A 288,358-nucleotide genomic window follows, 5' to 3' on the forward strand; every position below is an offset into this window, starting at 1 on the left:
ATTGACAGCTATTCACGGAAAGGTCGCGCATACTCACGACGCTTGAGCGGCCGATAAGGCTACGGACGCTGCCCCGCTACATAGGCAGGCGCGGACGCGCCGGCGCGGTGCCGGTATCAAGCAGCTCGTTCGTACTCGCAACGGCGGCAGCAACTCCTCCGTCAAAAAGCTAGCGTGATTCGTACTGCATACTACGGGCGTTGTAGACATCGTTATTAGGATATTTGCCACTCTGTGCGAAAGGCAGAACTTACAAAAACTTCACAGCGAGCGAGAAAGCAGACGACGCCGCCGCGCGCGCAACACCATCTAGCGGCGAAGAAAGGTACTCATGAGCCAAGATAATTGCTTGGCAGTTGTTAACAGGATGCTTCTAAGAATATTTCAGTCTATTATTCACTAGTTTGCATTACTATGTAATTATTAGATTTATTTCGTGCTTAACACCACTTTGGTACAAGTATTTGGTACCAGAAAAAGCCACATGCTCGTGATGGACACGCCTACGATCTGGGGCCATCGCTGATTGGCCGCTGTCTTTCCAGTCTTCGCCGTGAGGTGGCACCCACTGCCTTGCTGACGTCAAATTGACGTCATCTTGAAAGAGAGCGGTTCCCGAAAGGAACCTCCGCTGGATACGGCCCCTGGATTCCAAGGGAAGGAAAGCATAGCAGGGGGCGGCAGAAAGTTAGGTGGGCGGATGAGATTAAGAAGTTCGCAGGGGTCAAGTGGATGCAGCTAGCACAGAACTGGGTTAAGGAGAAATATGGGAGGCTTTCGCCCTGCAGTGGGTATAATCAGGCTGATGATGATGATGATATGAGGCCCAGGTCTAACTCGTTTACCTGCCGGCCCCCCTCTTCCCTAAGAAGTTCAGCCACTTGGTAAGGGAAAGCGCATTTTGGCTGATACCCGTCATGAAGCTCGATTTTGTGCAGTCCTACTGCCGCGGCCCCAGGGGTCTCGGTGAATAGATCAGAATAACCACCGAATAGTCTCGCGATTTCAGCGCGCTGCTGGGAGCCCAAATGTGCATTTCTCGCGTCCGACCGAAACGAAGTCTCGGTGCGCGGACGAGGGGCGAGGCGTGCACTCGATCTCTGCGAAATCTGTGTCTTCGTCAAAGACTACCCAGACGTGACTAACCTGAGCGTAATAAGGCCAAAGCCTGTTGGCATGCACGAGCGGCGCCGCTCGCGCACCGGTATCGCCTTGGTAAGAATTCTGCCTTTCGTGCGCTGTTATCACACAGGGGACGAGCCATTTCGGGACCAGTTTGCTGCCACGGTCGGTGTCAAAAACGAGAACCTTGTCCCCAACATTAAAAACTTTGTTGCGGGCCTGTCTATTGTATGCTTGAACATAGCTCCCCTAGCGCGCTCGCCGTCAGTCCCGCCATGGCTATCTCTAGCTGCTCACGTAGCTGCCTAAGATATTTTGCAGGCTCTTCTCTTAGTGGCTGGGAGCGGCTGCTCACCTGTCCAGGCACGCTGCAATATGGCCAGTGGCCCCATGGGGTTCCTGCCATAAAGAAGTCGGAAAGGAACCACCCCCATCGTGTCATGGGGAGCTTCCCTATACAGTCGTCAACTGATTTTTCGGACTCCAAAAATTCAGACATACTCGATTATTCGGACTGCTTCGCGGCACCGTCACCCTTCCCATAGGCCGTAATGCATAACAAATACCGAAATTTCAGACACTTCGCAACCTCTCATTTGATTTTTCGAACCCTACTCGAGCCAACTCAATCGACAGCAGCTACCCACACCGATGCTGACTGAAGCATGAAGCGCCATTTCTGTTTCGGAATGAGCCTACTTACCGCTCCAAGAGGTGGCGGTAGGAGCGGAGTCTGCTTAGGGTGCCTTGATGCACGCCCGCTCTCCGCTGAGGGTGGCGCCACTCTTAGAAGGGGTCGTCGCCGCCAAAACCGGTTATCGGGAGGCGCCACCGCCATTTTCTTGCATTCCGCTCCCGCCGTCCCGCGGACGCCCACGCTAGACACCGAAAGCGGCGTCCTTCACACAGTCTCTGCAGAATTGCTGGGTGCTGCGTTCCCCAGTGCACTAACACTGCTAAAAATGACCTGAAAATGTTTTCTTTTCCGAGTCCAAAAACGACCTCTTCTATGGACTGTGAAAGTGAAGCGGGACAACTGGCAGCCGACAAACTACTCTTGCATATGCAGCGTAAGTACCCGACTTCTCTGCAGTGCTAAGTTCATTTTCGGGCTTATGTTAACTTGTCTATGCGACTGTTTCTGATTACCAGACATACCATTTTGTGTGCCTGTCGGAGGCGCCATGTCATGCTTTTGCAGCCTTCTGATATTTGATAGCTGTAAACGGACGTAATCTCTTACAGCCCGAGAGCGATATGGATCCTCCAACGCATTTGCACCTTCATTAATACACTTAGCATTACAAATTAAGGCCCAGGTTGGTAAAACTATTACGATCTTTCTCAGCCACAAAGCTTGAAGAGGAGCTCATCGCGCCTACTTCACAAAAAACCTCACAGCCCGCTTAATTTTGAAAGGCGCATCTGGCAACGTGAAAATTATGTGATCCTCGGAGCGCAGAATAGCATGCGATGCACTAGGCTTTGTTTCTCTGCGTTGCGTCGCATTGAGATATTTTATACTTCTGTTCTTCGCGAAAACTATGCTATTCAAGACATTTATTATCGCCTATCCTATGTCACGGAAGTAGCGCATTGAAATGAAAAAATAAATTAATATGAAGTACACCTTTATTTTGTGCTTGTTTGCGGAGGTCAACCCATATGCATGCCAGTGTGCGTTTGTGTGATTTTCTTGATTTATCGTAATTAATTCTTATTTTTCAGGGAATAATGCATTTATAATACAAAACAAATTTTTTAGTACAGGCTCACTTTGATGAATCCTGTTTTGAACAAAATAAGGCAGACTGATGAAAGAAACTGAAGCAAAATGCTGTACCAATGAATTTCCCATTCAGGGGAAGGTATTTCCCATTTGATTCACTGCCTAATTGCCTACATTAGTTACCAAAAATGCGGGGGTCGCACGGAAACATTTCAGTGGCATATGAGCCACAGGCCCGGCATGGGTCACTTATTTCGCCTTTAAAAGGTTATGTGTACGTGTGCATGTATCAATTCTGCTTCTCACGCTCTTATCAGAAGCATTCCCCTTATTCAATTCTACTGTAGATCGGCTAACACAACAACCTTCATCTCAAACACCCACTTAACCCATTACCAATTGAAAGGCAGAATCGGTCGCCTTCTTTAATTAATAAAAATGAAATTAACCAAGGTGACATTGTAGTTAATAAAGAGAGCGGGGAACAAATCAAGTATGTGCACCTTTTGGCCTCTACGCTTAGATTATTTTGCGGGAAAAAAAATATTGCCAAGACACTGGTGATGCCTTCTTTTCGCTCTGTTCTTTGCCTTGATTTTCCATACTACATGATTCTTGTTTTTCCCTTTGCTTAGTGCTCAATTTGATCATTGGTTTGTACATCTTTCTGCTTCCAGTTGCTCCAAAGAAGCGAAAGCCACCTAGAGACAGAACGCAGCCTATTTGTGCATCAAGATAATTAATAATTGTTCTTACGTGCGCTTGAGTCTTTATTTTCCCTTCATAGTGTATGCATGACACAGTTTGCTACCATTGCAAAATAGTGTAAGTGAACGTAAGCATGCCATGCGTTCACGCTTGAATATGCAGTTGTTCATTTCGCGTACTTCATTTTCCGCTATATCCACACATAAGCGCTATGATAGAAAGCTGACGGCGCTGGTATGACGACGGCGAACAGTTGGCCGCCGTGATCACATATCGCAAAACAAAGATAACCACTATACTTTTGCTAATCGTCTCGAAATAGCGAATACATTACCGAATTTTTACTATTTTCATTTAGACTATAAAAGGAGCGATCATCAAAGGCAAAGTTCAAATCAAGCCACCACTGGTAGAGAGGCCTCCTCTATCTAGGAGCGTCATGCAGCAAACGCGCGCCTCGCGACCAGCGGATGCAAGAAAATGGTGGTCGCGCTAGCAGACGACGCAGTTGTCCTCACCCTAAGCGTAGAGCGGGCGCGCATCAAGGCACCCTAAGTCTGCTCATCATCATCGCTTTTGTGTGTTCCGGCACAATGGCTAGTTTCGGTCTCGCCCATCCAAATCCAGGTCAAATCCAGTAGCCACTGGCCTGGTCGTCTTCTTTCTTCTTTGTGACGGCATGCAGTGTAGTTATAGTGTGCAGTGTTCATTCTACTTGTGTTCCTTGTGTGTTGTGTACGCCTAGCAGTGAGACCAACGAAGCGCAACATCGGGGCAGTCAGCGCCAGAGAATTCAGCTAAGAAGCGCGGCAAATATGCAACGCAATATGGATCACGGCGATCTAGTGCAGAATGGCCGCCTGCAGAGCAAAGTTGCCTGGGAGTTCGGCATCTCGAAGCAGACTGTGTCGGACTATATGAAAAACAAAATGAAGATTTTGAACGAATCATTGAAGTCTTCAGTGCTGGAAAGAAAAAATTTCAGAGGGCAGCCACCCGAAGCTCGAAGCGCTCCACATGTGGCTGTGTGCGACAGTTGCAGAGGATCCCAGTGTCGGGCGATCTTCTGAAATAAAAGGCGGAGGCCCTTGCACTGCGAATGAACATCGAAGGCTTCAAGTTTAGCGATGGCTGGCTTCGCAATTTTAAGAAGAGGTACGACCTCACTTTCAAGATGTGCGGCAAGAATGGTGCCATGGACCAGACTCTTGTAACAAATTACCGCTCCGACAGACTGGAGTCGCTGCTGGATGGATTTTCGCCTGATGATTTATTTTATTTTATTTATCGCATACTGGCGGACCAAACATGGTCCAAGCAGGAGCTTGGATTGTGATGAAACATGCCTTTTTTATAAGATGTTACCTGAGAAGACACTGTCCGTGTCTGGCGATCCCTGCCACGGTGGACGGCATACCAAAGACCCGGTCACAGTGATGGTTGGCAGCAACATGTCGGCAAACGAAAAGCTCCTGATTCTTGTGATTGGAAAATCAAAGAGTGCGAGATGCTTCAAGGGGGGTAAAAACGTTGCCCGTGTGGTATGAAGCCAACTCGAAAGCTTGGATTACGCAGCCTCTTTTCGCTGCCTATGTACGCAAGCTGGACCGAAAATTCAACGCCCAAAATCACAAGGTGTTACTCTTTGTGGACAATTGCGGTGCACATGACCACATTGATGACCTAGAATCCATTCAGTTGGAATTCCTGCCACCAAACACAACGAGCGTCCTTCAACCCATGGACCAGGGTGTGATTAAAAATTTAAAGGTGCTATAGACCTTTTCAACAAGCCTCCAGGGACGTTGGCATTTTTAAATCCCCGGTAGGAAAAGCAAGGACGAGGGCGACGCCCAATATTGGACTGCAAGAAGTTCGTCGCGTTGCTGTTCTCTGCGCTTGCTTACGTGTGGTTTGCCGCTTTTCGCCGTGTTTTGGGAGAAACAATCTCCGCATCAATGCTTATACGAGCATTTTTTGCTCCGCAAGACTTTGAAGGAGAATGGCTTGTGTAAATATATGAAAAAGGGGCTGTTTTGTTTCATGGCATCTGTGCATTCAGGTGACACTCATCCGTCGTGCTCAACGGGGACCCAGCCAACCCGGCTTATTAATATCGGAGGCAAGATTACTGCTTATACTATTTCGTTTCAATAGCTATTCACTCTATACCATTTTCTGCATCTCGTTTGACCGATACAGATTTCGCGGATACTCAGCTGCTCACCCTAAAGATGCGGGTTTGATCCCGGCTTCGGCGGTCACATTTCGGTGGCGTTTCCAATATGGCGTGTTTAACCCCTACTTTTACGGAAGCCGAGCAAGAGAATTTGTGATCTTAAGCCCGTGACACTGAGTACTTCAGATGATTATTGCCTACGCGTTATCGTTTAGAAAAATGTAAGCGAGTGCACCTGAGTGGATGAGCTCCCTGCAGCGTATAATATTCGACATGTATGTCGCTGCCAATAAGCAAATAACGCTCTTGCCATTCTGAAGCCTAGCAGAGAGCATCAGCTAGCGGTAATTAATTTGTCTTCACTTCCAGCTGTAATTAGTAGGAGCCCGTTGTGTCTCAGATGGTGCGGGCAGGGCAATTTATTTTACACAGCCCAAACTAACAAATATAATTAGAAGGGTGTACCGAATCACTACGTTGGAAGTTAATAAAGCTATGACATGCATAACGTGGGCTGTATCGCAATTTGTCTAGCGAGGAAAGCCTCACTTTTGAGCAATTTTTCTTGCTGCCGTCAAGCCGTGGGAAGGTTAATGGTGCGGTGGGATACAAATGTTTGGTTAGGTTCAGTGGCGTCGCTATGGTCACCCGCGGCACGCATTGAAAATGTGAGGTGGATGTGTGATTGGGTCGATGAGCGAGAAAGACTGGAGATAAATGAAGAAGACAACAGATTGCCGGAGAGAGATGCTGCTAGCAGTCTTCGCATTGGAAAGTGAACTACACACAAACAAAAAGAGGCAATGCGGCGGCGCGGCGGGTTAATGCAGGTGCTTCCAGAGTACACGCACATACTATCATGGGCAATATGAGCAGGAACACACGAACGCATGGCCCTCGAAACCCACTTGGGGAAATTACGCTGTTGCCGCTGTCGGAAACAAAGTAGAAAGAGAGCCGCGGTTCCGCTACCACAATATGTTTCCAATCACAATAGACCCATGTGACGTTGAAGCTGTGATTAATTCATTGCGTCTTTCCTCTGCTCCTGGTTGTGACCTGATTACTGTGAAATTTTTGCGCAGCACTGTTGTTTATTCATCCATTGTACTAGCAAAAATTTTTCAACAATCACTTGATACAGGACGCCTGCCCCTTGACTGGAAAGTCGGTAAGGTGATTCCACTCTACAAATCGGGAAACAAGCAGTCTCCTCTCAATTACCGACTTATCTCACTCACCAGTATCCCGTGCAAAATATTAGAACACATTCTACATTCATGTCTTGCAAATTTTCTCAAATCTAACTCATTCTTATCCAGCTCGCAGCATAGCTTTCGAAAATCTTACTCCTGCGAAACTCAGCTCGCTTCCTTCACACATAAACTAAATTTTATTCTTGATAATCGTTTAATGGCAGACTGTATTTTTCTTGACTTTTCCAAGGCTTTCGACAAAGTGTGTATTAAACTGTTATTTTACAAACTACAACTAATGAACATGGATCGCAAGCTTCTTACTTGGATTGAATATTTTCTTACTAACCGTTCACAGTATGTGACAGCCAATAATCATAACTCTCACTTCAACCCTGTTAATTCCGGCGTTCCACAAGGCTCCGTACTTGGCCCTCTTCTTTTTCTCATTTACAATAATGACTTGCCTTCTTCCGTTTCCTCAATATTCACTTATTTGCTGACGACTGTGTCATTTTTCGAGAAATAACATGCAGTGACGATGTAAACACCCTTCAATCAGACCTGAATGCTATAACTTCTTGGTGCAAAACATGGCTAATGGAACTCAACATCAATAAATGTAAATCCCTTTGCGTATCCAGAACTTGCGACAGTACTCCCACTTATTTTCTAAACCATCTTCCGTTAGAATTGGTACACTCACATAAGTACCTTGGTGTACACATCACTTCCACTCTTACTTGTTCTTTACATATCACACACATAATTAACAACGCTAATCGTATGCTGGGTTACATCCGCCGCAATTTCGCTAGAGCGCCTTCCTCGCTCAAACTTTTGCTGTACAAAATGTTAGTATGTCCAAAGATAGAATACGCCGCACCTATCTGGGACTCTCATTACAAAAATCTAATTCATTCGCTAGAAATGGTCCAACATAACGCTGCCCGTTTCATTTTTTCAAACTATAACAGGAGCGCCAGCATATCTTCAATGAAATCAAGCCTTAATCTGCCACCCTTAGCTACACGTCGTAAAATGTTTCGTATCTGTCTGTTCCATAAAATGTTTCATCATCCGCACTTACGTACTGAACTTATCCCTCCCTCGCATCACGTATCATCAAGACTAGATCACGCCTACAAAGTCGGTGTACCATTTTGCACAACTAACGCATTCTTTCAGTCCTTTTTACCTCGCACTGCAGCAGAGTGGAATCACCTTCCGGCACCAACAGCAACCATCAAAGATCATCAGCTTTTCAAGGACGCCTTAGCTAACATTGTATGATTAACCACATCTGTAACTTTTCGACAAATGGTCCATTTTGTTCATTTAATTTCTATTTATGCCTGTAACCACTCCCCTCTCTAATGCCAACGGCCCTGAGGGTACTTGAAATAAATAAAAAATAAATAAACTGTTAGAACTCTCGCCTTGCTAGCGTTGCCGCAAAGCGGTAGCTCATTGCAAGGTGCCGGCCGCTAGCCGTGATAAGGCGATTATGGAGCGCAGATCGCAGACCACGCTGTCACTAGTTCTGCGACAAATACCACTGTTAACCCTTTATTTTCTATGTGGGCAAATTTAAAAAGTTGACCAGAAAGTATTCGTTCACAGCATGCTTGACACACGTACACCCACAAAGAAAAAAAAGATAGCTAACAGCGGTATTAATTGCACAGAGCTAGAGACCACTGTCCGCAATCTGCACTCCATAAGCGTCTTATCATCGCTAGCGCCTTGCAATCAGCTGCCGTTTCGCAGCAAAGTGCCTGGGTTTCAATCAATTCTTCAGAGTACTCATTTCCCCTTTCTCAACTTTTTTTTGTTTTTTGCAGCCACTGCATACAAAAAGTGTACTTTGTAATTATAAATCCCCCAAAGTAACCTTCTACTTTTATTTTACAGATCAGGAGTACGAGGATCCTGATGGGATTACAAACTGTGTAGCTGAAACATGTTGCACCAACAGTCTTCTTGCACAACGCAATGAGCTGGGCAAAGCGCTTTCCTCGCCACATTTCTTTTTTTCTGGCTGTTTGTGCAGCCGTAAAGAGCGCAGTGTTGCTCAGAGGAAGCTTGGTAGCTGTCCGACATCGGAACTAGAAGCAATCACAGCGGAAAACAATCACACGCACATGCCGATGAATGCAACCGTAGCCGTGATAAGTAGCGACATGTGCTCCGCATGCAGTCCAGACGGAATGGGCGACATTGAGCGGCGCGTTACTCTCGCCGCCAGCAAGTTACTCTTGGCCTCTTGCCGCCTGGTTTGAGGCTTTTGACTGGAAGATGGCGCTCCCAGTGTTGAAAGGGTCTATGGGCCTAGTGCGCTGGTATGGAGGCGCCACTGCTCCGGAACAAGTAGCGCCACCTCCCGCCGGCACACGCGTATGTGGTACGTCTGCTCGTCGGAGAGAGGCGGCGGGATGAACGTGAAGTCTACGCTTCTCGGCAAAAACCTTGTTAGAAGAAAACTTTCGTCGGTCATTTCCTGCCTCGTGCCACATGCGTACGTAACAGACACATGTACCATGTGTGTGTGTTGAAGAATAAACCAAAAGCAAAGCGAAGAAAGCCGCTACTCATTCATGCCGTCTGGTAGAAGGCTGCCGGCGCTTTGGGCGCAGCGCATCGTCGGCGCGCAAGCGCTTCTGCTGGCAGCTCTTCGGGTTTTTTTCTTTAAAGTAGGAATTCGGACCCCGAACAATATGGCACTTTGAAAGTAAAGACATAAATAAAATAAAAACTAAGCCAATGTGCAATGTGCAGCACTGGCTTTTCCCCTCGGTGGCAGTGTGTAGACGGCATCCTAGACTCCCCAGAAGCGAGAGCCGAGAGCTGGGCTTCGTTGGTCAATAGAAAGGCTCTTGAAAAAAAAAAATCCCGTCTTCCCCAGGACAGGACGAGCAAGCTGTATCTAGAGATGTACCCTAAGGCGTCAGGCCTTGCGTGTACGTGCCTTTTCGGCGCTCAGCAGTTCTACCGTAGTTTTTATTTTCTACTCGATGCGTCGAAATGAGTGGTGACTTGTGACGGTGCAGTGCGCCGAAAAACAGCCATAGCTGAGCAAGCTCCGCAGCTCGTGCTGTTCGGGGGATTTCGGGCGATCAAGAATGTTGAGGCTTAATTTAAGAATAACTGCTTGGTGCGCGGTCAGAAACTGTACGAAGCCAGCACGTGTATGGAGTGCGCGGGGAACTTCACGGTACAGAAGGGCCCTCGGATATCTTCAGAAAATGCGCTCCCGAAATGAAAACCGCCTTCTACGACGTCAGCTTGGAGGTAAGTTTTATTCGGCCCTTTCGGCGTTTCCTCACCACATATGTAATTCATTTTTTTTTGTATGTAGTTGTTGGCAAACGCACGCAATATCCCGGATGCCAGTTGCATCTGCAAGGCCGGGCGCCACTGTTAACGATGCGACACATCGCTCTCGTATGATTTCCAATAAGTAAACCGCACAAAAAACTTGATTTTCGATTGCTGCCCGACGGTTTCTTTTATCAGTATATTACGACACTCATAAACACAAAAGCAGATCGAGCTGTTAGTTAAAAAGGACGTTTTCTCTTTGCGGGGAGCCATGAACGTGTGGCAAGTCAGAAAGCGCGCACTCCTGCATTGTGCTTCGCTCTTCATGACGTGCTTCTACGTCAGGCTAGGCATCCCAAAAGCGAGCGCCGAGAACAGCTGGAAACTATCATTAGGAAGTCGTTAAAAAAAAAAAAAATCTCCCGCTGGGGAGGAAGGCTCCTCGCTCTCTACAACACAGGCAGTGTCTGAATACCTGCAGAGTGCTGCTTACAACTTTTAAAGCTCGAGTTGGATTCAGAAGTAAAAAAAACAAAAAGACCCGTTTTTCTGTGTTTTTCGCGTGCTGCGCGCTCGATGCAAACAAGCGATCGCTCGTGCATGCTTGAAAGAAACCTAGCGTGAAGTATGGTACAAAAAAAAAAAAAAAAGAACAAGTGGGAAATGCGCAGCCGAAACGAAAAGCAATGGGTGCGATATGAGATTCGAAATGACTAAGTAAGTACAGGCCCTTGTTTCAGTCGGCGTTTATTTTTTTATTCTTACGGGGAACCAAAAAGAAATCGGAACACAGCGTCGGCGCTACCCACGGTTGCGGATCCAGACAGCCGCCTTTTACAGCGGCGCATCCCAGACGGCGCCACATGTTCGGCCAAAGCTGCAGCGCACCAGGCCCATACAGAGCACGCTTGCTGAGCCGCATGGTTCTGTGCATTGACAATCCATCACTGCCACCCGACTGCCCTAGCAGCTCCCAATCCTCACGTGAAAGCAGAGTCTACTCCCTCGCGAGCTTGCTAGTAAGTGCGCATACGAGGTTTATAGCCTCCGGCTGTGCTATAACTGACGGTCGCCTCCTCACACCGACCACCAGGGTTACTAGTTTAGCCTCTAGTTTCTCCAAATGCTGACACAAGATTTATCTTGCCGCAAGGCTGCTGAAACTCTCCAGGAACGAGAAGTTCTCTGACTACCGTAATTTTGCTACCGGTGTCTATGATCGCCGTTGTCGGCACTCCAGCGCATTCTTTATCTACTTGCTGTAGTTTCAAAGTATGCACTTCTTCGGACGGTCGGAGCGCTCTCATTTCTGCAATCAACGTCCAGTCTAGGTGAGCTGGCGCTAAGGTCTCGGCCGTTCCCGTGTTGGCGACTATCACTTTTTGTGCTCGAATGCGCCTGTCTGGTTTCTGCGCATTCTGAACAGCTCGGGGGCAGTCCTTGGCTCGATGGCCCACTGCGCGGCACACGCAACACTGAGCGTTTTGCTTGTCGCTACCTTTCGGGAGGGGTTCGGTTTTTCCTTTCTCGCCGTGAGCAGCCGCCTGTCGCACCGCGCGTCCCTTTCCCTTTGCCTGCTCGAATGTCTGCAGTATCTGTGACATCTCATCCGGTTTCACCCGATTTTCTCCCTCGCACTTATTCCAAGCCCTCTGCACTTAGGTTAGCTTTCATCCTATCAGCAACGATAAGGGCTATCACATCATCCTTAGTGTCTACTTCCTTCGAACGAAGATAGTAGTAAAAGTAGGTCTTTACGCGGGAGGCGAACTGTGCCCATGTTTCCTCATTCGTTTAATGGCGCGTTCGAACCGGTCTAAGTACTGAGCGGGGGTGAGCTTTAGTTCGCCTAACACAGCAGTTTTCAGACTCGTAGTCGCTGCACTCATCATCACCAAGACCACAAAGCAGGTACTGAACACGCTCGGTAAGCGCTGGCATGATCAAGCGTACGCGGCTGTATTCAGGTACATTGTATGTTGTGAATAGCCTCTCTACTTTATCGAACCACAAGGATACGTCCGCGTCACACGGTAGCTTGAGACCCTTTAGGATCTTGGCACACTGAGAGACCGGGTCAAAGCCTGATCGCCGTTGCTCGTCGGATTCCGACATCACGGGGGTCTGCCTGCCCGTCGCACCCAATCAGAGCTTTTTCAACTCGAGGCGTTCTCGCGACTAAATTTTGAGCTTTTCCAATTGAAAATCGAGTTCCATGTGGCAAATTCCCATAAACTCGGTCTCGGTCAGTGCCGTTACTTTTCGTAGCGCGCCTGCCACAGGCTCGGTAATCGCCGCTTCGTCCGCTGGTCCAACCGTCGCATCCTGTTGTGATGCCCCAGCCTGCTGACCATTGCCCTCTAAATCATTCTCCTGTGACATATTCTCCTCTGCCTGTCTGCCAGCTGAGCTCGCCATCATGCTTCTTGTCAACACCATACACCCGTTCTACGCTTGAGCCATAACCACCTCAATGATACATAAGGAGTCCCGCTCACCCGTGCTGGTGTCGGTAGTGGCTGACGTTGCTTCTCCGTTGTCACCTTGACCGGGGCTGCGGGATGGACGACGCCTTAGGGTCAGGGCGCCAGGGTTCGTTGTTCCCTTGCTGGTACTCTGAGGTCGGCTCCCTCCAGGCCTGCCGAAACTGCTACCAGCTGGACGTCTCGTGATGTCTGAAAACTGGTGGATGAGGGCGATGTCCGCTTGGTGTCGTAGGTTGCCGAATCCCGTTGTGCTGCGCCAGTAATTTTATGATCGTTCGTTGCCAATCTTCGAAGGGGCTGAAGCCTCTCCAAACGTGGTCATTCGGCAGTAAAGAAGCAGTAAACGATCAGATGATGGTCAAGAGGAGAATTATATTTACAGAAGGAAAATAATATACATTGGCAAACTGTAAATTACAGTAACAAGAGTCACACAAACAACTGTAACTTAAAGGAGAATAGACTCTCACATAGAGAAGTCGCTCTACAAGCCCTTACTTTACTACCGAGCATTTCAGTTAAAGGCCTAGGGCCTGTAGATACGTGCTAAGCACGGAGCCTAAATCTTGACTGCCGAAGATGGTCCGAGGACATCAACAAAGACCGGAGGGCGGTCACCTTAAGTGATCCGCCCCGAAAATGAAACAGCCAATCAAATTATTGAAAAACATGCCACAACCCCAGTGGGTTGGGAGTAATCTTGGACCCAGGTCCTTAATTACGCCAAATCAAAATACATCATTCAAAACACACACTCTCTTCACTCGCCGGTCCTCACACCCTCTCACACAGCGCCCGTCTTTCCCTCCCCTCCCCAGCGTGTTTGCGACGCGACCTTGCAGCTAACGCCTTTGTGAAAGGAACGCCGCAGGGCATCTGGAGACTAGGCCACCCAGCCGTCCCGTTCGAGAAAAGGGGGGGGGGGGGGGGCAGCACTGTCCCAGAGCAGTGTACAGTCGCCGTTGCTCGCACCCGATGTCTGGCGACACAGCGGGAGGCCGCTGGGCTGATTCGCTACTTGGGAGGGCCAAGGGCCGCGCCTATTTTCGCCTTCTGCAGGACATTTAGTGAGCGCTTGTGGCAATGCAAAAGGCTTCATTAACGGCGTCTCCCTGCGCCCATGCTTGGTGCCACGGCAGGAGATCGCTGGGTGAGCCTGCCGTAATGTGGTTCGCACAAGTGTGCCGCTATTGTTCCTGGCTGATAAGGGTGCATCTGCCGTTCACTTCCTGGCGACGCCTCTGTGCGAAGGGCCTCGGGAACGAACAGCAGTTTAAATTGGGTAGCGAAGCACTGGAAGTAGTAGGCGAATATGTCTACTTAGGACAAGTAGTAACGGCTGATCAGGACCACGAAAAGGAAATAACAAGAATAAGATCGGGATAGAGCGCATTTGTCAAGCACTCGGAGATTATGACTAGCACCTTACCGGTATCGCTCAAGAGTAAAGTATACAACAGTTGCATCTTACCTGTACTCACCTATGAGGCTAAAACGTGGAGGCTAACCAAGAGAGTTCTACTTAAGTTGAGGACAACCCAGAGGGCTATGGAACGAAAAATGGTAGGGGTAACATTAAGAGATAGAAAGCGTGCAGAGTGGGTCAGAGAAATAACTCAAGTTACCGACATTCTAGTGGAAATTAAGAAGAAATAGGCATGGGTAGGACATGCAGTGCAGAGAGGATAACCGATGGTCGCTTAGGGTAACAAACTGGATTCCAAGGGAAGGAAAGCGTAGCAGGGGGCGGCAGAAAGTTAGGTGGGCGGATGAGGTTAAGAAGTTCGCAGGGGTCAAGTGGATGCAGCTTAAGTGGAGAAATATGGGATACGCCTTTGCCCTGCAGTGGGTATAGTCAGGCTGATGATGATGATGATGGTAATTCAACTGCCACTGTGTGCTCTTTAAACACAATTTCAACCCATTTCCGGGTTAAATTCATATTTGATTTTTATTTTCATGAAAGTAGAGACACTAACCTTGACAAAACAAGTAAAAACAAAAAAGCAGTCATTTTAAAAAAAAAATGCATTTTTCGACCCGCATATCCCCTTAACAGGAGTGTAAGTCCGACTATAACAGATGCATGGGCGAGTTAATAATACATGAGTACAGACAGTGCAAAAAAAAAAAAAAGACTCGTACATAAGTCATCTTTTCTTTTTGGTGCTGTCTGCAATCAAAGTATAAGCAAAACAAGTTTTATATTTCCTAATTACAGAGAGAAGGCTGCATGCAAAAAGGTTGAGCGTAATAGCTTTTTGCTGTTAGCATCTGCCCGAGACACAACACAATTTCATTACCATATATTGCCGCATATAAGTCGACCTTTTTTTTTTTAAATGTCCTTCCAAAAGTTGGGGGGTCGACGTATATGCGGAATCTTAGTCTGCTTATACGCAGGGTTAAAAGTAATTTTGACTGAGACGCGGATAATATCACGCCCCGTGCACTCGTAATTCCATAAAAGTTGTCAGACACAATGCGAAAGTGGATCTGCTTTAAAAAAAAAAACTAATTTTAATCGAGATTTGCACCAAACCGTGGGCATTCCACAGAAAAACGGCCAAAGCCGGGCGGGCTGGCAATGTTTGATACAAATGGGACAGCTACAAATCCAATCCAATCGAAAACAACCGCACGAGACCAGTCACATGAGCCGAGAAGCATTCTCGGGTGTTGTGCAACGTTGTGTGCATTTCACCATTTCTTCTCGTCGCACTGCCTGGACACTAGCCGACGTGACAGCTAACAGCGGTGTATGTGGTTTGTGTCACTCGACGGACGCCTTGCAAGATGCCGCCACAACCTCGGCAACAGTACAGCGCTGCTTTCAAGCGGCAAGTCATCCTCTACGCCGAGTCGGAAAACAACGTCGAAGCAGAGCGGAAGTTCGACGTCTCAGAAAAGTGCGTGAGAGGCTGGAGAAAACAAAGAAGTAAGCTTTTAGCGTGTGCTGCTACACGCCGTTCCTTTCAAGGGCCGAAGTCCGGATAATACCCTGCTGTTGAGGAGGCGGTTCAAGATTGGGTTCACAACCAGAGAAGCAAGAGCCTGAGTGTTTGCTACAATGACATTGAAACAAAGGCAGGCGCTGTCGCGGAGGAGATGTGCATCCTGCGTACAGAGTTTAAAGTGTGTAAAAAATGGGTGAAGAATTTCATGAAGAGGAACGGCCTAAGCCTAAGGCGACGAACGACCGTATGCCAACGGTTGCCCGAAGCCTACGAAGAAAAACGGAGCGCCTTTCTGCGCTACGCGAGTGACCTGCGGGCAACATTCATTCCTGCTTGGTCAATTGGCAACGGTGACCAGACTCCTGTCTGGTTTGTATGCCTAGCAATAGGACAGTGTCCGCAAAAGGGGAGCGCCAGGTCCGCCTGCTGACAACGAGCAACACGCACGAACGCTTCATGGTCATGTTATGCTGTACAGCAGATGGGCACAAGTTATCGCCATTTTACTTAATGACTCTTCTTAATTTCTTATTATTTGTCTTAATTTTCGACCAAACTTGATAAAACTAGGTAGTCTAATTCAGTTTCTTACGCTGATTTCAAATATGTAACTATTTTTCCAATTGGACAATTAGTTCAAAAGATACATGAAATTAATTGTTCACAATTTGCAGAAACAAAGAAAAAGTAACCACACTAAAAATTTTCATATTGACACTTTGCTAGGTACTATACAATGTTAGGAGCACTTTTTTGATAAAACAAATATTAGCTATGTTATAGCATTTCTAAGTCCACCATTCAAATGTGGGTGCCCTACTGTCTGACCTAGAGCAAAATTTAAAATTTTTAAGATACATGCCACAACAAAAATTATGGTTCTGCCTGCATTGAAGGCAGAGATATCGCTTCTGCAAATAGACAAGTCAAGAATCAGTGTTTTGAGAAAACGAGAAAAAAGAGATTGGCTCTCTTTTAATCAAAAATGTAGAAAAAATATTGCAATATTTTGCAATGTAAGTGACTAGAAGGCACCAGGGATGTAGTCAGACTGGCTATGGCCACCCAAATGGCGTTTTTTGAAAGCGTGCTGCATGTCCGCAGTGATCTTGCACTTGTTTGCAGATGCCACTGCTCGGCGGTGGTCTGTCACCATCTGAGAGTAGGGTGGTGTATCTCAGGTTGTGCCGTTGCAGTGATCTCTGGAAGAGGGTGAGAGCAGCCTCAACTTCCATTTCACCAGCCTTCTTGGTGGTGTTTTTCTGGCATGCATGGGTCTCCTTCCAAGCCTTGTATGCCTGGTCATCTTCACTTGGAGCACGCTCGCAACCAACGCAAAAATTACTCAGAACCACGTAACCGAGAACTAGTCCTGTAAACAGCTCGATGACCGTGCCGACGCCGATATGGGAAGAGTGGCCGTGCGTCATCCAGGAACCGTCGTATGACACAGCAATGTTTCCGGGATTTGCAACCTGCAATTTATCATATAGATCCCAGACCGATTGCGCGCACAGAGACGTTTGCTTCTCGTCAGCAAGAGCTGCCGCGGGCGCCAGCTTCTTCTTCACATACCTTTGCCAAGTTTTGTTGTGGAGGCCACGGTGCGAAATGTTCATGGTCGCAAAAACGTCATTGAGTGCCGTTTGTAGATTCCCGGTGGCTTGCATCGCACGTGCAGCAAGGACATTCACAACGAACGGGCTGCACTTCTCTTTTCCGTTCACATGGGGCGAGCTCCACGACGCAACATCACCGCAGCACGCATACTCGATAATAATCTTTATGGCGAGGCCATATTCACGTTCACCTTTTCCTACCGTGACGCTACCGCCACACACCTTGCATTTCAAAAACGACATCAAAGCGTTCATTGAGTCCAAACTGACGCCAACGAAGCCCGTCTCGATGTCCGATGGCGTGGCCACAACATCGTCAGCGCTAGTGAAAATCCATCTTTCGCTTGGTGGCCGGTGTTGAAGAAAGAACTTGTAGCTTTTCTTGGGCTTCCATTTCTCTCTGCAACCAACTCCGTACGCTGCAATATTTCGGTGTCGCGCCGAATGCGGCTGCTGTCCAGAATGCATTCACTCGTCGGCGATCCGGTTAGGCTCCGGTCCACTTAGGTACTGTCCGCGGCTTCGGCATCACTTGCTGTTGGCAGCGGACTATTCTCGACGCCGGCCGAAGGAACTGAGCGCTTCAAGTTGTAGGCCGATCGTTTCTTCTTTTTGCCAAACTTGTGACTCGTGGCAAACTTCGGCGTTGCTTCCGACATCGTGCCGCACTTATTACAACCCTACGACTGAACAAGGAGAGACGTGTCGCCTGCGGAGGAGCAGACAATGGGAACTTTGCACGGCCAGTCACAGCGCGCTTTTCAATCATGTGTGCTAGCTCGACGAATAGAACCGCGCGTTTGGACTTTTTTTATGCTCGGATTTCAACGTCACCAGTAAGCCGGCGGAAGCACTTGTGACGGGAAACTGGAAAAGAAAAGCCGCTCTTCCCAACGAGACCAAGATGGCAGCGATCGCACGTGTAGAAAAAGACCTACGCGCCTCGGAAAAAAACGTTTTTTTGCAGATTTTAGCTGACAGTGATGCTATAAATTGATTCTGTGGCCCCAAATACTGCACCGCGAGATATAAAACCTGCGAATTAAAGAAATAATAGCTACAGATTCTGAAAATGTCAGTTTCAAAAAATCGATTTTTTTCCTCGGCGGGTGCGTTTCGATGGAGGCATCCGTGTGCTGTGCGATGTCAGCACACGTTAAAGATCCCTAGGCGGTAGTCCTCCACTACGGCCCCCCCTTCTCTCTATCCACTTTCACTCCCACCTTCATCCCTTCCCTTACGGCGCGGTTCAGGTGTCCACAGAGCAAGTGTGACAGATACTGCGCCTTTCCCTTCCTATGAACCAACCAACCATAGTCTCAAAGAGCAGTGTCCCCCCTTAAAGCGGTAGCGGAAGCGGGATGCGACCTGGTATCATTCCGAGCGGATTAACACCTATTCTTCAGCCACTGGATTGGTGCTGAACAAGCCATTCAAAGACCGCATCGGTACATTCTAAGACGAGTGGCTCCAGCAAGAAAACCCAGACACCAACAGGGCGGCTGAAACAAGCTTCTTTGGCCGAAGTGGCTCAATGGGTCAACAATGCCTGGTATGGCTACCAACAGACATGGTCTCCGCGGCGTTGTGCGGCATCTCGGCAACACTTCCGACGACCAGCGGCAGCAGTGGCTGATAAGATTATGATCGCGACTGTGTCCTCACAAGAGACGACAGATGTCTCGTGAATGAGTAAACGTTTCTTTATGACTCAGCCTTCTGAAATACTTTTTGGGCGAGCTAGGACCGTAGGGTGCAGCAGCGTCAACCTAAATTCGGAGTAGAACTTTTTTTTGCCCAAAGGGGGTCGAGAGTTGGGGGGTCAACTTATAATCGGAGTCGACTTATAATCGGCAATATACGGTACATTACTGTGACCTGGCCCAAATGGCTAAACAGCTCTTTCACACACTGAAAGCATTGAAATAGAATATACTTGTATTCAGCTGCTACTGTGTTAATATCTGTTCAAAACGTAAAAGAAATGGAGAAACTGTGTTGTGTCCCCCTGCGGTGGTTCTGTGGATAGGGCTCTTCACTGCTGAGCCAGAAGGCATGGGTTTGGTCACGGAACCTATGGCCACTCTTCGATGAAGATGAAGGCGCATGTGTATTGTGCGATGTCAGCATGCGTTAAAATCCCCAGGTATTTATTAAATTTCCAGAGCACTTCACTACGACGTACCATACAGCCGATGCCACTTTTGGACTGATAACTGAGTTGTCATGCTCCAAGCTAGCATTTCTTTGCTGCTGTTTCTTCCTTTGGCATGTACGACAATGTACGTGAAAGTAAAAAGAATGTATCATGCTTGAAATGCAGGCGTTACGGTTATATAGGCACTAGATTTTCCAGGGATAAAATGAAACGATCCTAATGTGGCGGTATTTATAAAGCGCAACAAAACTTGCCTGCTGTTAGCTGGTCGACTCAGATGCGCACACCGCGATAATTTGTGTTAATGGCACACACCACGCAAACGACCGCACAGCCTAATTGGTGAGGTTCGAAATGGCTGGCACGAAGGAATGAGCTCACTGGAAGTGGAATTATATGCGAGTTGTACGCAAGAGTAATGCTTGCAATTGTTCAGACATTTTGTCATCAGTAAGGCACCAAAATGGCAGCATTATAGCGCAGTTGCATGCTGAGCTCCAAACACAGTTAATGTGAATGAACTAAATCCCTCTAATAACTAATCGATTTTAACTCTACGAAAATGCAAATAAACTTGCTCCAACACAATCGTGCCATGAAAATATTTTTGGCAATATTGTCTAGCTCCCGAATGCTTGGTGAACATGGCTACCGGGGAGGCGCGGTCCCGCAGTCCCCAAGGGAGTGCCCGCATGGCGGCGCGCCCATCGGCAAAGAATAGCCACGCCCGGGAGTAGCTATAAAACTGGTCTATAGTCACTGCCAAAGAAATCTGCAACCAAGCTGAAGCAAAACAAAATGGCATCGAAGAGCTGTGTATTCAGGAGTGGAGGAAGAAAAAATCTTGAAACAATTACCCGGGACAGACAAGCGTTTCGTGGCCTGAAGACTGGATTCCACTCCCCCCCCTTTTCAAATTTTGTAGCAGGAAAAATGGCATTTTGTAAAATATGTGAGCTTTTGTAGTAAAAAAAAAACATTTTGTAGCATAATTTCAAACCTCAAGATGCTTAAATAAAGAAGGCTTGTTTTATTTCTGGAACCCAATTGCTCAAATGGCTATAATGACCTCAGCCATGCAAAAACAAACTTCAAGCTCAAATGCAGTTTAAAGTGTTGTTCTTTCCTCAAAAAGCCCCAAATTAGGCAAACAGGTTTTGCTAAAAACAAAGCCATTTTTATTCACAGGGAAGGCATAATGAGATATGCAACAACCCTATAAACACTGTAGCCTTGGAAAGAAGGCAGTTAGCTGTCATAATATTGTCACGACTGAAGTCAGAGGGAGCCGTGAAAGTACACGTAGTCAAGGACCCGAGAATAAGGTCGGCTTCTCGTTTCGAACACAGAGTCACAGCGTCCAGCACCAGCGCGCCGCTCGTGCCAACCACCGCTTCGTTGTCGTCGGCACCAAACACGGCTGTCGCGCGGCGCTAGGCACGTGGCATTATTCCCCCCCGTGAAAGAAAACATCGTCCCGATGACAAGGTGAGAGGAGGAAAGAAAAAAAATTAGGCGTGAGGTGAGCTGTACAATGACGCAAGGTTTCACTTGCAGGGAACGCTCAGTCACGCGAAAAGTACGGCTTTAAGCGCACCACATGCACAATTTCAGGCCGCTGGCGTCGAACACTGACGGTCACAGTTCCATCTGGAATGACTTCGTAATTAACGTTGTTTAAGCGGCGCAGGACTTTATAGGGTCCGAAATAGCGGTGGAGTAGTTTCTCGCTCAAGCCTTTGTGACGCACGGGGGTCCACACCCACACTTGGTCCCCTGGTTCGTAGTGGGCCTCCCTGTGCCGAAGGTTATAGTATCGAGCGTCGGTGGCATGCTGCTCCTTGATGTGCAAGCGGGCCAGCTGACGGGCTTGCTCGGCCTGTTCTGCGAAATGCGCGGCGTCGGGTTCGACCGCTTCTTCCCCGCACGGGAGCATCGCATCCAACATCGTGCGGGCCTCTCTGCCATATACGAGACGGAACGGCGTAAACTTCGTGGTTTCCTGCGGCGCCGTATTGTAGGCGAAGGTGACATACGGCAGGATCTCGTCCCACATTTTATGCTCAACGTCGATGTACATTGAGATCATGTCGGCCAAAGTTTTCTTTAGTCGTTCCGTTAATCCATTTGTCTGAGGGTGATACGCTGTTGTTGTGCGATGCTCGGTATGGCTGAGAGTTAAGGTGTCCCGCAGTAGCCGAGCTGTAAACGCCTTTCCTCGGTCAGTAATGATGGTAGACGGTGCACCGTGTCTGAGCACAATGTCGTTCATAAAGAATCGAGCAACTTCGCCGGCAGTACCTCGGGCAAGGGCCTTCGTTTCAGCGTAGCGTGTTAAGTAGTCTGTGGCGACTACGATCCACTTGTGTCCGTTCGAGGATAAAGGAAATGGGCCTAAAAGGTCCATGCCCACTTGCTCGAAGGGTGTGAGGGGTGGTTCAATAGATTGTAACATACCGGATGGCTTGAGCGTGGGTTTTTTTCGCCGCTGGCATTGTCGACAAGTCTGTACGTAACGTCTAACGCTCGGAGAAAGATGTGGCCAGTAGTAGTTCTGCCGGACTCGGTTTAGGGTGCGTGTAAAGCCAAGATGCCCTGAAGTTGGTTCGTCGTGGCAGGCCAGGAGGATTTCGTGCCTTAGATCAGCCGGTATAACTAGCAGGTATGTTTTCGCACTCGACGTAGAATTCTTCTTATAAAGCACCCCATTGCGGAGGCAATACGACGACAACCCCCGAGCAAGGTACCGGAGTATTGTAGGATGCCCACCTTCAAGATGGTCAATAATCAGTCGCAGCTCGTCGTCGGCACGCTGTTTGGAGGCGAGATCGGACGTAGTGACTGCTCCGAGGAAGCTATCGTCGTCGGTGGCATCTGACGAAGGAGGGCCGACGGGCGCGCGAGACAGGCTATCGGCATCGGTGTGCTTCCGGCCAGACTTATAAATAACATCGAAATCGAACTCCTGCAGGCGCAATGCCCAACGTGCTAAGCGGCCACAAGGATCCTTTAAGTTTTTCAGCCAACACAACGAGTGATGGTCAGTGATGACGCGAAACGGTCGGCCATAAAGGTACGGGCGGAACTTGGCAGCGGCCCATACTACCGCCAAACATTCTTTTTCAGTGGTGGAATAGTTACACTCAGCACGGGAAAGTGCACGGCTGGCGTAGGCAATTACTTTCTCGACCCCGTCTTGGTGCTGAACTAGAACGGCACCAAGGCCGACGTTGCTCGCATCCGTGTGTAATTCTGTGTCGGCATCATCGTCGAAATGTGCCAGGATCGGGGGTGACTGGAGCCGGCGTCGTAACTCGTCGAAAGCCATCTGCTGCTCGGCGCCCCAGGAAAATGATGCGTCATCTCGAGTCAGGAGAGTCAGAGGGCTGGCCATCTGTGCAGTTTTTGATAAAGCGACGATAATAGGAGCACAGCCCCAAAAACCGTCGGACTGCTTTTTTGTGGGCGGGGACGGGAAAGGCAGCAACGGCAGCAAGTTTCTCAGGGTCAGCTCGGATGCCATCAGCACTCACGATGTGCCCAAGAAACTTCAACTCTGGCTGTGGCAACGACACCGCCCGCCCGTACCATGACTGTCCCTTCCACCCCTTCGTCCTGTCTCATCCTTCAGACCCCACGTACCCCTAAACCATTTCACGGTGAGCAGTTTGAAGACGCCGAGGACTGGCTAGCTCACTATGAAAGGGTCGCGACGTTTAACGGCTGGGACGACGCTGCGAAAATGCGGAACGTCTACTTCAGCCTTGAAGACGCTGCTCGGACATGGTTCGAGAACCGCGAGGCCACATTCTCTACGTGGCCGGCCTTCCGAAGTCAGCTCCTCGGTACGTACGCCAACAGTGACCGCCGAGAGAATGCCGAGCGTGCCCTGACCTCTCGCGTTCAGCGTCAGAACGAGGGGGTCGCAATGTACGTTGAAGACGTCATGCGCCTTTGCCATCGCGCCGACCCGTCCATGAGTGAGGAGAAGAAGGTTCGGCACCTGATGCACGGCGTCAAAGAACAGCTTTTTTCCGGCCTCGTGCGGAACCCGCCCACCACCGTCGCGGCGTTTCTGGCTGAAGCTGTGACCATGGAGAAACTGTTACAGCAGCGATGCAGCCAGTACGGTCGGCCGCTGAATTCCATATCCACACTACCGCCGTCTGACCGAACCGACTACAATCCCGGGGCAGATATGAGCTCCCTTCGCGACCTCATTCGCACCGTGGTTCGCGAGGAGCTCCAGAAAGTTCATGGAGCTCCTGGCGCAGCTTCCCTGGCCAGCATCATCCGTGAAGAGGTCCAGAATGCACTCACGCCACCAACAAGTACAGTCGTTCCACCACCACCCCCGGGCCCCACCGAGCGGATGACTTATGCTGATGTCACACGCCGCCCAGCCCTGCTACCTATCCCGCACCTCCACCAGTGTCACGACTGAAGTCAGAGGGAGCCGTGAAAGTACACGTAGTCAAGGACCCGAGAATAAGGTCGGCTTCTCGTTTCGAACACAGAGTCACAGCGTCCAGCACCAGCGCGCCGCTCGTGCCAACCACCGCTTCGTTGTCGTCGGCACCAAACACGGCTGTCGCGCGGCGCTAGGCACGTGGCAATATAAAAACTCCCTGCAAAAATTAAGAACTACCACTCCTTAAAACTGCAACTTTAAGGGGGGACGCGGGCTTCGAAAGTCGGAAAATCGCGATTTCGATTTTTCAAAAAGTACATATCTCAGCTATATGTGTTATAAACTACCTTTTCTGTAATTATGAACGCCTAATTCATTCTGGAAGTACTTCAAATTAAATATACAACTGGGCACGGCAGCCCGTGAGCCGCGAGCGAGCGAACGGCAAAAGTACCCGAACTTCGTGTGCACGCCATTTCTATGCCGCTGAACCAAGCGCCGCCATCTTGGTCTTGCAAGGGTGGAAGAACGGGCTAGTTGGTAATTCATCTTGGAAATCAAACTAGCGCACTTCAAAACAAAGACACAGGAAGAGAACGACAACCCAGCGCTGTGTTGTCGTTCTCTTCCTGTGTCTTTGTTTTGAAGTGCGCTAGTTTGATTTCCAACATCTTGGTCTTGTTTTGCTTGTGAATGCTTTCCCTTTGCCATGCTGCCTTCGCCTCCGGCGTCCGCGGCGTGGTAGAGGCGTGGCTCGCTTGTGACTGGGGGTCTCGCAGGGGCTATTGAGTTTCCCGAGTCTCCGATCTGGGCCGTGATTGGACAAAGCGCGCGCTCCTTGAGAACGCGGGGGATCGTTCGCCTGCTATTGGCTGCTGCGCGCGCCGACGCGTTGGTCCCTCTCTGCCGCGTCGTCTGCTCCGATTGCCTGCTGTGCTGGCTTTCTTTGTGCGTTCGCTTGAATCGCTTCACGTTTCGCCATTTTTGAGATCGCTATCATCCCTTGTTACGGATTCTCGTGGCGTGTTTTGAACTGTTTTGTTCACCTCGTGGATCGCCGCACCGTCAGTTACGATGCACCCTACGAAGTTCAAGATGCTGCATGCGTTCGGTACACGGCGTCGTGCTATGAATGCCGTCCGCATGGCGAAGTTGGCGAAGGGTGTTGTCAACGGCCACGGAGACGCTTCTAGCAGTGCTGCCTCTGGTACACCACTACAAGACGACTGCGTTGCCACTTCCAGCGGCGTATCTTCCGCATCAACGCAAGGAGACGGCGTTTCAAGTGTGGCTGCTGTCCCGACCGCATCAACCTCGGCGATCCCAGCGTCCCGCATCGAGTCTGTTGCTGTGAGTGATAGCACATCGTCCACCGTACACGTGAAAACGCACTTTTTGACTCCCGAAAAGGTTGAGGCAGCGGAGGCACAACATGCTGCTGTGAAAGACAGACTCGGCGCCACGGCCGCAACATTAAGAAAATTTCAAGCGATGTCGCCCTATCCCGCACCTGCCACTGCTACTGCAAAATATGAGGTATTTTGCCTTGTGCAAATGTGTGTGCTTGGCTATTTACTTGCCAGCACTTTGTGCCAGCGTTGCCTTGCAACTGGACTGTCTGTTCGAATAGGCACCCAGCTTGGGCTAGCTACAAAGCTTGAACTGATATGCCCACATTGTGGGATTGTTGCAAGTTCGTGGAGTTCGCCGCGCCAGAATGAAGGAAAGGCTTTCGACGTCAACACCCGGGCCATTATGGCTATGAAGCAAATTGGAAAAGGGCAGACAGCTGTCAACGACTTTTGGGCTGCAATGAATGTGTCCCACAGAGGACTTCATCACAAAACCTATCAGGGGCATCTGAAGAAAACATTCAGGGACCCCGAGACTCAGTGCATAGAGGACTTCTGAATCGGCAGCTGCTGTGAAGAAGACCTACAAGGAAATGAACCCAGGATTTAGTAGAGACGTTACTGTAGTCTACGATGGCACCTGGCATAAGCGTGGACACATATCCCACATTTGAGTTGGGGCAGTGATCGAGTACCACATAGGCCTGATCTTGGATGCCATTGTCCTGTCGAACCAATGCCTTGGGTGTCAGACAGGACCCAAACCTGAAGACGCCGAGTACTCAAACTGGCGTAAGCAGCACATCTGCCAAAAAACACGGATGCCAAGTCTGGGAGGATGGAGGTCGAGGCAGCCTTGATCCTTTTCACGCGTTCACTTGCGAAGCACAACTTTCGGTACACTACACTGGTGTCCGATGGAGACAGTGCCACCTCTGCCCTTGTAAAAGAGAACATTTATGGCCTAGTCCCTGTTGTGAAGGAGGAATGCCTCAATCATGTGCAAAAAAGGATGGGAACTGCACTGCGCAACCTAGTGCAAAGGAGTGAAATGTCGTTGGGAGGGAAAGGCAGGCTGACAAAAGCTCTCATTGACAAGCTGACTGACTATTATGGCTGGGCTTTGAGAAATAACTCCAATGATGTGGCTGCAATGCAGCGTGCAGTGATGGCTTCCTACCACCACACCACATCGACCGATGCGGAGCCTCGCCATGACCTCTGCCCAGAGGGTGCCGACTCGTGGTGCCGTCACAACGCTGCTAAGGCAAGTGGCTTGCCACAACCAAAACACAGGCACAACCTGCCAGGCTATGTCGCCGAGGCTCTGCTTCCTGTTTATCAGCGCCTCTCGGAGCCTTCTCTTCTTCAGCGGTGCCAGGGGGCGAAGACCCAAAATGCTGCAGAATCTTTTCATTCTGTTCTGTGGTCACTGATGCCTAAGGAACAACATGTCTCACTGATTGCAGTGGAGACAGCACTGCATGATGCAGTGATAAGGTTTAATGCTGGCAACCAAAGAAATTTCTCTGTCGGTGGGGCTCACACCTGGCCACCTAGCCATACAGCGAGCTGCTGAAAAAGATGCCCTGTGCATGGGAAAGGCTGAGAAGAGAGATAAAACGAAGACTGAGAGGCGGCAAAAGAAGAAAGTCCCCAAAGACACTGCCAACTACTCTGCGGGAGCATTTTAAAACCGAAAATGGTGTTTTAAACTTCAAAGGCCATTTTCTCAGAACGAATTTTTTTCCTGGTGTGGCTGCTTATTCCAGCAGTATCTCTGGAACCGCTAATCGGATTCCCTCCAGGCTTTTTTTATTCTGTGCCTGAATAAATTTCTGAGGGCAAGACAGGCTCGTTTTTTCAAAATATTGAGTCTGGAATTTATTATGAACAATCAAAATTAGGCTAATGCAAGTCTAATCAGTGGCACAAAACTCAATGCTCTGCTAAAGTTTTTCAGCAAGGAAATTAAAAAAAAGGGCTGTCTTGCCCTGGGGTACCTATTCAGGAACCTTCATAATAAATTTCATAGTGCCAACCCATTTTGCAAGTTCTCCAGGCACGGTACAAAGAACCCATGTGAACCATTCTGATATACTTCAGTAAATTGAGTACCAATGTGCGCAGCTCCATGAAACTACAATTATTTAAATAGCTGTGCCATAAGTCTACCCTGATAATTTCGTCAATTATCTCAAGAAACAAAAAAGTCGGTATTCAAAGGTAGCCTCCCCCCTTAAGGCACTATTTCTTTTCTAGCCTTGGTGACTCCAGCTTGGACAATGCAGGTACGAGCCTTTCCTGTCCATTATTCAGAAAGGCTTGTCCACTCATAAAGTCTCCAAAATTTTTAGACTTAACGCCTTTTGTGAAAAGCAGCTCAGCATTGGTGCTCATATTCCTGGCTAGCCTGAACACTTCACTTCCTGTACCTTTTCCTGATTCTGGCCTCTTTTCTGGGTGTCATTGTCCTGTACATCAGGGTAACGTCGATGCGCCTTTTTCCTTCAAGAGCCGTGCAGACAGGAGGGCAAGGGAGAAGAATATTTTTGCAGATCCCGAGAGGAGATTTTCTTTTTTTCCCCTCGAAGGAGGCGCGCTGCTGGCACTGCTCAGTCAAAAAGCGTGTTGCACAGGGATGTAGAGTGAGTGCCAATTCCATGCGTTCGCAATCTTTGCTTTCGTTTTTTTTTCTTCCGGTGGTTTGGCGGGCTGGCTGGTCATCTTCATGTCAAGCATGATACTTCTTTTTAATCCTGCACATACATTGTCGTGCATGCCAAAGGAAGAAACTGCAGCAAAGAAATGCTAGCTGGAGCATGATAACTGTTTTCATATGGTATATGGAGTTTAGCGTCCAAAAGTGGCATCAGCTATGAGGTACGCCGTAGTGAAGTGCTCCGGAAAGTTAACGAATGCCTGGGGTTCTTTAACGTGCACTAGCATCGCACACTACACAAGCGCCTTCATCTTCATCGAAGAGCGGCCATAGCTTCCATGATCGAACCCATGTCTTCCGGCTCAGCAGTCAAAAGCCCTATCCACAAAGCCACTACTGGAGGGCACAACACCGTTTCTCCATTTCTTTTAGGTTTTGAACAAATAGTACCACAGCAGCGGCTGAATACGAATATTCTCTATTTAGATGCTTTCAGTGTATGTGAAGGATCCGTTTAGCCGTTTGGGCCAGCTCATAGCATGTAATGAAATTATCTTTGTTGAGTCTAAGGCAGAAACCACAAAGAGCTACTATGATCAACCATTTTGCACGCAGAGGAAATGAAACTTTGGATCGCTGTTAGTGTGAGTGCAGACAGCGCAAGCAAAAACGAAAAAAAAGAAAAAATGGAACGTAGGTCCCAGTTTCTTTGGTTTTTTTTTTAGCTGTCTGGACTCATGGATTACCCAACTCCCCAAGCGTCTGTTATAATCGGGCTTACACTCGCGTTAAGGAATGGCAAACGAAAGGCAAAGAGGAACCACTGGTGGCCGAAAACACTCTTTGCCTAAGCAACCTTAGAGCTAAGCTAGCCAATCCGGTTACATCTCTCACTATAGAGTCTGTCCAAAATTCTACATTCTCCTTCCCAGAATCAAAAAAGTAAAAAAGCAAAACATGCATTCAATACTTGTGAAGGACAGTCCCAGAAAAAAAAAATATGCCACCGCTGCACAACAACGGCGATTTACAGTTCGCAACCTGCATGGCACCTTCGTATGCCTTCGTATATTGCATCGAGAGGACTGTGTGATTCAAAATGCTGCAGTATTATGTGAAACAAGGACAAATGTGAGTAGCGAGATACAGCACACACATACATGCATAAGTGGCAGAGCACGTTAACAGATGAACTGAAGAACGACTGCTCACGCCTGTTGTTTGTCAGTTTCAAGAAGACAAAGGTTATTCCTCTAAAAACATCAGGACTTGTAAATATCTTCTATCTGTAACAGGCCCATCTTCCGAGAAGTCCTCAGTAAGCCTTAAAGCCCATCCAAAAAACACTTCTCATGCACCACACATCCTTCGCAACAACCCATAAACAGCCTTCAAGAACTGAAATTTCATTTCTGCACAGGGACAAAGAGGCATCAATGACACATGTGCTGTCTTTTGTATCTAAACGCCTCAAACATTTCTCGGGCAATCCTATCCCGACTCTTCCCTAAGAAGCCGACCTTAGGCAATTAAAAAGAATTTTATGCTTGTGAAGAAGAAAGCTAGTGGAGCAAAAAGCCATTAGTGTTATGTAATGACCTGCAGCTAACCAAATTGGCCAAGGCGATCAGCGATTTAAATAAGGGTTCCCTTGATATGTTTTTTGTGTTGAAACTTGCAAACCGGAATCGTTTAGATGTATTGTGAGTGAATGTGAACCTGATTCTTGGCAGCTGCAGATGTGTTTTTTTTTTTAGTTTGTGCCTATGTGGCGGGAGTTTTAACTCTTGTTAGAAGATTTCAGTGACGGTGTTGGTCTCGTATTTGTTGCTTGGATGCTGCCTTGCTGACAGTTATTGTTGGCAAGACATATCTGCTTGGGATAGAAGATGTGTGCGAGTGTGCTGTACTTGAGAGTAGAGAAGGAAGTTGTAGCCTAGTGTGGAAGAGGAAGTTCGGGTTCAGTTTTGTATTACAGTTTGTAGTGTGTGCCTGTTTCGTGCTTCTATGCGTTTGTCTATGCTGCGCCGCAGTTCTGAGCATTATGCACCAACTCATCCCACAAGCTGCTATACCACCCTTTACTGACTATCAAGGAGGTGACAAATTATGAGCATAACATACTTCATCGGCAGTTTTGAAAGATTTGAATGCCTTGAAGATGTTCTCCATCTCAAAGCGATTCGCCTGGCACTTCCATTTCTTTTTCCCTTTTTTGGTTGGACATTATGGGGCCTTGGAAGAAGACAAATCACTCGCAGATTAGCGTGCAGTTGAATAGATGATCCCTCATTTGATCAGCTCCAGCATTCTGCTGCCACCATTATTGTAGTCAGCCGACCTATCATTCTTCCTTTCAATAAATCTTGCTCTGTACACATACCGGTTATGTCTAAAATAGCCAGGTTGCAATGACCCTACAGTGCAAAACCGTTAATCAGCAAGAACCTTTATTATTCTCAAGGAGGTGGCAGCTAATCACACTATCATAATAAAATAAGCCCAAGTGATATTGCTCATGCACTTACATTAACTCTTTAGAGGGTCACAATGTACCTAATACTGCACACATGATGGCCCCATCTAGCAGAACACTTTAAACTGGTCCCTCGTCCTGACAGTAAGTGTTGCATGCACAGGCTACTGCTTTCAGAAATGGACTTTCCAATTGGCCCACATCGCAAATAAAACTGCAATTAATAAATACCCAAACTGTTATGTAACCTCTTTAGAGCGCAGCTGGTCATGGCGTCGTGATGAAAAATCCTTACCTTAGCAGACTTGGTGACCTTGCGAAGAATCAGCCTTGGAAGTGAGGTCCACGATATCTTAAAAGAAGCCACCAGCTCCCCAAGACCTTCTGCATGACAACACACAAAAGAGGCATGAGAAGCTTTTGTTAAATGCCTAGCAAACAAGAAAATCTCATTTAACCATATAAGTGGATGGAAACTGATATGGTATGATATCCAAAACGAACACAAGTGCATGATGTAAAGAGTTCGTGAAACTGATCCAACACCTTGCTCAAGTTTGTTGAGCTGTTCATAATGGCAAAGTTATGAATTCAGACTCTGTCATATTAGGTCCAATGTGCAATCACGAAAACTATAAGCGGTAAAGGATAAATATGTGCAACTACATGGCATTAGCTCGTGTCTTGTCTTAGAACTATTTCCCTTCCACATATGATTGCCAATAAGCATACAGGCAAATATGAGTCCTTCTTAAAAGGTCCTCTTGTTTGAGTACAGGCAGGCTGACTGAGCTCTTCCGATATATAAAGCTAACAAGGGTCGTTCTGCACCAAACGTCCCGGAGGTTGCACTCAACCACCTGATTTGTCCAAAAGAATTCCCGATGACTCATCCCAAGGCGTTTGAAAGACTAAAATGGCTCCAAAACGTTTTTGTGAGTTGAGCAAAATTCAAACGTTTCAAAAAAGCGAGAAACATGCTATAAACAATAAAGTATTCAAATTTTTCGAAATCTCTCCTCAAACATCTTAATGCCATTTCCAAATTCTTGCTTTCAGTCTAATAGCAGCATGACGTTGTGAACAAAACTATTTAAGAAGTGGAAGAAATCCTAAAAGTGCATAAATTGTAAATTCTTTACAACTGTCAACTGGCCTTTGGGAATTGGGAAATAGCCATATTGCTTCCCTAGATGTCATTTATAACCAATACAGCTTGTAAATCAGTGTATATCGAAATAAAAAAACAGTTTGCAGAAAAAAGTGCATGTTGAACCATGAACACATGTTAGTGTCAGCCTGGAATGGTTACAGTAAAAAGAAGAAACGCTAAGGCGCTAGGTAGAGCAGCTTATTGTCTTTCGTTTCTGAATTTTTCATAGAGTAACTGTTGGTTTCGCTACTCCAGACGACATGTATCCCCTCTATAGACCAACACCGTGTTTACAAACAATGGGGACGCTCGCAGCGTCGCAGCCTACTGGGGGTGAAAATAGGGTTAGCGCCCATAGGAATACATGGAACCGAAATATTTCTAAGCAGTTTTTTAATTTCCAGAGACACCTCTGATGACCTTCGGTGCAGAGTAACCGTGAACATCCTAGAACAGATTGTGAAAGTATGAAATCTCATGACCGAGGCGAAGTATTTTTAACACACCGCGAAACGGATAGGGGTGCGAGTTGGGAGGGCGACCCATAAAAACACAAGTAAACGCAACTTACCGCAACATTTTTCTCGTTTTGCAGAGCACCAGAAGTGGTGGCCGGCCATTAAACATTGGCCAGCGCTTTGAAGAAGTATGCTGCGTCATTGCGGAGGCGGTCTACTTTTAAAACTCCCCGAATAATCTATGTTGTGAATCCAGACACCCCCAAAATGCTTATGTAGCGAATCACATAGTTTTGTTTAGTCTGATGCGGCAGCATGGTGTAGATTAGCTTGATAATACTGTCCCTCAAGTGATACATCCTAGACAGAATCCCATTCAAATGGCAGTTGTCAAACACCGTACGACAATACGGACCGAACAAGTCGCGCATTGCAGCAGACGACAGCGCACCTGGTGATACCCACCGCGGCCGCCTCCAGCTCCGGAGCGTCTGCTAGCGACAGCACCGGTGGTGCATTGCCATCTGCAACTGTGCGCGGTCAGTTTATCGTGCTGTAAACGGTCCCGCAAGTCGTCAGGCTTGCAGTATGTGCAAGGAAATGTATTTTGGAATAACAGCGCAAAGGACGAGGACGAAGGTCAGAAGGACACAAACATCTTCGTTCTCGTCCTTCGCGCTGTTATTCGAAAATGTATTACCAACTAGCCGGCACCTCAACGCTTGTTAAGGAAATGTAGTGTGCCATGCAAAATGATGCCGGGGCATGGTACAAGACGTTCACCAAAAAATGAGAAGGGCTCAACGCTGCTGAACCAAGTAAAATGTTGCGGTAAGTTGTGTCATAGCCTCCTTTATACACTGTGCCTGTCAACGCGCCGCGCAAACAATAGAGCGGCGCCGTCGGTTAAAGTTGCGCGGCGCTGCCGCTCCCCTCGCTGAGGGCGCCACTGACGTAGGGGTCGAGGGGCACGGGTACGAATGTCGGTGCGGGGCGGGAGTGCTGTTATTCGCTAGCGGGATAACTGACATCCACTAAGCATAACAAGTGATCATGATACTTGTTAGGCAATAACACGAATGCTATATGGCATATTATGTCAGGCAGTTTCAAGAAATTGCGTATGGCTCGAAAAACTGCATGACTGCTCTGCTAGCGCCCATGGTAGAGAGATTACAATGCTAGTCTACGCTGCAAACAAAGGCATCGGCATTTATTTACATATTTCACAACAGCAATTGTGCTACAAGAGTACCATGTAGAAGTGGTGTGATGAATAGTTGCCGCAAGTAGGAAAAAATGTTCACGGTGACTGCTGTTACTGATAGCACTTCAGAAGCCAGCTTGATTTACAGATCATTGGAATAACTGCATCGCAGTATGCCATTGAGATCTGCATGGAGAACAATTTTGGTATCAGCTGTTACTTTCAATGATTCAGCGCGTCGCACAATTTTTTTTTTTTAACTTGAAAAACAAGGAAAGACAAATATACGCGTTGCATCTTTCTGTTTCGATCACTCCAGAATAATCGTCACATAAGGCAAAGTTTGTGTTTTTATTTTTTCACAGAATTGCCCAGTTAGCGAAACAAAAAATACTGGGCTGGAGCACATGTAACATACCACACAGACGAGCTAACCAGGGCGGAAGTTAATTAGCATCGCAGTCCAGAAAATACACGTGCACATTCATTATTATTATTACCTTACTGACGCGTAATAAACACACTTCTGGTGCTGTCATTATTTTTCACGGGCCTTAATGCGTTTGAGTACGAGTTTTGCGGTTTCCGATGCTAGAGAGGGACAGCGATTAGTTTTTAGATAGGCTTTGCACGATTCGGTTTAGCTCACTTTAAAGAAGTCATCTTCACAATAGGTAAATATTGTGTTTCTATTTAATCAAAAAATTTCGTAATTAGCGTATACTGCAAAAAAAAAAAAAAAAAAAAGCTTCGCAGGAGCACATCTAACAAACTACGCAGACGAGCTAGGCAGAGAAGCAATTAGCATTGCAGTCCAGAAAGCACAGGTGCACATCTAACATTACTATTGCAGTATTTGGTGCTGTCACTATTTTTTACAAGCCTCAAAGCAGCTGAACACTACGCAGCAATCACCGGAAGGACAAAACAAAGCTGGCACTTACAAGTTGGTGCAATGCTGTATTTCTGCAGCACCCGAAGGCAGAGAAAAGTAGAAGCATGACCTTGCACACTGCAAAACCGTCCACTAAACAGCGAGAAAGTGGCAGCGCGTGGCTATCTGCACCGCTTTGCAACACGGCGCACCCCCACTCTCCTAACGAGGGTGACCCTACGTTGCTGTCGCCATCTCTCGGCAGCCAGCGGCGTAACGTGTCAACGAAGGAGGAGCGGCGGCGACGGCCGCGGAGTTGCCAGGCACAGAGTGTATAAAGGAGGCTATGGTTGTGTTTACGTGCGTTTCTATGGGTTGCCCTCCCAACTCGCACCCGCATACGTTTTGCGGTATTTTAAAAATACTTCGCCTCGTTAATGAGATTTCATACATTCGTGATCTGTTCTGGATGTTCATGGTTCCTCTGCACCAAATAACGAGATCATAGGTGCGCCTTGAAATTAGAAAATAGCTTTGAAATTTTTCGGGTCCATGTATTCCTATGGGCGCTAAGCCTAGTTCACCCCCAACCGGCCCAACCTGGCTACAGAAGCGCCACCGCATCGTGCTTACGTCACAGATCGGTGTTGGTCTATACTTTGGCGCTAAGCGCCGTCAGTGGCTCTCTTCGGAGCATGCGCAGAATGATCATCAACTCGCAGGCCGTCTGTGTCCCGTTCGCAGCCTCAACCGCTCGCGGGTAAAATATCTCGAAGCTTCTTCCACAGCTTATAGCATTCTTCAACTACAGAGAGGAACGAGAGAAAAAAAATATGGCTGATTTGAATAGTTAATCAAATATGAAGTAGGTGCGTAGCACCGCTTATCTCCGCTATACCTTTCATGCATACACTTCAGCGATTTACTCTCTCTCCACAATCTTCCCTCAGCTAACGCAAGAGGTGGCCAGCAGTCACAGACAAACAGCGCCGGCGGTTGCGCTTCCAAAACACACAACACACAAACCTAAGTCCCAAACATTCCGATCGCTGCCCTTGGTCGGTTGCACCGGGGCGGCGGTTTTAAAGGGACGTATGTCTAGGCATCTTCCCGAGAAGGCACCGAAAGCAGCTCCCTCTGCCGCGCATTGTCCACAGACCGTGTTTCGCCGCGTTTCGGAGATTTATGGCCTCCGCGCCCTTTCCCCACAAACCGAGAGACCAGAGCAGTCAGCGCTGAACCGGAACACGTGCGCGACCGAGACACTTATACGAAAGGGAGGCCGGCTTGTAAACACGCGCACACACTCTGTCCTGCAGCAACCGTGCGCTCTTACCATAATTCAGTCGGTTTGGCGCCAACTGTCCAAACTCCAGGCAAGTCGAGCCCAACACCTCCCCATCAAACTGTGCTGCACAGTCTTCAAGCTTGCCGCACACAACAAGATACAAGAACTCGACGCTTTTCCACCACTTCACTTGTGGACAAGTGCCCCTCGGCCCCTCCCCGCCGGCACAGCGACACACAGCCCCATACCTCCCGCAAACCGAGGTTGCGAAAACGAATGACGGATCCTACCCGGTTCCGGCGTTGGTGACCAGACGTGACATAGCTTTGGCATTTGCATTTAGAAACCCCTTTTGTGCTTCACTGCCATAGTGGGTGGAACAGTGCAAAAAGATTTTGTTTCGCCATAGGGACAAAATGACGAGAGAAATTACTGAGGCATATTACATCAGCAAGAAGCAGTCGCAGTGTGTCAGCCAGCCTTCATTGGTGCTTATCGAAAAGAGGTTTCTTTTCTGGATAATGTTTGGCGATAATTTATAATTTGTAAAACTGGCCGTTGGGGAAAAGGGGAGGGGGGGGGGGGGCTTGTATGTTTGGTCTTGCTTGATAGGGTTTTCCACGTGGCTGTTCAAGGAAGAAGATATCTCTTGAATTTTGCCTGGTCAAGGGTTTTGTACTTTGTAACATCATGTGACATATTTTTTGTATAAGAATCCACTTTCTTCCTAATAAAAAATTAGTTGCAAGTCAGCGCTCGTCTGTTGTGCGTTTCATCTTTTCGCGCTGTTCCACCCACTATGCAATTGTACCAACTCGCCCAACTGTCTATCCTACTTCACTGCCATGTTACGTTTCTGGAGAGCCAGGGCCGACCTGGACAGCACATTTCCACCGGTTTCTTTCTCTACCTCGGAAACAAGCCCGCTTACAGCTACACTTCCTTTGAGAAGTTGTTTTTATTCTGCAGGAGTTATAAGCACATCTATTGCAGCCGACAGCTTGCCAATCAATGCACATAGCAAGGCTGGTTGTGCACCGTCGAACGAGACGAACGTCGCACCTTCTGTTGCTGTAAGAGGCACATATGCTAGCTCAGCACTTATTTCCTCACCTAAAGCTACCCTCAGCTTGATTTGGGAACCAGCTGCCTCATATCTCGGCACTAGTGCCTGCCGGTTAACAGTCACCTCCATACCGGAATCAATAACAGCATTAAGTCTTTGTTCCCTTCGCTTGCAGTCGAGCATCCCGTTGCCCTGGAGTTTCTACCGCACGTTTCTTCCTCTTCGCTTCGGCATCCATTTCACACCAATGCTCAGTGTCTTGAGCCGTTTTGTGAGCACGCTCGGCACGTTTCCTCGTTCTTTGTGCTTCTAAATTCTTGCACCATTTAGCTGCAACACCAGATTCAGTAGACTCACGTTCCCGCTGCCTTCATAATCGTGCTTCAGGAAGTCAAGCCCGGCGAACCTGCGCCGCAATGCCAGATGGACCGGCTTCGTCCATTGGAACGCAAAGCAAACGCACACACGCTTGTGCAATGCTGCCCTGAGACGGCCGCCACGTCCGCAACTGACACGCCCCTCTCTCACAGTCTTACTCTCTAACTGGGTGCATCATGCTGTCGCTCCGCCCCCTCAGTGTTAGATCGCGGGATGTAGGCGTCGCCACTTTCCCTTCCTCCTCTCCAGTTCACGGAGAGATGGATGGACAGAGAAAGAGAGAAGCTTCTACTACAGCTCCGCGGCTGCTCCACCTCCTCAATGCTGAGACGCGCGCGCAGCCACCTTCTCTTTCTCCGCTTCAAGTTCACGAAGAGAGAGAGAGTGAGCGGCTTCGGATAGACCCCGGCGAAATCCGTGATTGCGGCTAGTAGTGCTACGCACCAAAAAAGTAAGAATGCCATCGGGTACCTCATTCCTTTCCAAAGAAAATGGTACCAATGTTACTTTTGTGAACAAAAAAAAGTTATCAAAACCCTGCGTAAGGCTGAGGAGACTGACCAAAAATATGAAACCGAGAAAACTGCATTTGAAGTTTGACCATATGTTATAAGATGAACCGCTGATAGCTGAAATGTGATATTTCCCACCGAAAATCACATATTCTTCCCATTTCTGAAACTGTCTTTGGATTCTGAATATGTCAACTAAAAGTGAAGATATCGCGGACAATCCAAGGCCAAGATACATAGGCCATTGGGAATCCAGCAAAATTTGCGGACCTCATGTGTAGACAAGACAATAGCAATATTTTAATAGCATATTGCTAATTATTGCACACGAGGGCTGCAAAAGCTCTATTACTAAACAGTTCTAGTAAATGCTGATGGTGATTTGCACCTCTCCAGGGCTGTCTGGAGTGGTTCGTGCTGACGGCAATTTACAATTGTCCAGGGCCGTAATCAGGGCACCTGTCTCCCTTGTGCCTCCTAGAAACTTTCTTTTTTCAGCGTTGTTGCTCAAGAAGGCTGCTGTAATTTCTGCCACCTCATCCTGTCCTTTTCGAGACTCCGACGAAGGAGGTTGCCGCCGAGAGTGTAGCCAAGGCCCAAAGCTACACTCTAATTAGTTTCTTTTCTGCCTTGGTTGAATACTGCAACCACTTCAGCAACTGCTCTTGTTGCACTGAGCAGTGATGCATGGCTGTTCTTGGACACTTGTGTCCAAATCAGAGTGCAGGCACTCACTGGAATTTTGTGTCTTGCCATCGGCACACCTCTCCAGCAAGGCATCACCAAGTCGAGCAAACACTGGCTGTAATGCTGCGCAAACAGAAGCTGGTAAACTGTCTTTGTGAGCAGGAGGCTCCTCGGCATTCACGATAGCGCAATTGTATTTAAACCATGAGTTCACGTCATCGGTGCACAAGCTGTGGTCGGGGGCACTGTCTGTCGAAGACGTGTCGAAGCGTGGCTTTTACTGCCTTCTTCATTTCTGGCACGTCGTGTGTGGCTACGGAGGGCGTACCCGTAGTAGTTGGTGATCTTTTTAATTTTTTTCTTGAGTCAATTTTACTTTGCCTCCGAGTATTTCGCCCTGGGCCTTTTTTTTTTTCCACTAAGCTTTGTAGTGCAGTGCCCATACGCTTGTGCACATGATTGAGGCAGTCCTTTTTTTCTATGGGGTCAAACCCATAAACGTTTTCTGCCTGCAAAGCGTGAAATGTGCGACTGTCTCCATCACAAAGTATTGTAGTGTAGCGGAGCCCATTTTTGGAGAGAGAACGCTTGAACATCAGCAGGGCTGCCTCAACTTCCATTCACCCTTAACTGCAGTCTATAATCTTCCGGCATTCATGCTCTGCCTGCCAGTCTTCGTAACCTTCGTTTGAAGGTTTAGGACCGATGGTACATCCAAGGCAAAAGTTGGAAAGGACAACATGATCAATCACTAGACCAGTATACATTTCAATGATGCAGCCCACTCCAATATGTGATGACTGCCCTCTGGTCATCCAGGTGCCGTCAAAGATAACATCAATGTTATTTGGAGGCTGATAAAGGTCTCTATCACTCCTTTGACAACACTAACACTAGCAGCTTCAGAGGCTGCTGCAGTGCCCTCACAAACCTCGACCACTTTCCTTAGGTGGGCTTGAAACGTTTCGTGGTGGAGACCTCTGTGCGACAGGTTCATTCCGGCGCAGAAATCAGAGAGGGCCGTAGCACCTTTTCCGATGCTCTGTATACTTTTCATGGCCCTTATGTTCACCTCAATGGGTGTGATTTTGGCAGGTCCTTTAGCCCTCGGCGACGAAAAACGCGCTGTACAATAGTCGCACGCCGAACACGTCACCTCCATTTTACTGCTAGGCCGTACTGCTTGTCGGACTTGTTGAGATCGAGTGCAGACAGCCCGCACTTGCCACACTTCACTTGCACAAAAAGCTCCTTCAGCACTGCCATGTACACTACGACAAAGTTCGTGCCCGATTCTTCCTCCTCCGTGTGCGCCAGATCCACTTCAAGGAGATCGAATTTCCGCTGCGTTGCCGGCTTAGCATCCATGCCACGCTTGACCATGTCTGCATGTTCCGTACGAGTGGCGATCTCCTCTGCCGTGTAAAACCCCGTATCGAGTCGACGAGACGTGCTGGGACCGGGCCTCGATTCCGGAGCAAGTTCATCAGGCGATGCGGCAGGCGGTGCAGCAGGCGACGCTAGCTGCGGCTTCGAAATTTCTTCCTCCGGCATGGTCGAACGTTGGGTAGGCGATGGAACAGGCGACTATCGCTGTAATTGGGAACACTCATCATCCGGCATGGTCGAACAGCAGGCAGGCAATGCTTGTTGTAGCAGCGACCCGTTTTCATTCGGTACGGTTGAACATACCGACGTCAAACCTCGCTTCGCGTTGGGTGGCCGACGCTTCCTCCTCCCGAACGCATGTCGCGTCGTCGTCTTCAAACGCGCGTCTCCCGGCATCGCTACTTTGTGCCCAGAAAGTATGAGACGAAGGAAAGATTAAACTAAAATGCTTTCGTGAAACCTCGCTAAGCGAGCGCTGCGCAAAAAGAGACGCGGTCAGGCATGCGATGCGTGTATCACGACGGCAAGCGCATAAAGAAAAAGAAAAAAAAATGGCACGCCGGATCGGGTCGGCCAATGGGAGGCCTGGAACGGGAGGCTCGCCTCGCGCGCGGGAGCTCCGGCCAATCAGCGGTGCAGAAAAGGCGTTCGGAAAACTGGCGAAGGTGGTCGCTCTCCTATACTAACGCCATTTCGAAACGGCGCAAAATACGCACAAAGAAACAAGCTTCAAAACGAGCCCAAGATGGCGGCGATCGGCCGGGTGCTTCGCCCGCGGCAAACGCGGGAAGTTCGAACAAATTTCGCATGTTTCGGGGCATTTCGGGGCTCCCGTGCTGTTTAGGAAGTCAATTTTACCGTATTTCTCGATTGAATTCAGCGTTATTTCTAGGCAGGTGGCCAATAGTACAAACATTTTGAAAATGAGTTTTCCCCAAAACCGATTTTATTGGCCATTTTTGGCAGTTCTAAGACCCGCGTCCCCCCTTAACGTGAATGAACTAAATCCCACTAATAACTAATCGATTTTAACTCTAAGACAATGCAAATAAACTTGCATGAAAGTATTTTTGGCAATATTGTCTAACTCCCGAATGCTAGCTGAACATGGCTACCGGGCAGGCGCGGTTCCGCAGTCCCCAAGGAAGTGCCCGCGTGGCGGCGCGTCCATCGGCAAAACATGCCTGTGCCCGGAAGCAGCTATAAATCTGGTCTACAGTCACTGCCAAAGAAATCTGCAACAAAGCTGAAGCAAAACAAAATGACATCGAAGAGTTGTGTATTCGCGAGTGGAGGAATAAAAAAAAATCTTGAAACAATTACCCGGGACAGACAAGCGTTTCGTGGCCTGAAGACTGGATTCCACTCCCCCCTTTTAAAATTTTGTAGTAGGAAAAATGGCATTTTGTAGCAAATATGTGAGCTTTTGTAGTAAAAAATAGTAATTTTTTGAAGCATAATTTCAAATCTCAAGAAACTTAAAGGGACAGAACACTGAAATTTAGGTCTCGATTTTTTTTCGCCGCAGTGGAAAGATTGATGTTAAAATGTTCGATTCCATAACGGTTTTGTTAGCAACGCTGTAGAAAATTTTTAACAGGAATTTTTCTATCAATGCATGCGCCCGTTTTTGTGTAGTCCGATGCTGGAAACCATAAGCAGCGACCGCGATGACAACTGGTGGTCAACAAAAAAAACGTACCGAAAACAATTATAACTTTCACTCGCCAGAAGCAATCAGACATTTTTTGCTTAGGGTAACGTCCTTTTCAGTTTCACTCTCAATGCCGTTACGGCACAATAACGCACGCCCTCGTCGACGAAAGTTTTAGTGGGCACTGTCATCGCTTCATTCACGAAATTGCAAACAACGTGGCGCCACCTAGTGGCGAAACCTGAAAGCATACCTCTCGCGGCGCAAAAGCAGAGGTGGTTTTTATTTAAGGGCGCACTGGAGAGAGCGCAAAATATAAATTATGGCCAGCACTCCTCAAAGAAAAAAGAGCAATGTGCGGTTACGAAAATCAGCGACATTTTGCTGACATGTAGTCACGTGGGGGGCTAGACTGAAGGTACTAGGGTTTCTCCGCTAGATAGCGCCTCTGCTGTTTTTATGAGATTTTCAATGGCAAATTAAAATTGTGAAGCCTCTTTGATATTGTAGTGCTCGATCAGTGCTATATGAGGTAAGATTTTTTCATCTCCACCATAATCTCATGACATATTTTGGCCAGTGTTCTGTCCCTTTAAATAAAGAATGCTTGTTTTATTTCTGGAACCCAATAGCTCAGATGGCTGTAACGACCACAGCCATGCAAAAACAAGCATCAAGTTCAAATGCAGTTTAAAGCGTTCTTTCCTTAAAAAGCCCCAAATTAAGCAAACAGGAAGTTTTGCTAAAAACAAAGCCGTTTTTATTCAGAGGGAAGGCATAATGAGATATGCAACAACCCTATAAACACTGTAGCCTTGGAAATAAGGTAGTTAGCTGTCATAATATAAAAACTCCATGCAAAAATTCAGAACTGCCGCTCCTTAAAACTGCAACTTTAGGTCCGTTCGATTCGCCTGCACTACCTGAACTGGTTCTCGCGGTGCTGCACTTTGCCATTCGTTTCGGCAATGCAACATGGCGCCCTCTGCACGACGCCATTCGTTTCAAAAAAGTGCCGACGTCATGCAGGTCTAGTTCAGAAAAAGTTCACGAAAACTGTGCACTTCCTCAGAGCTCAGTGCCGAAGTAGTGCAGGCCGTGCCATAGCCGTGCGAGCAACCGCAATGGACGCAGACGACGGCTTACTGGTTCTGATTGACGGCGAGGAGACTCGCATTACTCCAATCATCGACGAGAATGGTACTCGAGTTCGCCAAGGGGACGGCTACGCGTACTCGACACCAGGTATGTTGACTAAAAAGCAAACACGTGCATGCAACATGATGCACGTTGTTGTAAAAACCGCGTAACTTGTGTAGCTTGGTATGTGAACTTTTCACGCGTGTTCAGCACAAGAACACGTACGTTTCGCGCTAGCTGCCGCGAAATGCACATGCACTGAAGCTGGGATGAATTCTTTTTTTTCTGATTTCACTAGGCATGGAGTTCCTGTCATACCTTCTCTGCCTATGTGCGAGTCTGCTCGCTGTTTTTGCCGGCTCGAGAGACTAAAAAATTAGTATGTAGGAAACAGAATATTGGCTGCCGTCCGATTTCGTGCTATCCTTGTGCTGTCTCGAGCAAGCATACTCGAACCAAACAAAGAAAACGCAATGCGAACTGCTCGACTTGTACTTTTGCAGTGACTGCAAGCACAACACGATGTTTACAGGTTCGCCATTTTCACCATTTTACAGATGGAAGTGCTGTAAGCATAGTCTTCAGGGACGATGCCAGCGAAGACCGAACTGCGCAGCGTCAAGATCAAGACTCCGAACCAGAGCACCAGGGAAACATCCTTGGACCGGAACTATGGCCGCCACGAAAGACTCGTTTTTTAATTTCAAAATATAAGGAGTTAAAGGACCTTCTTGGGAAGAAGGGTGGATTTCGGTAAGGTCTATTTTATTGTATTGTCAGCAAACAGGGAACAAAGCCAAAAAGGTTGATATAAGCATGGTGTCAGATGCGCTAGAATTAAACTGTAGTCTAGTTTGACGAAACATCATCTGGTCAGGTGGTGACATAATGAAGAAGTAGGGTCACTGACCAAGTCCAAATCTAATAATTTAATAAAACATGACGTTTCGGAAACCCTACGGCTTCCTTGTTCACAAGGACTTGGTCAGTAACCCTACTTCTTCATAATAGAATTAGACTGCGTGCTTGTACAAAACTTACAAATGGCAGGAATTATTTGGCACCAAAGCAGAAATTTTCATGCATCATTTATTTTCCTGTAAGGATGTATTTCCATGCGACTAGGTATAGTAGAGTATCATTACTTGCAAATGAAATGAAACATAAGGAAAAGTTTACAGAGTGCAAAGTTCAGATAAAGTCCTTGCAAGACCTCAGCTCATCCCGTAGACTTTCTTTTCCCCTTGGTTTTTCACGTTTCCTTTAGCACAAAAAAATCTCTCTGGCAGGCAATAGCGGATGCCATTATTGCAGAATTCGGAGAAGCAATGACGGCGCTTCAGATTGAAAATAAATGGAAGAGTCTGAAGCGGTCATACAAAAGGGCCAAGAACAAAAACTCCGCATCTGGCCACTCTCGTGTGTCATGCGAGCATGAAGAGTAAGTGCACCAAACCTATTTGTGCAGCATTTCTTTACAAGTTGCTTTTCCTTTTCTAGGGAGCTCAGTGCTGTGCTTGAGAAGGAGCACCACATAAGCCCGACGTATCTTTTGGCACCTGGCAGAGTCGTTGAACAGGGAAATTCAGGGTCTGTATTTTAATTCTGCGCTTCAGTAATTCATGTAATTTAACCTTTCATTCCTTACAGTACGTCTACTGACACACAAAACAGCAGTGGGCAGCAGTAAGATGCCGAATTGCAATCCGAGCCCAGCCCAGCAGCTGAAGCAGCACCCGACCACGAAGAGCCAGGGCCGTCGAGGACACCCAAGCTTCAGCGTACAAAAAAGAAACGCAAGGATGGAACTTCATTGGAAGAACTGCTCAACACGTTCCAGGAATGTAAACGAGAGCGGGCGGAGCGCTTCGAGAGAAAAATGACTCTACTTGAGCGACTTGTGATGGCTGTAGAGGCGCAGGGTGCAAATAAACCTCCAAGTTGAGCCCTGAAAATGCCTTTCTACGACTTTCCATCAGTATTACAGCACAATCACATCATGCACTATTTATTAAACCTTGAATCCATGTATATCAAACAAACAGTCGCAAACTGTGTCACGACACTGAAACAGCACACATAAAAGATCAAACTAGCACACATTCAGCACTGATTTTGGGCGATGGCCTTGCGCACCCTTTCGCACTGTTTGGCAGTGCTGCAGTCAAAATCTAGATCACTGTCCTCATCGTTCTGCACTTCTTCCAGCTCAGGCAGCTGGCCCAATTCATCGAAAAAATCTCGCTCGTCGTTGCACATGTTGTGAAGTACGCATGCGGCCATTATAATTAGGCAGCATTGCTTAATGCTTCCCGCGTCGACTAGATACAACCTTCTGAAACGTTGCTTTAGCAAGCCAAACGTGTTCTCGATGGCAACACGCTGTTGCGAGTGGAACCTATTGAACCTTTTTTCCCATGCTGGAAAGCTGCTCCCGTTGTCGCGATATGGGGTCATCAGGCATGGCAACAGCAGATACGCAGAGTCCCCAAGAAGGTATCCATCGGAGCATTTGTCGGCAGCCTCTTCGAAAAATGGGCTCTCCCGAAATACCCTGGCATCGTGTGCAGAGCCCAGGAAACCGATGAAGACATCAATCAACTTGTTTCGGTCATCACATATGCCTTGAAGAATCACTGACGGGTACTTTTCCCTATTGTAATACGACTTCGGTGACTCCTCAGGTTTGTTGATTTCTATGAGGCAGCCGTCCACGCAGCCGATCGTGTTACGTGGTCCCTTGCCGCCAGCTTTCGCCAAGAAGCCAGTCTTGCTGCGCTCTTGCTGTTGCCGGTTCGGCCAAACGATCACCGATGAGCTGATGCTGTTCAAAAATTCCAGCACTTTCGATGCAAGCATGTACGGAGGACACTGAAATATCAAACCGGTCGGCTAATGAATACATACTGCATTGTGTGCCGAGGTAACTGAGAACAGCGAGACACGTTTTTTCTGGACTAATTTGTGGACAGCCTCCAATGGGATGCGGGAAAAACGACGACTGTCTAAAAGAACCCACAAGAGCGTCAAACGTGCTCCGTGAGAGGCGGAAAAGACACTTGAACTCGAAGTCAAATTATCGGCTCACGACGTCCTCACAGTAACGCGGCACACGGTTCCTGTCCAGCCTCACTAGCTTCATTGCAATCATCGCAACTAAGTCGTCGAACTCCTCTTCTTCGCTATCGGAGTCCACCAGTTCCATAGCTGCTTGCATGACAGTAGGCAATAAACCGCAGTTAATTTTTTTTTTTTCATAGCAAACGGGAATATACACACACAACGAACTACTGCACCGCGCAACGACCCGAGTGTCCCGACACCCAAGCGCGCCAAGGGCAGCAAAGCAGAAGGCTTGCACGCCTTCTGCACTTCGACGTTCGTTTCCGATCGTCGCTATTGTCGCGCTACGTCTGCTGCTGAACTGGCGCTGCATGAACGCAGAAATTTTTCTGAACTGACGTGAACTGGTGCACGTCGTGCAAGGCGAATCGAACGGACCTTTTAAGGAACTACTCCTTTTCTTGCCTTGGTGACTCCAGCTTGGACAGTGCCGGTGCGAACCTTTCCTGTCCATTCTACAGAAGGGCTTGTCCACTCTCAACGTCTCCAAAATTTTTAAACTTGATGCCTTTTGTGAAAAGCAGCTCAGCATTGGTGCTCATATTCCTGGCCAGCCTGATCACTTCCTGTACCTTTTCCTGATTCTGACCTCTTTTCTGGGTGTCCTTGTCCTGTACATCAGTGTAACGTCGATGCACCATTTTCCTTCAAGACCCGTGCTGATAGGAGGGAAAGGGGGAAGAATATTTTTGCAGATCCTGAGAGGAGATTTTCATTTTTTTCCCCTCGAGAGAGGCGCGCTGCTGGCACTGCTCAGTCAAAGAGCACGTTGCGCGGGGATGTAGAGAGTGCCGATTCCGTACGTTCGCAATCTTTGCATTCTTTTTTTTTTTTTTTCTTCCGGTGGTTTGGCGGGATGGCTGGTCATCTTCATGTCAAGCATGATACTTTTTTGTAATCCTGCACGTACATTGTCGTACATGCCAAAGGAAGAAACTGCAGCAAAGAAATGCTAGCTGGAGCATGACAACTGTTTTCATGTGGTATATGAAGTTTAGCGTCCAAAAGTGGCATGGGCTATGAGGTACGCCGTAGTGAAGAGCTCCAGAAAGTTAACGAATGCCTGGGGTTCTTTAATGTGCGCTGGCATAGCACACAACACAAGCGCCTTCATCTTCATCGAAGAACAGCCATAGCTTCCGTGATCGAACCCATGTCTTCCGGCTCAGCAGTCAAGAGCTCTATCCACAGAGCAACCACTGGAGGGCACAGCACAGTTTCTCCATTTCTTCTAGGTTTTCAACAAATATTAACACAGTAGCGGCTGAATACGAATATTCTCTATTTACATGCTTTCGACGTATGTGAAAGATCTGTTGAGCCGTTTGGACCAGCTCATAGCATGTAATGAAATTATGTTTGTTGAGCCTCAGTCAGAAACCCCAAAAAGCTACTACGCTAATCCGTTTTGCACGGAGACATAAAAATTTGGATCGCTGTTAGTGGGAGTGCAGACCAGCGGAAGCAAAAAAAAAAAAAAAAACGAGAACGTAGGTCCCAGTTTTTCTTTTTTTTTTTTTTTGCGCTGTCTGGACTCGTGGATTACCCAACTCGCCCAAGCGTCTGTTATAGTCGGACTAACACTCGCGTTAAGGAACGGCGAACAAAAGGCAAAGACGCAACATTGGTGGCCGAAAACACTTCCTAAGCAACCTTCAGAGCGAAGCTAGCCAATCCAGTTACATCTCGCACCATGGAGTCCGGTCAAAAATTCTACATTCTCATTCGCAGAATCAAAAAAGTAAAAACGCAAAACATGCATTCAATACTTGTGAAGGGAAGTCCCAGAAAAAAATACGCCACCGCTGCACAACTATGGCGATTTAAGGTTCGCAACCTGCATGGAAGTCTACCTTCGTATATTGCGTCAACGAGAGGAGAGTGCGCTTCAAAATGCTGTAGTATTATGTGGAACAAGGACAAATGTGAGTAGCAAGGTACAGCACACACTACATGCATAAGTGGTAGAGCGCGTTAACAGCAGAACTGAAGAACGATTGCTCACGAACACACGTATTCAACGCGAGGCGCCTGAATGACCCGCAGTCCCCTGGCCGCGTCCACCCGACATATGTCGCCAGGTGTCGAGAGCAGGAGCACGCTAGACCCCTGCGTGCGAGGGTAAAAAAATCTGGTCTATACCAAGCAGATATGTCTGGCAACAATAACTGTTAGCAAGGTAGCGTCCAAGCAACAAATACAAGACCAAGATCATCACTCACGTCGTCCAAACAAGAGAGTCACTACTCGCGCCACAGACACAAACTTAAAAAAAAAACCACATCTACAGCGGCCAAGAATTAGGTTCACATTCCCTCCCAATACATCTAAATGAGTCTGCTTTCTGAGTTTCAACGGCAAAAAAACACATCAAGGCAACCCTTCTTTCAATCGCTGATCACTCTGGCCAATCTGGTCAGCTGCAGTTCATTACAAAACACGATGGCTTTTGCACTAGCTTTCTTCCTCAAAAGCATAAAATTCTTAATTGCCTGGGTCGCCTTCTCTTCGTATAGGCCAGCCGGAGCTGCAAAGCTGTTGTTTGTCAGTCTAAGAAGACAAAGGTTATTCCTCTAAAAAAACCAGGACTTGTAAATACCTTCTACCTGTAACAGGCCCATCTTCCGAGAAGTCCTCAGTAAGCCTTAAAGCCCATCCAAAAAACACTTCTCATGCACCACACATCCTTCGCAACAACTCATAAACAGCCTTCAAGAACTGAAATTTCATTTCTGCACAAGGACAAAGAGGCATCAATGACACATGTGCTGTCTTTTGTATCTAAACGCCTCAAACATTTCTCGGGCAATCCTATCCCGACTCTTCCCTAAGAAGCCGACCTTAGGCAATTAAAAAGAATTTTATGCTTGTGAAGAAGAAAGCTAGTGGAGCAAAAAGCCATTAGTGTTATGTAATGACCTGCAGCTAACCAAATTGGCCAAGGCGATCAGCGATTTAAATAAGGGTTCCCTTGATATGTTTTTTGTGTTGAAACTTGCAAACCGGAATCGTTTAGATGTATTGTGAGTGAATGTGAACCTGATTCTTGGCAGCTGCAGATGTGTTTTTTTTTTTAGTTTGTGCCTATGTGGCGGGAGTTTTAACTCTTGTTAGAAGATTTCAGTGACGGTGTTGGTCTCGTATTTGTTGCTTGGATGCTGCCTTGCTGACATTTATTGTTGGCAAGACATATCTGCTTGGGATAGAAGATGTGTGCGAGTGTGCTGTACTTGAGAGTAGAGAAGGAAGTTGTAGCCTAGTGTGGAAGAGGAAGTTCGGGTTCAGTTTTGTATTACAGTTTGTAGTGTGTGCCTGTTTCGTGCTTCTATGCGTTTGTCTATGCTGCGCCGCAGTTCTGAGCATTATGCACCAACTCACCCCACAAGCTGCTATACCACCCTTTACTGACTATCAAGGAGGTGACAAATTATGAGCATAACATACTTCATCGGCAGTTTTGAAAGATTTGAATGCCTTGAAGATGTTCTCCATCTCAATGCGATTCGCCTGGCACTTCCATTTCTTTTTCCCTTTTTTGGTTGGACATTATGGGGCCTTGGAAGAAGACAAATCACTCGCAGATTAGCGTGCAGTTGAATACATGATCCCTCATTTGATCAGCTCCAGCATTCTGCTGCCACCATTATTGTAGTCAGCCGACCTATCATTCTTCCTTTCAATAAATCTTGCTCTGTACACATACCGGTTATGTCTAAAATAGCCAGGTTGCAATGACCCTACAGTGCAAAACCGTTAATCAGCAAGAACCTTTATAATTCTCAAGGAGGTGGCAGCTAATCACACTATCATAATAAAATAAGCCCAAGTGATATTGCTCATGCACTTACATTAACTCTTTAGAGGGTCACAATGTACCTAATACTGCACACATGATGGCCCCATCTAGCAGAACACTTTAAACTGGTCCCTCGTCCTGACAGTAAGTGTTGCATGCACAGGCTACTGCTTTCAGAAATGGACTTTCCAATTGGCCCACATCGCAAATAAAACTGCAATTAATAAATACCCAAACTGTTATGTAACCTCTTTAGAGCGCAGCTGGTCATGGCGTCGTGATGAAAAATCCTTACCTTAGCAGACTTGGTGACCTTGCGAAGAATCAGCCTTGGAACTGAGGTCCACGATATCTTAAAAGAAGCCACCAGCTCCCCAAGACCTTCTGCATGACAACACACAAAAGAGGCATGAGAAGCTTTTGTTAAATGCCTAGCAAACAAGAAAATCTCATTTAACCATATAAGTGGATGGAAACTGATATGGTATGATATCCAAAACGAACACAAGTGCATGATGTAAAGAGTTCGTGAAACTGATCCAACACATTGCTCAAGTTTGTTGAGCTGTTCATAATGGCAAAGTTATGATTTCAGACTCTGTCATATTAGGTCCAATGTGCAATCACGAAAACTATAAGCGGTAAAGGATAAATATGTGCAACTACATGGCATTAGCTCGTGTCTTGTCTTAAAACTGTTTCCCTTCCACATATGATTGCCAATAAGCATACAGGCAAAAATGAGTCCTTCTTAAAAGGTCCTGTTGTTTGAGTACAGGCAGGCTGACTGAGCTCTTCCGATATATAAAACTAACAAGGGTCGTTCTGCACCAAACGTCCCGGAGGTTGCACTCAACCACCTGATTTGTCCAAAAAATTCCCGATGACTCATCCCAAGGCGTTTGAAAGACTAAAATGGCTCCAAAACGTTCTTGTGAGTTGAGCAAAATTCAAACGTTTCAAAAAAAGCGAGAAACATGCTATAAACAATAAAAGTATTCAAATTTTTCGAAATCTCTCCTCAAACATCTTAATGCCATTTCCAAATTCTTGCTCTCAGTCTAATAGCAGTATGACGTTGTGAACAAAAGTATTTAAGAAGTGGAAGAAATCCTAAAAGTGCATAAATTGTAAATTCTTTACAAGTGTCAACTGGCTTTTGGGAATTGGGAAACAGCCATATTGCTTCCCTAGATGTCATTTATACCGATACAGCTAGTAAATCAGTGTATATCGAAATAAGAAAAAACAGTTTGCAGAAAAAAGTACATGTTGAACCATGAACACATGTTAGTGTCAGCCTGGAATGGTTACAGTAAAAAAAAGAAACGCTAAGGCGCTAGGTAGAGCAGCTTATTGTCTTTCATTTCTGAATTTTTCATAGAGTAACTGTTGGTTTCGCTACTCCAGACGACATGTATCCCCTCTATAGACCAACACCGTGTTTACAAACAATGGGGGCGCTCGCAGCGTGGCAGCCGACTGGGGGTGAAAAAAAGGGTTAGCGCCCATAGGGATACATGGAACCGAAATATTTCTAAGCAGTTTTTTAATTTCACGAGACACCTCTGATGACCTTATTCAGTGCAGAGTAACTCCGAACAAACATGTGTTTACATGCGTTTCTATGGGTTGCCCTCCCAACTCGCACCCGCATACGTTTCACAGTATTTTAAAAATACTTCACCTCGTTAATGAGATTTCATACTTTCGTGATCTGTTCTGGATGTTCTTTGTTCCTCTGCACCAAATAACGAGATCATAGGTGCAAAAGAAATTAGAAAATTGCTTTGAAATTTTTCGGGTCCATGTATTCCTATGGGCGCTAAGCGTAGTTTTCATCCCCAACCGGACCAGCCTGGCGACAGAAGCACCACCGCATCGCACTTACGTCACAGATCGGTGTTGGTCTATACTTTGGCGCTGAGCGCCGTCAGCGGCTCTCTTTGGAGCATGCGCAGAATGATCACCGACCCGCGGGCCGTCTGCATCCCATTCGCAGCCTCAACCGTTCCCAGGTAAATTATCTCGAAGCTTCTTCCACAACTTACAGCATTCTTCAACTACAGATAGAAACGAGAGAAAAAGAAATTGTCCATGATTACGTTACTTCCTAATGCGAAATTTGAGCGCAGCTCATAAGCTGTTTCACCTTTTCGATAGATTGAGGCAAATATTTCGAGCAAGACACGTATGTACAATTACGGACTTTTTTTTAATTTTCCACACGTATTCTATCAAGAAACACTCCACTAACAGTTCTTGGCTGTCATGAAAGAAGCTTTGTGGTCGGAGAAATGAAGGTCAATTGAGTTATCGGACGGTTGCGGGAAGCAACGCGCGGGCCCATAGGAACGTTGCGCGACACGCGACAAACAGATAGCAGCAACTGACTGATGCCGCTGACGCCACTAGCGAGTAAAGCGAGTGAGAACAGGATGCACCGGGATCGCCGCCGAGTGCACCCCCCCCCCCCCCTTCCTGCGAGGCTCCGGCTGCCATAGCAAACTGGGGGGATGAAAGGGGGGCGGAGCAAGTTACGAGGCCGACGACGCCGACGCGAAACCCAGGAACGGGTGCCAAAGAGCTGCGCTCTAAAAAAAATCAAAAGTTACAGTGCGGTGCGTGCAGCAAATGGGAAACTCGCTTCGGACGGCAAGCATACAAATGAAACCGAACACAGCAGCAGTGAACAGCTCACCTGTCAAGAGACCGCAGCTCCGCCTTATCTGTTCACACGCGTTGCGCGGCTGCTCTCTGATTTCAAGTCGCTTTTTGTCGTACACACTAAGGTTAGCAATAGAATGAAAAAAAAAAGATTTGAAAGAAAAGACTGGACACACAAGCAAAATATGAAAAAGAACAATGGCTATATTAACAATTAGGGAGTGGATATATAGGGAGCCCAAGCTCAAGTTTCGCCGCTCGACGGCAGCGCCGCATTCCTGGCGTGGTGGCGAAATGTGAAACGATGGGGCTTCACCGGAGCAGACGCTCCGCTAGCTTCCTGTGCACGCGCGGCGATCGCGTTGCGCCTGGCGGTTATTTGGCGATACAAAAACGCTTCCGCTTATGCGAAACGGATGTACTAAGTAGCATTGTGTCAAGGGAAACCAAAATAGTAGGCGAAGCACCAAAAAACGAGGCTCACGTGTGAAACTTTGCAGATTCCTTTGGAAGCGTGTCCGCAAGACCTGTTTTCCAACCGCATGACAGCGTTCTGAGAAGTCTCGCGTTCTTTGTGGAAATGAAAAGAGCCAATGTCCCCTTTCTTCGTAAACTGAGAAATGTTGACAGTTGACAAAGATGGCTTGGAGAGGCATCAAAAATGTACAGTGGTTTAACACCATGCATAAAAAGTGAAGAGGATGGAAGATTATCTTGCTCTTCGCTCCATCGCGTGTCTAGTTTTGCCGATTTTCTGTGCTCTCTCTCTACTTTGTGAGTGATCTGAAAGCAACCTAATCAACAGATGCGACGTCCGCGATCGAGACTGATGTGTGAATGTGCCCTAAGTGTCCACAGCTGCCTTTTCATTTTTAGATTGACCAAGAAAATATCTAGGAACGAGACCTTTTTCTTTTTTTTTTTTTCAGGAGTGAGGGCGGCGTTGGAAAACATGCCTTGCTGAAACGCTTTCACAAATTTTCGCAAATTGGCCAATAAGTGAACCAATTACTATTATTATTATTTATTAACGAAAATATGTCGGAAGTGCAGTACAAAAGTGATCCTAGCGATGGCTCGACTGACACTACTCGCACGAAGCACCCCATTCGCGTCACAGGGTTCGTGAGTGCAAACCAAATATCATAAATGAAGCACAACCATTTAATAAGAATCGAAATAAAACACTATGTAGTACAAGCTTGGATTTCACCTGCCTTCCGAACCAGCGAGCCGGTTATGTAGCGTGCAGCGCACGGAGCACGCTTGTGCTTATGAGATTGCTAGCGTTCTTGTCTTTGAAGAAACACCTCCTTCGGCCGGACTATATACTTATTCTTCTACTGCAAGATTTCCTTTGGTAACATCGTAATAATAAAAAACAAGTCCGTATATAGATCGCATGCTACAGGCCAAAACGATGGTCAATGAGCGGGTTATTTTATTTCACAGTACTGATTATACTTTAGCAGTTTTTAAACATATATACGACAATATATTTACATAGCGGACTTACCTCGAGATGCACTTCCTATGTTTTTGCTAACGTGGGAAGCATTCACAATCAATATTTATTCAACCCCGTCTGCTCTGCAATGCAGACGTGAATAAAAAGTTTCCCGCCTATAATTAAGTATCCTTCATGAAAATATGTTTCAGGTTGCCCAATCAAAATGGAATGCAGGTGGCATGTCGCAGTGCTCCTGCAGGGGCGCGTCAAGGCGCATGCTCCTGCGAGAGAAAGCGCACGCCGTGAAGGCAGCGAGATGAGCCGGCGGCGTCCAGTGTGTGCTTCTCTGTCCGCGCGACAAAGAAGCGCAAGACGTCTGCACGTGCGCGGGAGCGAGCGAGCGAAAGGAGAAAACTTGCACGGGATGCCTATGTGGTGCTGCCGCTTGTATCCCCAGTTTCGATTTTTCTGTCAAAGATGGCGCTCCCTGTTAGGAGCAGCAGCGCCGCTCGACGGTGCTTCGGAAGCCTATTGCTGGCAGCCGGCAAAACAGCCGGCAGTGTAGTCTCATTGGCAGGCTACAGTCACGTGATGCCAACCAATCCGTGGTCCTCGCGGGTGGCAGTATTCATCCGTGCGTGCGCTTATTTTGGACATTACTAGAGCTGTGCCGCGTTGAACATTCTTTCCAATGGCCAGCTGACCATCCAACTATGGCGGCTGATAATGTTAATGAGTCTCTGTCAATGGCTGCGCTGGACAGCATCGCCGATGCGAGAGACAACCACATCAGTTTCAACATTGGCGACACGTTTGCAAGCTTTTCGGAGCTTGAGGAGAAGATTTCACGGTACAGCAATCAGAATTACATCCAGCTGTGGAAAAGGGATGCACGCACCATCGAGGCGGCCAAAAAGCGAGTCGGCAAGATTGCGGGAAGCATGCCTGACGCGCTCAAATACTAGTCAGTGAAGTTTTGTTGCATCCACGGTGGAAAGATGTTTGCAACCAAGGCATCAGAACGAAGCTCCTCGTAAGTGAATGATTATGCTGTGCAGATCTATTACATTGTTGAAATAAGATTTGTGCGCTTCCTTCAATTCTTCCTTAGGCACGTATTTCATAGCAGTGTGCTCCTTAGAATGGTTCAGGTTCGCTGTGTTTAATTGACGCAGATCGACGGCTTTAATACATGTGCTTTTATGTATTATATCTCGACCCTGTAACATCTAGTACAAGAATTGAACCAAATCCGTTTTCTGTCGCATAATCAGTAACCGGTAATATTGCCAGAGCTTTCTAGTTGAAATGGCAGTGGCACGTACCCACGTTAATATGGGTCCACGTGGTCTCTTGATATGGCTTCTTAGGCTTGGAACACACCCCTTGTAGGAGGTAACACTGACTGCCAAGCTCTGGGGGTGGTGTGGTTGGTGCTTTCGACTCGAATATGACTATCCACCCACCGTGGATGTCGGCAGCGCATGGCGCTCAGTCTGCTTGGTGTTGCATAATAGGTTTCATGAATACGCTTGAAATACAACTTTTCTAGCCTATAACGCTTGCTATCAAGTCATGGCGCGTATTCGTGTAGCTTTTATGCAACTTCCATCACACAGAGATGCGCACTAACAGAATCCGCGATGGACGTCAGTCGCGTTGCAATCTAAAGCTTGCCTGCTATAACATGACTAATTACAGAATTGCGACACTTGTCCAGCTTTCTACTGATAGTATTTTAACAGAGTCAACCTCTTGCATGTTATTTTGCAGCGTTTTGGTGGAAAAAAAATTGTTTCATGCAGGACCTTCAAGAAAGACTGCCCATTCCACATCTACTTGGTTGCGAGCAAGGATGGTGCAGACTTAAGATCAGGAGCCTCGTCCTGGCGCACAACCATGCCTTGTCAGAGGCACTATTTAGACATTTGCCCCAACAGCAAAAGCTAGCACCTGAGCTTGAAGAAAAGGCAAAGGAAATGCTCCAACTCAAAGCGAACAAGAAGCTTGTGAGAGAAGGTCTTGAAGAAGAGAGCAACAAGGTGGTGACATTAAAGGACCTTTCAAACCTAGCTGCAAAATGTAACAACCAAGCTCCCTGAAACAACCTCCAAGCCAGTCACAATGTTGCAAAATGAGAACCATGCCTCTGTCCGTCTCCTGACTGATGAGAGAGATGAACTGAGGGCAATTTATTTTCAGGATGAAGAAGTCTTTTGAAACCTACCCCGAGATCATATTCATTGATGCCACATACAAATTACTGGAGACCAGGATGGCCTGCTTTCTAGTGATTATTGAAGATGGAAATGGTCAAAGTGAGGTTGTGGCCGTTGGCCTTTTTGCCACAGAAGATGGTGACACACTTGAATGGTTTTTCAAGGCATTTAAAGAGCTTAACAAGAACTGGGAATCTATCAGTAACTATGTCAGATAAGGACCTTAAAGAGCGGCAGGTTGTTATGAAAGTATTTCCCCAATCTTCACTCCACATATGTGCCTTACATACTCTTCAGACCTTTAGAAGGAAGGTAAGCACACAAAAACTTAAAATTTCAAGGCCGGTTCAGGAGACAGCCCTCGATCTACTTCAGCACATGGTCTACGCTGAGAGTGAAGAGGAATATGCCCGCTTGTATCAGACGCTTATATTGTCTTCGCCCTCACCTGTAACTGACTACTTCAACTCAAATTGACATCCCATTCACGAGGAACGAATCATGGGCATCAAGTGGTCATGCGGAAATTTTATGAATGCAACAAATAATCTTGCAGAGACGATTAATGCAAAGATTAAGAGCACTGTTGACCGGTAAAGCTTGCTCGAAAATTTTGAGTGCAGATTTTTCACATTTGTGCACACAAGACGAAAAGAGGTGATGCACAAAGCAGCCACGATGCTCCAAAAAAGGCATGTGACTTCAAGCACTGATGAAGCTCACATGCTTTACTGTGAGCTTCTGACCCCATATGCATTCAGGCATGTGGAGCGGCAACTGCACCTCTCATCTAGAGTGTGCGTGAATTCATATGATGGAGAAATGGCACAGGTGGTTATCAATGGTGTGGTAAACTCTGCTTCTGCAAATGACTGCTCCTGTGCATTCATAAATGCAATGTTGCTTCCATGTTGCCACATTCTTGCAGTAAGGCATCCCTTTGGACTGAATAAGTTTGGTGGAAGCCTTTGCAGTGATAGGTGGTCGGCAAAACTGTATGCGCAAACCGTAACAGTGCTCCTGGACTGTGAGCAGAATGAAACAGCCCCATTGCGTGTTGAAAAACAGAAAGATGCAGGAGTTCTTTCAAGTCACCAAAAATTTATAAAAGCAGCTGTGATAACAGGAAAGCTTGCTAGCATTGTAGCTGAAGGTTCGATGCCAAAATTTGCAGAGCGAATGGAACTGCTGCAAGATCTGCTTTGCCATTAGATGTATGACCATGAGGTGCACTTGCAAAGAAAAGACAAGTGTTCAGAAGCAGCAGGAACAAAGGAAGTGCCTTTAAAGACATCTGTGCAGATAATGATAGTTCTGCAGAGAATGTTCAATCTACCGTAAAAGGGACAACTGATCAAAAAATGCCCTCTGATGACCTGCTAACCTCTGATGCGAGCACCTCTGACACTGTACCAGTGGGAAATCAGGTGATTTCCACAACTGCCGAAGATTCTACTGCACATGACCTTAATCACAATGACAATCTGGAACACGAAGCTGCTTTCAACATGGAACACGAAGCTGCTTTCAACATGAGAAATGAAAGCCTTCCAACAGCAAATGAGGCTATCGATGTACCAAGTGATGTGCTAAGTCAAATCAAAGTTGCGCCAGCAATGCGGAAGTGTGGACGGCCAAAGGGACACACATTGACCGTAGTTGGGCTTATTAAGAAACGGAAACATGTTGCTGGTGAACGCATGCCCTTTAAGCTCTAAGAGAAAAAAGAAAAATAATTCTGACATGGTTAGTTGGCGAATGTGCTGCAAAAGCTGCAATGCAAGGCAAAGAACTGGGAGAAGCCGACATTGAGCACCGGCCAGAGTTAGTGCACTGTGGTGTTTTAGATGAAATTGTCGACATAAATGCTGTTAGAGCTCATTTTTCAGATGATACCTGGCTAGCCGTGACTGATACGGTACAATGTAAACAAAGGCTGACGCAATAGGAATGTGAAGCATGTAAGACCAATCTTGATAGACTCCATCGTGTGACTGGTGCTTATGGTACCATTTGCCTTGCGTGCGCCTTAAGAGGCAGCCAAAAGCAAAGGTCTGGCAATGCTCCAGTTGTGAATAGCGGTATTTTGTATTTTTCGCGTGCTAAATAAAGAGTAAAAAAATGTATTTGTGCCTTGTCTCTACGGCAAGAATGAAGGATGTCGCACTTCCTTAGACTAGAAAGTTCTTTTTTTTTTTTCCCCTTCACCACAGCCTTCTGGACACATTTAAAGCTATTTCATTTCTGCAAACATATGCAGCCACAACAAAGCTACAAGATTGTGGTTATAGGGTTTAACCTCACTGTTTTTAAGAGCTCTTTTATAGGGCATCAGCTGAACCTCTGCAGCAGAGAAAACCAACAATTGTACAGGATGGCTTCAAAACACTGTCCGCTTCCAAAATGCGAGGAATTTTATTTGGCAACCAATGGGGGCTAACTGTCGTAAGAAGCTTTCCTTCCTCCATGGCTTGTCCCGACTGGTAAGCCTAGCAGTGAATGCCCAGCGAAGCTGCCGGCGTACTTTCCCGATGGCAATTCTGCTGGCATTTTCGAGGCGTTCAGGGCGATTCCGGTTGCCGGCATCTTTACCCCACTATAGTGCCCAAAATATGCTTGCTAGTGTGCTGTGCGGAGGGGTCTTTCAATGGGAGGAGGTGGCCGCGCCGGCGATGCCTTCCAACCTTGGCTGCCAGGGGCGCTGCTCATCGTAAAGGTGCCGTCGACGCCGTCGGCCGCTGGCACGCCCTTGATTTGTCGCAGTCGCGCTGGCCGAGCCATCAGTGGTTCGAGCGCTTTGGACACGTCTACACTGTTCTTTTGTTTTAGTCGTTCTGTTCCTTGCATTCATGTGAGAGAATTAAATTTTCAACGACTAATGATGTTTAAAATAAAGCATAAGAGCAGGGAAAAGACATATGCTTCGTGTCGCTCTGTCGGAGCGGCTACCGTTCGAATCAGAACTAGGTTTCTATGTTCGGTGTGTCATCAGTCCCTGCGCAGCTTGCGTAGTAGAAGCGGCTGAATAAAAGACAGGACCACAAGTTGACTTCAACATGTGTTGTCTGCAAAAAATATTTTGAGAGCTACATCGAGAGAACGTTCAAAGTGACGGTGAACGGCATCGTCAACGAGCTCGCTAGAGATAGACCCCGCTTTAAGCCCGAAACCGTGCCAACGCTATTCGACCATCCGAAGCATCATCTGCCTAAGAAGACATCGAAAAGGAAGTTGAGGAACCTCTGTGACCAACCGGCCGCTAAACGACAAAAGCGCAGTGCCAGTAATGCCAGTGGTGCAGACGACAGCCACGGGCCGTCAAGGATGTTTGACAATGGTTCCAAGGAGCCGGCAGCAGAAGAGCCGAGCAAGAACTCATGCCCGCAGCAGCATATGTGCAGCTTTGAACCTCAGGATCCGTTTGACTCAATTTACATCCCTGCAACTTGGACCAAATTAACGAAGCATCTGCTGGCTCTGTAGCCTACGCGCGTTATCGAGCAGAAAAAAAAAAAAAAAAACTTTGTCACTTTGTACATAGAAAAAGTGACAACTTTTGGAAGCCTGACCGCAGTTCTGTGGACGCTGCCCCCCCCCCCCCCCCCAAGTGTATATTCTCGGAAAAGAAAAAAAAACAAGCACGTACAATACAACAATATCTAAAGCTGAAGAGCTATATAGGCAGAGTGCACTGGAGAGTACGTCTTTGTTCCGGATGTGGCCTGCAACCAGCTGATTCAGGAAGCACATATCATTCATGGGAATGTATTTTGCAGAAAAAGTGTCACTTGACCGTCAACTCTGAAGTGGTTAGCTGCAGCTTAATGCAAATACCAGCGGAGGCTTACACAAGATGCGGAGAAAGAAGGAATGCTGCAACATTTCTCGCGCTCTGAGAAGAGCTAAGAGAAAACTAGCATGGAGCGCAGAAGCAAATGGCTCAATTGAAAGCGCAAAATGAGGCGCTAATAAGTGAGTCTGCGGTTGAAGCTTTTTTTTTTAATCCCGCGCGTGACCTAGACAATTGTGACCGTACAACAAAAGCTCGGCTGCTGAAACCGCGAAGCCGAAACTGGTGAAGTGAAATTAATTATAAATTACTTAGCGGTGGTAAGCGAAAAACCATGTGGAGAATTATACAGGAATATCTAGCGCATCATTAGCAAGTGAAAAAAAAAAAAATACCACCAAAAATTGGTATCATACTGCTTTAAAATTATTGCGTTGTCATATGTGCGGCCTTTCTCCAAAACCTTTAGCGATGCATTTCTATATTTCTACTTGTTTATTGTTGCTACGCCTTTTTGCTCAAATTTTACTGTATTGTAGACTTTCTAAAAAAAAAAGAATCAATGATACAATCACCACTTTTGTTTCTTGCCTTTCCTTCAGTTACAAAAGAAAGCACACAGCATAATAATCCTTTATGATGAAGCAACAAATAAGTGACTTCCTAATAAAACAAATGAATAAAGAGTAAGAAAACTGAAGTCAGATTCAGACTGCTTGTGCTTATTGTCGCATGTGATCTTTGAAAACATGCGCGCGGTACATATGGTACGAAAAAGCAAGATCGCCCTTCTTTTCTGTAGCATATACGCGACGCTATGAAACGTCACGAATCTGATATATATCACCTTAGCAATAAGCGTGACTGAATTGCAGAAACGTCAACGTAACCTATCCGAAAGCATGAGGCCCGTATTAACGTTCGTAGCACTTGACTGCGGCATTGCAATATACCATGGACCATAAGAAAAGACCGTAGAGTAAAATAAAATTCAAAGTTGGATTTTTGAACAGTGCAAAATATAAGGGTATTTTCTGATACCTGTGTCACATGGACAATAACAGTCGTCGTCGATCCGTTTCGGGTTAGATCGCGATTGAAAATATAGTTGCCATAATTCGGGACAACCACCTGGGATATGAGCTGACTGAGCGCTCACTCAGAGGGAAGATTCATACGATACCCTACATCCGCGATCGCGATGCGTGGATCGCAATCGAGTGGCTCCATATCAAATCAAATCGTCATCGGAATATTTCATAGCAATATATTGCACCGGGCCGGGACTCCATCGTTTAATCAAAACAAACTATTGTAACCAACGTGTCAACTTTAGGTGGTTGTTTCAAATTTCTTCTCTCGCTGGATATCAGGAAGTCAATATATGTTCTGCTTAAGACCTTATCCGGTTCAGCTGAATAAATAAAACAGTTAGATATAGCAGACATAGACCAGACGGTATTTGTTAAACGCTTCCTCGAGCGCTATTTCAGCGTATGATTTTCTCCGACAGTTCTAGGACGGTACGATTGTCTTCCACCAAGACTGTTTTTATTAGACAAAAAGTGCGCTCAAACAGTCAAGAGACAGGTTTCGCAGTGAAAAGCGCAGCGCGCTATCCGGACCTATATGCCGCCTATGCTGCCAAGGCCGCGAACGCGGAGCGATAGCACCTTAGCTATTGGTAGCGCCTCCCCGCGGTGGCGGCGGGAAGGCATCACCGCGGCGGCCACGGCACACTAGCCAGTATATTCTAGGCACTATAACCCCACTATCAATACTGCCGCCAAAATAGACTTCAAAAGAATATACCGGCACTATAGTCACGTGGTCGTAGCCAACCAATGGGGCTAACCTGCCGGCAATTTTTCGGGCGGGCTATTCTGCCGGCTGCCGGCATAATAGGCGCTTCCTAACAATTAACCACTCTATTACAAATCCACTTAGTTTCGCACACGCACTTCGCACAGTTTTCAAACGTCCATTCTCCGTGCTGACGCGCACCGCACCGCTCACTGCTTCGCACATTTCTTCACGCGCCCGCTCTCATTGTCGACGCACCACGCACTGCTCCTCGGTACCTTGTCCCCGTGATTGCACTCTCTCGCACCAAAACATGGACGCTGTATTCGCTGAGCACTAGGCCCATTCCAAACGAAAACGCAACCAAAACAAGGTAAACACGGACGGACAGCACGGCGAGCCACCGCGGCACCGACTCATCAGAGGCACGCTGCTGGTGGAGGTTGTCAGTTTACATCGCACTCACGGGACGCTCACATGTGGTTCAAGGTTCACACAGCCTCCGCCCAGGCGGCAATTCCCGGCGCAATAAGTCAGCCGCTGGCTTCGATAAACCTCTCCACCAAGCTGTCCGAAGCGAGTTCATTGTTTGTGCCACTCGCGCCACTCACGTTGTTTATGCCAGAGCTCCTCAATACTACCAAAAGCTCTGGTTTATGCGGCCATCAGCCATCTTTCTCTGCGCGATGCATTGTGGGTCGACGCGCCGACGCTCGAAATAATGGAACAGGAGCCATCTTTACGCCGGGCCCTGCGCTGGCGGTTAGCGCGGATGGTGCCTCCTTCGCATGAGGGCGGTGGGGAAATCTCACGAACACCTGTTCGACTACTAATATTTCTGATGCTTGCCTGAAATGGAGACCCTACTTAAGAACAATAACGTATGGTAGGAGTGGTAACAGCGTCGCCGGCGCCTTGCACAGCGGTGAAGAGCCGTTAAGAGACAAAGCAACTTGCGTCGAAAGAGTTCGAATGATTTCTTTTCTCGATTTATACAAGCAGTATCTCGATTAAAATTTCGGAAATGAAAAACAATATACTGTTCTGCTTACCCTCCTATTGCTCCTAAGCACAGCTTGAGAACATACAGAAGTGGAGAAAGGCTTACCACTCGACGTACTTCCCGCTGCCTTCGGCTGCATACCGAGACGACGACGGATCCACCGCTAACAACGCGCGCTATAGTCAGGGAGCAGTTGATGCCAACATAACACGCAGGCAGAAGTTAAATACGGCAGATAACACACAGTGCGAACAATCCCACAAAACAGTTCCCATGCCTTCCTCCATGAGCCATGCACACACATGTGAACTGCGGAGCAGTTACCTGTAAGTAGTAGAGTAGTAGTGTATATATGTACAAAAATGCAGCAATAATTAACGAAAATTTTATCAATATTATGAAAAAAAGTGCGTCTGTTTTTGAATGGTTTTGAAAGCCAAAAATGGAGCTTAAGTATTCTTTTACATTCAACCAATGGGAAACAGGAGGACCATTGGCAGCCGAGCCGTGGGAAGTTTGAAATTGTAGATAGTACCGGCGTTTTAGGGGGCCAACGGAGGCGCATGTGCTTCGTGTGGGCTCCGCGTTTCGAGCACCTGCTACAAGGGAAAACACCCGGATACGTCGACTCCGACACACGGACAAGAACTGTGAGTGTACAAGGCACCTTTCAAGACCTTATTTACACAAATCGGAGCTCGGGAGACCGAGCTCCGACTGTCTAAATCCAGCGTCGCTCCGGCGCCCTTGCTTACCCGAACGCCAGGCTTAGTCCGGCGCGAACGCCACGGCGGCAGTCATGGAGTACGCTGTAGTTGGGACGAATGCTTCCCCAGCCGAATTCGAAACACCAGATTGGAAGACAATTGTTGGAAGAAGTCCGAGAAACCGATGGCGAAACCTCTCCCTCCGCTACATCCCAAGAAACCGCTACCCCAACTCCCGGAGAAGGACTATAAAATCATCTACAAACCAACGGGTGGCGTAGACATCACGCGCTACGCCGAGAAATCTATCAGACAAGCGATCGCAACAGCGAGCGGCGTCACCGCGTCCGCAGCCGAAAACGACCAATCTAGAACCAACTCTGCAAAACATGTGATCACCATATCGACGCCGGTGCAGGCAAACGCACTACGCTACGTCGCAGTCAAGCAAATCAAAATAGAAGGCAGAGACATTGTTATGACGTCGTACATCGCCCCTCCAGGCAGGGCCCTGCAGGGCATTATCTATAGGGCTTACGATGGCGAAACGCACCAAGAAATGATGACCGAATTCCGAAAAAGAAACCCTGACATCGTTCAAGCACGCACCATGGGAAGAACATCAAAGTCCCTCCTGCTTCACTTCGACGCGGACGAACTCCCAGATAGCATCGTCTACTTCGGAGTCCTGTACCCAGTTTACCCCTTCATTCCTAAAGTAGAGGCGTGTACAAACTGCAGAAGAGTCGGCCACAGAAGAGACGTATGTCCGGAGCCACCGCAACAACGGTGCCCTTACTGCGGCAACCAACACCTGAAAGAAGAAGTCTGCGACCCGGTCTGCATTATCTGCGGAGGAGGGCACCGCACAGGCGATAACAGCTGCAAGAAGCGATTTCAACGACACCAAACGAAAAAGTCGGAGCACCAATCAAGACCGAAATCACGGACATGTGACGACCCAACATCTACCGAAAGGAAGGACCGCTCGAGCTCCTTCCCGTCCTTGGACAGCGGACGCAGCAGCAGCCGTAGCGGACGGAGCAGCAGCGGCAGATGCAACGGAAACAGCAGCAATGGAGGAGGCGCCAGCACTAGCAGCCGGACTCAGAGCCCCGGGCCGAAACAGGTGAGCTGGGCAGGAGTGGCCTCTCATGGGAAGGGGATGGAGCTGCAGACATTACAGTCTAAACTAGATCAGGCACTCCACCACATTCAAATTCTCACGGATCGAATCAAACACTTGGAGGATGAAAATAGTAAACTAAAAGCACCCGCCATATCTAAGGACCCACCTCCGAAACCACTCCCACTGCCGGAAGTCACAAAAATGGAAACTACTGTGACCGCCTCAGTCAAAACCCCAGTAAGCGTACTTAGCAAGGAAGAAACACCTCGTAAAAAACGAGCAGTAGCAGCTGACGTAAGAAATACCTCAGTGGAGGATAGAGTCCCAAAACTCGAACAAAACGTGGAGGAGCACAGCCAGAAACTCGATAGTCTAACCCAAAGAGTTGATAATTTAACACAAAGACTTGAACAACACATACAGGATGTAAATCAAAAGTTCGGAGTGATTGACACCGTTTTACAGGAAATTTTACACCGGCTTCCCCCTTCAGCTCAAGGGGCGCCAATCGATCTATCCCAGCAAAATGGCCAATCCTAAAACCGTAACAATTTGGCAGTGGAACTGCAGGTCTATGTGCAACAAAAAAACAAATCTGCAGTTACACGTTCAATCGCAATCCGAAAAACCTGACTTTATAGCGATTCAAGAACCCAGAATGTCTCGACTAAAACTGCCAGGGTACCGGGCGGTTCTGCCATGTCACATTAAAGAACAGCCTTTAACCACTACGTTGGTACATAGAAATCTTACCGTGGTTAATCACGAGATTGAAAACGTAGAGCTCGATTGTATATTAATTGAAATTCTGCCTAGCAGAAGACACTCCTCTTCTCTGTTCGTACTAAACGCATACAGCCACCTCAGGGCACCGGCTGGACCAGCGAAAGCCGCTATACTCAAAACCCTCCAAATCGCAGGCCAAAACCCAACCCTAATTGTGGGCGACTTCAACGCTCAACACGTGCAATGGGGACACGCAACCATATCCAGGAAAGGAACGGCCCTAATGGATTTCATCCAGCAAAGAGGGCTCATCCAATACACGGACCCCATGCAACCTACTAGGATAGGCAACAGCGTGACCAGGGACACGTGCCCGGACCTAACGATGGGCAAAAATCTCAACACCAGACAAAATCTGGGAAGTGACCATTATATCATAATGTCTAAAATCACCATTGCCAATCTCAAACCCCAACCCAGAAAAAACAAAATCACCGACTGGGACAAACTTAGGACTATCCGCGACCAAAATACCGAACCAATCATAGACTTAGAACACTGGACACAGACCCTCCTATCGGATGTGGAAAAGGCCACTAAGGAACTAGTACATGACTTAGGCGTAAATACGGTTGACAGCCGACTTACGCACATGTGGGAGGCAAGGCAGAGCCTAGAAAAAAGATGGCTTAAGCAAAAATATAACAAAAAGCTTAGAAACAGGATCGTCACACTAACGAAAGAAATTCAACACCACACCGCAGAACTAGCGAGACAGCAGTGGAACCATATCTGTGAAAATGTGAATGGCAATCTAGGCACGAGGGAGACGTGGAATCTCCTGCGGCATCTCCTTGATCCGGAATCCAACAAAACTACCACTCAAAAGGAAATCATCAAAATTTTAAACATAGACCCAGGCACGGATCAAGATATTATAGACACGCTACAGCAGAAATACTTCTGCACAACCCGTGAGACGAAGTCCCTGCCCGGTTATAAAGGAGAGCCTAACTCCATCCTGGATACTGACATAACAATGGCGGAAATAAGAGCAGCCCTCGTTAAGGTACGTACAACATCCGCCCCAGGAGAGGACGGCATTAACAATAAGACACTCAGAAATCTAGACGACGCTTCTATCACAGCCCTTGCAGACTTTGCGAATGAGTGTTGGAGGGAGGGAAAACTCCCAGCGTCTTGGAAACATGCTATCGTTAAATTCATCCCAAAACCTGGCAAAAAGCTCGCGCTCGAAAACCTCAGACCTATTTCGCTTACTTCTTGCATAGGAAAACTGATAGAGCGCGTCATACTAGACAGACTCCAGTCCCACATGCAAAAAGAGAATTTATATCCAAACACTATGGTCGGCTTGAGACCACATTTATCAACACAAGATACGATGCTAAGACTAGCAAACGAAGTCCTATCTCATGAGCAAGAAAGGAGTACCAGGGCAATCCTAGCCCTAGATTTAACCAAAGCCTCTGATAATGTTAAACACAAAGCAATCCTAGAATCTCTTTCACTGCTGAATGTAGGCGCAAGAACGTTTAACTACATCAAGGACTTCCTCTTCGATAGGACGGCTAAAATTCAAATTGCCACTATCAAATCCGACACCTTCACTTTAGGAGATAGAGGAACTACGCAAGGATCGGCCTCTCCCCCCTTTTTATTCAATATAACCCTAATCAAAATGGCACACGAACTCGCAAGAATCCCAGACCTAGAACCCTCTTTATACGCGGACGATACCACCCTTTGAACCACCAAGGGGAGTATTGGCACGATACAAGATACGCTACACCAAGCGGTAGACGTAGTCGTAGAGGAGGCGAGAGCCGCGGGACTCGCGTGTTCCCCCCAGAAATCTGAATTACTCATTCTACACCCAAAGCGTCAAAGAAAGAATAAATCGCCGGCGTTCAAATTCTACGCCGAAGGTGCTGCCATCCAAGAAGTGGAAACACTAAGAATCTTGGGAATGCTCATGCAGTCAAAACAAAAAAAACTACACACTAATTAAGCAACTGAAAAACACCGTCAACCAAATTTCCCTCCTCCTCAGACGAATCGCGAATAGGCGTGGAGGAGTTAAAGAAGCTGAGACCAGGAGACTAGTAGAAGCCTTCGTTCTTAACAGAGTTATCTACTCTACACCATACGTCACCCTCACAGTTAGAGAAAGAGACGACCTGGATAAACTAATTAGGCAGTCCTAAAAAATAGCGCTTAACCTCCCTCATCATACCCCAAATGAAACACTACTAAAGTTAGGAATTCATAACACCTTAGCGGAAATGATGGAAGCACACCTCACCTCACAATACGAACGATTATCAAACACTGAAACGGGACGTTTCATCCTAAAAAAAGCAGGAATACAATATGAAGGGACCCGGGCCCACACTTTGCCGATTCCAAGACATGTGCGCGAGCAATTAATAGTCCGTCCTCTGCCTAAAAACATGCATCCAGAATACGATGCGGACAGAAGGGCTAGGGCACAAAAATTACACGAAAGATTTTCAGTACAGAAAGACACGGCGCACGTGGACGTGGCAGAACATGCGGACAGAGATGCCTTTTCCCTGGCAGTTGTCGATCATCGAGGTTCTCCCCTCGCATCGGCAACAATCAATAAAACAAAATTTCCGGAGGAGGCCGAAGAGGCTGCCATAGCTTTAGCCATTACCTCCACCACTGCCAAATACATCCTTAGCGACTCTAAAACCGCAATTCGAAATTTTGCAAAAGGAAGGGCCCACTCCGCAGCCATCAAAATCTTAACAAAAAATCTCCCATACCCGCCTTATCACATTGATCTCGGTCCCTGCCCATTCGGACCATCCTGGGAACGAGGCAACACACCAATTTGCCCGAGGATTCGTAGTTAACCGGGAGGTGCGCTGCCCTGAGCTCAGGTCGGCAAAAGGAGCGGATGACAACCTACAAAGAAATTACTACCCACTTCAAGAAAGAAAGACAAATCTTCCCAGAACCACATAGATCTCTAAGTAAAACAAAACAAGTCACCTGGTGGCAGCTTCAAACAGACACTTTCTTTAATCCGTACATGTACTCCATATGGTTCCCAGAGCAGTTCAGCCCTGTCTGTTCTCTCTGTGGACATCAAAAGGCAGACACACCACACATCATATACTCATGTAATCAAGACAAGCCATCACAGAGTCTGCAGCTCTCTGCCCAATCTCAGTGGGAGACCGCGCTGCTAAGCTCCGACCCTGAGGTTCAACTCCGAGTCACGGAGCGGGCCGAAGAGGTCGCCGAACGACATCGTCGGTCGGCCACCTGGCGTCCGGCCTAGAAGAGGAGCCCACCGCGGGGACGGGAACGTCAACCCACCCCGCCCCTACGACCTTTTCTTTAAATAAAGTTTACCTCCTCCTCCTCAAAATTAGACCGGATGTCCGCTAGGGGGTCAACGGAGGCGCATACGCTTCGTGTGGGCTCCGCGTTTCGAGCACCTGCTACAAGGGACAATACCCGGATACGTCGACTCCGACACACGGACAAGAACAGTGAGTGTACAAGACACCTTTCAAGACCTTATTTACGCAAATCGGAGCTCGGGAGACCGAGCTCCGACTGTCTAAATCCAGCGTCACTCCGGCGCCCTTGCTTACCCGAACGCCAGGCCTAGTGCAGCGCGAACGCCACGGCGGCAGTCAGGGAATACGCCGTAGTTGGGACGAACGCTTCCCCAGCCGAATTCGAAACACCAGATTGGAAGACAATTGTTTCTTACCGTACCAAGAACCCCAAAGCTGTGTTATTAACACCTCAGAAGAAAAAATTAGCAGTCCGAGAAACCGAAGGCGAAACCTCTCCCTCCGCGACATCCCAAGAAACCGCTACACCGACTCCCGAAGAAGGACTATAAAATCATCTACAGACCAACGGGTGGCGTAGACATCACGCGCTACACCGAGAAATCTATCAGACAAGCGATCGCAACAGCGAGCGGCGTCACCGCGTTCGCGGCCGAAAACGACCAATCTAGAACCATCTGTGCAAAAAATGTGATCGCCATATCGACGCCGGTGCAGGCAAACGCACTACGCTACGTCGCAGTCAAGCAAATCAAATTAGAAGGCAAAGACATTGTTATGACGTCGTACATCACCCCTCCGAACAGGGCCCTGCAGGGCATTATCTATAGGGCTTACGATGGCAAAACGCACCAAGAAATGATGACCGAATTCCGAAAAAGAAACCCTGACATAGTTCAAGCACGCACCGTGGGCAGAACATCAAAGTCCCTCCTGCTTCACTTCGATGCGGACAAACTCCCAGATAGCATCGTCTACTTCGGAGCCCTGTACCCAGTTTACCCCTTCATTCCTAAAGTAGAGGCGTGCACTAACTGCAGAAGAGTCGGCCACAGAAGAGACATATGTCCGGAGCCACCGCAACAACAGTGCCCGTACTGCGGCAACCAACACCTGAAAGAAGAAGTCTGCGACCCGGTCTGCATTATCTGCGGAGGAGGGCACCGCACAAGCGATAACAGCTGCAAGAAGCGATTTCAACGACACCAAACGAAAATGTCGGAGCCCCAATCAAGACCCAAATCACGGACATGTGACGACTCAACATCTACCGAAAGGAAGGACCGCTCGAGCTCCTTCCCGTCCTTGGACAGCGGACGGAACAGCAGCGGCGGACGCTACGGAAGCAGCAGCAATGGAGGAGGCGCCAGCACTAGCAGCCGGACTCAGAGCCCCGGGCCGAAACAGGTGAGCTGGGCAGGAGTGGCCTCTCATGGGAAGGGGATGGAACTGCAGACATTACAGTCTAAACTAGATCAGGCACTTCACCACATTCAAATTCTCACGGATCGAATCAAACACTTGGAGGAGGAAAATAGTAAACTAAAAGCACCCGCCATATCTGAGGACCCACCTCCGAAACCACTCCCATTGCCGGAAGTCACAGAAATGGAAACTACTGTGACTGCCTCAGTCGAAACCCCAGTAAGCATAGTTAGCAAGGAAGAAACACCTCGCAAAAAACAAGCAGTAGCGGCTGACGTAAGAAAGCAAAAGCCGCAATAGTCAAAACCCTCCAAATCGCAGGCCAAAACCCAACCCTAATTGTGGGCGACTTCAACGCTCAACACGTGCAATGGGGACACGCAACCATATCCAGGAAAGGAACGGCCCTAATGGATTTTATCCAGCAAAGAGGGCTCACCCAATACACGGACCCCATGCAATCTACTAGGATAGGCAACAGCGTGACCAGGGACACGTGCCCGGACCTAACGATAGGCAGAAATCTCCCAAACTTAAGCTGGAGCAACACCAGACAAAATCTGGGAAGTGACCATTATATCATAATGTCTAAAATAACCATTGCCAATCTCAAACCCCAACCCAGAAAAAACAAAATCACCGACTGGGACAAACTTAGGACTATCCGCGACCAAAATAACGAACCAATCATAGACTTAGAACACTGGACACAGACCCTCCTATCGGATGTGGAAAAGGCCACTAAGGAACTAGTACATGACTTAGGCGTAAATACGGTTGACAGCCGACTTATGCACATGTGGGAGGCAAGGCAGAGCCTAGAAAAAAGATGGCTTAAGCAAAAATATAACAAAAAGCTTAGAAACAGAATCGTCACACTCACGAAAGAAATTCAACACCACACCGCAGAACTAGCGAGACAGCAGTGGAACCATATCTGTGAAAATGTGAATGGCAATCTAGGCACGAGGGAGACGTGGAATCTTCTGCGGCATCTCCTTGATCCGGAACCCAACAGAGCCACCACTCAAAAGGAAATCACCAAAATTTTAAACACAGACCCAGGCACGGATCAAGATATTATAGGCACGCTACAGCAGAAATACTGCACAACCCGTGAGACGAAGTCCCTACCCGATTATAAAGGAGAGCCTAACTCCATCCTGGATGCTGACATAACAATGACGGAAATAACAGCAGCCCTCTTTAAGGTACGTGCAACATCCGCCCCAGGAGAGGACGGCATTAACAATAAGACACTCAGAAATCTAGACAACGCTTCTATCACAGCCCTCGCGGACTTTGCGAACGAGTGTTGGAGGGAGGGAAAACGCCCAGCGTCTTGGAAACATGCCATCGTTAAATTCATCCCAAAACCTGGCAAAAAGCTCGCGCTCGAAAACCTCAGACCTATTTCGCTTACTTCTTGCATAGGAAAACTGACAGAGCACGTCATACTAGACAGACTCCAGTCCCACATGCAAAAAGAGAATTTATATCCAAACACTATGGTCGGCTTTAGTCCACATTTATCAACACAGGATACGATGCTAAGACTAGCAAACGAAGTCCTATCTCATGAGCAAGAAAGGAGTACCAGGGCAATCCTAGCCCTAGATTTAACCAAAGCATTTGATAACGTTAAACACAAAGCAATCCTAGAATCTCTTTCACTGCTGAATGTAGGCGCAAGAACGTTTAACTACATCAAGGACTTTCTCTCCAATAGGACGGCTAAAATTCAAAATGGCACTATCAAATCCGACACCTTCACTTTAGGAGATTCGCCGCGAGATCGACCTAGAGGTGTCGCCACCGTCGCTCCGGTAGTGTGGATCGGCAGCCGGCGGCGCTCGCGGAAACGCACGCTACGTAGGTCTGCTTCCGAGTTTACGGAGGGTTTGTTGGCGACGAAAACGTGTCTTCTGCGGTATTTCTGCAATATTGCAGAAAAAAAATCCTAGGATTTCGCCAATGCAGCAGAAGAAGTGCGGATTTTAGGAAAACAAAGCACACAACCACCAGTATTCTAGATTTACTTTGCACCTTTCTTGCGCTGTACCGAGCTCACGCGCTTAATACTTAAGCCTGCCTAGACAGCTCTATTTTTCTTATCGACTTTTAAACAGTTTGCACGTGTCACATGCGAGTGAGACAGGCGAATTTAGTGTCAAGCTCACGCAGATACAAGGTTCGTGCTCTGACCTGTAGTACTTTAGATTGAATCGAGAAAGCCTGATTCATTATATCGTACTTGACTCGATGATTAAGCAGGTTAAATGTATAGCACTGGCAGCTTACTGCATGGCAAGTTGCTTTAGACTGAGTGCACATCAACTCTGGCCCGGACAACGCTCGAAAAGCACAAGCCCCACAACCCACCACAAACGGGCCAAATGAGGTAGTGCAGAGTAGGGCTTAACCCCGGGTAGACGCTTGGCCAGCGTCACGACGCTTTAGCCCGTCGTTTGCCGGTTCCCTAATAAAGTTATACATACATACATACATACATACATACATACATACATACATACATACATACATACATACATACATACATACATACATACATACATACATACATACATACATACATACATACATACATACATACATACATACATACATACATACATACATACATACATACATACATACATACATACATACATACATACATACATACATACATACATACATACATACATACATACATACATACATACATACATACATACATACATACATACATACATACATACATACATACATACATACATACATACATACATACATACATACATACATACATACATACATACATACATACATACATACATACATACATACATACATACATACATACATACATACATACATACATACATACATACATACATACATACATACATACATACATACATACATACATACATACATACATACATACATACATACATACATACATACATACATACATACATACATACATACATACATACATACATACATACATACATACATACATACATACATACATACATACATACATACATACATACATACATACATACATACATACATACATACATACATACATACTGCCGCATAGAAGACGACGCAAAAGATGACGACAAGCGCGAGCCTGGAAGTGAAAGAAGCTTGAACACAAGACTTGTTCTGGTCGACCATTCAAACCATCTATCGCTAGGTTCTCCTTGGTCTTCTACCGAGACGTGACACTGGTGGAGCGCGCTGGGGTATGCATAGGACTCCTTCCGGCAGTCCACAGCGGATCCCAAACATCGACACGCCTGTCCATCGTGCTAGCCGCCGCCTTCTAGGCCTAGCGCCGGAGTACAGTCATCTGCCGAACGACTCCTCAAACGCCCAAGTTCCTAAGACCTCTCAAGCCATGGCACATACCAATCCTACACCGGTGACTCTACAGAACACCAAGGTGCCAGAGTGCTTTCGCGGGGAAGCGTTTGAAGATGTGGAAGACTGGCTCGACCAGTTTGAGCGAGTGTCAAAGATCAACCAGTGGAGCGCAGACCAGAAGCTTTGTAATGTTTATTTTGCCCTTCAGGATAATGCTAGAACGTGGTTTGAAAACCATGAGGCCAGCTTATCCACATGGGATGACTTCCGCTGCCAGCTGGTCGACACTTTCGCGAGAACTGACCGACGGGACAATGCGCTGCGCCTGCTTGAAGTGCGCATCCAGAAGCCAAATGAGAGCGTGGCTATGTTTGCGGAAGACATGGCTCGCCTTTTTCGCCGTGCCGACCCTGATATGAGTGAACCAAAGAAGCTACGGCATCTCATGCATGGCGTCAAAGAACAGGTGTTTGCCGGCTTGGTCCGCAACCCCCCTAAAACCGTGAGTGAGTTCGTTAAGGACGCTACGGCTATAGAACGAGCCCTCCAAGACCGGTGCCGCCAGTACAACCGACCGGTCAACTGTGCCCCGACGACTGCGGCGGCGCTGACTGCAACAGATACGACCACTCTTCGAGACATCATTAGAGGCATTGTCCTTGAGGAGCTGCAGCGAATTACGACTACGAAGGCTCAGTCGTCAGGGGCCCTCATGGAAACAGTGAGGAATGAAATTCGATACGCCCTATCACCGTCTACACCATGCAACGAGTCTCATCCAGTCGACAACGCGGTACCCCTTTCCGAACCATACCACGCTCCAAAACCGATCAGCTGCACGGCCAACATTCCTGCAGCTTACCTCGAGCCGCAGCCCGAGAGCTATGCTGCGGTCCTTCGTCGCCCACCTCCAGACCACGCCCCACCGAGCTCACCGAACCGTCAGGAGATTCGGTTCCTCCAGGGGCCTCAGTGGGCGCCTCCCAGGCGCTCTCAACTGCGCCTAACTGACAGGTGGCGCAGTTATGACAGCCGACCACTTTGTTTCTACTGCGGACAACCTGGCCATGTGTATCGGTACTGCCGCCACCGCGAAGAGGGGCAGTCCTTTCCGCTTACTTCTGCTCGCCGCCGCTTCGACACTGATTCTGCCCAAATCGACGACGACCCTCCGGTCAGCAGGGAAACCGAATCCCCGGGCTTCCGCCGCCGCTCCTCCCCATCGCCACAGCGTTATTCGCCGACGCGTCGCAACACTACTGGCGTTAGCGGACGGCGGTCTCCTAGCCCTCACCGGGGAAACTAAGAGCTGCAACCTCGCGAGGGGAGGTTGCAACCAGTCTAAAAGTGTCGAAACCCTCACCACCGCCGCAATTGCCGACAACCCGGGCTTCTGACGCCGCCGCTAACATTGACATTTCCGCACTACCGCCGAAAATGCCGTACCAGATGATCAGCCATGACGACGAAGCTGACAGCGCCGACCTTGCCGCGCTTCCGCCGCAAATGCCGAAAGGGACGATCAACTCAGATAATTTTGTTAGCGCTGACCTCGCCGTTTCCATTGATGGGCTGGCGGTACATGCTCTGGTGGATACCGGGGCAGATTTTTCAATTATTAGCCAGAAACTGGCCGACACCCTTCGCAAAGTAAAAACTGAATGGACTGGGCCAGTAATAAGAAGTGCTGGGGGTCAGCTACTGGCACCGACAGGGAAATGCACTGCCCGGATAGGAATAGGAAACGCGGTGTTTGTTGGCAGCTTCGCTATTCTCCCTGACTGCTGCAAAGACCTCATCTTGGGCATGGACTTTCTGCGTCTTCATGGGGCTGTAATCAGCATCCGTGACAGCATCGTTGCCTTCACCAATAACCATGAAGACCTTGGTTATGCGCAAGTACCACTATTGCCCTTACGCGTCGCCAATGAGACGGTGACATTACCTCCGAGATCATGTTCTCTTGTTGAAGTGAAATGCGACGTGGCGCATACAGGCGATGGCGTCGCCGAACGGGCAGTTACCCTGGTACTCAGCCGAGGTGTTTCTATAGCTCGAGGGCTGATCAACTTGACCAATGGGCATACCGAACTGCTGCTGACAAACTTCAGCGACGAGCGTCAGCAAATTCCGAAAGGCACAACTGTGGCCTTTTTCGACAGCCTCCCAAATGCGCAGCACTGTTGCTTACTGCAACAGAGAGGATCAGTGTGCAAGACACCCGTAACCATCGTTGATGTGAGCCCAAATCTGTCTTCTTCAGAGCGGGACCGCCTTTTGGATCTCATAGATCAATTTCGAGACTGTTTTGCTTCAGAATCGCGGATCGGCCAAACGCCTTTGACAAAACATCGAATTATCACGGATGACTCGATTCGCCCGATTCGACAAAATCCTTACCGTGTGGCTCCGAAAGAACGTGAAGCCATTCAGCGCCAGGTGGCCGAAATGCTTAGAGACGACGTTATCCAGCCGTCACAGAGTCCCTGGGCTTCACCCGTGGTACTTGTTAAAAAGAAAGACGGCAGCTTACGATTTTGCATAGACTATCGCAAGCTCAACCAAGTGACCAAAAAAGATGTGTACCCTCTCCCTCGCATCGACGACTCCTTGGATCGCCTACGAAATGCACGTTACTTCTCGTCGATGGACTTGAAAAGTGGATATTGGCAAATCGAAGTGGATGAGAGGGATCGGGAGAAGACAGCATTCATCACTCCCGACGGATTGTATGAGTTTAAAGTCCTTCCGTTCGGTTTATGCTCGGCGCCAGCAACATTTCAGAGACTGATGGACACTGTGCTTTCGGGACTTAAGTGGAAAACATGCTTGGTGTATCTTGACGACGTGATAGTGTTTTCGGCTACATTTGAAGAGCATCTACTCCGTTTGCTAGCTGTGTTTCAGGCCATACAATCTGCGGGCCTCACATTAAAACCCGAGAAGTGCCACTTCGGTTACGAGGAGCTGCAGTTCTTAGGCCACGTCGTCAGCCAAGAAGGTGTTCGGCCGGATCCTGAAAAGCTCTCCGCAGTCGCCAAGTTCCCAACACCTACGGACAAAAAGACATTGCGGCGCTTCTTGGGTCTTTGCGCCTATTACCGTCGGTTTATTGCTGGCTTCTCACGAATAGCCTGGCCATTAACTTCACTGACTCGTGACAACGCTGTCTTTCGCTGGAGTGAAGAACAGCAACAAGCTTTCAATGAGCTGAGGAGGCGTCTACAGACACCACCTGTCCTGGCGCACTTTGATGACGACGCCCCTACACTGCTTCATACGGATGCCAGCAACGTGGGCTTAGGTGCTGTGTTAGTGCAGCGCCAGGATGGTGTGGAAAAGGTAATTGCTTACGCCAGCAGGACCCTATCTAAAGCAGAAGCGAACTACTCGGCAACCGAAAAAGAATGTCTTGCAGTGGTATGGGCGGTTATGAAATTCCGCCCTTATTTGTACGCTCGCCCCTTTCAAGTCGTCAGCGACCATCACTCTCTCTGTTGGCTGACGAACTTAAAGGACCCTTCAGGGAGACTCGCGCGTTGGAGCCTTCGATTGCAAGAATTTGACATGGCAGTTATTTACAAATCTGGAAAGAAGCACACGGATGCAGATTGCCTTTCGCGAGCGCCGGTCGAACCTTCCACTATGACCGATGAAGACACTGCGTTTTTAGGTGTCATAGATGACGCAACGCTTTCCCAACAGCAGCGAGAGGATCAGGAATTGCTCCCTCTTATTGATTTCTTGGAGAAGCGAACTACGGTTGTGCCGAAGATTTTCGCCCGAGTAATCTCTTCATTTTTTATTCGCAACAACGTCCTTTACAAGAAGAACTTCCGTCCTGGGGGAAACAGTCTTCTGCTCGTCGTCCCATCGGTTCTCCGCACTGAAGTTTTGCAAGCGTGCCACGACGAGCCAACCGCCGGTCACCTAGGCTACACCCGCACGTTGGCTAGAGTACAGCACGGATACTACTGGCCAAAACTGCCGGCGACAGTGAAACGCTATGTACGTACGTGCATTGACTGCCAGCGCCGTAAATCACCCCCTGTAAAACCAGCTGGCCTACTCCACCCTCTTCAAGTGCCAGCGACACCTTTTAAGCAAATCGGCATGGACCTCCTGGGACCATTTCCGACGTCTACAGCCGGGAATAAATGGATAATTGTCGCCACTGATTATCTGACCCGCTACGCGGAGACCAAGGCTCTGCCAAGGGGTACCGCCGCCGAAGCAGCTAGGTTCTTCGTTGAGAACATTGTCCTGAGGCATGGCGCTCCGGCACTTATTATAACTGACCGAGGAACTACATTTACGGCCGAACTTTTGGAAATCGTTCTTCGCCTCAGTGGTACCAGTCACCGTAAAACTACTGCCTATCACCCTCAAACCAATGGGTTGACGGAACGCCTCAATAAGACCCTCGCAGACATGCTTTGCATGTACGTCGACGTAAACCACAAGAATTGGGACGAAATACTTCCCTACGCTACGTTCGCCTACAATACGGCCCGCCAAGACACCACTCGCATGACACCATTCAGCCTCCTTCACGGGCGACCAGTAACAACTATGCTGGATGCAATGTTGCTCCCGAATGCCGACACTGATGATCTCGACCAGGACGCCGAGGAATTCGCTCAGCGTGCAGAGGAAGCTCGCCAACTAGCTCGTGTGCGGATTCAAAATCAGCAGGAGCACGATGCACAACGCTACAATCAGAGACACCGGCATGTAATGTACGAACCTGGCGACAAAGTGTGGGTCTGGACACCTATTCGCCGCCGTGGACTCTCCGAAAAACTATTGCGACGATACTTTGGACCCTATGTTGTTCAGCGACGTTTAACCAACGTCACTTATGAGGTGATGCCAGACGGGGTGTCGACATCAAAGCGACGCCAGCACCAAGCTGACGTCGTCCACGTCGTGCGTATGAAGCCATACCACTCAGTCTGACCTTAACCTCCTACTTCCTTTTGTTCTCATCGGGACGATGCTTCCTAAGGAGGGGGGCAAATGCCGCATAGAAGACGACGCAAAAGATGACGACAAGCGCGAGCCTGGAAGTGAAAGAAGCTTGAACACAAGACTTGTTCTGGTCGACCATTCAAACCATCTATCGCTAGGTTCTCCTTGGTCTTCTACCGAGACGTGACAATACATACATACATACATACATACATACATACATACATACATACATACATACATACATACATACATACATACATACATACATACATACATACATACATACATACATACATACATACATACATACATACATACATACATACATACATACATACATACATACATACATACATACATACATACATACATACATACATACATACATACATACATACATACATACATACATACATACATACATACATACATACATACATACATACATACATACATACATACATACATACATACATACATACATACATACATACATACATACATACATACATACATACATACATACATACATACATACATACATACATACATACATACATACATACATACATACATACATACATACATACATACATACATACATACATACATACATACATACATACATACATACATACATACATACATACATACATACATACATACATACATACATACATACATACATACATACATACATACATACATACATACATACATACATACATACATACATACATACATACATACATACATACATACATACATACATACATACATACATACATACATACATACATACATACATACATACATACATACATACATACATACATACATACATACATACATACATACATACATACATACATACATACATACGCACAAGTATTCCCCAAAAATGACATCACGCCGACACTATACAGGAAACCTCGCCGCAAAGGAAAGCTGATCGTTCACTTATACAGCGCTGAGTGGATTAAATTTGCCGAGATGCTTTTTGCGGCCACTGTCATAGAATGTGGTAGTGTATTACTGCATGCGCCACTAACTGTAAACGATTTCCTGAAACCGAGGAAAGTATAAGGGATTTCTGATGTGTGTGATGTTAATATTTAATGGTAAATTAGTAGAGTAATTATTTTGTTTTGCAATGCCAATAAATTTCACCGTGTGAGAGAACTTTTACACACTTGACAGAATTTACAATAATCAGCGATTAATTTTCAGTAACGTTAAAGTGCAAGCTACAAATTACTCACTGCGAAGACATCGTTATAAACTGCGCATGGGCACTGTCATGTTCTGGGAAGCAATTTTACAGGCTGAAAATTTCTTTATCACTAATTATTTAGCAGTGACTAAATCTTATGCAAAGTAAAATATTAAGGTTGCTTCCAAAACAGGTGCTGGATATAAAACTATTCCGAAAGAAATGGAGGGCGTCTTATCATGCGACTATAAAAATGCATTTATTCCCGAACTGAACACAACACTGAAATTTAAGCCCGCATGAAGCTGTTTTACTCCCCCTGTCAGAAATGAGGAGTTTTGTCGGAAGACAGCACTTGGACGAAAAGGGATTATAATGATTATATTTGGCTACGAGTAAAGTATATTAATCTAGGTGTATTATGTAATATTTAGCGTAACAATTAGGGGCAGGGAAGATGTTTCCCAAACATTCGAGCATTTCTCTACAGCAAAATTTGCTCACTACCACTTTTACGGATGCAAAAAAGCCTTCAACAGCGAAAAAAAAAAAAGAGAGAGAGAGAAAAGAAAAGAGATGCATATTGGCCCGGGTTTAACGTATGAAAGCGGCATCGGCTATGCCGGATGATTGCAGTGGCTGGTTTTGGTGTCGTCTTTTTTTGTTTTCATTATTAACACCACATTTGCCACGTGGGATTGTTTATTGTGCAGTGAAATCCCACAGCAGAGGAGCGCCTTTTGAAACGGTTGTGATTGAATCCCCCGTTCCCAAAATCAGCAGTCTAGCGCCCTTACCATTGAGACACCGCGACAGAGGTTTAAAAGCAAAAAAAAAAAAAGGTACTGACACAACTCTATCGTGCATACAGAAGGCATAGCAGGCACAGAGTGGTCTTTTCAAACTGCATTCTTCTATATGAAGCAATCTGCGGTGGCATATGTTTTAGTAGCTGTGGTATTCCAAACAGAAATGGGAATATGCGATTTCTGAGCGTTTGCATTAACTTTTATTGACGGCAGCGACCTGTTTTGCTTTGACACGGCGCTAACGACAGTACCACTTCGTATGAGACATTGCGTGTCAAAGGATCTCTAGCGCCGAAGACCACGATGGATGATGCCCTTTCCAAGCATGACATACTCGATGCGGACAAGTATATATATATTTTTAATGAAGCGTGGGGTTATAGACCATTCATATTTATTTTGCAAGAGGCATATAGGTAAGCAAAAGTTCAGAGTAACCGCGAAACAAACAAAAACACTCCTACATACGCCACATGAGCGCGCGTAAATCACTGCGGGCTGGCACGCGACGCGAAAACGCATCCACACTGAGTAGGTTTCGCCGCTGAGCCGCAAGGTGGCGACTCTGCTCGATCTCGAGGCCAATAGAGGAACTCCGCAAGGATCGGTCCTCTCCCCCTTTTTATTCAATATAAGCCTAATCAAACTGGCACGAACTCACAAGAATCCCAGACCTAGAACACTCTTTGTACGCGGACGATATCACCCTTTGGACCACCAAGGGGAGTATTGGCACGATACAAGATACGCTACAACAAGTGGTAGACGTAGTCGTAGAGGAGGCGCAAGCCGCGGGACTCGCGTGTTCCCCCCAGAAATCTGAATTACTCATTCTACACCCAAAGCGTCAAAGAAAGAATAAATCGCCGGCGTTCAAATTCTACGCCGAAGGTGCTGCCATCCAAGAAGTGGAAACACTAAGAATCTTGGGAATGCTCATGCAGTCAAAACAAAAAAAACTACACACTAATTAAGAAACTGAAAAACACCGTCAACCAAATTTCCCTCCTCCTCAGACGAATCGCGAATAGGCGTGGAGGAGTTAAAGAAGCTGAGAGAAGCTGAGACCAGGAAACTAGTAGAAGCCTTCGTTCTTAACAGCATTATCTACTCTACACCATACGTCACCCTCACAGTTAGAGAAAGAGACGACCTGGATACACTAATTAGGCAGTCCTATAAAATAGCGCTTGACCTCCCTCATCATACCCCAAATGAAACACTACTAAAGTTAGGAATTCATAACACCTTAGCGGAAATGATGGAAGCACACCTCACCGCACAATACGAACGACTATCAACCTTAGCGGAAATGATGGAAGCACACCTCACCGCACTATACAAACGACTATCAAGCACTGAAACGGGACGTTTCATCCTAAAAAAAGCAGGAATACAATATGAAGGGACCCGTGCTCACACTTTGCCGATTCCAAGACACGTGCGCGAGCAAGTAATAGTGCGTCCTCTGCCTAAAAACATGCACCCAGAATACGATATGGACAGAAGAAGGGCTAGGGCACAAAAATTACACGAAAGATTTTCAGTACAGAAAGACACGGCGCATGTGGACGTGGCAGAACATGCGGACAGAGATGCCTTTTCCCTGCCAGTTGTCGATCATCGAGGTTCTCCCCTCGCATCGGCGACAATCAATAAAACAAAATTTCCGGAGGAGGCCGAAGAGGCTGCCATAGCTTTAGCCATTACCTCCACCACTGCCAAATACATCCTTAGCGACTCTAAAACCGCAATTCGAAATTTTGCAAAAGGAAGGGCCCACTCCGCAGCCATCAAAATCTTAACAAAAAATCTCCCATACCCGCCTTATCACATTGATCTGGGTCCCTGCCCATTCGGACCATCCTGGGAACGAGGCAGCGCACCAATTTGCCTCAAGATTCGTAGTTAACCGGGAGGTGCGCTGCCCTGAGCTCAGGTCGGCAAAAGGAGCGGATGACAACCTACAAAGAAATTACTACCCACTTCAAGAAAGAAAGACAAATCTTCCCAGAACCACATAGATCTCTAAGTAAAACACAACAAGTCACCTGGTGGCAGCTTCAAACAGACACTTTCTTTAATCCGTACATGTACTCCATATGGTTCCCAGAGCAGTTCAGCCCTGTCTGTTCTCTCTGTGGACATCAAAAGGCAGACACACCACACATCCCATACTCATGTAATCAAGACAAGCCATCACAGAGTCTGCAGCTCTCTGCCCAATCTCAGTGGGAGACCGTGCTACTCAGCTCTGACCCGGAGGTTCAACTCCGAGTCACGAAGCGGGCCGAAGAGGTCGCCGAACGACATCGTCGGTCGGCCACCTGGCGTCCGGCCTAGAAGAGGAGCCCACTGCGGGGACGGGAACGTCAACCCACCCCGCGCCTACGACCTCTTCTTTAATAAAGTTTACCTCCTCCTCCTCAAAATTAGACCAATCAGCTTACTATCTGTTACATATAAGGTGTTTACTAGCGTAATCGCAAAATCGCTAACAGAATTATGGCAACCTTAGACTTTAATCAAGCAAAAGATCAAGCAGGTTTTCGAAAATGTCATGTCCATGTCCATACCATCAATCAGGTAATAGAAAAATGCTACAGGGTTCGTACAGATTCAGAACAGGCAAATTCAAGGATATTCAAGGAATTTCAAGGCCCAGTTGGAGTATTTTCAAGGACTCAACACAATGCTACATGCAGCAGTTTTCAATATCAGGTACCAATTTTACTAAACAAAATCGAAAAAGAAACATTTCAAGGAACAGCTTGTATTGCACTAAGCCAACATAATAAAACCAGTATTGCACGAAGCCAAAATAATTAAAAAATGTTCAGTCTTGAAAAACACCCTGCAATGCATTGCACCAATGTCGAAGAGCAATCCATTCTGCAAAACTGCTAATGGCAACTTCAGGGGAGCTCTTGTCGCTTTTCCTGAATCTTCTCATTGAGGCTACACTGTTCCTCAGTCTTGCTTCGTGCAGCCTTCCTCAGGCTATTGGATCTGACAATTTACTTCAGATCATTAGCTGCATCTGCCTTTTCAGCATACGTATCTGCTGAAGCCAGTATGAAACCGGTGCAACAGCAAGCGGTGCAAGCCGGTGAAACCAGTGTGCAACAAAGTTCAGGGGAAAGTCTCCTGACTGGTAACTGCTGAGAAGTCTTCCCTCCTTGCAGAAGAACCATGGAAAAGCGCGCTCAGACTGGAGAGCAGACAGTCAACTCCCCACTTACTTGCTGTAACACCTGCCCTGTAGGCGTTGTGCATGGTGTGAAGGCCACAGGTCCCAATGTCCAGACATTGAACTTGGTATGCTTGATGCAGGTGCTCTTGGAAATTCTTGAGTAACTTAAGGTTAACATTGGGACCATCCATTGAAATCTAAAGAATTTTCTCAGGAGAGAAAGGCTCGAGTGCACTCAGCAGGTTTTCTTGGATGTCCTCGGATGTCGAGTGCCCCATAAACAACGAGGTATAGTACGAATTCCAAAACCAGATGTGGACATCCATTTGTTTCCGCTGGAGATAGTCGTTTGTGGACTCGTCGAAGAGTACCACGTAGTAATCACAATCTTTTATCTCCCGCTGCAAAGCAGATAAAAAGAAGGGCCTCAGACCATGGCACGTCACGTAGGCACATTTTTTCTCTCCGCAAGAACACGCTTTGGCCACGTCACTGTCCGGGAACAGACGCTGGAATAGCTGGCCTGCTTCCGATGAGGACCGATAAGAGAAATGCGATGTGACAACCTTCAAAGTCCACAGAATCTCTGCGTTCGTCACCAACTCGTGTACCTTGCAAGCATCTAGCTTTCCCGATTGCGAAGGAGGCGGGACTGCTGACTGTTGGCTCATACTTGGAACTAAATAATTTCGCACCGAGCTGTTGGCTGCAATCTTCATGACACCTGCATGCTTGGCACTCTTCATATGGCTCTTTAGCGCAGACTCACCAATGGCGGCAATATTGAAGGTCTTGCTGCAAGGCTTGCATCTTGCGCGGTGTTCACTCGTCGTATCTGGTGCAATCCAGCCTTTGTAAGCATTGTTGTGAAGCCATGCGCCTTGAAATTTGCATTTCCAAGGCATTTTCTTTGCAGTCGGATGCTTCAGCCGCAACAAGTCGGGTGCAGAACCGACGTAAAAGGGCAATGCCGTCAACCACCATAACAAAGCCCCAAAATCGGATTGGATTGCATCGGCTTAAGTTGGCTTCAGAGAGCGGCTCCAATGTGGCTAACCGTCGCACATAGTTGGCTATATTAGCACAAACTGATTTTTTACGCCTGAGACATAGATACTGAAACACCAATAGTGAAAATACAAATATTTTAACCGAATTTGTTTTTCTGATTAATAACCATTTGCATGCAGTACGCTAGGAATTCAAGGATTTTCAAGGAGCACCAAAAATTCCAGGATATTCAAGGGCTTTGAAAACGAAGCTTTCAAATTCAAGGGTTTTCAAGGTTTTCAAGGACCTGTGCGCACCCTGAGTTTGGGTTGTACTGGCCTGGGTACATGAAGGCAATCACGGTCGGATTTAGGAGAAAATGTGTTTGTAGTCGGTGCCAGGTAACTTCCTGGGCCTTCGTAAGGATTTGTGAAGAGGGGGATATGTGCACCTTTCCAGCCTAAAGTGGAGGGTAATAATGTCACGTCCTGACACACAGGGACACAACAGCAACAGATACCTCGGGTCAACAGGGCAGCGGCACAGTGCAGCACAACAGCAGCGTCGTCTTTTTCAAAGCGACCGAGTTTCTTCGGGCGCTACACTGCCTCCCTTCCGAAAGAAGCATCGTCTCGATGCTAAAAGAAAAACAACAACAAGAAAGCACCAGCAAAAACACGGTTAGTGTCTGCACGTGTTGTTTCGTGATAAAAGTGCAGCGGACAAAAAATTGAAGGGTTCTTCCAGGGTCGCACATATTACGGCTTAAGCCGGACAATATGAACAACTTCATGACATGAGGAAAGGCGTGACGATGGTCGGCTTCCGCTGGGAAGTACCTCGTAGTTGAGGTCACCGATGCAACGAATAACCGTGTAGGGTCTATGGGGGTTCATTCTCGCAGAGAATGCGCCACGGGGGGCTAGACGCTACAGTTGCCTTCTAGCCCCGACGTGCCAGCCCTAGCAGACAGAGCTGTGACCCCCAACCCGCGGTGCGAGAAATCGCCACTGCGGCAGGTTCGGGCCAGAGGGGACAAACACGAGTTGCGCACTCGAACGAGCTTTAACCTGTCCGAGTAATTATACACGGCCAATCAGCAGCATACAAATATAACTGCCGTGTAGCAAGGGAACGCCGCGTACGGGGGTGAACTAAAAACCACCTAATGGGGAAGCGTGTCAAGAAGGTGAGAGGAAGTCTCTCACCTGACACGGCTTCGCGCTCACATCCCGTTGTGGTAAGTGTCTACGGTCCGTGGGCGATTCTCGATGACGGCGGTGGTCTCCTCGGCGAAAATCATGAACCTCGTGCGTGCGCGCTCAACCACTGAAGAACCCCAGGGGAGTTGCGAGAGACGCGCTCGTCCCTCGGAACGGGAGAGGAGGTCTCCCGGTTACGCCGGCAGGAAAGAGGGAAAGCCGCGGCAACGTCGCCGCAGGAGACCGTGAGGCGGCGGGGGGTGGCCAGCGTGCCCTCTCCTCCGCCAACCTCTTTACCAGCGCACGTAATCACGCGTATTAATTACGCGCGCGCGTTATAATGGAGGAAGGGGATTGTGAATCCCCACAGCTCCAAAGTAGCGCTTCATAAATTTTTCCGAAAGGCCTTGACGGCGAACTGGTGTCCAAACCCAGACCTTATCCCCAGGTCTAAAATCAACGTCACGTCTCTGGAGCTTGTAGCGACAAGCATCGGTACGTTGTTGGTGCTGTATGTTGAGTCGTGCCAGTTGTCGAGCCTCCTCCGCGCGCTCGCATACTAGTCGAGCATCAGCGACGCCGTCAGGTGGTTCGTGCGGCAGCATAGCATCGAGCATTGTAGTGACCTTGCTGCCATGCACCAGTTGGAAAGGTGACATACAAGTTGTCTCCTGGACTGCAGTATTGTAAGCAAACGTAACATAAGGTAACACCTCGATGGTCGGCGTCCACGTACATGGCGGTCATATCAGCCATCGTCTTGTTCAGCCTCTCCATTAGCCCATTGGTTTGAGGATGATACGCAGTAGTTCGACGGTGGCTGGTACAGCTTAGACGCAGGATCTCTTGAAGAAGTTGTGCCAGAAATGCTGTACCCCGGTCAGTGATCAAAACTGCCGGTGTGCCATGCCGCAAGACAATACACTCAACGAGAAATTTGGCTGCCTCCGCAGCCATCGCAGACGTAACTGCCCGGGACTACGCATAGCGCGTCAGGTAGTCTGTCGCTATTATGTATTTGTTGCCGGACTGGGACATAGGAAATGGGCCAAGAAAATCTATTACGATTGTGTGGAACGAGGCACTCGGCGGTTCGACTGGCTGAAGAAGGCCCGCCGGACATGTGGGTAGCGTCTTCCGCCGTTGACACTCATGACAACTCTTGTGTACTGACGCACATACTTAGCGAGTTTGGGCCAGTAATACTTTTCCCGAATCCGTGAAATGTTTCGGCTGTAACCAAGGTGACCAGCTGTAGGGTCGTCATGGCAAGCTTCCGTGATCTCACACAGATCTTCCGGCACAAGAAGTTACAATGTCTGGCTGCTGTCAAAGTTCTTTTTGTATAGGACGCCTTTCCGAATTCTAAATGTGGGCAGGACACGCAGGAGGTACCACATCGTCATCTCCTTCAAGATGCGCCATTAGCTGGCCAAGCTATGGATCATGTATTTGTCGAACCAGCATATCTGCCGTGTTTAAGACCGCAATAAAGCTGTCAGTGTCATCATCGTCTCCTGGCGCCGGCTCCAGGGGGGCTCGAGACAAGCAGTCAGCATCATGATGCTTTCAGCCGGATTTATATTGTCACGTACACGGTGTTTAAGGATACCAAGGAGAGCAGGGGGGTAGCCCGGACACAACAGCAGCAAACAGCACAGACGCAAGCGCGCAAGCGACACTTCGTCTTCCTTCACTCCTCAGTCATGCACCACCTGGCAATGCTAGGTGGCATTACACCCCTTCCGAAAAAAGATTTAAAACAGAATGAGGACGGCAGGTAAGAACGGTGCGAAAAGCAAGAGTGGTCACAGCAGGTGGCCATACGTTATCGTTAGTAGTACGGCTTCAGCCGTACAATGTGCACAATGTCCGAGCTGGGCTTTCGATGTTTTAGTTGTGCGGCACCGTCTGAAATAACTTCATAACTGAGGTCACTCACATGACGCAACACTTTGTACGGCCCGAAATAGCGTGAAAGGAGTTTCTCTAACAAGCCTGGACGGCGAACTGGTGTCCATACCCAGACTTGGTCCCCAGGCATGTAGTCAACCTGGCGGTGCTGGAGGTTGTAACGGTGCACGTCAGAGGTCTGCTGCCACCCGATGTGCACACGGGCGAGCTGGCGGGCTTCCTCAGCGCGGATGGCATATTGCTGGACATCTGGTGAAAGGTGGTCATCATCTGGGCACGGGAGCATGGAGTCAAGCAGGCTCTGAACTTCGCGTCCGTAAACAAGTCGAAATGGTGTGAAGCGCGTTGTTTCTTGTAAGGCTGTATTATACGCAAATGTGACGTATGGCAGCACTTCGTCCCAGGTCTTGTGCTGCACATCGATGTACATTGACAACATGCCCGCAATCGTCTTATTAAATCTTTCTGTAAGACCATTGCTTTGTGGATGGTACGCTGTGGTCTTGTGATGGGTCGTGCAACTCAGCTCAAATATGCGGTGGATGAGCTGCGAAGTGAAAGCTGTCCCCGTCGGTAACGACGCATGAAGGGGCGCCATACCGCAAGACTATGCTGTACATGAAAAACTCGGCTACTTCGGAAGCTGTGGCATGAGGGATTGCATTTGTCTCAGCGTATCGAGTCAGGTAGTCAGTAGCGACTACTATCCATTTGTTTCCCGCCTGCGACAAAGGGAAAGGGCCAAGGAGATCCATGCCAATTTGGTCGAACGAAATATGTGGTGCTTTAACAGGCTTGAGAAATCTGGCAGGCTTCGGAGGCGGTGTTTTACAGCGCTGGCATTCGCGAAAGCTTCGTACATTGCATTTCAGAGCTGCGGAGAGTCCTGGCCAGTGATACATGTTGCGCACTCGAGCAAGCGTCCGTGAGCAACCAAAATGACCAGACCTAGGTTCGTCGTCGCAAGCAAGGAGAATATCCGCACAGAGCTCACATGGCACTACCAGAAGGTAAGCTCTGTCTTGACCCTGGGAGTTTCTTTTATACAAGACACCTTGCCGCATACATAAGGAACCAAGGTGCCGAGATAGGTGTTGAGGGAGGGTCGTATCACGCCCTTCCAGACAGTCGATGAGTGGAAGGATGTCTGGATCAGCTCTTCGTCGATCCCTGAGCTCAGATGCACTGAGGGCTCCAAAAAAGCCGCTACCATCATCGGCTGTAGCATCGCCAGTGTCAACGGGTGCTCGTGACAGCATGTCGACGTCTTCGTGTTTGCGGCCTGACTTATAAACAATAGTTATGTCAAACTCCTGAAGTCGTAAACTCCAGCGTGCAAGTCGTCCAGATGGGTCTCGCAGATTTGCCAGCCAGCACAAACAATGACGGTCCGTGAAGACTTTAAATGATCGGCCGTAAAGATGATGCTGATGCTGATGCGGCCATTCCCCTTTGTATCGGGGGATCACAAAGTTCTGGATCAGGCCAGGAGAAACGGGTAGAAAAAATTGAGGAGTGAGAGAAAATTCTATGCTAAATGTTCAGTCAAATAGTCCGAAGAAGTAAGAAAGAGAGAGAAAGAAGAAATTTAACAGGCTTCTCTGTTGCGCCACCAGTCCTCGAGGCGGCGCTTTGTCGTCTCCACTGCCCTCGTGATTACCCTAGTCTCTTCGGGTGGTGACTACTGCAGCTGAGGCTCTAAGAGAGCACTTCAGGTGAGGGTCAAAGGAAGTACCTTTGCAAGACAAACAGAACCACCTTTGCAGGCTGCGAGGTTCGAAACTGGGTTTGGGCCCACTGCGGAGGAGGGGCGCGCAGCGGGGTTTACGGAGCTTCTCCCAAACGCACACCCCTGGAAAAGTCGAGCGCCAGGCCGGGGGACGCTTGTACCCATTTTTACCGGTGGGTGTCCGGCGGTGGGAGAAAGATAGGGGGAGAAACTTCATAGTTGCCCACACGACCGCCTGGCATTCCTTTTCTGAAGTGGAGTAGTTCGTTTCGGCCCGAGAGAGAGTACGGCTAGCATAGGCTATTACTCGTTCAATCCCGTCTTGATGCTGAACAAAGGCCGCGCCAAGACCGATACTACTGGCATCAGTGTGCACCTCAGTGTCAGCCGCTTCATCGAAGTGCGCCAGAACAGGGGATATTTGAAGGCGCTCACGAAGCAAAGAGAAGGCCGTCTGCTGCTCAGAGTTCCACACAAAGGAGGTGTCCTTCCTTGTGAGGCGCCCGACCGAGCCCGCCTACGCTTTGTGGCTTTGGCGACAGGCGGCGTTGTCAGCGTTTTGCGCATCACCTATACCGTGTCGTCACTGCTCTTTGCTCTGCTGACTCCACGTCACAGTTGTTTGATGACGTCATGTTGTTTACCTATGTACACGTTTTCGTCACAGAGATGGCACTGTCAGTGGGTTTTGAAAAATGGAATCTTTGCCTGGCTTGTGTTTGAAATCAAATTAAAATATGTTCACGGCAAAATGAGACGTTGGGATTACTTGGGGAGCATCTGTATAACCAGGAAAACAACCGTGTTCCTTCCGACGCTTCAAAAATTGGTGTCTATACCCCTTTAATGAATAAAGCTGTCCTAATGTGTTTATGTAACTGTGTTTTCGCGTCCTCGTTTGGAAGTTGCTTGCACATGTGTAGCCTGTATAGGATGGCCCTTTCCACATTCGCGTGAGTAAGTCGTCTGAAAAAAGGTGCGCCTCGCACAGCTCCGACAGCGTGTTGTGAACCCCAAGGGGCAGGAATCTTTCCGTAGACGTGCTGTGCAAGAGTCCAAGGGCAGCCTTGTAAGCCTGTCGGATTAGGCCCTGTAGGGCCTCGACCTTCATTCTCTCCGCGAATTGCAGTTGCAGGTACAGGAGGGAGTAGACAATCCTGCTCAGTACAAAAGCCTGGACTAATCGACAGATATCTTATTCCAAAAGCAGTACTATGCCAGGTCTAACCGCTCGTCATGTAGTAGGTGGTCCGTGGACCCCCTACTCCTCGAGGATGAGAAGAAGAAAATGAAGAAGACGACGAAGGAAACGACGAAGATGAAGAAGAACAAGGAAATGGTTGACATATCGGAAAAGGCATGGTACCATCGGATAGAACGTCAAGGAAAGGTGTGCAAGTGACAAAATGGTTCATGTGGTTAAATAAATAATTAGAGCCAAATAAGTCAATCATACATCGAAATAGCCTGGAGGGGTAATGTCGATGTCCAAATGGAGTCACGTGGTACTCGACTTCCGGTGACTTAGGCCTGACTTCGGGTAGCGGGACATTTGAAATGCTTGAACGTGAACGAGCGGGAAAGGGCATGATTTGCGTGCACAAATGCGTGGAGAATGACTAAAAAGTGTGTAAGAATGGTAATCAACCAAATGCCGTCTGCGAAATTCCGAGGGCTCTGCAGAATCTTCAGTGCAGAGATGCAAAAGCCTGAGAATTGCTGCTGCACATGGTACATCGCGCCCCATTTGGTGAACACAACCAGCCTTCCGCCTGAACGCACTAAAGTTCAGCGGTATTTTAAATTGGTTTACAGGAAAGGAAAGGCGCAGTATCTGTCACTCACGGAATCCCGTTGACACCTCTCGCAGACAACCCAGCAATGCTGAAGCTTATGCATTTTTTCAGTGCAGACTCTGCAGTGATCTCGAAAAATTTTTCCACGAATGGGCTTGACAAGCTCATACCTCAGTGCGAACAGTATCCAGTTCCAAGCAGGCAGTTCCGTGAGGAGCCAGCATCTGTTGCCCGGGCCTCTGGACGAGCAGAGCCTGGAGAAGTCGAAGTGGTTTTATAATGAAAATTACAAAAACATTTTCCAAAGGTTCACCTCGGCTAAGCCTAAGGGACAAAGTGAAAGCTTTTATTAAGCCTGGTTTAGCTTGGCTATGCTTCAGTTGATACTTTATGGTATGGCTGCAATTATAGCCAAGCTAAAACAGGTTTAACTCTTAGTTTTCGCATTGTCAACTTAGGTTTAGCCTGAGTTAAACATTTGCCTAATATTTTTTTTTCTTTAGTTTCTTATCTCGTTTCTTTCCTACTGCATCAGGCTCAACGGCACATTTTGCAGAAATCAAAATAGTGCTTGTCTCCGACTTCCTGTTTCTTTTTCTTTCTATAGAATCTAGACGTGAGAGATCACAAGTTCATTTTACTGTGACCAGGCTATTAGTGTCTTAGGTCGAATTAAGCAAGGAGGAGTTAGTGCGGGAGTCTTTTCCTTAACCGTAAATAAGCTGTCCCGTTCTGCTCGGCAATGTAACTTCGTCGAAATCAGGATCATGCAGCAAAGCAATAGAGTTCTGGAAATTAATGGTTATGTTGCTGGCGTATACTGATCGTTTAAATCATTTCTATCACCAACATTCTCCATTTTGATATGACTGAAAGGGTGGCTAAACATACACTCGCAACATGCGTCATTGAAGACATCTTTGAAGGCCTTGAAACAGCTTACATCAAGTTCCTGTAGCTTGGGTGCCGTATCCGCAGGGCGAGACTCCACAAATATTTCCTTAACTCTAGTGTACTGCATCACTGCAATGTTCATGTGGCTGTCGCAGCTGTACACAACAATCAGAGCTTTTTACAATAAGGCATCGGACATTCAGGACAAAGTGCTGCAAAAAGCTCACGGAAATTCCTTAGTTTGGCCATCTATTTCGGAAATGCACTGAATCTTTCCGGTATGTGTTTGCGGAGAGGTAGGTGATAGACGTGTTGCGCAAGCACGTCCTGCTGACAGTAGGATGTGTTTGCGCTCAAACATGATGACAGGAGAAGAGCAGAGCGGGTTAAACTGGCGCTACAAAGCCTTTCACCTAACGTCCAATTATCCGCCGATAATAGAAGATAGTTATTTCCCCTTTTGTGGCAACAATCTTCGGCGCTCTTTACACATCAAACACCAGTCTCATCCGTACTGCAAGTATGAAACGGCCTGAAGCCGGAAATCTTTTCTGGGGGAGGAGGATGGGCAGACGGGAGTTATTGAAATACTGCTTTCAAGATTAGAGGATGCCTGCGCATTTAGCATTAACACAATACACTTCTCATACAAATCGATAAAACTGCATCGTTACTATTCAAAAAGGAGCTAAATGAATGTTTGCCAGCAAATTTGGGATACCTGTCATAAGAATTTTTGTTTTTTCATAGACATCATAAGCAAGCTTCAGAGCATCCGTGCACACCAGTCCATAAAAGATCTTTCTTCACTATCAAAAAATCTCCCAAAGGCTTTTCTTTTCGCTTCGTTGCAAGAATTTGTTTTTTTGGTCCAAACTGGTTTCCGTAAAGCACGCATTCTCCTCTTATGAAGGGCAAATTTGGCGCAGATAAGGTTTTCTTTGAAGCACAAATAGAATAGTTTCACTACAGTAAAACCTCGTTTCATTTTAAATGTAGTAAAGTCAAGTCCCCGACTCAGCGCCTATTCAATATAATGAATTTCACATCCGCATAAACCGTACCAGCTTATCACGGACGTATCAGTTAGCACGTACCACTTTCACTTTTCGTCGTACAATTCACGGCGGTAGTACCACCTCACAAAAGACTGTCTGACTAGCGTTGTGACAAACCTCCATAAACGCGACCGATGCAATACCAAGTTACATAGCCAATGACAAATCGGAGCCAAGTTAACCAAATGCAGTTGCAATGATGATGAGAATACAACAAGCGCCATCTTGCAGCGAGCGCACCAATCCAAGCCGTAAACTGACTGCGGCCTCCGAGCGCCGTGCCACCGGAGCCGATGCGCTGGTGCGATGGCTGAAAACAGCTCGGTCGAAAAACCTGCCAGTTAGCGGACCTCTCCTCGTTGAGAAAGCCCTGGTTTTCGCCTCGCAGCTCAACCATGACAACTTCGTGTGCAGCAATGGCTGGCTAGCCAGATTCAAAGCAAGGCACAGAATAAGCACGAAAACCGTAGCTGGAGAAAGCGCCGCGGCTGACACTGAAGGCGCAGAAGATTTGAAGAATGACCAGCTTGGACAAATTTTGGAAGACTATGTGCAGACGACATATTGTCACATTGCAAAAAAGGCGTGTGAAGGCGGCAGAGCCGGTAACACAGAGAGCCCGGTGTTGGCGAAGACCAGGGACGAACGGTGAGAGCGCGAAACGGGAACTTTGTCGTCTTCTGCTTCTCTTCCTTGTCTTCTTCACACCTGCAACATTAGCTCCCCCGGTGAGGAAGCATCAACCCGATGCTCGAGGCAAGTCATGGACTCACAGGGAGGGCGTCCTCGCGTGATAAGGTTTGAATGAACGACGTGGGCCATCTCTGGGCGTGCGGCACAACTTGATCGTGGGGCCTCGTGAGGAACAGCTTCGTAGTTGAGAGCGCCACCACGGCGCAGATTTCGGTTAGGACTGAAGTAGCGACGCAAGAGCTTTTCGATAAGTCCGCGTCGTCGAATCGGAGACCAAACATGGTCAAGATCACCCGTGTCATATTCAACCTCGTGATGCCGCAGGTTGTAGCGTCGCGCATCCTGCACCTGCTGCTCACGGGTCCGCAGCTTAGCGAGCTGGCGAGCTTCTTCGGCACGTTGCAAAAAGTATGCAACGTCATCATTGGGGTGGTCGTCGACATGGGGCAGCATAGCGTCGAGTGTTGTGGTGACTTGGCGACCGTAAACAAGGTTAAACGGCGTCATATTAGTCGTTTCTTGGATGGGTGTATTGTAGGCGAACGTTACGTAAGGTAGGACTGCATCCCACGTTTTGTGCTGAACGTCCACATACATTGAAAGCATATCGGCAAGCGTTCTGTTTAAACGTTCAGTTAATCCGTTTGTTTGGGGATGGTAGGAAGTAGTCCTGCAGTGACTTGTGTGACTAAAATCAAGAATATGCTGCATAAGCTCAGCAGAAAAGGCAGCACCTCGGTCCGTGATCACAACCCGGGGAGCACCGTGGCACAGGACGATTTGCAGTACAAAGAATTTTGCAACTTCTATAGGCGATGCGCAAAACGCCGACAACGCCGCCTGTCGCCAAAGCCGTAAAGCGTAGGCGGGCTCGGTCGGGCGCTGTTCATGTCTTCGTCTTCGTTGTCGTCTTTGGTCGTGGTTTAACTGATACTATAACGCCGCTGTCAATCTTTAGCAATGTCCGGGAAGAATTGCTGCGTAGTTAGTTTTTCGAACTCACATAAAACCTTGCCAGGAGCACGTTTGTATCAGTTTCCAGTTATGCTTCACGAGAACGACGGCGGCCGTGAATCGCGGCTGTTCGACACAGAAAGCAAGCAATCCCATCGAATAATATTTGTTCAGGCTAATGTCATTTTTTCGCAAGCTGCTACACGACCAAAGCTAACGCCATTTCCAAATTATGGTAACTGCGATTTAAATGCAAATGTTGGTGCGCCTTCAATATGTTGCGAAGATGACCGCGCTGTAAACGAAGGCAGCCTGATATTGAACTGATATTCATGTCTTGCATCCCTTGTAAACAACCTGTTGATTAGGACGATCAGTTACGAAGTTAGCGGCAGTGTCGGCGGCGTTTGTTTACAAAAGGACACGGAAGGTGCGTACGTCTGCGCTCGACTGCGAAAAGCGTATGAGTTTCAACAACATAAACTTTGCGCACTAAAGCAAGTGTCAAGAGCAACACATAAAATAGGCAGTATCTAGTGTACTGTCCGACGGCGCTTTTATAGAAGCTTCGAGTATTGCATACTCGATACTACAGCTGTATCGCATACTACAGCTCCGTTGACTCCCGTACGTTTTCGCAGATCGTTTACTCAGCGTATTAAGACCCGTCGAAAAATGCCCGAGCTTGGCCTCATCAAGAGAGCATACGGCAAACTCGTAACGCATGCCACATCGGATACCACGAGCTTACCGTAATGAGGCTGCCCGTGAAAGCGGCCAACGACAGCGCTCTTGCCGTGTGCTATCGGCCCTAGTCATCGCTATGCCTAAACGCCTAAACGGTTTCGCATCAAAGCCGTAGCTGGAAGCGCTTTAGAAATAGTAAGGTTCATATTCATAAAACTACCTTATAGTATCAGTTGAATTGTCTCACAAATTGTCTTACAGTAAAAGGAAGGAGTAACTTCGGCGACGCCTCAGCAGCAGAGCTAGAGAACAAAATCGGATGAGCTGCGTCACACCGGCGGCAGCTGCTAATGTGAGACGAAATTTGTTTGTATTGCGTTTATCACTTCCAAAATCTCGTTACATAACAGCGATCCTCAGTAAAAGAAAATTTTTTTAGATTCCTTCATCAAATTAAGCGCATATTATTTAAGATCAACAGACATGCTTTTCTGAAGGTGGCGAAAGAAATCTGCCGTGCCGGCGGCTCGGTGCCGACGGACCTCGGCAGACGAAGCGACCTGTTCCGCCCGCGCTGATTGCATTGGCTACGGGTTGGCTAGCAGCAATAGGTGCCAGTTTTTAGTGCGTTGCACTACTAGCCACAATCACGGATTTCGCCGGGGTCTATCCGAAGCCGCTCACTCTCTCTTTCTCTTCGTGAACTTGAAGCGGAGAAAGAGAAGGTGGCTACGTGCACGTCTCAGCATTGAGGAGGTGGAGCAGCCGCGGAGCTGTAGTAGAAGCTTCTCTCTTTCTCTGTCCATCCATCTCTCCGTGAACTGGAGAGGAGGAATTGAAAGTGGTGACGCCTACATCCCGCGATCTAACACTGAGGGGGCGGAGCGACAGCATGATGCACCCAGTTAGAAAGTAAGACGGTAAGAGATGGGCGTGTCAGTTGCGGACGTGGCGGCCGTCCCAGGGCAGCGTTGCACAAGCGTGTGTGCGTTTGCTTCACGTCGCAATGGACGAAGCCGGTCCATCTGGCATTGCGGCGCAGGTTCGCCGGGCTGGACGTGCTGAAGCACAACGATTACGAAGGCAGCGGGAACGTGAGTCTACTGAATCTGGTGTTGCAGCTAAACGATGCAAGAATTTAGAAGCACAAAGAACGAGGAAACATGCCGAGCGTGCTCACGAAACGGCTCAAGACACTGAGCGTCAGCGTGAAATGAATGCCAAAGCGAAGAGGAAGAAACGTGCGGTAGAAACTCCAGGGCAACGGGATGCTCGACTGCAAGCGAAGGCTGCTGCCAGAAATGTACACGCCGCTGAGAGGTTCTCGGGAAGATGCCTGAACATACGTCCCTTTCAAACCACTGCCCGGGTGCAACCGACCAAGGGCAGCGATCGGAATGTTTGGGCCTTAGGTTTGTGTGTTGTGTGTTTTGAAAGCACAACCGCCGGCGCTGTTTGTCTTTGTGACTGCTGGTCACCTCTTGCGTGAGCTGAGGGAAGATTTTGGAGAGAGTGTAAATCGCTGAAGTGTATGCATGAAAGGTATAGCGGGGATAAGCGGTGCTATGCGCCTAGTTCATATTTAATTAACTATTCAAATAGGCCATATTTTTGTTTCTTTTTTTTACGATGCTATTTGGCATATTTCACATAGATGACTGGGTGCAAAATTATAGGAGCACAGTATAGGGACCGGACAGCTGTACGGGTGGCGCCGCCTCTCGGCGACATCGCTCAAACACCGGAATGCGCCGGCCCCGGCCGGCGCATTGCCAGCGCATTGGAGCGTACTGTTTGTCATTGGCTTGTGTGGAAATTGGAAATCCCAAGGTTTAGATGGCGTTGTGCGTGAACATACTATCCTCAAGAGAACAGAAAGTTGGGCTAGTTTTGAGAATATGTTCAGTGAACATGTTCAGTGAAATGAAGTCTGGCCAAACAAGGCTGGCGAAACGTGTTGCGTTGTTGGCTCCACTGGCAGCTACGCAAACTCGTCAGACGTTTTTAAGTCGATTCATTTCTACGGGTTTCCACAGAAGCATGAGTGGCGGGTGACCTAAGCATGGTTCTTTGAAAGGCAAAGGCACGAATCTACGTATTTGGTTACTGTGTGGTCGTGGAAAGTGCCGAAGTTTTAAAATTCCGCTTGCTACCGGATGCTCTGTGCCTTCTGCTCCCCAGGAGTGACGGCATGAGAGTCTCGGAGTCGAAGCCGCACTCCTTCATATGTAGTCACTTTATTGACAATTGGAAATCGAAATAACTCTACAACGTAAGTTACAACGCTAGCATTTCCCCGCCTGTGTACAAGAAAACCCCAGCACGGAAAAAGAAAAGGCAGCTCCACCATCGTCGTTCGGGCTGCGTTACGATCTTCAGTGATGGGCAGAGACAATGTTTGTGCAGATACTTTCGCTGAAATAGTAAAGATAATTTACTTTTTTCTCTTAACAGAAAGAGCAGATAGGAGACATGAACAATTCCTATTACCATGATCTTGTCATTTTTCCTCTTTTCGTTTGTCAACCAACTTTTCGTTTGTCAACCTCTTTTCGTTTGTCCATTTTGCCTAATAAAATCACTCATTTCACAGCTCAATCAATACCGCATGGTCACAAAATCTGCTATCGCCTTCATATAAAAGTCAAACAAGAAAAAAAAAATACAATTTAATGTGTGCAAACGAGCATAAACGTAGCATTTTTTTTTTAATTTTGAAGGCCGTGTAGCAGTATTTTTTTTTTGCATTCACGTTGCACCTGACACGGCTTTACGTATTTTCTCAGTAGCATCCATTTCCTGGCCCGCCTAAATACATGTGTTGCTCATCAGCGTTTTAGTGAACATGAGATTTCCTGATTGTGGCGTAGTATGACAAGACCGTTTTACTCAGAAATTGCTTCTATGGCCAATGTAAACAGATTTAGCAGCAGTCCGGCAAGCTGTAGTGACAAAGTTGTAAAAGGAATGGCTTTCAGTTATCCGGATTCCTTTGCGTGCAAATAGAAAACTACATACATGGTCGTGTCCCCTCACATTCATCAGGTATCGAGGTCAGCTAGGTATCGGCCCCGCAAGTTCGTGGTACGCTGAGAAAGTAGACCACCTTAGCGAACGAGCCATCAGAGGGATTCATTTAACAATAGGACGCTCTCTTAGTGGTCGGTGTCTTATCTTACAACACATCACACTGTGTTTTTTTCTTCGATTGTATTTAACAGTTTGACAGTATATTGGACTATTGCCATCAGATGTTCAAGGCAGGTGCAGTCAATCGCATTGAACTTCCTGCGCTGAGAAAACGCTAGCAGGAAATTTAATTTTTTTTTCTTTTCACAACCTCGGCAGCATGTCAGGAGAAAGACATGTATAGTATAATATTTTCTAAGTCAATTATATGTAGCAGCTCTGACGTGTTCAACAAGAGCATTGTCGTATATGTAAAAGTGATGCTGAGGTGGTATTACTCATTTGGCTTATATATTATGATTAAGTTTGATAGTCTTAAGGCCGGGTTCAGTGAGCTATTGTAGCGTAATTGTACAGGACGTCCTGGAAGTATATGTGTGTTTGCTATTCCAACCATAAATAGGATCCTACTTTTGTCTTGCTTGTTTATTTTTCTCCTTTCACAGCTCTCGTTGGAATGTTGAAACTGGAATGTCATTTGCTATTATTTTACTCTGAATCGTTTGAGCCTAGCTATTACCAAAAAAGACAGGTGCAGCATATTTTTCATTTTACATGAACGCTGACCATTACAACTGCCACTACTACGGCGCCACGGCTACACGGCTCGGCGGTATTTGATCTTCAGGCAGGTTTCGACTAGACCTAATATAAGATGGATGCACAGTGCAAGCGCAATTCCAGTCTTCGAAGTCGCCTTAACAAGTGCCTAACGAAGGTGTTCCTAGCGCATGGTGAAATCACACGCGCGGCATTTTCGAGTATATAACAGAAATAACATGCGCCGGGCGGTTTCAAAAAAAAAAAAAAAGAACACGCACGCCCTGCCGAGAACGGCCCTTTTATTTTTCAAGATTTCCCGGTCAAACAATACTCCTTGCGATTATTCAACGCAGCTCAAAGCTCTCAAAGCCACACCGCAACACGATGGATAGGAACAGGCTCAAAAATGCCTCGCAGAACGGAAAGGACTGCGCCGCTCAGCTGCCTCGGCATTCCGCTGTTTCGGCACTCCGCCGCGGGCGGCGCTGTTCCACCGAGGCGACGGCGGCGCCATACAACGGGCACCCGGTCCCTATAGTACTTAATGCAGGTTGCACTTTTGTAGTTTATTTTGGGTGTATCTTCTCACCAATTCTCTGCTGTCGAGATAACACAATTTCTCGTTGATCGCATTTGGTAGAGTACCTCAAACTAAATAGATTCCTAATTTCGTTTTCATCGAATGTCATTATATTTTCTCGTGTAGCAGCAAACAAATATGATTTTGAACGAATGTCATTTGATGGAATTGGCATTAAATGTGCCGTGTGGCGGGGCTGAGTGATAACTATGTTTTATGTGTTTTCCGCTTGTCATTGCACCTTCGGTGAACACTTTTTGTTTAAACTTGGTCGCCTCCGCTAGCGGTGAAGATACAATATGCATTAGATTTGTGAAACGCTTAGCCAGATGATATTTAGCATGCATTGACATTCGCAGAGCACACGGTGGCATTTAGCGTTTCCCCTCCACCTAAACGCGGGGGGTGCGGTCGACTTCAGTCCCGATAACTCGATCCTCCTCAGTAGCCTCAGCCACTGCAGCGGGTTATTGAGCAGACATTTGCCAATATGCGTTTTGAAATTTGCAATGCAATTAATTTGAAGACCAGAGCCAGTGTTTCTGTTGTCTGGCAAGATTACGAAAACATAACATGTCGCTGCACTTGCTATTCAGGCTAGGGCTCTAGAGCTGGTTATAAAGCGCGCTGTAGTTCTGCAGTTTGGCGCGATGGTGATACAAATGAAATGAAGATGATACTACAATAATAACATAGGATATAAAATTTAAATCTAATATTGCTAACCTGTAATGGAGCTTTTCAGATATCGCCTGTGCTGATATCTCACTCTTCCATGAAATTATCTACCCGCTCTGCCTTTTTGACGACGGAATACGCGAAATCCATGCTGTACAGGCAGTGGTAAAGCGCAAGCATGAAAAATCTGAACTCTTGCTACAGGAGCCCAATATGCGCTATTTTTCTGATGCTCAGAATGCTGGCTTGCAAGCTCGCTGGATTTTCCTGCGGTCACACTGGTACGAAACCGCTCGCAGTTTCGACAATGCTGCCTAGTTTACTGTAGCAATATATTGCATGTAAACAAAGCAAGCGTGTACCATTAAGCAAAGGAAGAACATTGGTTCATAGGTCAAGGAATGAACTCCACTTCGTAAGCAACCTTGTTGACGCTCGTCTGCAGCAAACACTTGATGTATATGGAGGCGATGTAGTCCCAGACGGCCGTGATAACCAACACATGTCCACTATTATACAGTACGATCCCCTTGCGCACACTGTCAACGCGGAAATGCCCGCGAGACACGCAGAAACGGCAGATCACGCGCACACCACAGCCGCGCTTGTCGCATGAGACCCGCCTCGGGTTCCAATAGACACCGCTACGCGGCTACGCGGATAATTTTTTAGCTTTATTGCAGTTTTATTTGAATTCAACTTTTATTGTTCTTAATGACCAGCCTTTTTTGCAGCGAAATGAAATCTGCATAGGATCATGTGTGGCTCTCATTCTTTGAGACATCTTTTTAGCAAAGGTAGATAAGCACTTGGAGCAGAGTTTTAATGCGGGGGGGCCAGTTTTAAAGGTTTTTAGGTATGTAGATGATTTTTTAGTTTTTTTTAAGAAAGCAGGACTCCTTCACCTACCCCTCTACAGTAGGCGAAGTTTTAAATACTTTTAAAACAAATGGCCTTTGATTGAATTTTACCCATGAACTGCCCAAAGTTTTGGTTTTACTGTTTCTAGATCTTAAATTTCCTTTCGGTGAAGGGCACGTCTGCTGGGGCTATTACCCACGAGCAAAAAAGGAGTTGTTGCCATTTGACTTGGCGCACTCCAAGACCATCAAGAGAGGAATAGTGTTAATGTGCTTGGAATCTGCTCTCCGAAAGTCGTGCTCACATCAGATGTCTCAGAGTTTTGACCATCAGATAAGCCGACTTCTGGCTGCAGGGTTCCCCTGGTCGATTCTGACAGCCGTCGCCGAGGCCATGCTTCAGAAGTGCAAACGTGGACCGGAACAGACAACGGCTGGCGCTCAACATAAGGCCCCTAGGCCTGAGGTTATACCATACATTCACAAAATGTCGCACAACCTCAAAAGAGTCGCTGTTAGGCAGGGTGTACGTGTATTGTTCTCGGCACCCAAAAAGCTGGGAAAGCTTTGCCCACGCATTTGTAATGCCAAAAAACGTGAGTGCCTGAAGAAGCATGATAAGCCGTTTGTTACATGTTCCACTGGAGTGGTTTATTCCATACCCATGTCATGTGGAAAGTATTACGTTGGCCAAACTGGACGTTGTGTCAATGACCGCCTGGGGGACCATGCCCGAAAATTAAAAAATAATGACAACAATTATAAGCATCTTGTTGCTCACATCAGTAAATGTCATGCATGTGTGGCCCGGCTTGAGGAGACGAAGGTTCTTGGCAAAAGTAAAGACAGGACGGCACGGATTAGCCTAGAAGCCTATCACATTAAGAAACTTGGGAACGAATGCATCAGCGAACCCTCGTTATCTCTGTTCACGGCTGAGATTGACCTTTTCAATGCCACTACCTGTTGACTTTGGCAAAAGTGTCTTTTCAAGCGTAACACACGCCTACCCGCGCATGCGTCTTGATTTCCTGGCCTTTACTTTGTGATTTTTTATTAATTTCTTTTTCATTAATATTAGCTTTTGATTCATTATCTTCCACCCTTCGGCCTATATATGATGCTGCCTTCCACGAATAAACTCAGTTGATAGTTAGCGCGTGTGTGTACGTCTCACCTTTCTTGTCTGTCTTTGTTTGCGCTAAAAAAACCCTGCATCAAGATGAACTACCAACTCGCCCAGCAGGAAGTTTTAATGTTTTAATGCCACCTACACTGAGTGGTCTTCACTGTGTACACACCAGTGCCTGAACAAATCGCGCTTTCGCTGCGGCGGCCACCTGCGCTTTAGTCATAAGCAGCGCAAACCAACTGCTCAACTAGACGCTGAACTTTATGTCTCGTGCAGCAGTGTTGCCGTTAAAATGCACTGCACAGAAGAGCGAAGAGTAGGCAGGAGCCCGATGCAAATAACGTTGGCACGAAACGCAGTCAATGCAACATACCTTTACCCTCAGACACGCAGCGCCGCTTCAGCCAAGGTGTCATATACGAATTTGAGCACCGCTAACGTCGCCAAGCGGTGCGAGGCAGGGACCGTGCTCTCGAGCGTCGAAGGCGTCGCTGCTTAGTGCCGGTGTCATCGCATCTGGAAACCCGCTCCTTGACTGGACGCAGTCTTGCGCTGAACATGCAAATGACCGCATATTACAATGTCAAAGAAAAAGCAGTCACAAAAAGGAAGCGTGCTCTTAAAATGCTCTCCGACCCACATTTTGTAATCTTCCCCTCCGCCGTAAGACTACTGGTGTATAGGGTCAGACACATAAACGAAAAGCAGCTCGAACTCTTGCAGCATTGCATACACAAGTCCTAGGAAAAAATTGGCTGTGGTTTAGCTTCGGTTAAACCTAGAATGAAGTGACAGCTCAAGCATGACGATGCAGAAGCGGCGGCGACCATCTGTGCTGCTCTTCACTCACGTCTTCCCGCATCGTCGCAGCGGTGTTTCGCAAGATGCTCCTCACATTGTTCCGATGTTTCCGCCGCTCTTTGGGCTTTAGGTCATTCTCATCACCGCACAGTTTCGTCTCGCAACGCAATGTCCTCCAGATCATCAGATGCAGCCGACCTACATACGATCGTAACGAACATGGCTGCTCAGTTTCTCTTCCTCCAAGTTCATTGCACGGCTGGGGCCGAGGCACGCGGTATGCCTCTAATATACTCGAGATCGACTTCAGTGATCATGTGACTCACACGCAGCACGTAGCTGCTCACGCACTAAGCTACTTCCCACGTCAGTTGACCTTTGGCCTCAACCTTAACTTTTCGCAGGAACATAGCTACCCAAAGTGGTTGTGGCTCAAGTTGCAACTTGACCTTGAAGCTGTTTCAAAGTCATTGGAAGCGCACGGTGACCTTGGCTTACCTCGCGTTATGAAGTTACTGCTTAAAAATTAGTCACCGACTTGTGCTGACGCGATAGTGTGAGTGTTTTGAAGCGAAAGCTTCGCTACGCCATCTATCAGCCAAGACAACCTGTCAGGCCGCTTGGCCTTGAAAAAGGTGTGTCCCTGATCCCATTAGGGGAATTTGTCCATCATTCAGTGATGTTCATGCAAAAGTATCCAAACACCTATCCAATCACCCTCTTTCCCAAAACCCAACTTAAATAAATATACTTAAGAGAAATCGCAGAAATCGATTATTGAAAAGGCAGTTTTAAAGGTGCTATCACGACTACTATCAATGCACTACCGTGATTAACACAGCTTGCGCTCGAATCACTAGTTTCGTCGAAAACCATGCTTAAATGCTCGCAATTTTTTTCCTATACTTTTGCCAACTTTTGGTGAGATGTCAGGTGACGGCAACGGTGTCCTTTGGTCTGGAAAAGCTATATCCACTATCGCGTAAAATAAGACATTTTTAACTCCGGTTAAATTGAACATGACGTACAAAAGAACTCTAACATTGCTCGGCATCGTTAAACGAGTGACAGTTTGTCATTGCGAGACTGGGAAGGAGTTTGGAGAAGTGTTTAACGTCTTTAGTTGGTTTTATTTTTTGTAGCCAGAGCTACATTGGCCGCAAAGCCGCATTTTCGCTTTGGCGGTGGCCGCACCGTGGTCACAACGCTCATTGCGCCGTTGCCTAGCAACCGCTGTCGAGCCATCTGGCATGACGTCCCTGAAATATTAAGTTGATCCTGCACTGGTTTTTACTTTTTACGTCTTGTTTAGCTGATAAATTGCACATGTAAAGTTTCGAAATACAGTCCGCATACTGGAAACTCACACAGAAAGCTGAAACTGGGTCTGCAGAAACGTTCGAATTTTGCCGCGGCAGGAGTTCTGGCGTTCGTCGTTAGGTACAGATATCACTGAAGGCACGCTGACATCGTTCAACTGCTCAACTTCCTATCTCCTTGAACTTATGCGCTTGCAGCTCTCAAGCCAGAGCTTTTGCCTGTTGGTGCAGTGGGGACATCACACACTAGAAGCGCACGGTAAGCTCAGCAATTACGCGCGCTGCATAATCATCGAAATGCTACTGTCAGCTGCTTAGTAATTATAAATATACGCCAAATGCCGTCTATTCTGTTTCTTCTTAAAAGTGAATGGTTGTTTTCATTGAGACAGCGAGCGTTTTAGATGAGCTCTAGTTTGCCGTCCTACCCTTTCGTTGCTTGGCATATACGTGCAGTTTTTATACTTGTGCAGCTGCCGAAAACTGTAGCATAACAAACGGTTTCTCTCGCAATCACAAATAAACATGCGCACATTGCTGGCTGAGCTGGCGGAGCATCCAGTGTAGGGCGAAAGACGTTTCTCTTGCACCAGAGTATGCATGCACCTTATGACCCATACCAGTCACACAGTAGCCCCGCTTCGTGCGGCTATGAAATAGAGCAGTAGAGTCGAACAATGAAATTGTTAACTTGTCTGTGGCACCCTATGACGCAAGCGGCAATATAGCGGCGGTGACGATGTTTCCAAATGGAGACGTACATGGCAAGATGGATGCCGCATGCTTTGACAATTTCACCAAAAGGCAGCCGCAGCGTTTTTTTTTTTTTTAATTTTAGGCTACTGCCGGTTCATGATGATGTCCATGAAACACGATGAGTCTTTTCACGCTCACCACGGGGCAGAAAGAAGCGCAAGTCTATGTAGAAAGCCTGCGAGATACACAGTGCAGCATAGGCAGGGCCGCTGTTGTACTACTCAGACTTTCCTTGCCAGCCACGAGGCGGCGCCACCCTACTCAAACCTCCAGTGCAAGGCTCCTATAGATTGCAGCGCGCGGCCAGACTCAACCAACTATGGAGGAGAGCCCGGCCGCTGCTCAGCGCGTAGCCTAAGCTGTCCTAAGCGTAGCCAACGCAGCTGTTGCTTTCGCAACTCAACTAGGTTTAACCGGAGCTAAACCACTGCCAATTTATTGTTATGCGTACGCTGCATTAGAGTATAGGAAGGAACTATCCAGATTAACTAGCCCGAATAGCTACAGCACGTTCGTTTGCTTAGCAGCGCTACATATTGGCATTTGGCCAGCGTCCCGCGTGCACCTCACATGGGTGCATTCTGTTGCCCTGTAATTCGCTAGCGAATCGGCCTCTCACTTACCACGGTGCCGCTGGCGCGTCTTTCAGATGCCATCGGTGCCTAATTAGTCCCGGCGGTACTCGACTGTGGCGGATGACGCCTGCCCAACAATGTTGCCGAGGCACCAGAGGCCCATGCCGCGGGCGTCACTGCTGCCACTTACTGCTTTTGTCGCCCTGAAAGGCTCCTCAGCCGAACGCAACCGGCCTCAAGATGTTCTGGCAGTCACTGTTGCGACTCGGGTGGTGACAAGCTCGGCCATGATGAAAGCGCCGAGGTGCCAGGGCCACGTGTAGCCGCGGCGTTCCGGACGTGGCATGGGCAGCTACGTAGAACGCATGCAATTCGGTGTTGCCGTCACCGGTGCTTTAACCCAGAACTGGGGAAAACCCGCCGAAAAGAAATGCGCACGTGACATAGAATCGAAATTGAGACGCAGCTGTTTTTAGTGCTACAGCACTATTACTTGCATTCTCGCAAAAACCCAATGTCTGATGGCGGTTCGACCTCTGACCTAGTAGGAGTCTAGTCATAGCTGTTATCTAGCTGTAGCAGGCCTGAAGTCTTCCTGTAGCTGTGCCAACATTACGCTAAAAGTTGTCTAAAAACATTTTGCAAGAACATTTCAAGACATACACTAAACGTTCATAGCTTTTTCGCTAATTCCTCTCCTGATCACTGCAATAAGCAATCATGCACTATTTGGTGCACGTCTGCAGCCAAGCAAGATTTTATCCCGACTATACTGGCCATTCAGTGATCCTAGCATGCACAACGGCCGCATTTTCTATGCCCTTATGCCTTACGGTGGCTCAAACATCTGGATCTTTTCGCAAGTTAGCTCGTTTGTAATGCACAAAAGCACAAAATGCTATTGTGACTGGCCATAGTGTTTTCTTGGCAGGAAATACTGAAGTGGGTTGGCCCTTGGGTGGCCCTACACAGCAGAGCTCACGACTTCATCGAGTTTCACAAGCCCCTCCGCCACAACAAGGCAGTGATCCATGAAGGGGAATGTGAGGTACTAACAGAGCTAATTAATGCACATGAATTGGTTTACCTCTAGTAAACCGAAATGAAGCCTTGGTACAGGTGAACTACTATCCAATATGAGGGTTTCTGCATGAATTGCCCATCTCTGCTCCATCTCTAACCAGGAAGATGCCTGCACACATGAAAAAGAATATGAGGTGATAACGGAAAGTTAATTAATGCATGAGCCTGCTTAGCTACTGTAAACAAAAATGAAGGCTTGCTGCTGCAATCGTCCAATATATATGTTTCAGCATGAATTGCGAATTGTGCACACGGAGACCCTGCTGCCTTGCAGTACATCATTGTCGGACATCTATCCATCCTCTTGAAGCTGGAAGCCCCAATTAAAATAAAAATAACTGTGAAAAAGTCAAAATGAATACGACACTTAATAAATACCAAACTAGGCTGTCGAGCCCTTTTGCAGACCGTGAAAGACTGAGCAACTAGCATGCTATTCAACAAAGTGATGTTTCATTGACAATTCCACAAGCAGATACTATAAATCATTAAAGCATTCGGCCTAGCATTCGGCCTCGCAGGTAGCCAGGTATAGACTATTACTAGCCAAAAACACACCAACTGCCTTCTGCTCATAACTGGAATATGACACCAGCATCTTTCTTTGCTGACACCCTGTTTAACTGGCTGACACGTCTCCACTGGATGCAGTATTCTTTATTTTATTTTAATTTTATATTCAGCAATTTTTTACATATCCTTTTTAAGTCTGCTATACTTAAGGTGAATAAAGCCAAAACACCTTTTTAATGAACTCCCACCATACAACAAAAAAGAAAAATATTTTCTGAAGCAAACCTGACTTTTGTTCTATTCATCGGCCGTAGTACAACACATAAAACTGGAGTGGAGCAGAGCGATCTGAAGTTAAAAACTATTCCAAAATTTTTCGCAATCACTTCAATTCTAGAGAGCAGCATTAACTCAGTTCATCATACTTATGCAGTTACCAAATGGCACTTCAATTAGCTCTGTAGTATACTGCCTTCTCACTTTTTATGACTTAGAAAGTTAAATGCTCATCAGAATCTAAAAGCCTATTTTGCCAATGATTAAGCACAAAAGCTATGCTTTATTCATTACTCTTGTTTGACCAGTCATTTTCTAAGAACTAGTAACAGAATGGAATAAACTTAACAATGAAACCTTACAGCAATATTAGGATTCCTTTACAAGAAGTGAAGTTTTTACCAAGAACTGCATTGTTGTATTATTGGGTTGTACTTTTCATTTTGTTCAACATTTGTCACTGACTGACTGTTATAGCCCTAGTTTGTGTTTCTTTCAATTATTATTCCCTCTGTTTACAGCCAAAGAGGAGTTTATTACATTCACTTCCGATTTCCGCCCTGACATTTCATCTCCCGTACTTCTATTTCTTCTCATATTCTCGCACCTATGTTGAAAAACCCCATGTGTAACTGCATGCAGCATTCTTAACAGGCTTACCCTGAACATGAAGGCTGGGCTTACAAATCACTATAAAATAAACAAGTGAGAAATAAATTATGACACACAGAAAAAAGTACCTATTTATGGTGGTGGTCATACGTGTCGGGGCAGCTTTTAAGCCAAGCCATAACTGTAGAATGTAGGTCCATGTTTGATGCCGAATACATGTCGGCATTTTTCCAGACAGCATCTACAAAGGACACAATATAAAGCTGTAACATACCTTGATATTTGCTTATGACAGACAACAAAAATACATGAGAAACCAAGCAAGATACAGTCAATTAAAACTGATTGCTGAGCTAGTTGGTGCATAGACCTTTCCTTTATGTGACAAGCAAGATACTCGCGTAAAATACCAACGCTATAGTGAAAATCAAAATTCAGAATGACTTAACAGCTCTAACCTCTCCCTTTGACAAGCAGCTTTCATCATGCAAAATATAAACTGCATGAAGTTATCATGAATTGCTCAGTCTGCCTTTCTCAACTCTCCAGTGCTCTTCCACATGTATGTTAAGCCCACTATTCACCTTCACTAAACAAGTGACTGACAAAAGCAATACTAGCTGCAGTCTTGCATGCCTAGTGACGAAACATGTTTGTGAAAAAAAAAAAAAAAAAAAATGCGTAGAAGCGATTAAATAGGCTTTTGTTTTCTTTCCGTCGCTGAGTAGTTTCGCCTTAATCAAAAGGGAGTTGTAGGCCACTAAAGCTTTTGCGCCGACTGCGAACGAGACTTGTGTTGTCAGCTGCGTACACAACGGCAGCGACTGAGGAAAAAGCGCAGCTTACAAAGTTCCTCACATGAGAGTGAACGCAGGTCAAACTGAAAATATGGAAGCACTTTTACTCACACTTGGAAATAATGTGCCGCAGGAGCTAGGAACAGCACCCACACTCGCCTCCACTCTCCAACAAAATGCAGTACGGATGCAGGACTTTTACTCACAATGACTGTGCTGAAACAAACGAACACGACGACTCTTGCTGCAGAGCGTGCGAAATCGGCGAAGACTGCGCAGTGGCAGTCACGCGAATGCCGATCCATTACAGCCAAAGTTACTAAAATTACATACACGATAGAGTAATGAAGCCCCAGAAAACACAAATTGTCCTGTATTGACAGAATGTACGAAAAAACGCGCTACACACACCGCACGCACACACCGTTGCAACGGTTTCAACCGTTTCAACATTTGAAAAGCATGGGACTGGCTGTGGCTGCGGTTGGCTTCGGCTGTCCTCAGCTTTTCGCGCCAACCAGGGGCCCGATTATAGACCAGCCCCCCGATCCTCGATATTCGCCTTCCCCTGGCGGCGCCATATTGTCTTTCTGATTGGCTCAGAAAAGAGTCACGTGCTTCAAACTTGTGGCGCGAAACCATCAGTTGAGGCAAGCACTTTTAGCGGTTACGTCAAAATGACGTAGCCGTGAAAATTGATTTCAACCGGAGCTATCCTTGTTGCCTGGATGACAAATACGAATGATTTTGGAGTGGAAGCAAAGTTACTGATGGTGGTTTGGAGAACACTTACGCTCGATTAACCAATGTGATGAAAATAATGGCATACTGGGAAGGAGCGGATGCTCAAATTTGATTGGCTGGAGCTATGTCATGTGAAACACGTGATACGCAAGCATATTTAGATAACGTCAAATTGACGCGTCATGACGTAACTGACGTGCCGCCATTACCGAAAATGCTGACGTTTGGCCGCCATAATTTCGCCGAGTGGCGAGGTGCCCGAATTATGCTAATGAGACTATGGCGACAGGCAAGCTGATTTATGCAGCCGTTAGCCTACCGTAGTTTCTTAGCTTGTTATTAAAAGTAAAAGGATAACTTTATATACACCTTGTATGGCTTTTTAAACGGAATAGAAAGGCAAATTATGAGCGCGTATGAAATAAAGGACGTTTGAGACAATCTCTAATGGGCGCAGAAGCGTGCGGCCGCGTGACGGCGCTAACTGCTTTCTTATTTCAAACCCTTTCTTCCATGGTAAGAAATTATTGGTCTGCGCGGTTATAATAACCCAGCAATGGCGGCGGCCATGGAGGGAGGTACGCTTACGAGTGGTCTTCGTGCAGTTCGTCGTCTGCAAGTAGTGATCGAGGATTTGCTGCAGCACAGCAATGCTGTCAAATTGCCTTGAAAGATAGCTCGTCAGTACAGTCAGATCTGAGGAGTGTAGTGTGGCGGCTTTGCAAACTCCGAGGCGAGAATTGCTCTGCGCTCGGGTGTTTCGGGTGGAATCGGCAGTGGTGAACGCCTCTGATGTAGGATGGCACGAAATGTATTCGTTCGGCCGAGCAACGAGCTCCTGGAATGTGTCGGGCTTCTCGATGGGTGTCGGCCAGCAAGGCAACGCAGTCAATCTGCTGGAAATGCTGCAGCACGTCGAGCATCATAGAGGTAAGCGCAATAGGAAAACCTGCAAAGGTGACTGTTCATACAGCGTCATTCGCATTCAAGTTGTGCGCAGGCGGGAAATGACTGAAGATTAAAGGAATACTTACAGGACGCATGCGGCGAAAAAAAAAAAAAAACTGAGTGTGCTCGTAGTTGTCAAGATTTCTTGGCTAATGGTTTCGAAGACCGAGAAAGGAAAGTAATGTGAAATCGCCTGATATAAGTCGTTCCTTTAGTTGCAAAATAGAAAAAAGTTAACCTTCGCACTACAATTTCCGCCACCAACCCGTCTTTACCTGTTACGGAAATGGTTCACTTAGGTATTGCACTGACCATTTCTTGCATTCATAGATTACACTTTACCGCAGCTTAGCTTGCAGCATTGATGATTTTGAATGTTTCTGTGCCATGCGTGTTTGATATTTTATTCGCATATAATTTAGGCACTAAACATTTGCAGGTGATCGTGTGGACCTTGTGCAGCCATTGCAGCACTTCCGATCCGAGTCATCATGTGGGCGAGAAGTCCTGGGGCCATATTCAACATCATTAACCTCTCTGCTAGGCTTGTATAATCTGGGAGGCCACGCCTTGTCCCTGGACGGCCACATCAGATGTGAAGTGCTATGCAGATGGACAGCTCTTTTTGAAGATCGTTACAGCTTGTAGTGTGTGCAGATCACATGACATTGACGCCACCTGCAAATGGTAATCGCAGCAGGAACATCAACAAGTACAAGGAAGAGGACGTGCAACATTTATATTAACTCGGACAGGAACAACTTGATCACCTGCACTTGAGATTTTCACTCGCTGTCATGATTTTGATATATGCCACAAGTGATCAATGTCACTTTGAATCACTTTGGGACGTTAAACCCCACAAACCAAACCAAACCTTTCTTTGGTGCTATAATTTTTTGTCTACCATCTGTAGACATACTGAGTGTATTCTACAAGTGCTGTGGCCCTCGCTGAGAGCTGTCATTCTTTGTTGTATACTTTGCTTTTTTGTGTTCTGCTTAAACTCAGTGTGCATTTTATTAAGTGCTTCATGTCAATGAAACGCAGGAAGGTACAAAAACGTTCTCCTTCTACCTCCAGAAGTGCCATTCTGAGTAGGACGTGCGTGCACATATAGTTCACAATTCACTTTGGTGTTTGTGGCAAGCAAGCAGTCTGCGACATACTACTTCAGTGAGAATATTTGACATACGTGTACCCTGGTGGATGTGTCTGCAGTCGTTTACCATAGCAGAGTCCATTTCGTTACACCTATCTTGTGTGCTACTAGGGTGAAACGTGAGGTGCCCACTGTGTTTTTCCACGAACTGTAGAGTGAAGCGAGCTGTGCTTCTTTGTATTTGGTTGCCTTTATGCTTGTTTTCTATTGCTTCCTTCATATGCTGAACGTAGATGAACAGCAATCAACTAGTTTTCCCAAGGCTAATCTGTGCATCTATTTGGTGGTCATTGTCTTTCATTGTTGTATGCACGAAAAATGAGGGCCCCGCCAACTTGTCAACCCATTTTGGCAATTTTAGATTCCACTTTTGCAAAATTTGCCATTTTCACTTTGCACTGCAATTACCGATGCTTTTTAGTCATGTTAATCAAGATCCCAGATAACCTGTTTAACCTCTGCATCATTTGTGTGGCTCGGCTATCAATGAACATTTTTGTATTCATTTTTTTTTACAAAGGCAACTATTGACTTCTCTGTTTTGTAACTAGGTGATATTGGTGATATTGATGTGCATGTGCACCCACTGGCAAAAGTTCTTGAAGGTGGCTTCGCAGGGGAAAGAATGCATTCATTTGTGTACGAGATAAATTTCTTGACATTTCATGTTCACTATATAACCCATAGTCACAATAATGATGCACAAGCGCAGGAATGAAATAAAATCTTTTTGATAAGATTGTCGTTCATAAATTTTTGACTGCAGCTCTACAAAATGCTTTGCTCCTTTTGTACATTGCTACATATCTTGTTCCATAAAATATCTCCCTCCATGATAGCGTTGTGTGTAGACCTTCCATACCCCTATTATGAGGCTGCTATCTGGGCCAGTTGCTTCTTGACACATTCTTGCTGCTGCCACGTTGACATGCCCTCCGGCACTCACATATGTTAAAGGAGGGTTGGTAAAGCTCACATATTCATGCTCTAAGCCACTGAAGCATGGCTTCATCACTCGAGATGTTTATCGAATGATTGCAGCTGTGTATAACTGCTTCATTATTTTTTTTTCTGTTAGTTGCTTTTGTAGCCTTATCTTCATTGTTCTTTGTGAGCTTTAAATTGAGAATTTTAAGGAAGGGGCAGACATTTTATGCCAATCACTTTCATCTCATTTATGTGGAAGCACTTTCAAGGACACTTTTGTTTCATCATCACTTTTCAACATTTTGTACCATTGTGCTAGTACTGAGTTGTATAACTTTTTGCTCTCATAAGTGACAGCTGCACTAGTTTCACTTACACCTATCCTACTGTCACATTTGTTTTCTACGTTATCTAGTATCCCTATGCTTTCCTATTATATCAGCTTCAGCAATCCTCTCTGCATTTAACCCTCAGAATGTGTTCCATATTTTGCACGTCTGCTATGTGTACAGCCTAAATTGAACACCACAATATATTCTTAAGATTGCATTCAAAAGATAACTTCCTGAAGATACAATCCTATTGAACACAGTAGACGTCATACTATCCATAAGTGAGCCATTCTTTTTCATGATGTATTGAAGAATTTGTGAACAAAGCGATTTCATTTTATCTTGACCACATTCTTCTGTTGTTTCTGTGGTACAGCCTCTGCCACAGCTACATCTATAACTTGGCTGTTGGCACCGTGGTCAAATGTCTTGCGAGCCAGCAGAGCCTAATGTAGCGTAGATGTTCAGCTATTGGCTTCTTGCTTTTTTTTTTGATGCAGCAACGTTAAAGCCTCTTTTCTGCACAAAATGTGACGTTGTGAGGGGAAAATCTTGGGCACATTTCAGACAGGTGACATGGCCGAGTACTCAATGTGATGTCTCTGGCTTCACCTTTGAGATGAATGTGTGAGGTGATAAACCTTGCAGGATCTTTGGGTAATAAGACAGGCAACCCTTAGGCCATGGAACCACATCCATACAGCTTGGTTAGAGTGGGCTTTATAGGTATCTAGACAAGTGGTCTTCCACATAATTGGATAACTTACAGGTATATGCTACTGATATGTATCATAGAATAAATACTAGGTGTTAGCAGTAGCAAAGTCGATTCACACGAATGAGAGTCTGCAGACAGGAGCCATAAAAGCTGTTGTGTCATAGCGGTAAATGCTGAGCTTGCGTGTCCCCACAATTGTTTTTAGAGCATGAAGTTTTCAAGTGCTGTGCTGGTTTGCCTGATAGCCGTCACATTGAGTGACTTGCTGAAATAATGCTTAAGGCTTGTCTTCCTGAGACAAACATTTCTGCTTTTTGGTAGACTGCATAAAGGGAGCATTCTAGGTGTGGCAGGCATTTATGCACAGATAAAATCATTCTTACACACACTATAACTACCTTTGCCCTGTCCATAACAGAATCAGGGAATACTTGCTCTGTCGCAGGTGCCGACTGCCATTTAAATGACGAGTTCCATATTTATTTATTTATTTGCAAGTACTGTTAGCCCTTCCGGGCTGTTACAGGGTGGGTAATGTACATTTAGGCGGCCCAACAAATTTCCAACTCTTTATCAAAAGTTTTAAAGAACAAGTTTTTTCAAATACGCTTCGGTCAAGGTTGTTTCATTCAATGATTGTTTTAGGCAGAAACGAAAATTTAAATACATCAACTCTTGGCACATACGACATCACTTTGATACTGGTAATACTGCTGAACGCATAGCATCCCTTGACTGTAGTTGCAGCCTAGTGGTTTGAGCATTTGGGGACCAATCCTCAGTGGTGTTGGGTACTCTTTGGTAAAACAGTGGGTGCTTGCTTTGCTGGTGCTGGGGTTATCTTGGGCCAAACACTTGGAGAATGGGTTTTTGACCCTATCTTGTGTTCCCTTGCTTTGTATAACTAATTTCTCTTCTTTGGTCTCCAAGGCCGTGCCACCTTTCAGATATGGCGATGAGCTGTACAAGTACAATACTGTAATTACTTGAATGTGTGACAGCCTTTCATTTTAGGCTGTGTATTGTAGAGTGTGGAGTGCTGTAAATAAATTTTGTATTGTTTTGTATATTGTAATTTTCATTTTTCTTATAAGCAAGGCTTGATGTCAGGTGCATGTAAAAAAAATGCCAAAAAGTACCGAAAGCAAATAATACACCAATTGTTAGTCAATGGCGAGCTGTTTAAAGCTACAGGGAATGTGTTGCGTGAGTAGCAGGTCTCTTAAAGTGTGCATGTTTTGCCAAAATAAAGGACAGAAGCTATACTGCAACCTGTTGGAAAAACCATGCATACAAGACACACTAGCTGCAAATCATACGCTCATTTAAACAAGCCATCACGTTTAGTTTTCCAATGATATGCAATCAGAATATCGAAAAAGTAAATTCCATGCTTTATTCCCATATTTATGCCCGTATTCAGGTGAGGTTCATTTGAGCATGTTTTTGAGTCAGAGTGTAGAGAGTGGATGTTAGTTGCACGTTGGACATTATGCATTGCTGGAAGAGCACACAGGGGATGGCAAAGCCAATACAAATCATACAGTATTATCACCTGGCAATAATGACCCTTTGCCAAAAAATCCAGAACACCACCCGATTGCGTTGCTGTCTCTCCTAAAAATAATGTACTGCAGGCCACATCAGCCTTGCAATTCATGTTTCTTTTTGTCTAATATTGTCCCTGTGCATACTTCTGTTTTCCTTTTTTGTTGCTGTTACTTTTTACTTACGGTGTCCTTAAAGTCACGCTTGTTTTCCCCTTTGGCTCCCATGCTTCACTCAGAGACAGGTTCGGGCTTTGTGTAGCATGTGCACTGGTTAATGTGTGCATGAATGCTACATTCAATGACAATTGCTTCAAGAAAATGGTTTCCATACTGCATCTAGCTCATTGTAATTAGGCATCATATATCATATTCACTCTTCATGTCTGTTCCTTCACTTCCTGAGCGTCAAATAAAAAAAGTGAAGGCATTTCTCTAGCTGACCTCTTCACCCTTCTCTCCTCTGAAGAATCTTGCTGCACTGAAAGAAAGTGCCAGATGCTATTGCAAGTGCAAAACTGGTAAACAGTAGCAAAGGAACAGGCTGTACGGCTGTACCTGACAAATTTTGTTTCACTTGTGACATTGTGGTGTGATGTGTACCTGCATCAGACGAGCAGTGTTGCTACTTTTATAAAATGTTTTTATGCAACATGCTCAGAAACCAAGGACAATAATACCGACAGATTTTTTTATTTCATTTTAACGAGATAATTAATACATCTGCCACAACACAGTGACACTCTGCATGCGGTGAAATGTGCATACAACGTGCTATGTACGTCTAATTCAGGGCACATTAAATGCCATCAGCGTGAAAGCTAACCCGTTGCTGCCAGTGGGCATCTGCATGGTTACACTTTTTATTGCATTTTCATTGCTGCCAGAAAATCTTATCTGCTTATTTTTGCGGCTGCGTGAAAACGTCCCCGCCGCGATGGCTCAATAAAAAGTGTAACCATGCAGACGCCGGCTCTGACCCGCAGTATGTGCGCAGCCCAGTCACGACGATCGCATTTCGATGGAATTAACACGCCAGCGTGTTAATTCCATCCTAAAGGTGGTCTGATGTCAGCGCAGGCTAAGATCGCCAGATATATGGCCTAATCGAGCTCTCCACTATGCGTGTTTTCACTACGCCGCTTCACCGGGCCGATATCCGCACGCTACGCCACTGAAGCCGACACGTAGCCGTAACAGACTTAACATGATGGAAACGGTGGGCTGCCGCAGGCAGTTTCCAACGGCAGTGATACCTTGAGAAGGCCAGCGTTGTTGTCGAACAGGTGTGTCTCTTCTCTAGTGGCAACTGCAGCCCGAAAATCTGCTGGACGCTTCCAATTCTCAGTATTCGTAAACAACTTCTTTATACCCACTAGCTGAGGTGAATGTGCAAAGCTCGATCCTGATACTCGCCGATTTCTTTGCGTGACTAAGTCCATAAATGAAACTTACGCACAGCTAACCACATGCACGCATCTCAAGTCAGGCATCGCTCACACTTGACGACCGGCTGTTTGTGGGGTTTGCGTCGAGTACCGCCGTTCGCTCAGCCTAGCTGCTGCTGGACGTCCGACAGCGTGTGTACTATGATTCACTGTGGTCGCAACGACCGTAACTAATAGTACAGTACAGCCGCAATGTATACGTAAGTATCTCACTATCTCCTCAGCCTTACCCTGCAGCGTAAACACGGTTCGCACCGACCCTTCAGCTTCTCGGCATCGCAGCGTTGGCATTTTTGTAATCGGCGCCAAGTAGCAGACGACGGCGTTAATTTTTTGTAACTTTTTTCCCTGTTTTTTAAATTTCGTCATCAATTTCTGTGTACACGCGAATTAGCACCGCCCCAATTTACACGTCACGGGTACGTCACAACATGGCCGAAAAGGCGAATGTCGAGGATCGGGCCCCAGACCATAGAGGGTGCGTTCCAATTCTTAGACGTCTAGCAAGACTGCTTCGTAGACGTCTACGTAGACGTCTATGCCGGCGGCCGCCGCCAGGGGCGCTGCAAACTGGGTGGGTACCTGTCACGACACAAGCGTTTAGGGGTAGATCGGCTGGAAACGCTGATTGGCCCGGTCACGTGATATTTTATGATGTCATGTTCGGATGTAGGGCGCACGTGTTTTCCCTAGACTGTCCCTGGATTCCCCATGCTTTTCAGAGCGCCCGGGCGCGGCAGCATGGCCGACGGTGACACGGTGTCGGCGGCGCGCCGCAAGCAAACGGCAGCTGCCTAGTCGATGGCCGTCGGCGGAGAGGCACGAGGCCTAGCTTGCATGCAGTGCGGACACTGTGGAAACGGCAGCGACGTCAAATAACATATGCACGCTTCGAGCCGCGAAGAGGTTTCCGAACCAGCTTGTCGCACCACACGAATTGCCGGGGAAATCACAGTTTAATTGCTTTTCCTTTATCTAGATCTGTGTGAGACCTTTCGGCGACAAAAACAATCGAGGTTCGCCAACGCAGTGTGACCTGTTCGTAGGCTGGCCGGGCGAATTTTCCGCACACCATGTTTGCGGTGATTCCGCTCTTCTGCACATTTCGTATATTTGCAACACGTTTCCTTGCAAAATAGCTTTCTCGGTGCGATGTCTTTCAGGCGCGCAGGCTGTCGGCAACGGTCGTCCGTCCCGTTGCCACGCGTCCCGATATAATTCGGTCTTTTTCTAAGCGAAATAGTTCATTATGAATTGTTTTAACCAGAAATGCGCTCGGTGACCGCTCTTATTGGCTAAAAAGGGCCTAATTTCCTCACTCCAAACTAATGCGCCGGCGAATGCAAATGATGCGGGCCGGCAACACCGCGGCGCCGGCGCTATTATAAGCACATCCTAGCTGCAATAATTAGCTAGTCGATGACTGTAGGGGGCAAAAAAAAGAAAAAGCTTTGAGGACAAAGGGAATAGAGATGCGTACTAGGTCATTCGACTCTACAAATTTTTTAGGTCAGAATTGTGGTGCTGGGAGTGATATGTTGATTAGGAAAAAAAAAAAAAAAAAACTAAATAAGCTGTAGTATTAAAGGATGACCTCTCACTGTTTTGGTTACCCTGTTGTTAAAAACAATTCGGCGCCTAATGAATACCCTATTCTCATTTGGGCTATGATTATTATAAAACTATGTAAGTCATTTCACATTGATCAGGGCTTGTTTTAGATTAAGTTTAATAAAGCAAATCCCCATCTTGCACTTGGAGCATAATGCCTTCATACCTCAAATAAAGTTGATGGAGCATATCATAAAGTCGCAATTATTACAACCGGATTTCAGATCATTCAGCCTCAGGATTTCAGGCCAACAAGAAGAAATGTTGTACTACATTGTTACTAAGGAGGTCATGTTATATATGGGTAACTATAGGAGCATTATAAGATGTGTTTTTTTAAGTAGTACAGAACTGTGCGTAGCCTTTAGAAAACATGAAAATATTGCAGCGTATATATCACATGAAGAGTAATGGCATTGTATGTTTTCTAAGTGTCAGCATATGTTTGCTGTCAAATTGAGATCCATGTGATGCATGCATCTTTTAATGACTTAGTGCTTGTTCTAATGCAACGCATGGACCATTTCAGCTTGTCATGCCTTCGCATGTCTAATATGTAATAAGCAGCATCTTACGTCTTCTGCATTTCTTTCACAGCAACAAGTTTTGCATCCGTCATATGTGTCAATTGTGATTTTTAACTGGACCTGTAGCCTGAAACAGACTGCTGACTGCCATCACAAATTTGTTTGTTATATATTCAAACGCTGCATTTATTTTTGTTCATAAAAACATTGAAATGCTTTAATAACTTTCATTGCCTTGAGTAAATGTTTGTCATTCGCTACATTGACTGCTTGCAGTCCAGAAATTCTTTACATTCTTATTTGGCTATACCTTACACTTATAAACACATTTAAAGTTATATATGTGCTACACTATTTTTCCTTCCATTTAGTATCTCTTTCACACAACCTCAGAGTTTAAAGACAATTATTTATCAAACAGCACTTGTGAATATATCTAAGTGGACACTTTTTTAATTGCACAATGATGGCATAATGCAATGAAGAATAAGTTAATGTGGTCCACCACTTCAGTTTGCAAAAAACTTATGAAAGAGAAAGGTAGCATGCACTATAGCCAATTTTTAACAAAATTTTCTGGGCATATGCCACCTTTTATGCATCTAATATGTCAACAGCAAAAAAAAAAAAAAAAACCCTTTCTTATACATTACTAAGGTGCAAAGATGAGTAAAACGAGTATTTGCTGAATTTCGGGCTGTCCAGACATTGTGGGATTGCTTTTCAGGATATAAAAAGGCATTTTTTTAGCATAAAGGAGGGGTTAGAAACCTTGCGGGCCCTATAGGGGTGTGAGGACTGCACTGGGTGCAGTGCTCAGGAAAGTGTGGCTGGGAATGGGGGGGGGGGGGGGGGGGGAAGAGGGTGGTAATGCAAAGAGTGCAGTTAGAGAAATATATGCAAGGCAATTCACATGCTGCAATACTGTGGGCCTTAAGTTCTTTTCCTCAAGAGAATGCTTTCTCTCTTTTGTTGCTGTAAGAGAAGGTTATTGTTAAAATGAGAGATACACGTCAGTCCATCATGAAATCAAACCTGACGACCCCCACTATCACTCCGCTGCTGAAGACCACTTTGAGACTAAATGTATTCTGTTAGCAAGGCATCACTGCTCATTGGTACCTTTTTTATTTGCAAGGAGGCTAGGGTAGTCTGTGCCATTGCTTTTTTATGTTGCTTGCACCTATAGCATGCAGTACCTGAAGTAGTAAATGCTGCACAATTTCATTTGCAGACAAAGCACCTATACCTTGACAAAGTAGTGGCAAAGATGGATGATTTAAAGCTCTTTCTCAAAGATGATGTGTGGCCACAGTGTGCAAGGCTATTGAGCAGAAATTCATAAAATCAAATGAGCTCAGAATATCAGTAGACAGGCACCAGAAGTTCAAAAAGAGTATGGTAGGAGAATGTGTCTGAGGTTCAGGGTTTTCATTGCAGGAAGAAAATAAAAGGGGCGATGCTTGACTGCACTGGTAGATTTTATGCCGAGCTCTGCATTAAATCAAAAGCGATTTTAGAAGCCGCAGAACATATCTGGTCCTGAAGTGAAGAGATTTCTTTATTCTACTGAGGGACCTCTCAAGCCTTAAAGTATGTATTCCGAAGCTTACATCCTTCTACAACAAGCTGTCTGATAGAACACATTTCATCAAAATGCCTTGGCTGAGGAGACACCTCAAATTAAAGTGGCAAGCATTGGACTCGAAGAGGCCAACGGTTAGGCAGCATTGGAGTTCCCCAGATTGAGATTTTCTAGAGCCTCTCCCAGCCTGCAACTATTCCTAATATATGAGTGTCTGTTGTATCCTGTGAGAGGAGGAGGCTGTGTCCTGTGAGGAAGAGGACCTATGATGGGTCAGTGGACGCTTTCAGATCTGGCATTATCATCTCTCGTAGGTGAGCTGGCAAAAAACATTGATTTTGACAAATCGAGTAGCAGCTTTGAAGCCTTAAAGACCGGAAAATGAAAATGTTGGCATGTCGGTTTTTTTTTTTTTTTGCTTTATGCTCTTTAGATCAATACCAGCTTTCAAAACAAGATTTATAATATCTGAAATTAGTTGCTCAAAGCAAGATGACTTCAGTGTTTCCCACTTTTTGTACACAAGCGATTTCTATAATTGATCGAGGGGTATGCTTATTTCATTTGTGCGGCAGGATTAATTATGCACTTGTCCCTCTGCAAAATTTGTCTTTTACAGCGCAGTTGTTGAAGGCCTCAATTATGACTGCTTGTTTGTTTTTGTAACTTCAGTTCTCTTCTGTGTGTTCGAGTTGTCCTTTCACTATTAGCATGCTTACTTCTCAAATGACATTTCTACGCCCATATTTGCATGTGAACGCTCAGTCTAACATTCTAGCTGGTTCGTATTTACTTTATTCTTTGTCACTGTGGCTGATGTAATTGCAGTTGTCTTGTGCATGTTCAAAGCTTTCAACAGTCCTTATGGAGAGTTTGTGGAAGCATAAAAAATATGAACTACAATACAGCACATTGGCCAGTTCTCAAGGCTTTTGCTGGCACTGCGCTATGCCTGATGTAAACGAAATTGTTCACAATGGCACCGTGTTATAATCCTGGTCGCATCTGCCAGTTTGCCACTTTTTAGTTACTGTACGTGTTACCAAGTATTTCTACATGCTCAAAGTTTGCAATTCTTGTGGTTTTTATATGCCCTTTTATTTGAGTGGTCCCAATCTAGAAATTCATCTGTCAAAAACCTCTACTTAATTCTTCACAAATGCACCTTTCTTAAGAAAAGAAAAAATATGACATATGCCCCTCGTAATATAGCTATTATCAGTTGTGGGGTATGCTTGTTACGTTGAAGTCTTAAGAAATGAAGGAAAAAAAATGCCTCGGCTTGCACAATGTTGTGCGATACAAAAAACGAACTTCCCCAATCGAAGAAAGCCTTGACGACAAAGTAGTTGATGGTATTGCGCTCAGGTGTGTTCATGAAGAAGGGGGGGGGGGGGGGGCGGTTGCCCCGCATTATTGCACCGGATGTCGCAGACCTACGCCATTGGGGGTTAGAAATGGAGTGCTTTCATGGGATACAGAGGAACGAATACAACCGGTCATGGAGACTGCAAACATGCGCCTTATCTGCACTTGTGCCCTCGTTTTTGTGTTCTTTCGGAGTTGTAAACCATCAACAGGTAGCAAGGCTCGCATGCAACGGGTACCTTATACGCATGAATGTTGATCCCAGTTGAATTCCAGTTAGGGATCCATTGTTATCCAACTGGTATGAACTGGAAGTTTGTTCCTTAAACCATTTACATCAGTTAGGATTTTTGCCTGGGTTGTTTCAAAGTAATGTAGAAATGTTGTCAGTGTTGTTCAAGTTACTGCCTATGAAGCAACACAATTTTACAAAAAAACAATTGGTTGTGAGCCACCTCATGCATTTATTTTTCCATTTTGAAAATGTTTCAAGCTACAATACTTGCCATGTCACTTTGCATAAAAGAAGCTCTAGCTTTTTACAGGAATAGTTTTAGAGTGTGCTAAAGAAAGAAAGTGTAAAGAAAGATGGAATAGTGACATGTGGCCTGTTTTATGCATGATGTTTGTGTGCCGCACATGAAGTGAAAAGATATCTCTGTTGGTTAACGGCTTTGCACTCAGTGGATTAGTCATGCAGTGTTGCATGACAGACCACTGAAGGCCCAATACATCCTACAAAAGACTAAAAACGAGGAAACATGACAATGAAGTTGAAGGCCCATGATCTGCCAGGAAACAATGGGGTGGCTCTGAGAAGGACTTTTATATTGGCAGTAGTAAGGATGGCAGTCCTCTGCTTTGTGGCTCTTCACTTCGCAGTGACAACACTGGTGTATACTGCACTAACACCTACTGTAGTTTTGCCCATGCTGTCAGTTATTCTGAGAGCTGCGGCGGTGAGCATCAGCCAGTGCTCTAAGTTTCAAGTGTTCATTTGTAAAAGATGTGTTCTAGATCCTGCTAAAGAGTCTTGTATTATCCAATTGAGTTTCCAGAATTTACACTTTCTCTAGAAGCCCTCATTCCATTTAGGCATCTTTTCATTCTTTCCAATTAGAATTTTTAGTCCTAACTGAATTTCCATAATCAAATGTCTTCCAGTTTCCAGATGACCTCCCAGCTGGAATAAGTATTTAGTCCCAACTGCATAGTTTTAACTCTCTATAAAGAAGCAATTTATTTTTATTATGGGCTGCTAAGTTATGGTCATCTTACGGATTAGAATTGATATTCCTAATGAACATCCAAACTGAATGGACAATTGTTATGCATGGTGAAACTGGAATTCAAACTACATTTCAATGATGCATTGTGTGTGCGCTGGCTAAGATGTTAAAGGAAGCTGGTGCACTTTGCTCCCTAGTAAAAATACACCCAAACATATTAGATTTCAATAGGCTTTGCAGTTAAAAATTTTGCAACTAATTTCAATGTCCAATCTGGAGTCAATGATTTCAATTCGAGCATATTAGATAGTCTCGAGAGCTAAATTAAATGTTTCAGAGAGCAACTCATGCACTTAGGTCCTGGACCCATTTACAAAGGAGTAGCTGCAGAGTAGGATAAAAAAATTTACACATTATTTAAAAAAAAGTGCAAGAATTAGAGACCCTATGTCTAGAAGATCTATTAATGTGAAAGTATTACTTCACTATGTTTATTTATTGTAAGTACCTACAGCGCCCATGAGGCATTATTGTAGGGGGGATACAACTACATACAATAACACATGCAAAGAAGATATAAGGAAACTTGTTAGCAAGGTAACACAACACACTGATAGAACACTAAATGAATTCTCAAGTAGTATAAGTGATAACATAAAATACATTAACACAGCGCTGGCAAACGCACAGATTTCACAGATTTCTGTCCGCAGACCACGTCCGCAGAACGTGTCTGCAAAATCATGTCCGCAGCAGTTGTGAGTAATTGAGAAGTGGTGGAGGTTAATGAGTGGTGTCAATCGACGGAGGGTGATGTAATGTTGCAGTAGCATCCGTTCTTTTGCATTGCTCCAATGCAGATTCTGCAGTGCTCTTTAACTTTGCAACATTTCTGATTTTACAACCCTAAAAAGTGTATTCATAGCTGTTTTCACAATTTCAGCAATACCTGTTTAAGTTCATTCAGTGAGACCATTAGATTGTGTTTTATTGATTGCAGGTTGCACCAAGTGTGAAAGTGCGGGAGAAACCAGAGGTTGGAGTTTTGAGTTAAAAACGGAGTGGCTCTAAATTGCAGCAGTGCCATCGAGCAAAGAAAGCTTTTATTGTCCCGCCAAGAAAAATAGGAAACATGCAACAAGTGGCATTCATAGTTAAAGATAATTATACTGTATTCTGCACGGAGGTGTCATGTCGTAAACCGGCAGTCAATATCTGTTATGTAAGAAACACACATTTAATTTACTGAGAATTATCATTTTATTGATATATGCTCTTGTGGTGCTTGCCCACATAAAACTGCAATACCTTATCTGTGGGGACTTGCATAATCAAAGGCAAGGACAGTACCACATCAAGGTAAAGCTCACTCATTGAAGAAGTCTTTTTTTTTTTTTGCAGTGTTGTTTATATGAATTTCCTATCTCAAATGAAAAAAAATCACACAAGACTTATGCGAGTTTCTACAAGGTCAATATTTTTATTATAGATCGGTAGCCATCTCTTACATCATTTTCTTATTTCATACTCAAAATAAAATAGTTTTTCTGTGTTTATTTCTTCATGAAATTGGACCAGGCAAACGATTTTTCAAGTAAATAATTTCAATGTAAAACAGTCTCATTGAGATCAAAGCCAGTAATAAACACACTATTATCAGCATACATGATGAGCTGAGCACTGTTGTCAATATGAATTATGTCATTTATGTACAAATTCAGCAAAAGTGTGCCTAATACTCTTCATTGAGGTACTAAACAAAATATATAAAGGATGATTTGTTACTGTTCATCTGATTCCTTGAATGGGACTTGATTCAATTATTTTCAATACCTTTGCGAGTGCTGGTAATTAAAAAAAATATCTCTACGAATGTGTGCTCCATGCTCTAGCAGATTTCATAGAGTTCCCCGATAGAATATTGAGCTTTTATATTAGCATTGCATGACATGTTAATTGGATGTGAAGCATGTTTGATGTTCACAAATGCATGCCATTTCCATAATTTCGACTCCCTTAATTGTACGAAATGTTGGCACAGAGCTGAACTGTTGCCATTGAATTGGACTCCAAATTGTTGACTGGGGGCCAATATCCAGTAGGAAATGGTCATTTCCGATTTTGATTTGGCCTCAACTGTTTTGTTAAACTTGGAACAAAGCCATACTGCCGCGGTGCAATCCATCGCTGCGTACGTGGTTCGGCTAGAGCAGCTCTTTAGACACAGTGACAGACACAGAGACCATTTTTATTTAAGAAACAGCCAACAAAAGTGAACTGAAAACATGGCAATTGCTCATCCCATACATGGTTACTATACAAAGGCACACTGCACTTGAACCTTGTCTAGGACGCCTAGCGCGTAGGATGCTTTCGTGAAAAAAAAAAAAAGAAAAAAAAAAAGAAAAAGAAAAAACGGCGTTGTACATGGCATCGAATCCAGGTGCGTACACTTCTGCCTTTTCCCGTGCTCTCGAGTTAAGTGATCCTTGGATGGCGACTATAACCTTCGAAATGTGATGCATTTATAAAAAAAAAAAAATACACAGCGGCACAAAGCCGCGGTGTATATTGTAGCCTATCGCGAGGCCTAGTTTGTCGTCTCTGCAGCACTGGAGAGAACGACGCTGGCCAAGTGCTAGCTGCAGCAGCTGTGGAATGCACGAGGTAAGTGAGAATTAAGCAGTACAGTACTTTATGAAGCAATATTCAAGACGATTATGCAGTTGTTATATAAAATGTCGATACTTCCATTAACATCGCTGAACAAAGCCGCAGAATACTCTAGCTGTTAAGCCTGTTGTGTGGGCTTAGTTAGCGTTCGTCGCGGCAGTAGAGTGACGCTTGCCACGTGTTCTGCAGCTGCTGCACGAAGACTCGGAAGAATGCGTGAGGGAAGCAGGTAATAAGCACTGTAGCACTTTATTAAATCAAATTTGACACGATTAAGCATGCGTGTATTTACGTATAGCCTGGTAAAGAGGCCTAGCGCGCAAGTTATTTTGGTGGCCGCGACGATTGATACGAAGCCACGTGCAACGTAGAGAGGGAAGAGGAGTACGGGAGGTGCAGGTCTGCGGTCTGCCAAGAAACATTGGGGCGGCCCTGAAAAGGGCCGTTTGGATGCGCAGCGACGTGACGGCGTGGCGAACACAACGCCCTGCACTCGTCCGTGGCCCTTTGCCGTGCACCGTCAACAGCGGTGCACTACGTCGTACACAGTGCCATGGTTATATGCTGCCCTGGATGCTGTCGCGATGCTTCTACTGTAGACATTTACGAGGGTTGCGGCGATGATCTTGGAGAGCTGATCGATGCCGCGATCCCTGACATGGGCTGCTGCGTACAAAGGAAATCCTCGGTCTCTTCGCAGCATACAGGAAACGGTGCTGTAAAAGAGTAGAAAAAGTTGCATTATGAACATAGCGATTTGATGAATGCGCAACATATTACAAAACCTTCGACAAAGAAATCTGCGTTCTTGTACCTCAATCAGGGTTGAGAATGCGCACGGCAGACGTGCGCCTCAGCATAGCAGTCAGGCAGCGCTTAGTTGCCGACGGCGGATGTTTTCGTGGAGGTCTCCATAGCCGTGGCCGATTTTTTTTTTTTTTTTTTGAACACGAGGAGCGTCCATGCCACGAGCTGCTGCTGCACGAGGTCCTGGAAGCACGTGGGGAGAGACAAGCGACACAGTACTTATAAATAAGCAAAATGAGAGAATTCTGCGCAATTTATACTTACCTTGACGGTGCTTGCGATCTCCCGCAGGTCGTCGCCATTATCAACGTCATTCCGCCCAACGTACAGCACGGATCGGCGTGCCGAAAGCGCGTTGACGTAAACGCGCAGGCCCGCCATCGTCGAGCACCTCGGTGACCGAACGCGCCGGTGTCATGCAGCAGCGAGATCCACGAACCGAATGCCGGAATCGCGCGCGTTGCCAGAGCGGGGGCTCCTAGCGATTCCCTAGAGCGTCTAGGGACGAAAAAAAACAAGCAAACCCAGTTTTTGACTACGTCACGTCCGGTTAAGCATTCAGCCCGACGCAAAAAACGTCACGCCAGGCCGCGGCGTGTCCACCAATCAGCGTTTCCAGCCGATCTACCCCTAAACGCTTCTGTCACGACGCCCGCAGCCTACCGCGCTCTCGCAACACCGGCAAGAGGTCTAGGCGCGCGCTGCATTTCTTTGCTTTAGTCAAGTTGGTAACAGACCACAGTTCTACTGGAGGCAGCTGACTACCAGTTTAAAGGTTTGTTTTGAACTTAGACTAGAATTTTGCGGCATATTCAATCATCGCCGCTTCGGTGCAACTTCGAGTTTTGAACATCCCCGGTGCTCACAAAGTAAAAACGGAACATGTACCCGGGCGACGGTAGCACCATAGGCTTTTATTGGTGTAATGTCATTTTGGTAGCTTTTTCCTAACAAAATGTAAGGATCATATGTGTACATGTGTTTTACCTACACTAATTCAACTGAAATAGATCAGTAATAGATTTATTTGTAATTGGTGGTTCTCAATGTGTACTCTACATTTGCTGACAAGCAAATATACGTGCAGTTTAGTCATAGTGTGTGTGTGTGTGTGTGTGTGTGTGTGTGTGTGTGTGTGTGTGTGTGTGTGTGTGTGTGTGTGTGTGTGTGTGTGTGTGTGTGTGTGTGTGTGTGTGTGTGTGTGTGTGTGTGTGTGTGTGTGTGTGTGTGTGTGTGTGTGTGTGTGTGTGTGTGTGTGTGTGTGTGTGTGTGTGTGTGTGTGTGTGTGTGTGTGTGTGTGTGTGTGTGTGTGTGTGTGTGTGTGTGTGTGAATATAGCAGGAAAGAACAATACAACACTTGTTTTTATTGCTACAATAACAAGACGCAGACAGTTGGATGCAGAGCATGAAGGGGAGCATTTACTGGCAGCGGCGCTGTTTAAGAAACCTTTGTCGTTGCCTTCGAGCTTCCCTCTCTTTGTTTAGCCCCTTGACAAAAAAACGAAACCTTAAGAGAACATAAAATTTTACAACTGCAGTTAGAATTGCCTTTTCATGCTCTGGACAGCCAAGTTCAGGAAAAGACACCTGCTGTAGCTGGGTCAAGAATTCAACTAAACTTCCTTCATGGAGTTCGTTTTTACTAAAAAACGTTGTAAAGGCATCCTCCATGGCCTTTACAGCAGTTAACAAGCTCTGGCTAGGGTACACCAGGCCCCCATTATCAAAATGAGCAGTAAAGTATGAAGAAGCATCGGCACCAGCTTCTGCTTTGCTGACGCAAAGATAGTCTGCACACCGTGGACAGCAGCTCCTGGCAATCATCTTTCTTGCCACATAGCCTGTAGTATAATAAATTAGAGTACTATTGCTCTTTTTTTTCTGTGTATGATTCATGGTCACTGCTAGACACGATTACTTCAACAACGTCATGAGCTTCGCTGAGATTTCCGTGGTCAAGTAGGTCATCTATTTTCTCTGAGAGAAAACTGCTCGTTGTTTCACACAGCTCATTTGGGTTTAGCAGTGCTTTGATCACCTCTGGGGTGCAATTTCCTCCTCTAGGCGGTTTCGCCAGGTTGTAGAACGCTAGTAGATTCACAGTCACGAGAAACTGTGAAACGGTGGGGTGGTCGTTGCATCCCGACGACTGCCTAATTATCCCAAAAAGGTTTTCAATTTTATCCTGGCTTAATCGGGACGTAAGCAGATATTTGAACCCCACAGCCGACGTCAGGAACGACAACAAGTCAAGTGTGCTCTTGATCGTCACTCTTAATCCTGCCGATGTGTTTTCCGTAAGGAAGCCACCGCCAGCTGGTTTCGCATGCTGCTCCCATTCCTGCAGATACTCTGGAAGAAGCCTTTGATATATTGTTCGTTCGGACTATTAGGCTTGAGTGCCTTCTCGCTTGTTCGCGAAGTCATTATACGAATCAGACGGTTCATATCTTGCACGAAATCTACTGTCGGCTGCACTATCCCATATGAAGACTGAATTTGTTCTTTGTAAATGAAAAGTCCTTTGATGACTTGGATCACCAAACAGCTGAAAAGCGATGTCAACTTTCATTTTTTCAAAGCTGTTCGGCTTGATGTGTGCATTTGTTATGCTTGGCATCACCTTGAGGGTCACATTTTCCCGATCCACTTCGAAAGCTGCTTGTATGATGCCGCAGTGAACATGTCCAGCTGGTGTGAGGTATCCTTTTGCAACAAACCCGTTTCTGACATTCTTAATCAAATGTGGAAAGTCTGAGAAAAAATACAGCTTTCTCTTTTGATCTACTGGGTGCTTGGTGCTATTTCGGACGTGGCTTGTAGAACCTGGGAAAAAATCAAATAAATCCAAAATGATAAAATCTGGTATTATTCCATCGCCACATTTTAAACAATGCAAACCTAAAGCTTCAAAATAGCAAAACATTGTAAAAGAGCAATTTTGTATCTTGCGTGAAATTACATTCTTGCTCTTACCCTGTATTCCAAAAAGCCGCCACATTCCTCTATTCCAGCTAGCGCCGTCACATGTTATGGAATCCACGAAGAGGCCAGCTTTTTCCGCAAGGACAGTGGCTTCCAAAATAATTTTAGCCAAGGTCGGGGCTTTAACATTTCCCTTTGAGGCAAAAACCCCTAGGATCTGAGTCCAGTTTCCTGCAGAAAAGCAGAAGTTATCGCTCACAGATATGTGCGTATGTTTATATATTTAAGGTTGCGATATAACGAAGAAAGAAAAAGTTATTGAAAAGAGCACATCTTCGATGGAAGACCGTCTGGTTAGGGTTGAAGTACTGGCTGCAACCAAAATTTGTTAGGAGCTGACGCGTTTCGAGGCCACCTTCGTCTCTAGGAAGTGAACATATTCGATAGAAGTTTGGTTGAGAAAGCAAGAGTTTAAATCAAGTAAAAATGCGAACCAAGTATACTTAGGCTGAAAAATCGTCAACCTAAAGAAAACACACCCAAGGCTCGGCGTCGTACCAATTGCTGAATTAAATGAAGAATTTTAAGAAAATAATGAAAAAGCCCAACCCTGTTAGGCTAACGTACCGCAACCGAAGCACGGTGCTAAGCAATAGAAGCACAAAATTGACTTTAATGGAGGTAGTTGTTGCGGTGTAGACCATCGAATCCTCGCAGGAGCTTCAATTGTGTCATATGACACATTCGAGACACGGGGAATGATAATCGCCCTGTGGAACCACTCGCGATTTTCACTTCACACACCCACGCTTTGCGTTCAGTGGCCCGGCGGTTAAATATACTCGCTGCAAATCACCCGAAGTCATATAACCGAATGGCGCGGACAAACAGGCTTTGAGACGGTTTTTTTTTTTTTTTTTTTCAAGAAGTTGCTTGGAGGAGCCAGCGGCCTTGGTTCGCCGTTGTTGCAAAGTGACACAGGCCATTCACATATACGCAGAGGGGAGCCTTCTTGAAACTATAAATTGCATCGGCGGGCGGGAAGGATGACGCCTCTTTACTGGGTCGTTGGAAACCGGTTTTTCAAAAGTCCAGAGAGGAGGCTTTTCGAATCTCCCTCGCCCGACAAAAAGGCCTATACGATAACCTGGAAACGCTGCAGATGACATCAGTGGGGAAAAGAACATTTCCTGTTGGCGCCGCATCTGAAGAAACAAAACAACTCGGACGCGAAAACATGGGCTCTTAATTTTGGTTGGTGACAATATTTCAAAGCATTAAACACACCTTACCAGTAAATGGCTGAAACAGCAAAACCATGCCATGGTCTGCCAGCACATTCTTCTGGTCAGCAGGTGTATGATCGCCGAGGTCAACAAAGCCTTCGATATCGCCTTAATTGAAAAAGAAACCCAGAAGGAACGCTGCTTAATGTCCAAACATATTTCAACACAGATCAGAATATATATATACATATATATATATATACTTTCTTTTATCATCTTTTTCGCGCCAGAACGAGCTCCAGGAATATTCCAGTGTATTCTTTTATCACTTCTCTAGATCTATGTTGGGGAGTGGCAAATCGTTCCTACTTTTGTTAGCAGAAATTCAGCCTAGTTTTTGTTCAGTGAACTGACGTTTGTATCGCTCACGCACGCTGACCGCCCCTGAAATGTAGACAGACATAAAAGCCTCCTTTCCGGCTGTTTGTGGGCGCATACCTGTAATCTGTGTAGACATGCTTAGCAAAACTCATTTTCCGTATATGGCACAGAGCATTCCAAGAATCTAATAAAAACTTTACTCACCAACTGACTTCACACTTAGGTTCTCCGATAGCTTTAATTCGTCAATGATGAGGCCACCATGACGACTGTAAACATCCATGGTCTTCGTCTTTTCGTTTAAGGCATTGAAGACTTTAGCGCTGAGGCCAAAACCACCTTTGAAACGCTTCAGGTACTTTTGAAGGCAACTTCGTCCTGGTAGGACCATAATGGCTTCTCTTCGGAGGTGCTCATATAACTTCGGACTTCGCATCCTCATCAACATACATTCTAGAATCCATTCGTCGTCGTATCGCATGCCTTTATGCGACTTTCGTCGTGCAGCCAGGAAACAATTTTTTACAGCCAGCTGTTGCTTTGTGGGAAGGGACTTAATTTTGCTGTCAAATGTTTTTTCACAAAGAGCCTCATTTTGTTCTTTCATGTGAGCCATTTGCATCATTGCGCCTGCCAACTTTTTCTTAGTCCTTGATAGAATTCGAGATATGTTCTTTGATTCTTTCTTTTCATCAGACTTCCTCGCAATTTCACTTTCCCTTCTCTTTTGTCTGCATGCTTGGTTTTGAGCCAGAATTCTCAGGTACTTGCAGAAAGCACAGGACTCTCCATCGGATTTTACTGATAGCAAACACTTCTCAGAAAAAATCATGCCCCTGTAGGAAGTGTACTTTCCAGAAGCAGGCTTTATGCCGCATCCACCACAAAGAGCTGTCAATGAAACTTCCTCGATCAAGGATTCGGCCTCTTCGCATGTCATGACAATTTGTTCTGACTTCTTTCTTCCCCTCAGGTAAACCGTTGCCACTGATTGTCCATCAGGTGAAGGCCTTTCAAACACTACCATTTTTTCCGTGAAAATGATGGCGAAATTATTTTCTTCGGCTTCACAGTAGGCGTAAGTCAATGATTCCGCGGGAAACGTTGGTACTCTCATCCAAGTTATTGGAATAGATATGTTGAGGAATGGGTGCATGCTCTCGCTGGTAATTGGAGGGGGTTGCTCAGCAGCAGCAGCGCTTGCTACTTCAGGACTACAAAGTTTGGAGCAATTTTCATTCATTTCACCTCCATTGGCGGGCCGAGACTCTTCAAGGATCACTGGTTCGGCACTCCCAATGGCTGAACTCAACTCGGAGGTTTCTGGCTCACCACGCCTGCAACGCTTTGCTGGAGGCTCTTTCTCGCACAGATTTCTACTTTTCCTTTTTGCTGGCGATTTGCGCGCAAGATGTTTAGGGTAATCCGGGAATATAGTAGGTATGGCGTCGGGCTTCAGACGTGGTTTATCGAAGCTCATTTGTAACGCCGTTCACGGTGACACGGAACACGCGCTCAATATAGTCGCTCTCAAAATGTTTCTCGCACACCACAGCCATTGACGATAACTTTCTGTCTTTTCTTTTGATGCGGCGTTCCCATTCTGCGAGCCGCGTAGCATCAGATGGTGCAGTAAACATTGAAACTCTCTCCTTGTTCGACCGGAGACCGCTTTTGCAGAAAGGCACAAAGCAAGCCTTCTCTTTGAACTGCCGCTTTGGTTTCGACATATTTCCGTGCAGACAAAACTACAATCAAGAACTCATTTTGTTCTTCGTAGATATGATGAAAAAAAAAAAAACAGCGCCCAAAGGCGCACACAGCGCACGTACACAGCGCACGCACACAACGGATTCAGTCACACCGAAATTGCTACAAGAGCACACGGAACGACTCCCATATGCAGTTCCCCACTCACAAAAACAAACGCTGCACTTCTGTGAAAAAAAGAGCACCAGATTCAGCTTGAACCGAGTTGAAAACCCATATGCACGCACAACACCAACAGACTGGCTTCTGAAACGAAAAAACCGCGTCGTCTGCTCCTGTGGTACCCTCCCGACAAGCAGCGCCCTCTGCCGCTATGAAATGGCTTTCATTGCAAATGGCGCCACCCTCGCCCATAGGGAAGCGCTGCCGGACGGCACACTAGCCAGTATATTCTAGGCACTATTATAGTGCCTAGAATATACTGGCTAGTGTGCCGTGCGGAGGGCTCTCTCAATGGGAGGAGGTGTCCGCGCCGGCGATGCCTTCCAACTTTGGCCGCCAGGGGCGCTGCTCATCGTAAAGGTGCCGTCGACGCCGTCGGCCGCCGGCGCGCCCTTGATTTGCCGCAGCTGCGCTGGCCGAGCCATCAGTGGGTTCGAGCGCTTTGGACGCGTCTACGCTGTTCTTTTGTTTTAGTCGTTCTGTTTCTTGCATTCATATGAGATAATTAAATTTGCAACGACTAATGATGCTAAAAATAAAGCATCAGGGCAGGGAAAAGACATGTTTCGTGTCGCTCTGTCGGAGTGGCTACCGCTCGAATCAGGACTAGGTTTCTATGTTCGGTGTACCATCGGGCCCTGCGCAGCTTGCGTAGTGGAAGCGGCTGATTAAAAGACAGGACCGCAAGTTGACTTCAACGTGTGTTGTCTGCGAAAAATATTTTGAGGAGAGCTACATCGAGAGAACGTTCAAAGTGACAGTAAACGGCATCGTCAACGAGCTCGCTAGAGATAGACCACGAATTAAGCCCGAAACCGTGCCAACGCTATTCGACCATTATCCGAACCATCTTCTGCCTAAGAAGACATCGAAAAGAAAGTTGAGGAACCTCTGTGACCAACCGGCCGCTAAACGACAAAAACGCAGTGCCGTAATGCCAGTGGTGCAGACGACAGCCATGCACGCACCGTCAAGGATGTTTGACAATGCTTCCAAGGAGCTGGCAGCAGCAGAGCCGAGCGAGAACTCATGCCCGCAGCAGCAGACGTGCAGCTTTGAGCCTCGGGATCCGTTTGACTCAATTTACATACCTGCAACTTGGACCAAATTAACCGAAGCACCTGCTGGATCTGTAGCCTAAGCGCGTTATCGAGCCTAAAAAAAAAAAAAAGAAAAAGAACTTTGTCACTTTGTAACTTTGTACATAGAAAAAGTGATAACTTTTGGAAGCCAGAACGCAGTTCTGTAGACACTACAATGTATATTCTCGGAAAAGAAAAAAACAAGCGCGTACAATACAACAATATCTAAAGCTGAAGATAGAGCTATATAGGTAGAGTGCACTGGAGGGTCTTTGTTCCGAATGTGGCCTGCAACCAGCTGATTCAGGAAGCACATATCATTCACGGGAATATATTTTGCAGAAAAAGTGTCGCTTGACCGTCAACTCTGAAAGGGCTAGCTGCGCCTAATGCAAATACCAGCGGAGGCTTACACAAGATGCGCAGAAAGAAGGAAAAAGCATGCAACTAGCCAAATAAATGCTGCAACATTTCTCGCGCTCTGAGAAGAGCTAAGAGAAAACTGGCATGGAGCGCAGAACAAGTGGCTCTATTGAAAGCGCAAAATGAGGAGCTAATAAGTGAGTCTGTGGTTAAAGTTTTTTTTTTTTTTTTTTTTTTTAATCCCGCGCGTGACCTAGACAATTGTGACCGTACAACAACCGCTCGGCTGCTGAAACCGCGAAGCCGAAACTGGTGAAGAAAGTAAAATTAATTATAAATTACTTAGCGGTGGTAAGCGAGAAACCACGTGGAGAATTATACAGATATATCTAGCGCATCATTAGCAAGTGAAAAAAAAAATACCACCAAAAATTGGTATCAGACTACTTTAAAATTATTGCGGTGTCATATGTGCGGCCTTTCTCCAAAACCTTTAGCGGTGCATTTCTATATTTTTACTTGTTTATTGTTGCTACGCCTTTTTTCTCAAATTTTTCTATATTGTAGACTTTGTAAAAAAAAAGAATCAGTGATACAATCACCACTTTTGTTTCTTGCCTTTCCTTCTGTTACAAAAGAAAGCACACCGCATAATAATCATTTATGTATGAAGCAACAATTAAGTGACTTCCTAATAAAACAAATGAACAGAGAGTAAGAACAAAAACTGAAGTCAGATTCAGACTGCTTGTGTTTATTGTCGCATGCGATCTTTGAAAACATGCGCGCGTGCAATATATGTTACGAAAAAGCAAGGTCGCCCTTTTTTTCTGTAGCATATATGTGACGCTATAAAACGTCACTAACCTGATATATATCACCTTAGCAATAAGCATGACTGAATTGCAGAAACGTCGACGTAACCTATCCGAAAGCATGAGGCCCGTATACGCATTGACGTTCGTAGCACTTGACTGCGGCATCGCGATATACCATGGACCATAAGAAAAGACCGAAGAGTAAATAAAATTCAAAGTTGGATTAATGAACAGCGTAAAATATTAAGGGTATTTTCTGATACCTGTGTCACACGGACAATAACAGTCGTCGTCGATCCGTTCCGGGTTAGATCGTGATTGAGAATATAGTTCCCATAATTCGGGACAACCACCTGGGCTGACTGAGCGCTCACTCAGAAGGAATATGCATACGATACCTTACATCCGCAATCGCGATGTGGATCGCAATCGAGTGGCTCTAGATAAAATAAAATCGTCATCGGAATATTTCATAGCAATTGTATATTGAATCCGGCCCGGACTCGATCGTTTAATCAAAGATTAACAAACTATTGCAACCAACGTGTCAACTTTAGGTGTTTTTCTCAAATTTCTTCCCTCGCTGGATATCAGGAAGACAATATGTGTTCTGCTTAAGACCTTATCCGGTTCAGCTGAATAAATAAAACAGATATATAGCAGACATGGACCAGACAGTATTTGTTAAACGCTTCCTCGAGCGCTATTTGAGCGTATGATTTTCTCCGCACAGTACTAAGACGGTATGAATGTCTTCCACCAAGACTGTTTTTAGACACAAAGTGCGCTTAAACCGTCAAGAGACAGGTTTCGCAGTGAAAAGCGCAGCACGCTATCCGGACCTATATGCCGCCTATGCTGCCGAGGCCGCGAACGCGGAGCGATAGCACCTTAGCTATTGGTAGCGCCGTCCCGCGGTGGCGGCGGGAAGGCATCACCGCGGCGGACACGCCAGCGCGCGCCCTCGGCACACTAGCCAGTATATTCTAGGCACTATAGCACTATAGTCTACAGGTTCGCGTATTGGAACGCGCCTACTTGTTTACGCCTAGCGTCACCTCGCGGCATAAAGGTTGAACTAAACCGTTTTAACAACTATTATAGCGCTGTCTTCTTTAAAGATCTACGACAATATAGGTGAAAATCACGGTTTTAACGGTTCGCCGATTTCTTGCAGCAACAATATTACATGTGTAATCGCCACAACGTAGATAAGACTATTAATAGGTTAACTTGTAGCAGACCGACTTCTCACGCAATGAGCCCTATCACGAATTGACGGAAGAGAACGTTAGTCCGTTTTTCCTTTTTTATTACTGATGCTGAAGTGTACATGCTTCTCAGATGTCTCATTCACACAGCTGTAAGAATGAAAACATGCAAAATACTGTAAACTTGAGGCGATTACGGACGAAAGGTGATAACTGGCTACAGCAAACGAAAAACTGTGCCGTTACACCTGTTGTCTGTAGTCACTAGACGAGGAAACCAAAGACAACAACTTGTTTTAATAATGTACAGGCACAAAAAAATCAATGCGCAACAAGTCGGCATCGTCAGGCGAGTTCGTTCTTCTGAGATTAACTGAAAATCGGCGGAAGAGTTTGCCACGGCTACTACAGCAAGGTAGAAACACACACGTGCGCCGTACAGCAGCCGTCCTGACTCCCGGCGAGGTGCGACGAGTTCGTCGATAACATCAAGACTGAAGCAGACTGAAGAAAGTCGTCGACAAGTTAAAAAAAGAAGACCAACAGCATCCAACGCACGCTTTCCTCTTAGCGCGGTAAAAGAATCTGCAGTGCTATATCTTACGACCATAAAGACAGCTAAATTAGCCTCTAGCTAGCGCATACATTGACGCAACAACTCACGTTTGAAAGATCGTTCATATGCATACTCCGACGTTCGCAAAGAGCACGACCACCGTACAGCTACTGCAACAACCGCACGCACGACTCGCTCAGCGCGAAACGCGCTCTGTCCGCCATGTTTAGACAGCAAAGTAGTCTGCATCGATGTTGACTTCAGCGAAGCCGTCTTCGCGAGACTGCTTCGCGAGAATTGGAACGCATCCCAAGATGGCGGCTGCTCGCGTAGCCGTCTAAGTAGACGTCTACGAGGGGGTATTGGAACGCACCTCTTTGTATTAACTCTATGGACCAGACCTTTATTGGAATGCTCCATCGCTTCTGCGCATGCGCCAGCTGAAAGAAGTAAGGAGAAATAACTTGCCGGATGTGACGTAACCTTGTTTTGTTTTCTTTGTAAAATGTCTGCCGCGTCTCGTCGCCGTTTCAAGAGATAGGCCGATAGCTGGTCGCCAGTATCGCCGGCTTCGTGATCGCTGGATGGATGATTGATGGATGGATGATAGTGGCTTTGCCCTTTGAATCGGGCGGCAGCTTGCGCCGCCTAGCCAAAAAATTAAAAGAAATATATTTATCGGCCATCTCTTGGCCGAGGCTAGAGCCACGCCCGTGGCAGCAGCCGACCCCACACACGTTTCTCCTGCTGCCACGCACGGAAATACGTCACACTCACGTGACCCGTGCATGATGACGTCAGTGGTTGTGCGCTTCCGTTTAAAATGGCGCGTTGCAAGGCGTGCAATTCCTAGCATTGCCTCCTTAGCCGAGTGGCGTTTCATCTGTGTGAAATTTGTTCGTTGTCATAGCTTTAAAGCCGTTAATTTTGTTGCGGCGGTATTAATTATTGCTATTGGTACGCATGAGTTCATTTGTTTTGTGAGTTGTGCGGTAAAGACGAAGTGTTGCACGCGCACAGCGAGAAAAAGATGCTACATATTTTGGCGACAAGGATGGTAGCGTAAACCAGGACTTCGGCGTGGACTGCTGACCGTCCATCATGAGCTTTTCGGGTCTTCAGCCGCCTCCGCCCTTCCGTGGGAGTAATGGAGGCTGGCGTTCCACAACTACATGCTGGCGTCTGGTGCCTCCACTAGATACCTCCACACTTCTGCTAACCGGAGAGGGCTATCCTGCCAGCGAGTTTTCTACACATTGTCGCCGTCGTCCCCTTCAGCGCCTACCGCTGCTGCCTCACACTCCGGTGACGATGCTATCTTTTTACTGGCGACGCACTACAAATCTTCCATAAATGTGATCGCCGCACGCCACCGTTTTCAACGCTGAGTACAAACTGCCGGAGAGATGGCATATGAGTACACATCGCTGCCCTTCGCAGCCTTGTCGGCGACTGCGGTTTTTTTGGGAGCTTCGCAGACTACAAAATCAGGAACCAGCTGGTGAAGAAGACCATTAGTCACCATTTCGGTGAACGCCATCTCCTTCTTGACTTTCTCGCGCGCCCTGGCCTTTGCTAGACAGTGCCAGCAAGCTTGCCATGAAGCAAATGAGCTGTCGGGAGAGGTGGCTCCAGTACAGCGCGTGAGATGCGAGTGCACATCATAACGGGTCCCTCAGGTCCCTTGCATCAAATGCAGTTGCCACGTATGTAAATCTTCATCTGCACTTCCGGAGCGCTCGTGCTATCGCTGCGGTTCTCCTACCCACCTGGCGAACGACTCCACGTGGCAAGCTCGCAAGTAGAATAGCCAGCCTCTAATCCGCGGGCGCACGACTCTCCGTCTTCCCCGGCACGCGTGCCGGGGGCGGGGAAGAGGACGCCCATTTCCGATGGAAATAAAAAGTTGTGCAACCAACCAATCGCAAACGGAAGTGTCGTCGGTGCGGCAAAGTGGGCCATTTGGAATCTGCAAGTCGTCTGATCGTTCCAGTGAAGTGCAGAAAGTCGAAGATGATTCCTCCAGCAGTGATGCTATTGTACGTCTCCACTGTTCCTCTGCAACCTGTTGCTTTGCCAGACAAGCTTTGGGATAAGCCTGCAATCGACATCGTGGGGCGTTTCGACCAAGCTCCTAGTAACTGTCGCTTTGCTATAACACTCGTTGACTATTACAGTAAATGGCCGGAGGCTTCTTTCACAACTGCCACAGTTCAAGAATTGCTTCTAGGTACATTTGTTCACAAGGGTTACCCTGAAAAGATTGTGTTGGATCACGGATCACAATTCTCATCCTCGGGGTATACGTAACTGCTACTCCTCAGTTTATGACCCCCAAGCCAATGGACTTGTAGGACAGTTTAATAAGGTTTTCAGGGCATATGTTCAGATGGCTCTTTGCGAGCGACGTAACCTACGTACAGCTATTATTGAACTCTGTGTCTATCGCTGTGCGCCACATGCCACGACAGGAATCGCTCCAGCCATCCTAGTTCATGGCCAGATGCCTCGCATAAGACTTAACGTTGCGTGCCTGCCAGATCAGTGCTTCTCGACTGATCGCACAAGAGCGCTGAAGCTCTAATGCCAGTGGCTAGAGCAGAAGTAAGCCAAATATAAGCTTTATGCAGACCAGCGGAGTGTAACCAAGCACTGTGACTTTCAGATTGGCAACTATGTGTGAGTTCGTAAGCCGATTGTGCGAGGCAAGCTGGCTGCTCGGTTTCGGAGCCTTGAAGAGTTGTGGAGCAAATTGGACCAGTCTCATACCTGCTGGATGATGGGCGAGCGTGGCACTCGTCCAAATTATGAGCTGTTAGGAAAGCAGTTCAGTGCCAACCTCCGCCTTCAGCTCTGATGGCTCTCCTCGCTAACATTTTGTTGCCCACTGACTGCACCCGAGTGTCAACCAGTCCACGTACCAGAAACGCAGACCAGAGTCCAACCTCGCGTAGCCCCAATAACGCTGATGTTAGCCTGGGAACTTCCTCATTCCTGGCTTTGCCTGACACAGAACCGACAGACCCCCCCTGAACCCAAGTGTGCCTCAACAGCAGCAACTACTACTCCTCTTCCTTCTCCCTGCAGAAGCATTTGTCAAAAGAAGCTTCCCGCAAGGTTTAAAAGACTGTGATGTATTAAAGGATATTTAGCCATTTGCTAGCAAGCTTTTTTTTTTTTTTTAAGCGCGGTGGAAATGTGATAAAGACGAAGTGTTGTTGCACATGTGCATGGAAGAAAACGAGGAAGTGAAATACAGAACGGCTGGGGAGCAGTCAATTGCTGCGTTGCTGTCTTGTCTACGCTACAAGTTGCCTTATGTTTCTTTGGCTCGAACCCAGGTGCTCCAGAACAGTAGTTGGTTATGTAAAGTATTGCGCAATTGAGGTGTAGGCATTTGGTAGGAATGAGCCAGTCTTTTGCACATAGTATTACATAGCCCTTCTGGCCTTTTGTGCATATCGTCACATGCGAGAGTCGGGCTTTAGTGACGTGAACATTTCTGAGCGGTTCAGTTTAAAGGGATGTTCCTTACTTTTGCTCACCTTCAAATAGTGCGTTGTGTGGTGGCTGCATGGTGACTAGGACAGTGAATTACATTGACCAATATTTTTCATCATGCAGTCACGATTTTGTACGAGCAGATGGAAATAGCTAAAGATGTTTGCACAGGGCAAATGACATCTATGTTCTTGTTTACCAACTCACTTGACCAGTTAGCTTATGGTGTTGTCGAGAGCAAGCCTTTGGCGTAAATCGCTTTCTTCGCCATTCTCCTGTGAGACCAGAACATGTACACAGCTAGTGTAAACCAGACCACTCGGCTGCTACACAGAAACGACCGTTATAGGCAGGCACTACATTGTGCATCCAAAGTGGTGAGGGAACCATATCTGGTAAACTTTACCAGTAGGCCTGTTCCTTGGCTGAAGTTGCAGAGGTGCTCCGTTCAGTGCACCTACTGGAGGAATAGTCGAGCCTCCTCATTCTGGACTGGAGCTGACCAGCGAGGCCATTTATTAGGACGACTTTCCACCAACAGGGTTATCTGCTTTTACTTCAGGTTTCCATGAAACATAATTAAATAGTGCTCCTTTGTTAAGGCGTGACACTGATCTGCTCCCTTTTTAACAGTGATCGGATGTTCCAAGAGCCTAAATGGAGAAGGTTGCATACACATGCAATTAAATTACTTAGCATTTACTAAACATATTTATTCAGTCATATTTTTTGACCTACTATGTCTAAATATTAAAACATCCTCGCAGCCAGTGGAACTAAATTTTTTAATCAAGAGTTTTATGGGTTGAATTCATGATCAAACCGGACAAAAAGCACAACAGCTGTATACATTCTAGACCAACTTTGGCTATGAGGGACACTGTAGGGGAGGGTTCTGGATCATTTCGATCACCTTTAACTTCAAAAGGCATTGACTGCACAGTACATGGGTGCTATGCTTTCTGCATCAATCCAAACATGGCTGCCACGCCTACGGTCAAACCACGGTACCCTGGTTCAGTGGTTGAGCGTCTTAACCACCGAGCCACTGCGGTAGGGTATAAGTAAAAAAATAGGTGAATAAAACTTGACTTTTTTCTTGGCACACACCATAGTTTATTTCATCCATGTCTCTGCTGTAACACCCTAAGTACATGTACTTAACTTAACAATAATGAATCAAAAGCCCAGACATTTGTGTTTGGTGCATGATAGCCACAGCTGCTTATGCGCCATAAAACCCCATATAATTAGACATTGAAACTCTGTGTATGGGCCCGCAACTTTAAACCCAAGCTCTAAGGCCATCTCTAGCCCATGCAGTGCTCAGGGCACTGCTGCCACCCAATCACGTGATCTTGCAACTTTGGGGCCAGGTTGCAAAGCTTAAACAGTTACTGCACACTCCTAAAGCACTGTATGCAATGACTATGGCAAAGGAAGGCGACAGACGGTGGCATGCGGGCACCATCTACAAAGCTATTCGATAGCCCCTTTCGGGCCCTAACAGGAAGAACACTTTCATATAATGCCTCCTTCCTGGTAAGCATGTGAAGCTCTCATTGTTACAATTGTTGTTCTTTTTTTTTTTTTTTTTTTTTGAATTATGGTTATGAGGAGCAGTACCCTCCCCTATTTTTTTTTTGTGCCACCCCACCGAGAGTGCCATGGCATCCCTGATTTTCTGCAAGAGTAGAGTTGCCTGGAACTTTCTATGATTCTGTTACTCTTCAAAAATGCTTGCTTTTGTCGCAATGCCCAGTCTACTCCCTTGGCTTTGGTATCTGTGACAGCACCTTTTGCATGACATTGTGGCCCATAAGGCTTGACAGCAGTAGTCAGTAAGTCAGGCGGAGAAGGAAACAACTTTATTCAACGCATTACTAAGTGTCAAGAATGTCCTGGGCCAGGGTCACCAAGGCCAACTGATCATTCATTAAGCCAAGCACAGATTCCTCATGAACTTTTACTAAAGCTTTCGTAGCACACTTGTTGCATGCAGGTTATTCGCATGGTTGGTCAAAAGACCCCATGCCTTGGGGTGTGCAGTCAAGCTGCACAATGGGGAACTTGTGAAGCTGAAAAATTTTCTCAGGGAAGCAGACAAGACCCATTCTCACCTTACATACATTTTGAGCTTTGGGCTCTTTGTGCCTCATAAAAGAGCCAGAAGATTGTGACCTATTATACACATTCTGCTTCATAAAGTGCTTTTAAATGGCACCTTCATTTTTTAACAATGACTTTTCAATAACCAAGAAAAAGCAAAAAAATATGCCAAATTCAAATTTACTGCAAAAGCTATACAGCATGGGGTAAATAAAAAAGACGTGAGGTATGTCTGATGCCGTGGCCTTTGTCTTCAACCATCTGAGGATGTCTCTTGCAGTTGGCAGGTGACATGAACAGGTGACTCCTGTGATGTCACAAGACCGCGTGTCATTGTTGAAGTGGCAAGTGCTGCTAAATTTAGCTTTGCCATTGAGATGGGAGGGTGAGATCAGAATCCAGCCTTCTAGGACTCTTGGGTCCCAGGCTAGACATGCTACCCTAGGTCACACAAGCACATTCATTCAGCTTGGTTAAAGCTGGTCTTTATATTTATGTCACTCCTGGCAGCTTGAACAACATACATCACGGTCCACTTCACACCGTGTCTCTGGCAGGTGGCATGGCTGGCCACTTTTCGGCTGTTTCAGTGACATCATCTGTCTTAAATTTACCTGCCTTTGTGTTTGCTCGCATTAAATGTGCGTGTGACGTCAGCAGCGACATATGTTCTCATGTGGTTTAACCATGTAAACTGTCCTGATCTTCAATTTGCTTCAAGATAGCAGGCCTGGTCCTTTGTGGCAGTTGTCAAATGCCGAGAAGCATGCGCTAAGTGATGCAAGGAACAGCAGGCAAAAAGATACAGGCGTCATCTACATATAACGTCTATCAAGATAAACTATGCCAAACCAGTGTTTTTCATTGCTCTATTAGATTTAGGCACATTAAACTTATAATTTTTTTCAAACATATTTAACAGCAAAAGGTCAGCATTGCTTTTTTTAGAGTACAGATCTAAGTATGATTGTTTTTGCATTAACTAGCCTTACATTGAATACTTGTTCCTGCAAAAAGGCTAAGGTAAACCCCAAGTACCAGGCCACAGCGACCTCTTTTCGATGGGTAAACCAGGGCACCTTTGTGTTGAGCGATGTCAGTGCATGTTATAAAACGCCGGGTGGTTGAAATTTCCGGAGGACTCCACTATGAAGTCTCATAGCCTGAGTTGCTTTGGGATGTTAAACCCATAAGTTAAACTAAACTAGTAAACCCCAAGTGATCTTTCTTTACCAACACAGGAGTAGCATGTTATACTGCTGATAAGAAAGTTAACTATCATTGAAAATAATATGTTCCAAAAAAGAAAAACTGAAATCCAAAATCAAGTCTGTCTAATTAAACTGCCATCCAAGAAAATTCTGCCCCAAGTACAAAATTCAGAAATGTGTACCCTATCAAAATGCAATATGTGAGTGCATACAGCTGCAGGTATAGTAATCTACTGGCAGTAAATTTACTGCCAATGGGTTCTTAAAGAGACATGCATGTGAGCACATACTGCTAGCCGACAGAAAAGCATACTTCTGAGCTGTATATTATTTTCTTAGTCACTGCATAAAGTTTCGACTAAACATGTGCTTGCCTTTTGACCTTGTGGCCAGCAGGCACCATTACAACACTTTGAACTTGCACAGATTACAGCAACATGTTTTTGTTGGCATCAAGGAATTTTTCAAATTCGCGTGACTTTTAGAATAAAAACAACCAAAGTAATGTATATATGTCTTTGTGTGCATTCTTGCGACAAGGTACCCTAGTCACTTAACTATATGTCAGAGTTTTTACTATATCAAAGTTTACTATAGCAGGATTCTACTTATATGGACTCTTGTGAAATTGCTGCATCTACTGTCCAGCAACCAAACATTTATACACACAGCACAGCCATCCTGCTTTAAGTAGACCCCTTTACAGTAAAGTCACTGGGACCAGCAAAAATCTTTACTATATCAGTTGTTGGTGATGACATGGTTCTGAAGATGCTGCCTGGTAGTTAAATGGGCACTTACTGAACACGTCTTGTTGCTTAATAAAAAAAAACACTGAAATACCTTCCATCTCTCCCTTATCTCTTCATGCAACTTTTTTCAGTTATAAAAATTTTTTACATCTTGTGGAAGTACTTTTTAAGCATGAGGACAGTGTAGCTACAAATACAACCAAGTATGGCTTAATGTGAAAACCAAAGCTTTACATGAACACGGTGTCACTTTTTGCTGTTCCTGTCCTTTAAAAGGCAATAAATGATAAATGCGCGTGGCAGTCAAGTGCTGCAAGAACGCACATGCTGCACCTCTTCTTCTTACCTCCGCTGCCTCATGCTTTGTGCTGCACTGTGCTGTGAATGTTCGCCCAATTCCTCCCCTTCCCTTTTTCTTGCCGCACTTTTACTATCCTTTGCTTTCTGAACGGACCGCACCGCCTCTTTTTCATGTTTGTAGACAGCTTTACTTTTTTTTTTTCTACGCCCTGCGTGCTTTCCCTCATGGCTTCAAGGCTTCCGTAAAGTAGGCTTCTCCTGAATCTGCTTAGCCTGGTGGTAAAGCCACTTAAAAAAAAGACTGTTATTTTTTTTTTTTTTTTTCAAATAAAAAATATATATTTGCCACGCGATTCTAGGTAGTGCGCGGGAGCGAGAGTCGTCGCCGCGACCAGGTGCACGTTACTATAACGGATGTCTGCCAAAAATGTCTTTACTATAAAGGGGGAGAAATGTACAGTCGTGAGCAAAAGTGGTATACAACACTCAGCCAGTGGCGAAGCGCGCGAAAACTGCATGCCAATTACTTTATCTAGCAACAGCTATCTGTGATCGGAACAATAGTGGCAGTGCCCCATTTTATCCACATGCATGTGTCACTGTCGCTGTCTCTTGCGCTGTCGTATAGGTGGCATTTTTACGCAGTTTTCCCTAGCTCTGTCACTGGCTGAGTATTGTATACCACTTTCGCTCACGACTGTACAGTTGTCTATGGAAGATAAACAGGGACTTCGGTTTCACTTTACTATATCAGAGTTTACTATGCGGGGTTCTACTTATATGGACTCTTGTGAAAATATCTACTGTCCAGTAACCAAACACACAGCACAGTCATCCTGAAAATAACAGCTTGAGGGGCTAGTTGGTGCTGCATAATACCCAGAAATGTGGCGCAACAAACACAAACACATGCATGTTTTTGTGTTTATTGCGCCACATTTCTGGGTATTATACAGTCGTCCTGCTTTATTTTTCACGTTTTCGAGCGATAGCACAAGTGCACTGGTCCACGGTCAATGGATGCGTAAGAATACTCTTGCCAGTTGAATTCGGGGCCTTTTTTAGCTACAGAGTCGGCACCTGTGAATCAAGTCCCAACATCAATATATGCTGGTGTCATCCTGACATCCCAACAACGTTCCATCCTGGAAAGTGTGAAAGAGTATTTACAGCTCTGTGAGAAAACTTGACCTCGGTTTTTATTTTTATATTTTTACAATTAACAGATTATGTGAGCGTAAGCATGTGCCAGAAGGCAGAACATGAAGTCCCGGCGGCCCATGACATGAACTAAAATGAACACCTGCTCTGGTGGCTTCTCTGCAGTACATAGGTGTCAAGGGGCGCAGCGCACGCGCGCGCGCACACTCACACACACACACACACACACACACACACACACACACACACACACACACACACACACACACACACACACACACACACACACACACACACACACACACACACACACACACACACACACACACACACACACACACACACACACACACACACACACACACACACACACACGCGCGCACGCACACACACACACACACACACACACACACAATCCTACAAGCAGGCTGCGCCTAAGGGCAAAATGAGGCAAATCAGCTGAGAGCAACATTGATACACTTACATATGAAGGCCGGTTCTCGGGTAAGCAACATAAAAAAAATGCTGTAACATTCAGACACGACGGCGGCTTTTCTGCAGTGCAAAGAGCAAAGCAAACTCATCACGACCTAATTGCCGATATAGATCAGTATTCAGGTAATAAATATGTCAAATCCTTAATTCTGAACGGGTCAACCTTCTTTTTTTATATTTTTATTCTGTAGAGAAGTTCAGCAACTGCCTTGAAAGTGCAGCTGGTAATGTGAAAGGCTTTTGAATGGACTGTTCAAAATTCACAAGTAATTTACCGAACTGCCTGCTATATCAGCGAAACCACAATGTTAAACTACATTTTTCCACAGTATTGAAAATAAACACGCGCCTAATATTTCTTTGGTCATAAATATGACCATTCATTGGCTTCCTTAACTCAAACGTATTTAATTGTGACGAACAGCGCGGGCTCGTTTCACTATCTTTGTTTGGTACGTGTCATATATCGTACGTACTAACATGTTATTTTGTAGATAGCCTGTAAGATATTGTTTATCTGCTCACTAAACACGTTTGTAGGTACCGGCTTTCCTGGCTCTAAATAAACAGACTAAAATGAAAAACGTTTAATTTCAGTCGGAATAGTTTTTCCAATTTGGCACTCCAAATTGGTTAGAATGAACTGTCAATTTTGAAAGAGGCTGAAATTGTATACACGCAGTAGGTATATCAAATTATCTGGGTGATGCATCTATCGTATATATAGGACTATATATAGGAAAGATGCATCACCCAGATAATATAAATTTATTTATATATCATTTATAGTTATAATAAATTATATATGTGTGTGTGTGTGCGCGCGCGTGTGTGTGTGTGTGTGTGTGTGTGTGTGTGTGTGTGTGTGTGTGTGTGTGTGTGTGTGTGTGTGTGTGTGTGTGTGTGTGTGTGTGTGTGTGTGTGTGTGTGTGTGTGTGTGTGTGTGTGTGTGTGTGTGTGTGTGTGTGTGTGTGTGTGTGTGTGTGTGTGTGTGTGTGTGTGTGTGTGTGTGTGTGTGTGTGTGTGTGTGTGTGTGTGTGTGTGTGTGTGTGTGTGTGTGTGTGTGTGTGTGTGTGTGTGTGTGTGTGTGTGTGTGTGTGTGTGTGTGTGTGTGTGTGTGTGTGTGTGTGTGTGTGTGTGTGTGTGTGTGTGTGTGTGTGTGTGTGTGTGTGTGTGTGTGTGTGTGTGTGTGTGTGTGTGTGTGTGTGTGTGTGTGTGTGTGTGTGTGTGTGTGTGTGTGTGTGTGTGTGTGTGTGTGTGTGAATTGGACCTCACAACCTACAAGGATTTCTTGGTATATAAGCTACAAAATCCTCAAGATCAACAAATATACAAAAGGATATTCCAGGGTCAGCCACCATAGTGGCTTTTGCAGATGTCTTTGCGATAAGACTGTTTCGTACAATGTCAACCTTGGCTCTAACTTTGCTATGTAAATTCCACGGCAATTAAAAAAGCAACCACTATTTTTAAAATAACAATTAATATGGGAAGAGAAGACGTGAATTAATTATTCAGATAATCATTGACCATATTAATACATGCAGTGCAATTAATTTCCCTTAATTCATACCAATATTGTATACATTACAGAAAATAAACAACTGATTGCAATTATACACTATATCTGAAATTATTACGCACAGTGATCAATTACGACACATGGAAAGTAACCAAACAACACCAAGAAAATTACTTTTAAGCTCCTTCCAATTATTGTCATAACACAAATATGCTTGAACTGCAATGAATCAGTGCGATTTTCTTTATATTTTGTTTAATACCACTTCAAGACATATTTGTTGTTCGAAGTTGACAGTTTGCGCACGTTTATTCTCAAGAAGTCAACATCTACTAAACGCATACTCCATGTATTCACAGGAGGGAAGAGCAGTACTTTTAAATCCTCGATGTAACAAGCGTCGATATATCGAAATCCTCGGTGTAATGAAGCATTTTTAATTTGCTTGTCACAAATTAACTTCGTGTTCATAGAAGTTGCACCATATACATTTAGTTTCACTATAAGGAAGCAAATATTGCCGCACTTTCTATGAAGTGAAATTGCGTTGCTAGCTCAAGAAGAACGCGAGAAATTGTGCCGCGAGTTGGAAGGGTTAAGCGGTGCGCGTACAGATGCGCATACCGGCGAGCGTACATCACCTACTGGTTAAAGCGCCTGCGCCACCTGGGGTAGTACGGGCGAGGTTTGCGAACGTAGTGTTGGCCGAATCCACTAGGCGACGCGACCAACTCCGCAGTTGTAAAGCCCCTGGAATTACGCAGTGGGACTATCAGCAAGACCAGACGGGACAAGGAGCAACTTTCGCAGCATGTCTCCCCCGCCCCTGCACACACAGACACACACAAAAAAGAACCCACAAAAAAAGCGTGCAAAAAACGTCTTTCTCCTATTTGACAACGGCAACAGGCAATGAATGCGGCGCGCCTTTAGCGCTGAAAGGGAGCCGAGCTGCAATTATCGCAGTTATTTACTTCGAAGGGTGGTAAAATTTTGGAAGGGTCGGCATATAAATGATCACAGCCGCATGACAGCTTCATTTCCCAAATATAACTGAACTGAAAGATCTGATGGAGACGTAGGCGCCGGCTCATCGCCGATTGTTCACGAGCGTGCACTTTAATGTCGTATATAGGTATATCACCCAGGGTCAGTGGCATAGCCAGAAAGTTTTTTCGAGGGAGGCTGACGTTGCTGCTCAGCCTCCTCCGTATCGAGATGCCTTTCACAAATTTGTCACCTCTCAACTGAGCCATAAATTCTGCATGCCGGGATGCAAAATTGCACGGAAGAATGGTGGTACCCTCCGGGGCTTCCATTCCATCGAGTATGCTGAGCATTTATTGTTTCAGACGAAGATTATTCAATTTATCGAATGCAGAACTGAAAATTCATCGTAGCCAGTTTTCCAGCCATACAATTAAGGTTAGTTCTAATACGTAGTGTTCCTAACGGACCCGCAGATGAAATGGTTGTCTGCACTCTCTCCAGTGTGCTTATATAACTTTGATTATAATGCAGTATCTGCATACTATACTGTTACGAACAGACGAGGACTCCCAGCAGACCACTTCGACAGAAGCCTCATAAGCCCTCCTCTTGGCTACGCCCCTGATATCACTAGTGGCGTAAATCGCGGCTGCAGCCGGGGTCCGTGACCGTCCTTTCGATTTGTTCGGGTAGTGGGACACAGCGTATATGCGAATGGCTCAGCAGAATTAGATGTCAGAAAGCATATATATGTGTTGCAATCGCAATCTTCCTAGAATAGCCATGCAACGATCTACGTGTGTTAGTGTTTGAATTAAAGCCTATATGTTATTTGCAGTCAGTATATAGGGACTAGCATTATAATTTAAGGTATAGTCTTGCGCGGACGCCTCAAAGCTATTTTTTGGTGCCCTTTTCAATTGTGCAGAGATTTGGCGAATGCGCGAGACAGGCATTGACAGTGTGGCTGGCATAGGTATATTATAGGCATGCGCACAGGGAAAAAAAAAGAAAAAGAAAAATAAGGGGGGGGGGGGGGGGGGGGTAATCTCAGCGGGGCGCCAAGTCAATTAGTTTATGGTCATGCAGGTTTTCTTTTTTTTTGTTTATGATACTGGCGGCTGAGTAACCGTGATGCAATTGCATTACAAGAACTTCTCACTTGCCACGTTTGCATAAGCCGAGGACTCAAAGAACTCGTTGTGAGAACGCGTCGTCGGTAGGCGCGAAGCTTGTTAAATTTTTAAGCCCACACTATTCCTTTTTACGCTTCAATGGCATCACGTCAAACAAATGTTTGGTAAACAAATCCTCATCATAATTTGCACTGCTATTTGGCCGTAGGTACTTTGGTGAGAGGGGGAGGCGCTGCGCGATTATCGTCGCACACTATAATGAACCCCGAGCACGCCTACGGCTCCGGATGTACACGAACAAAGACAACGCCTCGTGAGCACAAAATGTCCTGTGGACACCTTGAGATCTTAATTGATCACCAGAAAAGACATCGATAATATCTTCAACAAATATGTTAAGTCGTCTGGAAGCTGTCACGGCAAAAAAAAAAAATCATTGTGAGGACGCGTGTGTGATTGATATGTTCGATTATCGGAGGTTCTCCTAGTGGACATAGAATCGCGCATGCAGTGAGTGCTTCGCTGCGGTAGTTTATGTGCAGGGCTTAATGTCAGGGGGGTCTCGGGGGGGGGGGGGGGGGGGGGGGGGGGGGTCTGACACTCCTAGTAAAATTTAAGAGGGGTCCGAGACCCCCCGAGCTTGAATGTATAAGGACCTTATGAATGAATACAAAGCAGGCAATTATTTTTATCCTTGTCAGTGGTATAATCGGAAGATTTCTTCTCTGGCGTTTCGACAGTTCCACAGTGAGTATTATGAGCCTCTAACACGTTTTCGAGAACGAGAAATGGAGAAAAATAATAATGCTTTCTCCCCTTCGAATAAAACGATTTGCAAGCAGGCAAACAGCCGCTTTCTCTCTTTCCCTCTTCATTTCCCTTTCCACCAGTGCTCGGATCGCCCTTCGATGGAGCCAAACTTTAAGCAGTGTCTATGTGTTGAGCACTATATATAGGGGCGGTGTATCTTGGCGAGGTATGTCTTAATTATAGCCTTCGAGTAGACAGGTTATCAATGGAAAAGGTTTTCGTATGCGCATACAATCCTATATCTCCACAAGTCGTCTTGTAACTGTGTGCGCATTATAGTAAGCTAGATGGCTGCGAGATGTACAGAAACGTCTAGTAGACGGGTGGGTGCCATGTAGCCGCTTTCGATTCCCCGAAACTTTGAAAAAATGGGCGGGAATGTATGGGTTCGTACACGAGCGAAATCTCTGTTAAGCATGGTTTAGCAAGATGTACACGGTTTGAACTGAACCTCCCAAGCTTCATGTTAAGAGCATCGTGATAGCGCCTGTAACAACGCAAATCCATTGCGCGAATTTTCAGAGCTTTAGCTCTAATTCTGCCACTCGTGAAGGTCATCTGACGCCGGGATTTGCCTCAGTGTGGCGCATGGAGCCAGCGGCGCCTAGTGTTCCTACAGGAACACTAGCGGCGCTCGCAATCTTTTATTTCTCACATCTGCTGCTGCTTCCTCACACACCTGCCAAACTTTATTCGTACCGGATATCTCCAGAAATATACGTTGCCTGACAGAATGACCGCAGCCTCCATCTACCCTTTCCGGCCACCGCTGCCAATTGGGCTCGCCTCCTAGGACCTCCCCCTTCAAAATGCTCTGTGGTATCCTTGATCGAGGTTCGCAGACAGCCATGAATGTGATAAACCGCACCAAACCGTGTCAGGTTATGCTTAATCGAGCTTCCATTCTGTAAACTATGTTTGCTCTGGTTAATTATCGCAGCCATTTTAAAATCTTTTTTTTTTTTTTGCTCGTTTAAGCAGATTTTGGGGGATAAGGCGCCAATCTATATCACTTTTCGATGGACACCTACACAAAGTGCTACGCGACTATTAATTCATTCCGCGATTTTCAAAATATTGTTTGGGGCTCAAGAATTCGTTTGCAGCATCTAATATGCAATGACATCGCCGTTATTATTTATGTATTTGATACCTCGACAAATTATAAACAGAGGACGCACAGCACGTCAGCCCCCTTCGAACAAAATTTCTCGCTGCGCCACTGGCGCGGACGGTCTCCTTCCCGCAAAGAGTGAGCAGGTCAGGTGGATTCTCTTCTGGGCGCTCTTCCTTGATGCCGACGAAAAACAGTTATTTCCGATATCCGTCCAGGAAGCGCAAGCGTAGGCATGGTGTTGCACGGGCGTATCTTAGCTGGATCAGTTCTGCTTCCTTGTCATCACTGTTAAGCGTGGCCTCCACGGGGCGCACGAGAGGCGCACAAGCGAGGCGCCTACGCGCCGAGTGCCGCGCCCTGACAACACTTGAAAAAGTACGCATCTCCATGGAGCGTCTCTGGCTACAGTGGCTAGCTGGCGTACTCGCTCCTGTGTTGTTGCAAGACTTCGTAGGCTGAAAATGACCGAAACAGTTCGACTGCTACTTTAAGTTTGTCCCGGAGCGACTTCCATCGCCTCGATGCTGTTTGTGTGATAGCAACACGAGGATTTTTAAGCACATTTCACTTATTCAATGCTTGCCGTAAACAATGCGCTGACCTGCGCGCGGTGCTCCAGGAAGCAATAGAGGCAGCACCTCAGACGCCACCTCTCCGCACATAGCTTCTCTAACTTATTTATTTTTATGCTGTTTGCGGCTGGCGAGCCACAGCTGAAGCCCTTCAGCCACAGCGAGTGCCGTCGCTACACTCCGGCGATGAACCTTTCGTTGTCGATCGACTGACTGTATGCATAACTCTACGCAGCGCAGCACCAATGTAAAAAAAAAAAAAAAAAAAAAAAAAAAAAAAAAAAAAAAAAAGACAGAGTTAGATCACAGAGACAGCGCGAAAGGCATCCTCTGATTGGTGCACGTCAACTAATGACCGGCGAGCCGCCTCTGCGCCAGCGCGAGCGCGCAGCAAGCGCCGCGGAAATATCTGACATGGGACATATATCTATCTAATCGGCGCGTCACGCATGCGCAGACAGACTCAAGCGAACGTTCGTGCGGGGCCTTTATGTCCGCCGTTGACTTAAAACAAGGCGTTTGCGGGCAGAAGAGAACTATTTATAGCGTCAAGACGGGAAATATTTGCTACCGCTTGTCGGCCCAATCCAAAGGCGTCTTCCATTTCAACGGGGGTCGGACACGCCGAAGTGTCCACGCGGAGAATTTCCCGCGTGGCTTCGGTGGACAATCGAAAAAAAAAAAAAAAAAAAAGGAACCTACCGCACAAGACACGCAGACGCGCTTCGAAGATATATGAATTGTCAAGTGACTCCATCAGCCAGTAGGCGGGAAGCGAACGGGAAACGAATGTTATACTCTGAAAATTTGCAGTGAACCTACTCTGGTCAGTGCTTAAAGTCAGGGAGGCCTCGGGGGGTAGAGACCCCCTTACCAGCATTTTAGCACTAGAACCTTACCAGCACTAGGACCAGCTGAGACCCCACTTTCCGTGCTCGATTGTATAAGGGCTGCACGAAAACAAAGCAGGCTGCATTTTTTTACTTTTGTCAGTGGTTTTCACATTCCTTCGCTAATTGTTAACCCAAGAAGAGGAAGAGCGAAGCAGGCTACCAGCTGCTTTCTTTCTCACTCTCTTTATTTCCCTTTCCATCTGTGCTCGAATCGCTTCGTGACCTCTTTACGGTGATAAGACTGCTGGAATGGCCTGCAACGACATGCATGAGGGCGGTGCAAGCCATTTGAAGGGCGAGAACTTCAAAGCCTACCGGTGCAGAAGTAGATTACCTGCACAGCGCGGTGCGTCATGTCACCAGTTTTACTTCTGAAAACACTACACGCAAAAGGGTAGAGTACCGCTCTTTGTGGCGTGCCTCTCGTGCACATGAGGATTGGGTTTGATCTCGTATCGCCCACTCTGATATGTACTTGGCGATTTTGCAAGAATTCTTTGGAGTAGTTAAAGTTGCGGACTCCGCAGTGCGTGCTATGAAGGTTGTCCAAGATTTCTGAGTGCTGACATGCGGTGCCAACACTTTTTCTTTCTTCAAGTCGACAGTCGAAAGAACAGGTAATTGGTGCGTGGCAGATGCTACTGGTTTTCCAAGGCTCTTGTTGAAGTAAACGCATATTGAAATTCCTAATAAAACTAAATAATTACTTTTACGCACGGAACACAAACGCGTACTTCGAAAGATCGCCTCACATTAATTGCACCCATAACTGTCGTATCCTACCTCTAGGTCTCAGCTTTTATTCCCAGACCTTTCGTTTTTCGGCAAAAGGAGAGGCTTTGTCCTGATTTGACTGGAAAAGAGACCGACGACTTTCCTGCAGTATAGGCAGACGAAGAAGGGCAGCCGTCAGAAGTAGCAAGCTTGAACCCTTCTTTTGCACCTTTGCAGCAGTTTAAAGAATACGTGCGAGCTCCCAAGAGACAAAAAAAAAACACCTCGCTGTCCTTGTTTTCGTATTTTGTAAATAATGTACAAAGCTCCCCCTGTCCTTTTTTTATATTGCTCCCCTCTGTACTTCCCCTCGCTGTACTGTCAATGTCCCCTTTTCTTTCCTTCCGGGCACAGCTCGGGTGCTTCAGATTTTAGATAGCAGTTGCCGCGGCCGGCAGCACACTTCCATCCTTTTTGATCATTCAATAAACCACTACCACCACCACCACCACCACCACCACTAAAAATGAAAGTTAAAAATATGAAGTTCCCGCAAACCCACCGGGTTGCAGTTTACAGTGGTTCGCCAGTGGTCATCACTATTTAAGAGTACGCTGTACTGTACGAGTTGTAAGAACACATCTCCCCCACCAGCGAAAAACAATTAGGACCAACGAGTGAGAAAGGGCACCCCGTTCGTCTTTTCTTTCGTTGATAATTTGTCTGTTTTGCCTGGTCCTCTAGAGAGAGAGCGGACGAGAACCGGCGTATTCAGTATATTGTGGCCGATGGCAGGTCCTCTAGATGATCATCACACTTGACATATGATTTCTCTTCAAGAAAATCCCACCGTATTACTAGACCCATTCCCTTTCGAGCAGGCATATCTAAAAATGTGCTTAAAACAAAATATGCATACAACATAATAAAAAATATATAAAAGCGGATGCTACTGTTATTGTTGTTCGTTCTGGTTGTTATTTACGCCCTTTCTGCTATGAAGGTTACATTAAAGGAACAAGGAAATTATAAAACCAAACTTAGTAATATAAAATAGATTATTCTACAAATATATGCGCTGTCCAATTTACTAAGCAGAGGGTAAAATCTCGCACAATATATTCAACTACACTAATGACCACTGAATGAAATTTGGGCATGGAAATTAAACGTTTAAAATGCCTTTTTAATGGATATGAAATATAGAACAAAGAATAAGTCTAAAAAAGCAGTTCCACGCGAACGATGTACACTTAGGTTAAGAAAGTTCGAGTAAGGCGTATTTCAATCGCACTGATCGTGCTCATGAACTATGGTCAGTCAGAGACTTTTTATTATTTTTTTTTTTATTCATACGGTTAACCCTCTATATGAGGGTCATTACAGGGAGGGAAACACATACAATTCTCTTCGCTAAAATACACTCTATAGAACAGAATTACAAATTTGCACTGTAATGCTCCAAGAACGACTTAACACCTATCTCAAATTTTTCTACTTCTGTTTGGTATAGAACTTCGCTTGGCAGTTCCAGATTTCTACTGCATCGGGAAAAAAGGAGTAGCGATATACATCACTACGTGTAATAATAGGATGCTATACCTTACTGTTATTTTTTTCGTGGGCAACGCCTCAGAGGACGTGTAACATAGTGTTGTTTATTAACTTTTACTTTATCATTCATTATCAGAAAAAAAAAAAGTTTCAATTTCTGCTTTGTTCTTCTCATTTCTAGTGATTCTAACTGACACTGGTTTAACATTTCTGTGACTGAGTCAGTGCGCCGGTATTCAGAACATATAAAACGTGCTGAAATCCTTTGCAATCTTTCCAGTTTTCATTTTAAACCCTTTTGAAGTGGACGTCACACTGCACTTGCGCACTCTATGATTGGCCGCACGAATGTCTTGTACGTAATCAATTTAATTTCTCTAGTCGCATTCGGCAACTTCCTCCGCTGGAAACAAAGCTTCTGATAGGCTTTTAAATAGATATTTTCAATATGGGTGCGCCAACACAGATTATGTGTTAGTGTCACTCCCAAGTATCTAAAACGCTTTACCTCATCTAAAGAATTTTCACCGATATTATATTGAAACGGCATAGCATTCTGCTTCCTTGTTACATGCATTTGAGTAGACTTTTGGTAATTTATTTATGCCCCATTTCAGGCACCACGAGTTTGACTGAAGACACCTATTTAAATTCATCTGATCTTCCGGGGAAGCCACAGGAGAGTAAATTAAACAGTCATCAGCAAAAAGTTTCATTTTGACAGGTGATTGAATGATAGGAGAAATATCATTTATATATAACAAAAACAAAAGCGGACCTAAAACGGAGCCCTGTGGCACCCCCGACAGAACTTCACGCTTATCTAATAGTGTGCTTTCTACCTTGACAACTTGACAGTGGTTACCTAGATACGCCTGAATCCATAGTACTATATTTTCACTGATTCCTTATCTGCGCAGTTTAAAAAGAAGTTTATGATGCGGAACTTTATCGAAAGCCTTCGCGAAATCCACACAGACCACATCTACCTGCTGACGTTCGTCTATAACCTTGCAAAAATCGTTCACTGCTTCAATCAACTGCATCGAAAGGCCAGTCCGAAAACCATGCTGGAACGAACACAAAAGGTCGTTCATTTACAAAAAATGAAGGATGCGTTCAAAAACCTTGCAACATACGGAAGTGAGTGAAACCGGTCTAAAGTTCTTTACAAGAAGTCGATTACCGTAGCCTTTAAAAACCGGAGCTACTATAGCGCTGCGCCAGTCATTAGGTAAAGAATGATCACTTTTCAAATAAAATTTGCAAGTAATAGGACAATCACTCATCACACCGTTTAAGGAATTTCATCGGTATTTCATTAGGGCCGCACGATTTCTGGGAGCGTTACTTTAGTTTATGCAATGAAAAAGGTCTACTACAAAAGTGGCTGCGATCACAACTGGCTCATTTACAGCATGCTACATATCGTCAAATTCAGACTTTAATGCGAATAGTAGGAAAGGGTGAAAGTGTATGTGTGTGTGTGGGGGGGGGGGGGGGGGGAAGGGGGCGTTGGCCCCTCAGTATGTACACAATTTGTTTAGAGAGCACCCCCCCCCCCCCCCACACACACACACACACACACACACACACTTCCCCGATCCAGTTCTGGAGTTATTGCGTGACCGCTGAGTGATGCTCCACGCGGCATGTCTGCAAGGTGAGGTCTAAACGGCGTATGACGCCGTTTTTTACTGCAATGAAAGCAGTTTCAACTGTGCCAAATGGGCCACTTACGCAAACTTCACCTTCCTTCTTTGTACAGAACGCCTCGGCCAAGTCACGTACCACCTGGTTACGGCTCCTCTTCAAAACAATATCTGCCAATAAATGCAGGCATGCGTTATCGCGTGTAGCGTCTGGGCATGCGCCATAGTGGAGGGGTAAATCTGACCCGATTTCATCCAAAGCTGGTTTTCTTTTCGGCGATCATTAAAACAAAGGCCTGTCTGTCCGATGTAAACCCTGTCACAGGTGAGATGGACCTCACAGACAACACCCATCAGGCATCTGACGAAACGAATGGCATGATATGCTTGATGCAGTCCGCCTTACTCCTCCCTTCGGACATAATCTTAAGGCACAATGAGGCCAACTTGCCTACGGTGTGCCGGCGGTTTTTTTCAGTCCCGTGCAAGTTGGCCTCATTGTGCCCTCTGCGTTCTGTATAAAGAAGAAAAATAAGTTTGCGTAAGTGACCCATCAATCAGATATTGTATCAGAATGAAGGCAATATTTTTAGACTGCGCTTAGTGTGCGACTTGACAGGTTGAAGTTATATAAAGATTTTTTTTTTTTTTTTTCCAAATAAGATCAGTTGCGAGTCTGCGCTTGTGGGGTAACTTCTTGTCCTTGCATATTTGTCCGCAGTACCCCCCCCCCCCCCCCCCCCCACCCCCACACACACATTTTTTTTTTTTTTAATTTATCATGATTGACCGACTCGCCCAACGACGCTCCCTCTCTTAATAATAAACCACTACCACCACCAACTGATTCTTTAAATCCACACTATACTTACTAGAGGTGCATACCTTTCTCAAGAAAGAATTTCGTTAATTTTTGATGCCATCGTTCGGAAGCTATATAATGAGAATTATCCTTAGTAAATACCTGGTGCCGTCCAACTCTAAAAAAGCTGAGAAGTCGATGTAAGACTGATTACAGAGACAGAGCAAGCAGATTACGTGCTTCCAGGTCCCCCATATTCGCGGAAACAGTTAATTCAAGAAGATCAAGTAGAATTCAAATACCGCACACTTTCTTATGTTACCGGTCGGTTTTATAAGCTTATAAAATTGTGAGAAATTTAGGCAATGATTTTTTTTTTTTCAGCGGGAAATCATTCTAGCAGTCCTTGCAAGCGTAATTCCTATGAATAAAGTTCACTCGACTTACGGCTAAAATGTAAAACCTAATATTAAAAAATAAATAAATAAATAAACGATGGATGTACAAATGAAATGTCTCGACAGCACGCAGAAAAAAGAAAAAGAAAAAGGAGTATCAATTTCAGACATAACCGCGAAGTAGTTTGGCGCAACAAAAGTTTTGCCACCCCCCTCGCTTAGCTGGCTGCAGCTTTTTCTTTTTTTACGCTGTACGCGCTTTAATTGTAGCTCTGCGTTAGTCCCAGTTCTTTTCTCAACCAGCAGGCCATCCTCTCTCTAGCCTTTTTTTTTTTTTTTTTTTTTATCTCCTTATTCTCATCTGTGTACCCTTTAGTTCACGTTTGCGGCACTTTTTCTAAAGGTCGACAGCTCTCGACCCCCCCCCCCTCCCCCCATTTCTTGTTCCCTTGTTTCCTTTCTACATGGCGACAAGTTTCTTTTCCGGTCCCCTTCCACTTGTTCAGCCTCCCTGTTTTCAAGAACCGTGAACGTTTGGGCGAGTTGGTCAGACGTACTTGACATCAAGGGCGCGGCAGACAGAGACGAGGACAGTGCCTCGCCTCTGCCTGCCGCGCCTTTGATGTCAAGTATCCCTGTTTTCGCCGCCACATAAATGCGCCGCGGCCGTTTTAGCCATATACATCCCTTCTGCTTCACGCCGCGTCGTTCGCTGTTCGCGTACGTCGTCAAGTGTGGTTTTAATTTCCCAAAGCATCTATTTATCGTTCAGAGCAGACAACGCGCTGCAGTCGGCGCTGTTTGTACGTGAACGAACAAGAGTTTTTTTTTTTCTTTTTTTTCTTTTTTTTTTCTGTTAGGCTGGCTTTGGAAAGGGCATTCGCAGTTTAAAAGAATTATAGTAAGTATGGTTGAAAGCTTTCCCGTCACGGCAAGAAAAAGAAAACACACAATAAACCGGCGACGACGACAAATCGCAGGATTTCAAGGAGGAACGCGACGATGGGGAGCCGACCGCGCTTGCTCCGACTCTGTGCTGTGCCGAGCGGGGAGGCGGCAGACAACCTAGAAAGTATTTCCAGGGACCGCAGTTGGGGCAAGGGCAGTACCAAGCCGAAACAGCACAAGAAGTCAGTCGCCTGGGGAGCTCGTTTCCCCGACTGAACTTCCCGGAATTCATGGTCACACACCTGCCTTGACTTTAGCTCTGGGGAACTTCTGCCCCTATGCACACCATTAAGACAACTCGGCGGCGCGCCTTTGCCTTCCGCCAAAAAGGGAAGGATATTCCTTGTCACCGCTGCTGGCGCCAGGCAGGAAGACATGAATGGGTCGCTACCTTCCATTCCGGCGAGGTGGCTGACCGCAGTGAATGGAACCCTCGCCTTCGCTGCCGCCGCCGCGGCGCCTCCGATGACCGCCGATCGCCGGCAGCCCCTTGGCGGGAACCACGGTGTTCATTGTAGGCTTGCGTTAGCCACATTTTAAGATATACCTTGTCGTAAGTCAGTCGGTAAACGAGATGCCCTAGAAATGCGCTGTAGTTTTCTTGCCGAGAAATCGTCAAGGCATTCCACACGTCCATATTGACTCGACCGCACCGGGGAAGACAAGAGGCGCCGGCGTGGTGGCGGCTTCCGATGACGGTGCCTGCAAATGCAGATATTCCCTTACTTCTGTGATGTCGAATGAGACAATCATGCCCCGGGAATGGTTCCAGTGAGTCACCCGAGCGGCGGCGGTGATGGCTGGCAAGCGAAGACGCCGGCCGCTTGCGCCTGGACGAAGCTGGGGAACATATCTCCTTTCTGAGAAGAGAGTCAGACCCTTTGTTTCCCACAGCAGTGTTAGCCGCGATGTACACAAACCTTCGGCCTGGACACTCAGTGGTTTGACCAAATTGGAAATTTTCCAACTAAAACAATCGATCGAAATTCAGCTGTGTTTTCACCACCCATTAAGCTACACCATTCAACCTCAATTGGTGCTTACAATTGGAAATAAATGGCCGTCCATCAAAACCAAAAGACCTCAAATGATACACCAACTAGGACCAAATGGTTTGAACTGCGTAGACGGAAGGAAAGAAGAAGACCATGAAAGCATGATCTTGCATGGTTTAGCCAGGTTGTAAACGGTTTGAATTAGGAGGGCGCTCAAGCTTCGCCTTCACACGCGGCGCGCCACTGCGAAATCTTTGCACTGTCCTCCAAGGAGAGAATGCCGCAATGCCACGCTTTAAATGCCGCTGGCGCACTCCGCCTTCTGGCGAAGCGCAGTGTGTACGAGAGCAGACGCGCGCGTGCGCACGCGTGTGTGTGTGTTTAATGATTGGTTTACAGGAAACTAAAGGCTAATCGCGGCGGCCGCTCACGCGCAGTCGTTTGTGGACAGTTTCGCCTCCACCGGAACGCAGCCGCCGGTGCAGTATCTCACTTAGTTGGGTAACTTGGCTCCGGTTAAGCTCATTAGGGCTCAGAGTGGTGAAATCAGTTGTAAACGTGTACTGCGACTAGGGAGCTTAAAGGATTTCCAGTTGGAGCTTTATTCACAAGAGAGCATGAACCAACATTTCTAGAAAGGAATTGAGATTAACAGGACTAGAAGCTTTTACAGAAATCAAGCGAGACAAACATATGGAAACAAGTAAACATGGCGAAATTAATTATAATTAAGCTCCTAGCACCTTTCTTTACAAGAACCCAACTAGTATATCAGATGTATAAGTGCAAATCTCAGTCAAGGATATCATCCACACTTGGCATTCCAATCGGGAATGCTCCCTTAATACCCTTAAACAAAATCGAACCAATGGGCAGTTTCAAGTGGTTTTCTGGGTTCTAAAAAACTGAAGCTAGTCCAAATCGGTCCAATAAGCGGTCGAATCGGCCATACAACTGTAAGCTTATTATGGTGGAACCAGAGAGTTAATTAAGGTAGAACCCATTTGAATGCCTAGCTTGAGCTAGGCAACCCAAACGGACTACAACGCCCAATTGGACCCCCCCCCCCCCCCCCCCCTTTTTTTTTTTTACTCCATCATTACTAAACAAAAACAGCCCACGACTGCAAAGCGCGAAGATTCCTCCTTTGCGTGCATTCATGTGGCTGCATGGTAACATGTGGCGGGGGTGGAGCCAATGAAGACGCTAGTGGCCAATTGGTGGTGGTGGTAATGGTTTATTGAATAATCAAAAAGGAAAAAAAAGAGTGTTGCCGGTCGCGGCAACTGCGATCTAAAATCTGAAACATCCGAGATGGGGCCGGCGGGGAAGAAAAGGGGATAGGCCGGAAGGGGCGAGAGGAAGTACAGAGGGCAGTTATGGCAAGAAAGGACAGGGTTGTCAAGCGGTTGGGATCCCTAGCCAGCTACATAATTCCTCCGTACCACTGATAAATCGCAAACTGGCGGGTTTGAGAACGCTTAAAATTTTTGACTTCGTTTCCTTGTTAACTATTTGCTCGTAAGCCCTTTCTCAACCATTGCAAATATGCAACATCTAAAAGCTGTTGAGCGTCGTCCGCCTACCTCATCGCCCAACGGTGAAGCCTTCGGCCCCTTTCCCGAACATATCAGGGCAAGGAAGGTGATGCTCTATGTAATTCATGTACGTTTTGATTATCAATACGCCTTAATTATTCTGCCAGAGCGATAAAATGTCGGGGTACAAAAGCTGAGGCCCAGAGGCAAGGGCACCACACTTACGGGTATGAGTAAGACGATCTTTCACCGCCTGTGTTTGTTATTAAAAGTCATCTTTTGGTTTTATTTCAAATGTCTCTACTTCAACGAGAGCCTCGGTAAACCAATTGGGAAAAATCTGAAAGCAAGTAAACAATCTTTTGAACGCTTAGAACTTGCTGAATGTTTGCAATATTGAGAGAATAATCTGATTACTATTGTACGAGTATGAGACACGACAATATTTAGACTCAAGTTTCGCATTACGAGTACACGCGAAATAGCCATTCACATAGCCTTTTCATTCCGCGAACTCTTTTGTAATGAAATATTTTTGGATGCTGTTGTTTTGAGATGGTTTTGAGGGGAAAACAAATCAAGGTATGCCTCTTTTCACATTGCCTCTCTTCTACACTTACAACAGAATACAATCTAGCCTTCAACTTCACTGACCGGAATGATGCACAAGAACGGTTGCTTCAGCTTTGAAATTAAATGTCGTGGATAATTTTTACCGGCATGTCTCAATTCAGGGTTACGGCGACGGCAATGGGGCTGCTTTTCGATCGAATGGACTTCAACATATAAGAACACCGTCACCGCTACCGCGAACCGGCAGTGCGCAAGCCAGATATCTGCGCATATCGCGCTACGCGGCAAATTCAGAGAGTGCAGTAAGTAAGACTGTAAATATAAAACATGTAATAATAAGGTTAAATTAACACTTAAAATACTATCGTTATGAAATTATGAAATAGGCAGCAAAAAAAAAAAGCTCGAGTTTTTGCTCAAGGTTATCCATTGAGATCCACTTAATACCCGGAGAGATGCTGCGTACTCCTCGCAACAAAAATTCTTGCGCCGAAAAACTAATTAGGGCAGCAGAGGACCAAACCACGTACTGTTTTCATAGGTCGTCGGTCTCATTTAGGCTCACATTCAAATCGTGATCTGAGTCGTGAGTCCGGACTCACGTTCAATTGTGAGTTTATTCATGTTCAAATCTGAGTCTATGCGAGTCTGGATTCACATTCAGTTCATGACTCGTGGTTAGTCCGACTTAGTAAGTTCCTATGAAATCAATGAATGCTTGGTCAGGTGTTGAACAATAATGATTGTGAGCGATTGGGAAATCGGCACGAGTTGCTCATTGTATCTCAGTGGACACGAGTTGCCTGTGTACTTGCAATACTGAATAAGCTTTTGGACGTGCAGATAATACTGAGCAGTTTCGGGTTTTTCCTCGTAAATAATTATTTTGGCTATGACAGTTCATCTGGTTAATCACTTTTTTTTTTTTTTTTTTTTTTTTTTTTTTTTGTCGTCGGCGTGCTCTTTTGCGGTGGCTCTATATAGACTTCATTTTGTTGTTTAATTCAGAACGCGTTTCACGAGTGATTTCATCGGTTAGCTGATCATTGGTCGAGAACGATCCGAACGAACCAGGCAAGCTATGCACAGCTGGTAATTATGCTAATGACGTTAGAGCCCATTGTGTCGCCGTATTTTTTTTACACTTTTTCAGTGCTTCAGCACTATCTACTCACATTCTCGCAAAAGCCCGATGTTGAATGATTATAATAACTGGTTCACAGGTAGGGAAAGGCGCAGTATCTGTCACCCTTGTTTCTGTGGACACCTGACCCGCGCCGTAAGGAAAGGGAGGAGGTGGGAGTGAGAGTGGAAAGAGGAGCCGTAGTGGAGGGCTACGGAGTAATTTCGACCACCTGGGGATCTTTAAAGTGCGCTGACATCGCACAGCACACGGACGCATCTTCGCTTCGCCTCCATCGAAACGCAGCCGCCGCGGTTGGGACGGGTACTCCGACACAGTAGCCAGCCGGGCATCTTATCATTGTACCACCCCGGCGGGGCCCGATGTTGACGCCGATTCGACTTTTCCCGAGGGACTTCAGGTGTCCACACAAACAAGTGTGACATATACTGTGCCTTTCCTTTCCCTCCGGCACAGTAGTCGGACGTCTTACTACTGCACCACTGAATTCGCCCCGCAGCGGTGGTGCAGTGGTAAGACGCCCGATTACTGTGCCGAAGTTAGAGCACTGCACGGCCTGATTTTGCGGCCCGTGCCCATAGTTTGAAGCCCGAGCCTAGCCCGGGCCCATGGCTTTAAGCCCGGGCCCGGCCAACGCCTCCTAAGTTATAGGAGGCGTTGGCCCGGCCCGGGCCCGAGCTGACGTAAAGCAGGCTCGAACCGGGCCCGCGCCATAAAGATTCGATCCGGCCTAGGCCCGGCACTCAGTCTGCGCGGACACCTTAAAAATGCAGTCGAGGCGAAAAAAGAAAACGCTTAACGCTTGTTTATTCCATCATAAATGACCTATTCCTGATTGACATGCCAACGTTATATAACAGAGTGCACATCCCTAATAACGTGGAACGAAAATTCCAAGCACATCGAATGGAAAGGATTTTCAAGAGTGCATGAAGTATTCGTTTTTTTATCGAAAGTGCGCGAGACTACACGACCAAGAACTTGTTGGCTGCTAGGATTGGATGTAGTGGCTATCGCACGAGGAACTGTTCACCTACCTTCTGTATGCGTCTTCCACGTGTGCTAGCCACTATGTCAGAAGCGAGATTGTAATAAACTTACCAATAATATCGTATATGCTAAGAGTCATGAGTAATTCTCTCTGTTGTTTCAATTGCTGGATTAGCGATGGCAGGTATGTCGTTCACTTTTTTTTTTTTCTTTGGTGATGACTGTATTTCATGTGTAATGCATTTTTTATAATTTACTACTATGAGTGTACTTTTGATCTGAGCAAAGCTCCTGTCTTAGCCCTGCATAGAACTGATAGTACTGTTAAATTAAATAATGCTGCTTAAATGGTACATATAGTAAAAATTAAGATGTGAGAAAAATGTGACAAAATATTCTTCTGAGCTGAAGAGGTCATTTTAAAGTACTGGCAGAAGCAAATGCCTGGACAAGAAATTTCTAACACCGCTCAAGAGCTATGGATTACAAAGATTTTAAATATGGCTCTGTATTATCAATTAGCTCTTGAGGGAAGTTATTTGCTTAATCACACACAAAGAGACTGCCCCTGGCAACTACGCCACAAGAACCTGTCTCATAAAGGGCAGGAAAAAAAAAAATCCACAGGATCTTGTGCAACAATATTGTATTGAATAACTCATCGCCGCTCTCCGCATCTTTATGGAGGCGGAAAAAGACGCCTGTTTATTTTGCATAAATATGTGTTTGAACAACCGAAGATTCCTAATGAAATACGTTCTTATTCAATTACGTTTCTCGTAGCGTAGAGATTTTTTGAAAAAAAAGCGGGGGGGGGGGGGGGGGGGGGGGGACGAAGACGGCTGCCTGCCGACAGGCAATTAAAGGCGCTTCTTCAGTGATACGACGAAGTGTGCTTACTGATGGCTGAAAAATCCCAAGCTAGCCGAGTTGTTTTGCCCACATTTTCTTTTTCTTTTTTTTTTTTTGTTTTTCGCTTGTGTTGAGTGCCGAGTGGCGTGCGCACCTAAGTTACTTCGGCAAACCACTAAGTGCAGCTGATTAAACTCGGTCTATAAATTAGCTTTCTCTCATTCGACATTAAAAAATGTACTATTAGTGGTTTATTCGTAAACCACTTTCATGACTTTAGAGGCGGGATTTCTTCATTCCCGAAGAAGCACTGCACAGCCAGCCAAAGCCCGCCCAGGCCACCCCTTCAAGCCCTTACCCGGCCCAAGCCCGCAAATTCAGGCCCGAGCCCGGCCCGGGCCCGGAAAAACGGCAAATTTCAGGCCTGAGCCCGTGCAGTGCTCTAATCGGGATCGAACCCGGGTACTCCGGGCCGAAGTACGCGGGTTCGAACCCGACCACGGCGGCTGCGTTTCGATGGAGGCGAAACGAAGAGGCGTCCGTGTGCTGTGCGATGTCAGCGCACGTTAAAGATCCCCAGGTGGTCCAAATTACTCCGTAGCCTTCCACTACGGCTACTCTTTCTCTTCTTTTGATTGGTTCACAGGAAGCGAAAGGCGCAGTATCTGTTTCACTTGCTCTGTGGACACCTGAACCGCGCCGTAAGGGAAGGGAGGAAGGTGGGAGTGAAAGCGGAGAGAGAGAGAAAGAGGAGCAGTAGTGGAGGGCTACGGAGTAATTTCGACCACCTGGGGATCTTTAACGTGCGCTGACATCGCACAGCACACGGACGCCACTTCGTTTCGCCTCCATCGAAACGCAGCCGCCGAGGTCGGGTTCGAACCCGGGAACTCCGGCACAGTAGTCGGGCGTCTTACCACTGCGCCAACCCGGCGGGGCTCTATTTTCCACTTTCAATACCTCCGCCATTCCCTTAGGGTGCGGTTCTGGTGTCCACAGAAATAAGCGTGACAGATACTGCGCCTTTCCCTTCTTGTGAGCAAATTATAACTCCGGTGAACTCTGATGCGTTCACGGGAACGCTGGTTGTGTTCGACAAGGGGCGCGCGATGTACCTGTGCGCAAGAACGCTAAAGCTTTCGCATTTCTCCACTGCAGATTCTGCAGTGCTCTCGGAAATTTTAGTGTTGCAGCACATAGTCTTGTTTGGAAGCATGACCGCCTGATTAAAAAAAAAAAAAAGAAAAAAAAACTAGTCTCTCAGATGTCTAAGAGGAGAATGGCGAAAGCCTACCCTTCCTCTCCTATCCTTTGCCTCCCACCGTTTGCCTCTTATCGGCGTTCATTGCAGTGCTACATATAACTGCCGAGTGTGTTTAGACGGTGCACGATCGCTTCTGTCGCGTGGCGTTCCTTGGCGCGCATTTAAGTGAGGGATTGCAGATGGCAGGAACGCTAGACAAGAACACATCTCGCGGAATCGCTGCGCAGTTCGGACCTGGGCACACAAGACCGGATCCTCAAGCGAGCCTATGAGGTCGCAACAGGCTTGACCTGCTGGCCAGACGTTGACAAATCTCGCGCACGGGATTTCGCTTCATGAGCCTAGAAAGGTTTTTGCCTTAATAACGTATAATAATTTAGACACAACACACACAATCTGTCAAAACGCCCTGCTGCTGCACGATATTCCATGATCAACTCAATTAAACCGTCTGTATTTTTTCTTGCGCGCCCCGAATTCCTACGTGTAATAAAGGTTTTCTCTCTCTCTCTTGTAAATTATGCATTGGCTATGCCCGAGGTTTCGTCGGCCGGGCGGTGAGCACCTCGTTTCCCGCGGGCGCGAGGGAGGGCCTGCTCTCGTTCCATGATATAACTCGCCATTTTAGCCTGGAAAGGCGCATCTTCCCTCCACCGCACAATTCATTAAGCAAGGCCCAGGAGATAATCTGGCGCCAGCTACAAACCCGCTCCTTTCCCTGGCCCAAAGTTTATTCACATATATTCAAAGAGCAGGTTGACCCTGAATGCAAAGAGTGTGGCGTCGACGCTACTTTAGACCACATTACATGGGGGTGCGCGGCCTATCCGCCACCCGCCGATTTTCTGCCAGCTCCATCTCTGGAGGAGTGGGAGGCCGTGCTGCGCTGCTCGGACCCGGCCATCCAGGCTCGGGTCACTGAGTGGGCCGAAGAGATCGCCGACAGGACGCAACTGGCGGCCATCTGGCGCGGCCAGCAAGCAAACTAAACCACTTAAAGCCGATGAAATAAATGTTTTCCCATCCATCCATCCATGCATTGGCTTATACGAAAGGAAAGGCGCAGGTAGTCAAGTTTGCTTGAAAGTTAAACTATGACGTGAAGCGCGGGTCTACCTATAGCGTAGTGAAGCTTTCGCTTCAAATGAAATGCATGCGCGACGGGCCGCATGAGCGTAGGTCTAGTCCTCAGCTGAGGCATATCAAGATGAAAGCTGTCCCACAATGCCTTCTCTTCATCCAATGTATTCTCTTCAGCCTTTTAAAAGATCATTGTGAACTGGTTGCCTGAAATATTAACATCTCAACGTAATCATATATTGAGCGTGCCTGGGTAACAAGACAAAGAACATGAAGTTAGCGCAGAAAACTAGGACTATGGAAGAAGACTCAACATGAGCGCTTCCTGGGCCCTCGTTTTTTGCGCTAACTTCATCGTGAGTCAGATTCAACTAACCCAACTTTACACCTATATTACAAACCAAGTGTCTAAAGATATATACATCCGACGTATCCATTCAATTCTCTGTGCAGGTACGTCCGCATTCCGTTTGCTACGCGTGCATGAAGCTCAGCTTTCGTGACGCTCTAGGAGGTGCTAAGAAGGTCTCGGCAATTCTTACGTCGTATTCCCACAATGACGCAGATCATTGTATTCACTCAAAGTTGTGTGCGGCGAGCACCGCTTGTCACGCGCACAGGTTGCAGGCGGCAGGCGACGCGACGTACTCCAGCAATACGCATGTATGTCCATTCACGATCGGACAGTTCTCGTTTCTACAATTAAATTATTAAATTGCCACCTCGATTTGCTCGTAACCTAACCGAGCTACTCCTAGCATCTGCGCTGTCTTCGATCCTGCACCGACCTCCGACGTCCTAATACACCTAAAAAAAACGAAGCACGGGCTCGCACAAAAAGTGCTCTCCTAATTCGTCCCGCGTGCTGAAGACATGGACATCAAGGGTGTCAAAACAGAACATCCGGCCGTGCACTTGCAGAGCACGCCGCGAAACAAAATTTTGTTCGTTCGTGTGCTCCGTTTTATTTTGGGGGCACTGGTAGGTTTACGCTATGCGTATGATCCGCTTCCGTACGAACAGCGATGTTCTTTAGGCGTTTAGGAAAGGACTGGTCAATTAAGTGCTCATCTGCATGTAGCTTCGTTTCTGGTTAAATGTCTCGTGCATGGAATTTACACTCATGTATATGTTCGAGGTTATAGCGTGAGCGGAAGATATGCGGTGTCGGGTTTCGGTAGCCGAGATAATCAAATAGCCAAGGAGTAAATTTGCAGTTTAACGCTGCTGTGCAATATACAACCGAAAGGCGTGCTGTTTTTCACGCACGATGCCAATTGCCCAATTTCGGGCAGTGTGCACACACGGCAAAAACAGGGGCTAAAGCTAGCCACCAGGGGACTCACGCTTGTCCAATTGTGCCAAGTTCCATTTTTTCCTGTAATTACTATCGAAACAAACCGTCACTTACGCACCCATTGAGAATCCCTTCAGAGTTTCGGGGCATTTTTTGCAGGATGTCGCGATTTTATGTGAAAGATATGTACAGACTTTTATTTAGCGTTGCCGTCTGCCTGATCCTATGACACTGCGATGCAATTTCTGCCGACACTTTGTCAGCGCCCCAGGTGCGGGCGACCGCTCTGATCAGTGGACGGCCTGCTCTCGTTCCGCAGTTCGATTCCCCCCCCCCCCCCCCCCCCCCCTCTCCATTCCTTGACCGCCACATGCCATTTCCTTGCCTGCTCTCACTGATATATAAAGGGGACAAATTGTCAAAGCTGGCAAACAATTACCGCACTTGCAAAAAGAAAAAAAAAAGAAAAAAAAAAGAAAAAGACTATTTTGGGGGCTACAATGCACAGCTACAGCTTCGCATTGTAGGCTGGGCTTTGAAGGTAGAGCAGGCCAAGTGCGTGTCGCTGCCCTGCTCACGCCCCTTCCCCACCCTCACCTGGCTACCCAAGTGTCATAAGTTTACCAACCAACCAGCGCGCTGTGCGGAAGCAATCGCGGAGCCTTGCCAACCAATCGGCGCGCGGCGCGCAACTGCTGAAGTCTCGAAACATGCATGGGCCGTTCTAATCCCTCTCCCAGCGAGGCTGAAGTGCGAAAGTTCTAGTCGAGAGAGAAAGCAGCAAGGAGGCACTCAGGCAGGCGGGTGTCTGGATCAGGTCTCTGCTCAAATCCACGCTCAGACTTTGCCTAGGATTCTTATCCATCGGCTGCATCGTCCTTGGCCTGTTCAAGACGCCCCAACAAGCATTTTCTCCTGCGATAAGTTTTTCTAGAATTCGATATAACGCTAGGCGTTTGTGCCGATTGTCCTAATTTGCACGTTAATTTTCGTGTACAGTTGCTTTTCGTTTTTTATTATTTTTTTTTTTTAGTTTGTTAATCTTCGCTGTGTTGCGATTCAAGTCAGTTCGCATTTTTGTTAATCCTCGCTTTCTGTTAACTGTTGCGATTGACGTCAGTCGTGTGTTGAATTGCGTGTTTTAAACAGGTTTTAAACTTCTCTACCTCTGTTAATCTGCGCTGCACAGATCAACATGAATCGGGTTTTGGTGGCCGGTGATTCAATGGTGAAATATGTTAATCAGTATTTTCCATCGCGTCCTGGTCTGGCTGTTGATGTGAGTGCACACAGAGGGATAAAGATAGAAAATTTGCTCTCGGCGGTAGCTACTCAGCTATTCGACATCGACGTTCTCATTATTCATGTTGGCACGAACAACACTCTTGAGAGTGTTAGCATGTGCATTGAGAAGTACCGTCGGTTGGCTAGCGGCATTGTCAAGAGCAAATCTTCGATGCAAGTAGCTTTCTCCGCCGTTCTCCCACGAGGGCAGAACGAGTATAGGGTTGCTGAAAGCGAAACTCAGCTGCACCGCACGAACGAGCGGTACAGGCAGGTAAACGCTGCATTACAGGAGCTATGCCGCGAGCGGGGTTTCCGCTTCCTGGGCGGCTTGGTTGGATGCTGGAGCAGCTACCTGAGCCGCGATGGTGTGCACCCGAGCCGGCAAGGAAACCAGGTGCTGGCGGAGTATCTCTACCAGGAGGCCTGCAGCCTGGCTGCTGTTGCTGAGAGGCGGTCCATTCAACAGAGGTACCAGGAGAGTCGGGTATCCACAAGTTGGACTGGCTGGGCCAAGCCAGCCAGGGAGGCCATGATTTGTGAGGCAGACTTTCCTCCTCTATATTCATCTATTTGTACTTTAGGAGTAGTAAGCAAGCAACCTGCAACTCCTGCTCCTGTCCAGGGAACAAACAATACTCCTTTGCAACGGGGCGGCGGCACTGACCAGCTTCCAGCTACCCTTTGGGGAGCTGGCTTTGTGCTTGTTGGAGGTGTTCGTGTCCGGCAAAAAGGTTGTAAAGTTTGGACTACCTGGGACAGCCTGCCTTCCTCTGTGTCCCATGGCTCAGGTGTACCCGGATGGGGAAAGGCTGAGAAGAGGCTTGAAGGCTGTGTGCCTTTTACCAAGCCTATGACTCTCAGCCAAGGTGCAAGCACCACCTGTGCCAAGGTGAATGGTGGAGCCTCACAGGTGTCGCACAAAAGCAGCCCTGCTGTGTGCTCTTCCATAGAGGAAGGTACAGTCAGTGCTCCTAAAGCAACTGTACCAAAGGCTGTCTGCAACCATGGCAACAGTGAGTGGGTACTTGTATCAAAGAAGAAGCGGAAGGCTGCGGCACTGTTTCGGCAAGGAAAAGGTTCAAGCTCTGCCACAGGCAGAGACACCAGAGTACTTGCCAAAACAGGTGCCAAGCCCTTGCAGCGTGCCACACCTTATTCTGCAGTAGTGAGGACAGTGCAGGCACACTTTTACAGAAATGCCTGTGCGCCTCCTTCTACTGCAGCATGCTGTGTGGACGGTGAAGGGCAAGCTAGTGACCTGCGCAGCATTGCCTGTGACAGCTGTGTGGCCAGCCACCACCAAAAAAATTGTGAGCTGGCAGACTTTGCAGCTGTTTTGTGCGGTGTTGTCGTAGAGGTTACTGGCTGCAAAAGCCGTGCACGATCACCATCTAAAGAAGGCCAGAGTGCATGCAAATGTGTCGTGAATACTAGCCTAATCAAAGCAAAGTCCGGTGCTGCTAAGCGGCGACGGCGTCGTTTGGCTGCTTCAGTACCTTATGGAGAAGTTGGCAATTTCAATGACCAGGCTCACTCTAAGGTGCAAAAGTCTGCGCATGAGGGTGGCACAGTGAGCAGTGCACAGCCCAGTGCTGCCAAGCGACGCAGACGCTGTCTGGTAGCATCTGCTTTGTGCAGAAAATCTAACTTATGTGATATGCCAGACAGTCAAGCTATCCAAAAAATAGAATCTCTTAAACAGGAAAGGGAGAGAGCAACTGGTGGCCTTGGTGACACTTGGCTAATTGATACCCCATCTGAGCATCTCCTGCCTTTAGCACCAGGCTGCCATAGTGAGCTTTGTGAAGATGTAACCCTTGCCCATGTTCATGCAACTAAGGCTTCTAACACAATATCTGGAGGGGGAGGGAGCAAAATTTGCCTGAATGGCACATTTGATAGTTTTGTTTCTTTTAAGGAATGTTTTGATGAGTGGTGTAAGGAGGGGAAGCATGTCGTTCATGTCGCTAGGTCAAACAAAAACCCCTTAGAGTCAGGATCTAAAGATTATGAATTTTTGAGAATTACTTATCGCTGTATTCATAGCGGTAATGCTAGGATACGCAGTACTGGAAAACGTCCAAACCAGTCTTACAACAGCATTGGTTGTGAAATGCTTGTTTCACTGGCTCTTCACAAGTCTCCATCTCTGCACTACAAAATAATTCAGCTGAAAACTGTGCACAATCACGACCTTAGTCATTACAATTTATACACAAACCAAAGACTTCTGAACAGTAATGAAAAAAATCAACTATGTGATCTGGTGAAATGTAACGTTGCTTCGAAAGAGTTCAAGAAACTTGTTCAACAAAAGACGGGTAAAACTTTAACTACGAAAGATGTAAACAATTTAAAACAAATTTACTCTGTACCAGTTCGAAATAAGGAGACTCACGGGCAAATGCTAGTTCAGCAGGTAGAAACTTTAATTGAAAGAAATCCAAACTGGGTCATTCATTACGAAAAAGACAATCAACATGAGTTGCAGTTTATCTTGTTCCAAACAAGTGAGATGCGTGAGATGCTGGAAAAATATCCTGATGTTATATTTGTAGATGGGACATATAAAGTTAATATTGAAGGTTATGTTTTGTACTCTGTTCTCATCGAAGATGGCCGTGGGCGTGGGCGGTGCGTCTGCTACGCATTCGTACAAAATGAAACCGCTGAAATTATAAGGGCCATGTTTGAAAAATTTATACAATTTAATCCATTTGTTGTATCAGGATGTAAGGTGGTAATGATAGATAAAGACATGAACGAAATGCGTATCCTCAGTTCTCTTCTTCCGAACAGCACAATTTTACTGTGCACATGGCACGTGCTGAATTGCCTCCATAGAAATATTAATGATAAAGCAAGAGGGCAACGAAAATTACTCCTTCCACTTGTAAAAGCATTAGTCTATTCTCAAACTCATCAAGAGTACTCTGACATGTTAGATCAATTGCGTAATGTAGCTCCTGCTGGATTCTTTTCCTATTATATGCAGCAGTGGGACTCGTGTAGAGAGATGTGGGTGCATGCTTACAGGAAAAGCCTTGTAACCCTAGGAAATAATACAAATAACCGAATTGAAAGCCACAATCAAAAGCTTAAAAGTTTCCTTCGTCCTGGTATGCATTTAGTGGAGGCTGTAGGAGGATTGATAGAGTATGTTGACAATGACGCCGCCTCTCTACAGTTTGCAAAGCTGAAGGAAATGAAGATTAATGTAAATGTAAATTGTATAGATGAATTTCAATTAGAACTGTCCCGTTGCTGCACATCAGAAGCTAAAGATAAACTGCTCGAACAATATGAAAAATTTAAGACTGCTAATTATCAAGTCAGTTCACTTCTCAACTCATTTAATGTGGCTTTAGGAAGTAAAGACTATTGTGTCAGTCAAAATCTGGACAGCTGTACATGTACTTTTTTCAACCAGTACGGCTTGCCTTGTTCGCATATAATGGCAGTCCGCTCATTTGCACAGGAAAGAGTACTCGATACAGCATGCATTCCTAGCAGATGGCAAAAGGAGCATTTTTTAAGTGAAAGCCCTACAGCTACGCCCACAAAGCCAGTAGTAACAAGTAGCATTCAGGTATCTTCACCTCTTAAGCTAAACACACCGCAAAAGATATTCTGCTGGGTGTACAAGGAGCTTGAGATTATGGCCAAGAGTGTCGCAAATATTGCATCCATGGGAAGTGAAAAAGAGGCGCGAGAAAATGTTTTGGCTATTAAGGCATTTGGAAGACAGCTCACAGCAGCATATGCACAGCAAAGTCAGGCTGGGCAAAATTTACAAGGTTTAACAATTCAAACAAGCCCAGCAGTTCAACAAACGAGCACCTTAAATACAGGAAGTAGCTTTGGGAATATTAAGCTTGTAATACCTGTAGTTAAGGCCAGAAGAGGTCGTCCAAAAAAAGTGAAAGCTACTAAGCGATTGTTTTCAGTACAGCAAAACAGGACAAGCCCACTAGTTCACCAACCAAGTCCCATAAATACAGGAAATAGTTATGGAAGCACTAATAAGCCTGTAGTACCTGCAGTTAAGGCCAGCACAGTGCGTCCCATTAAAGTGAATGGCACTGAGGTGAGCTCGACAAAGCAAAATACAATAGACCTTGCTTCTGTTAAAGCCGAGACGTTGCAAATTTATAAGCTCTATTCATTATGTGACAGAGATCTAGAGGCTATTGCTAGACATAGTTCACTGTCAGACAGTGTCATTAATGTTGCCCAGTACTTGATTCGTCAAAAATTTTCTTATATGGGAGGGTTTCAAGATGTTCTATTGGGACAAAGGCTACGTTTTTCTCAAGTGAAGGGCCCATTTGTTCAGATCTTGCATACTCGCAACCCAGATCACTGGCTTACTGTCACTAATGCATGTGCACCCCCAAATACAGTATATGTGTATGATTCCATTGATGAAGATATACCCCCTGATGCCGTTAAACAGATATGTCACATATTAAAAATGCCATTTTCAACATTAACGATCAGCATCAAACCCGCTCAAAATCAGGGTACCACTTTGGACTGTGGCTTGTTTGCAATTGCTAATATGTATTACATAGCATCTGACAGAGATCCATCAGTAATGAATCTTAATCAGGGTATGCTACGGAGCCATTTACTAGAGTGTATAAAGAAAGGCACCATAGATGACTTCCAAGAAACTATTTCTTTAACTGTTCATGTGCGGCCAAGAATATTTGTGTATAACTTACACTGTGTCTGCAGGCAGCCACTGAATGGCCCAACGACTGGAAATATTAAATGTGGTCTATGCCTTAAATCTTTTCACAGGGACTGCATTCAAAAATTAAAAGGAAATTTAGATGGCAAGGTATTCTTCTGCTCACAGTCATGTTCAGCTAGCGCTAAGGAAAAACTCCAAATTATGAACTCATGAATTGCTGGATTACTCTTTTTAGCCCAAATGTTTCTCTCTTTCTCCTTTGTTTAAGTTCACAGCTAAGCAAATTACCCCCCCCCCCCCCCCCTCCCCACTTCCAAATAAAAAAAGAAAATTTGCTGCCGAGTTTATGCTTGCTCTGCTATCTCTTCGTTGCTTTTTTGGTTTTGCTGCTTGTTTCTGTTATTTCTTTCCAGGTTAACATGGCACTCCTTCCGCAAAGCTTGCTGCCTTTTTACCTGAAGTGGAAGTTTTCAAGGTCAAGTACACCACCTTCCCATCCTACCACGGTAATCTCACACTTGGCAATGTCCCGCTAATTATCACACCTTTGGTATCTGCAACAGTGCGCTTTGTACTGATGTATGCTGGCTATCAGCCTTGACAGCAATAAGCAGTATAAGAGGTGTTGCACTGTTGGCAATAATTCAAAATAGGATTTTCAAACTGGAAGATCACTTCATTCAGCATAACATTGTCAGCTGTGATGGGCAACAGTTAAATACAGCTGAGACAGGTTAGCTGCCAGGAACTAATATTAAACAGTTATCATTTTACCCATTACTGGTCAGGTCTTTATTTCTTGAGAGATTTATAGTGTACTGCAAATAATATTCATATCAGTTTTAGTTTTTCGCAAATGCCATTCTCTTCATCACAACACCAACAGGAATTACGAGCCAAACTCGGGTGCATGCCAAGCCTGCAAGTACTTGTTGCACACCTGTCACAAGCTCAGTCCCTCACTGCTCCCTACCGGGTGCCTTAAAAAAGAGACCACGGGATAGCTGTGCCATTGTGCAACACACATTTGTTTGTGTGGCTAGAACTGTCTGCATCCACTCAGTTTCACTTCTGTCGAGTGTGGCCCGAAATTCCTCGCACTGCAACACAGGAATGGCATTTTCACAAATTAAAAAATTTGTATGTATATTATTTGCACTGGGCCACAACAGAGAGTTTAGCAGTAATAGTTAAAAGGCTAGCTAATTAATATTTGTCAACCAGCCAGCCAGAGCGCAGCTATCCTCCTTCTTTCTCCTTTTTTTGCTTAGCCCATTTTTTTTTTTTTTTTTTCTCGGTGGCACACAACATCCCCAAAAAAATATTTCTACCTGTGCCACTGCCAGTTAGCTAGTTAACACAGCTTAGCAGTAGTCTAATGCAGACCACAGCTGACAATGCTATGCTGAAGAAATTGCTCTTCTAACTAAAGAATGTATTTTTGACATTCACTGACAGTTGTAGCTGAAACAGTGAATAAAATATGGTGCATGTTGCAAGACAAAAAATATATATATGTATATATTAGGACAAAAAACTTATATACCTTGTAGGCTTTACGTAGGCTCACAATTAGCACAGGCATGATGCAGTGAGCATATTCTTAATGTTCTACTAAGCTCTATGTAGGTATGTATTATAGTTCCTTAGACCACCTCAAATTTGCAACAGCGAAAGATTTTGTACCTGTCCTCTGAATGCTCCTCCTGCAGGCAGATTAAAGGGACAGTGAGATGTTAACTAAGGTCAGGAAAAGCACATAAGCAACTGGCACATTATCACTCTGCATCAAGGAGAGAAAAGCCTCAAGCTCACCCCAGTGCACTAGATTGGGAAGATACTCAAGAAGACCTTTATGAGTTATCTTTATGGTGTTGTTAACGGCTGATGGGTATGAGTACTTCTAAAAGCATGCACATAACCTTTTCAACTCTTAAAGCATCTGTTGCAGACAAATTGCTCATGCTGGTAAGTATCTCAAGACTGTCTTTTAATAACAAAAGACTGAACTAGAGGAGGACTGGCACTGCTCTGTCTTTGAGTTCCTGTCCTTTGTATTTGCACTGCTTATGCTAAAGTATCACATAGTAATAACTAGCTCGACTTTCTGTTGAACTTGATGGTGCAACTAGCTCCCACTCTCTCCAGCAATGTTTACATTGACATTGTGCTGTTGTCTTGAAAGTTTGTAAGTATATTAAAAAATATATACAAAGCATTCATGCAAAGGCCCTAAAGTTGAGTACTGTAGGGCTCAACTTCAACCTGATTTCCTCTTTGCGTCATTTGTCGCAGTTCCTCATGCTTGGACACACATGCCTCATGCCTGGACAGCACTTCTTTCAAGTTCAAGTTTGCCATCTTACTGCCCTGTCCACTTCCTCGGCAGTCTTCCTCCTGAAAGTGGAGGCCCATTTAACTGCTGTCAATGATACTGTAATGCACATGACATGTAAAAGGCTGTACAGCACAAGGTCGTCACTTACCACAGTACCTTAAAATAATTCGGAGCCCTCTGCTACCGCACCTTTCAATGCAATAAGGCTAAAAGTCCCATTTTCTAGAAAACTCCAGCATCTGAATTGAGCTAAAAATCACGGGCATGGCTGGCAGCGGACATGGTCGGACACTGATCAATTGCAGGGTTCTGCGACATCATGCGACCATGTGATATGGCCGATTTGACAGAAGCTTCAGGCTTGTCATTTCATATAGCAGGACGAAGGCAATCCAACCCTCCAGGAACTTTGCTCGGGAAGCACAGCGCGGGAAGAACGGAGAACGAGGACAACACAGGGCTAGCGCTAGTCCTGTGTTGTCCTCGTTTTCCAGTCTTCCTGCGCTATGCTTCCTGAGTTAAGATGATTTACCAACCTACCCAAGCCTATTTCCTTCTGAGGAACTTTGCATTCAGAGTGGGACATCCCGACTCAAGGCCACGCAAACATGTCTGTATGTTTTTGTTAAGCGAGGCTTTATATCTATGCTAGGTAGTCTTTCACATAATATAGTAGCTTATTACTATACAAAGAGTATGTATGAGATAGCAGAAGAGGAAATTAAGAAATTACTGATTAAGGGTGTTGTAAAGTGCATAAGTAGGAATGTAAGTTCGCAAGAGAAGCTACAAACGGGACCTGTTAATGCTGTCATTATTGTACCCTTCTAGGCAAAATTTAAGTGGATGCCTCATTGTTCTTTTGTCTTCAGTCTTTCATTCCCTCCTCCATCCCTTCCCTCAGAGCATGGTTCAGGTGTCCACAGAAACGTGAGACAGTTACTGTGCCTTTCCCATTCTTCGATTCTTTTTTTTTAATTTTTTTTTGCCAGTGATGAATGCATTGCCTAGATGATGACAATCCTTCTTGTCGAAACGCTGGCTAGCAGACTGAGGCTCCCCATACCCTTAAAAATTTTAATCTGCTCCATCCCAACTTCCTGCCTATTCCCAAAAACTTAAATGAGTGTGTAATTGTTGGGTTCTTTGCTATGAGTACCAAATATCTTGTGTTATGGTCATTCTACTCCTGTAAGTACTTGTGTATCAATGTGACAGTGTTAATGGTCCCGCTCTGCAGAAAATCTGTCAGTACTGTAGACAAAAAATCATAGACATGCATCTGGTACATGTTAAATGGGAGATGGCATAGCCAAGCATTGATCAGCCTGTGGGTTGTATGATGTCTTGAGACCACATGACATAGCCAGGTTGGTAGTAGCTTTACGGAGGGAAGGACAGGAATCAAACCTGGAACTGTTGGATGCCAAGTCAGATGTGCTACCCCTAGGCCTTACAACGATGTTTGTATGTTTTGGTCGAAGCGGGCTTTATATCTGTGCCGAGTGACCTTTCACATGATGCTTACGGCTGCATGCTAATTAATGAGTATGTGTGAGATAGCAGAGGCACAAAATTAAGTGAAATTAAGCAAGTAGCAAAGTGCCTGTGCGCAAACTGCAAACCGAGCCATAGAGAGGAACGATTAGTGACGTTGAGTCACATTTTTACAGGCAGTGTTGATGTCCCCTAAATTCCTTTTTACTTGCTAGCCAATAAATGCCATGTTTGTGTTTTACTGTTTCACATGCCTCTGCGTCATTCGCTGCATTTTCCCACTGTTCTCCAAATTCCTTTTGACTGCAGGTCAATAAATGCAATTTTGTGTTTTTCCTTTTCAACATGCCTCTGTGCCATTCCCTGCATTCCCTGCCTTGGCGGTCTTCAGCCTGGTCATCTATTGCTTTAAACCGGTAACTGCCAAAGGAAGAAAGCTTGCAAAAAGGTATTCATTAAACTGCAAGACTACAAGAAGGAAACTGATGCATGAAAGCAAACGAAGCAAAGATTTGTTTTGCTGAAAAGGAATAAAAGCATTAGCACAGCTCCACGTATGGAAGAAATGACGACATTAACACCAAGCTAGATACACAAAAAGTAAAACCCAGAAAATTGCACATGCATGGGTAGAACACTATGAAGACTCTTAGAAATAATAGCAGCAAAAATTAAACACAGAGATGGCGATAGTTATAAACATTAACAGCAGGGCCGTCATGAAGAAAACTCCGGCTTGAGTTTACACTTCTTACAAAGGACATAGAAGTAGCTGTCCTTAAAGAAACATGGTTACGCTCCAGCACTTAGTTTTCTGAGAACTGCGACACAAAGGATGAAAGAGTGTGGGGCATTACAGTGATCAACGAAACTTCAGAAGGCCTGACATTCTGCCCGAGAGGCTATTCTGCAAGTTCAGTGCAAATAGTGTGGCATAAGGTGATCCCTTGCAAAAAAAACTTGCAATTCCCAGAAATTGGCAAGAGTGAAAAACCTTTTGTCAGCACTGCTAGCTGTACTGTTGCAATGATAGTAAAAGTGGCTGCCAAAATAAGCATGACATGCCCTTTATGAAGTGTTCCGCTGAAGTATTTTTTCCATATAGCCTCCACATAATGCACTGAAATCTCCTTTTGGTCAGATCCATCATTGTGCAATGATGTCTTCGTATCCTGCTTGGAAACAGGAACCATATCAGCACTCCCTCCTCGACTTCAATAGATTGGCCAATCTTTTTTCATTCATTTAACAATCCCTCCCTTTTCCTCACAACCAATCCTTTATTATTAAGAAAAAAACAAAAGCACCGGCACATTTAGCTATGCACATTAAAAAATGAGGATATGAAGCCTGACTAGAGAAAGTATGCAATGCGCAGAACAAACGAGTTGGCTTGGATGGCAAGGGAGGACTTTTACATTCACAAATATTACAGTGCTACAGCAAAGATTCACCTCTGCATGCAATGGAAATTTACTTCTTGGAAGCAGCTTTGTTCAAGTATGCAGGAAACGTTTTTGTAATCTGTGTGCTATTGTTATATGCACACGCAATATGTTTGGTAAAATTGGCACCTCCTATTCTCATAACCATCTGATGTGACCAGATTTGGCACACACATCACAGTAGTGAACCCAGTTGCTGTGATGGAATAAACAGCATTTGCAATGTGCATTGTGGAGAGCATTTTTTTTTTAGACATGGAATTGACAGAAACTAGATGATCTCGATTTTTTACATGCAAATGCTGGATGCTGTGAGCATTACTGCAAGTGGATTTACTGTGATCTACAGAGAGTGTGGTATGAAGAGCGCCATCTCTTTGTCTCAGGTTTGTGCAGGAAATACTGCAATAGCGCACCTAATTTTTCCACCCCGAGCTACAGTGATAAAAAGATCCCACCATGGGAATCGGCAGGGGCACACAAAAGGGGCTTTCAATGTGAACAACAGTCGGTTACGGGTCAAGAATGCAGCGGCAAAATTCTTCAAAGGAAGCCCTTCGACCAATGACATCAACTGAGAGGAACCTTCCAGTAACTGAGTTTTTTCTCTTCTCATGCCAGCAGGTGACAAGGGGTGTTGTTTTGACGATAGTGTTCAGTGCCTTGAACAAATGAAAGGAAGAACTTGCCCAGCCTATGGTGACACTGAAAAAATTGATTCTACTGGCAGGAGGGCCTTCTTACAGGGGTATTTGGCACAGCATTCTTGACATTTAACTAATTATAGTACTGTAATCAGCACGCCAGGCTAGAGTGCTGCAGCAGTATGCAGTGGTGCTAAGAAAGTGTTATCTTGGCTCAGATACTCTGGAACTGGCACAACGCAGTTGCCAAGGCAAAGAGTACGCCTATGCACCTTAGGTCTCACCCCATACCCCACCTGACCCGAGCACCTGATAAAAATACGAGGTGACACAAAAAAAACGAGACTGGTCCAATAAATTACTGCACTTTTAGAATCAGTTCTCTGTGACATTATCACCTTCAAAGTAGTCACCTCAGCATTCACACACTTCTGCACTTCTGCCATTGCTGGTAACAGTTCTGGAACGAGGTTTTTGGAAGGCCCTTCAGGAGATTCTCTGTTTTTGCCTGAACCTCTACAAATAAGACAAAATTGGTTCCCTTTAAGCAAGATTTAACTTTAGGAAATAAAAAAAGTCGCATGGAGCCAAATAAGTAGGATGCTCCATCACAGTAATGTTTTTGCTGGTCAGAAACTGCTTGACAGATATGGTCATGTGAGCGGGTGCATTGTCCTATTGCAACAGCCATCCATCACTCCAAAACTGTGACTTTTCTTTGCTAATTTAAGTATTTTTAGTGCATGAATAGGGGAGGTGTGTGGGATGATGTCAGCAAAGCAGTTGTTGCCAACTCAACTCTTTTTTCAAGCTACACACTTGTCTCGTTTATTTTGTCACACCTCATATTTCCCTTTATTTACGCGACATGGTGGCGTTTCAGCGCTCTAGAAAGGTGTGTTGATGACCATACAAAAGTATGGGGACTCACCTGCAGTGCAGTCTATGTGTGCTGTGTGCACACAGGTGGGCTTGAACACACCTACTCTATCTTATCCACATTTTAACAAATAGCCCAGTTGAAAACAGCCAGTTTTAACAAGTAGCCCAAATCGGCCAATTGAAAGAAACCATAGTCTAGAAAGTCACAAACTACTAAAAAGAGAGAGAAGATGAAAGTTGCAGATTACAGCAACGAAAAAGGCAAGGTTGCAAATAACAAAATCCCATCTTCCCTGTTGATTACCCAAATCATGTCACGTCGTTTCATGGACTACATACTGCGATCCAACATTGCATCAACAGCTTTTTAAAACTGTACTTGGTTTCTCTCACTTATAACCAGTTATAAACATAAATTTCAGGCATCATGGAGTGTTCATGTTTGTAAACAGCCCGAAACACTCAGCGGAGCTCCCGTAAAATGTTGAGTCATCTACTTTGAAGGCAGATTCCTGCGTAATTTTTCAAGTCAAGTCGCAAAAGGGTGCAGCCATTCGCGGTATACTGCAGCAGCTATTCCCATTTCGAGCTGTTCGTCAATTCGCTCTCGCCTAGCATCTAATCTGCTGCACATTTCAGTTGGTAGACCGACTGCCGGGGACAGGTGGTGATCCCGGTTTCAAACCCCGGATAATGACGAAATTTTCAAGCACCAAGTTTCTGAAAAAACTGAACGGCTTTGATTTGCAGCCATATGCATACCGAGCCAAACTGTACATACATACTACTGCAAGTACAGAACTGCACACCTGAGAAGACTTGACCGAAGGGGCTGATATAAGAAACTCGCAAGCACACAAACCTCACAAGTACACACACTGCCCCGCTTGTATACAAACGACGTGAACAAACCATACCTCCTAGTTTCGAGGGGCACAAGGAAAGTTTACAGCTATGCGCAAATTTTGCGATGAATGACTGATGCAATAAAGCCATTGTGAATATTTTTTTTATAACCTTCAGTAATACTAAGAGAATCTTACCAATACATTCAATGCGGGAAGCGTTTTCGATGTCATCAGTAGTAATATGGTGTATGGCCCCGCAAGATGACAGCAAATGCAAACATCTCCGCCGCCATTTGTAATGCATCCCGCAGTGAACGTAGCTTGCAGCAGTGCAGCATTTTGTTAACTAAAAAAATAAAAAGAGGGCAACTGCAAATGTTAATATTGTACTTTAAAAATTAAATTGAAGGCTTTAAAGGTGTGCATATATAGTCTGTTTTAGTTTTCGTCGGTTGCGCCATCCACTGTTCATGGCATGGCAGCTATGACACTGAGATGGCAGACGACGCGGCCTCAGGAGACACGAGATAGTATACAATTTCGATGTCTCAGGGAATTGCAGTGAGCAGAACATCCGACCAAACGACGCCGAAGCGTAGCTATATATTATCCGTAAAGCTTTAGTGTAAGCAGCTCTGGGTTATATGAAATGCGAGTAAGACTGGAGGGTCGCGTCCCCGACGACCTCTGGCGCTGCATGGTTATACACAAACACAACACACACACAAGAGAATTAAACAAGTGTTGTGTTTGTGTATAACCATGCAGCGCCAGAGGTCGTCGGAGTCCTATAGAACTAGCCCGCTCGCAAGTTTAGCGTGTTGCACAATTAGAGGCGCGATGTACCTCTCCCAGCCAAACCGCGGCATCCTTGCAGTTCAAATTTTGCACAGAAATGGTATTTTGTTGCTAGTATATTTTAATACCAAATCTGTTTGGGGTACATGCCTGATTCGATCAAAAGAAGTCAGATGTTCTCATCTTAAGCGGCGGCGACGACGGCAGACGAGCCGCTACCCCAGCGATGGCACTGGTGGCGCTACCTCATGCTGCTTACAACAACTCAAACCTTCTGCCAGAAACGTTCGCCCCCTCTTTTCCTGCTACAGAGTTGTTGTAGCAGCATGAGGTGGCGCCACCAGTACCATTGCTGGGGCAGCGGTCATTGCCGCCGCATAAGATGGGAACAACTGACTTCTTTTAATCGAATCAGGCAAGCACCCCAAACAAATTTCATATTAAAAAATACTAGCGACAAAATGCCCTTTTTGTGCAAAATTTTAACTGCGAGGATTCCACAGTTTAGCTGGGAGAAGCATTCTACATCGCGCCTCTAATTGTGCAACGCGCTGTATTACTACGGAGGGTCGCGGCAGTGCGCGCGGTGTACGTATACGTACACCGCGCGCACTGCCGCACGTATATACGTGCGGCGTATATATACGTGCGCGCCGAATCATTAGAGCACATACACACAGTGACACATATACTACAGGAAGAACAGGATGCTTGGGCATAATAGCTTGTGGAATATATCACGAAATGAGCCGTGGTTATTATGCAAAATAATAATAAAGAGCTAAAATCTTTCGTTAATTCATGCTGGTTGAACCACACCCGGCACATCTGCCCCATTCAGCACTGGAAAATATTTACTTACTGCCTCGTTCCAATTTGATTTCCCAGATACACTTTTTTTTTTAAGAAAAAAAAAAACTGCAGAATGATGTCGGGATGTTTTCAGTATGCAAACGGACAAACAGGGGGCTTCTCTGCATGTCGACTTATGTTACTGTAAAGCCCACCCCTTATGATTTTTTTTTTTTTTATGTGCTTGATATATCCTCTTCACTGGCTGTCGTGCTGCATGTATATTACGTGTGCAAAATCCGGCAAAGCAGTGGTAGTGATCGGTTAATGTGATATATGATAAAAACGATCAACAGTGAAAATTCCTAACTGGAAATTTTGTGACTATATTCTGCAATTTAGTGCAAAGGACGAGATTGCTGCACATATTGGTTATTTTAATGTAAAGTGCTTGCCCGATTAGTGAACCGCATGCAAAGGTGATGACAAGACCTCCGCTCATACACACATGCTTCATCTATGTCAAACAATGAACAAGAAGCAAGGCTGTGGCTAAAGGTACGTCCGACGGACCCGATCAATGGTCTTAAAGGTACGTCCGACGGACCCGGTGCGTTTTTCTTCGGGATACGACGAACGGATCCGGGAAATATTTTTCAGAGGTACGGCGGACGGACCCGATCGGTAGGGTTCTTCCGACGGACCCAACGCATTTTTCTCCGATATGGGCCTTGGGATCCGTCGGGAAAGCCGGACGGATCCGAGATATCCCCAGACGTGGTTGTAACAACAACATGGTAGCCACATGTAGCCAAATCGAAGTTGGTATGAGGTGTACGTGCGAGGTGCAGGAAGTATGTACTACTACTGCATGCGTGAAATGTGAAATTACAAAGAATAGTACAGTGACAAGAATAGTGCCTAGAATGGGTGATATACTACGTGATGGCATAATGATAGGTTTACGTGAGTTGGACCGCGGCACGGTCGCAAGCGCATGTAATCGCGGTGTTGACGGCCAGCCCACGGCCCGCACGCCCGCTCATTTGATCCTCGTTATCATGTGCATTAACGTCTACGACGGTCGTTATGTAGTTTTGATTCTTCAAAGTTTCGTCACTTCCATCTGTGATGAGATGCGTCACGTAACGCATCGCTTTCTTGGTGCTGCAAGTTCTACGTAGTAGCTGAAAAAGCTGTGTGCCGCCGGCGTGTCTCTAGCCCAAGCATCGCGTCATTCGTGTTTGTTGGAGGTGTGGTTTGTGCTTACCGTGAGATGCTGTGATGTACGGATTACGTCCTACTAGAGTGCTGTGTGAGACTACGAAGAGTGCTGTGATGAGTGCGCCGATGTCCGGACGGACATCAGTGTGTCCGTTTATGATCGGCGATGTTGCACGTGCATGTCAGTGTTTATTAGGTGCGGTGGTAATTTATTTACACGCGCTGTGCAACGATCAGACGAAAATAAGTCATCGACAATTTGTTAGCCTGCACTACAGAGCTCAAAACTCGGAAAATGGGAATGCACATGATGCAGTTCTCGCATGTTGGAGCTAGTGGACCGAAAAATATGTGCCCAGCCCACACCGCCGGGATGCGCATTACTACAGGTGAAATGGTTCAGGTTTCTGTAAAATAGCTGCCTGACGCAGCACCTTCCTAAATGTTCAGGCTTTGTACTATTGTTGAAGGCCACTTTATTATTAATAAAGGAACGAATATGCTTTATGTGTTAATGACTAGTGCTTTTTCAACATATGTTCATTTTTTTTTTTCGTTTTTCCTTAGTTTTCTTTGTTTTTCATGCTAGAAAAACACAAATAGTACACTTTTAAACTTGTCAGTCCAAAGCTGAACATGAATATCTGCCATGCATGTGACAGCTTTAATGCTAGAAAGGTTGACGTGTATAGCATGTACGTAGACGCTGCGACATCTTAGTGGCACGTTCGGCTACTTGCCCCAAGGTCGTGATGTTAATGCCAGTGATGGCAGTCGCACTTTGGTGCAGGTGAAATGCAAATGCTTCTGTTTCCTGCAAGATGTCAACGCAAAGTACAAAGCCCGGGCAGTTAAATTAGTCTGGAGCTCTCCACTACGGTATTTTTCATAGCTACATATGTCACTTAAGGATGTGAAGCCCTACTTGCCATAGGTAGGCTGCATTGTTTTTTAGATTTTGTGACCTCTCATCTATGTTTTGCAACATTTGGCTAATTTTAGTTCTCAAACAGTTGTTAAAGATGAAACCGAAGCAGTTCTTGGCATGGGTTCCTGCTTGGATTAATTTGCTAATTGCAGTTCTTTGAAACTTGCATCAATGCTGGACAGTTCAAATAGCAGGCAGTTGAATTACAGAAATGATGTGGATCATGCATAACAGTTCGGACAAATGGAAAGTAACGGTCCCCTCCTTGCATGCATAGGTGCCCTTAGACAAATACATACCCGGGTGTGTGATTGTGACGCATATCAAGGGTCAACAGAAGGCCATGTAGAGCCAGTGTGATATTCTTCATGAAGGCTAAAGTAGAATTGTACAACAGCTGCTGTACCATGCAGAAAAAAATTGATCGTTTAGTGTATGATTAACTGACCATGAATAGCATCTTACTCAGAGTATGATGTGATATATATCTGGTTTAGCATCCCAAAATAACTACGGCTATGAGGAAAACGATAGTTGAGGGCTCCGGTATAATTTCGACCACCTGGGGTTCTTTTACATGCACTGACACCGCACGGTGCATGACGGCTTATTGTTTCGCCTCTATTGAAATGCTCCTGCTCTGGCTGGAACCAAATCTGCATCTTTCGGTTCAGCAGCCAAGCACTCTAACTACTGAGCCAGCACAACGGGGCCAAGTATCAAAATGCATGCCATTACATTTCCTTCTAGCCTGTGGTTTTCTTCACAGAACTAATGTATACAAGGAAAAGTAAATAGCAAGAAAACACTAGTTTTATTGCACATTATATTCACATTTCAGCAAACATTCTCTAGGAAAAAAATTCTCATAATGTTTGCATGGAAACCATAAACATTTTACAAAAACAAAACAATGCACTTACTCCACTCCAATTATTAATGGGCAAGGTTGCATCTATGCTACTACACTGCACTTATCACAAAACCACAAGCCCCATCTGCTTTGGCCAATCACTTGATGAAACTAACGGAGACAGATGTCGCACACCACAGACTGGTCGTCTCGCAACATATCTCTGCATATGTTGCATTTCAATTTCATGCCTTTCCACTTAGCTTCAACTGTTCCCAGCATTACTAGTCACCCATCTTTTCTGAAATTCCTCTTTACGCTGTTGGGATCAGCATCCTTGTTAACGATGGTCTCTGGAATTTTCGATGCTATCATTTTCACATCTTCCTCATCTGGAAGAATGAGGGAAATGACAAGCTTTGAGCAGAAAAAAAAATTAGGGAGACTCCTAATCTCCACCTGTAAGGGTATGGTGTGCCAGCGTTAATGGTTCTTGTCTGCAGATCCCACTGTGGATTCCCGTTAATTTACATGCCCTTTGCTACAAACATAATTACTAATTCCTTAATTCATGTCTCTGTTATCTCAGATATACTCATTAGCATACGGTCGTAGGCTGCCCTGTTAGGTGATAGACAACCTGGCATAGACCTCTGTAAGCCTCAACCTTTCTTAATTGGAGCTGAAACGTCCCAGAACATATTTCAAATATAACTTTGTAAGCTTGACTTAACAGCTCCTGCCATGTCGTGTGGCCTCGTGACATTTGGCTCGTGGCACTTTTGGCTTGTGCACAGGGGTCATCTGTTAAATACCGGTTAACATGCATGAAAAATACATTTTCACACAAACTGGTGGCAAATGGTCAAGTGGTGCACTGCAGATTCTGAAATGTATACCTATATACATGCAAGGATCGCATCATCACATAACATGATCAAGAGTTCTATCAGTACCTGTAGTTACATAGCATTTCAATGCCCATTAAAGGACCACCTCAGACAATGGTTGTTGTTACCACAAGACCTGTTCTAACAGCGTACTGACACCATTCCACTGAGCGATGGACATGTATATGCATACCCTAGATAGCTCATGATTGTGGATCTCATTTATTTCTATTACTTCCAAGGAGTTCCTGTCGTCAGAAACCCTACACTTTATGAAATCGGGACAGTTGTCTTGAAAGGTGATGAAAAGAAATAACCAGGTTACCTTGATGCAATGCTAAATTACAGAGGGTGAATATGCTGCATGAAGATACCAAGACGCTTGTACAAAGAAAAGTGAGAGTGAAATGGCAGGATTTTTGAAACATTGAAATAAACTACAAACTATACCTGTCAAACCTGTCATTAAGGAATGGAAATCATGCAGTAATCAAAAACACAACATGGAGGCCATTTTAGGTCATCTTCACAAAACACATACCCACACCTCATACACAGCTTCATACTTATGAAAGAGGACAAACCAATATGCAAGGAATGTGAAGATGAACTAACAATAAACCATATTTTACACGTGCGTCAGAGTCGAGAAAATAAGAGGAAACATTTTGTACAATTTTGCAACAGATCCCTTTCCATCCCAGCATGATCCTAGGCCAACTAGCCCGACAACACGCTCTTATGAAACTGTAATCCTAGGAGAGACATGCAAATTTCCTGCATTTTTGGTTTCTTAAAATTTTCCTAAACAAGCTACATCCTAAAGAACATTTTAGTCATTACACACAAATAAATACATTAAACCTTGTTCTTGGTGCATGGCAGCATTAGTCGCTTATGCACCATAAAAATCAACACAATGCTGTAATGTATACCTTGGTTAGCTATGTTATATGAGACAAGCTTTCGGTCTGGTGTGGTCCTTATTCACGTGAAAGCGCTGTCATGAGGGCCTATGTCCCAGCGATCGGAAAGTGACCTATTCAAATAATTTTACAAACTGAAGGCGATTCTACAGATTTCTAAAGACTGGAGTGCTCAACTGTTTTATCAACGTCCGCCTGCTTCGACAGCCTGGAGTGAAACTGTTGAAGAGAATACATTTTTGAACATTTAACGCGTTTCTGGAGGCGTTGCTTTCAATTACGGGGCCCACAAAAAGCAGCTGTATGACAAACGCCGCCTAGGTAGGCTTTCTAGCAAGACAGCAGTGTAGCATGGAAAATCGCTCCGCCGGTCCATCGCTGGCGCCGCAGACTTGACAGGCGAACTGTTCAAACTTACAGCTACTGACCACACCTGAAACACTGAATTGCGCATGATCAAGGCAGAATTTCTCTAACACTGAGCACTGGTAGCTATCGATTTCGCGCCCAATACTGTGAAACTCTGTCCTCTCTTCGATCATTGATACGTCCACGGTTGAACATTTATGCGCCTCGGGGTAGGCCAGCCGTTGGAACATGGATGCGTGGTTGTAGCAATGATCACTTGCATGGCGCACTCTGCAAAATTCCAAGAGCCAGCAGCTTCTGCAACGAAATGTGCAGCGCACATTTTCTACCGCGTACCCAAGTCCGGCGATGCATGCATATCGATCCCGATCGTTTCAAAGCTGCGCGGCCGTTCAGTCGGGTCATGCTAACCTCGAGCATGCGGGTGTTTAAACTACATGTACGCAAAATTCAACGACAAGAAAAAGATGCAGGCTAAGCACTTTAGTCTAGTCTTCCCCTAAATACCAAAGAACATTGCTGTTCACAGGGAATTCGGATCACTCGCGCTTCCGGCTTTCCGGTTGTGCACTCTTGCGGTGCGGTGCAGTAGGTCTTCGCCTCGACGAGTCTATGTGCAGTGCAGCTCGCCGCAGTAGCAGCGCAGGCCTCTAGTAGATTCGGCATGTCTTCTGCCACGGCTCTGAGGTAGAATTTAAACGAAGAATTTAGCTAGAAACATCCTGTTTCCTCGGTCTGCATGTGAGGAACGAGCATAATGCCATTTCACATACATACATACATACATACTTTGAACTGCCGAATGTTCTGCACGGCGAGGTGTGTATATGTTGTGCCGGCGCTAGATCTTCGGAGGTCGATGCAGGACCTAAGACAGCGTAAATGCTAGGAGTAACTCGCTTACATTACGGGCAGATCGAGGTAATAGTTTAGTGCAAAGCGAAAGCTGCTCGTGAATGTGCGTATCTCGATGCCAGCTGGTGGAGCTGGTGCAGTTACGTAGCGTCGCCTGCAGCTATGTGCGTGACAGCGATGCTTGCCGTACACAACCCTAAGTGAAGACCGTGATCTATGTTAGAACGGATGCACTCTTCGTAGCACCTCATCGAGAGTCGCGGCTAGCTGATATCATAGAGGATAAGATTCATTCACGCGTAGCAAGCGGAATGTGGCCGCGTTCGACGTGCATATAACCATGAGCCTGTATATCGACGTCCGCCGTATCTTTACGAGAATCGAATGGATACGTCGGACGTACCTTTAGACACTTCGAAGAAGCAAATCAGCAGTGGAGCGCATCAATCTGCTAAAATTGTCAAAGAATTCTTCAACTATAGGTAGCAACATTAGAATAACAAAACTGGTATGTCAGTTGTATTAATGCTTGTGTTACATAAGTAATAGCTGGTCTTTTCAATGTTATAATATGCTGTTATAAGTTGACAAATAATATTGTTATGCTGTATTATAAACATGAATTTAACATTACAAAGAAAAATTGCTTTGATATATAGTGTACTCCACATTATACGGTTTCAATAATAACTATAAAACAACATAATAAAAATATACTTCAAGCAGTACAGGTTGCAGAATTTTGCCGCTTTCTTTATTACCGCAAATACATTTTTAAATAAAAGTATAATTTGCACCTAAATCTCTTAAATTCTGCCTGAAACAGAGTGCATGCACAAATATATATATAATTTTGTTATAAGGCTGTGGCTAAAGGTACGTCGGACGGACCCGATCAATGGTCTTAACGGTACGTCCGACGGACCCGGTGCGTTTTTCTTCGGGATCCGACGGACGGATCCGGGAAATATTTTTCAGAGGTACGGCGGACGGACCCGATCGGTAGGGTTCTTCCGACGGACCCAATGCATTTTTCTCCGATATGGGCCTTGGGATCCGTCGGGAAAGCCGGACGGATCCGACAACATGGTAGCCATATGTAGCCAAATCGAAGTTGGTATGAGGCGTACGTGCGAGGTGCAAGAAGTATGTACTGCAGACTGCATGCGTGAAATGTGAAATTACAAAGAATAGTACAGGGGCAAGAATGGTGCCTAGAATGGGTGATATACTACGTGATGGCATGATGATAGGTTTACGTGAGTTGGACCGCGGCAGGGTGGCAAGCACAGCGCAAGCGCATGTAATCGCGGTGTTGACGGCCAGCCCGCGGCCCCCACGCCCGCTCATTTGGTCCTCGTTATCATGTGGATTAACGTCTACGACGGTCGTTATGTAGTTATGTAGTTTTGATTCTTCAAAGTTTCCTCACTTCCATCTGTGATGCGATGCGTCACGTAACGCATCGCTTTCTGCTCGCATTGAGGTTTGGTGCTGCAGGTTCTACGTAGTACATATACAAGCGGCGCTGAAAAAGCTGGGTGCCGCCGGCGTGTCTCTAGCCCAAGCATCGCGTCATTCGTGTTTGTTGGAGGTGTGGTTTGTGCTTACCGTGTGATGCTGTGATGTACGGATTACGTCCTACTGGAGTGCTGTGTCAGACTACGGAGAGTGTTGTGATGAGTGCGCCGATGTCCGGACGGACATCAGTGTGTGCGTTTATGATCGGCAATGTTGCACGTGCATGTCAGTGTTTATTAGGTGCAGTGGTAATTTATTTACACGCGCTGTGCAACAATCAGACGAAAATAAGTCATCGACAATTTGTTAGCCTGCACTACAGAGCTCAAAACTCGAAAAATGGGAATGCATATGATGCAGTTTTCGCATGTTTGAGTGGACCGAAAAATAAGTGTCCAGCCCACACCGCCGGGATGCGCATTACTACAGGTGAAATGGTTCAGGTTTCTGTCAAATAGCTGCCTGGCACAGCACCTTCCTAAATGTTCAGGCTTTGTACTATTGTTGAAGGCTACTTTATCATTAATAAAGGAACGAATATGCTTTATGTGTTAATGACTAGTGCTTTTTCAGCATATGTTCATTTTTTTTTTTTTCGTTTTTCCTTAGTTTCCTTTGTTTTTCATGCTAGACAAACACAAATAGTACACTTTTAAATTTGTCAGTCCAAAGCAGAACATGAATATCTGCCATGCATGTGACAGCTTTAATGCTAGAAAGGTTGATGTGTATAGCATGTACGTAGACTCTGCGACATCTTAGTGGCACGTTCGTCTACTTGCCCCAAGGTCATGATGTTTAATGCCAGTGATAGCAGTCGCACTTTGGTGCAGGTGAAATGCAAATGCTTCTGTTTTCTGCAATATATCAACGCAAAGTACAAAGCTCGGGCAGTCAAATTAGTCTGGAGCTCTCCACTACGGTATTTTTCATAGCTACATATGTCACTTTAGGATGTGAAACCCTACTCGCCATAGGTAGGCTGCATTGTTTTTTAGATTTTGTAACCTCTCATCTATGTTTTGCAACATTTGGCTAATTTTAGTTTGCATGGCATGGTTTCCTGCTTGGATTAATTTGCTAATTGCAGTTCTTTGAAACTTGCATCAATGCTGGACAGTTCAAATAGCAGGCAGTAGAATTACAGAAATGATGTGGATAGTGCATTTCAGTTCTGACAAATGGAAAGTAATGGTCCCCCCCTTGCATGCATAGGTGCCCTTAGACAAATACATACTCGGGTGTGTGATTGTGACGCATATCAAGGGTCAACAGAAGGCCATGTGGAGCCAGTGGGACATTCTTCACGAAGGCTAAAGTAAAATTGTACAACAGCTGCTGTACCATGGAGAAAAAAATTAGTCATTTAGTGTATGATTAACTGACCATGAATACCATCTTACTCAGACTATGATGTGATATATATCTGGCTTAGCATCCCAAAATAGCTACGGCTATGAGGAACACGATAGTTGAGGGCTCCGGTATAATTTCGACCACCTGGAGTTCTTTTACATGCACTGACACCGCACGGTGCATGACGGCCTATTGTTTTGCCTCTATTGAAATGCTCCTGCTCTGGCTGGAACCAAATCTGCATCTTTGAGTTCAGCAGCCAAGCACTCTAACTACTGAGCCAGCACAACGGGGCCAAGTATCAAAATGCATGCCATTACATTTCCTTCTAGCCTGTGGTTTTCTTCACAGAACTAATGTATACAAGGAAAAGTAAATAGCAAGAAAACACTAGTTTTATTGCACATTATATTCACATTTCAGCAAACATTCTCTAGGAAAAAAATTCTCATAATGTTTGCATGGAAACCATGAACATCTTACAAAAACAAAACAATGCACTTACTCCACTCCAATCATTAATGGGCAAGGTTGCATCTATGCTACTACACTGCACTTATCACAAAACCACAAGCCCCATCTGCTTTGGCCAATCACTTGATGAACCTAACGGAGACGGATGTCGCACACCACAGACTGGTCGTCTCGCAACATATCTCTGCATATGTTGCATTTCAATTTCATGCCTTTCCACTTCGCTTCAACTGTTGCCAGCATTACTAGTCACCCATCTTTTCTGAAATTCCTTTTTACGCTGTTGGGATCAGCATCCTTGTTAACGATGGTCTCTGGAATTTTCGATGCTATCATTTTTACATCTTCCTCATCTGGAAGAACGAAGGAAATGACAAGCTTTGAGCAGAAAAAAAATTAGGGAGACTCCTAATCTCCACCTGTAAGGGTATGGTGTGCCAGCGTTATGGTTCTTGTCTGCAGATCCCACTGTGGATTCCCGTTAATTTACATGCCCTTTGCTACAAACATAATTACTAATTCCTTAATTCATGTCTCTGTTATCTCAGATATACTCATTAGCATATGGTCGTAGGCTGCCCTGTTAGGTGATAGTTACCTGGCATAGACCTCTGTAAGCCTCAACCTTTCTTAATTGGAGCTGAAACGTCCTAGAACATATTTCAAATATAACTTTGTAAGCTTGACTTAACAGCTCCTGCCATGTCGTGTGGCCTCATGACATTTGGCTCGTGGCACTTTTGGCTTGTGCACAGGGGTCATCTGTTAAATACTGGTTAACATGCATGAAAAATACATTTTCACACAAACTGGTGGCAAATGGTGCACTGCAGATTCTGAAATGTATACCTATGTGCATGCAAGGATCGCATCATCACATAACATGATCAAGAGTTCTATCAGTACCTGTAGTTACATAGCATTTCAATGCCCATTAAAGGACCACCTCAGACAATGGTTGTTTCTAACAGTGTACTGACACCATTCCACTGAGCGATGGACATGTATATGCATACCCTAGATAGCTCATGATTGTGGATCTCATTTATTTCTATGACTTCCAAGGAGTTCCTGTCGTCAGAAACCCTACACTTTATGAAATCGGGACAGTTGTCTTGAAAGGTGATGAAAAGAAATAACCAGGTTACCTTGACGCCATGCTAAATTACAGAGGGTGAATATGCTGCATGAAGATACCAAGAAGCTTGTACAAAGAAAAGTGAGAGTGAAATGGCAGGATTTTTGAAACATTGAAATAAACTACAAACTATACTTGTCAAACCTGTCATTAAGGAATAGAAATCATGCAGTAATCAAAAACACAACATGGAGGCCATTTTAGGTCATCTTCACAAAACGCATACCCACACCTCACACACAGCTTCATACTTATGAAAGAGGACAAACCAATATGCAAGGAGTGTGGAGATGAACTAACAATGAACCATATCTTACACGTGTGCCAGAGTCGAGAAAATAAGAGGAAACATTTTGTACAATTTTGCAACAGATCCCTTTCCATCCCAGCATGATCCTAGGAGAGACGTGCAAATTTCCTGCATTTTTGGTTTCCTAAAATGTTCCTAAACAAGCTACATCCTAAAGAACATTTTAGCCATTACACATAAAATAAATGAATTAAACCTTGTTCTTGGTGCATGGTAGCATTAGTCACTTATGCACCATAAAAATCAACACAATGCTGTAAGGTATACCCTGGTTAGCTATGTTATATGAGACAAGCTTTCGGTCTGGTGTGGTCCTTATTCACGTGAAAGCGCTGTCATGAGGGTCTATGTCCCAGCGATCGGAAAGTGACCTATTCCAATAATTTTACAAACTGAAGGCTACAGATTTCTGAAGACTGGAGTGCTCAACTGTTTTATCAACGTCCACCTGCTTTGACAGCCTGGAGTGAAACTGTTGAAGAGAATACATTTTTGAACATTTAACGCATTTCTGAAGGCGTTGCTTTCAATTACGGGGCCCACAAAAAGCAGCTAAATGTCAAACGCCGCCTAGGTAGGCTTTCTAGCAAGACAGCGGTGTAGCGTGGAAAATCGCTCCGCCGGTCCATTGCTGGCGCCGCCGACTTGACAGGCGAACTGTTCAAACTTATAGCTACTGACCACACCTGAAACACTGAATTGCGCATGATCAAGGCAGAATTTCTCTAACACTGAGCACTAGTAGCTATCGATTTCGCGCCCAATATTATGAAAATCTGTCCTCTCTTCGATCATTGATACGTCCACGGTTGAACATTTATGCGCCTCGGGGTGGGCCAGCCGTTGGGACATGGATGCGTGGTTGTAGCAACGATCACTTACATGGCGCACTCTGCAAAATTCCAAGAGTCAGCTTCTGCAACGAAATGTGCAGCGCACATTTTCTACCGCGTACCTAAGTCCGGCGATACATGCATATCGATCCCGATCGTTTCAAAGCTGCGCGGCCGTTCAGTCGGGTCACGCTAACCTCGAGCATGCGGGGGTTTAAACTACATGTACGCAAAATTCAAGGACAAGAAAAAGATGCAGGCTAAGCACTTTAGTCTAGTCTTCCCCTAAATACCAAAGAACATTGCTGTTCACAGGGAATTCGGTTCATTCGCGCTTCCGGCTTTCCGGTTGTGCACTCTTGCGGTGCGGTGCAGTAGGTATTCGCCTCGACGAGTCGATGTGCAGCTCGCCGCAGTAGCAGCGCAGGCGTCTAGTAGATTCGGCATGTCTTTTGCCACGGCTCTGAGGCAGAATTTAAACGAAGAATTTAGCTAGAAACATCCTGTTTCCTCGGTCTACATGTGAGGAACGAGCCAAATGCCATTTCACATACATACTTTGGACTGCCGAATGTTCTGCACGGCGAGGTGTGTGTGTGTTGTGCCGACGCTAGACCTTCGAAGGTCGATGCAGGATCTAAGACAGCGTAAATGCTAGGAATAGCTCGCTCGCATTACGGGCAGATCGAGGTGATAGTTTAGTGCGAAGCGAAAGCTGCACGTGAATGTGCGTGTCTCGATGGCAGCTGGTGGAGCTGGTGCAGTACGTAGCATCGCCAGCAGCTATGTGCGTGACAGCGATGCTTGCCGTACACAACCCTAAGTGAAGATCGTGATCTATGTTAGAACGGATGCACTCTTCGTAGCACCTCATCGAGAGTGGCGGCTAGCTGATATCATAGAGGATAAGATTCATTCACGCGTAGCAAGCGGAATGTGGCCGCGTTCGACGTGCATATAGCCATGAGCCTGTATATCGACGTCCGCCGTATCTTTACGAGAATCGAATGGATACGTCGGACGTACCTTTAGACACTTCGTTGTTATAAAGGTTTGCTTACTATACCACCCCTCTTTTTTCTGTTTACATGAACAATCAAGGAGAAGGCTTCTGTACTCATTTTCACCAAATCTTATATGAACCACCTGGTCTGATGACATACGTTTAACATCACAAGTAAAGGCTCTTAAAGATGGCATGGTATGTTGTATGCTTGGCTCTATGCATATGGTATCCATATGGACGATGCATCGAGTTGCATGTTGTTTAGTGTTGTGCAGTTCATATGTCACTATGACTGTTGTTGCACTCTAGCTGCAAATTTTCTAGCTGTTTGACTGGAAATGTCAATTTTCCATCAGGAAGTAAAAACATTCCTGATCAACAGGTTTTCCAGTGCAATATATAATTCAGCTCGAAAAATATGTCATTCTGGAAGAAATATATATGGTTTCCAGCTGGAAAGAAGTGATCTTCAGTTCAACAGTCCAGCTGTAAATGGGGCTCTTTTTTATTATTTTTTCACTAGGCAATTCAAATCAATTGAAAGCAATTCATGTTTATGCTCAACATTTCATTTACAGACTCTCTGACAGAAAGCTGTAGAGACAGCTTAAGGACGAGGTCAAGGAAGCAACAGAATTGTTCAAAGAAGTTTCTAGCAAAGACATTCAGCTTTGCATGCATATAAATGAAAAATGAACCAAAGTACTGACAATATGCAACATTACTATATGTACAATAATATAGAAAAATGCACAAAAAAGTCCCATTTTTAGGTTGAATGAATTAGGTATCATATTGCACAATAAAATAGAAAAACAGGTCACTCTAGAAACATATTGAACACAAAACTTTATGTGTGACTGTCATATGACAGGGATTGGAAAGATAGTAAAGAGTGAAGAAGGTAATTAGTTTGGTAATGTATCATCCCTTTTTCATAGGCACATGTTAAAAATATTGAAACATAGTGCTTCCCCTGATTGGGTCATTAAAAATTGACATTTTTCATAAGCAAAGTCGAATTGATAAAAAAGATTGTAATGATATTCACAGTTTGATGCTGAATGCATGATAACCTCTGTTGAAGGATGTAAATACAATACATTGTTTATGCAACTACGTAGCACCAAACATTAGAATGATGTTACGAAATTGTTAACTTGCCTGAAGGTTGCCTAACGTTCTGTCACATAGTTGTAACATTCAAAAGAAACATTATATTATTAATAACTGCCAAATATTATAATAATGTTATATAATGTTTTATGTTGCATATTGCAAACATTACTTTAATGTTACAAACAAATGTTATTCTAATATTGTCTGCTAAATATTAAATAATATTTGGATCATAAATATATAAAGCAACATAGAATATACATTTTGAACACTAAGTCCCAGCACTTTTGGCCTTTTTCTTCCAGTAACCATGTTTTTTCAATAACATATTTCTTTTCAACTAGAGCTTTGAAATTATGCCTGCCGTAGAATGAAAGCAGCCCTAATATTTTGTTAGAGAGTTTTGATTATTATTCATTCGTCACTATGACTCCTTGCACACCCATCGGCTATGGATATAAAAGCATGACTCTAAATGACTTGTTCAGAGGTGAGTGTAGAAGTTGTGCTGTTATATGTAGTTGTGCTGTATTGTGGTCTTTGCAAAGCGCGCAAGCTGTGTACCATCGTGAGCGGGCCTACATGCTCGGCAAGGTTACTCTACACTTTCACGAATGTTACATTTATGTTGCATACAAGTTAGATTTATATTAATTAAATGTTTATCAACACATTATACCAGCCTAATATGTCCCCTATTGCTAAAATATTTCAAATAAAGACACTGATAACATCAAAATAATGTTCAAATGAAACAAAAATGTTACATAGCTCCAATATTTTGGTGCTCCCTGGGAAATAACTTTCTTTTCTAGACGCAGAAGTGTACTTGGTGTCTATTATTAGTAGTTGCCCCCCATATATCAGCGTGCAATAGTTAAGGTGGGAACAGAATATGACATGGCAAAGTTCTATAGGGGTCAAAAAGAGATATACCAGGTCTGAAAGATGGTGCGAATCAAAAATATATATCTTGGAGGCATAGTATTCTATAGGGAACATGGGACAATGACTTTCTTTCTTGACCTGGCTGCAAAATGGGAGCTAAGAGGTCATATAATGCTTGAAAGCACTGATTCAGGTTGAATGAACCCTTTAATAGTAAAGTCACGATCGGACCAGCAATATATATTGCTGGTCCGATCATGACTTTATATTGACTATATAAGGGTCTTTACTAAATCAGTATAATTGTGATGATATATATGGCGCAGATGTGCTGTCTATTATAAATGGCTTAATAAATATATATGTGTTGCTGCTTTATAAAAATAAAACACTCTAAAATACCTTCCATCTCTCTCAAATCTTTATGCGCAATTTTCTTTCTTTTTTTTTTTTCGGCTATAAGATTTTTTTTTACATCTCGTGGAAGCATACCTCAAGCATGCATACACAACAATCGAATACAACTGAGTTTGATTTCATGTGAAAACCAAAGCCTTGCAAGAACACAGCATCACTTTCCGCTGTTTGTCATCGAAGAGGCAATCAACGAGAAATGCACGCGACAGCCAAGTGAAGCAAAGGCATTCCGCATTCATGCACTAATTCTTGCCACCGCATGCCTCGCACTGCACAATAATTGTTGTGAACGTCAGGCCGTTTCGTTCCTTCCGTACTTCTCGCTGCCCTTTTGCTCTCCGAATGAACCGCGCCACCTTCTTTCCACATTCCTTTGTTTTCTTTGTTTTGTTTTTTTCCTACACACCGCATGCTTTCCCTCACAGCTCCGAGGCCTACGTAAAGTTAGCTTCTTAGCACAGCTGAAAGTCTAGTGGTAAAGCCAGTTTAAGAAAACTTTGCCTCGCGATTCTGTATCGCGCGTGCGGCGATGTCATTTCATGGGAAGTACGTCGCCGCTGCCAGATACTATATATAACCGATTCTTGTCAAAAATGTCTTTACTATAAAAGTTCAAATATTTACAGTCGTCTACTGAACATGAATTGGGACTTGAGTTTTACAATTAACTCCGAGTTTGCTACAGCGAGGTTACTGTTATCATTTCAGTTCAATTGGTCATTTGGTCGGATGCGAATTTTTTTTTTATTTCAAGGTGAAATTAGAAAGCAAGAGCTAGGCCTGTTTATCTTAAATTGCTTGAAATATACCAGTCCCATTAATATTTTAAATAGTATATTTTCCCAGTGCTCTACTGGAAGCTAGCTTCATTTTCGGCTGCAAATATAAATGAAGTAATTGCAGTACGCAAACTCGTAGATTACTGCTTCATATCTTAACCATAAAATGAATAAATGAGCATTATATATTTTCCACTTGGCCACAACAGCTTGCACAATTGGTACTGTTCACGCCATGGAAATTTCCGCCAGGGACATAAGAAAAGCAGCTGCTGTGGAAGAATAGAACCTCAGATAATATACTAGCCGGTATTTGAATACAAATAATCTCATATTTAAGGAAAAAAAAATGTGCTGTATGAGCTGTATAACTGTCCCCGGCTATTAATCTAATTACTTTCTTTTGAAGCATTAGTACCTTATTAATGTTAGTGCTTTATGTGATGGTCCAGACCAAATGGCAATAGTTAAGATAAGATTGAAATATTGTGTTGTAGATTATCAACTTTAGATTTGGAGAAAATTTTCAGTGACACCTGCAAAGGATGCCAACAGACTGTGACACTCTCTTTGCAATATATGTAATCTGTTCTGTTCCTTTCATATGTGCATCAAAAATAACAGCAAATGATTTAAAGCTGTCGATAATTTCTATTGTATTATTAAGTTTTAAGGTAAGTAAAATGAGTGCTGATAAAGTTCCTTTAAAGTTTAAAGGTCAAAAGAAAACTGTTTTAAATTTCTTACTATCGACAATTAACAAGTTCATTTGATATTAACCATCTGTTTAATGACTGAAGAACAATGTTCCCTCTTTTTAATAGGTTACCTGTGGATGAGTCAGTAAGAAAAAGCTTGTATCATCAGCTTACAGAACATTGAAAGCAAGTTTATATAACCATATCATTAATATAAGCACTAAAAAGAAACGGACCCAGAGGGCTACCCTGGGAAGCTCCACATTGTATAGTTTTTAAACCAGACAGGTTACCATCAGTACAGACAGCCTGTTTACGCCGACTATATGAGAGAAACAGATTAAGAAGAGAGCCGCGGATGCCATACCTTTTAAGTTTATGAAGTAATATGTTATGACTGAGGAGTTCATGCATTTTACCAAAGTCTACAAACATGCCTAGCGTTGTGTTCTTACATTCAAAACCCTGTAAAATAATTTCATTTTGCAGCAGCTGAGCAGATTCAGTGGACCATCGTTTGCAAAAGCCGAACTGATTGTCATTAATAGTAAAGAGTGTTTATCGAAGAGTTCTCAGTTTTTTTAACTATAACTTTCTCTAGAGCTTTTGAAAAAAAACAAAAACGGTCGAATGAAAATTGGTCGGCAGTTATATATTTCATTCTTATCTCCTCCCTTAAAGATTACTGAAACCTTGGAAGACAGGAATGAACGGCTCAGAAATGACGAAGACACAATTCATCATTCCTTTCCTTGAAGGAATGACCAAACAAATGAGTGCTCACCAAGCATATCGTTGTTTGTTGCCATATGTGCCCCTATCCATTTTTGTGTGCTGTCATCCTCTCATGCAAAACAAAACTGTTCAATCTGCTAAATTAGTGAGCTTCATTTCTTGTCATATGGAACAAATAATTTGTTCTCAAATTGCTTCACATCAACACATTCTGGCAGTTGACCTGTAGCTGCCTGGCTGTGCCAAGCAGCCACTACCTGACACAGAAAGCTTGATGCAAGAACCCTCCTGCACTGGACATAATTATATGCTGCATCAAGTGGTGAACAAAGCTCAGTGTTTCTAAATGCAAGTTACCAATTAGTACTATCGATATTATCATATACATTCTGTCAGAATCAGTAAAACTGTACGCTCTAGAACATGCATGGCACAGTGAAGTGAAACTGCAATTCCATCTTGCCTCCCATATATGACTTTGCTTTTTTTCATTTGATGTGCGTATGTCTATATATAGTTCAATCCACATGGTAAGTATAAGTATTTAAATAGCACCTCAACAGCTCAGTGACTGGGCGCTCGACTGCTCTATCCAAGAATATGGGATCGAATCATGGCTGTGGAAACTGCTTTTTGGCAGCAAGAAAAGCAAGGTGCCCATGTGCTCTGCGATGTCAGTGCACAGGTGGTAAAAATTTACAAAGCCCTCCACTACAGCATGTGGCATAGCCCGAGTCCCTCTGGGATGTTAAAGCTCATAAACCGACTCAAACCTATTACTAAGAGCAATTTTAGTACGCTCAAATCAATGTGCTTGATATGTCCGCCATCTTAAATGTATGTCAAATTCAGCTGCCTGTGAAACAGCGTGTATTAATATGACTACAATGCAGATGTTTTAAAACACTAAATATCTCAGAGTTTCTTTTAGGCAATGAAAATGTACAACACAGCATGCCTCTCCAGGGCATGCAAGTTTCAAGTTACATATCATTAGCATAACCACATTCACTATACAGGATAAAGGCCTCTAGTTTCTCTCCAACTAACCCTCTCCAATGTAAACTATGCTTTATCCCTACAGGCTGTCTACTTCCTAAGCCCACCTGGCTATCTGGGTCCCCTTGGTAATATATATTTTCCTAGAATTCATTCCTTTACAACTAACTGCTGAATACCTTGCCTTTGACTTCCCGCTTGTTCACTAATCCACTAGGCTCTCTTCCTATCTTTGCTTGTGGTGTTCTCTTCCTTGTCCCTGTCCTGTGTGCACTGGTAATTTTCCAACATTCAATTTCAAGTCTTTTTGTCATCCTCCAAGTTTCTATCTTATCAGTGGTCACAAGCAAGGTATCATGCTTGCCTTTTGAGACATATAGATTACCTGCTAGTGCTGATTTCAGTGGGAATATACTTGTCAGATGCACTACACTAGCATTACAATAAATGTGCAACTCACAATAGTCCACATTATTATTTTAGACACATCAAAAGATTATCACAAGCAGAGCTTAAAGTCAGGGGGGTGTTGCGGCGTCCAAGAACCCTCACCAGTTTTTACGAGAGGTCTGAGACTTGAATATATTGGGTGTCCAGCACTGCACGAATATGAAGCAGGTGCAACCTTTTATTCTTCTCAGTGGCAATCAGAGAATGCTTATGATTGTTAGAAAATTTTGCAGCAAGTTGTTTTAAGAATTATTGCTTTGTTTTAGTAAGAATCAGAATTTCTAAAATCTGCAATGAAGAAAACAAAGGTCAGTCCCTCTACACAGAGGCTGGAACTAGTTAAGTTATTCTACACACATACCATCTCTTCGATTTTGCTGGTTCAGTGCACACTGTGTTTTAGGTGCTGGCTGAGCAAATTGTCAATATGCTTACACAATATTATTCAGATGTTGTACTCGTCACCAGTCAAACAGACCAAGCTGGTAGTTCTTACAATATTTCTTGCTAATTGTCAATGGGTTCACTTGAAGTGTAAAAATTATAGAATATATTTTTCCTACCTAGTTGATTTTACATTTAAAGTGCGATTAAGATTGTGCTTCCTGTGTAAAGTGTTTTAAAGAACATAGCACTCTCGCTGCTCCTATAAAGTTTACTCAAATACATTTATTTGCAAAATTTCTATTTAAACTTCTTTACTCTTATAAAGTTTTCTTCGCAACCAGACAGTCAGAAATTCAGTTCTCGATGTGAACTGTGCTACAAGATAGTGGTTTCAGGAAACAATATTACATATGTTACAAGTGCTAACGCTTTGTTGTTTCACTATAAGCTGCTTTATGTCACATATTGTTTGTCGATCATGCTTGCAGAGCACAGGGATTCATTTTTTCGGGTGCATGTCATAAAATGATCACGAAAACCTCCTTCGTATATAATATGATCGTATATAATATGCTCGAATTTCTAGAGTACCCTCTCTGACAGAGCCAGACTTTAAGCACTGAAAGTAATTCATTCATTTCAAAATTACTTTTGCTAAAGTGAATAACTGCTGTTTCTATACATCATATCATGCACTCCCGGTACGATGCTAAGAAAGCAGTAATGACATATGCGGCAAGCCTGTCCCACAGTGATGGATGAACAAAAAAATACAGAATTGAGTAGAACTGTGTGTCCAAGGGTCACAACCATTCTCTAAGCAGGTACATGTAAGGCGTCGAGGGTCCATCGAAGCGACAGCGGTGCAAAATGGTTGAAGGTCAAAACTAGTTGAAAGTGCGCAGTAACACTCACTGTTGCATCAGCTATAGGCACAGTGGCGCTTTGTTACACTTGTCATCATGGGCGAAAAAGGAGTTGGGGGGGGGGGGGGGGGAAGAGACAGGCGGAAATGTCCATGGTGTGAAAATTACCCAGCGCAAGCTGCCATGGTCCCGCGAACATGGAATCTATAAATCATATCATTCAGTGGCTTAGAACGGTGGAAGCAGCTCGCCGCGAGAGCAAGGCACCGAGTTTGCCTCTTATTACTTCTTTGAGTGCAATGAATGTGGCGAGTGTTTGACCATGATTCTGTTTTTGTTGTTTTGTTGCCATTGTCATATTTTTAATAGCCTGTTATGTAGGAAAAGGAGAGGGAATAGTTTCACTGGATAGAATTTGGCGGTAAGATGAAAGAATGTGCTCTAGTGTCTGGGGAAAAGTTTTGTTCACAAGCTTTACTTAGTTTCTATACGGATGAAATCCAGACAGTAAATGAGAAGGAATTTGCTCTGCAGAGGTAATTGTAATGTTACTACTTTTTGGGAGCAGTAATTAGTAATTTCATTACATTTTTAACACTGCTTGCAAGTAATTGGTAATGTAATTAAACTGCTTTTGAACAGTAATTTTGCCAAGTATGGTGCCAATTTAACCCAGACAAAAAAAAAGATACCATTATGTCTATTAGGAATGAAGTAGATTAAATAAGACATGCCAGCTGGACTTGTGAATGTAATCATGTAGCTCAAATGGTTTTTCTACTTCTGATTGGCAATCACATTGGAACATCCAATTAGAAGGCCCTGTTGAACATTCAATAAACAAATGTTGCAACTTAAACTGCTGTGTAGTTTGCATAATTTCTACGACCACAGCAGTTGATTAAACGAAGTAACTTTGATCCCTGAAGATCTGCTACTAAGTAGGGTCCAATGTGCGAGGTCCCAAAAAGAAAAGATTGTGTCAACTCTTCCGGTATATATGTAGGTTCGTATGGTTTATGTGTCATATGCATGCTTGCCTGTCGCCTGCTTGGAGCTGCCATTTCAGGTCAGTGCCGGCAGAATAAGCATTAAGATTGGAAGCCTTAGCTGAACTGCCCAACTGGAATGTTCAATTTAATCAAATTGGAGCTTCGAGTCTGTTCCAAAAGCGTGTTTAGAAACTGATTTCCATGGAAATCATTTTTTTTTTTTTTTTTTTCACACAAGAACAAGCCAAAAGACTGCACTGCACTGACTTGACAAATATCTAAAAGATGGCAACTTTATTGAAATATGGGCGGAGAGGCTCCGCAAGAAGGGCTGAGTTATTTCAGATACAAGGCATATACTGCAGAGTACAAGTGCACCTTCCAAAAACAGGAGTCTGCATTATGTCCCGTTTTTGCTGACCTACCAACATAGCTTGATCAGCCACACTGCTGAGCCACAATGCAAACCCAATTCGCGCTCATACATGTAGTTTTATGTAAGTACCAAAAGCAACCTCAAATATTCACCAGCTGTTCCTGACTGCAGTTCCTTTTTGACAGGCGATTCTATCAAATTGTTTTTCACGAAATTCTAGCACTGAATTGATTGCGGACGAGTAGCCTAGCTGGCCGCAGAACGATTTCGGAGATAACTGCAGTGCCTTAACGTACCGCCTGAGAGCTATGGAATAGAACACTGCAGCAACTGCAGTTCTTTCGTATTTGAAGGCGGAATACGAAGACAACGAGATAAGCAGCCCACGGGGAGACGAATTTCCTTGCGTCGAGTGAAGTGCACAATGCACAGCCGAACCCGAAGCCCAGAACGAAGCTAGAAAAAAAACTTCCTCTGCAGCTGCATGTCACAATCAAGCGCGTCCAAACTCCGTCATTCTGCGCGCAATGCTGACCAAGGTAGATGTAGTAGATGGGCATGAACGGGCCTTTAAGCAGACCTAAAGCAGCGCCCACCCACACGCTCCTCCACTCCTGGCACTCCTGGCGCTCGCCAGCGCGACCAACGCGCCAAACCGCCAAACGCCGACGCTACCGATCACTACATAAGTAAAAATTATTAAGAAACTGGACATTAATCATTTCTTTACCAACAATTTAAGTTTTAAATAAGAATTATAAAGGTTTTACTTGCTGTCATGCACATTTTTTTCTTTGCTTAGTTTATGATGACGTAGTGTGACGTATTTTATGCGTGGCAGCAGCAGCCTGCTAGTGCCACGGGCGTGGCTCTAGCCTCGGCCTTATCTCTTTCCCATTTTTAGCTATCGCCTGGCGATGGTGGCGGACGGGTTTCTTGGCATTGTAGTTTGAATATCGTAGCCGTGTGGCCGTACGTGTTCCTTTCCACTTGTTATAATACTCCTTGAGCTTCGGCCTCGCGTACTGGTGTTCGTCAAGCAGCAAGCTGTGATATTCCCATGCGTTCTCTTAGTTACAGATAGCACCATCTCCGACCTGTGGACTCTGCGACGCTAGTTCTGCAATGCGTGTCAGCCCGCTCTTGTCGATGGAACATGCCTGCAGTATGTCGCAAGTACTTACTTGCATTTCCCGAAATTTACACGCCTTTGGATCATCCGGAAGTAAGGTGTACAGCGCTAGTAGCGCAACACATGGGATGCGACAAATTCGTCTCCGATCGAGTGCGTAGTCGAATGGGATCTCGCTGTCATTTTTATCGTTGTCCTCGACTTCGACACCACTATTTAGTAGCAGTGGTAAAATTTAATCACCTCGAAATTCCAGTATGAAAAGGGGCGTCGTTCCGGTTGGTGTTCCTTCAGGAAGAACGTTAGTCACTACTTGACTAACGTTCTTCCTGAAGGAACGACTGTTCATGTCAGTTCTAAATCCCGGATCCTAAGACGTGTTTATCGTGGAAGCTGGCCACCTGCCGATAATGCTCAATGTATACATATGGCTGGACCTTGTTTGCAAGATTTCTAAAATTTTTTGTTCGTTGTAAAGTTCTGCATGAAATATATGTGTATATTAGGCTGTGGCTAAAGGTACGTCCGACGGACCCGATCAATGGTCTTAAAGGTACGTCCGACGGACCCGGTGCGTTTTTCTTCGGGATACGACGAACGGATCCGGGAAATATTTTTCAGAGGTACGGCGGACGGACCCGATCGGTAGGGTTCTTCCGACGGACCCAACGCATTTTTCTCCGATATGGGCCTTGGGATCCGTCGGGAAAGCCGGACGGATCCGAGATATCCCCAGACGTGGTTGTAACAACAACATGGTAGCCACATGTAGCCAAATCGAAGTTGGTATGAGGTGTACGTGCGAGGTGCAGGAAGTATGTACTACTACTGCATGCGTGAAATGTGAAATTACAAAGAATAGTACAGTGACAAGAATAGTGCCTAGAATGGGTGATATACTACGTGATGGCATAATGATAGGTTTACGTGAGTTGGACCGCGGCACGGCCGCAAGCGCATGTAATCGCGGTGTTGACGGCCAGCCCACGGCCCGCACGCCCGCTCATTTGATCCTCGTTATCATGTGCATTAACGTCTACGACGGTCGTTATGTAGTTTTGATTCTTCAAAGTTTCGTCACTTCCATCTGTGATGAGATGCGTCACGTAACGCATCGCTTTCTTGGTGCTGCAAGTTCTACGTAGTAGCTGAAAAAGCTGTGTGCCGCCGGCGTGTCTCTAGCCCAAGCATCGCGTCATTCGTGTTTGTTGGAGGTGTGGTTTGTGCTTACCGTGAGATGCTGTGATGTACGGATTACGTCCTACTAGAGTGCTGTGTGAGACTACGAAGAGTGCTGTGATGAGTGCGCCGATGTCCGGACGGACATCAGTGTGTCCGTTTATGATCGGCGATGTTGCACGTGCATGTCAGTGTTTATTAGGTGCGGTGGTAATTTATTTACACGCGCTGTGCAACGATCAGACGAAAATAAGTCATCGACAATTTGTTAGCCTGCACTACAGAGCTCAAAACTCGGAAAATGGGAATGCACATGATGCAGTTCTCGCATGTTGGAGCTAGTGGACCGAAAAATATGTGCCCAGCCCACACCGCCGGGATGCGCATTACTACAGGTGAAATGGTTCAGGTTTCTGTAAAATAGCTGCCTGACGCAGCACCTTCCTAAATGTTCAGGCTTTGTACTATTGTTGAAGGCCACTTTATTATTAATAAAGGAACGAATATGCTTTATGTGTTAATGACTAGTGCTTTTTCAACATATGTTCATTTTTTTTTTTTCGTTTTTCCTTAGTTTTCTTTGTTTTTCATGCTAGAAAAACACAAATAGTACACTTTTAAACTTGTCAGTCCAAAGCTGAACATGAATATCTGCCATGCATGTGACAGCTTTAATGCTAGAAAGGTTGACGTGTATAGCATGTACGTAGACGCTGCGACATCTTAGTGGCACGTTCGGCTACTTGCCCCAAGGTCGTGATGTTAATGCCAGTGATGGCAGTCGCACTTTGGTGCAGGTGAAATGCAAATGCTTCTGTTTCCTGCAAGATGTCAACGCAAAGTACAAAGCCCGGGCAGTTAAATTAGTCTGGAGCTCTCCACTACGGTATTTTTCATAGCTACATATGTCACTTAAGGATGTGAAGCCCTACTTGCCATAGGTAGGCTGCATTGTTTTTTAGATTTTGTGACCTCTCATCTATGTTTTGCAACATTTGGCTAATTTTAGTTCTCAAACAGTTGTTAAAGATGAAACCGAAGCAGTTCTTGGCATGGGTTCCTGCTTGGATTAATTTGCTAATTGCAGTTCTTTGAAACTTGCATCAATGCTGGACAGTTCAAATAGCAGGCAGTTGAATTACAGAAATGATGTGGATCATGCATAACAGTTCGGACAAATGGAAAGTAACGGTCCCCTCCTTGCATGCATAGGTGCCCTTAGACAAATACATACCCGGGTGTGTGATTGTGACGCATATCAAGGGTCAACAGAAGGCCATGTAGAGCCAGTGTGATATTCTTCATGAAGGCTAAAGTAGAATTGTACAACAGCTGCTGTACCATGCAGAAAAAAATTGATCGTTTAGTGTATGATTAACTGACCATGAATAGCATCTTACTCAGAGTATGATGTGATATATATCTGGTTTAGCATCCCAAAATAACTACGGCTATGAGGAAAACGATAGTTGAGGGCTCCGGTATAATTTCGACCACCTGGGGTTCTTTTACATGCACTGACACCGCACGGTGCATGACGGCTTATTGTTTCGCCTCTATTGAAATGCTCCTGCTCTGGCTGGAACCAAATCTGCATCTTTCGGTTCAGCAGCCAAGCACTCTAACTACTGAGCCAGCACAACGGGGCCAAGTATCAAAATGCATGCCATTACATTTCCTTCTAGCCTGTGGTTTTCTTCACAGAACTAATGTATACAAGGAAAAGTAAATAGCAAGAAAACACTAGTTTTATTGCACATTATATTCACATTTCAGCAAACATTCTCTAGGAAAAAAATTCTCATAATGTTTGCATGGAAACCATAAACATTTTACAAAAACAAAACAATGCACTTACTCCACTCCAATTATTAATGGGCAAGGTTGCATCTATGCTACTACACTGCACTTATCACAAAACCACAAGCCCCATCTGCTTTGGCCAATCACTTGATGAAACTAACGGAGACAGATGTCGCACACCACAGACTGGTCGTCTCGCAACATATCTCTGCATATGTTGCATTTCAATTTCATGCCTTTCCACTTAGCTTCAACTGTTCCCAGCATTACTAGTCACCCATCTTTTCTGAAATTCCTTTTTACGCTGTTGGGATCAGCATCCTTGTTAACGATGGTCTCTGGAATTTTCGATGCTATCATTTTCACATCTTCCTCATCTGGAAGAATGAGGGAAATGACAAGCTTTGAGCAGAAAAAAAAATTAGGGAGACTCCTAATCTCCACCTGTAAGGGTATGGTGTGCCAGCGTTAATGGTTCTTGTCTGCAGATCCCACTGTGGATTCCCGTTAATTTACATGCCCTTTGCTACAAACATAATTACTAATTCCTTAATTCATGTCTCTGTTATCTCAGATATACTCATTAGCATACGGTCGTAGGCTGCCCTGTTAGGTGATAGACAACCTGGCATAGACCTCTGTAAGCCTCAACCTTTCTTAATTGGAGCTGAAACGTCCCAGAACATATTTCAAATATAACTTTGTAAGCTTGACTTAACAGCTCCTGCCATGTCGTGTGGCCTCGTGACATTTGGCTCGTGGCACTTTTGGCTTGTGCACAGGGGTCATCTGTTAAATACCGGTTAACATGCATGAAAAATACATTTTCACACAAACTGGTGGCAAATGGTCAAGTGGTGCACTGCAGATTCTGAAATGTATACCTATATACATGCAAGGATCGCATCATCACATAACATGATCAAGAGTTCTATCAGTACCTGTAGTTACATAGCATTTCAATGCCCATTAAAGGACCACCTCAGACAATGGTTGTTGTTACCACAAGACCTGTTCTAACAGCGTACTGACACCATTCCACTGAGCGATGGACATGTATATGCATACCCTAGATAGCTCATGATTGTGGATCTCATTTATTTCTATTACTTCCAAGGAGTTCCTGTCGTCAGAAACCCTACACTTTATGAAATCGGGACAGTTGTCTTGAAAGGTGATGAAAAGAAATAACCAGGTTACCTTGATGCAATGCTAAATTACAGAGGGTGAATATGCTGCATGAAGATACCAAGACGCTTGTACAAAGAAAAGTGAGAGTGAAATGGCAGGATTTTTGAAACATTGAAATAAACTACAAACTATACCTGTCAAACCTGTCATTAAGGAATGGAAATCATGCAGTAATCAAAAACACAACATGGAGGCCATTTTAGGTCATCTTCACAAAACACATACCCACACCTCATACACAGCTTCATACTTATGAAAGAGGACAAACCAATATGCAAGGAATGTGAAGATGAACTAACAATAAACCATATTTTACACGTGCGTCAGAGTCGAGAAAATAAGAGGAAACATTTTGTACAATTTTGCAACAGATCCCTTTCCATCCCAGCATGATCCTAGGCCAACTAGCCCGACAACACGCTCTTATGAAACTGTAATCCTAGGAGAGACATGCAAATTTCCTGCATTTTTGGTTTCTTAAAATTTTCCTAAACAAGCTACATCCTAAAGAACATTTTAGTCATTACACACAAATAAATACATTAAACCTTGTTCTTGGTGCATGGCAGCATTAGTCGCTTATGCACCATAAAAATCAACACAATGCTGTAATGTATACCTTGGTTAGCTATGTTATATGAGACAAGCTTTCGGTCTGGTGTGGTCCTTATTCACGTGAAAGCGCTGTCATGAGGGCCTATGTCCCAGCGATCGGAAAGTGACCTATTCCAATAATTTTACAAACTGAAGGCGATTCTACAGATTTCTAAAGACTGGAGTGCTCAACTGTTTTATCAACGTCCGCCTGCTTCGACAGCCTGGAGTGAAACTGTTGAAGAGAATACATTTTTGAACATTTAACGCGTTTCTGGAGGCGTTGCTTTCAATTACGGGGCCCACAAAAAGCAGCTGTATGACAAACGCCGCCTAGGTAGGCTTTCTAGCAAGACAGCAGTGTAGCATGGAAAATCGCTCCGCCGGTCCATCGCTGGCGCCGCAGACTTGACAGGCGAACTGTTCAAACTTACAGCTACTGACCACACCTGAAACACTGAATTGCGCATGATCAAGGCAGAATTTCTCTAACACTGAGCACTGGTAGCTATCGATTTCGCGCCCAATACTGTGAAACTCTGTCCTCTCTTCGATCATTGATACGTCCACGGTTGAACATTTATGCGCCTCGGGGTAGGCCAGCCGTTGGAACATGGATGCGTGGTTGTAGCAATGATCACTTGCATGGCGCACTCTGCAAAATTCCAAGAGCCAGCAGCTTCTGCAACGAAATGTGCAGCGCACATTTTCTACCGCGTACCCAAGTCCGGCGATGCATGCATATCGATCCCGATCGTTTCAAAGCTGCGCGGCCGTTCAGTCGGGTCATGCTAACCTCGAGCATGCGGGTGTTTAAACTACATGTACGCAAAATTCAACGACAAGAAAAAGATGCAGGCTAAGCACTTTAGTCTAGTCTTCCCCTAAATACCAAAGAACATTGCTGTTCACAGGGAATTCGGATCACTCGCGCTTCCGGCTTTCCGGTTGTGCACTCTTGCGGTGCGGTGCAGTAGGTCTTCGCCTCGACGAGTCTATGTGCAGTGCAGCTCGCCGCAGTAGCAGCGCAGGCCTCTAGTAGATTCGGCATGTCTTCTGCCACGGCTCTGAGGTAAAATTTAAACGAAGAATTTAGCTAGAAACATCCTGTTTCCTCGGTCTGCATGTGAGGAACGAGCATAATGCCATTTCACATACATACATACATACTTTGAACTGCCGAATGTTCTGCACGGCGAGGTGTGTATATGTTGTGCCGGCGCTAGATCTTCGGAGGTCGATGCAGGACCTAAGACAGCGTAAATGCTAGGAGTAACTCGCTTACATTACGGGCAGATCGAGGTAATAGTTTAGTGCAAAGCGAAAGCTGCTCGTGAATGTGCGTATCTCGATGCCAGCTGGTGGAGCTGGTGCAGTTACGTAGCGTCGCCTGCAGCTATGTGCGTGACAGCGATGCTTGCCGTACACAACCCTAAGTGAAGACCGTGATCTATGTTAGAACGGATGCACTCTTCGTAGCACCTCATCGAGAGTCGCGGCTAGCTGATATCATAGAGGATAAGATTCATTCACGCGTAGCAAGCGGAATGTGGCCGCGTTCGACGTGCATATAACCATGAGCCTGTATATCGACGTCCGCCGTATCTTTACGAGAATCGAATGGATACGTCGGACGTACCTTTAGACACTTCGTAACCTTTATTGTATTTAAAACAGCATTTCGTGCACCAAAATCATCTACTACAGCTCATTGCTCCATAGATTCAAAATAACAATTCTCTCACCGTTTAGAACACTGCAGCGCCGTACATTTATGACCTGATTTATCTGCAGCTATGAAAATAACTGCCTTGAAAGGGCTCGTGTTGTTATATACCATTCGCGTAGGCCTGTGTAACTTTGATGTCACAGTTCCTTATTGCACATTTTCTTGACTCCTCCTTCAGTTTAAAGCATCTGAGCAGTTAGTGGCGATGTATGTACCGAACCATCGCGACCCGCCAAAGCTTATTAAGACGAATAAATGACTGAACCTCATTTTCAGTGAGTAGGATTGTTTTATTTTCTCTCAAATAGTCTGTCTGGTAAAAGAAAAAAAAATGCACACCTCATTCTCCACTTACCAGAACTACGAACTAAGAAGAGAAAACATTCTCCTCAACATTGTTTAGCCATAGTGGCTGTTGGCTACATAAAGAGCTGCTGATTTCCCTTCTGTTGTCTGGCCAGTAACTTAATGACAGCTTCTGTTCTGGTAGTCTTGATGCCATTGGCACTATAAGGAGGTTCTCGCACTGCTTCGCTGTTTCATCACATTCCACATGACAGGTACGGTAATGCTGGTAATTCTGCATCCGTTGCTGTAGTCAAGGGTGGCACTGATGAATACGCTCAGTGTTAAGATAGATGTCTCCATAGCTCAGTTGGACGATCCATGTCTGCACTTTGGACTTGGATGTAGGACAAACTGTTTCTCAGGCACGAATGCAGTCTGTACTCAGGCATACTGCCTTTGGCAGCATTGCATGTTGTGTATGAAATGGCATAGTGTGCAGAAGTCCAAAGCATTTTCTGTACAATGTAGCAAATGCTTCACATCTGAAGGACAGTCTGCTGACTTTTTTCAACTATATTTTCTTTGTGGCAGTCGAACACACCGCGTCCAGATAAAAAAAAGTATACCTAGATTTAGGGGTAAGAAACACGGCAGGACATTTTAAAATGTAAATTTTCGAAATAGGAATGTTGCTCTGAATATCTTTGAAACTTGACAGTAAAAGATGATGTAACTGCCCGCTGCCTAGATAGCGGGCAGTAACGAGCCCACCATTAAAATGAAGGTCAGTGATGCAGTGATGCCCAACACACAACCTAAGGGGTATGTACAGCCCACTTGTTTTTCTAAGATATTTTGTTATTTTTTATTTTTTTTTTTGCACACTACTGAGAATTTTATTAATGGCGCTGGGAGACGAGCAAGTATGCAAAGGGACACATTGTCTTTAGCTGGCTTATGGTGGAAGAAACTATGACTTCCTCATGAAAGAGAGTACAGCGAATACAATAACAATCCTAACTTCATAGTGACAGAGCCACGGTGCAAGTATAACAATCATGCCACAAGATTGAAGCGACGCTATGTGATCCCCAGTGGAAGCCTATGCCTTGCTGTTTCACGGCGGCATAAGGCAGTATGTTTGCAGTTATAAGGATTTCGCAATGTCACGCATACAATATTGCATCATTGGATGCTCAATGCACCTGCGTGAAGTGCCCACCAGGGGTGAAATTCTACCGTTTATTCCAATAGCAGCAGGAGCACTGGGAATTTCTTTGTGCATTGCATAAAAGGCTGCACGTGTATAGCTTTATGTTGATCTGTTATATCATGGTGCAAAGGTGCACATGTTTTGCAGCATTCTTAGGTTTGCTAGTAACCTGAAATGCCATATAGTTTCTCAACACATTTTATGTAGTCCTTGTTCTTTAGTTTCTTTTTTTTTTTTTTTCATAAGTACGACCTCTGCCCTTGTGTAAAGTGTTCATTTGCAATTTCTCATTAATGTCGGAGTCATAAATATTGCTTGTCCTATGCGACACATCAACAAAAATAAATATAACAACTGCTTCCCCTCTATAGTCTCGGATACAACTTAAGTCTGCAGTAACTGCCATGCACAATTTCTTCGTCACAGAAAATAGTCTGTTTAAGGTCTTTCTGGTTACCTAAATAAGAAGCTAACCATCAGACAAAATTACCAGCTGAAGAATACCATCAATGCTTCTTGCTTGTTTGGTGTACTTACACATCAAAAACTGATTGTTTACCGTTCAGTGGAGTAAAACACATGCCGGGAAACATTCATTGGTCATTGTTAGCAACTGCTGTTTTCTTTAAGTTCTATCCTACTTATACCATCCATGTCACACCCCCAAACCTAGATATTAAAAAATAAATAAATAAATAAAAAAAAAAACAGGCGACCGACACCACAGCTCCGAGAACTGCTCGCTAAAGAGGCGACATGCCCGCTCCAGGTGGAACCAGACCTCCATCCATACTCTTGCAAGCACTTCGTGAATTCCCAGGTTTTGACACCTCTCCTCTAATGTTAGTGCGTGGGGGAGCCCCTGAAGGTGATTTAAATAAGACGAATAATGTTTCATTACAGCTATAGTTTAAAGCACTCAGTTACTAATTTAAAAATAGCTATTAGTTAAATAAGGCTGGTCATATCTACCACAGCTAAGAAAAATATTTTGCCCATAGAAATGCCGCCACCGTCCCCAGCTTAGAGAAAATATAAATTCCTGCAAAACAGATATTCTGTTACTATTGTCATCTCAGGGAAAGATCTACAGAAATATGCCAGTATTTTTACTCTTCTCCAGCAGCAAACTTCCCCTTGTTGTATGGCTAAGTACTATTAGAAATTTCATATGTTTAGTAAGAAAGCAGACAGAATTAGAGAAAACACACCCACAGTTGCATTTCTTGAGGAATTGTAATGAAAGGAATGCCTTCACTCAGTTCCTTGGCTGGGCTGTACACAGCTGAGAAATTTCGATGGGCAGTATGTAAAAAAAAAAAAAAAAGAAAGAAAGTAGTAAACTTCGGAGGTTCACCGAAGTACAGATGCCTATGGGACTAATGTGCAGCAACTCAATTTTTTTGTCTAAGTTATCGATTAGATATAGCATAGCTTCTCAGCTTTTACATCCTTCATTTAAGTTTTGCACTGCTGCTTCCCTAAAGGGACGCTGCAGACAGCTTCATCCTACTCATCTAAAAAAAATCGTTATGTGGATTCTTCCAGGTAGGTTGATATTTTTTTGGCAGCAAGAGGTGCATTTATTACTCCGAAAACAATCAAAATGCAACATTTGATTTGCACCTGTGGTGTCATGACCAAAAGAACTACTTGTAGAGTAAAACCCATTTGCAGCACGAATAAAACAACAAGAAGGCAGTAAGCTTTGCTCTCACAGAAATGGCGTAGAACAGTCTGAAAAATTGTTGTGGCCTGTAGCACAGCATGGCTGCCCAAGAAGACAGAGTTACGGACTCGGCCGATGGAAGCCCCCAGCGTTACCAAACTACCCCCTTCCCCTCTGACCTACAAGACTAGTGGAATAAGGGAGTAATTACTCATAAGCATCCACCAAAGCACAGCGATAAGGCTGCAAAGGAAAGCTATGCAGCTTTATCAAAGCCTCTTTGGTTGAAAAAGCTGCATATCTTTTCTTGTAGCAATAGGGCTGCCATCGGTTGGATGGCAGTGAGTAATCACTTTTTATTGCAAGTCTGCTTAACCTTGGAGGGTTTCCCTAAGGCATATGAAATGAGCATTAGACGATTTTTTTTTTTTTTTTTAGTAACCACATGTTGAAATGTTTTCTGTCTGCATGGTCTAGCTTTGTGACTGAACTGTGCACAAGTGGAAGTTGAAGAAGACAGTGATGCGCAGCATGAGAAAGTGGCTGTATAATGCGTGCAATGTCAAGGTGAAGCTATAGCTTAGTTGTTTAATGCAGCGCCCAGAGAATCTGACCTGTATAGCTTGCCATGGGTTCAAATCACATTCGTAGGTGTGTGCCATTTATATGCTTTTTATTATGCACCCATCTAATGGTGCGTGGCGTCACACTCCGACGACAAGAGAGTGGCCTTAGTGCCTCAGGGTTCAGACCAGAAGTTTGCTTGCAGGCAATTTTTATTTCTGCGCATGCGCCATACTGTTGTACATGCACAGACCACATGGTCACAATTCGGAAAATGTCATGTAGCCATCACAAATTTCTCCAAGAGAGTCCCCTTAATCCTTACGAGATGCAGCTCATGCTGCAAAACACTTATCATCAATCAGTAGTGAACGGCTGTGTAGTCGTGCATTGGAGATCTGCCGGAGTAAACATTAAGTAACGTCACCGCGGTTTACTTACAAAAGTGGCCATTGGTGGCTTAGCTGTATTTTAGTTTCCATACTTTTGTAATCTATAAAACTTTTACCATAGAAAAAGCCTGTGTTTCATTATTAGAACACAGTAATTTATTGGTATAGACCAAGTTGCCCTCACTATTCCCTTAAGTTGTTCTCATTTGGATGTGGATAGGTCAAGAGAGCTGTGCATACAGTACAGGCAGATGATAAGGGGGAGGGGAAGAAAAGAAACCGTAATGACATTCATGGTGAGCTTTATCATATTGATCGTATTTATATGCTGTGAGCAAGAAAGTTCTGATGCATTCTAGCAATGCGAGGAGGAGAAAGCTGTCTTATTGAAAGGTCAGGACACTGATTGTGGGAAGGTGCTGCTGAGAGGTTTGTGATGAGCAGAGCCTGTTTAACTCATCAGCAAGCCTCACTGCACCATAATTACGATATGACATAAACGGCCAACACTGTTAAGTTGCGCTGACATATTCATGCGTTGTATGCATGCACAGTGTATGTCATTTTTGGTTGCTGAGTGGGCTTACACATATTTTTGATGTGATACCCAAAATGTGAGCTCTTTTTTTTTTTTTTTTTCCTTCTTTCGTGCAGATGTCCGTGCTTAGGCTACACATGACCACCTCTGTTGCATATGCTCTGGTCGACGGCTGGCAGAGATGCCTGTTTAGGTAACTTTTGGGTCATCGAACATCGGACCTTCACATTTGGGTGAATCCACCGTCAACTGGTTACAGGAGAATGATTCTCTCCTTGCTCCTCCAGGAGAAAAACCTAGCACATCAAATCTGACCCCTTTCCTGGCACCTACACGCCCTTTTTTTTGTTGACCAAAGGTGTTGCCGTATATATGAAATAAATAATTGAAGCAACAAATAAATCTCGGCAATCTGCAAAATATGCTTGCACATTTAATGCTATTACATTTAACCTAGCGACCACATTTCGTGACATTCTGTGAATTGCAATGCATGTCTGCTAATTATTGCGATTCCTGTATGTGCTGTACCAGTGTACCTGGGCAGCTGTTTTCCCTCTTTGTGGTGAAGTTGCGAGTCTTCTGTTGGAGCAAAGATTGTGTTACCTCAGAATATTTTCTCACATGCATCAGTGCATACTTTGCTTGAATGCTTCAGTTCACCCTTTTAAAGTGACACTGAGGACAACTCCATTGAGTCATTGGTCTCAGTAAATATTTGATTATTTCTCTCATTATGGCTGTGTTGTCCGGCAGCAATTGTGGCATATAGTATTTATTGGTGAGAAAATTTAAATTGGAAGCCTTCCCATGAGTCGATTCATGATGACCTTGCTGAAAAGGACGTGTCACTGCCACATTAGAGTGGCTCACGACACAATATATCTTGCAGTAATGTGCACGAAAACTTCTGTGTGGAAGCATGCATTTTACTTGCAAAATTGGCCGGTAATGGCAGCATCTTTGTTCTGTTTCTTGGTCTTTCCATCCTTTTAAAACCTCTGCTTTCATTTTAAGTGGTCTCTTTAATGGTTTGTGGGGTTTAACATCCCAAAGCGACTCGTGTGGTCTCTTTAAGATTAGAACACTGTATCTTAGCGATACAGGAAAACTGCTTTCCATCCTCCTTAGTGTCCCTTCAAAGGAATCCGACAATAAATCACAATTCACAATAAGTATTTCAATATGTATTGCCATTTGCCTACTTTGTGCCTGTGGCTAATTTTAGCTTGTTTTACTCCACAAGAGGAGCTTTGTTTAACAAAATAAATACAGTGTAAATTTCACTGGTGACTAATTAACCATATTAACAACTCCCTCTTGTGTAAACTCACTGAACATCTGAAATATGTTTCGTCAGCACTTATTACTTCTGGGCTGCCATGAATGGCAGCTATGGCATGTGGTTTTTATGGTAAGCAACCACCTTGGCAGGAATGTTGCTTTGTGAGCTGCGTCGATTAGTGTCTGCCCAAGACTTGGACATCACTTAGGAATATACACGGTCAGCAGTAGGACGGTGTACATCGGACCTGTGTTGGCAGTCACTTTTTCAGAATTGCAGCGTTGGAACCAAGGACCATATGGCATTACCTTGGCCTGCATGCATGACAACACATCAAAAACAGGACATAACTCCGCCTAACGGACAGGATTAAAATCTCCATGCAGGCCTTGTGCTCAACACATCACTAAAGGCAACAAGCACTGTTTGCCATGTCAGTCACAGCAATGGTTCTAGCAAAACTACTTTCGCTGTGTAGTGTTTAATATATTTAACAGTGCAAATTTACGCAGTTTTGTTACTCTTGCAATGATTTATGTCCATATACCTTTTTTATCCCATAGCTGCAGTTGGCTATCATGACATATGGAGTATTTTGTGACCACCCGAGGGTATTGTATGACCTGAAATCGAGATGCATGTGTGCATTTTGACACTACACAACTAATATGCAGTCCGCAATAAATGTTCCGTCTTGCGCTGGCAAGCAGACTGCTTAGATCTTCGAAGATGCAACACATCATTAGCATGATTGTGTGAAAAAATGTGAAGGGATATCAGTCCATATCTTTGCAGCTTTCACAGCTGGCCTTTTTTCCCTAAAGCAGAGGAAATAATTACTTGGCAAACTTTGTTTTTGGTGCATGCTGCAACTAGTCGCAAGGGCAATGACTGGACAAAGATGGAATCACGAACGCAGCACTGTTTATTTATTGTTTTAACACTAGTCTACATGCTTGTCTACAATGATAAGCACAACAGGGCAGGTAGAAATAACATCGATCGAATAGGACGTCGTGGGATGTTTTCTGAGACAAAAAAAAAAAATATAAAAAATACAGGAATTAGATACAAGAACTGTGTAGAGCTAGAGCAGCTGGAAGATAAATACTGTGCAAAAATACCAGGACTTTCACAGCTTGCGCTTCGAGCCTTTAACTTTACGAAGTGTCTAAAGGTACGTCCGACGTATCCATTCGATTCTCGTAAAGATACGGCGGACGTCGATATACAGGCTCATGGCTATATGCACGTCGAACGCGGCCACATTCCGCTTGCTACGCGTGAATGGATCTCATCCTCTATGATATCAGCTAGCCGCGACTCTCGATGAGGTGCTACGAAGAGTGCATCCGTTCTAACATAGATCACGGTCTTCACCTAGGGTTGTGTACGGCAAACATCGCTGTCAAGCACATAGCTGCAGGCGATATGCTACGTACTGCACCAGCTCCACCAGCTGGCATCGAGATACGCACATTCACGAGCAGCTTTCGCTTCGCACTAAACTATCACCTCGATCTGCCCGTAATGCGAGCGAGCTATTCCTAGCATTTACGCTGTCTAAGGTCCTGCATCGACCTCCGAAGATCTAGCGCCGGCACAACACACACACACCTCGCCGTGCAGCTGAACATTCGGCAGTCCAAAGTATGTATGTGAAATGGCATTATGCTCGTTCCTCACATGCAGACCGAGGAAACAGGATGTTTTTAGCTAAATTCTTCGTTTAAATTCTACCTCAGAGCCGTGGCAGAAGACATGCTGAATCTACTAGAGGCCTGCACATCGACTCGTCGAGGCGAAGACCTACTGCACCGAACCGCAAGAGTGCACAACCGGAAAGCCGGAAGCGTGAATGATCCGAATTCCCTGTGAACAGCAATGTTCTTTGGTATATAGGGGAAGACTAGACTAAAGTGCTTAGGCTGCATCTTTTTCTTGTCGTTGAAGTTTGCGTACATGTAGTTTAAACCCCCGCATGCTCGAGGTTAGCGTGACCCGACTGAACGGCCGCGCAGCTTTGAAACGATCGGGATCGATATGCATGCATCGCCGGACTTAGGTACGCGGTAGAAAATGTGCGCTGCACATTTCGTTGAAGAAGCTGACTCTTAGAATTTTGCAGAGTGTGCCATGCAAGTGATCTTTGCTACAACCACGCATCCATGTTCCCACGGCTGGCCTACCCCGAGGCGCATAAATGTTCAACCGTGGACGTATCAATGATCGAAGAGAGGACAGATTTTCACAATATTGGGCGCGAAATCGATAGCTACCAGTGCTCAGTGTTAGAGAAATTCTGCCTTGATCATGCGCAATTCAGTGTTTCAGGTGTGGTCAGCAGCTATATAAGTTTGAACAGTTCGCCTTTCAAGTCAGCGGCGCCAGCGATGGATTGGATGGATCGGCGGAGCGATTTTCCACGCTACACCGCTGTCTTGCTAGAAAGCCTATCTAGGCGGCGTTTGACATTCACCTGCTTTTTGTTGGCCCCGTAATTGAAAGCAACGCCTTCAGAAACGCGTTAAATGTTCAAAAATGTATTCTCTTCAACAGTTTCACTCCAGGCTGTCAAAGCAGGCGGACGTTGATAAAACAGTTGAGCACTCCAGTCTTTAGAAATCTGTACAATCACCCTCAGTTTGTAAAATTATTGGAATAGGTCACTTTCCGATCGCTGGCATATAGACCCTCATGACAGCGCTGTCACGTGAATAAGGACCACACCAGGCCGAAAGCTTGTCTCATATAACATAGCTAACCGAGGTATACCTTACAGCATTGTGTTGATTTTTATGGTGCCTAAGCGACTAATGCTGCCATGCACCAAGAACAAGGTTTAATGTATTTATTTTGTGTGTAATGACTAAAATGTTCTTTAGGATGTAGCTTGTTTAGGAACATTTTAGGAAACCAAAAATGCAGGAAATTTGCACGTCTCTCCTAGGATCATGCTGGGATGGAAAGGGATCTGTTGCAAATTGTACAAAATGTTTCCTCTTTTCTCGACTCTGGCGCACGTGTAAGATATGGCTTATTGTTAGTTCATCTCCACACTCCTTGCATATTGGTTTGTCCTCTTTCATAAGTATGAAGCTGTGTGTGAGGTTTGGGTATGTGTTTTGTGAAAATGACCTAAAATGTCCTCCATGTTGTGTTTTTGATTACTGCATGATTTCCATTCCTTAATGACAGGTTTGACAAGTATAGTTTGTAGTTTATTTCAATGTTTCAAAAATCCTGCCATTTCACGCTCACTTTTCTTTGTGCAAGCTTCTTGGTATCTTCATGCAGCATATTCACCCTCTGTAATTTAGCATTGCGTCAAGGTAATCTGGTTATTTCTTTTCATCACCTTTCAAGACTACTGTCCCGATGTCATGAAGTTTCTGACGACAGGAACTCCTTCGAAGTCATAGAAATAAATGAGATCCACAATCATGAGCTATCTAGGGTATGCATATACATGTCCATCGCTCAGTGGAATGGCGTCAGTACGCTGTTAGAACAGGTCTTGAGATAACAACCATTGTCTGAGGTGGTCCTTTAATGGGCATTGAAATGCTATGTAACTACAGGTACTGATAGAACTCTTGATCATGTTATGTGATGATGCGATCCTTGCATGAATATAGGTATACATTTCAGAATCTGAAGTGGACCACTTGACCATTTGCCACCAGTTTGTGTGAAAATGTATTTTTCATGCATGTTAACCAGTATTTAACAGATGACCCCTGTGCACAAGCCGAAAGTGCCACGAGCCAATTGTCACGAGGCCACACTACATGGCAGGAGCTGTTAAGCCAAGCTTACAAAGTTATATTTGAAATATTTCAGCTTCAACGTTTCAGCTCCAATTAAGAAAGGTTGAGGCTTACAGAGGTCTATGCCAGGTTGTCTATCACCTAACAGGGTAGCCTACGACCGTATGCTAATGAGTATATCTGAGATAACAGAGACATGAATTAAGGAATTAGTAATAATGTTTATAGCAAAGGGCATGTAAATTAACGAGAATCCACAGTGGGATCTGCAGACAAGAACCATTAACGCTGGCACACCATACCCTTACAGGTGGAGATTAGGAGTCTCCCTAATTTTTTGTCTGCTCAAAGCTTGTCATTTCCTTCGTTCTTCCAGATGAGGAAGATGTGAAAATGATAGCATCCAAAATGCCAGAGACCATCGTTAACAAGGATGCTGATCCCAACAGCGTAAAAAGGAATTTCAGAAAAGATGGGTGACTAGTAATGCTGGCAACAGTTGAAACTAAGTGGAAAGGCATGAAATTGAAATGCAACATATGCAGAGATATGTTGCGAGACGACCAGTCTGTGGTGTGCGACATCTGTCTCCGTTAGTTTCATCAAGTGATTGGCCAAAGCAGATGGGGCTTGTGGTTTTGTGATAAGTGCAGTGTAGTAGCATAGATGCATCCTTGCCCATTAATAATTCGAGTGGAGTAAGTGCATTGTTTTGTTTTGTTCATGGTTTCCATGAAAACATTATGAGAAATTTTTTCCTAGAGAATGTTCGCTGAAATGTGAATATAATGTGCAATAAAACTAGTGTTTTCTTGCTATTTACTTTTCCTTGTATACATTAGTTCTGTGAAGAAAACCACCGACTAGAAGGAAATGTAATGGCATGCATTTTGATACTTGGCCCCGTTGTGCTGGCTCAGTAGTTAAGAGTGCTTGGCTGCTGAACCCAAAGATGCAGATTTGGTTCCAGCCACAGCAGGGGCATTTCAATAGAGGCGAAACAATAGGAAGTCATGCACCGTGCGGTGTCAGTGCATGTAAAAGAACCCCAGATGGTCGAAATTATACCGGAGCCCTCAACTATTGTGTTCCTCATAGCCGTAGTTATTTTGGGATGCTAAACCAAATATATATCACATCACACTCTGAGTAAGATGCTATTCATGGTCAGTTAATCATACACTAAATGATCAATTTTTTTCTGCATGGTACAGCAGCTGTTGTACAATTTTACTTTAGCCTTCATGAAGAATATCACACTGGCTCCACATGGCCTTCTGTTGACCCTTGATATGAGTCACAATCACACACCCGAGTATGTATTTGTCTAAAGGCACCTATGCATGCAAGGAGGGGACCGTTACTTTCCACTTGTCAGAACTGAATGCATGATCCACATCATTTCTGTAATTCAACTGCTTGCTATTTGAACTGTCCAGCATTGATGCAAGTTTCAAAGAACTGCAATTAGCAAATTAATCTAAGCAGCAAACCATGCCAAGAACTGCTTCGGTTTCATCTTTAGCAACTGTTTGGGAACTAAAATTAGCCAAATGTTGCAAAACATAGATGAGAGGTTACAAAATCTAAAAAACAATGCAGCCTACCTGTGGCATGTAGGGTTTCACATCCTAAATTGACATATGTAGCTATGAAAAATACCGTAGTGGAGAGCTCCAGACTAATTTGACTGCCCGGGCTTTGTACTTTGCATTGACATCTTGCAGAAAACAGAAGCATTTGCATTTCACCTGGACCAAAGTGCGACCGCCATCACTGGTATTAAACATCACGACCTTGCGGCAAGTAGCCTAACGTGCCACTAAGATGTCGCAGCGTGTACGTACATGCTATACATGTCAACCTTTCTAGCATTAAAGCTGTCACATGCATGGCAGATATTCATGTTCAGCTTTGGACTGACAAGTTTAAAAGTGTACTATTTGTGTTTTGTCTAGCATGAAAAACAAAGGAAACTAAGGAAAAACGAAAAAAAAAAATGAACATAATATGTTGAAAAAGCACTAGTCATTAACACATAAAGCATATTCGTTCCTTTATTAATGATAAAGTGGCCTTCAACAATAGTACAAAGTCTGAACATTTAGAAAGGTGCTGTGCCAGGCAGCTATTTTACAGAAACCTGAACCATTTCACCTGTAGTAATGCGCATCCCGGCGGTGTGGGCTGGGCACTTATTTTTCGGTCCACTCCAACATGCAAAAACTGCATCATGTGCATTCCCATTTTCCGAGTTTTGAGCTCTGTAGTACAGGCTAACAAATTGTCGATGACTTATTCTCGTCTGATTGTTGCACAGCGCGTGTAAATAAATTACCACTGCACCTAATAAACACTGACATGCACGTGCAACATCGCCGATCATAAACGGACACACTGATGTCCGTCCGGACATCGGCGCACTCATCACAGCACTCTAGTAGGACGTAATCCGTAATCACAGCATCTCACGGTAAGCACAAACCACACCTCCAGTTGTACAACAAACACGAATGACGCGATGCTTGGGCTAGAGACACGCCGGCGGTGCCCAGCTTTTTCAGCGCCGCTTGTACTACGTAGAACTTGCAGCACCAAACCTCAATGCGAGCAGAAAGCGATGCGTTACGTGACGCATCTCATCACAGATGGAAGTGAGGAAACTTTGAAGAATCAAAACTACATAATTACATAACGACCGTCGTAGACGTTAATCCACATAATAACGAGGACCAAATGAGCGGGCGTGCGGGCCGCGGGCTGGCCGTCAACATGCCGCGGTCCAACTCACGTAAACCTATCATCATGCCATCACGTAGTATATCACCCATTCTAGGCACTATTCTTGCCACTGTACTATTCTTTGTAATTTCACATTTCACGCATGCAGTATGTAGTACACACTTCTTGCACCTCGCACGTACACCTCATACCAACTTCGATTTGGCTACATATGGCTACCATGTTGTTGCTACAACCACTGGGGATCTCGGACATGTCGCGGATCCGTCCGGCTTTCCCGACGGATCCCAAGGCCCATATCGGAGAAAAATGCGTTGGGTCCGTCGGAAGAACCCTATCGATCGAGTCCGTCCGCCGTACCTCTGAAAAATATTTCCCGGATCCGTCGGACGGATCCCGAAGAAAAACGCACCGGGTCCGTCGGACGTACCTTTAAGACCATTGATCGGGTCCGTCCGACGTACCTTTAGCCAGAGCCTTAACTTTAGGAGCAAAACTAGAGGCAGGACTGCGTCGGGAGATGTCGAGAGCATTTTTTCTTTACGCGGGCGGTCTACCTCCTGGCACTCCTAAGTACAGAAGTTTACTTGAAAATATACCTGGATTCCACGGTTGCATGACTAGTCCACTAGGCCGGCAGCCAGTCTCTTGAGAGCTGTGATGAATAGCTGGCCTTCCCGGTTGAGGTTCTATTTCCCGGTTAGTCCCGGGCTGGCTACCGCACCGGAGCTTCATAATAGATTAGCTGTGCCAAGCTGCCTGCATCAATTGGACACCGAATTCCGTGTTTGTACATCCGATAAAGGCAACGAAAATGGCAAAACAATTGCCCTGCGGATACACTAATTAACCGACCTCTTGAAATCCAGGATAGAGAGGCAATTTTGTCTCCAACCGGCCTTTTTATACTGGTATTTCCAGGTTATTAAAGTTTACCACTGCTACTAAATAGTGGTGTCGAAGTCGAGGTAAACGATAAAAATGACAGCGAGATTCCATGTTTTTTCGCATCCCATGTGTTGCGTAACTTGCGCTGTACACCTCAGTCCGATTGTATACGTACTTTCGGATGATCCAAAGGCAGTGACTCGTATAAATTTCGGGAAATGCAAGTATATGGAATGCTGAATACACCAGTTACTTGCAACATACTGCAGGCATGTATCATCGACAAGGGCGGGCTGACACGCATTGCAGAACTAGCGTCGCAGAGTCCACAGGTCGGAGACGGTGCTATCACAGCATGCCGCTTGACGAACAGCAGTACGCGAGGCCGAAGCTCAAGGAGTATTATAACAAGTGGAAAGGAACACCTGGGAACACGGCCACACACGGCCACTCGGCTACGATATTCAAACTACGATGCCAAGAAACCCGTCCGCCACCATCGCCACAGTCAAGTCCGGCTTGCGAGCGATCACGGACTCGGAGCCGGCGACACATGGCGACCATCTGTCGGCCTATCGCTAGTAACGGCGACAAGAAGCGGCAGACATTTTACAAACAAAACATAAAACAAGTTTTACGTCACGTCCGGCAAGTTATTCCTCCTCACTTCTTTCAGCTGGCGCATGCGCAGAAGCGACGGAGCATTCCAATAAACATGGTCTGGTCGATTATAGTGCCTAGAATATACTGGGGCCGTATTACGCACCGCTCTCAAACGGATCGCTCTCAAAATCGCTCTCAAAGGCCTATGTCCTATTGGTCAGTTCTGACCGGTCAGTTCTGCGTCACCGGTGGACGTCATCAGACGTCATGAACACGGAAGAAACGATGATTTATAGCAGCCCAAGACAAAAGAAAACCAAATTCGGAACGATATTCAAGAAAGCCATCAAATTGGCCGGGTTGAACCCGCTGGTGATAGTGGGAGACTTTAATGCGGCGCATCAGGAGTGGGGGTATGTAAGGCAGGACCTAAAAGGTAGACTTATCCTGGAAGAGTACCAAACTCTTGGCTTAACCTTACACACAGACCCGTGTGCGCCCACTAGAGTCGGCGGCAGTGTAACCAGAGACACGGCGCCAGACCTCACTTTCAGTAAAAATGCTAGTAAAGTCGAGTGGATCAACACCATGGAGAACCTGGGCAGTGATCACTACATAATAGCCACCAAAGTGGGAGAAGGGGTGAAACTGAGGAAGATCAAAAAGACCCAAATAACGGAGTGGGATAAATTCCGAGCAATTCGGGGAGACCACGGAATTGAAGAAATTGAGGATATAAATACCTGGGCTAAACAGCTTAGAGAGGATGCTAAGAGCGCGGAAATGGCTGCCGAAGGGGAAGACACGCCCGAAATAATGGACAGCAAACTAATGAGTATGTGGAACGAGAAGGAGAGACTTGGAAAAAAACTGAAATCCCAAAAATGGAACAGAAACCTAAGAAGAACGCTAGCCAGGCATATGAAAGACATGGAAACCTACGCGATAAAACTTAACGAGCAAAACTGGTGCAGCACGTGTGACGAAATGGATAGGAATATGAGCTTAGCCAAAACGTGGAACCTACTGAGGCACCTCCTAGACCCGAACAAATCAAAACAGACAGCTAGCATCAACCAAGTGAAGGCGAGACACGCTTTCCATGGGACGGATAAGCAACTAATGGAGAGACTCAAAGAAATATACATAGGAAACAACAGAAATTAAACAAGCGGAATATGGGGGTCCAGAGAATGGCAAACTAGATGCAGATATCACGGTAGCAGAAGTCAGAGCAGCTATTGCGGGGTTAAGAACTCGCTCGGCCTCTGGACCAGATAAGATATCAAATGTCATGCTTAGAAATCTAGATGAAGGATCGGTGGAAGCAATCACACGATACATAAACAAAGTATGGAAAGAAAGTAAATTACCGGACGAATGGAAAAAGGCAGAAGTGATTCTCATTCCTAAGCCGGGGAAAGAACCAAAGTTAGAGAACCTAAGACCAATCTCTCTGACATCGTGTGTGGGGAAGCTCATGGAACACGTAGTGCAAGCGAGATTAACAAAATACATGGAGGATGAAAACCTATGGCCGCATGAGATGGTAGGGTTCAGACCTAAGCTCAGCGCGCAGGACATAATGCTCAGACTAAGACATGATATCATAGACAAGAAAGGGCTAGACACTAAGGTGATCCTAGGCCTAGACCTCACGAAGGCCTTCGATAATATCAGACATGACGCGGTACTAAAAGGTCTTGAGGAGGTAAACGTAGGCAAAAGAACATACAATTACATTAAGAACTTTCTTCAGGGCAGAAGGGCGGTGATTAAATTTCAGGACGCAGAGTCTCCCAGCATAAGGCTAGGCAGCAAAGGAACCCCTCAAGGTGCCGTGTTATCTCCATTTCTATTCAACATAGCAATGAGAGGCCTCCCAGCTAAGCTGAATGAGATCTCTGGAATAAAGTTCAGTATGTATGCTGACGATATAAACATCTGGATGAACAATGGAAGTTATGCAGAAATTGAGTGGAGCCTGGAGAGAGCTGCAGACGCCGTGGTGAAGTATGCAGCCGACAGAGGACTAACATGCTCACCGCAGAAGTCGGAGCTCTTTAGGTACAACACCAACAGCAGAGACAAAAAGCCAATAAACATCAAAGTGGTAGTAGAGGGCCTAGAGGTGCCGCAGGTCGAAGAGATGAGGGTCCTGGGTATGGTTATCAATCATAAAGGCAACAATACCAATAACATAAAGAAATTAGCAATATATGCGGATCAAGTGCAAGGCATATTCAGAAGGATAGCAGTAAAAGGCAGAGGCCTAAAAGAGAGAAGCCTCCTAAGAATATCACAGGCGTACATAACAAGCAGAATCTGCTATGCAACGCCGTACTTAAATATGAACAAAGAGAACATAGATAAACTAGACAGGATACTGAGGAAATGTGCCAAGAGGGCTCTGGGACTTCCCATATCCACATCAACGGAACGTCTTGAGAAAATGGGTATCCACAACAGATGGGCCGAGCTAGCTGAGGGAGTTAGAATAGCTCAGCTGGAGCGACTTAGCCAATCTGAAACAGGAAGAAAAATACTAGAATGGATAGACATCAAACCGGGATACACTGCCCATAAGACAGTGGATATCCCGGAAGAGATAAGAGCCAGGATACGTGTCCCGCCTATGCCAAAAAAATATGCACCCCGAATATAACAAAGAGAGGCGCGGGCATAGAGCCAGAGCCTACGAGAAAAGAATGGGAGAACAACCAGCAGAACAAGTGGCCTACGTAGATGCTGCATGTGGACGGCAAGGAGCAGCCGTATCCGCAGTAGTCGACGGAACAGGAGCACCTGTAGTATCGGCTTCAAGCCGCACGAGAGACGCCAACGCGGCGGAGGAATTGGCAGTAGCGCTTGCTTGTGTCGGTACCAAGGCTAAATTCATACTATGCGATAGCAAAAATGCGGTCAGAAATTTTGGGAAGGGAAGAATATCAGAAGAAGCTAAACGAGTCCTCGAATCGAGGCCGCTTGAGCGCAACGTGGAAATTATATGGATACCAGCACATGAATCCATCGCAGGGAATGAGGCTGCTCACGAGTTTGCCCGAGCTCTCTATCACCGGGCGGCTGCCGAGCAGCCCTCTTGCATGGATGTAAAAGATAGCCTAATCTCGTATAAAGAGGTTACAGAGCACTATAAACTAAGCAGAAGGGTCTATCCGCCGCCAGACCGTTCCCTCGGAAACGGGGAGGCAATTGCATGGAGGAGGCTACAAGGGGGCAATCATATTAGTCCCTTTTGGGTATATGCAACAATTTCAAAAGATGAAAAGGATCTACATTGCATAACATGTGGGAGATGGGGCACTCTAGATCACATTATTTGGGAATGTAACAACAGCCCAGGAGCTAAAGAAAATATAGATAGAGACGCCTGGGAGACCCTGCTGCGAAGCGAGGACCCCGCTCAGCAGCAGCAAGCCATCCGCCTGGCGGCTGAGGCCGTGAAGCAACAATGTATATTCACCAGACCTTAGTTCGCGAGGCTCCTGAGTAAGGCTCCATCAGGCCTGCGTGCCGGGGAGTCCGAAACGGAGCTTCTTCTCGGTGGAAATAAAGGTTTTTCAACAACAACAAAATGATGACGTTGAGCACCTAAATATGGCCGCCAATTGAGAGCGTTTTTTTGAGAGCGACAGAAGCAGTCTCAAACGTTTGAGAGTGAAAATGGCGGCCGCGTAAATTGCGATGCGCTGCTTTGAGGCATTGTATCGGCGATCCACAGCGAAGAATGGAGCACGAGGACGCGTTTGACTTGCCGGACAAGTTGCTCCGGCTCTGTTCAACTCGGGAACAAGCGGAAAGTGTAGTGACTGCGCGACGATTGCCGACGAACATCGATGAACGGCGGCTTGCGGGCGAGTGCGTCGTCACCGCGGCGGCAAGCGCACCGCATTTTTTTGCTACCGGAGGCTTCCAACCACGATTATACCGTGCTTCCAACGTACGTAGGGAATGTAAGATCGTTTGCATCACGCAGTGCGTCGGTAGCGGAAGCCATCGGGCGGAACGATGATTGCCGTCAAGGATGCGGAAACAAGTCGCTAGGCAAGGGGTTCTACGCACGTTGTGAACATCACAATATTGAGTAGATTTTGTTGCGTGTGTTTGCCGAAGAGTTCTGAAGATCATAGTAAACATGTATTGTGCCTGCTTTATCTCAGATCTGCGAAGCGAACACGCGCATTTCGTGACCCTGGCTGCCCCGCCGGACCAACGCCGCATCCACGGCGCGTTCGTCTAGAGTTTGTGAATGCGCCGTAAAGACGCCTGCTTCTTTTCATTTCATCCTTCTGTCAATTATATATGCGCGGATCAAAAGCGTCCAAAATAAAGTTGTAAGTTCAGTGCAGTTGTGTGTGTCCCTATAGTCTTTGTCCTTGTCTGCCAGCGCTGCTGCACCATAATGTTTGATAGCGGTACTCCTGTGCACCGAAAGGTGATCGAAGGTCTGCTGAACACCTGCGTCTTTTTCCTGGTTAAGCTCTAAAAACCCGTGTTGGTCATCGAACGATCTTGATTATATGCATTGAAGTGTGCAGTACCACTTGTTGTAAGTCGGCTTCTCTGCAAGGCTTTTTTTCCAACCAAAAGGTCTCATTCCCACTCGTGCATTGTGTTTTTTAACAGTTGTCTTCAAAATGACCTAGCGAGAGCTGTCGAAAGGGTTCTGTAGACCTGCCCTTTATATGTAAAGTACAGGATGAAGGGACTATTGATTGTCCAGCGCGCCTTGCTCCTCGATGACTGGTTTCGGGCCATTTGTCACGCTCCCTGCCTGCGACACATTCGCGGCTTGAAAGTGAATGCGCCGTAAAAACGTCCGATTCTTTTCATTTCTGCAAAGACCGGGAGTCTTTTCTGAGGACAAGACTCTCTCTTTTTTTTTTTTTTAACAAGCCTTGCAGGGAGAGACTGACTTAGATTTCGGCTTCGGCAAGAGATACATTTCCTGAATATGCTGAGACGGGCTATATGCCAAAGAATGCATGTTGCAGTGAAATTTTGTTCATGGCAAAAGCAATAGGAGACAAATATTTAGTGTTTAAATTTATTTGCTGCCTAAGAAACCGGGGTGCTTCTGTTATGCAGGTAATCATCACTACCAAGTTACAAGGCTGTCCTTACAATGATGCTTGCCTAAACAGCATTGGCACACGTTGTAAGCATTCCTGCGAATGTTTACGATTCTGGCTGTGGGCTACTTAGTATGGATCTTCAATTGAGTGCTAAAGCATGCTCAAAAGCTGTTGAGATTAGCAAAAGATGGGCCTAAGTGGATGTCATATTTTGGTTACCCATGAGATGGCAACTACCCACTGAAGTCATGGCTGATTACACCAGCGCCAAGCCATCCCAGTCCCAGCTCGCTGTCTCTTCTCTGCTACCGTCTTGCAGCCTGGTACAGTTGGCTGTGGTCACTGTGGTGTAAACATGCTTAAACTGAAAAGTGCAGTATTACAGCAAGGCAGTACATGTTCATGATGCTGATTGTAATCAGAAAATACTACTAACAAAGATCTTTTTTTTTTTTACTGCCACTTATATTCAGTAGAAACACTTATTTCTTGGCAGCAGCATTTCACTTGAGTGTTTTTACTGCAAAAGAGGCAGCATATAGAGAAGCACATGTACCTTGATATACATTGACCATAACAACATTGACATGTACATTCGAGAATAAATTACTAGGCCCAAAGAAGCCATTCCATTGCATATTGAAGCTACCTATACAAATAGGTACTGTATGCATGGTGCAGTATACAAAATGCTTATATATCAGATATAACAAAGCCAGCTGGATGGTAGACTATTACACGTCTTGCTCTCTGCTGTAGCAGCTGCTAGGAGAATAGTGCATTTTACTTGGCTTCAGTGCCCAGAATGACTGCTGAATGACAAAAATCTTAGTGACAATAAAATAACTGCAATCATAACAAATCCATTGCTGGGGCTATGTGTGAATAAAGGTTATTTTACACTAATAAAACGTGCAACACTGTCAAGAAGAATGCTAAACAGTTTGAAGACAGTAGAGGAAGCTAAACTATAAGCATCCAATAAATGACTACGCCATAAATGTGTGACATACACATTTTGCACAGCTACTTTTGTCATTGGCATTTATTTTCTAAGTCTTTTCAACAAATAACCAAAAAATTCATCTTCTGTTCAAACTGATATTTTAATAGAAAAGGCTTGTGCATAATTCACACAATATTGAAAGAGAATGCGTAATGTGTGTAAAATTAACATATTTTGAAACACTAAAGACTCTTTGATGGATATAAAGGCACTTGAAAGCTAGTTGTCATAGTGCGATCGCAGAAATTGAGCCGATTTCCAGCTCGCTCGCGGCATCACATGCATGGTACGCTTGCTTTTCCTGCCGACAGAGTGGACACCGTCTTCTAGCACGAACAGAAACTATGACACCGTCAGAGAGGCCTTGCAACAATGTGCGACCAACACCATCACTCTTACCGCTGCGCGAAATGCAACATACTAGACATCCCTGCTCAGGCCTACCTTTATCGCCTCTAAACTGAGGTCTGGTAGAACAAACTCGTTCTCGCCTCGATGACAGTAACAAAAAAAAAAAAAGTGCTTTCTTTCTCTTGAACAAACTAAAACGGAGCGTAAACGTCGGTTTCTGTACCTCACACAGAACAACATCAGCAACTGAACATGAACGGAATGGAGCAGCAGCAGCATCAATCGCAATATGAAGAACCGAGTCCAATGTGCCTGAAGTCAACTGGTTACGAAGCACAGCAGCGAGTCACTGTGGTTTGCACCTCGTTTCCCGCACTGCAGTCGAGAGCTCTTGCATAGCGGCTGCCACCTACTTTACTGATACTGTCAGCTTCCATCTATCGGCAGAAGTAATAGTGTAGCCTTCATTTTCCTCTTGTATTTTCCAAAGAAACAACACTAGATCACATGGCTACCGCTCGTCGCTCTTGTCATCGCTGGTAAGCACTGATGAAAAACACTCTTCAGCAAGCTATTTTCGTGACAAACACTTTCACCAAGCTGTTCACTGCAGGTTCGTAGCCTTTACTGCTTTCAGTCAAATTTTTCCGGCAACTAACAACATCCGCAGAGGACCTCGATTTTAAACTACGCGTAAAAAGCAGCAACTAGACGGAAAAATCGGCTGTTTCTTTGCAGGCCGCTATGTTCACGCCTCACTAGGGTGCCTCGATGCGCGCGCCCCCGCTTAGGGTGAGGTCACCCTTTGAACCACTCGACGCCGCCTCAAACTGTTTTCGCGCGCTCCCCGCTCCCTCCGCCATTGTGTTGCCCGCGCCGACCTCGCCGCTCTGCTGTCGTGCGGGCGTCACTGCTAAGTGCCTGCGTTCGCGCGGCTTTCATCGCCGTGCAATGCCTGGATGTTGTGTTCCTCAATGCTCCAACCATGCGAGAAATGGTTGGAGGATGTTTCATTTTCCCAGAGACCCGAAAAGAAGGCTTCTGTGGCTGGTCCGGATCAAGCGTGACAAGTGGCAACCGACGAGCTCCTCATGTGTCTGTAGTGTAAGTGCCGCATGTTGGTTCAGTGCTGTTTTTGTTGCGATTTACCGCTTTTGCGTTTAGCCAGCTAAGTGTAGTACAAGATTTGTATTGGTCAGATGTCATTTTCGCACTATTCGTCTTGCTCGGCGTAAATAAAAAGGCACGCTTCCGCGCCGAACCGGTCATTGTCTGCTGCTTGCCTGTTTGCATCCGAAATTGCATGACACAATGTTTAAGCTCGTGAATGCGTACCAAACGTGTTTTCGCCGCTTCTGTTCATTAAAAAATAATTGCCTTTACGAGGCGCTTGTCAGAGAACCGCGGCCGGCACGAATCAAGGCACAGAGCACGACCACAAGCGAGGGCACATAAGCTGTGGCAATTACTCTGCATCTGGGTCGTCTAGGAGCCAACATGAATTCATTTACTTACGATTTTTGAGTTTTTGACACGTATGCTGCGTTGGGTAGCTTGCGCTGCCTGTTAGCCCTATGCTTCGCCCAACGACACCGCACTAATTCAGTGAATGAGATAAACAGTATATGTTGTTATGTGCAGATTAAGGAGCTCATTCGATTGATTCGACTGATATATTTGGACTACGCTGTTGTCTTGCGTGCTGTTGTTTTCATTCTCGAGCAGGCAATGTGGGGCTAATTCCAATAACACATTCATCTGCAGGCTCATTTTGAAGACAAGAGCTTCGAACAAAACCGCGCGGACGGTTGGAAAAAACTCAAGCCCAATGCTGTCCCAACGGTGTTCCCATTCAAAGGTCAGATACCTCCTAACCTTGGTGTTTGCTACCATGTTGCTTATCGCCTCGTCGTCTACATTTGAAAATTTTACGTGATGAAGTGGTTGATTTGCATACGTGTTAAATTTTCTGCCGCGTCTTCTATGGACCCTTTTCAAAACTTTGGAGGTCAGCTTCTTGGCACAGCAAAATTCCTTCACCTTGGCCGCCAAACCAGCTTTGGAGTCAGAAAAATGTAGAATGCTGCAAACATATATAGTCTGAACAATGCGGCGTTCCTTTCCTTCACACGATACGCTGTCGGGATAAAGAGATTAGAACCAGTTTTGCCTAGCCACTCCTTTTTTTTGAAGGAGGGTGAAAAACAGCTGCACCTGACGTTTAGGATGGGCCGCCATGGTGAAGAGTCCTTTGCAATGCAGAAAAGCTTACTTCGGAGTTTTGCAAAAGGACCACTATTTTAAATATGTAATGTGCTATTTTTCCTTATTTATATGCTTCCAGAACTTCCTAAAGAGCGAAGACCACCGAGGGACCGAAGTGTGCACATGCCTGCATTATTTAGTGATGACGCTGCCGCACAAGGTTCTTCACCAGAAGTGACAAACGTCCTTCCCTTAAATACGCAAGAAGATCCTCCAGCAGATTCATCGTCAGACGGAGTGATAAATGGGACATTGGTGGCTACAGAAAAAAGCAATGCTAGTGAGCAATTTACTTCGACCACCACGGATGTACGGCCTTAAGAAACTGCAGTGGCTCGTGCGACCCAACCCTTTGATTCTGGGGCAGCAGAGCTTTGGAAGAAGATAGCAGATCTCACAGCAGCCAATAATAAGCTGAAACAACACCACAGAGAATCTAAGAACACTGTAAAAAAACTACAAAAGCAGAATCGTAAGCTGCAGAAAGAGGCAGCTAATTTCTCACGAAATACGAAGTTTTTAAATGAAGACCAAATTCGTGCCCTTTCTCGGAACAATCGTGGCAATTCATGGCCAGCGCAAACAGTAAAGCAAGGCCTAAAAATTAAATTTGCGTGTGGAACCACTGGGTATGAAACGCTCAGAAAGATTGGCTACCCTCTCCCATCAAGCAGAACGTTAGCAAGAAGAATTGAGACCCTGAAGTTTCTGCCAGGTATCCTGCATGAAGTGATCGACGTAATGAGGTCCAAAGTAGAGGGAATGGAGGATGTGGAAAAAGACTGCGTTCTCTTTCTAGATGAAATGGAGATAGCACCCGGATTTGAACTCGACCGTGGAGAAGACGTGCTTTTGGGAGGAACGACCTTGCCCTCGAAGCCTGAAGAGGCAGCCAACCATGCTTTGGTCTTTATGCTAGGTGGGGTAAACCAAAGATGGAAGCAAGTGATAGCCTATGAATTTACTGGTAGGCACGTGGACGGCTCTGTACTCAAGACATATGTCCTGGAAATAGTTCAGATATGCAGCCAGATTTCTCTAAGAGTACGGGTAGTCACCTGTGACATAGGTGCAGCAAACCGCGCTATGTGGAGAGAATTTGGCTTTTCGAGTCACCGCCATTCAACAACTTCGTGCTCAATACCCCACCCAACCCTAGATGGGAAGGCACTTTTTTTCATCTCTGACCCAGCACATGTCCTTAAGAACCTGAAAGGACAGCTTCTAAGCTCTAAAGTTTTCACACTGAGTGATGATACAGTAAGCGAGAACGGATTGCCTTCCTCGAAGGTGAAACTAGAGCATGTACAGGCCGTCTTGGATTATGATGCTGCCAATGAACTTAAGGTAGCACCAAATTTATCAGAAAACCACATTAGTGGTGGACACTTCACCAAGATGAAAGTTGGAGTCGCTGTCCAGCTCTTCCGCGAAGCCCCGCCAGCTATTCGGTTCCTAATAAAAGAAGGAGTGATTGAGCCAGAGGCCGAAACAACAGCGTGGTTTATGGACCTCGTTTCTAGGTGGTACGCCCTTATGTCAGCGCGTCATCCCACCATGGCGCTAAGCCGCAGAAACATGACTAAATATCATGCCGCCTTAGACACACTGCGTATGGCAATAGACACGATCAGAGAACTCAAAATGGGCACTGGATCTCAGTGGAAGCCATCGCAAGCAGGGGTCCTAATTGCAACAACGGCTGTCCTTCGCCTTCAAGATGTGCTTCTTGGCAGTGAAGGGTATGAATTCCTTCTCACGAGCAGGCTGTTGCAAGACTGCCTAGAAAACCTTTTTTCTGTGGTGCGGCTCATGAAGCCAGTGCCCACTGCGTACGACTTGAAGTGCGCACTTCGACTCATCAGCGTCAGCCACTTTCTTCACACTCCTAGGTCGACAAGTTACGAGCTTGACGACCGGGAATACCTTGTCGATCTGCTTGCACACGCCAAGAAGGAAGGTACAGAAAACGAAATCGATATGAAATCAATGATTCGGAAATCCTGTTCATTGAAGAGCTCACGTCAACCGAGTGCCGTATCTTGTTTTACCTTGGCGGTTTTATTTTGAAAGGAATTCTAAAATGCATAACTTGTGCGCAGTGCAAGGCTGCTCTCCTTGGCAACCCTGACGATGAGTATGCTTCCCTCACTGCACTCAAGGAGTACGTCAGGGATGGACAAAACCTCGTATCCTAGCAGGGATGTAATGAAAACATTGAAAAACTATGAAGAGCATTTTACCGCCGTCAATTCATGGTGTACCGGCACATTTTTCACCATGAAGTCGCCACTTCGTTCTTTGATCGCATATCTTGAACAGATAGACAAGCCCCTTGTGAAGACTTGCATGGCTCACAAAGAGCGAATAAGAAAAATGTTGACTGCTGCGTATGCCAGAGTGAGGCTCCGAATTCATCTTCGCCAAATTCCGAGCCCTCATTCTAGTGGCCACGGAAGCAAAACTTGTGCTGGAGTCAGCCTTGCGTAACCAAGCCGGAATATGAAGTTCCGCGAAAGTTTTGCTTCGAAACCTGAATTCTGCATCTATGTATATATGCAATCACAACTGTTTCGTCAATTACAGTCATCTATTTAACATAGATGTCTACTTTGAAAAAGTGCAATAATGGTCGCGTTCCCATAAGCAGAAATATTGGTAACTTTATTGTGTGTTTTCATAACCACTGAATAAACGATTTCATGTTTGCTTGGGTAACAGTTTTTGTTTTCATCCAGGTATACCAAGACGAACAGGCGAGTGCTTATATTTTATTACCGTTGCTGATAATCGTTTTTTTTTTTTCAGAACGTGCGAAACCAAGACGCTGTGTCATTGACCGCGTCTGCTCAGTTTTCTTACCCATCCATTGCAGTCACCTGTATTGGGACATTCATAGCTACAAATTTAATAAAGAACGCCAAAGAAGCTTGGGCAGAAATCACCCGATGTGTTCCAGCAGTTCTAATAAACTTAGTAGTTTGAAATTAACTACAAAACAAGTGAACAGAATTAAATGCTTTCAATTGAGGGAGATGTGATCTAAAATAAATGTTCACCCCCCCCCCCCTCCTCCACGCAGTGGATTGTGGCATTTTTCAAGCGTTTTGTTCTCGACATTAAACATGCGCAGGAATGATAACACCAACAGGGCTGCCAATGCCCGTGGTGGTATGCAGAATACGCCTTGTCATAACCGTCATCGAGATTTAACTGAAAAGCGACTCAAAACTTTTTATTTCATGATCCTCTGCTTAGTAACGGTTCCTTTCATCGGAATCTATCGAAAACCTCGGTAAATAAACGTTTTCAGGATTTTTTTTCCTTCTGCTTCTCTAGGAGTATGGTCGCTTCACTCGAGTAAGCGACCTGACGACGCAAATTTATGTTGGGACGGGTTGCTGTTTCCACGCACCAAAGGGTTCAGTGCATAAGAGATAGGTTTTGAACTCTAGCGATAGATTCTAGGAGAGCTTCACTGACATATTTGGCGCATATCTTGCATACCCGCTTTCATTGTTACTGTCGACGCCTTGATGTTGGCTGCTTGTCCTGTTTTTAAAAGCACAAGGCAGGCTCTCCAACAAAATTAAGTATTATATTCTCATGTAAAACAAAAGCGCACCAGAATATTCCTTATTTTTCTTACTTTAAGCGCCCGCGGCAAGCCAGAAGCGAGCAGACCTCCCCCCACGAGAACGAAACCTGTATGCCGCGGGCGCGAGAATGGCGGCCGCCGTAGCAGACGACGCAGCTGTCCTCACCCTGAGCGGAGGCGCGGGCATCGAGGCACCCTACGCCTCACTGTCGTCAGCTGACCCGCGCGGCGAAAATCGTTACCTAGGAGCACATTTAATTGTAATACTGAAATTGCTTCTGTATTTAGTTGCCGTATTATAGCTTCGAACAATGTTTCTTAGGTAAATAAAACATTTATACTTTTATTCGCTGCGTTTTCACGAAAAATGTTTGCACACGGCTCCTTTGTCGTGCAAATAAAAGTTTCCGGGGCGGGGCTTTGCCCTAGCCTGCTTGTAATTGGCTAAAGCCGTCATGTCGTCACACTTCACATGTCTGAGCCTCGTCATTTTGACGTCACGCTCTCAAACTTGAGAGCGATTTTGAGAGCTAGTGTGCCGTGCGGAGGGCTCTCTCAATGGGGTGATGCTACATTCACACCAAATCGGTCTAGGGCGGAGCCTCCGCTTTTCACCTGACCAATGACGTCATGGCGTCGGCAAAAACACATATAAAAGAAAAGAGCTTTGCTCCGGCGCGGCGGCTGCGTGGAAAGCGTCGCCGAGGTTCGTCTGCTTCAACTTTAGAGCCATAACGGCCGCATGTGTACCCTGCACTCGCGGCAAGCCAGCAGCGGGAACTTAAAATTCCTTATGCTAGCATAAGCAGTCTTTCCAGCTATTTATTCATTTTTTTTTTCAAATCTTCGCCGAAAGAGCGCGCGAATCTCGTTCAGTTTCACACTATAATATAGCTGCTGCAATACAAATGTAAGTGATGATTATACAAACTTACTATGTGCACTCGATGTGAGCTTAGAGATATTGTTCTTGAAGGATACCTTTAATTGTGATCATTCGAACCGCGCATTTGCGGAGCAACGTCGATCATCAAAATTATAGGCTTATATAGCTGCATATTGCGCAACTTAATTCTATGCAGCTAATAAAATGGCACATTTTTAGCTAGCATTTAATCCAAGTGGTGTTTCGTCGGCACTTACCTCGATCATGAACAGAACCTTCATGATGGGGTCGTCATTGAATTCACCAGCTGGCACATATATATATATATATATATATATATATATATATATATATATATATATATATATATATATATATATATATATATATATATATATATATATATATATATATATATATATATGTATATATATATATATATATCCATTTTACTCTCGGGATCTCAATTTATTTCATTTTATACATATGTATATGGTCCTATACCTAATACCCCTTGTCCCTTCTTATGCTGTGCTCATCATATTTTCTTCTAGCTGCATCTCAGGTGTTTCATGCAGTCTTCAATACCATATCCTGGGGCGATAAAAATGGTTTGCTTCCACTTAACAATATTAATTAAACCGTTAAAAAAAGAAATAAAGAAAATAAGCTAATTATAACAGTAATGTTTACCATGTCTCTCACAGCAGCATTCATCAAAGCTGCATTTTTATTATGCCTGCTCTCATTCGATCATACCGTTCTAATTTAAACAATTCAATATTTTTTTAACTGGACAAAAATCTTGACCAGCTAGTTAAGCTCGTGGGGCTATTCTGGACCTAACTGGCTCTAGCTGGAACCAACTGAGGATTTTTACATAAACTATACCCTAAATGGCGAAGATTTCTGCTTGATATAGTTAAAAAAAAATCTCAGAACTGAAAGCATAGCCCCATGCCCTTCATAAATTTAGCAGAACATACAGTACCTGTAGCTTTCACACCATGCGTCAACTTTTCTATGTAAGTAAAAGCAATCAATACATTCATTTTCTCAAAGAAGGCATATGATATGCAGGGAAGACTTCGAAGTCATTGAAAATTCAAGTTTATTTATTATGTACATTATTTACATTGAAATGAACACAATTTCATTACAAAGAAGAACAAAAAAATTAGCCATGTGCAGGAATTAAAAGATAAACAGAGATGAACTATGTATGCAATAAAAAGTACATGAGAAACATACTCTAATTTCTAAATATATAGCCTGCACTGTCTGTAAAAACTAGCTAAAGAAAGGATAAATCGCACATGGCATAGTGCGTGTGACTCGGGTGTATGCATAGCAATAATGGCATAACATGATAAACACTTTTTTTTTTTGAAGTATTATGAGTGCTTTTCAATGCACACCATTGCCATCAGCTTGACCGCACCCACGGCAGGGCAAAGGCCTCTGCCGTATACATCAGCTAATGAACCGTTTCTTGTGCCAGCTGCACCCGCCTAGTACTCACAAACTTCCTGATCTCATTCGCCCACCTTTCTGCCTCCCTCTGTGACGTTTGCCTTCTCTTGAAATGCAGTCAGTTACCCTATAGCAACCATCGGCTAGCTTGCCTGATTATGAAATGCCCTGCCATGTCCATTTCTTCTTGGTTTCAACTAGAATATTATTAACTCCCGTTTATTCCTGACCGCTCTCTCTGCTCACTTTCTGTGTCAGTGTTAAACCTATCGTTTTCTATACCAAAACTGTCTGCATTGTCTAAAAATTATGTTTAAACCTTTTTTTTTAGCCTTCTCATTGCTGCCCAATAGGCAGTACCGAAAAGATACAGCTGTCACATATACTATTTATTTTTTGAGATATACAACTGGGCAGCTGCCATTCATGATCTGATAGCTAGTACCTGCCAAATGTACTCCAAGTCAATTTTATTTTTTAGTTATTTGACTGCCATCGAAGAGACAGGTGGTTGCTATACCTGTACTTATAAGACATATTTCCTAACCACTTCCAGGTCCTTGCTACCTATCGTAAACTCCTATTTGCTATCCTAGCCTGTTAAGTGTTACTTTCATTTTCTCCATATAGAATTTTAGCCATATTGTTCCATCTTGCCTGTCTAAATTCGTCCCCTGAGTTACTTTGCAAGGCACCATTATCAATACACCACAGGTTACTGAGGCATCGTCCTATATCCTTCAGTAAAAAAAAAACTGCTGAATTATTTGGTGAAATGAGAGATAGGGCAAAACTGTGCCCTTCTAAGCCAATGATTGTAATGGTGTCATTTGTCGTGCAGGTGCCTTCGTTTAGGGAGAGGCTTCAGAGATGAACATTCATTCTTTCCTAGTGAACTTTGTATATGCAAGCCAGAACTCTCTGGCACAGAACTGGCTAGCCTTCTGAAAGCATAGTAAAAAAATGATTCATTTCAGAGAGAACTTTCTCGTTATGACAATGATAAAAAATTGAACTGCACTTTTCCCAACCTTCCACAATTTTTCTATGCATTTCTGAAGGCCCTGTAGGAACTGCTGGCTCAGACGCTGCAGCCCCAGAGGTTTCTGTTGAGTGTTTCTTAACTGTTTATGGTCATGGAATGTTGACGCGGTCGATGCCCTCGCATCAAGCTCTGTTCGTTGTACTAACGGGGAAGAAACTTTTCAGGGCGCGTCATGGAATCGAAGACCAATGTATATAACTGGTGTCAAACAGATAAAAGTTGGACCCGCATATATGCTGTGACATATAAGCGGCACTTTACAGAAAAAAAAAAAAAAAATATATATATATTTTCTCGTGTCCTGCAAATTTTTACCGCCGATGAATATATGCATAACACCGCTTTTACAACATATATATTGTAACAGTAAATTCAATTAACATCATTAGTCTGCCGTCAACGCCATTTTTCATATTTTCTACCCCCGCGCTTCAACAAAGAAATACCGAGTACTTCCGAAATACCGCGAAATGCCGAGTGTATATGCACACACACACACACACACACACACACACACACACACACACACACACACACACACACACACACACACACACACACACACACACACACACACACACACACACACACACACACACACACACACACACACACACACACACACACACACACACACACACACACACACACACACACACACACACACACACACACACACACACACACACACACACACACACACACACACACACACGTGCGCGCACGCACGCACAAGCACACACTCTCTCTCTTTCGCGCGCACGCAAATAAATTTTGCGCAATCCTTGCTACAATCGAAAAGCGAAATTATTGCTCTTATGTACAGTACGAAGTTCCAGCATTGCACAGTGTTCGCCTTAATGCTGTCGTGCTGCAGCTAAATGGCACAAGAAAAATCGAGTGATGCTAGCATGCGTATACACATACATATATTACTGGCTAGAACTAGAAGCGCCGACACTGTGAAAGGAACTTACCTTTGGGTGACGCATCGAACTCTCTGGAAGTACGCACAGCTATACTTTACGTTGTCAGCCGAGATCTCTCCAACTTTTTACAATCTTCGCATTTCAGGTATCAATGTCAGTAGCCTCCTTTCTCATGTATGTCGCTGAGGTAGCGTCGCAAAATGAGCTCCTGACGTTCAGGAGCGTCACTTATGGTCGCGAGGAAACAGTGGAATGGATAGAGGAGATCGAGAAGCGCGCACGCGGATCGACGGCCGAAAGGAACGCGCGGAGCGCGTTTTTTTATGGTATATATTTTTTGCCGACGCCATGACGCCATTGATCACGTGAAAAGCGGAGGCCCCGCCCCTAGACCGATTTGGTGTGAATGTAGCATCACCCCTCTCAATGGGAGGAGGTGGCCGCGCCGGCGATGCCTTCCAACTTTGGCCGCCAGGGGCGCTGCTCATCGTAAAGGTATCGAGATGACGAGATCACGAGATGACGAGAAAGTTGACGAGATCAGGGAGATAGCACAGCAGACGCAGATAGTTGTATGCACAGTACCAGAGGTGCTAGGGTTGAACGGAAAGATGGAAAAGGACGTGGTGACAGTTAATCAGGACATAAGAAAGTTAAGCCTGGAGAAGCGGTTCGAAGTGGTTGAGGTAAACAGGGAGGTACATAAAGCAGGTTTTGGTAGGGCTTTTCAGCGAGATGGCATTCATTTTAACAGAAGGGTCGGAGCAGAGATCGGCTGGCGCTTGGCAGGCAGGGCTGTAGCTCTTTTAGGGGGTACGCGAGGACTCCGTGCACAGAGGTAGTTAGAAGTGAAGCAGAAGAAAGTGTAATAATGGAGGCTGAGCCCCCAAAAATGGCAAAGAGTAGGTCGAGAAAGAAAAGTACAAAAAAGAAATTTAACACTAGGATCAGCTACATAAACATGCAAGGAGGTAGAAAAAGAGCGAAATGGCTAGAGATAGAACAGCAGTTGAAGGATGACAAAATAGGTGTGTACGCTCTTTGCGAGACTCATCTCAGGGATCTAGAAGATCCGCCGTTTATAGAAGGCTACGTCTGGGAAGGGTGCAACAGAACGAGAACGGAAAGAAAGGGTGGAGGCGTAGGTATGGTTGGTTGGTTGGTTTGTGGGGTTTTACGTCCCAAAGCAACTCAGGCTATGAGAGACGCCGTAGTGGAGGACTCCGGTAATTTCGACCACCTGGGGTTCTTTAACGTGCACTGACATCGCACAGCACACGGGCGCCATGCTTTTCGCCTCCATCGAAAAGCTGCCGCCGAGGCCGGGATCCACGGAGGCGTAGGTATGTTGATACACCAGGGAACAAATTGGCAAAGAATTAAATCATCTTGTAAAGAACATATCTGGGTTTCAGGAACCATTGCCGGCATAATGACATGGCTAGGGGTAGTTTATTTAGGAACAGGACATCAATGCAGGCAAGAAAACAGGGATCTTGTTGAATGTCTCCGTGACGATATAAGCCAGTTTGGAAACGGGGCCAATATTATTCTGCTGGGGGACATGAACGGCCACATCGACGATCTGGATGGATACACGGATTGTAACGGGAAGCTAATGCTAGATTTCTGCGAGCGACACGATCTAGTTATAGTAAATAGAGAAACAAAATGTGAAGGCCAAATCACGTGGGAATTCCGCAACAGGCAGACGACCATTGACTATTGTCTAATGTCGCAGGAAATTTATAGCAAGGTCACAAAAATGAAAATAGACGAAGAAGGGGAGTGTAGTCTGGGAAGTGATCATAAACGTATTAGTCTGCAGATGGGGCCCTTGATGAAAAGAGAAATGGAACTTAGACAAAACGTAAACGCAAAATTAAACGACGATCAAATAGCGCAGATAGCAGCAGACATAGAGGAAGCAATAGAGAAAAGCCCCATGGAAGACTGGGATTATGAACAGGTAGAACAACTCATAAGGAGTAAATGGAAAGAGGAAGCCACGGAGCTGGTGGAATAAGGAAATCAGGGAAGCTATTGAACAACGACGGGCTGCTTCAAGGGAACACCGAATGGTAAAGAAAGCACAGGCTTCTCAGGAGGAAATCGACCAAAAATGGGAATCATATCGACAAAAGAAACTTCAAGTGCAGGCCCTCGTCCAAAGTAAAATAAAGCAGTCCACCGATCGCTGGATGGCTGATATACACGATGCCTCTAGAGGCGGAGCAAGAAAATTCTGGAACCATATAAGCTGGCTAGGGAAGAAGAATCAAAGAAAGCAAGATCGGATTCAAGATAACGAGGGAAATTGTTTAAAGGGGGACAACGCAGTGAACTACATTACATCAGTTATAGCCGAGTCATTTAAGAACGACGATAGGGTAATCTCCGCAAATCAGGAAGCAACACAATGTAGCAGAACACAAAGCACCTTAGAACTGACCAATCTAAACTGGAAAAAGGCAGAAAAAAATATTCCTAAAAACACATCTACAGGAATAGATGGAATTCCGATCAAGCTGATTAATGAACTCGGTCCAAAAAGTAAGGAAACGTTGTTAAAAGCTTTGGAAACAGTCATAGCGAATAAGCAAATTCCGGACAGCTGGCGGCAGAGTAAAATGAATTTGATTTATAAAGGGAAAGGAGAAAGGATGCACATAAAATCCTACAGGCCGATTACCATAACATCTGTAATGTACAGGTTAGCCATGCAGGCGGTGAAATTAAAGGTGCAAGCATGGGTTGAAAGCAACAAGATACTCGGAGAACTTCAGAACGGCTTTAGAAATGGTAGGCGCTTAGATGATTGCCTGTTCGTGCTTACCCAATGCATCGAAATATCTAGAGTGGAAAATAGACCTTTGTATTTGGCCTTCCTGGACATAAACGGGGCGTACGACAACGTAAGCAGGGAACTCCTGTGGAACATATTAAAAGAAGAAGGTAGCGGTTATGAGATAATAGAGTTCCTACAGGAAATATACCGGGATAACAAAGTAGAAATTACGTGGGAAGGGATAAGAAGTACGGAGGATGTCAAAGTATGCAAAGGATTAAGACAAGGCTGTCCTCTATCACCGGTGCTGTTCATGCTTTATATGATAAACCTGGAACGGAGGATACAAGACAGTAACCTAGGTTTTAACCTGACATACAGATTAGGTGGAAAGGCGGTAGAGCAGCGCCTCCCCGGTTTGATGTATGCAGACGATATTGTGCTGCTAGCTGAGAGTCTGGAAGAATTGCAAACTCTCTTTAAGTATTGCGGAGACGAAGGGGACGCTCTAGGCTTCAGTTTCAGCGCAGTTAAGTCGGGTCTAGTGATTTTCAACGGCTCAACTGATCAGGGTCTTAAAATTCAAGGCCTTGAAATACCTAGAGTAGCAGAATATAAATATTTGGGGGTATGGATAAACGAAGGATTGGCATACATTGGAAAGCATGAGCAATCACTTAAGGCCAAAGGGCGAAGGAATGCCGGGATAATGAAGCATAAGGCATTGTGGGGATACAATAGGTATGAGGTATTGAGGGGTATTTGGAAAGGAATTATGGTGCCCGGACTTACTTTCGGAAATGCGGTTTTGTGCCTAAAATCAGAGGTACAGTCGACATTAGAAACAAATCAGAGATCCGTTGGACGATTAGCACTAGGTGCCCACGGCAAAACTACAAATGAGGCGGTACAGGGAGATATGGGCTGGGCATCTTTCGAAGTACGGGAAGCTCAGAGCAAAATATTATATGAGGAACGCCTGAGGAAATTGGACAGTAACAGATGGGCAGCTAAGGTATTTAAATACCTGTACCTAAAAAGCGTTGACTCACAATGGAGAAAAGAACTAGGAAACTAACTAGTAAGTATGTTAGTAACAAGGACGGAGAAATAAAGAGCATTAAGCAACAGGTGAAAAACACAGAAGGTAAAAATTGGATAAATTCGATGGAAAAAAAAAAACAGAGTGTGGAATTATACCGAAAGTGGAAAATGCAGATCAGGAAGGAAGATTTCTTTGATAACTCAAGAGGCAGTGCCCTACTTTTTGAAGCTAGACCAGGGTGCCTTAGAACACGCAGCTACAAAAAGAAGTTTAACAATGGAGATGACGCATGTGCTGTATGTGGAAACTCCAGTGAAACAATTGACCATATTATACTCGAATGCAATGGTATCCATCCGGAAGTTGATGCAGGCGCAATCACTGTTCCTGAAGCTCTGGGGTTTAGAGATAGCAGTGGCCGGGTGAATAAACCGGCGGTGGAAAGTAGCAAAAAACGGCTGGAAGATTGGTGGCTTAAAAGCAGAGAAGTGACATAATGTTAGTAATGTAGGAGCAAAATTTAATAAATAGAATGATGGTTTAGTTAACAATTCTAAATCAATAATTAAGATATATGGAGAAAAATGAGCATGATAGCTACTGCTACCACCCCGTTTAAAAGGGGACGCTCCTATATTCCATCCATCCATCCCATCCGTATAAGAAGTACGGAGGATGTCAAAGTATGCAAAGGATTAAGACAAGGCTGTCCTCTATCACCGGTGCTGTTCATGCTTTATATGATAAACCTGGAACGGAGGATACAAGACAGTAACCTAGGTTTTAACCTGTCATACAGATTAGGTGGAAAGGCGGTAGAGTAGCGCCTCCCCGGTTTGATGTATGCAGACGATATTGTGCTGCTAGCTGAGAGTCTGGAAGAATTGCAAACTCTAGTTAAGTATTGCGGAGACGAAGGGGACGCTCTACGCTTCAGTTTCAGCGCAGTTAAGTCGGGTCTGGTGATTTTCGACGGCTCAACTGATCAGGGTCTTAAAATTCAAGGCCTTGAAATACCTAGAGTAGCAGAATATAAATATTTGGGGGTATGGGTAAACGAAGGATTGGCATACATTGGAAAGCATGAGCAATCACTTAAGGCCAAAAGGCGAAGGAATGCCGGGATAATGAAGCATAAGGCATTGTGGGGATACAATAGGTATGAGGTATTGAGGGGTATTTGGAAAGGAATTATGGTGCCCGGACTTACTTTCGGAAATGCGGTTTTGTGCCTAAAATCAGAGGTACAGTCGACACTAGAAACAAATCAGAGATCCGTTGGACGATTAGCACTAGGTGCCCACGGCAAAACTACAAATGAGGCGGTACAGGGAGATATGGGCTGGGCATCTTTCGAAGTACGGGAAGCTCAGAGTAAAATATTATATGAGGAACGCCTGGGTAAATTGGACAGTAACAGATGGGTAGCTAAGGTATTTAAATAGCTGTACCTAAAAAGCGTTGATTCACAATGGAGGAAAAGAACTAGGAAACTAACTAGTAAGTATGCTAGTAACAAAGACGGAGAAATAAAGAGCATTAAGCAACAGGTGAAAAACACAGAAGGTAAAAATTGGATAAATTCGATGGAAAAAAAAACAGAGTGTGGAATTATACCGAAAGTGGAAAATGCAGATCAGGAAGGAAGATTTCTTTGATAACTCAAGAGGCAGTGCCCTACTTTTTGAAGCTAGATCAGGTTGCCTTAGAACACGCAGATACAAAAAGAAGTTTAACAATGGAGATGACGCATGTGCTGTATGTGGAAACTCCAGTGAAACAATTGACCATATTATACTCGAATGCAATGGTATCCATCCGGAAGCTGATGCAGGCGCGATCACTGTTCTGAAGCTCTGGGGTTTAGAGATAACAGTGGCCGGGTGAATAAACCGGCGGTGGAAACTAGCAAAAAACGGCTGGAAGATTGGTGGCTTAAAAGCAGAGAAGTGACATAATGTTAGTAATGTAGGAGCAAATGTATATTCTAGGCACTATAACCATTCTAAATCAATAATTAAGATATATGGAGAAAAATGAGCATGATAGCTACTGCTACCACCCCGTTTCAAAGGGGACGCTCCTATAATCCATCCATCCATCCATCCATCCATCCATCCATCCATCCATCCATCCATCCATCCATCCATCCATCCATCCATCCATCCATCCATCCATCCATCCATCCATCCATCCATCCATCCATCCATCCATCCATCCATCCATCCATCCATCCATCCATCCATCCATCCATCCATCCATCCATCCATCCATCCATCCATCCATCCATCCATCCATCCATCCATCCATCCATCCATCCATCCATCCATCCATCCATCCATCCATCCATCCATCCATCCATCCATCCATCCATCCATCCATCCATCCATCCATCCATCCATCCATCCATCCATCCATCCATCCATCCATCCATCCATCCATCCATCCATCCATCCATCCATCCATCCATCCATCCATCCATCCATCCATCCATCCATCCATCCATCCATCCATCCATCCATCCATCCATCCATCCATCCATCCATCCATCCATCCATCCATCCATCCATCCATCCATCCATCCATCCATCCATCCATCCATCCATCCATCCATCCATCCATCCATCCATCCATCCATCCATCCATCCATCCATCCATCCATCCATCCATCCATCCATCCATCCATCCATCCATCCATCCATCCATCCATCCATCCATCCATCCATCCATCCATCCATCCATCCATCCATCCATCCATCCATCCATCCATCCATCCATCCATCCATCCATCCATCCATCCATCCATCCATCCATCCATCCATCCATCCATCCATCCATCCATCCATCCATCCATCCATCCATCCATCCATCCATCCATCCATCCATCCATCCATCCATCCATCCATCCATCCATCCATCCATCCATCCATCCATCCATCCATCCATCCATCCATCCATCCATCCATCCATCCATCCATCCATCCATCCATCCATCCATCCATCCATCCATCCATCCATCCATCCATCCATCCATCCATCCATCCATCCATCCATCCATCCATCCATCCATCCATCCATCCATCCATCCATCCATCCATCCATCCATCCATCCATCCATCCATCCATCCATCCATCCATCCATCCATCCATCCATCCATCCATCCATCCATCCATCCATCCATCCATCCATCCATCCATCCATCCATCCATCCATCCATCCATCCATCCATCCATCCATCCATCCATCCATCCATCCATCCATCCATCCATCGTGCCGTCGACGCCGTCGGCCGCTGGCGCGCCCTTGATTTGCCGCAGCTGCGCTGGCCGAGCCATCAGTGGGTTCGAGCGCTTTGGACGCGTCTACGCTGTACTTTTGTTTTAGTCGTTCTGTTTATTGCATTGATATGAGATAATTAAATTTGCAACGACTAATGATGCTAAAAATAAAGCATCAGGACAAGGAAAAGACATGTTTCGTGTCGCTCTGTCGGAGTGGCTACCGCTCGAATCAGGACTAGGTTTCTATGTTCGGTGTGCCATCGGACCCTGCGCAGCTTGCGTAGTGGAAGCGGCTGATTAAAAGACAGGACCGCAAGTTGACTTCAACGTGTGTTGTCTGCGAAAAATATTTTGAGGAGAGCTACATCGAGAGAACGTTCAAAGTGACAGTAAACGGCATCGTCAACGAGCTCGCTAGAGATAGACCACGAATTAAGCCCGAAACCGTGCCAACGCTATTCGACCATTATCCGAACCCTCTTCTGCCTAAGAAGACATCGAAAAGAAGGTTGAGGAACCTCTGTGACCAACCGGCCGCTAAACGACAAAAACGCAGTGCCGTAATGCCAGTGGTGCAGACGAGCCATGCACGCACCGTCAAGGATGTTTGACAATGCTTCCATGGAGCTGGCAGCAGAAAAGCCGAGCGAGAACTCATGCCCGCAGCAGCAGACGTGCAGCTTTGGGCCTCGGGATCCGTTTGACTCCAATTACATACCTGCAACTTGGACCAAATTAACCGAAGCACCTGCTGGATCTGTAGCCTACGCGCGTTATCGAGCCTAAAAAAAAAAAAAAAAAAAAAAAAAAAAAAAAAAAAAAAAAAAACTTTGTCTTTTTGTACATAGAAAAAGTGATAACTTTTGGAAGCCTGAACGCAGTTCTGTGGACACTACAGTGTATATTCTCGGAAAAGAAAAAAACAAGCGCGTACAATACAACAATATCTAAAGCTGAAGATAGAGCTATATAGGTATAGTGCACTGGAGGGTCTTTGTTCCGAATATGGCCTGCAACCAGCTGATTCAGGAAGCACATATCATTCATGGGAATATATTTTGCAGAAAAAGTGTCGCTTGACCGTCAACTCTGAAGGGGTTAGCTGCGCTTAATGCAAATACCAGCGGAGGCTTACACAAGATGCGCAGAAAGAAGGAAAAAGCATGCAACTATAGCCAAATAAATGCTGCAACATTTCTCGCGCTCTGAGAAGAGCTAAGAGAAAACTGGCATGGAGCGCAGAACAAGTGGCTCTATTGAAAGCGCAAAATGAGGAGCTAATAAGTGAGTCTGTGGTTAAAGCTTTTTTTTTTTTTTTTTTTTTTTTTTTTTTTTTTAAATCCCGCGCGGGACCTACACAATTGTGACCGTACAACAACCGCTCGGCTGCTGAAACCGCGAAGCCGAAACTGGTGAAGAAAGTAAAATTAATTATAAATTACTTAGCGGTGGTAAGCGAGAAACCACGTGGAGAATTATACAGGAATATCTAGCGCATCATTAGCAAGTGAAAAAAAAAAAATACCACCAAAAATTGGTATCAGACTACTTTAAAATTATTGCGGTGTCATATGTGCGGCCTTTCTCCAAAACCTTTAGCGGTGCATTTCTATATTTTTACTTGTTTATTGTTGCTGCGCCTTTTTGCTCAAATTTTACTATATTGTAGACTTTGTAAAAAAAAAAAAGGATCAGTGACACAATCACCACTTTTGTTTCTTGCCTTTTCTTCTGTTACAAAAGAAAGCACACCGCATAATAATCATTTATGTATGAAGCAACAATTAAGTGACTTCCTAATAAAACAAATGAATAAAGGGTAAGAACAAAAACTGAAGTCAGATTCAGACTGCTTGTGTTTATTGTCGCATGTGATCTTTGAAAACATGCGCGCGGTGCATATGCTACGAAAAAGCAAGATCGCCCTTCTTTTCTGTAGCATATATGTGACGCTATAAAACGTCACTAACCTGATATATATCACCTTAGCAATAAGCATGACTGAATTGCAGAAACGTCGACGTAACCTATCCGAAAGCATGAGGCCCGTATTGACGTTCGTAGCACTTGACTGCGGCATCGCGATATACCATGGACCATAAGAAAAGACCGAAGAGTAAATAAAATTCAAAGTTGGATTAATGAACAGTGTAAAATATTAAGGGTATTTTCTGATACCTGTGTCACACGGACAATAACAGTCGTCGTCGATCCGTTCCGGGTTAGATCGCGATTGAGAATATATGCTGCCGAGGCCGCGAACGCGGAGCGATAGCATGATGATGATAGTGTTAGCTAGTCCCTTTGTAACGGGTGGACACCAGATTGGTGTCCCAGCTAATAATAAAAAAAACCACACACACACACAATTGTCTAAAGAGACATCAACATAAGAAGGTCACACGCAGCACTTCACCTGGACACACCCCACAACCGCGCCTACCCTCACCACACACTCACACCCCCACACCCGGCCCAAACTTCATCACAGTTGGCGAACTGCACTCCACCATTCGGCGAGCCTTCTCGTCGTCGCCGCAGTTGCTTTAAGCAAAGCTTTGTCAGCGGCCGCGCTGTCTCCGGCGGCGCCGTCCACTGTTGCGGGTGGGGTTGAGGGGAAACCGAGCGCCTGTGGGAGTGTGGCGCCCTCTATGGCCGGCATGGAGAGACGAGGGCAGCGGAAGGCTAAATGCTCCACCGATTCGTCCTCAGTGCCGCACACCCTGCATAGAGTACACGACACAGCAGGATCGAAACGGCGCCGGTAGAGCAAAGTCCGCAAGGCACCAGCCCGCGCCTCAAAAAGGAGGCCGCTGCCTATGCTGTTGTCGTAGAATCGCACCGGGCCGATGCTCTGCTTGTGCTCCCGGTACAGCGCCAACATGGACTTGGCTTCCATATCCCTGGCCCACCTGACACCATCAGCCTCCCCGACTCGCAGCCGCACTTCAGCAGCCCATTTGGATGGAGAGTCAGCCGCCATAGTATAGTCCCTAGAAGTATTTGCTAGTCTGCCGTCCGAGCGGGGTTCCCTATGGAACCGGCTGGCCGCTTCCCGGATGAAAGCGCAGGGGGCGCTGCACGCATTCGGAGCGTGGTCGCATTGTGTACGTGGTGCTGTGGCGGTTGTGCCGTACTGCGAGTCTGCGCCGCGCTGATCCGTTGGTGCCGTGGCAAGGCTTGTGCACCACGTGCACTTCTTTTCGCTTGCGAGCCGGAATGCACGCAAATTAGCTAGCATGTGTGCAAGTGTGCCTTTTTTATGGATGTGTGATCGCGTCACGTCCAGAAAACGGGGTAAGCGTGATAGCACGTGTTTCTTGCCCGGGTGCAAGAGCGGGTAGCGCTCGTGCAAGGTGAAATGCTCTCTCTTCAGGACACCGAAAGACGCAGGGAAGAGGCAAGAGTGGGAGCGCAACATCAAGCGCGACGGCAAAGCCAATAACATTGTTTATTGCCTCAGCTAGGGCATAAAGGAATATGTAAAACGAAAATTAAAAGGCGTAATAAATGGAAGAAAATAGGTTGGCTGTGTTCTAATAAGTTCAAGAGAGAACGATGATAAGGCCCTGTCGATATTGTCGGTTTCAGTGGCGGGCAAACCCACAAGGGGTGAATATCTTCCTCATTATTTGTGAGCAGACAGGAAATCCTGGACGCTGATATAAATATCGGTATATATAAATATCGGAGGATCCGGATCGAGGTTGCCCTCACATTACTGTAACACGAAGAAGCTATAGTGTCGACGTTTGTGAGCGACACCTCAAACCCTGCTTTATTGAGCGAAGTTTTAAGACAGGTAAAGGTAATTGAGATTCCCCGGGATGTTACGCAACTCACGAAGGATACCATATCTCAATGCTGTTTCCTGACACTCCAAAATACTTGTTGAAACCTCTGCTTCTCAAGAGAAAGGATCACTTGTACGAGCGAAAACAGTCAGCAGGGAGACCTGCAGAGAAAGAAAAAAAGCGCACTGATCCTGAAGCATCAGTGGAGCCAGTTGAAGAATACAGCGGTGGTGGATCGTGTGACGCGAGCCTGCCCCAGGAATGCAGAAAGCTGCATGCCACCGCCACTGGGGACAAATGTCGATATTTCTGATGTTGAGCAATTAACATTCGCATAGTGCCACTCAAGCGAGGACGAATCTCCGGAGGCAATCTACGCAAATCGGCGAGTTCTGTTCCATCGCAGCGATACAGGTGAAGCTGCCATGAATGCTGCTGTGTGCATTCGAGGAAACAAAGTCAAGGAGATAGCTGTAAAGTCGACAGAAGAGGTAATCAATTTTCTGCAGGACATTGCGAAACTCAGCTTGTGTCCTGGCAGCGGATTGAAGCCTATTACCAGGACATTTCCCTCCTACAATGGGCGTTACTTAATTTGCGACGAACTGTACCAATATTTTTGATGCAGCTTGCATATAGCCTGCAAATACTTGTGAAAGTTAACTCAGAACGCCCTGTCAAGAAGAAGAAAAAAAATTAAGAAACAGACTTAAGTCTCGAGCAGTTTGCCGTACGAAGGACAAGGTGGCAAAGCTGGTAAAAGCTCTAGGTGAAATGAAAAGGAACACCTTTCAAGGACAGAGTTTGAAAGAAATGTTAGTGCCCTTCCTCTCAACTAACAGCTGACTGTTAAAATATGTTTCAGAGGTTGCAAAACACAAGTCAACAAAAGTGATGGCATACTCTGATGAGTGGCTACTAGGCTTCCTGAGCACCAAAGAATGCCTATCAGCAGTTTGCCTGAAGCGCGGTGCGAGTTGAAGGGCTCGGGTTCCCATCTTGCGTGCTTTAATTGTGCATGCATCCGAAAGTTTCTAGTTCTACATACTTGGCTAAACGTCCGAAGAAGTTAAGACGAAACTATAGTGTGAATGAAAACGCCGGCGGCAGCGCTCTATTGCTTGCACACATGGTCCTTGGAGCCTAGAATGTGTGTCTAGTACTGTCCTCCATGCAAGCGCAATCGTTTGCACAAAATCCTCAGAAGTCTTCATTACAATACAGCACGGCGGTAGCTTCAGCAGAATAATAGGGTATAAAAAGCAGCTTCGTTTCTACATCGGCTCAGGGGCATGCGCGCAAAACTTCGCTCACGGAGAAAAAAAAAATCGTATCCTTGGTTATGCCAACAACTCGGCTGCGAATTCAATATTACGACTAAACTGAAATCAAAGACTAAAGAACGGCATCGCATGTACAAGGCACCTGACAATGAGCATATGCAGCGAATGCATTTCGAAGCGCACGGGCGCGCGCGTCGTCTGCTCCGTCGGCAGTGGCACTCCGCTTCACCGCAGCGATCATTCAGCGGCAGCCCCCGCCGCGGCCGGCGGACGACAGACTAGCAATATTTCTAGGGACCCTAGCCATAGGGTGGGTGAAAAAGCCGAACTTCTTCTCAAGTTGGTAAACTCGCCTGGCCCAGTCCGTCCGGATGCAAGTGGCAGCCAAATACTCGAACACGCGCCTCGCCCAACGCTCCCGTGGCAAGAAGAGCAGTCGGCCGCGAAAGGCCAACTTGCTGGCCGCCTCCCGTGCCTCGAAGGTGGACCAGCCCACGTCGCCTTGGATGGCCTCAATGGCAACCTGGCCATGGCAGCCAAGGGCAATGCGCCCAACCTCATGTTGTCGCCTCTCAAGCCATCCGCGCGTAACAGCCGACAGGCAAACCACAGAGTTGGCGAACGACAGTGCCGGCACGTGCACCAACTTCCAAAGGTCGCGCACCATCAAATAACGGCTGCAGCCCCACAGGCACCGGCGGCGGAGGATGCACTGAGCCCGGAGAGCACTCTGGCGTAGCGCCGCTTCGTGCACAGAGTACATGTCCGCCCCGTCGGAGAGGTGTATTCCGAGGTATTTATATGCTGTGCAGGTGGTCAGATGGTGCCCGCCCAGCGTGATCTCGTCCTCGCCCGCACGCTCACCAGCCAGCCGGACAACCGCCGTTTTCTTAGTGCTGAACCGTAGCCCCAGCACGGAGATTTCAGCGTGGCAGATATCGACGAGCCGCTGAAGGTCCCTCGCCGATTCTGCCATCACGACCAGGTCGTCGGCGAAAGCAAGTCCTGGCAGTCGGCAGCCCTCGTCGACTCCGCTTGTGCTGAGCCGCAAGCGAAATCCCAGGCTTGATGCAAGCAGGGCCCGCTCCACGCTTGACACATACACCAGGTACAAGAGCGGCGACAGTGGGCAGCCCTGCCGAAGGCCTTTCGTCACCACTATGCGCTCTGAATGCACATCACCAAAGCACACAGTGATGTAGTTCCGCCTGTAGAGGCGCCGGATGGTCAACACGAGTGTCCTTGGGAGACCGCGCGATAGCAGGCACGCAAACAAGGCCTCATGGGGCACGTTGTCATACGCTTTCTCGACGTCCATGAAGCAGCACAACAACGAGCGCCCCTCCTTCCGCGCGATGCCTGCGCACTGCGTGATGACAAATAAGTTGTCATCTAACCGGCGGCCTGGCCGGAAGCCATTCTGCAGTTCGGTGAGCACACCGCGAGCCTCCACCCAGCCACTGAGCCACTCCTTTAGAACCCTGGCAAAGAGTCTGTACACGACACTGGTGACTGTAATCGGGCGGAAGTCCGGCAGGTTTCCCGTCACTTCTCTATTCTTTGGAATGAGAACGACTCGCCCCCGCCGCCATTCATCCGGGATTGGTGCTCCCTTGATAACAGCTGTCAAGAGGCCAGCGAGCTGTTCTCTTGACTCCGGGCCAAGGCTCTTCACCAAACGAGCCGGCACCTCATCAGGTCCCGGGGCTGTACGAGCACTTATGCGAGTGAGGGCGCGCTCCATGGTCTTGCTGGAGATCTCCCACCGCGGCTCCATCTCTTCCGGAGACCCCTCATCCATCGGCGAGGTTACGGTCTCCTCTTCGGGCTCCTCACATGCCACCGTCTGTCCATACAAGGTGGCATAGTATGCCGTCAGGTACTCTTGCTGATTTTCAGCTGGCTGCCCTGTCGTCGCATCGATGATGGGGGGCAGCGGGGGATCCCGCCGGTCCATTGAACGCACATAGCCCCAAAATTTCTGCGCTGCCGTCTTGCCCTCCTCGCGCAGGGACCTCAGCACCTTAGCTATTGGTAGCGCCGCCCCGCGGTGGCGGCGGGAAGGCATCGCCGCGGCGGACACGCCAGCGCGCGCCCTCGGCACACTAGCCAGTATATTCTAGCCAGTATATTCAGTATACCGTAGTTTCTTAACTTGTTATTAAAAGTAAAAGGATAACTTTATATACACCTTGTATGGCTTTTTAAACGCAATAGAAAGGCAAATTATGAGCGCGTATGAAATAAAGGACGCTTGAGACAATCTCCATGGTAGAAGAACAAATGGTAGCGTAACTCCCATAGAAGCCTGCGTGTCGACTCTGAGCGAGGCTTTAGTTTCCCAGCGCCCCCTGCGAACTGTGAGGCACAACAAACACGTGACGTTGCTTGTGACGTCACAGTGCCGTACTTTTGGCGGGGAATTTGATTGTCTTTTTACTTATGAACGAAAAACAAGGCCAACAACGACGGAGACAGAACGATGCTCGGATAAGGCAGAAAAATGGACACCGTAACTGTTCAGTCAACTTTACTTGACATGGATTTCTACTGTCAAGTTTTACGTTAACTGAAATATTACGGCATCTTTAACTACCTCATCATAGCATCGTTCTGCCTCCGTCGTCGTTAGCCTAGTCTTTCGTCGCGCGTCATGTAAACGCATTCTGGGGCTTATTTCTTCGGGCACGTTTGTGAACAAGGGCCTTCAAGTGAATTCAGCAAGCACATGGATAGAACCACATGGCTTGAGGCATTTCACTAAGGGCATAAATGAGTGAAGCTGTGCTGCATAGAAAGCCAGGCTTTATTAATTCACGATTACTTACATAGACGCTTCACGACAATGAAAAATAAGTGTAGGAGAGCGACCACCGCTCATTCGTCACGGTCTTCATGAAATCCTCGTGATAACAAAATGACCTGAGCGTAGGTCTCCAAACGAGACGCGGTGAGATTATAAAAGGGTAAAAGATCTTGCTAACAAAGTACATATCAGCGTCAAACAACAAATGAACGGAGTAACTAACGCTAGCGCTAGAACACCAACCTGTAAGAGCTTAGGTAAGCAATTCAAATTGGGATTGCTAGTATTTAGAAGTTATTGCGTCCGAGAAGTGAAAATATCTACGATATAGCTTCGCTCCAATAAATCTCGCCCTGTTCATGATTCCCATATTTTACTCGCGCTTCATTTGCCACTGAAAGGAGTCAATGTGAGGTTACAAATTTACAACTTATGCATTTAATATGTTCATGAGAAAGATCCCATTGACAATAGGAACATCACTGTGATAAAAGCTAAAGCACGTTCAGCGAACGTTGGTGCGGTAATACGACGCAGTAAGCAAAACACGCAGCAAAGGGAGCGGAACGGAAGGCTTTGAGCAATGCGACACGCGTCTTGGGGGCAATAAAACCTCACCTTCACCGCTCAATTAAAACATGCAGCGATACGCCGCTCATGCAGACGTGTATCCGTAAAACAAGCCACCACTTTTGCGACGTGCCTGGGAGGCCGAACCGAACCGCCGAGCTGTGACGCAGCATTGTCCCATCGTCCGGAAATGCGCACATGCAGCGGCAATGTTTCTCATCGAGCACACACAGTCTTCGCCTTGCTGTAAAGCTCTACCACAACCAGCAGAATGAAATACTGACTGTTTGGTACAGCTAACCCACTCTGTACGCAGCACGCAACGATGAACGTTGAACCGGGGCCGATGACGCACCCATCCGCGGATGAAAAAAGCTTTGGTCTGAGCCATATCTGAGCTTTGGGCAACTACGCAGCGGATAATAAGTGGCCGAGAGAGGCCGTTAGAAACAAGTTAAAATATTATTAAAAATGTGACACGTTTTTTCTTACGCAAGAAACAAGAACTGCATTCATTCCTGAGCACGAATATTATGTTTGCTTTCTAGTTCTTTGGAATTCTGGCAGATCTTATTTTCTGTGTGCTAGTAATTTGCCTCACAGTTCGCAGGAGCCCTAATCATCGAGTTGATGCCGCTGGCGGTAGGCAGCTGCACGCGTTTTCTTCCAAGTTGCGCGACCAGTTGTACATTGACCTTGCAATCTCTAGTGGGGACAGAAGCGTGCGGCCGTGTGATGACGCTAACTACTTTCTTATTTCAAACCATTTCTTCCCATGGTAAGAAATCATTGGTCTGCGCGGTTATGATAACCCAGCAATGGCGGCGGCCATGGAGGGAGTATGGTGGCTAGAAGGGGTAGGTGGCGTCAACGCCGGCGCGTTCGCACCAGACCTTCTTTATTGGAATGCTCCGTCGCTTCTGCGCATGCGCCAACTGAAAGAAGTGAGGAGAAATAACTTGCCGGATGTGACGTAGCCTTGTTTTGTTTTGTTTGTAAAATGTCTGCTGCTTCTTGTCGCCGTTTCAAGCGATAGATCGATAGCTGGTCGCCAGTGTCGCCGGCTCCGTGATCGCTCGCAAGCCGGACATGGCTGTGGCGATGGTGGCGGACGGGTTTCTTGGCATTGTAGTTTGAATATCGTAGCCGTGTGGCCGTACGTGTTCCTTTCCACTTGTTATAATACTCCTTGAGCTTCGGCCTCGCGTACTGCTGTTCGTCAAGCAGCAAGCTGTGATACCTCTGTCACACGGACACGGCTGAACTCCTTTCAACTCCCTTCAACCAAGGTAGCCATTACCTCGAGGGAGATACGTGCCGTGTCACACGGCAGTCCATTATGGAAGGAAGTTAAATGGAGTTTTGAAGCAAAGGAGATCGACGATCTCCATTGATGTATAGTGCCTAGAATATACTGGCTAGTGTGACGAGCGCCCGCGCTTCCCTATGGGCGAGGATGGCGCTATTTGCAATGAAAGCCAATCGTTAGCGTCAGAGGGCGCTGCTTGTCAAGAGGGTGCCACCTGAGCAGACGACGCAGTTTTCTCTCTTCAGAATACGGCAATCTGTTGGTGTTGTGCGTGCGGTTAAACCTGCTTCTGCGCCTCTTTTGCTTTCACGAAGGTGCAGTAGTTTATTTACGGAGTAGGTGTTTGCTCATGCGAGTCGTTCCGCACTTCTACCTGCTTGGCGACGATTGCATCGGTTTTTTTTTTCCTCGTTTTGTGCGCGCGTTCTGTGCTGACCTGTATCCCTTCTTTTTTCACTGTGTCGCCAGTGGTGAAGCGCGGTTCCCGATTCTTGTTTCCCCAGTGCCTGTAACTAAACTGCAGAGAAAAATGCCAAAGAGAAAGCGGTGGTGCACAGAGAAGACTTTCTTTTTTGGCAAACGGGGCTACCGCTAGAACAAGGAGCGTACGTATTACTGCGCTATCTGATGCTACGTAAGTACGCATTCTGTACAATGGGAACGAAGCATCGATAGAAATGACTGAAGGTAAACGGCAACTGCTTTTGTTGGCGAGAAACATTTTTAGAGCATGCACTTATATTCACAAGGATGCAAACCTGGGCGAGTCGGTAACGGTGCTCCATGGCAGTGTGTAGCGCAAAGAGTGTACACAGGCGCTACAGACAGCACCTGTGTTGTGTACCTTTTCTGTGTCCCTCGATTGTCATTTTGCGCTACACATATGTCATATGGATGCAGTTATATATTAGGCGCATGTTTCACCGTAAGCGCGGCATTACCAACGAGCTTCATCGCGATTAACCGGCCGCGTCTCGTGCATATTGCGTATCTGAAAAAAAGAAAAAAAACTTCGTCAGCTTCTTCATTCAAAAGATGGTGACTTCGGCAAAACCTTGTGCAATCGCAGGCCGCGATGTACCTTAATTAGCCGCTGTAAGTAAAGGTTCCTCGTTTGTGTTCTGCTGTTTTTTTTTCTTTTTATTCAAATACCTCACGGGCTCCGATTGGAGTAACATGTGAGGGGGGTTACATAACTGGGGTGAGAAACAGAAGCATGTAGAAGATGGTTATTTTAACATCGTTATTTTCAAACCGTTAACATTATACCCTCCACACCTTGTGCCCAAGACGGCACCAAAAAGGAAGGAAAGAAACATATGCGAGCAGCAACCACCTCGTAAACGCCATAAGCGGGACGCAGAGACTGGACCCGGCGATTCGGGCTCGGAAATCAACGACGGCTCCTGTTTTCTCGAAGCTGGCTTTCAAGACTGCAACGACTCCTCCGGCTCTAGTGAAGCGGGCATTGTGGGTGAACAGAGTGGCAGCCAGGCTACACTGCAGACACCTAACCACCACGGAGGCCGTCATTCGTTTGAGGACATTCTCATTCCGGTTACATGGATGCGGATACCTTCCGTGGATAACAGCCTAGCTTATGCTTAAGACCCAATAACTTTGAAAAGATGAAGGTTGACCTTGCATTCCAACTTTTTGGAGATGAGGTTATTAAAGGACTTTTTTTGCAATGGCGGCATGTGGAGACTATATACACTCGGGTGCAACCAACAGAAGACTTCGTCACGCTAATCAATCGCCTGATACGAGTAATAACCTCCAGGATAACCAAGCGTGCACTTAAGCCGGGTAGCCCAGACATGCGTTTCTTGGAAGACTTTTTAGGATATCTGGACAAGTGGGAAGAACATGCTAGCATTGCCTTCCACTGGCATTGTCACCTTTGATTAAACATGCTGCCTTCGTTCTATTAAACCGAATCTGTGTTTCGTGACTTGTATTCTTTGAGTTTGAATTCCTCCAAACGCGAAAGCTCTCATGTGCGTTTACCGGGTTAGCGTGTGGCTCACGTACCGATTGAGCTTTCAAGTTCGAGCAATCTGCACAAAGCAATTCGATATTAACATTAGCATGTTAAAACGTTATATCAATCCTAAGCTCCTGAAAGAGCTCTAAAACAAAGTATTAAACGTGAGCCAAAGCAACGCGCAGCTCCCTTTCCAACTCTCAGCAGCGCGGCGCAATGTGCGCGAGAAGCCGGCTCGCACCCTCTCGCACCACAGCGCCGCTATGCGGCCGCCGGCGGCTTTCATTGCTCTCCGAGCCATCCCAGCCGGCGCGCTCGACACACAAGCCAGTATATTCTAGGCACTATAATTGATGGGCGAAGGGAGTACTCTCGTTTCCAATGTGCTTTGCTTCCGAGTCATTAAATAACATATTTCTTTAATAATGTAATTTTTACTCCTAAATATATTAGTTTTTATTGCATAAAATTGTATTCTAACTCGGTTAGTTGCGTTTAATTGTCGCGACTGCACCACGTATTGCACAACGCCGCGCATGGTGTCCAGCAGAGCGGAAAAAATGGCTATGTTTAGAGCATGGTCGTTGTTTTCAGCAAATGTGTGTTCTTTTATATTGATATGACTAAAGCTAATTGCATTTTGCGAGGAAAATAGTAGTATAAAAAATATTTCAGTTTGTTTTGGACATTATTTTTTATATCTTTGTGCAAAATAAACAGCGCCTAATGGCCCCTGTTGGCTGCTCTGAGAAGCTCGTTGCAAGCCGTGTGACACGGGGACAACTCCTTTAAGGCGAAACTCCCTGCGACTCCCTTGCGCTCCTTTAGACCAAGGAAGTTCAAGGTAGTTCCGAGTCGGCCGTGTGACAGGAAGGAACGACTGTTCATGTCAGTTCTAAATCCCGGATCCTAAGACATGTGTATCGTGGAAGCTGGCCACCTGCCGATAATGCTCAATGTATACATATGGCTGGACCTTGTTTGCAACATTTCTAAAATGTTTTGTTCGTTGTAAAGTTCTGCATGAAATATATGCGTATAACCTTTCTTGTATTTAAAACAGCATTTCGTGCACCAAAATCATCTACTACAGGTCATTGCTCCATAGATTCAAAATAACAATTCTCTCACCTTTTAGAACACTGCAGTGCCGTACATTTATGACCTGATTTATCTGCAGCTATGAAAATGACTGCTTTGAAAGGGCTCTTGTTATTATCATATACCATTCGCGTAGGCCTGTGTCACTTTGATTTTACAGTTCCTTATTGCACATTTTCTTGACTCCACCTTCAGTTTAAAGCATCTGAAAAGTTAGTGGCGCTGTATGTACCTAACCATCGCGACCCGCCAAAGCTTATTAAGACGAATAAATGACTGAACCTCATTTTCAGTGAGTAGGATAAGGGAAAAATACCTATGGCGGTTTTTTTTTTCTTCTGTACATGTCATTAACCATGCAAATCTGGGTAGGAAATGATGACATTGTTTTATTTTCTCTCAAATAGTCTGTCAGGTAAAAAAAAAAAAAATGCCCACCTCATTCTCCACTTACCAGAACTACGAACTAAGAAGAGAAAACATTCTCCTCAACATTGTTTAGTCACAGTGGCTGTTGGCTACATAAAGAACTGCTGATTTCCTTTCTGTTGTCTGGCCAGTAACTTAATGACAGCTTCTGTTCTGGTAGTCTTGATGCCATTGGCACTATAAGGAGGTTCTCGCACTGCTTCACTGTTTCATCACATTCCACATGACAGATACGGTAATGCTGGTAATTCTGCATCCGTTGCTCTAGTCAAGGGTGGCACTGATGAATACGCTCAGTGTTAAGATAGATGTCTCCATAGCTCAGTTGGACGATCCATGTCTGCACTTTGGACTTGGATGTAGGACAAACTGTTTCTCAGGCACGAATGCAGTCGGTACTCAGGCATACTGCCTTTGGCAGCATTGCATGTTGTGTATGAAATGGCATAGTGTGCAGAAGTCCAAAGCATTTTCTGTACAGTGTAGCAAATGCTTCACATCTGAAGGACAATCTGCTGACTTTTTTCGACTATATTTTCTTTGTGGCAGTCGAACACTCCGCGTCCAGATAAAAAAAGTATACCTAGCTTTAGGGGTAAGAAACACGGCAGGACATTTTAAAATGTAAATTTTCGAAATAGGAATGTTGCTTTGAATATCTTTGAAACTTGACAGTAAAGGATGATGTAACTGCCCGCTGCCTAGATAGCGGGCAGTAACGAGCCCACCATTAAAATGAAGGTCAGTGATGCAGTGATGCCCAACACACAACCTAAGGGGTATGTACAGCCCCCTTGTTTTTCTAAGATATTTTTTTTGCACACTACTGAGAATTTTATTAATAGCGCTGGGAGACGAGCATGTATGCAAAGGGACACATTGTCTTTAGCTGGCTTATGGTGGAAGAAACTATGACTTCCTCATGAAAGAGAGTACGGCGAATACAATAACAATCCTAACTTCAAAGCGACAGAGCCACGGTGCAAGTATAACTATCATGCCACAAGATGGAAGCGACGCTATGTGATCCCCAGTGGAAGCCTATGCATTGCTGTTTCACGGCGGCATAAGGCAGTATGTTTGCAGTTGTAAGGATTTCGCAATGTCACGCATACAATATTGCATCATTGGATGCTCAATGCACCTGCGTGAAGTGCCCACCAGGGGTGAAATTCTACCGTTTATTCCAATAGCAGCAGGAGCACTGGGAATTTCTGTGTGCATTGCATAAAAGGCTGCACGTGTATAGCTTTATGTTGATCTGTTATATCATGGTGCAAAGGTGCACATGTTTTGCAGCATTCTTAGGTTTGCTAGTAACCTGAAATGCCATACAGTTTCTCAACACATTTTATGTAGTCCTTGTTCTTTAGTTTCTTTTTTTTTTTCATAAGTACGACCTCTGCCCTTGTGTAAAGTGTTCATTTGCAATTTCTCATCAATGTCGGAGTCATAAATATTGCTTGTCCTATGCGACACATCAACAAAAATATATATAACAACTGCTTCCCCTCTATAGTCTCGGATACAACTTAAGTTTGCAGTAACTGCCATGCACAATTTCTTCGTCACAGAAAATAGTCTCCAGCTGAAGAATACCATCAATGCTTCTTGCTTGTTTGGTGTACTTACACATCAAAAACTGACTGTTTACCGTTCAGTGGAGTAAAACACATGCCGGGAAACATTCATTGGTCATTGTTAGCAACTGCTGTTTTCTTTAAGTTCTATCCTACTTATACCATCCATGTCACACCCCCAAACCTAGATATTTAAAATAAAATAAAAATAAAAAAAGAAATAACAGGCGGCCGACACCACAGCTCCGAGAACTTCTCGCTAAAGAGGCGACATGCCCGCTCCAGGTGGAACCAGACCTCCGTCCATACTCTTGCAAGCACTTCGTGAATTCCGAGGTTTTGACACCTCTCCTCTCCTCTAATGTTAGTGCGTGGGGGAGCCCCTGAAGGTGATTTAAATAAGACGAATAATGTTTTATTACAGCTATAGTTTAAAGCACTCAGTTACTAATTTAAAAATAGCTATTAGTTAAATAAGGCTGGTCATATCTACCACAGCTAAGAAAAATATTTTGCCCATAGCAATGCCGCCACCATCCCCAGCTTAGAGAAAATATAAATTCCTGCAAAACAGATATTCTGTTACTATTGTCATCACAGGGAAAGATCTACAGAAATATGCCAGTATTTTTACTCTTCTCCAGCAGCAAACTTCCCCTTGTTGTATGGCTAAGTACTATTAGAAATTTCATATGTTTAGTAAGAAAGCAGGCAGAATTAGAGAAAACACACCCACAGTTGCATTTCTTGAGAAAATGTAATGAAAGGAATGCCTTCACTCAGTTCCTTGGCTGGGCTGTACACAGCTGAGAAATTTCGATGGGCAGTATGTAAAAAAAAAAAAAAAAAAAAAAGAAAGAAAGAAAGTAGTAAACTTCGGAGGTTCACCGAAGTACAGATGCCTATGGGACTAATGTGCAGCAACTCAATTTTTTTGTCTAAGTTATCGATTAGATATAGAATAGCTTCTCAGCTTTTACATCCTTCCAGTTATTTAAGTTTTGCACTGCTGTTTCCCTAAAGGGACGCTGCAGTCAGCTTCATCCTACTCATCTAAAAAAAATCGTTATGTGGATTCTTCCAGGTTGGTTGACATTTTTTTGGCAGCAAGAGGTGCACTTATTACTCTGAAAACAATCAAAATGCAACATTTGATTTGCACCTGTGGTGTCATGACCATAAGAACTACTTGTAGAGTAAAACCCATTTGCAGCACGAATAAAACAACAAGAAGGCAGTAAGCTTTGCTCTCACAGAAATGGCGTAGAACAGTCTGAAAAATTGTTGTGGCCTGTAGCACAGCATGGCTGCCCAAGAAGACAGAGTTACGGACTCGGCCGATGGAAGCCCCCAGCGTTACCAAACTACCCCCTTCCCCTCTGACCTACAAGACTAGTGGAATAAGGGAGTAATTACTCATAAGCATCCACCAAAGCACATCGATAAGGCTGCAAAGGAAAGCTATGCAGCTTTATCAAAACCTCTTTGGTTGAAAAAGCTGCATATCTTTTCTTGTAGCAATAGGGCTGCCATCGGTTGGATGGCAGTGAGTAATCACTTTTTATTGCATGTCTGCTTAACCTTGGAGGGTTTCCCTAGGGCATATGAAGTGAGCATTAGGTGATTTTTTTTTTTCAGTAACCACATGTTGAAATGTTTTCTGTCTGCATGGTCTTGCTTTGTGACTAAACTGTGCACAAGTAGAAGTTGATGAAGACAGTGATGCGCAGCATGAGAAAGTGGCTGTATAATGCGTGCAATGTCAAGGTGAAGCTATAGCTTAGTTGTTTAATGCAGCGCCCAGAGAATCTGACCTGTATAGCTTGCCATGGGTTCAAATCACATTCGTAGGTGTGTGCCATTTATATGCTTTTTATTATGCACCCATCTAATGGTGCGTGGCGTCACACTCCGACGACAAGAGAGTGGCCTTAGTGCCTCAGGGTTCAGACCAGAAGTTTGCTTGCAGGCAATTTTTATTTCTGCGCATGCGCCATACTGTTGTACATGCACAGACCACATGGTCACAATTCGGAAAATGTCATGTAGCCATCACAAATTTCTCCAAGAGAGTCCCCTTAATCCTTACGAGATGCAGCTCATGCTGCAAAACACTTATCATCAATCAGTAGTGAACGGCTGTGTAGTCGTGCATTGGAGATCTGCCGGAGTAAACATTAAGTAACGTCACCGCGGTTTACTTACAAAAGTGGCCATTGGTGGCTTAGCTGTATTTTAGTTTCCATACTTTTGTAATCTATAAAACTTTTACCATAGAAAAAGCCTGTGTTTCATTATTAGAACACAGTAATTTATTGGTATAGACCAAGTTCATTTTGCCCTCACTATTTTCATAAGTTGTTCTCATTTGGATGTGGATAGGTCAAGAGAGCTGTGCATACAGTACAGGCAGATGATAAGGGGGAGGGGAAGAAACCGTAATGACATTCATGGTGAGCTTTATCATATTGATCGTATTTATATGCTGTGAGCAAGAACGTTCTGATGCATTCTAGCAATGCGAGGAGGAGAAAGCTGTCTTATTGAAAGGTCAGGACACTGATTGTGGGAAGGTGCTGCTGAGAGGTTTGTGATGAGCAGATCCTGTTTAATTCATCAGCAAGCCTCACTGCATCATAATTACGATATGACATAAACGGCCAACACTGTTAAGTTGCGCTGACATATTCATGCGTCGTATGTCATTTTTGGTTGCTGTGTGGGCTTACACATATTTTTGATGTGATACCCAAAATGTGAGCTCTTTTTTTTTTCCTTCATTCGTGCAGATGTCCGTGCTTAGGCTACACATGACCACCTCTGTTGCATATGCTCTGGTCGACGGCTGGCAGAGATGCCCGTTTAGGTAACTTTTGGGTCATCGAACATCGGACCTTCACATTTGGATGAATCCACCGCCAACTGGTTACAGGAGAATGATTCTCTCCTTGCTCCTCCAGGAGAAAAACCTAGCACATCAAATCTGACCCCTTTCGTGGCACCTACACGCCCCTTTTTTTTGTTGACCAAAGGTGTTGCCGTATATATGAAATAAATAATTGAAGCAACAAATAAATCTCGGCAATGTGCAAAATATGCTTGCACATTTAATGCTATTACATTTAACCTAGCGACCACATTTCGTGACATTCTGTGAATTGCAATGCATGTCTGCTAATTATTGCGATTCCTGTATGTGCTGTACCAGTGTACCTGGGCAGCTGTTTTCCCTCTTTGTGGCGAAGTTGCGAGTCTTCTGTTGGAGCAAAGATTGTGTTACCTCAGAATATTTTCTCACATGCATCAGTGCATACTTTGCTTGAATGCTTCAGTTCACCCTTTTAAAGTGACACTGAGGACAACTCCATTGAGTCATTGGTCTCAGTCAATATTTGATTATTTCTCTCATTATGGCTGTGTTGTCCGGCAGCAATTGTGGCATATAGTATTTATTGGTGAGAAAATTTAAATTGGAAGCCTTCCCATGAGTCGATTCATGATGACCTTGCTGAAAAGGACGTGTCACTGCCACATTAGAGTGGCTCACGACACAATATATCTTGCAGTAATGTGCACGAAAACTTCTGTGTGGAAGCATGCATTTTACTTGCAAAATTGGCCGGTAATGGCAGCATCTTTGTTCTGTTTCTTGGTCTTTCCATCCTTTTAAAACCTCTGCTTTCATTTTAAGTGGTCTCTTTAATGGTTTGTGGGGTTTAATGTCCCAAAGCGACTCGTGTGGTCTCTTTAAGATTAGAACACTGTATCTTAGCGATACAGGAAAACTGCTTTCCATCCTCCTTAGTGTCCCTTCAAAGGAATCCGACAATAGAACACAATTCACTATAAGTATTTCAATATGTATTGCCATTTGCCTACTTTGTGCCTGTGGCTAATTTTAGCTTGTTTTACTCCACAAAAGGAGCTTTGTTTAACAAAATAAATACAGTGTAAATTTCACTGGTGACTAATTAACCATATTAACAACTCCCTCTTGTGTAAACTCACTGAACATCTGAAATATGTTTCGTCAGCACTTCATTACTTCCGGGCTGCCATGCATGGCAGCTATGGCATGTGGTTTTTATGGTAAGCAACCACCTTGGCAGGAATGTTGCTTTGTGAGCTGCGTCGATTAGTGTCTGCCCAAGACTTGGACATCACTTAGGAATATACACGATCAGCAGTAGGACGGTGTACATTGGACCTGTGTTGGCAGTCACTTTTTCAGAATTGCAGCGTCGGAACCAAGGACCATATGGCATTACCTTGGCCTGCATGCATGACAACACAACAAAAACAGGACATAACTCCACCTAACAGACAGGATTAAAATCTCCATGCAGGCCTTGTGCTCAACACATCACTAAAGGCAACAAGCACTGTTTGCCATGTCAGTCACAGCAATGGTTCTAGCAAAACTACTTTCGCTGTGTAGTGTTTAATATTTTTAACAGTGCAAATTTACGCTGTTATGTTACTCTTGCAATGATTTATGTCCATATACCTTTTTTATCCCATAGCTGCAGTTGGCTATCGTGACATATGGAGTATTTTGTGACCACCCGAGGGTATTGTATGACCTGAAATCGAGATGCATGTGTGCATTTTGACACTACACAACTAATATGCAGTCCGCAATAAATGTTCCGTCTTGCGCTGGCAAGCAGACTGCTTAGATCTTTGAAGATGCAACACATCATTAGCATGATTGTGTGAAACAATATGAAGGGATATCAGTCCATATTGTTGCAGCTTTCACAGCTGGCCTGTTTTCCCTAAGGCAGAGGAAATAATTACTTGGCAAACTTTGTTTTTGGTGCATGCTGCAACTAGTCGCAAGGGCAATGACTGGACAAAGATGGAATCACGAACGCAGCACTGTTTATTTATTGTTTCAACACTAGTCTACATGCTTGTCTACAATGATAAGCACAACAGGGCAGGTAGAAATAACATCGATCGAATATAGGACGTCATGTGATGTTTTCTGAGACAAAAAAAAAAATAAAAAAAATATAGGAATTAGATACAAGAACTGTCTAGAGCTAGAGCAGCTGGAAGATAAATACTGTGCAAAAATACCAGGACTTTCACAGCTCGCGCTTCGAGCCTTTAACTTTAGGAGCAAAACTAGAGGCAGGACTGCGTCGGGAGATGTCGAGAGCATTTTATCTTTACGCGGGCGGTCTACCTCCTGGCACTCCTAAGTACAGAAGTTTACTTGAAAATATACCTGGATTCCACGGTTGCATGACTAGTCCAGTAGGCCGGCAGCAAGTCGCTTGAGAGCTGTGATGAATAGCTGGCCTTCCCGGTTGAGGTTCTATTTCCCGGTTAGTCCCGGGCTGGCTACCGCACCGGAGCTTCATAATAGATTAGCTGTGCCAAGCTGCCTGCATCAATTGGACACCGAGTTCCGTGTTTGTACATCCGATAAAGGCAACGAAAATGGCAAAACAATTGCCCTGCGGATACACTAACCGACCTCTTGAAATCCAGGAGAGAGGCAATTTCGTACAAATTACAGGCTCCAACCGGCCTTTTTATACTGGTATTTCCAGGTGATTAAAGTTTACGACTGCTACTAAATAGTGGTGTCGAAGTCGAGGACAACGATAAAAATGACAGCGAGATTCCATGTTTTTTCGCATTCCATGTGTTGCGTAACTTGCGCTGTACACCTCAGTCCGATTGTATACGTACTTTCGGATGATCCAAAGGCAGTGACTCGTATAAATTTCGAGAAATGCAAGTAAGTATATGGAATGCTGAATACACCAGTTACTTGCAACATACTGCAGGAATGTATCATCGACAAGGGCGGGCTGACACGCATTGCAGAACTAGCGTCGCAGAGTCCACAGGTCGGAGACGGTGCTATCTGTAACTAAGAGAACGCATGGGAATATCACAGCATGCCGCTTTACGAACAGCAGTACGCGAGGCCGAAGCTCAAGGAGTATTATAACAAGTGGAAAGGAACACCTGGGAACACGGCCACACACGGCCACTCGGCGATTTCCACTGGTCGATCGGAGCTGGGCGCCCGAGCCGACCTAAAGCGCTACAGAGCGAGCCAGCCTTGGTCGACCAGCGGAACGTGTAGAGCGCGCGGCGGAAGTAAAGCTGAGCCGGTTTCGAAAGTTGTAGCCGCATCCCAGCGCCAAAATGTTTGCGGTTAATAAATAGGCAGGAGTGCGGCACTCAACAACTTGCTTTCTCATTTTTTTACGCTGCAGACGTTTTTCGATAGACTCACTTCGACATATATTCGCGCAAAAAACGGTGACATACAGCGTCCTCTGCCGATGTCGCTGAAACGGTCAAAAACAGCCAGAAGAATCCAGCAGCATCCGGAAGTGACCGCGTCAGCAACTAGGACTTCCGGCGAGATCCGACTTCGGTCGGCGGATCGAGCTGGAGCGTCCCGAGCTGCCCCAAACCACCAGCGGAATACGCGCAACCTATCTTGGTCGACCAGTGGAAATCGAAATCGTCGTCCCAGAGCAAGAAAACGTGCTCCGTACCGACCAGTGGAAATCGCCTACGATGCCAAGAAACCCGTCCGCCGCCATCGCCACAGTCAAGTCCGGCTTGCGAGCGATCACGGACTCGGAGCCGGCGACACATGGCGACCATCTGTCGGCCTATCGCTAGAAAGGCGCAGACTGGTGACACGCACCGTGGCACTAGTAGGGTCCCTAGAAATATTGCTAGTCTGTCGTCCGCCGGCCGCGGCGGGGGCTGCCGCTGAATGATCGCCGCGGTGGCGCTGCGGTGAACCGGAGTGCGCCACTGCTGACGGAGCAGACGACGCGCGCGCCCGTGCGCTTCGAAATGCATTCGCTGCATGCTCATTGTCAGGTGCCTTGTATGTATACATGCGATGCCGCTCTTTAGTCTTTGATTTCAGTTTAGTCGTAATATTGAATTCGCAGCCGAGTTGTTGGCATAACCACGGATGCGACTTTTTTTTTTTTTTTTTCGTGAGCGAAGTTTTGCGCGCATGCCCCTCAGCCGATGTAGAAACGAAGCTGCTTTTTATACCCTATTATCCTGCTGAAGCTACCGCCATGCCGTATTGTAATGAAGGCTTCTGAGGATTTTGTGCAAACAATTGCGCTTGCATGGAAAACTATACTAGACGCACATTCTAGGCTCCAAGGGCCATGTGTGCGAGCAACAAAGCGCTGTCGCCGGCGTTTTCATTCACGCTATAGTTTCATCTTAACTTCTTCGGACGTTTAGCTAAGCTATAACACGTATGTAGAACTAGAAACTTTCGGATGCATGCACAATTAAAGCACGCAAGATGGGAACCCGAGCCCTTCAAATCGCACCGCGCTTCAGGCAAACTGCTGATGGGCATTCTTTGGTACTTAGGAAGCCTAGTAGCCACTCATCAGAATATGCCATCACTTTTGTTGACTTCCGTTTTGCAACCTCTAAAACATATTTTAACGGCCAGCTGTTAGTTGAGAGGAAGGGCACTAACACTTCTTTCAAATTCTGTCCTTGAAGGTGTTCATTTTCATTTTTCATTTCACCGAGAGCTTTTACCGGCTTTGCCACCTTGTCCTTCGTACGACAAACTGCTTGAGACATAGAAGTCTGTTTCTTAATTTTTTCTTCTTCTTGACAGGGTGTTCTGAGTTAACTTTCGCAAGTATTTGCAGGCTATATGCATGTTGCATCAGAAATAATGGTACAGTTCGTCGCAAATTAAGCAACGCCCATTGTAGGTGGGAAAGGTCTTGGTAATAGGCTTCAATCCGCTGCCAGGACACAAGCTGAGTTTCGCAATGTCCTGAATAAGATTAATTACCTCTTCTGTCGACTTTACAGCTATCTCCTTGACTTTGTTTCCTCGAATGCACAGAGCAGCATTCATGGCAGCTTCACCACTGCGATGGAACAGAACTCGCCGATGGCAATTGCCTCCGGAGATTCGTCCTCGCTTGAGTGGCACTATGCGAATGTTCAGTGTTCAACATCAGAAAGATCGACATTTGTCCCCAGTGGCGGTGGCATGCAGCTTTCTGCATTCCTGGAGCAGGCTCACGTCACACGATCCACCACGCTGTATTCTTCAACTGGCTCCACTGATGCTTCAGGATCAGTGCACTTTTTTTTCTTTCTCTGCAGGTCTCCCTGCTGACTGTTTTTGCTCGTACAAGTTGCGCTCCTTTCTCTTGAGAGGCAGGGGTTTCAACAAGTATTTTGGAGTGTCAGGAACAGCGTTGAGATGGCATCCTTCGTGAGTTGCGTAACATCCCGTGGAATCTCAATTACCTTTACCTGTCTTAAAACTTCGCTCAATAAAGCAGGGTTTGAAGTGTCGCTCACAAACGTCGACACTACGTTACAGTAATGTGAGGGCAACCCCTATCCGGATCATCCGATATTTATATATACCGATATTTATAACAACGTCCAGGATTTCCTGTCTGCAACTCACAAAATAATGAGGAAGATATTCACCACTTGTGGGTTTGCCCGCAACTGAAGCCGACAATATCGGCACCTGACGGCAGTGGGCCTTTCACCGAGCAACCCATCTTCGTACATTGCTTGCAGGCAAAGGCCTTATCATCGTTCTCTCTTGAATTTTATTAGAACACAGCCAGTCTATTTTCTTTCATTTATTACGCCTTTTAATTTTCGTTTTGCATATTCCTTTATGCCCTAGCTGAGACAATAAACAATGTTATTGCCTTTGCAGCCGCGCTTGATGTTGCGCTCCCACTCTTGCCTCTTCCCTGCGTCTTTCGGTGTCCTGAAGTGAGAACATTTCACCTTGCACGAGCGCTATCCGGTCTTGCATCCGGGCAAGAAACACGTGCTATCACGCTTACCCCGTTTTCTGGACATGACGCGATCACATATCCATAAAAAAGGCACACTTGCCCACATGCTAGCTAATTTGCGCGCATTCCGGCTCGCGAGCGAAAAAAAGTGCACATGGTGCACGAGCCTTGTCACGGCACCAACCGATCAGCGCGGCGCAGATTCGCAGTACGGCACAACCGCCACAGCACCACGTACACAACGCGACCACGCTCCGAATGCGTACAGCGCCCCCTGCGCTTTCATCCGGGAAGCGGCCAACCGGTTCCATAGGGAACCCCGCTCGGACGGCAGACTAGCAAATACTTCTAGGGACTCTAGCACTAGTAAAACGCTGCTGCCACGCACAAAATACGTCACTCTACGTCATCATAAACTAAGCAAAAGAAAAAAAAAATGTGCGCAACAGCAAGTGAAACCTTTATAATACTAATCTGTAACTTAAAATTGTGGCTTAAAATAAGTTATTGTTCATTTTCTTATTAATTTTAACTTATGTGTATCGGCGGCGTTGGCATGGCGTTGGCCCGTTGGTCATGGCGTTGGTCGCGCACTTGTACTCATGGGTTATTTCCATGCCTATTTCAGTCGAAGCGTTTCGCGCACTCATATATCAAAGTTGCTAATCTCTGGATTAGCAAGAAGGATTTGAGAAATCCGCGCTTGGTTGCTACAATCAAGCGCGGAGTTTGGACGCGCTTGATTGTGACGTACAGTTGCAGACGAAGTTTTTCTCGCGTAGTGCAATTTCTAGCTTCGCTCTGGGCTTCGGGTTCGGCTGTGCATTGTGAGCTTCATTCGACGCAAGGGAATTAGGCTCCCCGTGGGCTGCTTATCTCGTTGTTCTGCCGAAGGTATTCCGCCTTCAAATACGCAGTTGGTGCAGTGTTCTGTTCCATAGCTCTAAGGCTGTACGTTATGGTACTGCATTTATTTACCTCCGAATTCCTTTTTGCGGTCAGCTAGGCTACGCGTTCGCAATTAATAATTCAGTGTTTAATGTATCTGATAGAGACAGGAAATACAGGCTGTATGGCCGGTTTGTATCGCTTGTCAGAAAGAAACTGCAGGCAGTAACAGCTGGTGAATATTCGAGGTTGCTTTGGTTGCCTTTGGTACTTATATGAAACTTGTATATGTATGACCGCGAACTGGGTTTGCATTATGGCTCAGCAGTGTGGCTGATCAATCTGTAAGTCAGAAAAAACGGTACATAATGCAAACTCCTGTTTTTGGAAGGTGCAGTTGTACTGAGTGTGCCCTGTATCTCAATTAACTCAGCAGTTTTCGTGGAGCCTCCCCGCCCATACTTCTATAGTTTCCATCTTTCAGAGATTTGTTCAAGTCAGTGCAGTGGCATCGTCTTTTGACTTGTTATTATGTGAAAGTTGCGATATGGGCAGTATGGTATGTTTTTCATCGAGACGCTGGCCCAGTCAAGAAAAAAAAATTATGATTGTCAATTGAGGTTTGCAGTTGCAAAATTTCTAAATATGCTTTTGGCACAGACTCGAAGCACCAGTTTGAATAAATTGAACATTCCAATTAGGCAGTTCAGCTAAGGCTTCCAGTTTTAATGCTTATTTTGCTGGCACTGACCTGAAATGGCAGCTCCAAGCGGGCGACAGGCAAGCATGCATTCATATGACACATAGACCATAGGAACACTATATATACCCGAAGAGTTGACACGATCTTTTCTTTGTTGGTGTTTAGCCTCGCACATTGGACCCTCCTTGCATTCAGTGGCAGATCTTCCGAGGGCTATCGAAGAAACGAATCACAGGTTATAATAACAGACTCCAAGACAGCCTGCAGAAGGTTCCAACAAGGAAGGATCTGCAGGGAGGCCCTACGCATTCTCCTCGGCGCAGGAGCCTCGGGCTATAAAGCAACACAAGTAGTTTTCTGGGCACCGGCGCACACCAACATAGAGGGCAACATGAGGGCAGACAGCCTGGTTCGCGAAATCACGCACCGAGCCTTGCTGACAGAAGACCTCGTGGACCCCGTGATGGTGGACCCGACGTACGCAGATATTTTAAATCACTACAGAGGCAGCAGGTTAAAATATCCTCCGCCCCACAAGCGACTCACACAAGAAGAAGCGACCAGCTGGAGAAGACTGCAGACCGGCACCTTCCACAACTTATACATTCTAAACAAAATGTTTCCCACACAGTATAGAGATAGCTGCCCTGGTGCGGAGACAGTCCGACCCTATACCACGTCACATGGGAATGTAAACACAACTACACTTTCCACAAACAAACTAACCCGAGTGCGGAGCAATGGGAGGGCCTGCTAACCAGCTGCGAGCTCACCGCCCAAAGGGCATTGGTGCAGCACGCATGCGAGGTAGCCAGGACCAGTGGAGGCCTGGAATGAGGGAACCACCCGTGCTAAGGAGTCTCCAACGGTGGCGAAGAAGCGGCTGCAGGAAGACTCTCCGAGACTAACCAAAAGACCTCAATAAAGTTTTTTCACTCACTCACTCACTCAGGAGTCAGAGTTACTTCGTTTATTCACAACTTATGTGGTTATAGAAATTATGCAAACTACACAGCAGTTTAAGTTGTAACATTTTTTTATTGAATGTTCAACAGGGCCTTCCAATTGAATGTTCCGAAGTAAGTGCCAATCAGAAGTAGAGAAACCATTTGAGCTACCTGATTACATTCACAAATCTAGCTGGCATGTCTTAATCTATTTCATTCCTAATAGACACTTGGTGTCTTTTATCCTGGGGTAAATTGGCAGCACACTTGGCAAAGTTACTGTTCAAAAGCAATTAAATTACATTACCAATTACTTGCTAAGCCTTAAAAATATAATGAAATTGCTAAATACTGCTCCCAAAAAGTAATAACATTACAATTACTTCCGCAGAGCAAATTCCTTCTCATTAATTACTGTCTGGGTTTCATCTGTATATAAACTAAGTAAAGCTTGTGAACAAAACCTCTCCAAACACTAGAGCACATTCTTTCATCTTCCTGCCAAATTCTATCCGGTAAGACTATTCCCTCCCCTTTTCCTACAGAAGAGGCTATTAAAAATATAAGACAATGGCAACAAAAACAATCGTGGTCAAACACGCCGTGAACATTTCCGCCTGTCTCTTCCCCCAAACCCCTTGTTTGCCCGTGATGGCAAATGTAACCAGGCGCCACTGTGCCTATAGCCAGTATGCAACAGTGAGTGCTACTGCACACTTTCAAATAGTTTTGACCTTCTACCATTTTGCACCATCTGTCACTTCGATGGACCCTCAACGCCTTACATGTATACCTTCTGCTTAGAGAATGGTTGTGATCCGGAGACACAGGGCAGGTCTGAGGCCTTGAACATGTAGTTCTATCAATTCTTTTTTTGCTTATCCATCACTGTGGGACAGGCTTGCTGCATGTCATTACTGCTTTCTTGGCATCGTACCGGGAGTACATAGTATGAAGTATAGAAACAGCAGTGGGTCACTTTAGTAAAGTAATTTTGAAATGAATGACTTACTTTCAGTGCTTAAAGTCTGGCTCTATCAGAGAGACTCTAGAAATTTGAGCGCAATTGTTGAGGAGGAACTAAGAGGGTGAGAGAAAGGGCTGGCGGCCTTTGCACATGTTTCTATTTAAATGGGAGAAATTATATATATTAAGGAGGTTTTTGTGATCATTTTATGACATGCACCTGAAAAAGTGATCCCTGCACTCTGCCAGCATGATCGATGATCTGTGATGTAAAGCAGCTTATAGTGAAACAACAAAGTGTCAGCACTTGTAACATATGCAATATTTCTTTAAAGCACTTTATATAGAAAGTACAATCTTAATTGCACGTTAAATGTAAAATCAACTAAGTAAACAATATATATGCTATAATTTTTACACTTCAAGTGAGCGCAATGAAAATTAGCAAAAAATATTGTAAGAGCTACCAGCTTGGTTTGTCTGGTGACAAGTACATTATCTGAATAATATTGCGTGAGCATATTGACAATTTGCTCAGCTAGTACCAAAACACAGTGCGAACCAGCAAAACCGAAGAGATGGCATGTGAAAATACCTTAATTAGTTCCAGCCTCTGTGTAAAAGACTAACTTTTGTTTTCTTCATCACAGGTTTTAGAAAATTCTAATTCTTACTAAATTTAAGTAATAATTCTTACAAAAACTTGCTGCAAAATTTTTTAACAATCATAAGCATTCTCTGATTGCCACTGAAAAGAATAAAATTCGAGGACACTTTGGCGACTAAAGTGATGAAAGGCGTAAGCCTGAGTGCTGCATTCTGCTACGCGACTGTTGCGCATGTAGCGATGAGTGCTGCTACAAGTAAAGCGAGTGATACTCTTTCACATTCTGCAAGTGCATTTATTCAGTGCATTCTGCTTGGCAGCGCAGTGACAAGATCGCGCTCCTTGTATCTTTGCAGTTGTTCTACATTTACTGTTGTGTGGTTGATTTTACCAGGTGTGTGGCATTAATTAATAATTATGAATGAATTAGGCATTACTGTGTAATTAGTAATGAAATAAATAATAAGTCATTTATTTGCAGTTAGCCATTAATTGATTAGTAAACAGTCATTGATTGCCATGTGGCCATATAAGCCACGCATTCGCGCATACTGTGGTGGTGCTCTGCGATTGGTGGAGACCTCCATGACGTCATCCTGTCTCGACCGATCAGAGCTGCCGCAAAAGTGTGATATTTTGGCTGACGACAACGATGAGGCAATATAAAGGCCTTTGCCAAACGGGTGCACCTGCTTCATATTCGTGCAGTGCTGGACACCGGATATATTCAAGTGCGGGGGGTCTCAGACCTCTCGTAAAAACTGATGAGGGTTCTCAGACACAATGACACCCCCCTGACTTTAAGTGATAATCTTTTCATGTATCTAAAATAATAATGTGGGCTATTGTGAATTGCACCTTTATTGTAATGCTAGTGTAGTGCATCTGGCAAGTATATTCCCACTGAAATCAGGGCTAGCAGCTGGTAATCGATATGCCTCCAAGAGTATATGATACCTATATGATACCTATATGATACCTTGCTTGTGACCATTGATGAGATAGAAACTTCAAAAAGGCTTGAAATTGAATCTAAGACAGCAGCAAAGGTAGGAAGAGAGTCTAGTGGATTAGTGAACCAGCAGGAGCTCAAAGGCAAGATATCCGACAGTTAGATGTAAAGGAATGAATTCCAGGAAAAGATATATGTAACAAGGGGACCCAGATAGCCAGGTGGGCTGGTGAAGTAGATAGCTTGTAGGGATAAAGCAGTTTACACTGGAGAGGGTTAGTTGGAGAAAAACTATAGGTGCCTTTGTCCTAGCTGTATAGTGAATGCGATTATGCTAATGATATGTAACTTGAAACTTACATGCCCTGGAGAGGCATGCTGTGTTGAACATTTGCATGCCTAAGAGAAACTGAGATATTTAATGTTTAAAACATCTGCATTGTACCGTCATATACTTAATACAAGCTGTTTTCATAGGCAGCTGAATTTGACACACATTTAAGATGGCGCACATATCAAGCACATTTATTTGAGTGTACTAAAATTGCCCTTAGTAACTAGGTCTAGGTCGGTTATCCCCCATGAAAATAGACACTTAGTAGACTTTGTTCAAACGTACCCATTTCAGCTGGAAAAGCACATTTCCAGCTGAATTTCTAGCTGGACGGCCATATTTTCCAGCTGAAAAAAAAAATGATATTCCAGATAGAGGCTTGACTGGAGGTGTAAATTTTCCAGCTGGAAATCTCAAAATTCCAGCTGGGCATGCATGATTTCTGGTTCCATAATCTAGCAGGAAATAGATGTCAGTCCAGCTTTTTCCCAGCCGGAAATCGCAGTTTTCCAGTTGGATAATTTCGGTACACGGTTCCATAATCCAGCAGGAAATGAGTGTTCTTATTCGTCTGGGATGAGCTTTAACATCCTAGAGCGGCTCAAGTTATGCGACATGCTGTAGTGGAGGGCTTCATAAATTTTTACCACTTATGCACTGACATCCCATAGCACATGGGCACCTCCAAGCAGTCTCCACAGCCGTGAATCGATCCCATATTCTTCAATAGAGCAGTCGAGCACCCAATCACTGAGCCATCAGGTTACAGCGCTATTTAAATACTTATACTTACTATGTGGATTGTATATAGACATACGCACATCAAATGAAAAAAACAAAAAAAAAAACAAGTTATCTATAGGCGGCAAAATGGAACTGCAGTTTCACTTCACTAGCTGTACCATGCATGTTCTGCAGCATACAATTTTACTGATTCTGACAGAATGTATATGATAATATCGATAGTATTACAGTTGAATCCCGCCACAACGAATACCGCCACAACGAAATTTCCGCGACAACGAATAATTTTTTATTCCCCGCGAGTATCCTATAAGAATTAATGGCCTAAATTTCTCTGCACAACGAACCATTTTTGCAGAGCGTTTCCGCTTCAACGAAATTTTCGGATTTTCGCGTTCAAAATCGAAACCGAAACTAGTTTTATTGGCGAGAAGTCCAAGTCAAATCCAAAGCCACATTAAGCATGAAATCACGTGATTGCAGTTCCGCCATTTTGGCTTTGTGTCGTGGTCGCGTTGTTCACTCGCTGCCTTTCTCTTCGACAACGACGAGTTTTCATCCGCAGGACACGATGGCAACGCAAGTGAAAAAACGCAAAACTCTTTCCCTTGAGCAAAAAGCTCAAATAATCGCCCAAGCAGAAAGCGGAAGGAAGAAAGCGGCAATTGCTGAAGACTTCGGAATTCCTGCAAGTTCGCTGTCAACGATTCTAGGCAATAAGGACAGCGTGAGAATGGCACTTGCTTCAGGCACATCCTCGAAGCACAAAAAGGTGACGCGGCCCCTCCATGAAGAGTTGGACAAAGCAGTGCATGCGTGGTTTGTGGAAGCACGAGCCAGCAACGTCCCCCTGTCCGGAAGCATCGTCCAGCAGAAAGCCTTGAACTATGCATGCCTACTTGGCATTGATGATTTTAAAGCCAGCATTGGCTGGCTAAACCGTTTCAAGGCCCGCCATAACATAGTTGGAAAAGTGTTGTGCGGCGAGTCAATGTCAGCAGACGTGGACGGAGCAGCTGCTTGGAAGGCGAGTAACATGGCCGGAATTTTAAGCAACTTCGCGCCTGCAGACATTTACAACGCCGACGAGACCGGGCTATTCTACGAGATGTTGCCGGCTAGGACGCTCGACTTCAAGGGGCAGCGCTGTCACGGCGGCAAACACAGCAAAAAACGCATCACAGTGCTGCTTTGCACAAACATGGATGGCTCGGACAAGCGTCCGCCGTTAGTCATAGGCAAAAGTGCCAAGCCGCGCTGTTTTAAGGGAACTCGTAGCCTACCTGTGCAGTACAAGGCGAACAACAAGTCATGGATGACCCGCGCTATTTTCACCGAGTGGATGATGGCATTCGACCGCGACATGAAGCGGCAGGGCCGTAAAGTTTGCTTGCTTTTGGACAATTGTTCAGCGCATCACTCCGACGAAGTCAAGCTCACTAACACGGAGCTGAGGTTTTTCCCTCCCAATTGCACGTCTGTCTTACAGCCTCTCGATCAGGGCGTGATTCTTAGCCTGAAGCGCGCTTACCGCGGGAGGTTAATTCAGCGGCTGCTTTTTAACACTGAAACCGGCCGAGACACGAAGGTGGACTTGTACGTGGCACTGCAGATTATGTCTGCTGCCTGGAGCACACTGGGGCGCTCAGTAATTGTGAACTGTTTCAGGCACGCCGGATTTGCCGAAGGTCGACCCGTACACTCTGCTGGCCTAACACCAGGCGTCAGACGACGACGAAGAGGCGTCACCGGCTCCGGGGATCGCGGCCGCCTGGAAAACGCTGGGAGAAATAGGAACCGTGCCGCCTAATCTCGAGCTCGACGAATACATCGGCGCTGACGCTTGTGCTGTTGTTCACGAAGATGTGAGTGATGAGCAGATCATAAAAGCTGCCCGGAATGATAAGGACTCTTCCGATGAAGAAGACGACGACGTACAGGAAGCGCCGGCTGCGGCAACCGCCGTACAGGTGATGGACGCTTTTGTTGTCATCAGGAATTTCGTTGCTGTCCGAGACGACGATGTTGCAATGGGTTTGCTGACCGAGTGCGAAAATCGCGTGACGGCGTTGCTCGCCGTGAAGCGTAAGCAAACCAAGCTTACAGATTTTTGGCATTAAACGCCTTTGCTGCTGCTTGGGCAATTCTTTCTGCGTTTCACGTCAAATTTTTGCGATAACGAAGTTCCGCGAGAACGAATTTTTTTTCGTGCACCGTGAATTTCGTTATAGCGGGATTCAACTGTAATTGGTAACTCATGGATGCATTTAGAAACACTGAGCTTTGTTCACCACTTGATGCAGCATATAACTACAGTAGAACCCCGTTGTAATAAACTCGAATGTAAAGTGAAACTGAAGTCCCAGTCTATCTTCCATAGACAGCTGTACTTTTTCCCCCCTTTATGTAGAAATTTTGGTAAAAATCGGTTATAGTAAAGTGGGCCTGGCCGCGGCGGCGAGATATGACATCGCCGCCCGCGTACTACCTAAAATCCTAAAATCACGGGGAAAAGATATATATATCTATATATATATATATATATATATATATATATATATATATATATATATATATATATATATATATATATTTTGAGACAAAAATAACACCGAGTGTCCTTTTAGGTGACTTTACCACCAGACTTAGCAGTATTCAGAAGAAGCCTACTTTACAAAGGCCTTGTAGCCGTGAGGGAAAGCACGCAGCGCGTAGGATAAAAAAGGAAAAAGCTGTCTACAAACATGGAAAGGAAGCGGCGCAGTCCGTTCAGAGAGTAAAGGAGAGTAAAAGTGTACCAAGAAATAGTTAAGGGGAAAAAACGGGCGAACATTCCCAGCACTGTGCAGCAGAAAGCATGAGGCAGCGGTGGCGAGAAGTGAAGGTGCAGCGTGTGTAGTTTTGCAGCGTTTTATATGTTCTGTATGCTGATGATAAAAGCTTTTTCTTACTGATTCGTCCATATATAAGTAACCTATTAAAAAGAGGAAACATTGTTCTTCAGTCACGGTTAAGATCAAATGGACTTGTTAAAATTGTCAATAGTAAGACCTCTTTTGACTTTTAAACTTTAAAGCAACTTTATCAATGCCCATTTTATTTACCTTAAAAATAAATAACAGAATAGAAATTAAAGCAACTTCATCAATGCCCATTTTATTTACCTTAAAAATTAATAACAGAATAGAAATTATCTACAGCTTTAAATCGCTGGGTGTCATTTTTGATGCACATACAGAAGGAACAGAACAGATTACATAAAAAGAGTGCCACAGTCTGTTGGTGTCCTTTGCAGATGTCTCAGAATTTTCTCCAAATCTAAAGTTGATAATCTACAACACAATATTTGAATCTTATCTTAACTATTGCCATTTGGTCTGGGCCACTACATCAAGCACTAACATTAATAAGTTACTAATGCTTCAAAAGAAAGTAATTAGATTAATTGTCGGGGACAGTTATACAGCTCATAACAGCAGATTTGTCTTCTTAAATATAAGATTATTTGCATTAATGTCCTCTCTAAATAGCAGCTAGTATATTATCTGAGGTTCTCTTCTCCCACAGCAGCTGCTTTTCTTGTGTCCCTCGCTAAATTAAAACCAAAAGAGAAATATATCTTCACCCGATGCACTGATAAATTGGTTCTTCCACCCTTAAGAATAAATTATGCAAGACACTGCAGGCACTAAAGTAGTTCTCATTGCCTCATTTAATTGGTAAATAAATATACTTCCAGGGTAAATGATTTCTTTTCCCCATCTCTGAGGGCGCTGAAGTTGCATTTTGTCGTGAGTATGGTTGATGTACACCAACACTATTATTCCATTATATATATATATATATATATATATATATATATATATATATATATATATATATATATATATATATATATATATATATATACCTATTGCCGTGTAATTCGTTAGCTTTGTTTGCAAGCTCCCTTGTATGCCATTTTATTGTTTATGTTGCTTTTGCACTGGGTCACTCACTTTCATGCTACAGAGTGGTGGCTTTTCCGTCTGCGGTCGCTGAGTCACAACCATTCTCCGAGCAGAATTTAAGGTACGTGTGGCGTCGAGGGTCATGGTCAAGTGTAAAATATATAATGTTCATTCATTCATTCATTCATTCATTCATTCATTCATTCATTCATTCATTCATTCATTCATTCATTCATTCATTCATTCATTCATTCATTTTATGGATAAGGAGACATGAAGCAGTAATCTACTGCTTTTGAGTACTGCAATTCCTTTATTTATATTTGCAGTCTTCTGAAAGTTAAGCTTCCAGTACAGCACTTGGAAAATATTATTTAAAATATAAGACTGTTGGGACTGTGGTTGCTTCAAGTACCAGTGAAGAGAAACAAGCCATATATATCTCCTGTTTGCTAACTTCACCTTGAAAATAAACTGACATCTGATGTACAGACCAAATGGCTAGCCAATTGAACTGAATTGAGCATAGAACTTGCTACAGCAAACAGCTCATGGTTACATTTAATGAAAACTCAAGTCCCAGTTCGTCTTCTGCAGACAACTGTAATTTTTTCACTTTTATAGTAAATACATATTTGACAAAAATTTGAAGTGCGTCTGGCCGCTCCGACGTACTTCCCATGAATTAAAATATACCTATAGAAACGCAAAAGCAAAAAGCAAAGTTTTTTAAACTCTTTACCACTAGGCTCAGCAGCTCTGATAAGCAGATATAGTAAAGAAATTTGCTGGTCCGAGTGACTTTACTATAAAGGGGTTCTAGTACTAGTACTTATTCAACCTGAATTAATGCTTTCAGGGCCTGCATTATACGAGCTCAGTCAAAAAAGAGCAATTGGATATTTTCAACTGTAACCATTTAATTTTCCAACTGGAACCAATGGTGTTTTTTGACACTTAACCCATTGCAGCCAATAGGTGAGACCAATTACACTCAGTGGGTCCAATGGGATGTGCCAATGGTACATATATACAATGGGTCACACTCATTGCATACAATGGGTCCAAAGGAACATACCGAATCGGACAAAAGGTAGACTGACTTACAATTTGCATGGAAACATGCTTGATGGATATCAAGGAGTACAGGCAAGCATACGTCTCGCATAAGAAATGCAATACTGTACAGTTTCACAGATGCATTATATAACACAAGATTCCATACACCCAGCAAACATACTTCTTAATTCCTACTCTCATGCTGGGGTCAGTCTTGCCATTCGAGTGTAGCTATTGCATTTAATTTTGTAGGCGCAGCGATAGTAAGAGGAAGAATTGTGTTTTACAGGTTAAGCTACTGATAGTCATATATCCAAACCAACTCGTCCAGTTTTCTGTCTTCCAGAAGTTTACTGCTGATCGTTGTTATTTTGAATATTGTGTTTGTTTTCTTTGTGAAATATGGAAATGTTCCCATGGATACACCCAGTGCAGTTGGCCAGACCAATTGGACTCAGATGGTAATTGTCTCACTGTGTGCAATGGGTTTGATAAAGTGGGCTAACCAGTTGGTAAAGATTCATTTAACCGAGTAATCATTTGGAACATATATGAACTGATTAATACTATAGTTATGCACAGATGGCACTCTATAGACTACTTTGCACAAGTAGTTGCAGGATCCAAGTGACCTATCAAAGTGGAACCTACTGGAATGAGATTTTCAAATGGAATCAAGTGTTCCAAGTAGACTTTCCAGTGGGTTCCTATGAATTCCAACTGGAACCCATTGAGCCCAATTGGGCTGCCTACTTGAAAGGAAAATTCCAATTGGAAAAAAATTGAGTGCATCAGTACGATTGACAGTCCAGGGGGTTCCAATGTTTTTTTTTTATTTTTACTGGGGCCACTTTAACTCCCTCTTTGCCATCGCACAGATGAATCGTAAGTGTATCATACTTTCTTGTGGTACACTAGCTTCGACGTTGACATTTGTTAGCACTACATGTTTACAGAATTTTCAACCTCTGCTTATTTCATCTGGAAGTTTTCTAAATGACATGAAATAAGGAAAAGTTTTGGTCATATATAAAAGACGAAAGAATATTTTCCAAGGGCCTTGAAAAGGTTATTCTAAGCCACCTCGACATAGTCAAGCAGAATATTTTATCAAAATCTTGGCATGGCTTTCGAAAGGGCAGGTCGATCCGCCCATCTGGTTACAACATTAAGGCTGACTTATTCACTTTTGGCATTTTTGTTTTATTTATTATGCCATGTGACTCTTAATAAATTAGATTAGTGTCCATGCTCTTTTGCAATCATATCTAACCGGCTGAACTCGGTACATTCACATCAATGGCTATCATTCTAATTTGCTATGCCAGGTGAAAACCTTAACTGGTCTAACTGGTTTAAGGAACAAATTTCCAGTTAATCGCAGTTGAATTACAGTTGGGGATCCATTGTTATCCAACTGGGGTGAACTAGAAATTTGTTCCTTAAGCTAGTTAGAGGGATTTGCACCTATGTTCCACAAGTCAGCATTCTTGGGCTGTTCTTAAATCTAATTTATACATAAATGACCTCATGCATCAACTTAAGTTTGTTTTTTAGCTCAACTAATAAACTTGATATGTTTGAAATGGCTAACGGCTAGTGCACTGTAAAAACTACTTGAACTACCAAATAAACAGCCTAAAAATTGATGAAACTAAAATCGAAGGAATTTTATTTGCTCCTAAAAACAAACATGTTTCCCCAAGCCTCAATTTAAAATTAAGAAGTCATGAAATAAACGTTGTGATACAGCATAAAATCCTAGGTGTATATTCTCAAGTCAGCTGACATGGGATAGTCATATTGAGCAGGTATCCAAAAAACTCCTGTTGTAGGTATGCCCTCTTTCAGACCGAGAATCAAGTTTACCATCTCATATTCTGTTCCCACCTTAACTATTGCATGCTGGTATGGAAGGCAACTACTAAAAAAAAAAAGACATCAGTGCACTTCTGCCTCTAGAAAAAAAAAAAGCCGTTTGTTTCATAAACAATTACTGTCAAGCTTCAACAGAGCTAACCATTCAGCATCAAATTGTCTATCTATATTATTTCTTTATAATTTATTATTACCATCTTTTTATCATTTGCACTTTGATGATGAAAAATGTCAGCAATTTAATAACCCAATCAGGGGCAACATTGTTTTAATATTTTGTACCTGTGAAAAAGGGATGATAATTGACATTGCCAAACTAATTACCTCCTTCAGTCTTTTAACTTGTACAGTGCTAGTTCTACTAAATAAACTGTATTTTTCCAATATCAACCTTGTGAGTGACAAAGTTTTGTGTTTAATATTTCTAGAGGGGCCTGTGTTTTCTATTTTACTGTGCAATGCATGGTACCTCGTTCACTGAACCTATAAATGTGAATTTTGTGTGCATTTTGCTATGTTATTTTAGGAATAGTAATGTTGCATATTGTCGGTACTTTGGTTCATCTTTCATTAAATGCATGCACTCAAAAAAGGCTGAATTTCTTCATTAGAAACTTCTTGTTTGAA

General features: G+C 45.3%; 4 protein-coding genes, 3 long non-coding RNA genes and 4 pseudogenes across 24 annotated transcripts; 7 read left to right on the forward strand and 4 right to left on the reverse strand.

Annotated features, from left to right (window-relative positions):
- Nucleotides 1-11,771: 11,771 nt before the first annotated feature.
- LOC146175339 (uncharacterized) lies at nt 11,772-109,025 on the reverse strand. 6 transcript variants are annotated; one of them, XR_014701368.1, is made up of 9 exons: nt 108,787-109,025; nt 107,912-108,024; nt 106,387-106,491; nt 105,348-105,651; nt 102,222-102,400; nt 90,751-90,834; nt 49,397-49,485; nt 30,672-30,760; nt 11,772-12,992 (listed from the first exon to the last, which is right to left on the reverse strand). It is a non-coding gene; the product is annotated as an uncharacterized LOC146175339 (long non-coding RNA). The 6 variants fall into 6 exon arrangements; XR_014701366.1 differs by having other exon boundaries at nt 105,490-105,651; nt 108,692-109,025; XR_014701365.1 differs by having other exon boundaries at nt 108,692-109,025.
- On the forward strand, nt 25,810-27,087 carry LOC146175340 (uncharacterized; annotated as a pseudogene).
- LOC146175341 (uncharacterized) lies at nt 42,073-42,554 on the forward strand. The gene is made up of 2 exons (XR_014701555.1): nt 42,073-42,287; nt 42,481-42,554. It is a non-coding gene; the product is annotated as an uncharacterized LOC146175341 (long non-coding RNA).
- LOC146175342 (uncharacterized) lies at nt 55,939-56,732 on the forward strand (annotated as a pseudogene).
- Nucleotides 56,799-57,516, forward strand: LOC146175343 (uncharacterized; annotated as a pseudogene).
- An 861-nt stretch (nt 109,026-109,886) lies between the features above and the next one.
- Nucleotides 109,887-114,478, forward strand: LOC146175344 (uncharacterized). Its single transcript, XM_084581690.1, has 2 exons — nt 109,887-110,254; nt 110,712-114,478. Exons 1-2 carry the CDS (start codon nt 110,134-110,136, stop codon nt 110,918-110,920), a joined length of 330 nt encoding a protein of 109 aa, XP_084437816.1. The 5' UTR covers nt 109,887-110,133; the 3' UTR covers nt 110,921-114,478.
- Nucleotides 110,824-183,438, reverse strand: LOC146175345 (uncharacterized). 13 transcript variants are annotated; one of them, XM_084581685.1, is made up of 6 exons: nt 182,907-183,227; nt 177,323-177,454; nt 176,744-176,763; nt 148,398-148,502; nt 146,220-146,290; nt 145,411-145,719 (listed from the first exon to the last, which is right to left on the reverse strand). In XM_084581685.1, coding segments are annotated over exons 1-6 (366 nt in total). In that variant the 5' UTR covers nt 182,943-183,227; the 3' UTR covers nt 145,411-145,717. The 13 variants fall into 13 exon arrangements, 5 of the variants coding, with proteins under 5 accessions (XP_084437813.1, XP_084437814.1, XP_084437811.1 ...); XM_084581686.1 differs by lacking the exon at nt 146,220-146,290 and having other exon boundaries at nt 145,414-145,719; nt 182,907-183,216; XM_084581687.1 differs by lacking the exons at nt 145,411-145,719; nt 176,744-176,763; nt 177,323-177,454 and adding an exon at nt 141,257-142,618 and having other exon boundaries at nt 182,907-183,438.
- On the reverse strand, nt 124,837-126,683 carry LOC146175346 (uncharacterized). Its single transcript, XR_014701369.1, has 3 exons — nt 126,471-126,683; nt 126,214-126,389; nt 124,837-126,115 (listed from the first exon to the last, which is right to left on the reverse strand). It is a non-coding gene; the product is annotated as an uncharacterized LOC146175346 (long non-coding RNA).
- Nucleotides 170,267-179,139, forward strand: LOC146175347 (uncharacterized). Its single transcript, XM_084581683.1, has 2 exons — nt 170,267-175,563; nt 177,353-179,139. Exon 1 carries the CDS (start codon nt 170,267-170,269, stop codon nt 175,268-175,270), a length of 5,004 nt encoding a protein of 1,667 aa, XP_084437809.1. The 3' UTR covers nt 175,271-175,563; nt 177,353-179,139.
- A 52,511-nt stretch (nt 183,439-235,949) lies between the features above and the next one.
- Nucleotides 235,950-238,706, forward strand: LOC146175348 (uncharacterized; annotated as a pseudogene).
- Nucleotides 238,707-253,317: 14,611 nt separating this feature from the next.
- LOC146175349 (uncharacterized) lies at nt 253,318-254,835 on the reverse strand. Its single transcript, XM_084581692.1, has one exon. The coding sequence runs from the start codon at nt 254,480-254,482 to the stop codon at nt 253,520-253,522; it is 963 nt and encodes a 320-aa protein (XP_084437818.1). The 5' UTR covers nt 254,483-254,835; the 3' UTR covers nt 253,318-253,519.
- Between the last annotated feature and the right edge of the window lie 33,523 nt (nt 254,836-288,358).

Source organism: Amblyomma maculatum, chromosome 10, assembly GCF_055883805.1.
Source record: "Amblyomma maculatum isolate TAMU_Amacu chromosome 10, ASM5588380v1, whole genome shotgun sequence".
In the NCBI taxonomy this organism is placed as follows: Eukaryota; Metazoa; Arthropoda; class Arachnida; order Ixodida; family Ixodidae; genus Amblyomma; species Amblyomma maculatum.

Coding starts and splice junctions, on each gene's coding strand:
- LOC146175345 (XM_084581685.1), bottom strand. CDS start 182,942: ATGACATCGAAAACGCTTCCCGCATTGAATGTATTG. Junction 177,455..182,906: donor TTCCCGCATTGAATGTATTG/GTAAGATTCTCT, acceptor CTCCACTTTCAG/GAGGAAGACTGCCGAGGAAG. Junction 148,503..176,743: donor GAGGAGCATTCAGAGGACAG/GTACAAAATCTT, acceptor GCGTAATTCCAG/GGGCTTTACAACTGCGGAGT.
- LOC146175344 (XM_084581690.1), top strand. CDS start 110,134: ATGTATTCGTTCGGCCGAGCAACGAGCTCCTGGAATGTGTCGGGCTTC. Junction 110,255..110,711: donor GCACGTCGAGCATCATAGAG/GTAAGCGCAATA, acceptor AAACATTTGCAG/GTGATCGTGTGGACCTTGTG.
- LOC146175349 (XM_084581692.1), bottom strand. CDS start 254,482: ATGTTATTGGCTTTGCCGTCGCGCTTGATGTTGCGCTCCCACTCTTGC.
- LOC146175347 (XM_084581683.1), top strand. CDS start 170,267: ATGAATCGGGTTTTGGTGGCCGGTGATTCAATGGTGAAATATGTTAAT.